Source organism: Lithobates pipiens, unplaced genomic scaffold, assembly GCF_037356315.1.
Source record: "Lithobates pipiens isolate NorthernLeopardFrog02 unplaced genomic scaffold, aLitPip1_a1.2 Scaffold_8, whole genome shotgun sequence".
NCBI classification, from domain to species: Eukaryota; Metazoa; Chordata; class Amphibia; order Anura; family Ranidae; genus Lithobates; species Lithobates pipiens.
The window spans coordinates 228,657,622-228,945,979 of NW_027507903.1; the positions used below are offsets into that span (position 1 = coordinate 228,657,622).

General features: G+C 42.5%; 1 protein-coding gene across 2 annotated transcripts; it reads left to right on the top strand.

The window, feature by feature from the left end:
• Window positions 1–74,919: 74,919 nt before the first annotated feature.
• Window positions 74,920–215,960, top strand: LOC143963731 (monocarboxylate transporter 2-like). 2 transcript variants are annotated; one of them, XM_077473450.1, is made up of 5 exons: window positions 74,920–75,078; window positions 124,876–125,109; window positions 189,239–189,382; window positions 192,891–193,685; window positions 198,781–215,960. In XM_077473450.1, exons 2-5 carry the CDS (start codon window positions 124,896–124,898, stop codon window positions 199,032–199,034), a joined length of 1,407 nt encoding a protein of 468 aa, XP_077329576.1. In that variant the 5' UTR covers window positions 74,920–75,078; window positions 124,876–124,895; the 3' UTR covers window positions 199,035–215,960. The 2 variants fall into 2 exon arrangements, with proteins under 2 accessions (XP_077329576.1, XP_077329577.1); XM_077473451.1 differs by lacking the exon at window positions 74,920–75,078 and adding an exon at window positions 90,415–90,613.
• The last annotated feature ends 72,398 nt before the right edge of the window (window positions 215,961–288,358 follow it).

Below are 288,358 nucleotides of genomic sequence, written 5' to 3' on the forward strand. Positions count from 1 at the left end.
TGATGGTTTGGATTTTTTTTCACCTTTAATAATAAACACCTTAATTTACAAATTGCATTTTGTGTTTACTTGTGTTTTCCTTGACTATTGTTTAAATTGGTTTGATGTTCCGAAACACTTAAGTGTGACAAACATGAAAAGGAACAGGAAATGAGGAAGGGGGCAAACACTTTTTCACACCACTGTACATTTGTATGCCCATCAGTGTCATCTGCAGCCTTGTCCACCATTGCAGTCTTATGCAGCCTTGTCCACCATTGCAGCCTTATGCAGCCTTGTCCACCATTGAAGCCTTGTCCCCCATTGCAGCCTTATGCAGCCTTGTCCACCAGTGCAGTCTTGTCCCCTATTGTAGTCTTATGCAGTCTTGTCCCCCATTGCAGTCTTGTCCCCCATTGCAGCCGTGTCCCCCATTGCAGCCGTGTCTATTTTATTTTTTAAAAATGCCGGCGCCGAGATACAGAGCCGCAGCAGCAAAAGCCGCAGCATGTGTATCTCGGCAGCGTGCGGTAGTTCTCGGCGGGCCTCCGGCCGCCTTCGGCTCTTCTCGGGCAGCTTTCGGCCGCCTTCGGCCGTTCTCGGAAGCTTTCGGCCGCCGAGAAGAGCCGAAGGCAGCCGGAAGCTTTCGGCCGCAGAGAAGAGCTGAAGGCGGCCGAAAGCTTCTGAGAACAGCCGAAGGCGGCCAAAAGCTTCAGAGAACGGCCGAAGGTGGGCGAAAGTTGCCAAGAAGAGTCGAAGGCGGCCGAAAGTCGCCTTGAAGAGCCGAAGGCGGCTGAAAGCCGCCCAGAGGCTCAGAATTTCTGGGGATCGGCGTATAACACGCACCCACGATTTTCCCCTACTGTTAAGGGGAAAAAAGTGCGTATTATACGCCAATAAATACGGTACCTTTCGCCTAATATTCATTCACTTTTTAAGCACAATTATATCCCTTTATTGAATAAAGTGAGAGAGGACTTAAGGAATTGGAATAGCTTGGCACATTCCTGGCTAGGCAGGGTGAATGTTGTTAAAATGAACATATTACCTTGAGTGCTTTTTCTTTTTCAAATGATTACACTGGGTGTGCCCATAGGGTTCTTTACTACACTGCAGACCATGATCTCCCGCTATATCTGGAGGAACAGTCACCCAAGAGTCTCAAGGGACGTTTTGTACTGCTCCAGGATCTCGGGGGGACTGGCCCTCCCGAACTTTAGAGCTTATTATCACGCTGTAGTATTGTAGAGAATAGCAGATTGGAAATATGCTGCCCACTCTAAATTGTGGGTTGACCTGGAACATTACCTCAGCAGCGCTGATCTCTCGGTGGTCCCTTGGATACCCCGCCGCATAGGGACCTTCGGCCACACAACTTTTTCACTCACCATTTCTACCTTGGATGCCTGGGACGCTTTACACAGGAAACTCTCTTGGTCATATGACTCTCCTTTATTATCGCTTCTTAACCGTAACTATTTTTTACCTGGCTTCCTTGACCCAGGCTTTAAGACATGGTCCCCAGATCGACGCTTACTGCTACACCATGTCCTCCGAGCCAAGGCTATCAAGCCCCTGACTGAGATCATTGGCTCCAGATCAGCTAAATTCCTGGATAATTGGAGGTTCACACAGCTTCAACACTTTATTAAAACCCTCTCCCAGCCGCTAAGAGGGCTAGAGGACCTAAATGCTATTGAGGGGGTGTTCCATCCGGAAGATCCGCCCTTACACTGCATCTCGATTTTTTACAAAGCTCTTATTTCTCTCCCCGGCAATGCACACCCGGCTTTCCTAGCCAAATGGGAAGTGGATCTAAACTCCCCAATCACAAAACATCGTAAGGATAAAATTCTACAGTTAACCCACATCTCATACCTTGCTTCTAAAATGGCGGAAGTGAACTATAAACTGCTCACCAGATGGCACTACACCCTGTCAAAGTTGCACCAGATGTTCCCTGACAATTTCCCATCTTGTTGGAGGAATTGTGGTCTTAAAGAAACCCATGCACACATCTGGTGGACGTGTCCCAAAATTCGACCGTTTTGGGCCACCATTACCCAACTTATACATCGTATCGCAGGCACCAGCCTTCCCAAAGACCCTTGGACCATTCTTTTCCACGCCACCACGGCATCGGTTGGCCCATATACATGCTCGATCATTCCTCACTTGTTGAACACTGCAAAGGCACTGATACCCACTCTTTGGGAACAACCTAGGGCTCCAACAATCAAAAGCTGGCTACAAAAGGTAGCAGAAGTGCATCTCATGGAGGACATTACCCACCACAACAGGACTACCGCCCAAATACATAATATAACTTGGATCCCGTGGCTGGAATTTAAAACCACCTCCTATTACAAAGAACTCTAAGCACAAGATCCTGATGTTGCTACCACCCCCCTGAACTTGAAATAACAACATCTTTTGTACAAGAACCATTCCATCTGAGCTATAAGCTTATTATTTAGTCGTACGGGTTCAAATATCCAATATAATTCTTTCCCAGGTGTTGACATGCAAGCCTCCGTTCCCCTCCCTTCTCTCTCAACCCCCCTTCTCTGTTTCCCTCTCCTCCCCCTTCCTCTTTCCCTCTACTTTACTGCCTAATCATTTCTCTCTTTTATAGACAAGCTACATTTGCTTTTTCTACCCTTATTAGATGCACAGAGGTATGATCTCACCTTTCCAAATGTTAGCTATAATGGAGCACAGTATGTAGTATCTATAAGATACAGGTGGACGTATAGCAGGCCCTTAGAGGCCATTAAATGTTCAAGTAACCAGTGCCATTCTGTATGTACCACCAATTTATTTTCTGTTCATTGTTTGTCGTTTGTCTCTACTGTTTCAATAAACACTTATTAAACCAAAAAAAATGAATTTATGTCCCATTTGACGTTTAAGCCAAAAAGGCGAATACGTCTTTAGGCGATCAATCTATTGTGTCTCGAGGTGGGAGACACCCCTTATTCGGGATTCACCTCTCCAATGGGGGACAAATTTGTCAATAATGAGAAATTGTGTTCCTAAGGGGTTACGATCATGATGTTCAAGGTAGTGATGAGGAACACTATGATTTGTCATGCTCTTTTTGATGTTAGTCAAGTGCTCATTTACTCGAACTGAGAATGTTCGGATAGTTCGTCCAATATATTGTTTATGACAAGGACAAGTCAGCATATAAACATAAACATATTTTGTAACGCACGTAGTAAAGTGCTCCATGTCGTAGGTGCGTTGTGTGACCATAGAAGTAAACGTCTCACTCTTATGCCATGGATAATACCCCTTACATTGCTGGAAAAAGGGTATGTGTTTTGGAGGGTCAATAACATTAGGTGCGACCTGTTCCTGAATGGAACGCGCCCCTCTAAAAATGATTTTTTTTTTTTTCCACATTGTCTGGAATATTAGGACTTAGAATCCTATCACTGTGAAGAACTCCCCAATGTTTGTATATAATATTTTTTATTTGCCTAGATTGAACCGATGTATTCAGCTATTTGGGTAAGCGCCATCGGGTATGTGAGCATGGATTCATTGAGAAGCAAAGCCCCCATATCTCGATAAAGACCTACAGTATGAGGGAGAAGACGCGTAACACTATCTGGTGGTCTAACCAAGGACACGCATGAATCTTGACTGATGTGGAGTTAGCGGCTAACACCAGGGTGGAGTAGATGTAGTCCAACCTGGAGTAGCTGTTGTGGTGGTGGGACTAATAAGTATATTCCCAGGCCCCCACATTGTGAGCTCTCCAGGTGTCCAACATTTGATGCATTTTTATTTGATTGGAGAGATTTTGGGAAGGCATTAGTGGAGGGCCCTGTGCAGCTCCTATCTAGATCTGAGTAAGCTACTAGGTTGAACTCCCCTCCTATCAACATATGGGGAGAATGGTATTTATCTAGTATTTGAAAAAACCTCTGAAAAAAGGAAGCTTGGGATTCATTTGGTGCATACACCAAGACAATGGCGATGCATTTGCCCTGAATATTGCCCTGAACTATCACAAAGTTATTATCTGGGTCTCTATAAGTATGTTGTACATCAAACATTACTGAATTTTTTTTTTATGAATATAGCAACCCCTCACGTCTTGGACTCATAGGTGGTATAGTAAACTTGTTGAAAAGCCCTATCAAAATACTGTGGGTGGTTATGAGAGGAGAAATGCATCTCCTGAAGGAGAAGAATATCAGCACCCAACATTTTATAGGAATTAAAGCCCTTCAGGTTGTGGGTGATCACCTTAAGACCCATGTTTTTGTAATGCGAAGAAGCATAATTATAATGATAAGTCCAAGACGCAAAGTCAGCCAAAGCTCATCATTGCAAGCCAGCATGTCCATAACTAGTTGCCCTTAAAAGACGGATGTGGTATACAAAACTCAAATTAGCATATATCTCATTAACCATATACCTGAATGCAAATTATATACTATGCAGTGTGGGTACAGAAAATAATGAAAAAAGAAAAAAAGAACATAAAAAAAAATGCAGAAACGAGAAACACAGCCGAGGATCACAAAATATCTCGGATCTGTTCAGGGCCCAGAGATCCAATATGGCTACGACCGCTCCAACTCCCTCACAGGAAGGGATAATCCTCACTCCTACTCCCGCGCCTCCCGCTGCTTCCTCAACCTCTTCAGCGGCTTTACAATCACCAAGCCTCCTGGACCTACGTACAGTGGCAGCTGATATTAAAGATACCCTTTCTGCAGCTATCACGGACCTCCGGCATGAAATCCAGGCCATAGCGGGAAGAGTCCTTGAGGTGGAGAAGAGAACCGCCATACAGCAAACTACAATAACCACGATGCACCGCGCCATTGATACTCACACGGCGCAACTCAGAGATGTCCAACGACACGTCGAGGACCTAGACAACAGGGGACGTAGACACAACCTTCGGGTGCGAGGACTCCCCGAACGTGTCGATAACGACCATCTGCTCCCCGTGATTACTGCTTTATTCAATCAACTACTCGAGGGCTCCAATCCGATCGTTATAGCGATGGAACGCATCCACCTGAGGGGTCTGAGGGCGCGATACAGATCCACCCAGGGATGTCGTTTGCTGCTTATGTGACTTCCAGCTCAAAGAGCAAATCTTGAAACAAGCCAGATCCAAAAAGCAATTAGACTATGAAGGCCACTCCATTTCTATATACCAAGACCTTTCAGCTATAACGCTACGCAACCGAAGGGATCTGCGCCCTTTATTAGAAGTGCTGAGAAATTATGATATTCCTTATCGTTGGCGCTTTCCGTTCGGGCTCACAGCCACCTACCAAGGCAGGTCGGCCATCCTAAGAGTACCAGAAGACCTAACTACATTCTGCCGCACGTTGGATATTCCACTGGTGTCTCTCCCCGATTGGTATGCGGAATTCAAAGACCTCTCGTCCCGCTCGGATCACAGAACGGATCACAGAACCGAGGACCAAATGGAAACCCTGCCTTCTCCATACAGAAGACGACGCTCTCCTTCTCCTCGTCGTTCGCTTCTGGAGTCCTATCCTCAACAGCAGCTACGCAGTCCCACCGCTGCGCCGATCTCCCGCAGAGCTCGTCGTGACCGTTGATAACAACGTTTCGTCCATATGACCGATTTGCCCGTTCTGCTTTTAAATAACCGGTCGACGCTACGGATGTCACGATCGTAACACGATCGCTGTTTTGCAATACGCTCGCTTCATCTCCAAGATGCTGGACAGTTGATCATTGAAGTTACCAGTACCTGATCAGTTCGCATGGTTTGAACTCCCTTGTCTTCTAAGACCTTGTCTCAGAGGCTCACGATTGTCATACCAAATTGTCGCCCTCCCTGAACCTCCTCTCTAAAAGGCTGCTGCCTCGGTGCAGAGGTTCCCGTGTCTACAGGTTGATGCTGGTATACCTTAATCACATAAGTTGGTCCTCGGTTATAGGACTATTGTGTTATGTTTTGTTTCTTTCCTTTATTACCTTATCTCCAGATAAGACTGATATGTTATTCATAGTTACATAGTTACATAGTTACATAGTTAGCCAGGTTGAAAAAAGACACAAGTCCATCCAGTTCAACCTTAAAAACAAATAAATAAAATAAAAAATAATCGTACAATCCAGATACCCAATTTTATGCCCACAATTGATCCAGAGGAAGGCGAAAAAAAACCCCAGCAGAGCATGCTCCAATTTACTACAGCAGGGGAAAAAAATTCCTTCCTGATCCCCCAATAGGCGATCGGATTTTCCCTGGATCAACTTTACCTATGTTAGTACCTAGTTATATTATGTACCATCAGGAAAGTATCCAAGCCTTTCTTAAAGCAATCTACTGAACTGGCCAGAACCACCTCTGGTGGGAGTCTATTCCACATTTTCACTGCTCTAACTGTGAAGAAACCTTTCCGTACTTGAAGCTGAAATCTCTTTTCCTCTAGACGTAAAGAGTGCCCCCGTGTCCTCTGGGTTGACCGTACAGAGAACAACTCAACACCAAGTTCACTATATGGACCCCTAATATATTTGAACATGTTAATCATATCCCCCCTTAATCTCCTCTTCTCAAGAGTGAATAAATTTAGTTCCTCTAATCTCTCCTCATAGCTGAGTTTCTCCATGCCTCTTATCAGTTTGGTTGCCCTTCTCTGCACTTTCTCCAGTTCCCCGATATCCTTTTTGAGAACTGGTGCCCAAAACTGAACGGCATATTCCAGGTGAGGTCTTACTAATGATTTGAACAGGGGCAAAATTATATCTCTTTCTCTGGAGTCCATACCTCTCTTAATACAAGAAAGGACTTTGCTCGCTTTGCAAACAGCAGCTTGGCATTGCATGTTGTTATTGAGCTTATGGTCTACCAAAACCCCCAGATCCTTCTCCACTATGGATTCCCCCAGTTGTACTCCCCCTAGCATGTATGATGCATGCATATTCTTAGGCCCCAAGTGCATAACTTTACATTTATCAACATTAAACCTCATCTGCCACATAGTCGCCCAATTAGACAGTGTATTGAGGTCGGCTTGTAAATTGGAGACATCCTGTAAAGACGTTATTCCACTGCATATCTTGGTGTCATCTGCAAAGACAGAAATATTACTTTTGATGCCAGACCCAATATCATTTATAAAGATGTTAAAAAGTAAGGGTCCCAACACTGAACCTTGGGGTACACCACTGATAACCTTAGACCATTCAGAGTAAGAGTCATTAACCACGACTCTTTGAATTCTGTCTTCTAGCCAATTTTCTATCCATTTACAAACTGATATTTCCAAACCTGTAGACTTTACCTTACACATGAGCCGTGTGTGCGGAACTGTATCGAATGCTTTTGCAAAATCCAAGTATACCACGTCCACCGCCACCCCTCTGTCCAAGGTTTTACTTACCTCCTCATAAAAAGAAATCAGATTTGTCTGACAACTTCTGTCTTTCATGAATCCATGCTGTCTGTTGCTTAAAGAGTTATTGTTCAGCAAGAACTCGTCGATGTGGTCTTTTATTAAACGCTCCAGTATCTTCCCAGCTATAGAAGTTAAGCTAACAGGTCTATAGTTACATGGTAAAGACTTTGATCCCTTTTTAAATATAGGCACCACGTTCGCCCTGCGCCAATCCAGTGGGACTATTCCCGTCATTAATGAGTCCCTAAAAATTAGATACAATGGCTCTGAAATTACAGAGCTCAATTCTTTTAGGATCCGTGGGTGGATGCCATCAGGTCCAGGTGCTTTATCCACCTTTATTCTGTCTAAGTATTTCTGGACCATATCCCTTTTGAGCCATTGTGGATCATTTGGGGCTGTGTCACTACCACCCCCATTATGGACATGAGCTCCCCCATGCTCTTTTGTGTACACAGAGCTGAAGAAAGTGTTTAATAAATTAGCCTTCTCTTTGTCCCCAGTCACCAACTCTAGATTGTTTTGTAAAGGGCCTACATGCTCAGACTTGACCTTTTTACTATTAATATATTTGAAGAATTTTTTGGGGTTTGTCCTACTATCTTTTGCAATCTGTCGTTCGTTTTGAATTTTTGCATCCTTGATTTCCTTTTTACATATACTGTTAATTTCTTTGTAACATTTAAATGACACTAGTGATCCTTCATTTTTATATTTTTTAAAAGCTCTTCTCTTACAGTTTATAGCTTTTTTAACTTTGGCCGTGAGCCACATAGGTTTTGTTTTTAGCCTTTTAAACTTATTGCCCATGGGAATATACTTTGCAGTGAGGTCCCCAACAGTCTTTTTGAAGAATTCCCATTTCTGTTCTGTGCCCATTGAAGCGAATATTCTCTCCCAGTCTAAGTCCTGGAGAGTAGCCCTCATCCTTGGAAAATTAGCTCTCTTGAAGTTAAGTGTTTTTATCTTACCCGTATGTATTTCTTGTTTAGCGCTAACATCAAAGGAAATCATGTTATGATCACTGCTACCCAGGTGTTCCTTTATCTGGACATTAGTAATAAGCTCTGCATGGTTTGAGATTACCAGGTCCAACAGAGCTTCATTCCTAGTTGGGGCCTCAATAAACTGGACCATAAAATTGTCCTGTAATAGGTTTATCATTTTTTGCCCTTTAACTGTCCCAGCAGTGCCATTACTCCAGTCAATTTCTGGGTAGTTAAAATCCCCCATTATTATCACTGTCCCAGCCCTTGCAGCCCTTTCCATCTGTGCAAGGAGCTGAGTCTCCACCTCCTCATTCACATTGGGTGGTCTATAACAAACTCCAACGATTAACTTTGAACTACCCCCATCTAAATGCAGTTCCACCCATAATGCTTCGGACTCATCACACTCTCCATCCACCAGGTCCTCTTTCACACTTGCTTTGAGATCACTTCTCACATAGAGACAGACCCCGCCACCTTTCCTTTTTACCCTGTCTCTCCGAAAGAGTGCATAGCCAGGAATATTAATAGCCCAGTCATGTGAGGATTGAAGCCAAGTTTCAGCAATACCGATTACATCATAGCTCTCCTGATGCACCACAGCTTCCAACTCACCTATTTTGCTTGGCAGACTTCTGGCATTGGTGAATAAACACTTTAATGCATTATTACATTTTGCTCTGGTGTTTTTCATATTATTTTTAGTAGTACAAATTGCACTATAGTTTTCAATGGCTGTTTGCAACATGGGAAATTTCTTGACACCTGCCATATCCCACCCCCCATCTATCCCCATTCCACCCTCCATTAATGTCTGACCCCTAACTGACCTGTCTGCCCAATGTACTTCTGGTTCACCCTCCCCCCTCAAACCCAGTTTAAATACTCCTCCAGCCTTCCCATAAACCTCTTCCCCAGCACAGCAGACCCCCTTCCATTCAAGTGCAAACCATCATTAGCATATAGGTTGCACCCCAATGAAAAGTCAGCCCAGTGCTCTAGAAACCCAAATCCCTCCTCCCTACACCAGGTCTTTAGCCATGCATTCAGCTCTCTAATCACCCCCTGCCTTTCCTGTGTTGCGCATGGCACAGGCAATATTTCAGAGAATATCACCTTGGAGGTCCTTCCCTTCAACTTGCAGCCTAGTTCTCTAAATTGATTCTTGAGGAGCCTCCACCTTCCATGTATACGGTCATTGGTTCCAACGTGGACCAAGACTGCTGGGTCATACCCAGCCCCTCCCAGTAATTTATCCACCCGGTCCACCACATGCCGAACCCTAGCACCAGGGAGACAGCAAACTATTCGGTTGAGGCGATCCTGGCGACAAATTATTCTATCAGTCCTTCTGATTATAGAATCCCCTATAACCACCAACTGTCTAGGCCTTTCTGCACTCCCCTCACCTCCTCTACTAGATGGGCTGCTCTCCCGGCTGTTAGGGGGAGCAGTGACATCTAGGGCTGCCACCTCTGTGTTTGTCACCTCCACATTTTCACCCAACTCGGCAAATTTGTTTTGATGCACAAACACAGGACTGGCCTTCCTTTTCTGCGAGCCCCTTCCACTCCCTCTAACTACATTAACCCATCTTCCTACGTGATAATCCTGACTTGCCCCTCCACCCTCCACATCAACCCTACTGACCACCTGCTCAGCGAGCAGAGGACCCCTTTCAAGGTTGTCCTTTCCACCCAGTGTTGCAACTTGCTCCTCCAGATCTCTAATGCGAGCTTCTAGAAGGGCAACCTGCTCACATCTGTCACAGCGGTATGCATCCTGGAGCTCTTGCACCAGTTTTGCATACATGTGGCACACTGTGCACTGAGCAAAACCTTCAACCCTGCTATCACTCATTTCCCAGTTACAATACAATTACTTAAATGAAGTTTAAGATGTTACTTACAGGTTAGAGACTCCTGTCTTAACTCCTGTTTCCAACTCCTGGTTATTAACTCCCCACTTTAGTTCAAAATTCCACTTGAGATCACAAAATCCACATGCAAACCACCAACAGGGAGCAAGCTCTTTGGGGAGTTTGTATACCTACCTTTATACACCTGTGAACAATTAACCCCTCCCCTCAATTAGCAGGAAGAAAGAGAGAAAAAAAAATGCTGTTTAAAAAGTGACAGAAAAAAGGTTTTTTAAAAACTGCTAGCAAATAAAGGAGGGGAAAAATAGATAAAAACACCCCTAAAAACAACACTTGCAAGCAGAAGCAGTCAAAAGCACAACTCCTGGTTATTAACTCCCCACTTTAGTTCAAAATTCCACTTGAGATCACAAAATCCACATGCAAACCACCAACAGGGAGCAAGCTCTTTGGGGAGTTTGTATACCTACCTTTATACACCTGTGAACAATTAACCCCTCCCCTCAATTAGCAGGAAGAAAGAGAGAAAAAAAAATGCTGTTTAAAAAGTGACAGAAAAAAGGTTTTTTAAAAACTGCTAGCAAATAAAGGAGGGGAAAAATAGATAAAAACACCCCTAAAAACAACACTTGCAAGCAGAAGCAGTCAAAAGCACAACTCCTGGTTATTAACTCCCCACTTTAGTTCAAAATTCCACTTGAGATCACAAAATCCACATGCAAACCACCAACAGGGAGCAAGCTCTTTGGGGAGTTTGTATACCTACCTTTATACACCTGTGAACAATTAACCCCTCCCCTCAATTAGCAGGAAGAAAGAGAGAAAAAAAAAATGCTGTTTAAAAAGTGACAGAAAAAAGGTTTTTTAAAAACTGCTAGCAAATAAAGGAGGGGAAAAATAGATAAAAACACCCCTAAAAACAACACTTGCAAGCAGAAGCAGTCAAAAGCACAACTCCTGGTTATTAACTCCCCACTTTAGTTCAAAATTCCACTTGAGATCACAAAATCCACATGCAAACCACCAACAGGGAGCAAGCTCTTTGGGGAGTTTGTATACCTACCTTTATACACCTGTGAACAATTAACCCCTCCCCTCAATTAGCAGGAAGAAAGAGAGAAAAAAAAAATGCTGTTTAAAAAGTGACAGAAAAAAGGTCTTTTAAAAACTGCTAGCAAATAAAGGAGGGGAAAAATAGATAAAAACACCCCTAAAAACAACACTTGCAAGCAGAAGCAGTCAAAAGCACAACTCCTGGTTATTAACTCCCCACTTTAGTTCAAAATTCCACTTGAGATCACAAAATCCACATGCAAACCACCAACAGGGAGCATACGGTTCTTGTATTTAATGTATTGGGCACCAAAGGCGAGGGAGGGACGATCTGATGCCTTGACCGGGAACGTTTATGTTAGACCCTGCAGCATAACACAGGGTACCTGCTATCCGGGAGGACAAGCGCTTTAACCATTGCAATTTCAACTTGTGCGCGTTTCCCCCCGGATATGGGTCTCGCCTCTTTGGGCGATACGCCGGCCTCGCCGTTCCCTCACCCTCTTGGTCACGCCTACACCGGCTTTCAGTTACTGTATTTACTCTGGCATGCTTTAATAGCTTAATTTTTCTTTTTTTTTTTTTTTTCTTTTTTTTCTCTTTTTTTTGATATTCTGTATTTGCTGAATGTTTCCATGTTTAATTGTTAGATTTCATGGGTTCTCCGGTAAACTTACCGCATTTCCGACAAAGTAGTTTCAAATGACATCCTTCCATCTAGTCATGTTGCGTCTACACGGCAAGTGTTCACTTTATTAAACTCATCGTGTCCCCCTACCTGGAAATATGGGAAATTATACCCACCCATTATCTTCAGATGTGCTTTCTTTATGTGATGATATCTATGACTCTCTCCTCTCTTAATATGTCGAGCTGTTGGTGTGAAGGAAGCTATCTTCCAAATCCTTGACGACCGACGACCTCTCCCCTCTCAGTGGTCTGTAGTATTCTCCTGTGTTTTATACACGGGTGACATCCTACAGGCTCCTAACGTACTCCGGTTCTTCTCTCCTCTACCCCCACTCACACAGGTGAGCGGGTTCTTGCCTGTGGCCGGATTACCCTCCTCCCCCGTGTTAGATCTCTGTTCCCTTATTGATTTTACCATCTCCCCCCCACATCCTGCTTACATACTCTACCCTCCAGATACATCTGTGCTACAGTATTGTTTTGTGGTCCTCTTTTTTCCCCCTTTTTTTTTTTTCTTTTTTCTCTCTTTTTTCCTTCTTTTCTTTCGCTCCTAATTACTAAGCTATCATGCCTCCCACGGATAACGTAACCAATATTGAGCATCTGAAAATCACCTCACTAAATACTAAAGGGTTAAATATCCCAGAAAAAAGATCGAAACTTTTATCTGCTATGCAAAAACAGAAGACTGACATTCTGTTTCTGCAAGAAACCCACTTCCGCACGTCATCTATACCGAAACTCCGAAATAATTTCTACCCGACAGTCTACCACTCCACCACCGCCTCAGCTAAAAAAAAAGGGGTTGCTATTATATTGTCACGACACTGTCCCCCCCCGGATTACGGACACCATGGCAGATGATGATGGCAGGTTTCTATTCTTAAAAGGCTCCCTTGGCAATAAAACCATCACACTAGCAAACATCTATGCTCCCAACACACACCAAGTACAGTTTTTCAAAGATGTCGCCTCTAAACTGTCCCCATTCCAAGAAGGCACTCTCATCTTCGGTGGGGACTTTAATGTCCCGTTACATCCCCTCCTCGATACTTCCAACGGGGCGTCCTCTCTCACCTATGCGGCCCTGCACTCAATCAAAACTCAACTACAATCCCTGCTACTGCATGACGCCTGGCGTACCCTATACCCAGAAAGATTTCACCTTCTATTCGGCACCACACGGAAAACACTCCAGAATTGATTTCCTCTTTATCTCCCAAGAAGCCCTACCCTCTCTCAAACAGGCATCCATTGACCCAATGTTCCTCTCAGATCACAACCCAGTTTCTATCCTGATTTCCATTCCCGCTTTAAGTCCGCGTACACATTCCTGGAGACTTGATCCATCGCTTTTGACGGATCCCATCATAGTATCTGAAGTAGAACAAGCTTTAAGACACTATTTTCTTGAAAACAAAATTGATGACACATCCCCACTCGTCAACTGGGAGGCTCACAAGTGCGTAATTCGGGGGATATTCATAGGAGCAGCCGCTAGGAAAAGGAAAACACACAAAGCCCTATTCAATGATCTGGCTTCCAAAATCAGAAACCTAGAACGTGCACACAATCTAAAAACCACCACTGAACTCCTCGCGGCCCTTACCCAAGCGAGAAAAGACATGCTTGACTTACTAGGCAAACAGATCAAACGCAAATTTATACTCTCTCGTAAAACATTCTACGAATATGGAAATAAGTCTGGAAAGCTATTAGCTAGGGCACTTCATTCTAAGAAAGCACTGCAGACCATTCACAGCATCTCTGCTACAACAGGTAAAAAACTGACCTCCACTCCAGACATTGCAGATCAATTTGTCACATATTACTCAAAGCTATATAATTTACCCTCAACTAACACAACACAGGTAAACCCTACCCAGCGGAGAAACACACTGTTAGCTGAATTTTTGGAGACACATTGTCCAACTCCTATTTCCCCATCCGCATACCATTCACTGGACGTTCCACTATCTCAGGAAGAAGCCGCTCGAGCGCTTGCCTCCATGCACACAGGCAAGAGTCCGGGCCCAGATGGCTTGACAGTCGGATATTATAAAACTTTCGAACAAATTCTAACACCCCACTTCTTAACTTCATTTAACAAATGTGATTCACCTGTCTCCCCCCCGCGCGACCTGCTGACTGCCCATATAACAGTGATTCCAAAACCAAATAAAGATGCCACACAAGTGACCAATTACAGGCCTATCTCTCTCTTAAATGTAGACCTTAAATGGTTTGCCAAAATTCTAGCCAACAGGCTCCTGCCCCTTCTCCCCGACCTCGTCCACCCTGACCAGGTAGGCTTCATTCCTGGCAGGGAGGCACGAGACAACACTCTCAAAGCGCTTAATATTCATCACTGGTTATCGTCTCACAACCAAAAGGGTTTCTTCCTATCCCTAGATGCAGAGAAGGCATTCGACAGAGTGGCCTGGGACTATATGACAGCTACACTAAAAACCATTGGATTGCCGCATAGAATGCTTAACTTTATTAATACGTTATACACAGGCCCCACGGCGAGAGTGAAAGTCAACGGCCACCTGTCGAATGCCTTTCAGATCTCCAACGGCACCCGCCAAGGATGTCCACTGTCCCCGATTATATTCATCCTTACCCTCGAACCATTATTAAGACTAATAAGAGCTCACCCAGATATTAAAGGTGTTGATGTGAAGGGGAGAACGTTTAAAGTTGCCGCTTTCGCGGATGATGTCCTTCTGTTTTTAACGGAACCCTTAACGTCAATACCTAACTTACTTAAGATTCTTGACCAATTTCACACAATTTCCAACTTAAAGATTAATTTTAACAAATCCCTGGCTTTAAACATCTCCCTGACTGCTAACCAATGCTACCAATGTCAAAAGAATTTCCCCTTCAAATGGAACCCTTCCAGTATACCGTACTTAGGAATACAACTCCCTACATCCCTAGCCAACTTGTATTCACTTAACTTCCAACCACTTCTACAAACAGTCTCTGCCGATCTTCAGAAATGGTCCAAAGGCCTTTTCTCCTGGTTTGGTAGAGCGGCAATCGTTAAAATGAATATTTTACCACGAATCCTTTATTTACTTCAAACTATACCTATTTCACTTCCTCAATCATTTTTTGCCTCCTTTCGAAAAATTTGCTTAAGGTTTATCTGGGGGGCTAAGAGACCTAGACTGAGTTATCTTAGACTCACAACTCCTAAAACACAGGGAGGTATAGGCTTACCAGACATATACAAATATTATCTAGCGTGTCACCTCACCAGAATAATAGACTGGAACGTTCACCTAAAAACTAAGGACTGGGTTCAACTTGAATCATCCCTAGATCCTATTCCAGTGGCCCAAACCCCGTGGCTACTTCCCACTCATGTTCCTCGTATTTATTCCTCTCACCCGTTGATCGCTACATCACTTTCCGCTTTTCGATACGCTTGTAATAAATTCCAGTTGTCCTCGGTCATTGGACCGTTAACACCTCTGAAACTCAACCCGGCATTTACACCTGGCATGCACCCCTCCTTTTTACAAGGCCTATGGCCCCATCCCAAGATCCTGGCCAAAGTTTTTTACGCCCGTAAGCGCCTCTTATCCTTCACAGAGCTATCTCAGAGTATGCTAAACAGAGGTCTATCTCTTTGGACTTACAACCAAATGCAACATTTCCTGACCTCAACCCAATACGCCCTACAGGGAACCCGCACTTTAACCCCCTTCGAACAGATATGCACACTTGCTGAACCACAGAGACACTTGATCTCCTTTTCGTATAATTTACTGTTCCCAGACCATCCTACACAAGAACACTGGTCCTCAAAAGCTTGGAACAGAGACCTGCCATCGAGCCTTTCCCCCAAGGAATGGGAATTTGCATACCGCGTCGCACACAAGGGTTCCCGAAATGTTTGTGTGCAAGAAAACGCCTTCAAACTACTCTCCAGATGGTACAACACACCTCTCAAGTTGCACCACATATACCCATCCGTTTCCCCTCAATGTTGGCGGTCTCAAGCACACCCTGGCACCCTAGAACACATTTGGTGGTCATGTCCCTTAATTAAACCTTTTTGGCAAGAAGTACACAAAATTACCCAAAAATTCTCCACTCGCCCTTTGATGTTCTCCCCTAATCAATTCCTCTTTCATGCGTCGGCCCATCCCAAAAAATCCTACATTGGCTCCTTACCCATGCACATGATCATGGCCGCGAACATGTGCATACCTGCAAAATGGAAAACAAAAAGTCCTCCCTCACTAGAGGAGTGGTTCCACCGCATAAACAAAACAGCCGAGATGGAGGAATTGATACATCAGGCGAATGATACCCCTTCTACCTTTACATGCATTTGGTCATCTTGGTTACTTTTCCGTTCATCCACAGATTACCCTCTCTGAATCCCTGTCCCGTCGAACATGTCTGACACAAATATAGGACCTGGCTGGTCCAGGTCGGTTTGTTTTTCCTCTTTACCTAGTCCCCTTTTATTTTTAGTCTCTGTGATTTCATCCCTAGTATTCTTTCTCCTTTTTCTTTCTTCTGCTCTTGCAGTTCACTGTTCACTGTACCTACACAACTCCCTTTGCATGTCCTTGTCTTACTAATTGCGTAATTCAGGATGTATCTAAATAGTATGGCAAGGATGATTATACCCAACTCCATCCGTTGCCTTTTAATTACATAGAGCTGGGTTTACAAACAACATGTTCACCGTTAATTGGTGGTTACGGTATTTGTATTTATGCCCTTTGGAATTACTTCTCCTTTCACCACAGTTCGTTTATATACAGTTGTTCCTGTTCGAGCGTTATGTTATAAGGCAGAAATGGTTTGTGTCTTTACATCGCAAGCATTGTAATGTTCTGCATTGTGCTTTGTTTGCTCTTGTAATACTTTATGCTTACTATTGACTTATTGTATGTACACCTTTTATTGTTCAATAAAATGTCTTTAATAAAAAAAAAATGCAGAAACGACTGCAAACTTTTGTAACTGTAAATTATGGCAGCATCTGGCAGCATATTTGCCATGGGGGTCAAGGGAAGCTTTCCACCTGACCAAAAGAACCATTATAACATGGACCAAGTGGTCCAATACTCCAATCAATGTTTTGAGGTCTGTCCTGGCAGTCTAACGACTGTGGCGGGTCAGATCCTGGAAAAAAAAGACAGTCCCAGGTAAACTGACTAGATGATATCCAAATTCCGAATCCAACTTGATTGGAGTAGGGGGACGAACAAACAGGACACGACAGAACTTCCACCTGGAGTGGAGATTGATTGAAAGTTACTCTGTATGCTAGCTTTATAGTGATGATGACAGCCCAAGTGGGCTAACTGAAAAAAAAATGGTGAGTGGGGCTTAGTGTTTTGGTTGCGGGGAAGGTGTAGCCCATATGGCAGTTGGACGTGGGGTGGATGGCATTCTTGGGTGGTCAGCCGCATCAAGGAGGCTTAGCTTCACCAAGAGGTCTTTGCCTTCTGGGATTGTGGTGACCGTGTAGGTGGTGCCATTATGAGGGACCTGTAGCTTGAAGGGAAAACCCCAGCGATATCTGATTCTAGCTGACTGGAGCACCGTTGTTATTTCCTTCATCCTCCTGCATTTGTCCAGGGTGGTTGGGGAGATATCTGGGTATATTTGGATTGTGATGCCCTCTAGTTGGATATGGGGCATGTTGCATGAGGCTCTAAGGATCTCCTCTTTAACCACTTAACAACTGGCCCATAGCTGAATGACAGCTACAGGGCGGTTGCTTAACTCTGGGAGGACATACTATGACGTCCTCCCAGAATTCCGCTCTCGCGCGCCCCCTGGGACGTGCACTCGAGAGCATCTGTGACCTCCCGGTCCACAGGACCCAGCGCATCATGGCTCAAAGCGGGCGTTTACCATGGGATCACTTCGTCAAATGATGGAGCGATCACTTGTAAACAAACCGGCGTCAAGCCATGGCACACAGCCCACAGCGCTGCTCACCGACAAATAACCTCGCAATTCCCTGCCAATACTCTGCAATACTCAGCAACACCCTGCCAATACTCTGCAATGCCCTGCCAATACTCTGCAATACCCTGCCAATACTCTGCAATACCCTGCCAATACTCTGCAATGCCCTGCCAATACTCTGAAATACCCAGCAATGCCCTGTTAATACTCTGAAATGCCCTACCAATACTCTGCAATGCCCTGCCAATACTCTGCAATACCCAGAAATAATCTGCAATACCCTGCCAATACTCTGCCATAAACTGCCATACCCAGCAATACCCTGCCATACCCAGCAATACCCAGCCATACTCTGTTATACCCTGCAATACTCAGCCATACTCGGTGATATCCTGCAATACCCAGCCCTACCTGGTGATACTCTGCAATACCCAGGCATACTCTGCAATACAAAAAAAACTATCAAAAACAGCGCATCGAAGGGACTAGTAGATTGATGTGAAAAAGACTTTAAAATGTCATTTATTAAATGTAAACAATGAACACAGACATCTGATCCCTGCAGGATCTAAAACACATAAAAAAGACCAATCATAAAACGGACAGATGTTTGATAATGAAAAGCTCCTCAGATCTCTCAATTAAAACTTTGGAAAGGTGAAAACCAAAGACCAATGTGTACAGCTATCGAATGCCTAATGAATGCAATCAATCATCTGAAAGAACCCAGAGCGTTGTATGAAAAGTCAGTGTAAACGAATGGAACAACGTTCCTAGGGACACTCACTTCATAGGTGTTCAATGGGCTGCAGAGCTGATGAGTCCAGTCTGATGACCGAGGGGGAGGTGTTTATTTCAGCTCCATCTGAAGCGTTCGGCTTGGAGGCAGAGGTGTAGTGCTGCACGCTGGGTGGTAAGGATCAAGCTTAGTCACCAGATGATATCAGCTGTACACATAGGCAGCTTAGAGAATGCTGCACTGCTTGCAGCGCCGCTTGTCCGAGCGGCTGTGGATCACATGAGAGGCTTGTCACGTGGAAGGCTGTGAAGGGGAAGGTTGCTATGCCGACTCTCCTGCTTACATGTTTCGCGCTCCTGCGCTTTGTCAAAGCTGGAGCGGCATACAGCAACCAGAAAGATAAAGGCATCGGGTAGTGTGTAGGGGCGGGAACTGTCAGAGTCTCTCAGGTTAACCCCTAATGTGTCAATAAGCCTCCTGCAGTTAAAACCTTATTAGACAGGGGTCTGTGTCAGTGAAAGAACTGTTAGAAAACAGATCATTAGACAGTTCCCCGTGAATATAACTATAATGAATACATCTAATAGGAAATGTGGATTGAAACACATGGTAGACACAGTGGTGTAGTGGTTAGCACTCCCACCTAGCAGCAAGTAGGATGCCAGTTCGAATCCCAACCACGACACCACCCGCCTGGAGCCTGCATGTTCTCCCTGTGCCTGCGCGGGTCTCCTCCGGGCACTCCGGTCTCCACCCACAATCCAAAGGCATGCAGGCAGGCCAATTAGCTTCTGGCAAACAAAAAAAAAAAAAATTGGCAATGGTATACAAATGGGGACCCTGGATTGCGGGCTCCCTAAGGGCAGGGATCAATGGACAGGGCCAACCGCAGACACTCAGGTTGAACCTGATGGACTGATGTCTACACTCAACCCAACCAACTATGAAAAAAACTAACTACTATGTGATTTATAGTAAAAAAAATATTTGAATGAGAATGTTATCAAAAAGGTATATTATTAAAGGATATACAGAAGGGAGAAGAGTGCTATGGATAAAAGGACACTATAAGTTAAAAAAAACCCAAGGGGGGGGGGGGGGAAATTGCGGAGACCAAGGGCAAAAAAAACAAATTATTTAAAAGATATATATTAGATATGTTATTAAGTCCTTTCCTATAGGATAGGTGAAATAAATATATTAACCACTCTTCGTTCATAAAAATAGTATTATAAAAAAAAAAAAAAAAAAAATATATACATATATATATATATACATATATATACATACATATATATATATATATATATATACACACATACACATAAAAAATTGATACAATAAAGAAATGAAAAATATAAAAAAATAAAAATAAAATAGAAATTAAAATAAAAATTAAAATAAAAATAAAACTGAAAAAATATATAAAAAAATATATAAAAAAAAAAAAAAAAAACTGAAAAGATATTTTCTATAAAAAATGTAGGGTGGCGGTCATGAACGATGAGTAGCGATTATATCTGAGTAACCTATATCAAGAAGTTATGCTGAGGATGTCAATGTCTTCATTGAGGCCATCAGGCGAGAGAGACCCCATAAGATATATCCAGAAGGTCTCCCTGCGACAAAGGTGGGAGAATCTTTCGTTGGCCGTTAGGGTACCCTTGGGGATAGCCTCAATTGCAAGGACCTCCATTTCTTTAAAGTTTTTATCATGACAATGGCGAAAATGGCGCGGCACGCTGTGTTGAATGCAACCCTCTTTAATCAGGCGGCGATGTTCGCCCACCCTGACTCTGCAATACCCAGCCATGCTCAGCCATACTCGGTCATACCCTGCAATACCCAGCCATACTCGGTGATACCCTGCAATACCCAGCCACACTCGGTGATACCCTGCAATACTCAGTGATACCCAGCCATGCTCGGCCATGCTCAGCCATACCTAGCCATGCTCGGCCATACTCGGCCATGCTCAGCCATGCTCGGCTGTACTCGGCCTCAGTATGTGGCCAGCCTGTGGAAGTCTCACACATGTGGTATCACTGTACCCAGGTGGAGTAGGAGAATCTATTTTGGGGTGTCATTTTTGGTATGTACATGCTATGTGTTAGAAATATTGTATAAATGGACAACTTTGTGTTAAAAAAAAAATGCATTTTAACCACTTCCCACCCGCCGGCCATCATATAACGTCCTTGACTTTGTGCAGGGATATCTGAATGATGCCTGTAGCTACAGGCATCATTCAGATATCAACTTTTTCATCTGGCGATTCCCTACACCATAAGAATGATCATAGCAGCTGTTACTTGATTGTTCTTATGGGAGGCGAGAGGGGATTTCCCCCCCTCCCGTCTCCCTTCGGTGCTTATACCGACTCGCCAATACGATCAAAGCCAGAATCGCTTTTTTTTTTATTTCAGGCTTCCCAGTCAAGAGGTGAGATGTGGGGCCTTATTGACCCTATATCTCACTGTAAAGAGGACCTGTCATGCCATATTCCGATTACAAGGGATGTTTACATTCCTTGTAATAGGAATAAAAGTAATCAAAAAATGTATTTTTGGGGAAAAAAGTGTCAAACTAAAACAAATAAAATAAAATGAACAATCAAAAAAAAAAAAAAATTTAAAGCGCCCCTGTCTCCATCTGCTTGCATGCAGAAGCAAACACATATGTAAGTCCCAGAAAAAACAGAGAGAAAAAGATTCCCCTAAGAAGAGCGGCAAGAGACCTGGACGTTGATTACAAAACTTTTAACTTTTAATAGATATAAAAAATAACCACATCAATAACCCTGCACAGCAAATAGAGACCACATATATAAACTACAGACAATTAAAAAGAAAGACAACATTGTCAATTAAAAAGGGGAAGTGCAGCTGCACACACACACACACACATACATCTCACCATCATATATCCACAAATACCCCTAAAAATTCAGCCAATTTTAGTTATTAATCAATAGGGCATGTGATTCTTATCAGCTTGTGGGTGATGTACTAGTGCGGTCAAACAAAGCAAAGCAAGAAACTGTAATCCAGCAGCACTAGAAGTAGACTATGGTGCACTGTTTTGAACTAATTAGACAGTTCCTTATATGGCAGTTCAAAAGTTAACTTTGCTAGATGAACAGCTAAGCAGCAAAATATAATGTTGTTCATGAACACAAACACGGAGCAAATCTGGAACAGTTAAGCATATTTGCACATCCTCAGCTAAGCAGAGCGAAGTGGATGGGATAAAGGAAGCAGAGCAGGAGCAAAGCATCAGAAATAGCTTGTAGCTGTGTCCACAGTGTTCTCACTTTATATCAATCATTCAAAAGCTGCTTACCACTACCTGCTTTCAAGACCGTCCATCCCTTTAGGATACTCAGTCTTCCGCAAGGTAGATAGTATGGCGCCAGATGCACTGTGTATTTAGCAGCGATATTCCATGCTTCACGCAGCCGCTTGTTTGAGCTTCCCGCTGTTCGTTTGTTTACAAGCTGCCGCCATTCGGGTATTTAACAACGGTATTACATGCTTCAGGCAGCCGCTCGTTTGAACTTCCCGCCGTTCATTTGTTTACTGGCTGCCGCTGTCCCATCATATAAGGTCCCCCATCAGATAGTGTCCGCTGTGTACTGCGCATGCGCAGTACACAGCAACACAGATTCCGAAAATAGCCGAGGATGAACGGCGCCTGCGCCGTGAGTCCAGGTTCTAGCCCCACCATCCAAGTGGACATAGAGTAGGAATAAAAAAGAGCCAAGCGTAGCGAGGCTGAGCTCGAAGCGTGACAAGCGAAGCTCGCCCGCGAGGGGCCGTCTAATTTTCACAACCCTATGTCCGCTTGGATGGTGGGGCTACCACCTCCACTCTCGGCGCAGGCGCCGTTCAGCTTCGGAGATTTTCTGAAGCTTCTTCTGCCCCGTACTGCGCATGCGCAGTACGGAGCGGACGCTATATGATGCAGGACACTATCTGCCAGAACACCGCCATTCGGACCACGCACGTGTAGTGAGCAAGCAAGTCCCCTGTAGTCCCCTGTATGACGCGCTGACGTCACACCCGCTAACGTGTTTCGCTAGCCTATGGGACGCTAGCTTCCTCAGAGCTAGGAGGAGTCTCAACTCTGCTGTTTAAATAGTGAGGTAATTTCATTATTAGCCCATATTAGGTGCAATACCATCATCTGTCCACAAGATGTCAGCCATTCGCTCCTCCACTCATACTTGCATATGACAATCAGCAAGAAAATTTTTGAGTGCACCAAATTATTAGATAAATAGAGAAGGGAAAGTTTTTTTGAGAATAGATGAACCCCATTTATCTATTTTGGGGAGAGAGAGTGATCCATGTCAGCCCATGTAGTATCTTCAAATCGTATCCCAGAACATATATATCAAATGAAAACATACTATCTGCAACAATGAAAAATTATGAACTACACATTACAGATTACAGACCACTATGAGCCCATGCCAACACGTTCAGCGAACTCAGGAAAAGGAGGGAAAGCAGACCTAAATACCACCTCAATGGAAATACATGTTTTCTAATCCCTCCTTAACCAATTATTTCTTCAGAAAGGGTTGCATGCTGCACTATATATTCAAACCAAACTGAAACATTGAATTTAGATAATACGTCCACATCTTTTCCTTCTGTAGCAAAATATTATCAAAATCACCCTTCCTCGATGGTACATTGAGTACATACATACCTTTTACTATTAGTCCTTTCGGGTTACTATTATGAAATTGGGCAAAATGTACTGAGATGGGGCAATCATCATCTTTCCTCTTTATGCTACTAATGTGCTCGCCAATCCTTATACAAAGCTCACGCTTAGTCTTCCCTACATATATCTTATTGCATGGGCAAGACATAAATTACCCGGGTAGATGAACAATTAATAAAGCTTTTTATCCTAAATTCCTTTCGAACCCTCAGGATTGGCAAATATATCAGTCCTATGTACATACCTGCAGATACTGCAGTGTCCGCAAGAATTCATCCCCATAGGAGACCTAGAACCAGAAAGCCAGTCCTTTGTTTTAGATCTTTTATACTCTGAGTGTACCAAAATATCATTCAAATTGCGTGCCCTCCTGCCCGTCACCAGCGACCTGGGGCCAACAATATCTGAAATCAGGGGGGTAGATTTTAAAATATGCCAGTGTTCCTCAAGGATCTCTTTCACCTGGGTCCACTGGGACCCGAATTTAGTAATGATTCTAGGATAATTCTCTGTGGTCCTTGAGGAAGACTTTTTAGCTTTTAATAAGGATTCCTGCCTACAACTCAGAGCCCTAGATTTAGATTTTTTAAGTGACTGATGAGGATAACCTCTTCTCTAAATCATTGTATAAGTCATTAGCTTCTTCTAGGAAATGCTAATTTTGAGAACAGTTCCTCCTGATCCTTAGAAATTGGCCTATTGGTATGCCGTTAATCAAAGATTTTGGATGATGACTTTGGGCCTGGAGGAGGGTATTGGCTGCCGTTTCTTTTCGAAAGGTTTGTGTAACCACTTGGTTATCTTTGATCATTAATTGTAAATCCAAAAAGGGAAGAGTAGTAGCATGATAGGCATAAGTTAGTTTAATATTTCTATTGTTAATGTTTAATTGGGATATGAACTTCAAGAGTTCGTCCGCTGTACCCCACCAGATCATAAGTACATCATCTATGTACCTCAGCTACATAAGGCAGTGGCCGAGGTACATAGAGGATTGATATACCCCTTCCTCCTCCCATAAGCCTAAATGGAGGCATTCGTAAGACGGGCACCCATACAAGTGCCTCTTTGCTGCTGGTAGTATGCTCCCAGGAACTGGGAAAAAAATATTATTTAAGTTCTACTAGATACTCATTATGTACCCCCATTAGGGGGTATTTCTGTTCTAGGAAGTGCATCACTGCAGAAATTCCCCAATCATGGGGTATTAACGTATAAAGACTTTCTACGTCAATACCTACCAATAGGACACCATCAGGAAAAGTAAGATCCATCAAATTACGAAGAACATCACTTGTGTCCTTAACGAAAGATAGAAGCTTACAGATCATTTCTTTGTTTAGAGAGTCCATGTACTTGCCCACCTTTTCCAAAGGTCTATTAATGGCAGAATCTATAGGTCTTCCAGATGGACAACTAAGTGACTTATGTAATTTTGGAATTATATAAAAAGAATAGTGGGGTTCTAAATTTTAAGATATTCAAACTCCTTTCTGGAAAGGAGACCAGCCTCAAACCCCAGTTTAAGTTTGTTGTTCAGAGTCTCGACAAGGGTCCGGAAAGGAGTCACCACAAGTTTTTCGTAAGTGGATCTATCATTTAGGAGTCTCAAAGCCTCATCTTCATATAGTTTTTTCGCTCATTAGGACTACGTTCCCATCCTTGTCACTCTTTTTTATAACCAAATCTGGGGCCTCTTCCAGTTATCTCAAGGCTTTTCTCTCTTGACTTGATACATTTTTGGGACCAATCCAGTTCCAATTTATATTTCCCCAGTCCCTACGGACCAGATCAAGGAATACTTTCAGCTATTTATGTTTTGATAGAATTGACATCTTTGTAGAGCGAATGGCTAGATTAACCGTTCGCCTCAATGGCTGATTAAGGTCCTCATCTATATCATTGTCATTATTTTCATCAAGTAAAGAGAGAAGGTTTTCCAGGGCTTCCCTCTCTTCCTTCTCCATATGACCAGCCGTGGTCTCCTGATTATTTGGCTGTTTAGTATTATGCCATGCTTTAAAGAGCACCTTTCTCAAATAGAGACTGATGTCCTTAAAGACCTCAAATTCTGTCATAGAGGATGAGGGAGAGAAAGAAAGCCCCCTTTGTAGAAGTTTGATATGATATTCATTTAGTTGAAACGAGGACAGGTTTACCACTGTAAGATCAGACATCTATTCAGTAATTTCCCCCATCAATGTCTCTTCTGGCTTCTCAGTCTCCCACTCCTCTGACTTTTGGTCCCTCCTTCTTTTTCTTTCCCTTTTACGTCTATGGCATTTTTTCCACTTTCTTTTGTCTTTTTCCTGGTTAACATCTGTTTGGAATCTAGAGCAGGAGCCTTCCCTTCTAGTTCCTCTAAAAAAGTGACTGGTTTCAAAGAATTATAATTTTCACGGTCACTTTCTGAGGAAGAGCCTATCCTCCTATTTTGGCTTCGTTGTCTTGATCCCAGCCACCTGGACTGACTCCTACTCCTAGTTTGTTTAGTTAAATCAAACATATCCCCATTTTCTGAGTCCAGTAGGTTTTATCAAAATTTCTTCCGTTTGGTATATTTAATGCTTTTTTGTATTCTTTCAATCTCCTTTTTAATGAATTAATTATTCTTTTCAAAGTCTGGTTCCCCCCTATGGGGTTCCAATAGTAGAGCACTCTGTTCTAACTCTTTCTGTATTTCATGCAGTTGGATTTCCTCTTCTGCGTCAATAAGGAGCATGAGGTTTAACCCTCTATTAAGGCATTCATCCTTCCATATCTGTATAAATCTGTATAAAGATGTTCCGCCAGGATCACTCTCTCCCGTAGACCCCTCGGTATCACCTTGTTAGAAATATGTGACTTGAGGGAAGAAATATTAAATTTTCTATTTAAAAATCTAATCATCAGTTTTTTATGGTTTTTAAACAGTTTTCTCAGGGGTTCACCATGAATACCCTCAGTTTCTCCATCTCTGGAGAAAGCTGTGTCAATTTCCCGATCAATATCAGCATTAATCATATATGCCATTGTGCACTTAATAAAAACTGTGGGATATAACCAGTGGTCTCTGTTCCAGTATTGAGAGATATTTGGGATCAGATGGCGCAAAGAATCAGTCACTGTATAATCTCTATTTGAGTATGAGTATTTTAAAATATCAATAACCATAGCATTTGTAATAATATAGGGGAAGCACCATCGGCAGCAACAGTCTTGAGAGGAGAAGCAGGGCTCTCTAAAGAATTCGAAAACACAAAGAACAGGGAGAAGGTGCGCCAGACCAAGTGCAGTATAAAAGATAAAGTATTTATTAAAATGAAAAACATACGGCCAAATGGCTACTCACAAAGGTCAGAGAGATTTAAGCATGTAAATGAAATAGGGATGTATCCATGTCTCAATCCGGTCCATGGGGTTTACAGAGCTGATGGAGTATAAAAGCAGACAGGGGGACGACAATAGGCTTGCCTTTGTCTTCCAAAAGCTGATTTGGAGCAGCACCTCTGTATTTCCAATGGTTTTCATTGGTTTCCAGCTTTGTTAAGCGTCGGGATGGTCGGATGGCTGGAACGGGAAGTGCGTTCCAGCGTGAAACGCAAGCTCTGGGATCTGGAAATGACACGTGGGCCAGTATTATTTACACATGTGGGGGGATCACCAAGGTGCAACAGAACGGATCACAAATAATCCACAACATTTCAAGAAAAAATTAAGTTTGGTGCCCGGATCAACCATATTTTTTGCTAAATTATTACATAATAATTGATTAATTAATCAACAGCTTAATTCTGGACCAAAATCAAGCCAGTAATAGTAACTCCCCCAGTCTTAAAGTGCTGTCAAGCAAAGCAAAGCAAGAAACTGTAATACAGCAGCACTAGACGTAGACTATGGTGCACTGTTTTGAACTCATTAGACAGTTCCTTATATGGCAGTTAAAAAGTTAACTTTGCTAGATGAACAGCTAAGCAGCAAAATATAATGTTCATGAACACAAACACGGAGCAATCAGGCACAGTTAAGCATATTTGCACATCCTCAGCTAAGCAGAGTGAAGTGGATGGGATAAAGGAAGCAGAGTAGGAGCAAAGCATCAGAAATAGCTTGTAGCTGTGGCCACAACGTTCTCACTGTATACGTAAGTCCCGTCCATATATGAAAATGGTGCTCAAACAACAGATGTGAGGTATCACTGCGAACGTTAGAGCGAGAGCAATTATTTTGACCCTAAACCTCCTCTGTAACTCAAAACATGTAACCATTAAAATTTTTTAAAGCATCGCATACGGGGATTTTTAAGTAGCGATGTTTGGCGCCATTCCACAAGCGTGTGCAATTTTGAGGGGTGACATGTTAGGTATCTATTTACTTGGCGTAACTTCATCTTTCACATTATGCAAAAACATTGGGCTAACTTTACTTTTTTGTTTTTTTAAAGCACAAAACTGTTTTTTTCCAAAAAAATGCATTCGAAAAATTGCTACGCAAATACCTCTAGGGTCTTTGCTAAAAAAAACATATATAATGGTTTGGGGTTCTATGTAATTTTCTAGCAAATAAATTATGATTTTTACATGTAGGAGAGAAATGTCAGAATTGGCCTGGGTGCTCCAGAACGCCTGTTGGTGCTCCCTGCATGTTGGGCATCTGTATGTGGCCACGCTGTGTAAAAGTCTCACACATATGGTATCGTCATACTCGGGAGTAATAGTAGAATGTGTTTTGGGGTGTAATTTGTGATATGCATATGCTGTGTGTGAGAAATAACCTGATAATATATGACAATTTTGTGGGGAAAAAAAAATCTTGATTTTGCAAAGAATTGTGGGAAAAATGACAATTTCAAAAAACTCATCATGCCTCTTACTAAATACCTTGGAATGTCTTCTTTCCAAAAAGAGTCATTTGGAGGGTATTTGTACTTTTCTGGAATGTTAGGGTCTCAAGAAATGAGATAGGCCGTCAGTACTTCAGGTGTGATCAATTTTCAGATATTGGCACCATAGCTTGTGGACTCTATAACTTTCACACAGACCAAATAATATCCACCAATTTGTACTTATTTTTACCAAAGATATGTAGTAGTATAAATTTTGGCCAAAATGTATGAAGAAAAATTACTAATCTGCTAAATTTTATAACAGAAACGAAGAAAAATTCATTTTTTTACAGAATTTTTTTTTTTCTTTTATAGCACAAAAAATAAAAAACCCAGCAGTGATTAAATACCACCAAAAGAAAGCTCTATTTGTGTGAAAAAAGGACAAAATTTCATATAGGTACAGTGTTGCCTGACTAAGTAATTGTCATTCAAAATGTGAGAGCACCGAAAGCTGAAAATTGGTCTGTTATTAAGGGGGTTTAAGTGCCCAGTGGTCAAGTGGTTCATTAAAAAATCTTTCAGGAACAGCATGATATCCCTGAGGGGGTCTCTCTGGAGGAGGTTTTGGGTGTAGGGCCCTGTGTATCCTTTCACAGGTAAAAGGTGCAACAGGAGATATAATGCATTAAGATAAAAAACCTTCTGACTTTACAACCCCTTTAATAGGTGCAAAAGATACCTTTAATCCTGCTAAAAATCCAGTGATTGTACCCTGGTAACAGGGCTGGACTGGGACAAAAATTTGGCCCAGGACTTCATCCAGACCAGGCCACTTTAATTTTGCAAACAAGCACAAAAACAGTATATAAAAATATACGCAATTGTGCAAAAAAAACATAAGTAGCATAACATAAGGAGTCCTCACTAACCTCTTTTATTATTTCACTTATTCTCCTCTGTATTTTTCTCATCTTTCTCACATCACTGCGTGAAGTTGAGGGCGAGCCGCGCAGCCATTACTTTGTCACTGAAACTGGCCCACTGAGCCATCGGCCCACCGGGAAACTCCGAGTAGTCCCAATGGCCAGTACATGCCTTCCTGATAAATCTTCAATGTTATGTCAAGTAGTGTTACCAGCCCTGCCCATTACATCTCCATGTACTACAGACCCCCCTCCCCCACCTCCTATGTTATAGAGATGAAGAGTGTGGACGGTGTTCTGTGGTTGTTACTCACAGGTTCTCTCCTGGGTCATTCAGGATTTTCAGGATTTCTAGGGGCTCCATTATCTCAAGGATCTCAAGTTTATCCTCCAGAATCCTCAGAACGTGCATCTGCGTGTTGCCATGCATCAGCATGTATGTCTGTATGTGCCAGCACATGCTCGGAATATTCTCTGACTAGATGGAAATTTAAGCTCTGACCTGTGAAGTGGCTGGTGCTGTGTCTTATCACCAGCTATATGAGAGCTAAAGCACTATAATACTTCTTGCTGGCTGCCTTTTGTTGCTGTCCCTGGTTGACCTGACTACTACCCTGTTTGGAGTCTGCCAAGAACCCTGCCTGGTCCTGACTGGTCTCTTGCTTGTAGCCTGCCAAGACCTCTGCCAAGGTCTGATTATTATCTTGCTTATGCCCTGTGAACAGTTTCCACATTCAATTCTTCCCAATTGAGCCTTCCCTTGGTGGGAGGTGATCCTGGGGGTCGTGACCTGGTGCCAGTTTGCAACAAAGAATACTAGTTACCAACAGGGTATCCTTTCCGTCATCCCTTGAGGGGGATGAGGTCTGGTAAAGATCAATTGTCACCTTCTAGGAGAGGAGTGTTACTGGTAGAATCACCAGATGAAAATAAAGGGGAAGAGAGCCTGCAAAGGTCAGCTAATGCAGCCACCACTTCTAAGGACTGGTTAGTATATCAAATTGTTGGGTTTAGATGCACTTTAGTGTACACCTAATCCGAGGTACTGTTGCTTGCCTAAAAATGCATTCAAAAATGTTCATGTGTGTCCTGGCATTACCCAGTGGATAGGTACATCCTTACAGTTTTCTTCAACTTCAAAGGCTCAGTGCATTACAAGAGTGCACCTTTGTGCAGAATGTACCTGCAGATACAGTGCCTTGAAAAAGTATTCATATCCCTTTGAAATGGATAAGAACTACAAATTAGTTCTTGGTTATCTGCTGCTATTTCTAATTAAAAAGTATAAATGTGCATGCACATTAGAAGTAAACACTCTCTGAGATACGTTCAGCTCAGGCTACTTCTAACTTCTGATTTATTGGTGGGCGGTGTTAATATTTTATACAGAAAGATACGTCATTGCTATGTCAGTCTAATAGGTACATCTCATTGGTTACAATACAAGAGAAATTAAGAAACTTGATGCTTGAAGTTTGGTTGACGCTGGTTCCCTTATCTCAAATGAATTCTTCTAACGCGGGGGATGTAGGGTATAGACGCCATCTTGGCTCCGAAAAGAAAGTCAATCTGTATATTACATAATAAGTAAGGAGAGTGGGAACATGTATACACATAAGCAAATAGACATTTTCTGATTATCATTATGTACATTGGATTCCTTAACAGTCCCCCCTCATCTAAAGGTCCTACTCACCTGGCCCATTCTCCTCAGCAACTCTTTTTAAGCTGTATATAGAGTTGGGCAGCAACTAGTTCACTACCCCCCTTGATACAGCTGGAGAAGGGCAATCAGGTGCTATCTACCCCTATAACCCTAGAGGATTGTGAGATTTTGGACAGGGAGTGACTGTAGAGGAGTAAAGGGTTTGTCATCCCCCATCATAAGAGGGTCCTCTTCTTCTTGGTGGAGAAATGTAGGTGTGCTGTTGTCTACAGCCTTGCTCATTAACTTCTTTACGAAAGGTAGAATACAGCATACAATCGGGGCTAAAAGAACCAGGATTATTAGTACCGTTACCCCTATCTGGGCGAGCACCTTCTGCCACACACTCATCCAGCTAAAATATTGATCCCATGGGTCTGTAATACCGGAGTTCTTCTTCAACTCCAATGTCAAATCTTCTAATTTCTTTATAGCTAAAGTTACTTTACCATTTGGGCCGGTATTATCAGGAATGTAGGTGCAACAGATTCCCGTTTTTTTCTATGATTTTACAGACACCTCCTTTCTCAGCTAACAGCATGTCTAAGGCCATCCGGTTCTGGAATGTCATGTAGGAAGTGGGGGGTAACTGGTCAGCAATTCCCTGGAGGGCATCTTTAGTGTAATTCACAAATCTTTGTTGGTTGTAGTTTATGTAATTGATTCAATCTACATTCTTGTTCACAGTTATTATGGGGATCAAAGACTCAAAACCAACTTTTACCTGATCCCTGGATTTGAATTCATCAGGGACCCCCCCTTGGAACTCCTATAACATCTATGTATACATGAGGGTCAAAGCTTCCGGAAAGAACTGCTCGCTTCCTCCTCTGACTGTGTGCTGGGTCAGTGTATGTATCAGGGGTATCTTCTGCTAGGATATGGAGGGGCATAATGACCTTTCCAAGGGCACATTCACCGGTCCAGATACCCTCTAATCTGGTCCTATGTTCCAACCCACTGTCCCTCCCAGGAACCACAATTCTGTCCCCAGTAACTGTCAGTAAAACACACATATATATATCCTTACCATCAGGGATGTCACTGTACCAATGGCATTGCCATGAAAGAGTCAAACGGACAAGGTACTATGTCACAGTAATCAAAGGTAAAGGTGGTCACATGTGTACCTGAAGAGTTATACCAAAATGTAATTATGTTATCATTTTTTTTTTTTTTTGTGATGACCACCTCCTGGGCCTCCCCCCTAGACCAAACAGAAAAAGCATATGCAGCATGGTCGTCATGAAGTGGGCGGGATCTTGTCCTTGGGGGTGGAGCTTTCTTGCAGTGGGAAGCGTGTATTCAGGTATTCTTCCCGGCCAATTCGACTGAGGTGGCTGTGGTCAGCAAAACTTGGAATGGACCATCATATCTGGGTTCAAGAGAATGTTTTCTCACAAATTTCTTTACCAGCCCCCAATCTCCAGGCAGTAGTTGGTGTGTTCCTGTGTCTAATTCAGGATCTGGAATGGAAAAAAAAACACCTGGACATGCATTTGGGTTAATTCTCCTGATAATGCGGTTACATAATTAGTCAACACATCAGATTGCAACTGTAACTGTTGTGGAAAGTAATAGCCAAGTCTGGGGCTGAACCAAACTAAATTTTATAAGGGGATAGGGCATATTTCCCCCGGGGTGTGTGTCTGACACTGAACAGGGCAGTGGGCAAACTGTCTGGCCGACTCATGTTAGTCTTTTGGGCAATCTTTAACATCCTGTTTTTTAGTGTCCCTTTTTTCCTTTCTACCTTCCCGCTACTTTGAGGGTGGTAAGGGGTGTGTAGAGCCAACTGAACCCCCAGTGCTGCCCTAATCTTTTGTAAGGGTTGCTGTGAAGGCTGGGCCTGATCGCTCTCTCACCTCTGGGACCTCAAATCTACATACTATCTCACTCAGTAGTTCCTTAGCTGTGGTCCTGGCAGTCATGTCCACCTCCACTAGGGCGTATTCGAATCTGTCACTCCTTTGGCATTTGGGAGTGATCAATTTGTATCCTCTGGAAGGGGTATAGAGCTTTTGCCAGGTGCTTCTTCTGTGCCTTTTCTGTACATTCTGGGTTACATTTGTTGCAGATAGTGCATGATCTGCAGAAGTTGTTGGTCAATGAAGTAACTCATAAGTTCATAAGAGTCTTTGTCAAGTGGGCAGCTCCATTTGCCCATTGCACCATAGCTGGGTACATACTCCTGGGTAGACAAGGCTTCTTGTTGCACTCGAATAGTCCATCTCTGAGAGTTGCTCCTCTCCGTTTTCCAGCTTTCCTTCTCATCCGAACTTGCTGCTTCCTGTAATTATTTCAGATAATCTCTGTCCACTGGGAGAGTCCGTAGGATAAGCATGGAGTGGTCTTCTTCTACCACCCTGCTGTCCACTTCCCGTGGACCACTGGCTGTCTGTTTGGCAGCTGAATCGTCTAGATTGCCTCGAGCTTCCTTCAAGTTGAGTTTGTCGTGTGCTTTACTTTAGAATAGTCACTTGGGTTGGGAGAAGCAGGGCGTCCATCAAGTCCTTGATGGCTGAGCTATGTTTCACAGGTGTTCCTGTAGCCATCAGGAACCCTCTGTCCTTCCAGATAACACCAAAATCATGGGCAACGCTGAAAGCATATCTTGAGTCCGTATGAATGTTGGCTCTTTTTCCCTCTGCCAATTTACATGCTGTAGTAAGTGCTTGCAGCTCTGCCACCTGTGCAGACATCACCGGTGGTAAGGTTTCAGTTTGGAGAACCGAGTTTTCAGTGGTGACCTGGATCCTGCAGGGGTATTTCACTCATGGTGGGGATATGTGTGGTTTCCAGCCGCATTAGTTCGATGCAGTCATGGGGTCACAAGTCAAGACTCGACTCCTCCTCCTTACCCCCCTCGAGAAGTGGAAGAAGGGTGGTAGGTTTCAGTGTTTGACAACGTAATAGAGTAATGCTGTCTAGAAGGTAGGAACACAGGAGTCTCAAGTGTCTGGCAATGGACAGATGTTTCGGCTGGATCTTGGTGGAGTATGGGAGCAATGTCATGGGGAGCAAGCAGAACGAGGCAGAGTCCGAGAGCCAAGTCCAAAGTTTTGTCAAACAAGGCTTGTGCAGCAAAGACAGCTCACAGACACGATGGGCCTCCTCTTGCTATCGCATCCAGCCGACAGGAATAATATCCTATAGGGCGTAGGCAGATGCCGTGTGATTGGGCGAGTACACCTGTAGCATGTCCCAGATGTTCGGCTACAAAGGGCTTGAACGTTTTGTTGTAGTCTGGGAGCCCTAGCGCCAAAGATGGTGTGCTTGAAGGCCTCAAAGTTGGATATTGCTTCAGGAGACGTCTGGAAGGGGTCTGCTTTCAGGGTATCATACAAAGCTTGCAACAGTAGGGAGCCTTCTGGAATCCATGCTCTGCAATATGAAATTAGTCAAAGGAAGCTAGCCTTCGTTCAGTCTGCCCAATCCGCAGCTGAGATTAACCCTCAAGGAAAGCTTTCCCGAGCAGAACATTTATAGACGTCTGCAAGACTGCCACTTCCGCAAGCCTTCTTTCAAACTGCCCTAATTCCCAGCTTGAGATTAACCCTCAGAAGTCCTACACAGCCAACCTCGAGTAACCCCGTCTATAAATGTCTGCAGAATTCCACCCCACCACTAGAGGTAGAATCTAGGGGTGAGGATGGACACACGCCTGCAGCTGCACTTTCAGTCTGCTAAATCTGCAGTCCTTCAGAATGACAGACACTGAACAGATAATAGTCAGCAGAAAACCATTAGCAGGTTCGTTAAAATAGCTCCAGGCGAGAAATAAGTTACCTGCCTCTTTGAACAATCGAAAGGAGCCAACAAGACAAAATCAACCGGCCCAACCAGAGAAGTCGTACACATGGTAAGGATAAATATGCTTACCGTACTGTTAGGGCTGCGCGCTTAACCCCCTTCTCTGATCTGGCCAGCCGTTCAGTCCTGGAATGCGGTCTCCCTTCGATTGAAGCCTGAAGCCCCCACACATTTGGGCGCCAGTTGAAATGGATAAGAACTACAAATTAGTTCTTGGTTATCTGCTGCTATTTCTAATTAAAAAGTATAAATGTGCATGCACATTAGAAGTAAACACTCTCTGAGATACGTTCAGCTCAGGCTACTTCTAACTTCTGATTTATTGGTGGGCGGTGTTAATATTTTATACAGAAAGATACGTCATTGCTATGTCAGTCTAATAGGTACATCTCATTGGTTACAATACAAGAGAAATTAAGAAACTTGATGCTTGAAGTTTGGTTGACGCTGGTTCCCTTATCTCAAATGAATTCTTCTAACGCGGGGGATGTAGGGTATAGACGCCATCTTGGCTCCAAACAGAAAGTCAATCTGTATATTACATAATAAGTAAGGAGAGTGGGAACATGTATACACATAAGCAAATAGACATTTTCTGATTATCATTATGTACATTGGATTCCTTAACACCTTTAAATTTTCCACATTTTGTCATGTTATACCCAAAAACGTAAATGTATTTTGATGGGTTTTTATGTGATAGACCAACACAAAGTGGCACATAATTGTGAAGTGCAAGGAAAATGATAAATTGTTTACAAATAGGGTTGAGCGGACTTTTGGGTTTTTAGGTCCCAGACCCGAACCCAAACAATTTACTGTATGATCGAGTTCGGTGTTCGGTAATGTAATGGCGCTTTTTTAACAGCTGCAGGGCAGCCAATTAACATTCATTTAACTCGTCTGCCCTTAGAAGCCATCACAGCCATGCCTACTAATGGCATGGCTGTGATTGGCCAGTGCAGCATGTGACCCAGCCTCTATATAAGCTAGAGGCACACAGCACAGCACGTCACTCTGCTTTAGATAGTGTAGGGAAAGGTTGCTGCTGCTGCTTTGAGGGAGAGAATTAGATAGGAGTCCTGATTCAGAAATCTAATTACTCAGCGATCTACCCTGATTTTTTTGTGTGGGTGCAGTGCACAATCTTTTTACACTGCCCTGAGCCCAGTGCCAGAGAATAGATAGATAATGCAGGGAAAGGTTTCTGCTGCTGTTTTGAGGGAGAGAATTAGATAGGAGTCCTGCTTCAGAAATTGAATTACTCAACGATCTACCTTGATTTAGTTGTGTGGGTGCAGTGCACAATCTTTTCACACTGCCCTGAGCCCAGTGCCAGAGAAAATATAACTTTTATCCGTCTGTTAGTTAGGTTGGTGTTGGCAGGCATTTTATGCAAGCTCAGTGCACTAGCACTGCATATGTTACTGTGAGATACACCCTTTAGATACTGTTGTTATATTCTGCTATTCTAAAAACACTCATTTAAAAAAAATTTGAATAGCATTTTCTGCATATCTGTACGTGTGAGATACACACTTTAGATACTGTTCTTCAATTCTGCTATTCTAAAAACACACATTTAGGGCCAAAATAAATATTTTACAGTGTCTCCTGCATATCTGTACGTGTGAGATACACACTTTAGATACTGTTCTTGTATTGTGCTATTCAAAAAAATAATAATTTAGGGCAAAAATTTTTTTTGTTTGAATAGCATTTTCTGCATATCTGTACGTGTGGCATTGTTTAGATACTGTTTCTCTATTCTGCTATTCAAAAACACCCATTTAGGGCAAAAAAATAGGGCTGTGTTACCTACATATCTATACGTGTGAGATACACACTTCAGATACTGTTGTTTTATTCTGCTATTCCAAAAAAATTTAGGGCAAAATTATTTTTTTTGAATAGCATTTTCTTCATATCTTTATGTGTGAGATACCCTGTTTAGCTATTGTTGCTCTATTCTGCTATTCTAAAAACACCCATTTAGGGCAAAAAAAAATATTTTGCAGTGTTTCCTGCAGATCTGTACGTGTGAGATACACACTTTAGATACTGTTCTTCTATTCTGCTATTCCAAAAAACACCCATTTAGGGCAAGATCCTAAATTTGAGAAATATGAGGAGAAACTCAAATAAGGGACGTGGCTCTTATGCTGCTGATGGAGCTGCTGTTGCAGGGAGAGGACGTGGTCGATCTGTGCCAGCCTCACACAAAAGTGAAACACCTTCCTCAGGTGCGAGTAGGAGACAGAGCCTGCAGCAGTATTTGGTCAGGCCTAATGCGGCTCTACAAATGTTGAGGCCAGGACAAGTACAGGTGATAGTAGAAACAGTTCCTTCACATTGTCTCCCACCCAGTCTACTGCTGAAAGATCAGAGTTTGCACCTGCAGCTGATGTCCATCAGTTTTTCACCTCACCCCCCTAAATCAGCCAAGCAGTCTGAGCCCCAAATCATGCAGCAGTCTCTTCTGCTTTTTGATGACTCTGTTAGCAGGGTTTTCCAGGTCCATCCACCTAGCCCTGCCCCAGAAGTGGAAGAGATTGAGTGCACTGATGCCCAACCACTTATGTTTGAAGATGAGTACATGGGAGGACCATCGCAGTACGTCTCGGATGATGACGAAACACAGGTGCCAACTGCTGCTGCTTTCACAATTGTGCGGACTGACAAGGAGGGCAGGGGTGAAGACTGGGTGGAAGATCATGTGGAGGACGATGAAGTCCTTGACCCCACATGGAATCAACGTCATGCAGGGGACCTGTGTAGTTCGGAGGAAGAGGCGGTGGTCGCACAGAGCGAGCAGGGTGCAAAAGCGGAGCGTCCATCCCCTAGACAGTACGCCTGCTACTACCCAATGCAGCAAAGGACCGAACACACCAAAGCCAGGTCCAAGGAGTTCCCTAGCGTGGCAGTTCTTCAGACAATGTGCTGATGACAAGACAAGAGTGGTTTGCAATCAGAGCCTGAAGCGAGGCATAAATGTTCTCAACCTGAGCACAACCTGCATGACCAGGCATCTAAGTGCAAAGCATGAGCTGCAGTGGATTAGACACCTCAAAAACCAAGAAAGGTCTATAGCTCATCCTGCTTCCTCTTCTGCTGCAGTCTCGGCCTCTTAAAGCAGAGGTCCACCGTAAAGTGGACCTTCCGCTCATCGGAACCCTCCCCCCCTCCGGCGCCACAATTGGCACCTTTCAGGGGGGAGGGGGGTGCAGATACCTGTACGGTACAGGTATCTGCACCCACTTCCAGGATAGCTCTCTGCGGAAAGGGGCGTAGATTACGCCCCTTTCCGCAAGTGCCCGCCCCTTTCCGCAAGTGCCCCGCTGCCTGCTGGGAAACACACAGATCCCAGAGGCAGCGGGGACCGTCCTTATTGCGCAGCGTGACTCGCGCATGCGCAGTAGGGAACCGGGAAATGAAGCCGAAAGGCTCCATTTCCTGATTCCCATACCCAAGATGGTGGCGGCAGGACCCGAGAGACGATCTAGAGATCAGCTTCGGGTGCCGACATCGCGGGCGCGCTGGACAGGTAAGTGTCACTATTTTAAAAGTCAGCAGCTGCAGTATTTGTAGCTGCTGGCTTTTAAAAAGTCCCGGCGGACTCCTGCTTTAATCCACCTCTGTATTGACAATGGCACCTGCCAACCCGCAAACAGAGGATCTGCCAGCAACACTACCACCTGGGTCACCAACCATCTCCACAATGTCCCATGGAAGCGTTCAGCTCTCTATCTCCCAAACACTGGAGCGGAAGAGGGAGTACCCCCGTGCCCACCTGCGATTCCTGGGCCTGAATGTCAGCATTTCAAAATTCCTGGCCTTTGAAATTCTGTCATTCTGTCTGGTCTAGACACAGAGTTTTAAAGGCCTGATGGCATTGGCTGTCCCAAAGCATGTCGTGCCCAGCCGCCACTTCTTTTCCAGGTGAGCCATTCCTTCCCTGCACAACCAAATGGGGCACAAAATCAGGTGTGCACTGCGTAACGCCATCTGTGGCAAGGTCCACCTAACTATCGATACGTGGACCAGTAAGCACGGTCAGGTACGTTACATCTCCCTAACAGCACACTGGGTAAATGCAGTGGCGGCTGGGCCTGAGGCAGATAGCAGTTTGGCGCATGTCCTTCCACCACCGAGGATTGCAGGATGCTTCAGTTTTCCTCCTGTTGCTAACTCCTCCTACTCCGCTTCCTCATCCTCTACCGCCTCCTCATCCTGTCAGCGTAACACCTTCACCACCAACTTCAGCACAGCCAGGGGTAAACAACAGCAGGCAGTTTTAAAACGTTCCTGTTTGGGGGAAAAACCCCACACTGCGCAGGAGTTGTGGAGGGACATGGAACAACAGACCGATGAGCGGTTGGTGGTAGTGACCCTTAAGCCTGGCCTGGTGGTGTGCGATAAATCTCGTAGCATCTCTGGGCCTATCCGGTTTGAAGCACATCCCTTCCCTGGAGCATGTGCTGAACTTGGTGGTCCAGAGGTTCCTTAAAAATTACCCCATATGCCAGACCTGCTGCAGAAAGTGTGGGCGCACTTTCTGCATTCTCACCCTGTTGCTGCTCGCCTGTCATCGCTGCAGCGTAAATTCGGCCTTCCCGCTCACCACCTCATATGTGATGTGCCAACAAGGTGGAACTCCACCTTGCACATGCTGGCTAGACTGTGCGAGCAGCAGCAGGCGATAGTGGAGTTTCAGCTGCAGCATGCACGCGTGAGTCCCTTTGCTGAACAGCACCACTTCACCACCAATAACTGGGCCTCCAAGCGAGACCTGTGTGCCTTGTTGTGATGTTTTGAGTACTCCACCAACATGGCCAGTGCCGATGACGCCGTTCTTCATGCCCCGTACACACGAGCGGACTTAAGTCCGACAGACTTCCAAAGGAGTTCCGTCGGAGTTCTGCTGGAATTCCGACGGAGTTCTGACAGACTTTTCGGCCGAACGGACTTGGCCACACACAATCACACTAAACTCCGACGGATTCGAACGTGATGACGTACGACCCGACTCGAATAAGGAAGTTCATAGCCAGTAGCCAATAGCTGCCCTAGCGTCGGTTTTAGTCCGTCGGAGTAGCATACACACGAGCGGAGTTTTCGAAGGGGACCGGGTCCGGCGGAGCTCCTTCGGGAAAATTTGAAGCATGTTCCATATTCTAAAGTCCGTCAGACTTTGGTGAATCAAAAGTCCGTTGCAGCCCACACACGATCGGATAGTCTGACGGACTCGGTCCTTCGGACTTTGGATGTTGAAAAGTCCGCTCGTGTGTACGCGGCATCAGTGTTACTATCCCAGTTCTATGCCTCCTTGAAAAAACGCTTTGGACGATGATGGAAGAGGATGTGGCACAGGAGGAGGAGGAGGAGGAAGAGGGATCATTTCAAAGGCTTTCAGGGCAGTCATTCACAAGTGACTCCGAGGGTGGGTTCCTGCACCAACAAACATTAGGTACACAATTGTCCAACAAGGGCACAGTTCTGGAGGATGACGAGGTGGAGGATGAGGAGCAGGAGATGGAGGAGGAGGAACCATGTTCACAGCAGGGTGGCACCCAGACCAGCTCATGGCCATCACTGGTGCGTGGCTGGGTTGATACAGAGGACACAGACAATACACCTCCCACAGAGGACAGCTTTTCGTTGCCTCTGGGCAGCCTGGCACACATGAGCGATTACATGCTGCAGTGTCTCCGCAATGACCGCCGAGTTGCCCACATTCTAACTGGTGCTGATTACTGGGCGGCTACACTGCTGGATCCCCGTTACAAGGACAACGTACCGTCCTTAATTCCCTCACTGGAGTGTGATCGTAAGATGCGCGAGTACAAGTGCACGCTGGTAGACGCGCTGCTGGTGGCATTCCCACCTGACATCGGGGGCACAGTGGAAGCACAAGGCGAAGGCAAAGGAGGAGGAAGAGGTCACCAATGCAGCCGGGGCACCGCTAGCACCTCAGAAGGCAGGGTTAGCATGGCCAAAATGTGGAAAAGCTTTGTCAGCATGCCACAAGAACCAGCACCACCAGCTGATATGAAACATGTTAGCAGGAGGCAGCATTTCACCAACATGGTGGAGCAGTATGTGAGCACACGCCTACATGTACTGAATGACGGGTCTGCCCCCTTCAACTTCTGGGTCTCCAAAATGGGCACATGGCCTGAGCTTGCCCTTTACACCTTGGAGGAGCTGGCCTGCCCTGCAGCTAGTGATTATCTGAACGTGTATTTAGCATGGCAGGGGGCGTTATCACAGACAAGCGCAGCCGCCTGTCCAGAGCCAATGTTGACAAGCTCACGTTCATGTGTAAAATGAACCAGGCATGGATCCCACAGGACTTGTCCGTACCTTGTGCAGAATAGACATGTATACTGGCCTTACCCAGCCATTGTTGTATTTTTGATCTTTCTCACTCTTTTGGGGTGTACCCTAATTAAAAAATAATAATAATAAAAAAAAAAAACAGTGTTGGCTACCTTGTCCTCCTCCACTGCTGCTTCCACCTACACCGCCACACCCACCACCATCTCAACCTCCTACTCCATATGGAACTCGTCCTCCTAGGTCAAGATTATTATTTTTTATTTTTTTTATTTTAAAGTATTTTAATTTGTATCACAACAAGAATAATACATTTGAAAGTGACATTCAGAATATCGATTCAGTCAAAACATAGAAAGGTTACAGGCAGAGCAACAAGAATCCAGTGTAACACGTCAGATAAAAAATGTAAACTTATTTTAGACAGACATGGTAGTGTTAGAGTGAAGGGTTGGTATTCCTGTTAATGGTCGGAGGTGTACCTCCTCCCTGGACACCCCCAATGGGAGCTAGCTGTGCCCAAAGGGAGGAACTTTACCACCGACCCCTAGGTGTGAATGTAAGGAGAGGGACGGAAATGACCATGTGTCTTTTTCCCTAAGATAGGAATCCGTGACTAGGCATCAGTGTTTGTCGTCTGCAAACAGGCAACATTTGTGAACCTGAGAGGCACATTGAACACCTTGTATGTTGGGGTCCCGGCAAATGAAGATGGCGAGTGTCTCAATTGCTATTGCAAAGATTAGCGGAGATAAAGGACAGCCTTGTCTGGTGCCTTTGGCTATATGTATTGGTTTGGAGTAGTGACCTTGAAGCCTAATATAGGCTTTAGGATTTGAATAAAGAGCTCGGATCAGGCCCATAAACTTGTCCCCAAAGCTCCAACGTTCAAGGATTGTAAAGATGTATGGCCAGGATACTGAATTGAAGACCTTTTGAAGGTCCAGTGATAAAAGCATGCCTGATTGTTTTGGACCTCCTGGCCAGTTTGTCTGGAGGATGGAGACTATCTCTATGGCTCTTCTGATCTGATCAGGGCCCTGTCTACCTGGGATGAACCCCACTTGATCCTTATGAACATATTGGTTAATGAAGGAAGCTAGATGATTTGCAAGTAGCTTGGTAAGGATTTTTAAGTCGCCATTGATGAGGGAGATGGGTCTATAATTACTGACTTCTTCCGGATTTTTATCCGGTTTCGGTATGGTGGTGGTAAATGTCTTGTAATAGGGGTTGGGGAGACCATCGGGTCCTGGAGCAGAACCTGATTTGAGGTTCTTAATGACTTCCTGTACCTCTTCTTCTGAGAAGGGGGCCTCCAGCATATTATTTCTTATTTTTGTGTATTTTATGTTTTAAGTTATTTCCCTATCCACATTTGTTTGCAGAGCACTTGCCATGCTCCTAACAACATTTTGCTGCCATTTGCAGCCCTCTAGCTCTTTCCATTACTTTTTTAGAGTAATTTTAGTCCTCAAAAGTTCAGGTCCCCATTGACTTCAATGGGGTTTGGGTTCGGGGTCAAGTTCAGGTCAAGTTCGGGTCCCGAACTCGAACTTTTTTGCAAAGTTCGGCCGAACCCGTCAAACCCGAACATCCAGGTGTCTGCTCAACCCTATTTACAAATAAATGGGTGAAAGTGTGGCGTGCATTTGTATTCAGCCCCCCTGAGTCAATACTTTATAGAACCACCTTTCTCTGCAATTACAGGGTATGTCTCTACCAGCTTTGCACATCTAGAGAGTGAAATTTTTGCCCATTGTTCTTTGCAAAATAGCTCAAACTCTGTCAGATTAGATGGAGAGCATCTGTGAACAGTACTTTTCAAGTCTTGCCACAGATTCTCAATTGGATTTAGGTCTGGACTTTGACTGGGCCCTTCTAACACATGAATATGCTTTGATCTAAACCATTCCATTGTAGCTCTGGCTGTATGTTTAGGGTCGTTGCCCTGCTGGAATGCGAACCTCTGTCCCAGTCTCAAATCTTTTGCAGACACTAACAGGTTTTCTTCTAAGCCCACGTACACACGGTCGGCGATTTTGCCAACCAAATCCGTCGGATTTTGCCCGTCGGATTTAGTCCGATGGATTGTGTCCGAAACTGTTCATACACACGGTCGGGCCAAGTTGGCGAAAAATCCGATCTTTCAGAACGTGATGACGTAATTTCGTTACGATGGGACTACATTCAGGCTAGTAGCCAATAGCTTTGATGTAGGAATTTGATCTGAGCATGCGTGGCACTTGGTCCGATGAAAATGCTCTACACATGATCGGATTAGGTCCGTCTGGCTCAGTTGGTCGGGAAATCTTTCCAACATGTTGGAAAATTGGGTCGGACGGAGATTCGGACGAAATCAGTCCGATGCATACCACACACAGTCGGATTATCTGACGACACGGTCCGATAAGACGCATTCCAACAGATTCTCCGACCGTGTATACAAGGGCTAAGAGTGCCCTGTATTTGGCTACATCCATCCTCCCATCAGCTCTGACTGTCCCTGCTGAACAAAAGCATCTCACAACATGATGCTGCCACTGCCATGTTTTACGGTGGGGATGATGTGTTTTGGGTGATGTGCAGTGATAGTTTTCCACCACACATAGTGTTTTTCTTTTAGGCCAAAAAGTTCAATTTTGGTCTCATCTGACCAGAGCACCTTCTTCCACATGTTTGCTGTGTCCCCCACATGGCTTCTCGCAAACAGATTTGTGGCGTGTATGACTAATAGTAGTCCTGTGGACAGATTCTCCCACCTGAGGATCTCTGCAGCTCCTCTAGAGTTACCATGGACCTCTTTGCTGCTTCTCTGTTTAATGCTCTCCTTGCCTGGACTGTCAGTTTAGGTGGACGTCCATGTTTTGGCAGGTTTGCAGTTTTGCCATAATATATTCATTTTCAGGTGATGGATTGAAAATTGCTCAGTTTTATCCATGACCTGTCTGGTGTGTTCCCTTGGCCTTCATGATGCTGTTTGTTCACTAAGGTTCTCTAACAAACCTCTAAGGGCTTCACAGAACAGCTGTATTTATACTAAGATTAAATTACACACAGGTGGACTCTATTTACTAATTAGGTGACTTCTGAAGGCAATTGGTTCCACTAGATTTTAGTTAGGGGTATCAGAGTAAAGGGGGCTGAATACAAATGCATGCCATACTTTTCAGATATTTATTTGTAAAAATGTTTCCTTCCACTTCACAATTATGTGTCACTTTGTGTTGGTCTATCACATAAAATAAAATCCCAATAAAATAAATTTTTGGTTGTAACATGAAAAAATTTGGAAATTGTCAAGTGGTATAAATACTTTTTCAGGGCACTGTATGTGCTGTAATGCTCCTCTACACTTTATGTTCACTCTAGAGGTGAATGCAAAGGGTCACATATGACCAGATGCATGACATGTGAAATGTGTTGATGTCTGTGTATCTGATAATGAGTGGTAAAGCCGCGTACACACGGGCGGACTGTCTGGCCAACTTAGTCCGTCAGACAATCCGACGGACAGTCCGTCATACATTCGAATGAACGGACTTGACTACACACACCACTTTTTGAGCGGACTAATACGGCGTACTAAGTCCGCCATACTATCCGCCCTACTTTTGAAATGAACGGACTCGCCCACACACGCGGAGGAAAGTCCGCTCATTTCGAGCGCGTCTCCAGGTAGGCGGGGCCCGCGAAGGAGACGTCACTGACCCCGCCGCCTGGTATGGACTTAAAGGGGAACCCCAACGCCGAAAAAAATCGGCGTGGGGGTCCCCCCCAAGTCCACAACAGACCCTTATCCGAGCACGATACCCGGCCGGCCAGGAAAGGGGGGCGAGCGAGCGCCCCCCTCCTAAACCGTACCAGGCCGCGTGCCCTCAACATGGGGGGTGCCTTGGGGAAGGGGGGCCGCGCGGCCCCCCCACCCCAAAGCACCTTGTCCCCATGTTGATGAGGACAAGGGCCTCTTCCCGACAACCCTGGCCGTTGGTTGTCGGGGTCTGCGGGCGGGGGGCTTATCGGAATCCGGGAGCCCCCTTTATTAAGGGGGCCCCCGGATACCGGCCCCCCACCCTATGTGAATGAGTATGGGGTACAATGTACCCCTACCCATTCACCTGTAAAATAAAAGTACCAAAAAAAACACAACACACGAGATAAAATACTTTATTGCACAGCTCCGGGGGTCTTCCGTCTTCGGGGGTCTTCTCGCCGGACTCCTCCGCTATCTTCTTGTAGCTCTTTTGCTAGCGGAGGAGTCCGGCTTTCTTCCTCGCCGCCAGCCTCTTCTCCCGACTTCGGGGGTCTTGTCCCCCTCTTCGGTTCGGATTCCGATAAGCCCCCCGCCTGCAGACCCCGACAACCCTGGCCGTTGGTTGTCGGGGTCTGCAGGCGGGGGGCTTATCGGAATCCGAACCGAAGAGGGGGACAAGACCCCCGAAGTCGGGAGAAGAGGCTGGCCCTTGTCCTCATCAACATGGGGACAAGGTGCTTTGGGGTGGGGGGGCCGCGCGGCCCCCCCTTCCCCAAGGCACCCCCCATGTTGAGGGCACGCGGCCTGGTATGGCTCAGGAGGGGGGGCGCTCGCTCGCCCCCCTTTCCTGGCCGGCTGGGTAGCGTGCTCGGACAAGGGTCTGTTGTGGACTTGGGGGGGACCCCCACGATGATTTTTTCCGACGTTGGGGTTCCCCTTTAAGTCCATACCAGGCGGCAGGGCCAGCGACGTCTCCTTCGCGGGCCCCGCCTACCTGGATACCCGCTCGAAATGAGCGGACTTTTCTCCGGGCGGGAAAAGTCTGCTCATTTCAAAAGTACGGCGGACTGGCATACACACAGGCGGATTGTCCGCCGAAATGCGAGTACGACGGACAGTATTTCGAACATTCCAAAATACTTAGTCCGCCGTACTGCACGCTGAAAAAGTCTGCTGAAGCCCACACACGAGCGGACTGTCCGCTGAAATGTGTTTCAGCGGACTAAGTCCGCCCGTGTGTACGCCGCATTAGTTGCATTTTTCAAGATAGACACATGAGCCCTACACCAAAGACTTTTACAAACAGACTTATGATAGTCATAGGAAACCCAGTAATTTTGGAGATTTGTGACTAAATAAAGTTAAAATCACTGGAAGTACGTCACTGCCTTGGGGGGATGTCCTAATTTGAGCGTGTCATGGCTGTTATGTGATTGACTGCTTTGCGCGACTTGGGGGAAGAGAGGCGGAGGAGGAGCTACCCACACTGAGATATATTAGGGCAGACACACGCCATTATTTTATGGTTCCGCCATTTCATGCCGCACATGTGGCCTGTTATAATGCGGGTCTAATCAGTTCTTCTCAACTATATAGGCGAGTTATTATTTCTGACACCCATCTATTTTATCCCTTCTGTTTTTTGCTCCTTTGACTGACATAACACTTTTCTTGTGCTTGCATTTCTTTTTAAGTAGTAACCACCTCTTTGCTTGACACCTGGATTCCTATTGCAGGGGCATATCTACCATCTATTACTCAGATGTTTTAACTAATATTTAACCAAGACCATATGAATCTAGTCATCTATAAACAATGTTCACTTGGTAAGTGGTCTTTAATCCTCGCTGATGCTTTACTATTGTTAGTCTTTATGGCACTTTTTGTGATATCTGGTGTTTTTTTCCCTTACCAGATGGCTGCTATGAGGCTGCTAATAACATATAAAGCGAAGCATGAAAGTGAAAAATTAAATGAAATTTAAAAAGTGCCCTGGTAATGCCTCTACCCTGCCTGGGAAGTGGCACATTTTTACAATGTATACATTTTCAGGAATTCCTGGCTGAAGTGAATTGGTCATGTGGGCACAACTCACTGGTTGTTAGGATATCAGCAACTGCTAGCTCCCTAACAAGCAGCCTGAGCGGGATACTGTCAGCTGAAAATTTGGCTTTGCTGAACACCCATTTAATTTGGCCATTCACCGGACCTTTGAACAAGCAAAATGTGGTCTATAGACTTGTTTGGATTGAGCACATAGCTTATCCCTAATGCGCAAGTGAATGCCACTGCACTGACACAATCTCACAACGAGTAGAGAAGACCACAGCTAAACATCTTTCGTTTATGAAAAATTCCTAGACACACAGCAGAGCGCTCTTACCTGAAAAATAAAAAATATTATAATGGACACAAGGGAGTTTTCAATGTAATTCTCTTTCTACACAATATATCTACTGACCCTAGAAAACAAATATCCTGAATTTGTCCCCTGGGTGCCGGTTTTTAAAATGATATCTGAAATAGACTGAAATAGAACATGCAATATACAATATTTTATTAACTAGTATAACTACAAAAAGGAAATGTGTCATGCAACACTTTAGTCCTGTTTTCTGAATTCCAGCTTTATATTTTCTTTAATTTATATTAAATAAAATTGTGTGGTAAGGGGATTAAATAATAAACTGCATTAAAAGGAATGCGGCACTCCAAACAAATTAAAGGATTGATTTTTTTTTTTAAAGCAAGCAGAGCACTATAAAAATAAAGTTGTTTCTTACAGAGATTTTAAAAGCATTTATTTATTATGACAAATGTAGTCAAATAATTAGAGATGAGTAATTAATGAAAACTTGCTTTGCTGGCAAATTATGAGAAATGACTTTGCTGAGGAATCACAAGTGTTGCACACAAAAACTGCTCTGCCAAAACAAAATTTTGCACTGCAAATTTCAAAACCTTTAAAGCAATTGTAAACCTCTTACTCACGCCTTGGTGGGGATTTACTAAAACTGGTCTACTCAGAATCTGGTGCAGCTGTGCATAGTGACCCATCAGCTTCTATCTTCAGCTTGTTCAATTACACTTTGACAATACAACTTAGAAGCTGACTGGTTACTATGAACAGATTCTGTGTGCACCAGTTTTAGTAAATCACCCCCTTTTTCTTATCCATATACTCAACTCCCTTGTATTTTAAAATATATCAAAATAGTTTCCCTACTCATCTGAAACCTCTCCGTGTCACTAATCACTGTCCCTGTCAGACAGGTGACAAGTCCCTACAAAACCCAGACTCGAAATGCACGCCAAGCCTGGGAGTCAGGGCCTTTAATAGGCACTGCCTGACCCAAGATGGCTTCCAGAGTCACATTGAGAGGCAATATCCAATCCGATAGCTGCTGCAGTGACCCAGGAGACCATAGAGAAAGCATATTGACTTCCCCTACAACTACAATGCCGCTGAAGTCAATCACCACCTACAGTGGAGCAAATAGACTGCACCTGCTTACAGACAGAGAAGGGAAACATATTGGAAACTGGTTTCTCTTGGCAACACCGACCATTTGTTTTTTATATACTTTAATTGGAAGGCTGATGTATTTGAAATGATCTCTTGCACCATAACAACCAATTAGAATATTTGGCAACACCGACCATTTGTTTTTTATATACTTTAATTTGAAGGCTGATGTATTTGAAATGATCTCTTGCACCATAACAACCAATTAGAATATTTGTTTCATTTGAAAACCATGGACAGTAGAAATTTCAGTTTAAATCTGACTTTTTTTTCTTGTCCTGGTGTGTTTGTTTTTATTGGTTTTGGTCCATCTAAATGCTTAGATTCTCTTTATGGCTGAAATTAGACGCAGGGGTCTCAAACTGACGGCCCTCCAGCTGTTGAAAAACTACAAGTCCCATAAGGCATTTCAAGGCTGGCAGTTACAAGCTTGACTCCCTCAGGCAGAGGCATGATGGGACTTGTAGTTCTTCAACAGCTGGAGGGCCACAGGTTTGAGACACCTGGATTAGAGGATCCTTTAAGAATTGTGCCATGGTCTCCTGTCATTTATAATGACATGTTTGTATTATCATCTATATACAGTTTCTGTTTATTGTCTTTTTACAGTGTTAAGAATAGATTGTGTTAACACATAACAGATTGCTCACAATCAGGTTTGCAAGTGTTGCCATACTATGCCTCGTTATGTGCTGCAGTAAATCTAAACAGATGCTAAGTAATACTGTGGGGAAGTTATTTGTTATTGCAGATGCATTATATTGTTTTACATTTGCATACAATATGTCAGTATTTATGTGAAAAAGGAGGATTCAGTTTTTGCCACCTTTTAGGGAGGAATTTTCAGGGATTTCATTCTACTTCTTCCTTATCTCTGTTTAACTATTGTAAAGAAGTCAATGAAAAAACTGCTGCAGGTATAACATATAGGCCTCCAAAATCCATCTAATGTTGGGCCAGTCTGACAAGCAAAGCTCCAGAAATTTTTATGCTTAACCACTTTCAGACCGGACCATTTTGCTGGTCAATGACCAGAGGTCTTTTTACAATTTGGCACTGCGCTGCTTTAACTGGTAATTGCGCGGTCATGCAATGTTGTACCCAAACAAAATTTGCGTCCTTTTCTTCCCACAAATAGAGCTTTCTTTTGATGGTATTTGATTGCCTCTGCGATTTTTATTTTTTGCGATATAAACGTAAAAAGACCGCAAATTTTGAAAAAAAATGATATTTTCTACTTTTTGTTATTATAAAAATCCAATAAACTCAATTTTAGTCATACATTTAGGCCAAAATGTATTCAGCCACATGTCTTTGGTAAAAAAAAAGTCAATAATTGTATATTTATTGGTTTGCGCAAAAGTTGTCACATCTACAAACTAAGGTACGTTTTCTGGAATTTACGCAGCTTTTAGTTTACGACTGCCTATCTCATTTCTTGAGGTGCTAAAATGGCAGGGCAGTACAAAACCCCCCCAAATGACCTCATTTTGGAAAGTAGACCCCCTAAGGAAATTGATAAGTGGCATGTTGAGCCCATTGAATATTTTATTTTTTTGCCTCAAGCGATTGAATAATGACAAAAAAAAAATTTTTTTTTTTTTTTACACAAAGTTGTCACTAAATGATATATTGCTCACACATGCTATGGGCATATGTGAAATGACACCCCAAAATAAATTCTGCTGCTTCTCCTGAGTACGGGGATACCACATATGTGGGACTTTTTGGGAGCCTAGCCGCGTACGGGGCCCCGAAAACCAAGCACCGCCTTCAGGCTTTCTAAGGGCGTAAGTTTTTGAGTTCACTTCTCACTACCTATTACAGTTTTGAAGGCCATAAAATGCCAAGATGGCACAAAACCCCCACAAATGACCCCATTTTAGAAAGTAGACACCCCAAGATATTTGCTGAGAGGCATGTTGAGTCCATGGAATATTTTATATTTTGCCACAAGTTGCGGGAAAATTACAAACTTTTTTTTTTTTTTTTTTTTTTCACAAAGTTGTCACTAAATGATATATTGCTCACGCATGCCATGGGCATATGTTAAATGACACCCCAAAATAAATTCTGCTGCTTCTCCTGAGTACGGGGATATCACATATGTGGGACTTTTTGGGAGTCTAGCCGCGTACGGGGCCCCGAAAACCAAGCACCGCCTTCAGGCTTTCTAAGGGCGTAAATTTTTGAGTTCACTTCTCACTACCTATTACAGTTTTGAAGGCCATAAAATGCCAAGATGGCACAAAACCCCCACAAATGACCCCATTTTAGAAAGTAGACACCCCAAGCTATTTGCCGAGAGGCATGTTGAGTCCATGGAATATTTTATATTTTGCCACAAGTTGCGGGAAAATTACAAACTTTTTTTTTTTTTTTTTTCACAAAGTTGTCACTAAATGATATATTGCTCACGCATGCCATGGGCATATGTGAAATGACACCCCAAAATAAATTCTGCTACTTCTCCTGAGTACGGGGATACCACATATGTGGGACTTTTTGGGAGCCTAGCCGCGTACGGGGCCCCGAAAACCAAGCACCGCCTTCAGGCTTTCTAAGGGCGTTACAGTTTTGAAGGCCATAAAATGCCAAGATGGCACAACCCCCCCCCCAAATGACCCCATTTTGGAAAGTAGACACCCCTAAATTTAGGGGTACACTAGTGAGACTAGGTAATAAATGGCGGGTGCCCTGAAACTATAAAAAAATAACTAACCAACCAGCGTCACCTGTAACAGTTATATGGTGATCACTGGTGAAAGGGTTAACTAGGGGGCAATCAGGGGGCTTTATGCGGTAGTATATGGGGGTCCCTGGCGCTATAAAAAGCTGCGGCGAACCTAAATACCTACCTGCCTAACTAGCGTCACCTGTGACACTAATACAGCGATCAGAAAAACGATCGCTTATTAGGCTGGGTTCACACTGGAGCGATGCGGGAACGCCACGAATCTGCGGCGGGTTCCCGCATCGCATGCCTCCCGGCGGCAGTTCACACTGCCCTATGCGAACTGCTGGGAGTGTCAGTGAAATGTTAATGACACCCCCAGATCAGTTCGCATATCGCAGTGCGATCTGCAAACTTGGATCGCATGGTGTGAACACCCATGCGATCCGATTCTGCTGCGGACCAAAAAAAGGGTCCCGTGCGAGTTTGCGGCGGGTGCGGCAGGTGCGACGCGAATTCAGCCATACTATCTGTATGGCTGAACTCGAATCGCACAGAGATCGGATGTGATTTGCACTGCAGTGCGGTGCGAATCACATCCGTTCTCATAAACCGCTGCAATGTGAACCCAGCCTTAGTGACACTGGCGACGGGGGGTGATCACGGGGTTAAACCTTTATTGGGGTGGTTAGGGGGGTACCTTAGAACTAAAGGGGGCTAACCCTAACTGCCCTAACAGTTATTACAGTCACAAATGACACCCGCCGGGTGATCAGGGGGTTAAACCTTTATTAGGTAATAAATGGCGGGTGCCCTGAAACTATAAAAAAATAACTAACCAACCAGCGTCACCTGTAACAGTTATATGGTGATCACTGGTGAAAGGGTTAACTAGGGGGCAATCAGGGGGCTTTATGCGGTAGTATATGGGGGTCCCTGGCGCTATAAAAAGCTGCGGCGAACCTAAATACCTACCTGCCTAACTAGCGTCACCTGTGACACTAATACAGCGATCAGAAAAATGATCGCTTATTAGGCTGGGTTCACACTGGAGCGATGCGGGAACGCCACGAATCCGCGGCGGGTTCCCGCATCGCATGCCTCCCGGCGGCAGTTCACACTGCCCTATGCGAACTGCTGGGAGTGTCAGTGAAATGTTAATGACACCCCCAGATCAGTTCGCATATCGCAGTGCGATCTGCAAACTCGGATCGCATGGTGTGAACACCCATGCGATCCGATTCTGCTGCGGGCCAAAAAAAAGGTCCCGTGCGAATTTGCGGCGGGTGCGGCGGGTGCGGCGGGTGCGATGCGAATTCAGCCATACTATCTGTATGGCTGAACTCGAATCGCACAGAGATCGGATGTGATTTGCACTGCAGTGCGGTGCGAATCACATTCGTTCTCATAAACCGCTGCAATGTGAACCCAGCCTTAGTGACACTGGCGACGGGGGGTGATCACGGGGTTAAACCTTTATTGGGGGGGTTAGGGGGGTATATTAGAACTAAAGGGGGCTAACCCTAACTGCCCTAACAGTTATTACAGTCACAAATGACACCAATGCAAAAAAAAAAAAAATGACATTGGTGTCACTGTGACTGGGGGGCAGGGGTAATTGGAGGGGTGATCGGGGGGTGTGAGTGTGCCTGGCATGTTCTACTGTGTAGTGTCGTGTTGGTGCAACTCACCGATCCTCTCTCCTCGGTGTCGGAACGAAAAATACCGACACGGAGGAGAGATTACATCAATTCCTCTCCTGTGTTTACATTACAGGAGAGGAAGTGATGTCACGAACGATTTCTATTCGTCGGGAGCGATCGCGAGGGGGTGGCCATGAATGAATGGCCGCCCCCTCGTCCGGGATCGCTCCCGAACGAATACCGACCGCCGCAGGCACCGGGCGGGGGCCCGATCGGGCCCCCGACCCGCGGGAAGGCAGGGACGTACATGTACGCCCTTATGCCTGCCCGTGCCATTCTGTCGACGTACATCGTCGTGCGGCGGTCGGGAAGTGGTTAAGCTTGTCCAACCCTACCTACAGTACCTCTTGCACATTCCTTTTGGCCAGTGAGGTAGACAATCAAAGTAGTTGTCAAATAGGAACTTGTGGGCACAGGCAGTAGCCCCATCATTACTTGGAAGTGTTGAAGCTCTACCACTCTGAATGGTCTGTAATTGATACCTACAGCACTTTGAGTGACTGGCCCAGAGCAAGCATTCAACCATGACGTGTCAGGATACACAGAGGCATATTTATAAAACAGCAAATTTGATTCTCACCCAACATTCACTGGCAGTGAATCAATTGCTGTCATTTAAAACCTGTAGTGAATTTCAGATTCACTGCTTAAATGCTGCTTAACTATGCCTCATCTCATGATATGCATGGGCATATAAAGGCTCACCAATATTGGCGAGGTCCAGGCTTAGGAAAATGGAAAACTAATGTGGCCATTTGCCAATATAGCAGCCAACTACCAATAATGTGCTTCCTGGGCTTGAAACTTAGGTCAGGTGGCTTAGAATGGCCAAAAATAGGCCTTTGTTATGTGCAAGCCCACTAACTATAAACAAAATCTAAGTTCCAGGCAGCCATACTGACAATGTGCTTAGCTGTGATAGATAAAGTTAAGGGAGTGCTGCCAATGATGTGCATATGAACATATTAGTATATGGCTAGTAGGCACTGGTCTTTTAAAGTAGATGTAAATCCTTGTAGGCAGGTTCAAGTGGGGACAAGGGAGACGTGCGTGCTCAGGTCCCCTACAGACCGACAGATGTATTTGCCATACACATAGAGTAGCCTTAAAGGAGAAGTCCAGTCTGAACTTATTAGGCTGGGCTTCTAATAAGGGTCATAGGAGTGCAATTTGTTTAGCACACCTGTGACCCATTTTCAGCAATCCACGTCATTGCAATCAGTCGAGGCAGCTCGTCATCCTGACTTCCAAAGTCTGGATCCACCAGCTGCCCCGACTGATGGTGGTCTCAGCGTGGAGGAGCAGAGAGGAGAGGGGAGAAAAAACCCCCCCAAAAAAAACCATACTTCTCTTTTAAGGCTGCCCTCTCCCTTAAGAGACAACACTTCTTTCTGTACGAATATTAACTCTGTCCTGGTAATCGACTTGTTTTACACTTAACAGAACCACTTTGACTTCAACCTTTCCCATTCTGCAGCATTTCCTAGCCAGTTCCACGTAGATTGCAATGGATTCCACCAGCCATTACTCATCTTAGTAACAAAGTTAACCTGCTTGCCAACCAGCCACCGCAGTTATACTGCAGCACGTTGGCTCAGCTGAACGAATCGCCGCACCGGCACGGCAGCCCCTTTAATGGCTATAACAAGCACGTCGCCAGAGCTGGTGTACATGGCCAGTGGCTGCGATGTCCACCCGCGATCGCTCCACAGAGAGCCAGAACGGGGATCTGTCAATGTAAACAAACAGCTCTGATCACTGTAATAATGTCATTGGTCCCAAAAAAGTGTCAAAAGTGTCCAATCGGCAGAACTTACCATAAATTCGAAATGCTCTGGTAAAAAGACAAATTGCACAACGTGAATTTCAGATGCCATTCATTTTAATGGCACCTAAAAACGTGGTGCGACTCTGCTGCGATTATCATGCACTAAATCGCACTGCAATCACAGCAGGATTGCATCACGTGAATTTTGTCACCCAAGAAAAGATCAGCAGCTTCTTTTGGGCAACAAGCTTTGTGCGATGCAGTTTTCCACTATTGCAGCGTGATTTATCATGCAGCAATTGTGGCAGAACCAAACCATTAATCATTAAAATGTCAGTTTAGCAGAGTGTTTGGAAATCGCTGGCAGAATTGCAGTGATTCTGCTCGTGATTCAACACACTCAGGTGTGAATGCAGCCAATAGAATTTCTTCAATACAAGTCACAATAGAACGGAGTACCTTGCATACATTCACAAGTCATAAGTGCATTGAAATGGCTATACTGAACGATGCCCTGTCCCCATAAGTCTGACATAATACCTTACAGTGTTAAGTCCAATGGTAAAGGATCCGTCTTGGGCAAAGTCCAAGTAAGACTCCAAATCTTGAATATTGATTTTCTAAAGGCAAATAGACCTTTCGCTTTGCAAGGGAATTTTTCCTTGGCTTGGTGATTTTGGTGAAAATTCACCTTTGTAAAGTATACCCAATTATATGGAAGGAAAATAAAAACAAAGCGTATTTTTGCTTGCACATGATTGGACAATAGAAATCAGCAAAGCTTCACCTCATTAATTAAGCGAAGGGAAAATTTCCTTAAACTGCCTATTTGTCTTACGTAAATCAACCCCTTTGCAATTCTTACCCTGGTTTATTAACATTCAGCTTCTCTCTGACATGATACATGCAGTAGGGCAGGCTAGAATCTCAAGCACATATTGGGCCATCTCAAACCAGTGGTACATCCTTGACACCCAGATGTCCAAGGATAGGGATACTTGAGTTTTAGTTAGAGCCTTGCCATCTGTGGACTTGTTTGCTTAACCAGAACAGGGCAACCCTACAAGAAAAACATGATAAAAAACCTTAAGGGGCTTTTCTAAACTTAGTGACAGCTATGGCACGGGGGGTATAAATATGTTGTAATTTACCACACTAGTATACAGTGCTATACTGCAAACATAAGTCAGCAACAAGTGTACACACAGGGGCAGACTGACAACTCATGGGGCCCCCGGGCAATAGGAGATTATGGGGCCCCCAGGCAATCAGAGATTATGGGGCCACACAGTATATAAAAACACACACAGTAAACAACCACACAGTATACACATACATGTACACACAGTATACACAGACATGTTTCTATTGGCTGAGAAGGTACTGGAGAGGATTTTTACATACTGTCCCTGGTTTTACTGAGGCTGGCAACCCTGATGGGGCCCCCTAGTGGCCCGGGGGGCCCTCGGGCAGTGCCCGAGTGGCTGAATGGTCAGTCCGCCCCTGTGTACACAGTCAAAACCCCAACATTAAAACCCCCCTAATAATATAGGATAAAACTTTGCAAAACAAACTCTGATTTGATTTGCATTCTATAATCATATAATTGTACATTACATTTTTGCTACTTTCCCCCTGGCCACAGGATTTTCACCTACATTTGCACCCACCTGTCCTTCCCCCTGTACTGTGTAAGGGTGGGAAGCTCATGGCCATAGGCTTTCCTCCTGCTGCGATGACTTTGGTGCTATCCCCCGGGAAGAGAAGGAAAAGGGCCAGGAACATTCTGTTAGGTTGCAGTGCAAAGAACATGGCCAGAAAAATAACGAACACCTTAAAATAAATAAAAAGTATAGAGTTTGGAAAAATATAGCGCAAGTCTCTAGACTTGGGGGATGGGGGGTTATATTATAGCTTTTATTTTGCAGCTCCAAATACCCTTTATTTTGCAGCTCCAAAAGAGCTTGGAAAAGTATAGCTTAAGCTTTCAGACTTGGGGGGTGGTTATTATATAGCTTTTATTTTGCAGCTCCAAATGCATTGGAGACACACTGTCCAGACACTGTGTTTATTACTTTTGTCTAAATTCCACTGCAATATTTATTTAAAGTGTTTGTAAAGTCATTTTGGGGACTTTTACCTACAGGAACGCCTATAATATGGCTTACCTGTAGGTAAAAAAAATATCTCCTCCCTCCCAATGCGCCGCTGACTGCAGCTGCGCATGCGCACAGGGGATTCCCGGCTGGAAGCCCAGCAGACGCCAGACCCTGCCGGGAAGAAATCTCCCACGTGCATGCGCGAAAGTGACAATATCGAGGCTCCGGCCACTCACAGCGACGGAGCCGTGATACCCAGAAGAAACGCAGAGGGAACATGTCAGCTCCCTCTGCGTGGATCGGGCCAGATGTTGGGGCCTCGTTCTAAGGTAAGTATTTCATAATGAGCTAGTATGCGGTGCATACTAGCTCATTATGCCTTTTCCTATGCAGGTGGGAAAAAAAAAAAAACACAACAGCGGGTTTACAACCGCTTTAAAGATAAAACCTGTCTCATCACTCCTTCCTACGTTGTCCCGAATGGAAAGGACTGGTTTATTATAATCAGCAGTTGCATTTTCTGTGTTCCAATGAGGAAATCTGCAGGTTCCCCATTTCTATAGAAGTATTTAACTCTTGGGGAATATCCCTCCAAAACTTAAATTGTTTTAACAGGGGGTACCTAAAATGTGACCTTTATAACAGTGAGCCAATCACACAAGCAGAAAATTACATTTCTCAGGGTGATTCATATGCCGACAGTGTACAAAATGCCTTCAGTTTGCCATACTGCATTGCATCTTACAGAAAATTGCAGAACTGCAGATTAAAAAGGAAAGGCAACATTAAAGTGGTATTAAACATAATAAACATTAATTTTTTTGCAGCTTACCAATTCTAAGATGATGGCTGCATGTGTTTTCTTTTTTAGGAAGGGGTGCTTGCAATGAATAGCTTTTATTTATTTATTTATATAAAACCTTTATCCTAAAAGAAGAAAAAACTGTTTGCTGTAACTGCTTATAAAATTGTATCTGGAGCTTGACTTCAATTTGTTAGTGTATTTAAATCTGCTAATGCATCTGACACACCCCTCAACCCAGATGAACAATTCTGCTGTCCAAATGTGCCCCCTGTGCTCCTTCATGCAGAGTGAGGACACTGTATTGCAGGACGTGTGTTACTGGCCAGATTGCTAGGTGAAAACTGAAAAAAGCCTAAAAAAAGAAAATGTATATGACATGTTTGATTTTGGGGTTTAATACAACTTTAACTTTTAACATGATTTGTGTAGCAAATGTATATGCATATTATTTTTTCATATTACATTATTTTTTCCATAAAAATGTAGTTACTATTTAATTAAAAAGGGATTTGTAAAGGGCATTAGCACCCTAAACTTACCCAGGTGCAAAAAAAGGGGGGGGGGGGTGGAGGAAGGAATGATAAACAAATGAAAGAAGTCTTTGAGAAAAGTCCATGAAAAACATTGTGGAAAGAAGTTCACATTGTCGCAGAGTCAGCATTCCCTCTTCCAAGCAGGACCTGGGTCGCCACCTGCTGGAGACTTATTGATAGTCTTTTTAATGTCTTTTCAGAGGTCATGTGGTTAAAATACATGCTATTGGGGGGCGTGGCTTGATCTCGGCCAAGATGGACGTGTAGCTCGGGAGCTCCGGCACACAGTGGGACAACGGAGCGGCTCACGGAGCTCAGAGGCGGTATTAACTATCCCCTGAGCGGCGTTCTAGGTCGGGAAAACTCACCAACCATGTCCAGGTGGAAACGAGCGGACAAAAAGCCCAGGAAACTGACGGCTTATTTTTCACAACTGCCAGGCCGGCAGGCCCAAATGGCGCCGGCGCGTCCTCCACTCCGCGCCATCCCTCCGCATCTCCGGAGCGCAGCGGAGGGCTGATACTAGGCCCTGAACGGCGGTACCCAGACTCTCAGGCATCCACCCCATCGAGTGGAAGCCCGGCCAAGGCAAGGAGCAGAAGGGAAGGCGTGGAGACAGAGCGACATGCCGAGGTGAGCTCTCCCATTGATTCACAGGAAGATACCAGGGAACTCCCTGACTCCATTATGACTTTTCCAACCACTAATCAACCTGTCCTTGATACAACCCTCAAAGACATGCTCATTTCTCTGCGCAGCTCTTTACATACTGATATGATGGCCTGCATGAGAAGTTTTGGCACTGATCTAAAAGATATGGGACAAAGGGTGGACCATATAGAGACTAAAATGGGGGAATATGCCTCCACGATCAACGATTTGATCGATGCACATGACACAGTGGAAGAAGAGCAAGGCTGGGTAAAAGCAAAATTGGCAGACTTAGAAGACAGGGCCAGAAGGAACAATGTTAAACTGAGGGGTATCCCCGAGTCAATAGCTGAAGCTGATCTGCGTCCCTATGTCACCAAACTGCTATCCACTCTCATGCCAGATCTCACACCCATTGAGATATCTATTGATCGGATACACCGCATCCCAAAGCCTACCTTTATACTAGTTCATGTGCCCAGAGACGTTTTGCTTCACATGCATTTTTATCAAACGAATGATCGTTTAATGCAGATGACGAGAAAGGGGGAACACCATAATACAGACTTTTCAGGTCTCCAGTTTTATGCGGATCTTTCGCAGCATACCCTGCAGCTTCGCAAAAATTTTAACAACATCACTAAGATATTGCGAAACCACTGCATTAGCTACAAATGGGGGTTCCCCACTAAACTGATTGTGCACAAGGAGGGGACTAACTATATAATTTCCTCGCCTACCAAAGGCCTACAACTCCTCAAGTCATGGAAGATACTTCTAGAGGATTCGTTAAACTCACCTATGCCTGACATGCCAAAGAATTTACCTCATGAATAATGCACACCTGGCAACAGCTACCTATTTCTTTTCCAGCGACCTGGACGCTGCAAGGCGCAGCCTACCTAGTGGGCCCCACACGCAGGAGCCTCTTGCTGGTCCAATTACCCCGTCGGATTGTATGACGGACTAAGTAGGCCATACAGTCCGCCCGTGTGTACGCGGCCTTACACTAACATGTTTTTATTAGCTGTCACAAAGGCTTTCACTCCCAAGTCCTGGCTCCCCCTCAACCTCCAGTAATTCATAAAAGGCACCATGACACCCTCTGTCTGTGCCTGCCTGACCCCAACAGGCTTCAGAACTGCGCATGCATAGCTCTGAAGTCGGCCCCAGGCCATATTTTTTACAGGCAGCCTCTGTCTGTAACAAACATTTAAGGACAGTTTGTAAATTGGCCCATTTTTACAAACTGTCTATTAATTTATGGACGGTTGGCAACCCTGATCCTGAGAATCACATACTAGTAGTTGTCCTGCTGCACAAGGTCCACCCTTACCTTTCACAGCTCAGATGAAGTCCATGTGCTCCTTGTTCCTGCACCTTGTTGAGAACAATGCATGATCAGCTGGCAACACAGTTTACTCGTTTGTCTGTTCTGATGCTGTACCAGTTCTCCAGTCACTATGTTGACTCTACTCATGATTATGTACTCCAGCCCCTGTCTTCCCTCTGAACTTGTATCTGCTCTCCTGCGTGTCTGCATTGCATTCAGACTTCTGTTACTGCTTTGCTCTGGAATCGTAATATGCTGCTATCATTGGGGCCTTCTGCCTCAAAAATCCACAAAATCTATAGATGTGGCCATCAATCTACTTTTATCACTGATATTCATAATCCATTAATAACTTTAGGATATTATTCATAATAGTATGTACCTATTACATTATGATAAGAATGTATCATACATCTGTTTACGTTGAAAGCTGTATAGATTACTATTGGAATCTTCCAGTTAGAACAATACATTCTTCCTCTGAATGATGGTAGCTTTTTCTAATGAGTCAGAATGCTTCATCAGACTAGAGCTTGTCAGATTACTAGATGAGTAAAATAACACACAATTTCAAGAAAAAATTACTTATAATTTATTATATATATATGATATTTTGTGTTGCCATTTCAGATTATAAATGATTGCAAGGTTATTAGCCTGTATATAAATGTATATTTGCATACAGTTTTCTAATAGTTTTCTAAAATACTCTCTTGCGTGAGTTAAAGAATCTATGAAAATAATTATATAGTCTGACTAGCCAGCAATGGGTTAAGAACAGCTTAAATGTATACCATTTCCCTGATCATGTTCTCTTGACCACTTCAATACTGGACACTTTCCTGCAAAAGCCAATTTTCAACATTCAACGTCACAAATTGAATGCCAATTACTCAGTCATGCAGCACTGCACCTAAATTACATTTTTATCATTACTTTAAGACAGACCTTTCTCTTGGTGGTATTTAATCACCGCTGGGTTTTTTATTTATTTGCTATATGAATTTTCAAAATATCGAAATACCCACATTTTTCATTTTTTATATATTTATATTTATATTTATAAAATTTGGCAAATCAATAATGTTTTTTCATAAATTTAGGCCAAAAATTATTCTGCTTTTTTTTTTTGGCAAAAATAACCCAAATCAGTGTATATTATTTAGTCTGTGTGAAAGTTATTGTCTACAAATTATGTTATATACAATATATTCGAAAATGCTAATACTGATGTTAATACTGACGTACTGATGTTTCTTGAGGCTTTAAAATTCCAGGACAGTACAAATACTCCCTAAATGACCCCTTTTTGAAAATTAAACAGTCCAAGGTATTTAGTAAGAGGCATGGTGAGTTTTGTGAAGTTGTTATTTCTTGTCACAATCTTTTGGAAAATGAAGAAATTAAATAGAATTCATTTTTTATCAGTTTTTTTTTTACATAATGTCACCAGAGCAGTATACCATCATCATATGACTGGTGTGGTGTTGATCAGACTGGTGACATTATGTAAATAATAAAATAAAAAAATAATATTTTTTTTCTATTTTTTTACCATATTTTTTGGCAACGTAACAGGTCCTCTTGATAGCCCACCTCATCTGCTACTGATAATTATATTCCATTTATTTCACTGCTGTGACAGACTTAGCCAGGACAGAGGCTTATGGAGGGGACTGGATGCTAGCCTCTTGCACACCGATCATGGGCCCTGACATTTGGGGGAATGGTGCTCTTTGTGAGCTGTATGCCTGGGGACCCTGGAGGTGGTGTTACTTTGGATTCTGGTCCATATCTGCCCAAGACACACAGACTCTGGGAACCCTGTAATTTGTCATATTATAAACAGTGACTGATTCATAATGATCAGAAGATGCTGATGTCATCAACTCTGCTATTGTGAGAAGGTTTTCTTGGATTTGCCCAAAGAATATTCTTGGCTGTTAATTCTGAACTATACATGATCACTGAAAGAGCTGATCACAGACGGACTGTCTGGTCACCTAGGCTGCCTTAACCTCCCTAGCGGTATGATTAGTTCTGATTTTAGGTGCTGAAAGCGGTACAATTATTTTGCATGGAAATTTGGCGAAATTTGGCATTTTATATTGTAGGCCTGCAATTCTTAGGAATAACTCTCTTAAATCTGAGTCTAGCAGACATCCCAGGTATGATAACATTTATAATATAATAAATAATGATAATAAATAATAATAAAAATTATTCAATAATGTAATCAAATCCAAAAACACTGAAATTTGCTAATTTGCAGAATTGTCGCTGTCATTAGATTTAGTGTTTGATGATGAATTTCCCCACAAATCGTTATCGCTCAATTCTGCAAGTGATTATAATTTATTATCGCTGTTTTCTAGTTGGTCTAAAATCACTTTTGACATAAAGGGACAGTTTTTGGTTGCTATGGGCAATCTCCAAATTAAAGGCAGAAAAAACAGTATTTATAATATAAAAGTGCATGCAGGGCACTGGACAGACTACCGTATATACTCGAGTATAAGCCGAGATTTTCAGCCTCTTTTTTGGAACACTCAATTTCCCAGCAGTCAGTGTTCCGCCTATCACGGACATCCGCTCATTCTCATACTACGGACGAGGATGAGAGGATGTCCGTGATAGGCGGAACACTGACTTCTGGGAAATTGAGTGTTCCGCCTATCACAGACAGGGAGGCGCGGCTTTTGAACAGAGGAATGGCCGCCGTCTGTCAGACGAGGAGAGCATGGCACACAGAGGCTGCAGATTGGCACAGGTAGGCAGGGATGGACGGGACACAGCGACGGACGGGACACAGCGACGGACGGGACACAGCGACGGACGGGACACAGCGACGGACGGGACACAGGGACGGACGGGACACAGGGATGGATGGGACACAGGGACGGACGGGACACAGGGATGGACACAGGGACGGACGGGACACAGGAATGGACACAGGGATGGACGGGACACAGGGATGGACACAGGGATGTCTCACCCTTGGCTTATACACGAGTCAATAAGTTTCCCAGTTTTTTTGTGGTAAATTGGGGGCCTCGGCTTATATTCGGGTCGGCCTATACTCGATATACGGTACTAGGGACAAAGGGGGTGTGTAATTTTTTTATACAGTACTGTAATCTGTAAGATTACAGTACTGTGTGTGTTTTGTGTGTTTTTACTTTTTTGAATTTGGCGCCGATCTCCGCTCCGCCGTAACGTCGCAGGGAACGGAGCTCGGCGGCACTCGGGCACTGTGTGAATCAAGCGGAGGACAGCTCAATCACACAGCGCGGAGGACATCGCTGGATCCAGGGGACAAGGTAAGTAACCTCTCCCTCTATCCAGCAATGCGATCCCGAGTCTGGCTCGGGGTTACCGCTTATGGTACTGAAATCCCAGCCTGAGCCAGACTCGGGATCACCGCCAGGGAGGTTAAGTGCTGTGTTAATTAACATGTTAATTATATAATTGTCTTTTAAGTTGTGCTAGAGGGGAGGGGGGGGGGGTATCCATGAGCCAGCCCTACCTCGTTATATAACCCCTTGTGTTAAAAGTGTATAAAAAGGCTGTATTCTGTCCAATAAAGTATTCATGATTCTACAAGCTATTTCCGGATAGACTTGTATTCAATGCAGCTATAATAATATAGCTCTTTGATGGTCAGACTGGAGGAAGCGGTATTACTGACGGAAGCACTCAGTGGAGTATGGCATAGGATCCGTCACAACTGCTAACTCGTTTCTGTGTCAGAGTCCAGAATAAAAAAAGCCCATTGTGAACTCCAACGCTGAGCTTCTTACTAAAGACTCTGGCAGACAAATTAAGCAAACCTTTCTCTCATTTGAAAGTAACAGTGCTTGAGCATTGTGATTGGCCACTCAAGCACTAAGTATTGCATCATGGGAGGAAGAGGAGATGGTCACATGCTCCCTCATATTGAGAAGATATTAGCTTTTCACAGGGCTTTGGCTAGCAAACCAGATATTGAATAAAAAAATTTAAAAATCAAGGAAAGAAAGTATCTACAAGAGAGAGGGTGGGCTATCTGGTGTAGTTGTTACTTTTCTCTAAAGGTCAAAGTGTAAAGCTGGCATTACATGATTAGATTTGTTTTCATTCAGCCCTCGAGCCTGCTTTGTTAATGTATTCTGACAGCCTGGGGGGGGGGGGGGGGGGGTGATTGGATGTAGCTACTGTCCTGCAAACAATTTTATGCCTGGCTCCTTCCATTTTTAAATTGAAGGATGTCAGATGGGAGGGGGTGGACACACTCAGCCACTAAGCACATTTCAGCCAGTTTATCACAAACTGACAACATTCAAATAGTGTATACTTTAGTTTTACTTCAAATATAGCCACATATGCATATTTACCATTAGGCATATCAGCCCTGTGCCTATAGGCAGCAGAGTTAAGGAGGCAGATTTTTTTCCATTACCATTATACGGTCACACTTTCTTTCTCAGAATCATGTCATGTAAAATTATTCATGCATTGGCACAATATTCTTAGCCAGGTTAGTACAAGTAAAACAAGAAACAGCTCTACTGAGAGAAGGTACTTCTATCACTTAAGTGACTCTTTGAGCATCAAAGATTGTGTGCCTACAGGCTGTAGTAATGGCAATCCAAGCCTTAAAAATAGCACAGAGGTATGTATAGCACAGAATAGAGAATATAGCATAGAGCTGTGTTGGTTTTAAATTCACAGTTTCAATTAATATACATTATCTCACAAAAGTACACCCCTCACATTTTTGTAAATATTTTATTATATCTTTTCATGTGACAACACTGAAGAAATTACACTTCTCTACAATGTAAAGTAGTGAGTGTACAGCTTGTATAACAGTGTAAATTTGCTGTCCCCTCAAAATAACTCAACACACAGCCATTAACGTCTAAACCTCTGGCAATCAAAGTTAGTACACCCCTAAGTGAAAATGTCCAAATTGGGCTCAATTAGCAATTTTTCCTCCCTGGTGTCATGTGACTCGTTAGTGTTACAAGGTCTCAGGTGTGAATGGGGAGATGGTGTGTTAATTTAGGTGTTACAGCGCTCACTCCCTCATACTGGTCACTGAAAGTTCAACATGGCACCTCATGGCAAAGAACTCTCTGAAGATCTGAAAAAAAGGATTGTTGCTCTACGTAAAAATGGCCTAGGCTATAAGAAGATTGCCAAGACCCTGAAACTGAGCTGCAGCACGGTGACCAAGACCATACAGTGGTTTAACAAGACAGGTTCCACTCAGAACAGGCCTCACCATGGTCGACCAAAGAAATTAAGTGCACGTGCTCAGCTTCATATCGAGAAGTTGGCTTTGGGAAATAGACTTATGAGTGTTGACAGCATTGCTGCAGAGGTTGAAGGGGTGGAGGGGGTCAGCCTGTCAGTGCTCAGACCATAGCCGCACACTGTATCAAATTGTTCTGCATGGCTTTCGTCCATGATAACGACCCAAAACACACCTCCAAGGTGACCACTGCCTTGCTAAAGAAGCTGAGGGTAAAGGTGATGGACTTGCCAAGCATGTCTCCAGACCAAAACTCTATTGAGCATCTGTGGGGCATCTTCAAATGGAAGGAGAAGGAGAGCAAGTTCTCTAACATCCACCAGCTCCATGATGTCATCATGGAGGAGTGGAAGAGGACTCCAGTGGCAACCTGTGAAGCTCTCCACATCCAAGAGGGTTTAGACAATGCTGGAAAATAATGGTGGCCACACAAAATATTGACACTTTGGGCCCAATTTGGACATGTTCCCTTAGGGGTGTACTTACTTATTTGCCAGCAGTTAAGACATTAATGACTGTGTGTTGGGTTATTTTGAGGGGACAGCAAATTTACACTGTTATACAAGCTGTACACTCACTACTTTACATTGTAGCAAAGTGTCATTTCTTCAGTGTTGTCACATGAAAAGATATAATAAAATATTTACAAAAATGTTAGGGGTTATGAATATGTTTCAAATTTGCCACTGTTAACACCTTTAAATATTTTATTAGTTACAGTGCCTTGAAAAAGTTGGAAGAAGACCCCCGGATGGCAGCGGCGACAAAGGAGAAAGCCGGGCTCCTCTGCTAGTAAAAGAGCTAGCAGAAGATAGTCTGGAGTCTGGCGAGAAGAACCCCGAAGACAGAAGAAGAGAAGACCCCCGAAGCTGTCTAATAAAATATTTTAAAAACCTGTGTTGTGGTTTTTTTATGTACACTTTTTTCCCCCAGGTGAATGGGTGGGGGTACCATGTACCCCATACTCATTCACATAGGGTGGGGGGCCGGGATCTGGGTGCCCCCTTATTAAAGGGGGCTCCCGGATTCTGATAAGCCCCCACCTGCAGACCCCGACAACCAATGGCCAGGGTTGTCGGGAAGAGGCCCTTGTCCTCATCAACATGGGGACAAGGTGCTTTGGAGTGGGGGGGCCGCAGGGGATTGCTTATCCCCACCCCCTTTCCTGACTGGCGGGTCTGCGTGCTTAGATAAGGGTCTGCTATGGACTTTGGGGGGACCCCCACACCGTTTTTTCGGCATAGGGCTTCCCTTTTAAATCCATACCAGGTGATGGGACTAGCAAGGTGTCAATCTCGCCGATGAAGGCGGCTACATTGAATTCCTTCACTAGTCCCATCTACCTGGAGCCACGTTCAAAATGAACGGACTTTTCTACGTGTGTGGGCAAGTCCGTTCATTTCAAAAGTATGGAGGACTAGCACACAGATGGGCTAGAATTGAAGTATTGGCATATAAAACACACACACTATTCGCACCCAATTTTCATGGTGAAAAAGTGAGTGTTATATGCTAATAAATACAGTAAATGTCTGTAATACACACTGTAATACACACTGTCACCACAGACAGGTATGTCCAGAGATTTACTATATGGTAAGGGAATGTTTAAATTCTGCATTAGTACATCAGAGATAATTTTATGATTCAAAAAAAATATTGTTTAGCCACTTGCCAACAGCCCACAATACATTTACTGCTGGTGGGCAGCATGTACAGGCCTGTACAGATAGTGGGTACAGGGAGGCATTGTGCGCCCCCCTCCCCAAGACTGATGTGTCCACTGTAAACACCGGAATTCGGATCCCGGTACTTGGGACCAGTATTTATGTCATTCGTCTGATTCATAACAGCTTTGCTTCCTAGTACTAGTGAGCTGTGATTGGCCCACAGCTGCCACATGGTACCTGGGCCAACCACAGCACCCTGTACCATATAATTAACTGTAGCCAATCATAGATCACTAGTATTATTCATAAATGTCACGAACATAACCAATTGAGATTCACTCATTCCTGCAGCGAAAATTGGTTACTGTTATCCTCCAATCCCCAGAACTCTCCTCAGATTGCTATGCTTTCATCCATACAAATCCATAGTCGTCTTTTGGAAAAACCCTTGCCTACAGCACTTGCTATGATGATGTTTTTGGCTTTGAAAGATAAATCAATTTCTAATTATATACTCATCTTCCAAGCTCAAGTGTGCCCAGCTTAATTAAGAAAATCTGGGGGCCCTGGTTGTACTGGAGTACCACTGTTGTTTAACTTCTTCTTTTTTCAAATTCCGACCGTCAAGAACGCAGTGACATACAACACGTAGGACGGGACTAGAAAAAGCAAGTTCAATACCCAGTAGCCAATAGCTTCCATCTCGTAGTTGAATCTGAGCATGTGTACGTTTTTGCGTGTCGGAATTGCATACACACGATCGGAATTTCCAATTGAAAGTTTTTCCGTCTAAAAAATTGAGAACATGCTCTCAAATTTTTGCTGGCGGGAATTCGGCCACCTAAATTCCGATGGAGCATACACACGGTCGCATTTTCCGATGAAAAGATCTCATCGGTCTTTTGCTGGCTGAAATTCCGATTGTGTGTACAAGGCATAAGACAAATAAAAGAAATCCATTATAAACAAATTTTCAAACCAGCATAAAACCATTAGGTGTATTGTAGACAAATATTGGCATATTCTAACCATGGACATCTTTCACTTTCAGAAGGGCTAGATCTCTTCGAGGCCAGCTAGTCTCTAGTGAGTTTAGGGGAGATGAACGCAGAGATCCATGTAAGCGTACAGGAACCTTCACCTGTAGTGGATGCAATTATCACCAGTTTTTAAATACTTCAAAGAATATTCTATTACCCAATGGTAAGTGTTATAGACCAAGACACTATACCATTTGCCAAACGCCGGGTGTAGTGTATCTCCTCCTTTGTGCCTGTGCATGTTTTAATGTGGGTAAGACAATACAGGAGTTTTGGTGAAGAGCTTATCGCCATATTATCTCAATGAGGACCTGTAATCCAAGTCTCCCCCTTGGTAGACATGTAACTGACATACATGATGGGGTTTCCCCAAGGATCTCCTTCCTAATACTCAACCATATACATCCTGGTATGCGGGGAGGGATTCGAATAATATTTATTTACAACACAAACAAAATGTATATATTTTGCGTGAATGCAACTAAACCACCTGGGCTAAATGGAGCTATCTCCTTCAGACCTTCCTTGGAGAATTTGGGGGATCTGAATGGGAACCCAATGGTCCCAATTAATGACCCCTGAGTGAATCAATACCTGGATCTTTGCAGCCTCCTATTTGTCTATTTTCTGGCAATTGATTTATAATATGCCAATATATGTAGTATTTCTTTTTATATATTTCATTTCTTACTCCAGCAGTTATAATTTCTTAACAAATATTGTCCATAATCTGTCAGTTATTCATTGTATAGAATTATATAACAACATATTTCTGTGTCTCCTAATAATCTAATTATAATATTTTATGTTTTTTGGTTTCTGTGTTTTTGGCATATTTGCGTCTCTGCCTTCCTATTCGTGTTCGGATGACTGGCCGCACTTCAAGCACCTGCTCTTTGCTGTCCCTCACTCGGCGCACGGGGGCCGTTCACACCTTGTATGATGTGCACGGGCTCTTCCACACTGGTAGTTGTGGAGCCACATTCACATGATGTCACGTCGCCGGGCATCATGATGTCACCATGCCTTGCCTGGCGTCCCTTGATGCCGGATGTGTCTCACTCTCCATCAGGCAGCTAGGTAGAGGCACCTCTGCATGCTGTTGACTCAAGGAGATCTGGCCCCTCCCCACATTCTCACCAGGATTGGACACCAGACCCCCTATACACCCATATAAATTGACTCATAAGCCACACACCATTTTGTGATGCACATTCAGGTTGACAGGACCACACAGGCATCGAGCTCCAAAAAAGGTAATTGCCCAGGCAAATAACTAACTTTGTGGCTTCTCCTCCCTGTTTTTTTGTGGGGTAATACATAGCCGTACATAGACCTCTAAAGATTGGTATTACTAGATGGGGTGCATACATGTGCATGATTTTGGGTGACATAGTGTCCCCTGTTTCTTTCCCTCTAGACCTTATATAGTCTACCTGGGCCTTTGGAAGTCGCCTGACATTTGTGGCTTCATACCATCCAGTAAGTCCTTCCCTGCATATACATCACACATAAATAGGCTAGGTATGTATGATTTGCTCAGACACATATATGCAATCATTTCTAAGGGAAATGTATCCATCACTGTGGTTGTTACACTGAATCAATCTCTTTTCTTTTTTGCCCCTAGTGATATCTGTCACTCCAGGCTTTATGTGGGCCTCCATGGGGGCCACTCTTGAGCACCCTTTGTGAAGTAACAGCTTTCTTGGATTGTTTCCTTGTGTGCACTCATCTCTTTCTGGACCCAAACTGGTCGGCTTGAGGCTGTAGCATTTCCTAAAGTCTTTTTAATTTGAATGCAAGATCTCTGAACTTCTATGCAAATTGTATGGTCAGTTGTCAAACATAAAATTAAGCAGTTTTGAAAAAACTTTTAGATGTCATGCATAACGATGTATATATTCATATATCTGTTTTTTATCAATTGTAGACGTATTACCGTCCTGTTGTAACCACATACCCCTGATGAAGAGAACTATTATCAGAGACTCGAAACTTGTTAGGTTATCGCTGTTGCTTTATCTTTTCAACAGAGTATTGGTTGTTTCTCAACTGTATTTCAATATTGCATATCTTTTTATCTGCATCCTGCATTTCCTATGTATTGTATATCCAACTATTTTTAACCTTTTCCAATTTTTTTTTTTTTTTCTATAATTATGGGTTGATTTGTAGAGAAGTACTGCCCCTTCAAAGTCCCAATTAGAGGTAAATCTTTTTTGTTGTTAAGTATGAATGAATGTCTGAACAAGTATTCACAAAAAAATATATACATATTTGTGGTTACATGGTTCAAGTACATTTATCTTGACACAAAATACATTTGGTTTAGTTACCTGTCAATTGTTGCTTGGACTTTTCCGGAATTAATTGCTTCCTCACTTCATTAAATTTCTCATGTGATTTCATTCCATTCACAGTATTTTGAATAACAAGGTTTATCTCATGCAAGCAAGCTCACCTGAACTGAACTCTTTCACCATCAGGCTTGTAAAATTATTTTCTCAGTGAATTCTTGACACAATGTACACAATTGGTTTTATTTATACTGCTTTAAACATTACATAATGTTATACTGTAATATTTTACAAGGATATGCAAAAAGTAGTATCATACATTAGGCAGCTTAATTTTATTAACATTGTTCAGTACCTGAAAGAAGAAAAAAAAAACACACCAACAATAATAGCAATGTACACATTTTCTATCAAAACATAATATGTGAGAATAAATCATATTTTGTTATTCTTAGCCTCAAGCTGCTAGTTAGTGAAATGTGCAATTCAGTAACAGATCCATGATTCTCAGCAGAGGTATACATTTGCTAAATCGTATGATAGGCAGATTTGCAAATGTGCTAACTGTAAGCATATCCATTAAGCTAAATCACATACGTCAGCCAGGCACAAGAACTTAGCAAATTCAGTAATAAACATTGCAATGTACTATTTTCAATAGCTGCACATGGCAGGGGAACCATTCCTATGATTTACCAGTATTTGTCAGAGTTTAGAGATCACAGCAAAATATTGTTTATTGTATGAAGAGTTGTATTTTCATTACTTTTGCTTGTGGCTATGTATTAGCAAATGTGTGTAATGTTTTGTGATGAATTGTTATGGTTTGGTTATATTGTTATATTCTATTGGTCTATGTAGCATATACATGCAGTTACATTATTGAAGAGTATCATTCATCTAAAGTGTTAACTCTACACTGAAATCCCACCCCTACATGCGTCTCTGGCAGAGATCCTGTATTTCTTGTGCTTCTTCCAACAGCATAAAAGTCATATGATGTAACGTGATCTCAATGACTTTGAAGGACGTTTTTTTTTAAAGATCTTCCAATAAAAAAAGTATTTAAAACTTACTATTCATTTTAAAATGCAACTTTATCTAATAATCTAATAATAAGTGATGATAGATAAGGTATTATTATGTTTTTGAATATCAACAATAAGCATCCTCCTAGATTTAGTATATGTAAACCTATTTTATTGTATGTTTGGCATCATGTCAGTTTTCTTATAAAAATTATTTTTGTGAATATATTGCAAAGGTTTTTTTTTTTTTTTTACCTGGAGATCATGCTTCAGGCTGACAAAGATAAGCTACTACAGTACCTTGCAATTAGCAGCAGCACTGTTAGCCTACCACATGTGTTCCTTCAGTTAGATGTTCGGAGGCCTATCAAACAGATTTAATGGGCAACACAACAGCCAACTTAAAGTGATAATAAAGGTAAAAAAATAAAATAAAAAATAAAAAAACATTTCATACTTACCTGCTCTGTGCAGCAGTTTTGCACAGAGCAGTCAGTATCCCTCTCTTCTCGGCTCTCCCCGCTGGCACTCCTGGCCCCTCCCTCCTGTCGAGTGCCCCCAGAGCAAGCAGCTTGCAATGGGGGCACCCAAGCAGGCTCTGCATTTTCATTCAGACACAGAACTGTGACTTGGCCCGCCCCTTTATCTTTTCATTGGCTGCCTGGCTGTGATTGACAATTGCCAATGGCTCCCACTGCTGTCTCAGCAATTGAGGTGGGAGAGTCCTTGGAGAGCTGATGATCTCGTGCACATCGCTGGATCAAGAGGGAGCTCAGGTAAATATTAGAAGGGAGCTGGGGGACTGCAGCACAAAGGTTTTTTACCCTGATGCAGCCCCCTCAGGCCCTCCAATACTTACCTGAGCCCCATCTCAATCCAGAGATGTGCACAAGAGCAGTAGCTCTCCCTTGCCTTTTCCTCTTCATTGGCTGAGACAGCAGCGGGATCCACTGGCTCCAACTACTGTCAATCACAGCCAGTCAGTCAATGAGGAGAGAGCAGGGCCATGCCATGCTCCATTTGTGAATGGACACAGAGCAGCAATTCGGGAGCAAGCCTGCTCAAGTGCCCCCAGAGCAAGCAGCTTGCTATGGGGCAATCGGCAGGAGGGAGGGGCCAGGGGCGCCAGTGGGTTATATGACAGAACCCAGATCATACATGGGCCAGTATAGAGTATATGTATTTAGAATCAGTCTATATATAGTTTGAAGCTGTTATAGCTGCAAAGGGTGGACCAACTCCATATTAAACCCTACAGACTAAGACCCCTTTCACACCAGGGCGTTTTGCAGGCGATATAGCGTTAGAAATAGCGCCTGCAAAATGCCCTAAAGAAGCTGCACTATTGTGTGTAGTGTGAAAGCCCGAGGGCTTTCACACTACAGTGGTGCGCTGGCAGGACGTCAGAAAAAAATCCTGCCAGCAGGTTCTTTGGAGCGGTGAAGGAGCGGTGTGTTTACCGCTCCTCCACCGCTGCTGCCCATTGAAATCAATGGGGCAGCGCTGTAATGCTGCCGGCAAAACGCCGCTATTGCGGGGTATTCCTGGCGGTTTTAACCCTTTCGCGGCCGCTAGCGGGGGGTAAAAGCGCCCCGCTAGCGGCCGAAATACGCCGCAAATCCGGCGGTAAAACGTCGCTAAAAATAGCGCGTTTTACCGCCGACGCAAGGTGCGGTGTGGTGTGAAAGGGGTCTAAGACTTGGATGCCATTAAAGTTCATGTATGTGTAAAGGCAGGCGTCACAATACTTTTGGTAATATAGTGTATGTTTACTTAGTTTGCTTCTGTTCATTAAGTTTGTTGACACACAATTTGTCAATCACAATTTGTTTTACACGATTACATATTTTGGATAGTACTTCTCGTTATTTATTTTGTTTACTGTATTTAAAATAGTCACTAGTAGAATAGCACCTGGAGAAGAAGGGTCAGGCTTGTTCGCACCACATGGCATGCATATTGTGCACCTAACACATGTAAGTTAGTGTGCAATGTGAACAGCAGTGCATTATTAAAACATATCGCAGGGTTTACTTTTTTTTACATTTAAGTAAATCTATGTCTTTTGGTGCGTTTCAATGCATTGCGTTGCATTGGAACGCACAGAGCAATTCTGTTAACAACTGAAGTATTGGGCATAAGGTAAATTGCCTTGTTCTTGAGTTGGGACTGCATTGTGCATTGTTGTCAAATAGTGCCCAATGCTGCTGATATGAACAAGCCCTTATGCCGCGTACACACGATCTGACTTTCTGGCAGACTTTGCAGCAGAGGTCCACCGGACTTTTAGAATGAGCGGACTTGCACACACACGAACGGACTTCCCGTCGGATTTTTGGCGGAGGTTCGACGGACTTTCAAAATGAATGGACTTGCCCACACATGGACTAAAGCCTGTTCATTTTGAACGTACGACGGGGCTAGAGAAGGAAGTCAATCTCGCCGCTTTCATGGGCGAGATTGACACCTTGCAAGCCTTGTCGCCTGGTATGGATTTTAAGGGTAACCCCTATGCCAAATAAACGGCGTGGGGGTTCCCCAAAATCCACACCAGACCGGCCGGCCAGGAAAGGGAGTGGGGACCAGCGAGCGCCCCCCCCCCTGAATCGTACCAGGCCGCATGCCCTCAACATGGGGGGGGTGGGTGCTTTGGGGAAGGGGGGCACAGTGCGGCCCCCCACCTCAAAGCACCTTGTCCCCATGTTGATGAGGACAAGGACCTCTTCCCGACAACCCTGGCCACTGGTTGTTGGGGTCTGCGGGCAGGGGGCTTATCGGAATCCAGGAGCCCCCTTTAATAAGGGGGGCCCCAGATCCTGGCTCCCCACACCCAGTTGTGTGAAAATAGCAAATTAATATTCGCTATTGTATTCCTGCTTCTCCTCCCGGTCAATCAGGAAACGGGTCTGAAGACCCGAATAGCCGAGAGAAGAAGTGGCCGTATTGGCTGGAAGCAGAAGCAAGGGGGAAGGTGCCATGGAGGAGACTCAGGGGGAAGCCATGAAGCTGCCCGCAACCTTGATGGGGTAAGTGCGGGGCTGGTGAGCAGCTGGGTGAGCCAGGGGGGTTTGTTCACCGAGCAACCAATCGACGGGGGAGGGTGTCCCCCCAAAAAATAGAGCAACAGCCACCACTGCAGTGTATGGCCAGCTTTAGACAGCTGTCACTATAACAGTTGTCCCTACTGGAAAATTTAGCCTCATCTCTTCTAGTGACAGTTCCAAAATGTTGTATTCCCCATCACTTTCTGTCTCTGTGCCCATAATCACCAGGAGGCCAGGACACAGACAGCAATATAAATCTGGCAGGGGGTTTAATCCTTCCATGCTCTATCCAACACTAAAAAAAAGGAGTTTGGGCTGTACATACATTGTAATTGAATGTAAACAATCTAAAACCAGTCAGCAAGCGACTTATTTTTTTTTTGATTTGACTACCCCGTCCCCAACGTTTTTAAAGGGAAAAGCTGAATTGTTGCTATGGGCAAGTACGCTGTATGTATCAATTCATGCGGTGCATTGTTAAATAAGCCATTGCAAAGTCCTTTAGGCAGACAGTAAGCTGAATTTGCATTGCTGAACAGTTTGAAGCCTCACTTTAACACCAGCTTCCTTAATAGCACATCACATCCATGGAAATATTTGGGCTGGGTTGCCTGAGGCGCTTGTATAGAACGCTGAATGCAGAAAGTGAGCTAGAAAGACCAGCCCAAGACTCGTCACCCTCCCTTCCCTTGCTAATACAAACAGCAAGATCATTCTCAGTCTACTCCTCCTACTAAAACCTCTGAAAACGTCAGTGAAACACTCTAGTGTATTTATTCATACTTCTTAAAAAAAAAAAGAAATATAACGCAAGACGTGAATAGGAATTCCAGCATTGATCAGGTAACCTGACTCAACATACATTTATTTACAACCTAATGATAATAGTGTAATATATTCATATCTTTTAGTTAACACTGTATTTGTGCAATATGTTAGCTTTAAGGATGGATGGAATAATACTACTGAGGCAGCTGACATTGGTACTATTTGTGGTTATTTGCTGCTTTGTTGTCTTTGTGGCTCTCAGTAAAGTAGTATGTGGAATATACAGCTTGCATTGGGAGTACAGAATCTTCCCTGACTTGGCTGGGAAATATCTCTAGCTGTCCTACATTTCAGGGGGCGGGTGAGCTTGTTCCATGCTACCAGTGGAGAGGAATAAATGTGTCATTGTGACGTTGAATAGTCTCACACTGCCATGTTTACACTGCGTATGGATGAGTGAAATCTGCATTATACAGAAAGCTTGCAAATCCATGGGACAATCTCTGCACAAACATACAGTTAATCGCACATATGTACTGATTTAAAGCGTTTGTTCAACTAAACACTAAAAAAAAGAAAATGCTAGCTTTAACGAAAATGTGTTTTCTTCCTCTTCATTTTTTTTTTTTTTTTTACAATTTACAAGAAAATATGTGACATATGGTGTCTTCAAAACTGCTGTTCAGAGGTTGAGAACCGCGTGAGACATAACCACTATCTGATAATGCAGCTGTAAGGAATGTACTACATTTGTAGGAAATATGGCACATCCGTGCTTGGTTAATCATACCCTTATGTAAAATAATCAAATACAGATCTTAGATAACATGCATATCAAGCAGCAGAATCACATTGAACAAACACTTTTTGTGGAATAATTTTAATTTCAGTTTAAAATGTATTAGTATATTTGTATCTGCTACTCTGTATATTTTACACTAAGTGGTCACATAAAAATTGCTTTACAGTTCGTTCATCTGGGCAACAGACTTTGCTCCCCCTTGGTAGATCGTTTTCAAAGGGCGGTAGATAAGCAGCTTACAGATGTTCAGTAGGGGATACTGCTACCTCTTGAGTGCCTGCCTTTTTTTTATCCAAAGAAATTTTACATGGAACTACAGTGCTGGAGCCTTTTGGCACACGGTTGCGATGTGGTACCGTTCACCTCAATGATTGCACGTGGTAGCCAGCAGATCTGGCCAATGACAGCATGCTGTATTTTTTTGCTGCACCACGAAGCAAAGTATCTTGGCCAAGGCAATGTGTGCAGCACACTTTAGTTGCAATGTTAACTTGTTAGGAAGCAGCCAAGGAGCAGTAAAAACATAGATCAACTTATTGTTTGTTACTGCCACTTGGTCATACCCTCAATTTGCCTTGAAATAGAAATGAGCCCATGCTATCTATTTGAATGTATGAAACTATTCAAGAACTGTATTAATAATAATTAACATTTCATCATTGGGTTCATGTTCTATCCTTTATTTTCTGTACCACACATCTGACTAGAGCGGCCATTCTCAACCAGGGTTCCGTGGAACCCTGGGGTTCCTCCAGAGGTTGCTAAGGGTTCCCTGAGCTGTGGCTGATGAACCACCTTTTTGATGGTACCTACAGAGAGTTCAAGGTTCAGCATCACTTAGAAAACCCAGGAGCATGACACCAATTTTTTTTTTTTGCCGTTTTTAAGGGTGACATTCTGAGCACCACTTTAAGTGGGACAGTATTCCAATTGGCCACCAGTATAAGGGGCATCGTTCCTTTTGACCCCTGATAAATTGGTTTTAGTAAGGGTTCCTTGAGACCTGAACATCATTTTTGGAGTTCCTCTAGAGTTAAAAGGTTCAGATAGGCTGGACTAGAGGTTAGTATTTGAGCAGGATTCCGTATAGAGTTTGTGGGAATTATAGAGTGAGGATTCCAGCTCCATGATCTATTGGCCGTAATAAGGAAATATTGTGCTTCCTTAATCATATAATGCTCTAATGAGAAAGTGATGAAACATGAGGGTTGCTGGCTTGGATCCCAACCACAGCACTACCTGCACAGAATTTACATGTTCTCCCTGTACAGGTTTCATCTGGGTACTCAGGTGTCTTCCCATACTTCAAAGACATGCTGGTAGGTAAATTGGTCCTAGCATGTGCATGTATGAATGTGAGGTAGAGACCTTATATTGTAAGCGCCTTGAGGGCAGAGACTGATGTGAATGCACAATATGTGTTAAGTGCTACATAAATAAATGGCACTATATAAGTTCCTGTAATAAAGTATTCTACTCTTTATTAGATTAGTTAAGTTACAAGGGACAGAAATTCTTACTTCATAATCCCCTACACCCAGTCACTCTTTGTAGGGGGGCTTTCCTATTGAATTAACATTACTTTTTTTATATTGGGACATTCTGTATACATTACAGGTATACCTCAGAAATGTCATTGCCATCTAAGTTAGCTGGTTGCTGTCCCCATGACTGACCATGTGACTAGAGCACTCCACATTTATAATTTAGGAAGTAGCTTCAACAAGGTAGAAAGTGGAATCCATATGTGAATTTCCATATACCGTATTTATTGGCTATAACACGTGCACCCCAAGTTTAGGAAGGAATTTTAAGAAAAAAAACTTTTAGGAGGGAAGTTTAAGGAAAAAAACTTACATTTAAATGCCCATCAATGCAGCCTTATCAGTGTCCATCTGCAGCCTTGTCCATCATTGCACCCTTGTAAGTGTCATTTGTAGCCTTGTCCTGCAGCATTGTCCATCATTTGCAGCCTTGTCAGTGTCATATGCAGCTTTGTCATGCAGCCTTGTCCATCGTTGCACCCTTGTCAGTGTCATTTACAGCCTTGTCCCTCATTTGCAGCCTTGTCAGTTTTATTTGCAGCTTTGCCTTTTAAAAATGGCACCTGCCGAGATACAGAGCCGGATGTCCTCTGTATCTCGGCAGCGCTCGGTAGTTCTCAGCAGCTTTCGGACACCTTCAGCCGTTCTCGGCAGCTTTCGGCCGGTCTCGGCCGTTCTCTGCGGGTGAAAGCTGCCGAGAACGGCCGAAAGCCGCCGAGAAGGGCTGAAGGTTGCTGAAAGCCGCCCAGAGGCTCACAATGGTGGAGGAGCGGCATATAACATGCACCCACGATTTCAACCTGATTTTAAGGGGAAAAAAGTGTGTGTTATACGCCAATAAATACGGTAAATAAAAGTAGGTAGGGCTGTACAAGTTTGTTGAAACCCTTGCAATGTAAATAAATAATAAAGCATTTTTTTTTTTGGGGTTCAGCCGAAATTGATTGGCACTGCAATTATTACTATGACTTAGCTTAAAGCGGAACTTCACCCAACAGGGTTCTGCTTTACCTTTCCCTCCCTCTCCCCTCTGCCTCATTCCGATATTATTTTTTTGGGAGGAGGAATGGGTTGCTACTTTTGATGGGTACACACTCCTACTTCTGTTCAGATCGCCTAGGACAGTAGTCATCAATCCTGTCCTCAGGGCCCACTAACAGGCCAGGTTTTATGTATTACCTTGGGGAGATGCAGACTAGAATACTGCAATCACTGAGCAGCAAATTATATCACCTGTGTGTATTCCAGTTATCTTGCAAACCTGGCCTGTTAGTGGGCCCTGAGGACAGGGTTGATGACCACTGGCCTAGGAGATCCGAGTGGAAGTTCTCCTCCTACCCTCCCTGTCCGCAGGCTTCTGAGACTATTCACAAAGCACAACGAGGCTCATGCATGCTCAGTGGGCAGCTGACTGTGAAGCTACAAGGAGTCATAGCAGGCTGCCCACAGTTATGATGCTGGTGTTGGGATCTGAAGACCAGTAAAGAAATTGTCTCGGATTAGGACAGATCTGGATCCCTGGACATGTGAGTGTCTGTTTATTAAAAATCAGCAGTTTTGAATGAAATTAATGAATATAAATTAATTTGGTTGCTTCGTTATAAATTATTTTGGATTTGTTGAAATTTGTTACTAATGTGATTCAGAGATTCAGATACATCTGAATCTGCGAACAACGAAAATTATGTCTGAATTTTGATTCGTAGTGAAATGAATTGCACAAGTCTACATGAGGCTATCTTGAGCATGAAAAAACATTATCTGTCCAAATGAATCCTAAGTTCTGCAACCACTTCTGTGTATTTTAATTTATATTTTCATGTGATAACACTGAAGAAATGACACTTTGCTATAAAATGTACAAATTGTTGAAATTTGGGCCCAAAGTGTCAATATTTTGTGTGGCCACCATTATTTACCAGCACTGCCTTAACCCTTTTGGGCATGGAGTTCACCAGATTCACAGGTTGCCACTCCTCCATGACGACATCACGGAGCTGGTGGATGTTAGACCTTGCCTTCCTCCACCTTCTGTTTGAGGATACCCCACAGATGCTCAATAGATTTTAGGTCTGGAGACATGCTTGGCCAGTCCATCACCTTTACCTCAGCTTCTTTAGCAAGGAAGTGGTCGTCTTGAAGGTGTGTTTGGGGTCATTATCATGTTGGAATACTGCCCTGCAGCCCAGTCTTCAAAGGGAGTGGATCGTGCTCTGTTTCAGTATGTCACAGTACATGTTGGCATTCATGGTTCCCTTAATGAACTATAGCTTTCCAGTGCCAGCAGCACTCATGCAGCCCCAGATCATGACACTCCCACCACCATGCTTTACTGTAGGCAAGACAGATTTGTCTTTGTACTCCTCACCTGGTTGCCACCACACGTGCTTGACACCATCTGAACTAAATACGTTTATCTTGGTCTCATTAGCCCACAGGACATGGTTCCAGTAATCCATGTCCTTAGTCTGCTTGTCTTCAGTAAACTGTTTGTGGACTTTCTTCTGCATCATCTTTATTAGAGGCTTACTTCTGGGACGACAGCCATGCAGTCCAATTTTATGCAGTGTGTGGCGTATGGTCTGAGCACTGACAAGCTGAACCCCCCCACCGCTTCAATCTCTGTAGCAATGCTGGCATCACTCATATGTCTATTTCCTAAAGACAATCTGTGGCTATGACGCTGAGCACATGCACTTAACTTCTTTGGTCAACCATGGTGAAGTCTGTTCTGAGTGGAACCTGTCCGGTTAAACCACTGTATGGTCTTGGCCACCGTACTGCAGCTTAGTTTCAGAGTCTTGGCAATCGTCTTATAGCCTAGTCCTTCTTTATGTAGAGCAACAGTTCTTTTTTTAGATCCTCAGAGAGTTATTTGCCATGAGGTGCTATGTTGATCTTCCAGTGACAAGTATGGGAGGGTTAGAGCTAAAAAAACAAATTTAACAGACCTGCTCCCCATCCATACCCGATACCTTGTAACACTAACGAGTCACATGACCCCGTGGAGAGAAAATGGCTAATTGGGCTCAATTTGGACATTTTCACTTAGAGGTGTACTCACTTTTGTTTCCAGCGGTTAAGACATTAATAGCTGTGTGTTGAATTATTTTGAGGGGACAGCAAATTTACACTGTTATACAAGCTGTACACTCACTATTTTACATTGTAGCAAAGTGTCATTTCTTCAGTGTTGTCACATGAAAATATATAATAAAATATTTACAAAAATGTTAGGGGTTATGAATATGTTTCAAATTTGCCACTGTTGGGGGGTGTACTCACTTTTGTGACATACTGTATACTGGTGTAAATTACTGGAATAGAAGATTATGAGGCCAGGTCAGAGGGCACAGTCGACCTCTGAGATGAGGAGTGGTGGGCTGAAGGAAGGTCTCCATAGAGTGTCCTAAGATATTAGGACACTCTGTAAAGATGCAGCCTTTCCCAAAACTCTATCAGGCATCATGTTTCCCAAAACTCTATCAGGCATCATGGATAGGCATTGTACATAATTTCCTCCCATAATTTGTGATTAGCTGAACATACCTAGGTTAGGTTTGATTTGGGGCAGGTTCAGCGAACATGAATAAAGTTCGGGTGCTGAATCCAAACCCAAATGAGGTTAATGGGGGCCAACTATTAAAAAAACAGTAATGGTACTTTTCTAGACTAATACACCAGGGATTGTCAAAAAATGCCATGGGATTCTGGGAATTCCCCTGGAGAACATGAGCAAAGCAATAAAAAAAATGTCTAAATTATGTTTATCAGGAAGCAGCAATTTTAGTAATGCTTAATGTGAGCTTCCAAAATTCCAAATGGTTCTAAATAACAGGGGGGGTGCTCTGATACTACCCGATACTACTAATGTTGTGCATCTGTGCAGTGTATTCAACTTTCCACAGCAAAACTGCCATTTACAAAAACAAAAGTACAGGCAAAATTCTCTCAAAATGCTCTCCAACCTACCACAGAGCAGGGTCCTCCAACCATCCACAAAATAAAAGAAAACCTGCAGAGTCCACCACAAGGCCCCCAGCCCCCTTCACAGCTCTCCAGTGGGCTTCAGAGTTCCTAATGATTTTCCTCCTACTGATGTCAGGGCATTTATTCCTCCAACAGAGCACTAACACTGGGGCTTCCTTCATCCCACTCACCATTAATATGGGGGAATTTTTACTACTAGTGATCACCAATGCTATTGCATTTCTTTTCTCCTACTGACCACTGATGGCCATTTTTTCCTACCACTGATCATTAACACCGGTGCATTTTTTATTCTATTTGACCAGTGATACTAGGGTATTCTTTCCTTCTACTGGCCACTGACGGGCCTTTTTTTAACTGCTAGTGAACACTGGCAAGGCATTTTTTCTCCCTACAGATCACTGATGGAGCATTTCCCCCCTACTAACCACTGATGATAATTTTTTTCTCTTATGCCACGTGCACACGATTCGAATTCTTGTCGGAAGAAGCTCTGATGGTTTTCCCCGCTCAAGCTGTCTTGCCTACACACAGTCACACCAAATTCCGATCGTCTAGAACGCGGTGACGTACAACACGTACGACGGGACTAGAAAAAGGAAGTTCAATAGCCAGTAGCTAATAGCTTCTATCTCGTAGTTGAATCTGAGCATGCGTGATTTTTGGCATGTCAGAATTGCATACAGGCAATCGGAATTTCCGTCAGGAAAATTGAGAACATTCTATCGATTTTTGGCTGGCGGAAAATCGGACAGCTAAATTTCCGATGGAGCATACACACGGTCACATTTTCTGATGAGAGCCCTTCATCAGAAATTTTTTTTGTCTGGAATTCCTATTGCGTGTATGCGGCATTACTGACATCTAATACCAGGGTATATTTATCCATACTTTCCCTTTAAGCATTGTCAAGGTAAGACCAAAACATAAGCTTCCTTCTCTTCTAGCTCAACTGTCATTGCACTGTAATTACAAATTGTATACTTATTGTTTGGTTACCAAAGAAGCTTGAAAGAAATACTATACACACTGTACATTCCTCAGAACAATTGAGATATCCAGTAGTATTTTGCTAAAATAGTCTTGTATATTTTATCAACATATTGCTTTTAAACTGTTATTGTTTTTTTTTATAATGCATGCGATTTCATATTAAAGAGGTTGTAAACCCTGAGAAAAAAAACCTGTAAGACAAAGGCATAATAAGCTATTATGCATCTTACCTTACAACAAATCCTTCCAGCGGTGCTCACACACTGCTGATACAGCTGACATCTTCCTTGGTGTTTCTTCCGGGTACACGGGCGTTGGCGCTGTTACGTCAGGGGCTCTGAAGGTCCAGCATGGTAAGCTGGACCTTCAGAGCGCTTGCGGCAATCACATCATCGGCTGCATGCACTCAACGGTGCAAGTTTAGGAGATATTCACAGTACCTAAAGGTAAGCCTTATTATAGGCTTACCTATAAAAATAAATAAAAAGTAAGACTTTACTTCCTCTTTAACTTTAATATGAGAAACTTAATCAGGAAGTAGTTTCAGAATTACAAATTCCTATAATAACTGAAAGGCTAAGCGCTGGTTAACACCAGCAATTTCATTATATGACATTCCATTCGGGTGTATTCAACTCAGTGTGAAAAAAAAGTGCTGCATGTCCTACTTTTTTCAGTGTATGCCATTGCAACACAATTGCGTGGACAGAACAAATAGGATATAAGGCAAATTGCCTTGTCCATGCATTATGCATCAGGATGAATGGACCCTGTGCTCCAGTGCGTGCTGAAGGGGCAGAGCCCAGAGCAACAATTGACAGTCGCCTCTCTGTGCTCAGAGTGGACCCAAAAACTGAATGATCAGCAGTCACATAATCGCTCAGTTCTCAGGCTTAGAGCCAGCAAGGGACAGCTTAAAACATCAGCTAAATGCTGCAGCAGGTTGGTGAGCATGTATGATTATTTTTTTATATTTCTGCACTTTTCATTCCTTTAAAAAAAAAAAAAAACCCTGTTAAAATTACCAGCCTCAAGAAAGCTTTGATACACATTGTTATATTTTTTTACCTCCAAGACTGACAACTTCCCACATCACATTTTTTCCATAACACATGTTTCTTCCACATCTCTTTCTGGTTTACCTGGCTCTACTGGTTCTTCTCTCTCTCCCACTTTTCTCTACTTGACTCTGAATCTCTCAGTAATTTAACATGAAACCTACCACCAACATACTTGAATCTGTTTCTTCCAATTTTTTTTTTTTATATTTACAGTATCTCATAAAAGTGAGTACACCCCTCACATTTTTGTAAATGTTTTATTCTATCTTCTCATATGACAACACTGAAGAAATGACACTTTGCTACAATGTCAAGTAGTAAGTGTACAGCTTGTATAACAGTGTAAATTTGCTGTCTCCTCAAAATAACTCAACACACAACCATTAATGTCTAAACTGCTGGCAACAAAAATGAGTACACTCCTAAGTGAAAATTTTCAATTTGGGCCCAATTATCCATTTTCCCTCCCCGCTGCCATGTGACTCGTTAGTGTTTAGAAGGACTCAGGTGTGAATGAGGGAGCAGGTGTGTTAAATTTGGTGTTATCGCTCTCACTCTCTCATACTGGTCACTGGAAGTTCAACATGGTACCTCATGGCAAAATGGGAAAGAACTCTCTGAGGATCTGAAAAAAAGAATTGTTGCTCTACATAAAGAAGGACTAGGCTATAAGAAGATAGCCAAGACCCTGAAACTGAGCTGCAGCATGGTGGCCAAGACCATACAGCGGTTTAACAGGACAGGTTCCACTCAGAACAGGCCTCGCCATGGTCGAACCAAAGAAGTTGAGTGCACATGCTCAGTGCCATATCCACAGGTTGTCTTTGGGAAATAGATGTAGGAGTGCTGCCAACATTGTTGCAGAGGTTGAAGGGGTGAGGGGGGGGGGGTCAGCCTGTCAGTGCTCAGACCATACGCCGCACACTGCATCAAATTGGACTGCATGGCTGTGATCCCAGAAACAAGCCTCTTCTAAAGATGATGCACAAGATAGACCGCAAACAGTTTGCTGAAGACAAGCAGACTAAGGACATGGATTACTGGAACCATGTCCTGTGGTCTGATGAGCCAAAGATAAACTTATTTGGTTCAGATGGTGTAAAGTGTGTGTGGTGGCAACTAGGTGAGGAGTACAAAAACTAGTGTGCCTTGCCTACAGCCAAGCATGGTGGTGGGAGTGTTATGGTCTGGGGCTGCATGAGTGCTGCTGGCACTAGGCAGCTACAGTTTATTGAAGGAACTATGAACGCCATGTACTGTGACATACTGAAGCAGAGCATGACCCCCCCCCCCTTTGGAGACTGGGCCACAGGGCAGTATTCCAACATATTAATGACCTTAAACACACCTCTAAGACAACCACTGCCTTGCTAAATATTGAGCCTCTGCAGGGCATCCTCAAATGGAAGATGGAGGAGCGCAAGGTCTCTACACCCACCGGCTCCGTGATATTGTCATGGAGGAGTTGAAGAGGACTCCAGTGGCAACCTGTGAAGCTCTGGTGAACTCCATGCCCAAGAGGGTTGAGGCAGTGCTGGAAAATAATGATGGCCACAGAAAATATTGCCACTTTGGGCCAAATTTGGACATTTTAGTCACTTAGGGGTGTACTCACTTTTGTTGCCAGTGGTTTAGACATTAATAGCTCTGTGTTGAGTTATTTTGAGGAGATGGCAAATTAACACTGTTATATAAGCTATACACTCACTACTTTACATTGTAGCAAAGTGTCATTTCTTCAGTGTTGTCACATGAAAAGATATAATAAAATATTTACAAAAATGTGAGTGTACTCAGTTTTGTGAGATACTGTAAATTCAATACTTCTCTCTGCCCCCTTACTCTCAGTATAGTAAAGTTGATCTTAAAAACCATTTTCAAGCACTGAATGTTTTACCCCTATGAGCAGGATTCTTAATTTCCTAAAAAATGTGCCAATAGCATCTCCTAATGTAGCACACAGTTATGTTCCTGGTTAGCAATAATATTTAGATGTTATGATGATGAGCATTTGTGCAATTCATAGTATGTACTAGCAAGGCGTTCCTTGCCATACGTTTGTACCTGAAGGAATACAAACATAGATTTGCATTGCTTGTTTTGAACAAAACAGCATTGTACTAAAAGTATGATGGGAAAACGATACCCTTTTTCAAGACCTCAAGCTTTTATTTGTATGCTTTGGTCAACTGCATGCATTTACGTATCCAGGCCTTGTGTTTGAGGCCTAATATTCATATGTTAAATATAGTTTTATCCTTTTATTTCATCTTAGGACATTGATGTTTCTATCTGCTTCCAAAGATAATCATTGGTAAAAGAAGGGACTAGTACACTGAAGATGGTTTGTCTGTTTGTGCCCACTGTTTTACTTCTTCCACTAGCCGTTGCTCTTTATTACCCCGATTGGTGATTTGAACAGGAATGAACAGAGTTATCTATCCAGTCCAGTGTTTGCAGCAGAGCACGTGGATTTGCAGGAGATGAGGTTTCTGCATGATAATATACTGCCCCTTTTAAAAAAAATATTAAATAAATTAATCATTTAGCACCCTGCATTTATAGAGTTGATCCTGTTGTCTTCAAATAATTGGTAATATTTGAATTTGATTATACAATGGTCCAATTAAGTCCAAATGTTATGAGGCCAAGTGCACTCATAAGGCTGTCTGCTACACCAGCAAAATAAGTGTAGGGTGCCAACTTGCCGGTTCAGTTGACTGAAAAGTCACTAATTGAGCAACACATCTTGTGCTCTGTGATGGAGTGTGTGCTGTCCAACCACTGAAGTCACATAGTGTAGGGTTCAAAGGCTATACCCTGGCATATAGACAGTCCTGTGAAGTGGCTCAAAGGACAAAACTCACTGCTAGTAATAAATCCTTCAATGTGACTCTTGGGGACACATTTGTGCAATCAGGAATCTATTTTTTTTTCTAATCTAAATTACTCTAGTTTTCTCTTATGTTGCTTTTCACCTATTTTTCATAGTATGCAGCTTCCAGTTTTACTGGTAGAAAAGTAAAATACATGACATTTGTCAGAACTAGTGGATTCCAGTAACCTTTATGCAAGTTTTCTGAATGTTTTAGGTGTCATGTGCTTTTTGCTCCTGTTATCATTGGGAAGCTATCAGCAAATGAAAGCATATGCAAACTCAGAAAGAAAATACTTTATATATTGCAGCTTATCATCCCTTTAGATGTGGTGCCTTTTTTTCTTTACTTTCATCTGGTCGTCCTGCCCCTAACACACTTCCTATCAGACAGTGATAATGGCTACTCACTGCACTGTATAAAAAAAAAGCAGCCTTGTTAGCCTAGGATGTCCTCTTGATTTGGACTATAAACACCATCCCCTCTGTATTGCATAAAGGGGAGTTGTTCTGTAGTTAGGAGAAGATAGCTTATTTATAAAAGAAACCTAATGCACCCACCACATTTAGGGCTGTATTATTGATATACATATATATATTCTCTCTCTCTCTCTCTCTCTCACTCACTCACACACACACACAACAAAACACTTGCACCTAACCAAAAAAAATATTAAAATTATATTAACAACTACTGTAGTGTCTTAGTGTAGTTGCTGCTTACCACTGCCATGTGTTTCCACATTTTTTTGGTATATATATATATATATATATATATATATATATATATATATATATATATTTACCACATTTTTCAAAACATATATTTTTTCAAAAAATACAAGGTTGAGGGAGCATCATCAGCATTCAAACTTTATAAAGAATGCCACAAGAAATATAAGGGTGCAACTGGGGCGGCTGAGATAGAACACGACAAACACATAGCAGAGGAGAGCAAAAAAAAATCCCCAAAAATTCTTTAACCACTTAAGGACCGCCTCACGCCGATATACGTCGGCAGAATGGCACGGCTGGGCACAATCACGTACCTATATGTGGCTCTTTAAGTGCCCAGCCACGCGGCGTGCTCCCGATCCAGTCCTGAGCTCCTTGACCGTGGCCGCGGGACCAGCGGACCTGAACGCCGCTGGTGTCCCGCGATCGGGTCACAGAGCTGAAGAACGAGGAGAGGTCTGTGTAAACAAACCTCTCCCCGTGCTTCCTACTGTGGCTGTCACCGATCGTCTGTTCCCTTTTATAGGGAAAGACGATCAGTGACGTCACATGCCAGGCCACGCCCCCTACAATAAAAAAAACACATAATGTCACACATAACCCCTACACTGCCCCTAATGGTTAACTCCTTCACTGCCAGTGTCATTTACACAGGATTCCGTGCATTTAAATAGCGCTGATTGCTGTATAAATGACAATGGTCCCAAAAATGTGTCAAAAATGTCCGATGTGTCCGCCATAATGTCACAGTCACAATAAAAATCGCTGATCGCTGCCATTACTAGTAAAAAAAAAATATTAATAAAAATGCTATAAAACTATCCCCTATTTTGTAAACCCTATAACTTTTGCGCAAACCAATCAATAATCGCTAATTGCAATTTTTTTTACCAAAAATATGTAGAAGATACGTATCGGCCTAAACTGAGGAAAAAAAAAATGTTCAATATATTTTTTGGGGGTATTTATTATAGCAAAAAGTAAAAAATATAGAATTTTTTTAAAAATTGTCGCTCTATTTGTGACAGAGGTGATCAAATACCACCAAACGAAAGCTCTATTTCTGGGAAAAAAAGGACACCAATTTTGTTTTGGGAGCCACGTCACAAGACCGCACAATTTTCAGTCAAAGCAACGCAGTGCCGAATCATAAAAAGGGGCTTGGTCCTTTGGCTGCAAATTGGTCTGGGGCTTAAGTGGTTAAGTATGTAAACAGTAAAAAAGGGGGGAAAGACCATATTGGCACCATAAAGAATGAGGAAGGACATCAGGTTACAAAGGATGGGGAGATGGTGGAAGTATTGAATTTATTCTTCTCCTCATTCTTCATGAGGGAATAGGGGCGCTTCAGTAACCAAAACTACAGTGTTTACCCTCCTGACACATCACAGGAAGCACCCTCATGGCTAACAGAGGACAGAGTTAGAATTAGACTTGGGAAACTTAACATTAATAAATCATCAGGACCGCATGGCTTGCACCCAAGGGTACTTAGGGAACTCAGTCAAGTAATTGCCAGACCATTGTTCATAATTTTTACTTACAGTCTACTGACAGGAATGGTACCAGGAGACTTGGAGAAAAGCCAATGTAGCACCAATATTTAAAAAGGGCCCAAAATACATCTCTGAGAATTACAGACAAGTTAGCCTAACATCAATAGTATGCAAGCTCTTAGAGATGGTGATAAGGGACTATATACAAGATTTTAGTAATGAAAACGGTATCGTTCGCAGTAATCAGCATGGATTCATGAAGAATCGTTCTTGCCAAACCAATCTATTAACCTTCTATGATGAGGTGAGTTGCCATCTAGATAAAGGAAAGCCCGTAGACGTGGTGTATCTGGATTTTGTAAAAGCATTTGACACAGTTCCCCATAAAAGTTTACTGTACAAAATAAGGTCCATTGGCATCGCCCATAGAGTGAGTACATGGATTGAAAACTGTCTACAAAGGTTAGTTCAAGGGGTGGTAGTGGGGTCCCACAGTGTTCTGTGCTGGAACCAATCCTATTTAATTTGTTAAGACCTGGATAATGGGGTAAACAGTTCAATCTCTGTATTTTCGGACTAAGCTAAGCAGGGCAATAACTTCTCCGCAGGATGTGCAAACCTTGCAAAAAGATCTGAACAAATTAATGGGGTGGGCCGCACCTGGAGTATGCTGTCCAGTTCTGGGCACCAGTCCTCAGGAAGGATGTACTGGAAATGGAGAGAGTACAAAGAAGGGCAACAAAGCTAATAAAGGGTCTGGAGATCATTAGTTATGAAGAAAGGTTGCAAGCACTGAACTTATTCTCTCTGGAGAAGAGACGCTTGAGAGGGGATATGATTTCAATTTACAAATAACATACTGGGGACCCCACAATAGGGACAAAACTTTTTTGTGGAAGGGAGTTTAACAAGACTCGTGGCCACTCATTAAAATTTGAAGAAAAGAGGTTTAACCTAAACTATGTAGAGGATTCTTTACTGTAAGAGCGACAAGGATGTGAAATTCCTTTCCACAGGTGAAGGTTTCAGTGGGGGGGCATTGATAGTTTCAAAAAACTATAAGCCCTTGTACTGTACACACGGTCGGACATTCCGACAACAAAATCCGTCGGATTTTGTCTGACGGATTTTGTCCGAAACTGGTGTTGCATACACACGGTCGGACAAAGTTGACGGAAAAGCCGATCGTTCGGAACGTGATGATGTTATTTCGTTACGATGGGACTATGTTCAGGCTAGTAGCCAATAGCTTTGGTCTAGGAATTTGATCTGAGCATACGTGGCACTTTGTCCGATCGGAATTCTCTACAAACGATCGGACAAAGACCAATTGGACCATGTTGTCGGAAAATTTTATAGCCCAGCTCTAAAACTTTGTCGGTCGGATATTCCGACGCAAACAGTCCGATGGAGCCCACACATGGTCGGATTATCCGACAACATGGTCCGATCAGACATTTTCCGCCAGAATGTCCAACCGTGTGTACAAGGGCTTAGACAAGCACCTGAATGACCGCAACATACAGGAATATACAATGTAATACTGACATATAATCATGCACATAAGTTGGACTTGATGGACTTTTGTCTTTTTTCAACCTCACCTACTATGTAACTATGTTTGTGGAATAATTTTTAAATGTATTTTAAATACTTACAACTGCAACCGCTGATTCTTTTCATATGTCTATTACGTAAGCAAGAACGTGAAGCTCTAGAGTCCTTTCATTTACCATTCCAAAATGTGCTTTAGAGTCACCTGATAAAAAGGAATCTCAATGTGCATATTTGCTTTAAAGGTCATTACACAATATCCCAGTTAAGGATTCAACTACACATGACGTTTTAATTGTTTGTTGGCAGTACAATTTTCAGTACAGTTATTTTAAGTTAAGGCAGTGGTCAACAAGGAGTTACGTCTCGTGCTTACTAACAAATGTAATCTCACATGTATTATTCTTCATGCAAACAATGAGGGGCATGGCTCTGTTCAGCCAATCACAGGGAGCCCAATGCAGCTGGTGGAATGAATTGAACTCTCGTGAACATTTTTGTAAGACGTGGTAGGAAACATTAAACGGTTCAAGATAACCTTGCTCCTGCTGCTTCAACAGGTGCAGTATAGTTTTCCTTTTATATGAACGATTTTATTATAATTTTAGCAGCCTTGGAGCTTTGTTTGTTTGTAAGGTTTTGAATGTAACAGATTCTTTTGTGCAGTATGCGCTGTGAAGATCTGTGCATAGATACACACATACTTTAAAAGTTTCATCTCAAAATATTTTGGAGGTAAAATATAATTAAATTACACATTTGAAATATTTTCATTGCTGTATTTTACATAATGCCCATACCATATATGTATACTATGTAATTATTTGCAGTTCTGTAGCAGTATTATTCTCAGTTTGGACTGTGTGGATTGTACAAATGTATGCAGTCCTAAGCAATAATTGTTCAGGACTGCAGGAATTTGCATGTTTTATCATCATTGCAATGAATTGCATGGGAAGGATGCAACCCAGAAAAATTAAGTGCGTTCTCAGTATTAATTACTCTTCCCACAATTGTGCCTCGTTTGCCTTGGACCCATTTTACCACTCAAATTTTCAGAACAAGACAGCTTAATGGACGGAATTCCTTAACGTGTTCCTCACACTTTTTCGGCAGTAGGGTTCCTTTAAATCAACCTGCACCTACATCAGGAAAGATTTGTGAAATGTTGTTAAGGTTTTTAGCACGTGCAACAGATTCAGGTAGTTCTTATTACCATGGCTTTAGGAATCTGTTGCTATGGCAGAAACAAATTAAAAAATAATCACCAGTGTCAGATTTAGAATCCTACGGTAATTAAGACCCTGATTAAGATCCTACTAGCAACTGACAACTCATCTCTAGCCTCATTCAGCTGCCAGCAGACAGATGAATGTAAACAAAGGGGTTGAGATGCTGGCTAATGTCAGCACCCAAATATGGCAATGGCCATATTTTGACAATGAGAGGAATCTCCCAGCAGGTAGCTGAATGGGCCAGGGATGAAACATGATGGTGTCTTCTACATGTCTGGGATGAAGGGGTACTCTGACAGTGGAAGGAGCCTGATGAGGAACTTTGAGAGACAAGTTCCCCGTCAGGTCTATCTTGTGATAAACAGCAGACAGAAGTAGCCACAATTTGGTCCAATAAAAGCTATGGAATTATTAGCAACCAATGATGTAGGGGCACTCTGACAGTGAAAGGAGGCTGGTATGGAATTCTGGAGGAATAGTTCTCCATTGTGTCTGCTTGCCTGTGATTGACATTGGATGGCAGGGGGCAAATACCATAGCCACTACTCAGCTGAATATCAGCTATGTAATCCTCTCACTGTTTCCCACTGTCTATCACAAGGAAAGTGAACCTAAAAGGAAACTAGCCTCAGAGTTTCCGATCTGACTCTATCCACTCCATAAAAAACTTCTCACCGTCATGCACAGAGTTAGTGAGCTGCACTGAGGATAAAATATCTGATATTATAGACGCTTCGGTATCAGTGCCAGCCACCTCCTGTGACAAATGAATGTACATGAATCTGTCACAAAGACGTGACATTATGGTGCAGATGTGTGTGAATTCTAAAGAATGTCTACAATACTCTTTATGGATTCCACTGATTCCTTTTTTCCAAACTCACCTGATGTACTTAGTTGCCTGTGCTTGTATGCGTCCCAGCTCATTCCATAGCTCTCATCTGCTGAAGTATCCCGCAGATGAAAGTATAATTTTGATACTTACATTTTGCAAATCTATGACAGCCTTCATGGAGCCCTAAACCTAAGGCTCCATGCACACTGAAGCTCAAAAAAGCTATTTCTGGACGCCAGATTGCTGGCAGAAAACGCTGGTTGAAAAACCTGCTTTTAACAGCGTTTTATACTAGCGTTAATGAACGTTAATGAGCGTTTTACAGCGTTAGCGTTAATGGGCGTTTTTTATAAAAATACACAGAGGACACTCCAAAAATCCCACAATGCATTGAAAAATAGAATGCCGAACACTAATGAACGAGCGTTAATGAGCGTTAATGAGCGTTAATGAGCGTTTGTCGTTTTTTGCCGCTGAAAAACGGCACTTTGAACGCGAATTTCTGGCGTTCAGAAAAAAGCCCATAAACTCCACTGCTCATTAAAGCTGAAAAACGTCCATGTGTGCATGGACACATAGGCTAACATAGAGTGGAGTTTATGGGCTTTTACAAAAAACGCCCAAACGCCAATAAACTGCAGTTTATCAGCTTCAGTGTGCATGGAGCCTAAATGTTGTGTTTTGATAAGTTTTAATGATGCCTTTGCAAACATATGGGCAAATAAACCACTTGACCTCCAGAAGGTTTTACCCCCTTCACGACCAGGAAATTTTTTCCTATTCAGCACTGTGCTACTTTAACTAGCAATGCCTCAGTCATGCATCACTGTACACAAAAGACATTTTTATCATTTTTTTCACACAGATATAACTTTATTTTGCTGGTATTTAATCACCACTGGATTTTTAATTTGCTGCTATATAAATTAAAAAATACAGATAATTTGGAGAAAAACATGTTGTTTGTTCCTAGTTTCTGTTATAAACCTTTGCAAACAAACCATCTTTCTTCATAAAGTTAGACCAAAATGTAGTCTACTACATTTCTTTGGTAAAAATAACCCAAATCAGTGTACATTTTTAAGTCTGTGCGAAAATGATAGGGTCTACAAACTATGGTATATATATTTGAAAATGTATCACTCCTGATGTACTGACTGTCTCCTTTCTTGAAGCCCTAAAATGCCACGACAGCACAAATACTGTTGAAAAAGAAATGATACCCACTGATGTGTGGTGTCAAAATAATGACTTAAGGCTGTCATTGTGGGGGTTATTTACTAAGACCGGAGAGTGCAAAATGCGGTGCAACTCTGCACAGAAACCAATCAGCTTGCAGGTTTTATTGCCAAAGGTAATTGAACAAGCTGAGAAGATGATTGGCTATCATGCACAATTGTTCCAGATTCTGGCTACACCGGTTTTAGTAACTCTCCCCCATATTGGCATGTGATAAATCAGTACATGTCTTTGAAGGTCAAAAGATCATATGTATGGAAAGCAGAGAATAGGCGGCTTTTTCAGAAGCAATGTTCTTTTGGTGAAGGGTAAAGTGTGGGACGAACACTGGCTCATTTGGTGAAAACCAGTTCTCCCCCTCAGCTATACCAACAATAAAAGGAGGGATTTCTTCACATACATCAGAGATTATAGACACATTTAGTGATTATTACAGAAATGTGTATACGTCACAGAGGATAGATGAGGAGGGAGAGATGAATACATTTTTGGGGACTTTGGAGATCCCGTCCATTACAGAAGGGGACAGAGAGCATATGGAAGACCCAATAACTCTTGGGGAATTAGAGCAAGCAGTAGCCGGAATGGCTAACCAAAACTCCCCTGGACCGGATGGACTCCCGAAGGAGACTCTAAACATTAAATAATATTTACATTAGATAAATATTAGTCCCGGAGTTGCTTAGGGCGTTGAAGGGGACGGCGATGGAGAGAAAACTCCCCGCCTTGATCTCAGAAGCAACTATAATAGTGACACACAAAGAGGGGAAAGAGCCATTAGATACATCATCATATAGACCAATATCCCTGCTATTATAGGATGTTAAAATATTAGCCAGGCTGAATAAAATTGTCTCAAAACTCATACACCCAGATCAAAATGGATTTATTGCTAATATATCCAATAGTATAAATATCAGAAGGGCATTCCTAAACCTGCAGACCACATCAGAAAATAGGGGATCGAGAGCTGTTCTGTCCCTAGATGTGACCAAAGCTTTCCATAGCCTAGAGTGGGGTTACATCTGGTGCGTTCTGGAGGTATTTGGGTTTGGACCTTCTTCTTTGGGTGCATAAAAACATTGTATAATGACCCAAGTGCACAGCTACGCAATAGAGCTTTTGCAGGTCTGGATCCCCTCAAAAGTAGGAAAAGATGAGAAGAGGATATAGGGGAAATAATGGAGGAACAGTGGAGAAGGATACTGGAGCTGGGATTATTGGTATCGGTCTCCCCTTCACAGAAAGTATCACACCTGATGTTGATACATAGAGCCTATTACACCCCTAAGAGGTTATTCTCGTTTGGTAGAAGACCGGATGCTAATTGCTCCAGATGCCAGGAGACTGGAGACCTTATACATATGATGTGGAGATGTCTAAAGTTATTTTGATACTGGGCAGGGGTTCTTGACACCATAAATAGAATCTATGGGACGATGTTAGAGATGGAAGCCAAACTCTGTGTATTGGGATACAGGAAGACATCGAGTGAAGTATCAAGTACTATGGTAGTAGTATTAAGGCGTTTATTCCAAGCAAGAAAACTTATTGCGCAGAGATAGTTGTCGAGGAGACCCTTGTCAGTGAAAGAATGGACCCACACCATAAATGAGATAGTATGGAAGGAAAAAGTAGTCTACACAAAAAGAGGAAATCTTAAGGAATTTGAAAAGATGTGGAGTCCCTGGCTAGATGAGATGGGTTATCTCCTAGACGGAAGGAAATATCAGAGAAATACCTAAAGAAACAGGATAGGGATGGAAATAATACTATAGGTAAGATGTTAAAGATGCACTGGAATAGTGGAGGAGTAATCTAGACTAGAATAAAATAGTTAGACCCCTTTCACACTGCAGGTGTTTTTCAGGCGCTACAGCCCAAAAAATAGCACCTGCATAGCGCCTGAAGAAAGCGGCTCCATTCACTCCTCGGGCTTTCACACTGCCCAAGCACCAAGCACTGGAGCAGTGCGCTGGCAGGGCGTTACAAAAAGTCCTGCCAGCAGCTTCTTTGGAGTGGTGAAGGAGCGGTGAATTCACCGCTCCTCCACCGCTGCTCCCCATTGAAATCATTGGGGCAGCGCTGCGATACCACCGGCAAAACGCTGCTTCAGCGACATTTTGCAGGCAGATTTAACCCCTTTTCGGCTGCTAGTGGGGGGGGGGGTTTAAACTAGTGACCGAATAGCCCCGCTAAAACGACGGTAAAGTGCCTAGGCGGCTCGGTGTGAAAGGGGTCTTAATATATATAGGTATATATAAAAAACAGCCATAGACTGGAGAGAAGAATAAGATGGTAGGATCAGGGGTACTTGGGGGGGGGGGGTACCCCTGAATTGGAGGGGGCAAGGGAGATGGGAAAGGGTAAAGACTGGTGGTATGTATCATAATATGGAAAAAGACAATGCACTGAAATAAATCTTGCTGTAATGTTTTTTTATATGATGTTTTGTAATTTGAAGGAAAAAAACTTATTAAAGAATAAATAATAATAAAAAAACAAAACAAGAAGATCATATGTAGACAGAGAATGACAACATTTCTATAATTCTAAGGGTCTGAAAAACATTAGTTAAACGATTATGGTCAGACCACAAGCAACCTGTTTGTATTCATTACAGGAACCAGTACAACTTGACTTACCCTGTGTTTATAAAACTACAACAGTTCAGTATTTTAATTGGGCACTTAATAAACTGGTTGGACTACTTTTAAGGCATTTAAAAGATTTATTTATCCAATAACATTTCAGTTTTGAGGTACTTTATCTTTCCTCTTTATAAAATAGTACACTACTGCAAAAGAAAAAAATAGTATGCACTTTGAAACCTTAGATGTACATCTGCAATGCTGTTGTTGTTCTTACCTTTTTTTTCCTTTTGACAAAAAACTGTCATGTGACCATCTCTTCTTGCTGATAGTGAAGAGTGGGGTTACAGGACACTGTGCAGGCACACAATGTGCCTTCATTCCAATACCTGTCCAGCTTAAGGCAAAATTCAGGCTGTGCTTGAGCGGGGGTGTGTGATCAAGAGGCAAGCTGTGATTAGGAGGGCGGTGTCAGAGACATGCTGTAATTGGTCAGAGGACATGGTAGCTGATTCAACTACCCAATACAGGCATACTGTGTCTGCACGGTGTCCTGTACCTCTGAATGGTCAGCCAAAAGAAGAAAACTGACCACACAAGCACAAATCAACTTCTCAGTATAGAACAAGGAAGAAAGATGACTGGCAGGATCGACCAGGTACTTTCAATTGAAGAAGTTAATAAAAATGATAGAGACTATTATTTTTAACCACTTAAGGACCAGGCCTCTTTTTCAGATTTGGTGTTTCCATGTTTAAAACAGTTTTTTTTTGCTAGAAAATTACTTAGAACCCCCAAACATTTTATATTGTTTTTTTTGAACACCCTAGAGAATAAAATGGCGGTCATTGAAATACTTTTTTTCACACCGTATTTGCGCAGCGGTCTTACAAGCGCACTTTTTTTTGGAAAAAATTCACTTTTTTGAATAAAAAAACAAGACAACAGTAAAACTAGCCCAATTTTTTTTTTATACTGTGAAAGATAATGGTATGCCGAGTAAATTGATACCCAACATGTCACGCTTCAAAATTGCGCCCGCTCGTGGAACGGCGTCATACTTTTAGCCTCAAAAATCTCCATATGCGACATATAAAAAATTCTACAGGTTGCATTTTTTGTGTTACAGAGGGGGTCTAGGGCTAGAATTATTGCTCTCGCTCTACCGATCGCGGTGATACCTCACATGTGTGGTTTGACCACCGTTTTCATATGCGGGCGCTACTCACGTATGCGCTCGCTTCTGTGCGCAAGCTCATCATAACGGGGTGTTTTTAAAAAATTTTTTTTTTTTTCTTATTTATTTTAATTGATTTTATTTATTTTTACACTGTTTTAAAAAAATAAATAAAATGGATCACGTTTATTCCTATTACAAGGAATGTAAACATCCCTTGTAATAGAAAAAAGCATGACAGGTCCTCTTAAATATGAGATCTGGGGTCAAAAAGTCCTCAGATCTCATACTTGGGCTAAAATGCAAAAAAAAAAAAAAAAAAAAAAAAAAAAAAGAAAATCTGACATAAAAAAAAAAAAAATACCTTTAAGAGGTATGGGCGGAAGTGACGTTTTGACGTCGCTTCCGCCCTCCTATGGTATAGAGACGAGTGGGGGCCATCTTAGCCTCACTTGTCTCTATGCCCAGCAGATGGAAGGACCCGATCGCCTCCGGGGGGGTGGCACCTCTCCCGCCGCCGATAGCGGTGATCTCGCGGCGAATCCGTACAGCCAACCGCCGCCTGAAGAGATGGATATCTCGGTTGTGGCAGCAGCTGCTGCCGTTACCGAGATATCCCTCTTCAAAAATAGGATGTACATCGTCGTGCGGCGGTCGGCAAGTGGTTAAAATACACATATTATTAACTACCGTATTTATCGGCGTATAACACGCACCCCAGGAGGGAATTTAAAAGAAAAAAACTTTTAGGGGGGAAGTTTAAGGAAAAAAATGTACATTTAAATGCCCATCAATGCAGCCTTGTCAGTGTCATTTGCAGCCTTATCAGTCATTTGCAGCCTTGTCAGTTATTTGCAGGCTTGTCAGTGTCTTTGCTGTTTAAAAATTGTGCCGCCGACATGCAGAGCGGATGTCCTGTGTATCTCGGCAGCGCTCGATAGTTCTTGCCATTCTCGGCGGCTTTCGGGTATTTTCGGCCGCACTCGACCGCTCTCGCCTATTTTACCCGTTCTCGCCTATTCTCGGCCGCACTTGCCCATTCTCGGCGGCTTTCAGCTTTCTGAAAGCCGGCAAGAACAGCTGAGAATGGCCGAAAATACCCAAAAGAGGGGGCGGCAAAGAAGGTTAGGAATGGCGGGGAATCGGCGTTTAACACACACCCACGATTTTCCCCTGATTTTAAGGGGAAAAAGTGTGTGTTACACGCTGATAAATATGGTAATTATCAATGTATAACTGACCAACAGCTACATTGTGAATGTCCTAAGCCCACATACTTGGCAATAAGGTCCCAAGCACATTCATCTAAAGGAATGATTATTTTCTCTGCATGTTCAAAAGACGGGTGCCAGTCTCTTCAGATAAGATTTTGTATTTTTTTTGCACTAGTGCATGAAGAACAGGGAGGAAGGTGGAAGGAGCACAGGATACCTGAAGGCTTATTTGGTTTAACTTTCTGAGTCCCTCTCTCATTGGGCTTTGCTGGTTGGACCCTTAAGCGTCAAATGTGACTGCTTTACAATGGATGTCCTAGTGGTCTTAAAGAAGATCTATCACCAGAAGATAAAAAGCCCCAAGTGGTCCCTGTGCATGTAGCATTGCTCTCATTAAAATCTGAGCAGTTAAAATAATACATTTTTATATCTGTCATTGCTGGCGGTAGCGCCTCTTACCTGAAGAGTAAAACTATGGGCGTTCCCATGGGGGAATATATTCAGTATTGAAATGAAAGAAAACAGTGGCATTGGTTAAATGCAAGAAACAAAACAACTGAGAAGCAGGGTATATTCAGTATTATGAACCACATCCCCATCAAAATACAATATTGTTTATGACAGTGTTATTTTAAGCCACTTCACACACAACCCTGTTAAGTTTTAGTTTTAGTTAAGTGTTACGTTTTAGACACTAAACTCCTATACTGTAGTGTTCCATTGAAAAATGTTCATGTTTGCTTGTGGACTGGTTGTTGACTCATTATTGACCTTAAAGGGTAAGTTCACCTTTGTACACTTTTATTTATTTTTTTCAAAATTCCAGCTCCCTTATGCACCAATATAGCATTCACGTACTTTTTTTTACAAAAATATCAAAGCTTTCCATTAAATTTACAGACACTAATGATCGGAATTCTGGCCAGAAAAAGATCGATGAGAGCTTTTCATCAGAAAATGCAACCGTGTGTATGCTCCATCGCAATTTAGCTGTCCGAATTCCCGCCAGCCAAATATTGATAGCATGTTCTCAATTTTCCCGGCGGAACAAACTTTCTATCGGTAATTCCGATCGTGTGTATGCAATTCCGACATGCCAAAAATCACGCATGCTCAGATTCAACTACGAGACAGAAGCTATTGGCTACTGCCTATTGAACTTCCTTTTTCTAGTTGCGTCGTACGTGTTGTACGTCACCGCCTTATAAACGATCGGAATTTGGTGTGACCGTAGGCAAGACAGCTTGAGCCAAATTCCGTCGGAATTCCGTCAGGAAAACCATCAGAGCCTTTTCCGACGAGAATTCCGATCGTGTGTACGCGGCATTAGGCTGGATTCACACCTGTGCAGTTTTAGTCCTTTTTGCATTTTGCAGATTTGCACTACAGTCCATTTACCATGGTTTCCTATGTACACACGTTCTGTAGTGCAAATCTGCACAAAAAATGCATAGGTGTGAATCCAGCATTACCTTTCTTGTGCTAATCCATGAGCTTTGCATTAGTAATGTCTTCTTCCTGATCAGACTTTAGGTCATGACACAGGGAGGAATTGACCAGCTGATCTCATTAGCACACACCTGTTTCATCCACCCTCCCATTCCCAGATGCATGTTTTTTTTAAATAAAATGCAATCAATCATGTAATCACCTTTCTTAATAAATACACAATATACAATCAGACTGTATAGTGTATGGCCATGTTTATACAAGTACATAGAAGGGAGTGGACAGAAACACTGAGCTGTCAAGCCCCGTTTACAACTCTGCATAGCTGGAACTTGCATTCCCACATGTCTTTTTTTCTTTAGCAGGGGGGGAGGCGTTTGAGCATTTTCACTCATCACACATAGGGCAGTCCATCCACCTGAATGGACTGCCCTACACGCAGCAATCGCCCCAAAGAAGCTTACGGAACTTTTTTTTAGAGTGGAGCTTTTTACTGCGATTTTTTGTGCAGTGCATTTCTGACATGCAAGGAAACACACCGATGTGAATGGAGCATCATTGTTCTTGTGTTACCGTACCAAATTCACTTTCAGGCCCCATTCCCATCATAGTGGGAGCAAACCTTTTGCTATGCAGAGTTGTGAACCGGGCTTGACAGATGAGTGTTTCTGTCCACTCCCTCCTATGTACTTGCACAAAGATGGCCATACATATGTAATCTGATTGTGTATTTAGTGAGAAGGGTGATCACTGATTGATTGCATTTTATTTAAAAAACATACACCTGGGAATGGGAGGGTGGATGATGCAGGTATATGCTAATGAGATCAACTGGTCAACTCCTTCCTGTGTCATGACCTAAAGTCTGATCAGGAACAAGACATTACTAATAGAAAAGTCTGGAAATGTGGATTAACACAAGAAAAGTAAGTGACTGTAGATTTATTGGAAAGCTTTCCTATTTTTGCAAAAAAAAGTACACGAATGCTATATTGGTGCATAGGGGAGCTGGAATTTTGAAAAGAAAAGTGTACAAAGGCGAACTTACCCCTTAATCATTTTCCTAAAAGCCAACTGACAGGTTCTCCCACCTGGCAAAAAATATACCCTGAAGTGACTAGTTCACAGCCTAACCACAGCTGTCTTTATTTGAATGACACTGACATGTTACTGTTCATTTACATAGCAGGTGATATTGCTCTTTGCATTGCTTAAATTAAAGAAGTAGTCAAAAACGACTAAAGTACACTTTGCGAAGATATATGTACATATTATGAGCGCTAAAAAGCTTTAAAATAACCCCTTGCTGACCTTTGTATTTACAGCCACCCTGAAGCAATTTATTCTAAAAGTTTAAAACTGAAGCATTGAAGTCTTTCAAGTCAGGGCTCAGAACACTGCTTTAGCCCTTGTTCACACTGCCGCGGCTGCAGAGCTGCATGGCTTTGAAACTTTGAATCCCACATCCCTGCGTGACTTCATTGTGGCTTGCATATGACTTCTTTAACAGAAGTCAGTGCTAGTCGTGTTGATGTCATCAAAAAGTAGGGCAGGAACCTTTTTCTAAGTTGGAGCGACTTGTGTCAAACCGATTAGAACGGTTCTATTACCGTTAATGGGGTGTAACTTGTCATGCGACTTTGAACTCTCAAGTCGCATGTTTTTCTGGTCATTAGAGATTAGAAGACTGACAGACTGTCAACTCACTGCTGAGAGGGATGAGCTGAGCTTCTAAGACCCCTTTCCCACTGGGGCCATGGCTGCATTAGCGTTAAAGCGCCGCTAGTACTTTACAGCTGTCTAAGCAGTGCTTTTTGACCACTAGCGGGGCGTTTTGACCCCAAAGAAAGGGTTAAAAATGCCCGTGTTACATCGCTTCCGAAGTGCTTTTCAATGGGCAGGGCGCTTTGGGAGCACTGTATAAAGCGCTCCCAAACCGCCCTAAAGATGCTGCATGCAGGACTTTTCCTAACGTTTCGCAAGCGCACTGTCCCAGTGTCAAAAGAATGGGAGGCGGTTTTCAGGCACTTTTTAGAGGCTATTTCTCTAAATCGCATGAAAACCACCTCAGTGTGAAAGGGGTCTAATGCCCTGTATACATGGTTGGACATTCCGACAACAAAATCGGTCAGATTTTTTCCAACTGATTTTTGCCCAAACTTGTCTTGCGTACACACGGTCGCACAAGTTGGAAAGTCTGACCGTGTGTACAGGGCATTAGAGAAAGTATAATGCCCTGTACACACTGTCGGACTTTCTGACGGAAAATGTGCGATCGGACTGTGTTGTTGGAAATTCCGATTGTGTGTGGGCTCCATCTGACTTTTTCCGTCGGAATTTCTGACACAAAGTTTGAGATCTGGATCTAAAATTTGCTGACAACAAAATCCGAACATTTAAAATTCCGATTGTGTGTATACAATTCCGATGCACAAAGTGCCACGCATCCTCAGAATAAATTAAGAGGCAAAAGCTATTGGCTACTGGCCTCTTTATAGTGCCGTCATACATGTTTTATGTCACCTTGTTCTGAACGATTGGATTTTCCGACAACTTTGTGCGACCGTGTGTATGCAACACAAGTTTGGGCCAAAATCCGTCGGAAAAAATTCGAAGTATTTTGTTGTTGGAATGTCCAACCGCGTGTACAGGGCATAAATAAAAATAAAGCTGGGAAGCAATGGCTTCAAACATTAAAGCAGCCCTTCACCCATAAATATAACTTTCTTTCCTCTGTCTCCTCCCTCTTCCACCTGGAAGAAATCTTGGATTACAATAAACAATAAATACCTTTATTAATCATTCATTTTTTTTTTTTACATTCTCATCTAGGCGTGCATGACGTGTCCAGTGCAATATCACGTTATAGCTCACACATCAGGTTTAGAGGACCTGATAGAGCCCCACAACGTGTCTGCACATGTGTGAAACCCCAAAAAAAACCCAGACATGCACCAAAAGCAGAAAGTTCCAACCCAGAAAGGAAGTGCAACATGTCTGCACATATATGGGGGTTTCGCAGGATTGTGAACATGGCATGTTCATACATGCGCAGGTTATTGGTCCATGAGTGATGAAGAACTTTGGCCTGGAAAAAGGACAATATTGGTTTCTATGGCTAGTATATATATATATATATATATATATATATATATATATATATATATATATTTACATACATGAACAATTACCAGGGGCTATAAATACATTTTTGGGTAGATAGGGTAAAGTTCCTCTTCAAGGAGAAATTACTTCACGGTGGATGCAGGTACAGAGGTCAGTGGAGGCACGTTTTGAAATGTATTTACTGCTGTATAAGAATATGTAAAAATGTAAATGCCCATAGCTTGACCAATGTTCTACTTTAGGTACCCATGGTAACAAAAAGTTATCTAGAATCAGATACCAAAAGAGAGTGTTATAGATCTGTTCTTGGCAACTGAGCACATAATTGTAAAGGACCTTATGGTTGCAAGAAGGTTCACTGTTGAAAAGAGTTACATTGTATGCAGTGACTACTTAGTGTTATCAGAAGAAAGATGCTACTGGATACAGCCTTTGTTTTTATAAGAGCCAGGTTCACCCAGGGGCGGCTTCAAAGTAGCCCGACTCTGAAGTCGCTCTGTACAGTGCCACGTCAGCGAGGCTTGCAAAACGACTTCTGTATAGAAGTCAATGCAGGCTGCGCTGAAGTCGCCCCAAAGTAGTGCAGGAACCTTTACTCTACTTGAGTCGCTCCTATTAGAATGGTTCCATTGTACAGAATGGAGCGCAACTTGTCACGGCAGGAAGTTGCTTAAAGTTAAACTCCAGGATTTTTCTTTTTTTTTTTTCTTGGGGGTGGGGTGGTGTGTGTATGTGTGTGTGTGTGTGTTGGGGGAATGGACACCACAGCGTAAATTTTTAGTTTCTTCTATTAAAGGCTTTTCTATGAGAATTCTGAATCTCATACAGTAAAGGATCCTGTCTTTGACCTTCTCCATCCTCTCCCTTCGTCCAGTATGCCTTATAGACTTTTTACACTTTGCAAGGCATTCTGGTAATGAATGGGGACAGAGAGGGCAGACGAGGGGTGGGTAAACAACAAAGTTTCCCATTTTCCATTCAGAGAGTGTGTTACGATATTTGAAAATGTATTTTGTTAAAGGACAGGGGTAGAGGAGAAAGCAGTTGAATGCCAGGATCCTTTATGAGAACTGGAGCTCTCAGTTGCAAAACTGGAAGAAGATTTTTATGTGTAGCATCTGGCATTAATTAAACTAAGATTTATACAGTAATCAGCAGAGATCTGACTCGCTGAGCACAGGATAGGCTTTATTAAAACTAATTCATTCACGTTGTGATATGCATCCCCCAAAAAATTTCCTTGAGTTCTACTTTTAAAAAAACAGACAAAATTAAACAAAAAATATTTAAGTAATACCTTATTGAATTCTGATCACATGTCTCTTCCTAACCTTTTTGGCTTATATAGTTTATTGCAGTCTTCTTGCAGTCTTCTTGTCGTCCCTGTTCTAATTTTCTATAACGTTAATATCCTCTTACTATATAAAGGTTAAAATTTTTAGAAGGGAAAATATATGCATTTCTTCACAGATTTTCACAAATAATTTTGTATTAAAAAATTACTATAAATATAAGTTGGTTAAAATTTTAAATGTAACTTGGCATGTTATTGGTACAGTTTTAAGAGAAAAGGATTTTTTTTAATTTAATCTCCCTGGCGTTATGATTATTTCAGATTTTAGGTGCTGAAAGCGGTACCATTATTTTGCATGGAAATTTGGCGTTTTATATTGTAGGCCTAATTCTTAGAAATAATTCACTTAAATCTGTCCAAACAAGAGTCTAATAGACATCCTGGGTATGATAAAATTTGAAATATGAAATCATAAATTATTATTATTATATATATAATAAAATAAATAACTATAAATAATTCTAACAAATAATAATATAATAATAATAAAAATTATTCAATAATGTAATCAAATCAAAAACACTGAAATATGCTGAGTTGCAGAATTGTCATTGTCATTACTTTTAGTGTTTGATGATGAATTTCCCCACAAATTACTATCGCTCAATTCTGCGAGTGATTCTAATTTATTATCGCTGTTTTCTAGCTGGTCTATAAGCACTTTTGATGTAAACGGACATTTTTTGGTTGCTATGGACAAACTCCAGTTTGCAGGCATAAAGAACAGTATTTATAATATAAAACTGTATGCAGGGCACTGGACAAACCACTAGGGACAAAGGGGATGTGTAATTATTTGATACAGTGCTGTAATCTGTAAGATTACATTATACTGTATCTATACTGTGTATTTTACTTTTTGAATTTGGCTCCGAACTCCATCCCCGTGCGTCACAACGCTCGCAGGGAACAGAGCTCGGCGATGTGACAGATCGAGCGGAGGACAGCTCGCAGGTCACAGCGGGGAGACATCGCTGGATCCAGGGGACAAGGTAAGTAACCCCCTCCATGGATCCAGCAATGCGGTCCCGAGTCTGGCTCGGGAATACCGCTTATGGTATTTAAATTTAAAGGGAGGTTAATCAATGAATATATATGTTATGTACCTAGGGATGTAGACGGGGGGGGGGGGGGTGGGGGGGTTGGGGGGGTTCAGAGAGTCGTTGCATATTGCAGAAGTAGTTATGTATGCTTTAACTAGTGGCGCCAACCACGCCACCCACGTTACCATGGCCACACTAGGCACTGACTCACTCACACCCTGTTGTGTGCTGCGTGAGCCTGGCCTGCTAATCCATCCGCAGTCTCTGGTTATTTCCTGTAATCCATCCGCAGTCTCTCCTTGTCTCCTGTAGTCCATCTGCAGTCTCTGGTTATCTCCTGTAATCCATCCACAGTCTCTGGTTATCTCCTGTAATCCATCCACAGACTCTGGTTATCTCCTGTAATCTATCTGCAGTCTCTGATTTGCATTTGGCCTGTGGCTGGTTTGTGGATGGCATCAATGGGAAAGTTTAACAGCGACGCTGCCTGTGACATTTAACATGTGGGTTATGGCACAGTGAAGCCAAGCATTGATGTCTCTGCAAGGTTTAGTCAATGATGTAGCTGCTATATTCATTTAGAGGTAGGTGGTGAAGGGGTTGTTTTGTTTAATCATCCTCATTGAGTCCCGATTTCATCATAAAATGCACAATTTCAAAGTCGCATGTGAGTGTGACTTCAGATGTGGCTTGGAAGACATCTGTGCAGCTTCATGTACAGATGTCTATGCAAGTCACACCTGAAATCACCAAAAGTAGTACAGGAACGACTTTTTCAGATCAGTGCTGTATTGGAACATGGCCATTGCCGGCAATAGGGTGCGACTTGTAATGCGATTTGACAGGTCAACAATAAGTTGCTCCAATGTAAACAGGGGCTTAGGCCCTTCTTATATGCAATCTGATCATGCCCACTACTCCCCCAGCATGCTTAACAGAATTTGTTTTTCAACTGTGTCCCAAGAGGGCTGGTATTTTGTCACACTGCTGTAATGTCTAGCAACCAATCAGTGAGCAATAATAAAAAAGCAGTACTCTATAGCTAGCAGTCAGTAAGCAGTAATAATGTGCAGTAACCTCTAGCAACCAATCAGTGAGCAGTAATGATGTGCAGTAACCTCTAGAAACCAATCAGCAAGCAGAAGTGATGAGCTGTTACCTCTAGCAACTAATCCATGAGCCGTAACATGTGCTGTAACCTCTGACAACCAATCAGCAAGCAGAAATAATGCGCTGTAATCTCTAGCAAATAAGCAGTGAGCCGTAATGTGTGCTGTAACCTCTAGCAACCAATCACAATCCCTGCCTGATCTGCTGTAGTAATCTGATTTAGAAAATATTTGAAAATGTCTGCCCAGGGTCCATTTAATTTTAAAGAGGGCCCTGGCTCTCGCAGCTCTGCCTCCACACCTCAGTGCCTCCAGGATCCTTTATATGAGATCATGTCTTCTTGACTTGCCCAGCCCCAGCCACCAGTACAGGAGACAGCACTGAACAGAGTGAAAGTGGCTGGCGCCTACCCACCCACCAATCCTCTCTATTTCTATTGATTCCATCTCCTTGCAGTGCCGCTTCCCACTTTTGTCACTTGGGTGAAGAGCTGGACCCTCAAGGGTGCTGTTAGCCACCATCCTGCCACGTGGCTGTGGATGGTGTTCTGAAGTGCTGCTGCTGCTGTCCGTTGACCCACCCAGTCCAGCCTGGGTCACCAGGTGTGTCCCTCTTTCCCTTGTGTCATTCTCTGTAAGGCTAGCTTAGAACTGCAGTGCTGCAGAATTTCTTCCTGTCATTCTACTGGTATCTGAGATTGTGGCAACTGCTGGAAAAGTTGTTGATTGAGGCATAATTGCTGTTGTGTTAGCCTGTTAGGGACGTGTAGCGATTTGAGACCGTGGGGAGAATATTGCTGGGATTCTGCCCACTCCCGCGCCCTGATGCCAAATCACACTGCAATGCTGGCAAAATGCAGCCCATGTGTTTGTGTTCCATTTGTTTTTACTGGCACCACAATGTGGTGTCTTTTTGCTGTGATTGTTGAGCGTTTTATCACACAACAAGCATCCAAAACCACACTATGTTTTGGTACCACTCAAAATGAATGTAACACAAACACATGTGCTGTGTTTTGCCAATATTGCGTGTGCTTTGTAATTGCAGGCATAATCACAGCAATTCTGTCCATGATCCCAAATTGCTACATGTGAACAGTCAGGGCCAAACCGGCTAACACAACAGCAAATATGGAAGACTCAGCCTAAGTATATTTTATAGGTACAAGGAGGCCCAAGTTTTGTTTAACCATGTCCCTTAAGACCCTTCCACTTTCATGTTTGGTCACACCCACTTTTTTGCAGTGGCATGCTGCATGTGCCGCAGGTCACTGCCTCCCTGTCATGCCCCTCATTCATAAGCTCAAAAGTTGTAAGGTATGTTCTATATGCATGGACTCTGCACAGTACCGCTTCTCTTGTCTGGTATGCTGGGTAACAAAAAATCAGTGAGTGTGAAGCCTTCACAAGATGGTGCCCTTTGCACCTGCCCAGTAAGATTGGCTATTACAGTGCACCACCCTGTGATAAGCAGTCCAATAGCAGGGAGCACTGACCGCAGTATTCTGGTGGGGGAGGGGTATCCCCCTGTCAGAACACAATAGCACAGCGGGGGAGATCGCTGTACTAACACCACGTGTTTTAGTACACTGCTCTGTCAGTTTTTTTTCTTTTCATTCAGCCCGTACCAGGCTTAAAGGGATTGTAAAGTGAATTTTTGCACAGAGTGGCCCCGAACCTGCTCTTCTGGGGTCCCTCAGCGGCTGTCTCGGCTTCCTCCCGCAGATGCTTCTCACATTCATGCGAGCTCCCTCGCATGGTGAGAAGCATCTGGGGCGCGTTCCCGTGATACAGCCGGCGGCTATAGCCGTTCGCTGTATCACACGTCAGTGGATGTGATTGACAGCAGCGCGAGCCAATGGCTGCGCTGCTTTCCATCCATCCACTCTAGCCAATCAGCGGCCAGGCTGAATGGTGGAAAGGACATCGGGGGATGAGCGCAGGACTTTCGAGGGGTGAGGTAAGTAAAACGGGGGGGGCTGGGGGCGCAGGCACTGTCAGATGTTTTTTCACCTTAATGCATAGAATGCATTAAGGTGAAAAAACATTTACCTTTACAACCCCTTCGGAGAATCTGTCGGAATGAGTCTTATCGGACCTTGTCGTCAGATAATCCGACTGTGTGTGGTATGCATCGGACTGATTCCGTTCGAATCTCCGTCCGACCCAATTTTCTAACATGTTGGAAATATTTCCCAACCAACTAGGCCGGACGGACCTAATCCGATCATGTGTAGAGCATTTTCATCGGACCAAGTGCCACGCATGCTCAGATCAAATTCCTACATCAAAGCTATTGGCTACTAGCCTGAATGTAGTCCCATCATAACGAAATTACGTCATCACGTTCTGAAAGATCGGATTTTTCGCCAACTTGGCCCGACCGTGTGTATGCAACAGTTTCGGACACAATCCGTCGGACTAAATCCGACGGGCAAAATCCGACGGATTTGGTTGGCAAAATCTCCGACCGTGTGTACGTGGGCTAAGACTGGACAATAGCCAACCTTACTGGGCAATGTTCATACAAACTGGAAGAAGGCAGAATGGAAATCAGGTTCAATTTTCAAGAGGATCTGAGAAAATAAAATTAAGGATGCATTTCCTTACTTTGAGCAACACATAAGCCCCGTACACACGAGCGGACTTTTCAACATCCAAAATCTGACGGAATGATTCTTCGATCGTGTGTGGGCTGCAACGGACTTTTGATTCGCAAAAGTCTGACAGACTTTAGAAATGGAACATGCTTCAAATTTTTCCGCCAGAACTCTGCCGGACCCAGTTCCTACCGAAAAATTCGCTCGTGTGTATGCTATTCCGAAGAACTAAAACCGACGCTAGGGCAGCTATTGGCTACTGGCTATGAACTTCCTTATTCTAGTCCAGTCATACGTCATCAAGTTCGAATCCGTCGGAGTTTGGTGTGATTGTGTGTGGCTGCTCATTCGGAGAGTCCGTCAGAACTCTGTCAGAACTCCGGCAGAACTCCGTCGAAAGTCTGCCGGACTTACTTAAGTCCTGTCGTGTGTACGCGGCAATAGGTTTTCCTTTTTCCAGTCTTTATGAATCTGGCACAATTTCTGTTATTTAAAAAGATTTTACTTAATACCTGCTGCTGAACCCTCTCCAGAACAAAAAATGATCTATGGCCCTGTATGTACCATATACTGTATTTATGATTGGAACAGAGTAAAAAATTGAGTTGGGTCAGGTTTGCACGGATTTACCAGATACACTATATTACCAAAAGTATTGGGGTGCCTGCCCTTACACACATGAACTTTACTGACATCCAAATCTTAGTCTGTAGGGTTAAATATTGAGTTGGACCACCCTTTGCAGCTAAAACAGCTTCAACTCCTTCTGGGAAGGTTGTCCACAAGGTTTAGAAGTGTGTCTATGGTAATGTTTGACCATTCTTCTAGAAGCGCATTTGTGAGGTCAGGCACTGATGTTGAAGAAAAGGCTCTTCTTTGCAGTCTGCACTCTAATTCATCCCAAAGGTGTTCTGTGGGGTTGAGATCAGAATTCTGTGCAGGCCAGTCAAGTTCTTCCACCCCAAACTCACTCATCCATGTTTTTACGGACCTTGCTTTGTGCACTAGTCCAAATCATTTGGTGGAGGAGGGATTATGGTTTGGAGTTGTTTTTCAGCGGTTGGGGTTGGCCCCTTAGTTCCAGTGAAGGGAACTCTTATGCCGCGTACACACGGTCGGAGAATTCGTTGGAATGCGTCTTATCGGACCGTGTCGTCAGATAATTCGACTGTGTGTGGTATGCATCGGACTGATTCCGTCCGAATCTCCGTTGGACCCAATTTTCCAACATGTTGGAAATATTTCCCGACCAACTGGGCCGGTCGGACGTAATCCGATCATGTGTAGAGAATTTTGATCGGACCAAGTGCCACGCATGCTCAGATCAAATTCCTACATCAAAGCTATTGGCTACTAGCCTGAATGTAGTCCCATCGTAACGAAATTACGTCATCACGTTCTGAAAGATCGGATTTTTCGACAACTTAGTCCGACCGTGTGTATGCAACAGTTCAATCCGTCAGACTAAATCTGACGGACAAAATCCAACAGATTTGGTTGGCAGAATCTCTGACCGTGTGTACAGGGGCTTAAAGTGTCAGCATACCAAGACAATTTTGGATAATTTCAAGCTCCCAACGTTGTGAGAAAAGTTTGGGGATGGCCCCTTCTTGTTAAAACATGACTGCACACCAATGCATAAACCACAGTCCATAAAGTCATGCATGAGCGAGTTTGGGGTGCAGGAACTAAACTGGCCTGCACAGAGTCCTGACCTCAACCCTGGTGGTAAGTAGGCTTTGGTTTTTTCCTGGGCATTCGAATACCAAATCATGTGCAAGGAAAGAAAAAAAAAAAGCAAGATTTGTTTTTCTAACAATTGGGTTTTCAAAGTGAACACAGCTTCATCTTATTTGTTAACATTTATTTTGCAAAGTGAAATTATACATTTGTTAGATGAAAAACATCTACTCCTTGGTAATTAATCACAATATACCAGATCTAGCTTCTACTGTCAACGTTCTAAGTGACATATGGGTCTTTAACTGCATATTTTACATAGCATTGTTATTTCAACAAAACCTTCCAAGAGCAGCAGCCAGTATCACTGAATGTACAAGCGTAAGTCACATGCTTTGTACTTGGACAAATTAGACATGTCAGCTGATGTGTAGATAAAAATAGAGAAGGTGACACTTTTTCTTGATTCACTGTTCTCTTTAAAAGTCTGTTTCCACTCCATATATGCTGTTGCTTTTAAGGATTCTGTACAGACACTGTGCTATGCTCAGTCATTCTTTTACAATTCAAGTTGAATGCAAATGCAGCTGTGATATAGTAAATGATACATTTCATTGGAAATAGCAGCCAGAATGTAATATTTAATTTATTTATGAAGATATGTCAGTCTAAAGGTGCCCATAGATTATAGCTATGTTTTGCCACTCTGTCGCTGACAAGTATGTCTACAATATATCCCTATTAAATGTGTACTTACATTGTTTTTACAACATATTAGGATGTTATATGTAAAGCAATACATTATAATACTCTACATATCCCCCTTGGGTGACACTTCAGGTACTTACAATTACGTCATGCGGCAGAAGCACGGCTGGGACTTCAGGAGGTGCATTTAAAAAGTGGAATCTCTGCTTATTTGCTTCCTCCCCCTCTGGTGCCACATTTGGTACCTTTCAGGGGGAGGAGGGAACAGGGACCTGTTTTTGACAGCCCCCCCCCCCCCACTTCTGGGAGACGGCCCCATGGCGCTGTCTTTTCAGAAGTTTGGCCCCCTCCTCCTTCCTCCACGTCCGTCAATTTGAAAGCACAGTGTGCATGCACAGTAGGAAACCGGCAGTGAAGCCGAAAAGGCTTTACGGACATTTTGCCTTGGCGTAGATGACAGCGGCCGCACCCGACTAAGGTGCCGTTATCGTGTGCTCCCTGGACAGGTGAGTGCCCATATATTAAAGGTCAGCAACTACAGTATTTGTAGCTGCTGACTTTTAATTTTATTTTTCCCAGGTGGAACTCCTATTTAAGTAATTCTGAACTGAAGTGTTCTTTTCTTTCATCTAATCACATGATTTACTTCTGCCTACTACCCCTTACTACTAGACAGACCTTACACCCAGCTAACTAAAGTACAAGACAGGTGTCTGGTTGATATCCCAGGCCTCTCTGCAGATGACTGGGAGGAGGTGTATGCCTCATATCCCAATACTCTAATCTCTGCTAGGGACAAACTCATACAATTAAGATACTTAAACAGAACGTATTATACACCTACATTTATTTTTTATGTGCAAACATGTCACCCACGCATCCCATAAATGTGAGTCAGAACAAAGGGACTTTATGCATATGGTTTGGCCGTGCATTAAGGTCAGACTGTTTTGGTTGGAGGATACTGCATTTATTTAATTCAGCATTTATTTCGATCTCCTTAATATCTGTAGCGTTTCTCGGGGGATAGTTGATGATATTGAACTGCTAAAGCTAAACGATTCTTATGGATACTGTTCTATTATGCCAGGAAGACCATTGCATCATACTGGATACATTCTGACCCCCTGCACATTGTGGAAATGTTTAATTAACCAGAACCTCCCACTTTATAAGCTAACTTCTGAGGCGAGAGTGTGTCTGGGAAAGTTTATTTTGATCTCCCCAATGTCTGTATCCCTTAGGCCCCTTTCACACATGCGGACATTATGTCTGTATTTCATCCATCCGTTTGCGGATGAAATACGGACATACATGCATTCCTATGGGATAGCGGGTGTCTGCGGATGAACACCCGATATCGTCCGCCTCTGCAATTGTCCGATTCTGCAGACGGAGGAAAATTCTATTTTTCTATCCGTCTGCAGAGCGGATCAGATGAACACGGACAGACGGTCCGTGCTCATCCGATCCCCCATAGAGGAGAGCGGAGAGCTGACAGGGCGGTCCCTGCACAGTGTGCAGGGACCGCCCTGTTATCCGCCTGGGCCCTGAGTACAGGGTTGATGACCACTGTTATAGTGGATATGTTCTGACCCCCTGCACATTGCTTTGTGGAAATGTTTAATTAACCAGAACCTCCCACTTTGTAAGCTAACTTATGAGGCGAGAAGGTGTCCAGGGAAGTTTACTAGACTCTGGGGACCCTAGCTGGACACACAAAACACCAGTGACTCTCTTCTACATTTAGTCTCTGACCCTATACCCTAGTTATCTTCTGTTTTAAGTCAAACCCTCCCCTCTGTACTTGCTACTACCCCTGTTTGGGCTGGAAGTCAGAGTGTTATTATGACTTTTGGTGCTGGGCGCTTGGGTGCATGCACTCAGTCTACTAACATACAGCAGTATTCTCTTGCCTGATTGCTTGCTTCTTTTTTGTTACTTGTTTAATGTAAGTTTTTTTCTTCCTGTTTGATTTTTCTGATTGTGCATATACATGGATGCACTTGTTTGTTGCTTCGGTAGGTATGGAATTTAAAGGCTTTGATACTCCAACGCTGTGACAATTCCCTTTGTATACACTGTTGGATAGCAAATCGGCACTGTATTGGCTTGACAAGTGTAATTGGTAAATGGAAGTTTAAAAAAATATATAATACTGAGTTTTTGTGTTTTTGCAGGCAGGAATAACCATTGACCATTTCAATTGTAGCTCTAGGTGTATGTACAGTATATCATTAGTTGGGAAACTGATCTTTTCATCTATTGCTAGGCTGAACAAGCAAAAGCAGGCATCATATTATGGCGAAACACACTGCCAATTTAAGTACTGGTCCATTCAAAGTGTACATATAACCCCATGAACAACCTCTGCAATTCTTTCTTAGGGGCAACAGTTGCATAAACTGAGTAATATCCCCATATGATAATGTTTAGGCTTGCTGATCATTTTCTCAGACTCCAGACACTGTACTGTGGCATAGGGGGTGAATTGACTAAATACAGTGCCTTGCGAAAGTATTCGGCCTCCTTGAACTTTTCAACCTTTTGCCACATTTCAGGCTTCAAACATAAAGATATAAAATTTTTATTTTTTGTGAAGAATCACCAACAAGTGGGACACAATTGGGAAGTGGAACGAAATCTATTGGATATTTTAAACTTTTTTAGCAAATAAAAAACTGAAAAGTGGTGCGTGCAAAATTATTCGGCCCCTTTACTTTCAGTGCAGCAAACTCACTCCAGAAGTTCAGCGAGGATCTCTGAATGTTACAGTGTTGTCCTAAATGACTGATGGTGATAAATAGAATCCACCTGTGTGTAATCAAGTCTCTGTATAAATGCACCTGCTCTGTGATAGTTTCAGGGTTCTGTTGAAAGCGCAGAGAGCACCATGAAGACCAAGGAACACACCAGGCAGGTCCGTAATACTGTTGTGAATAAGTTTAAAGCCAGATTTGGATACAAAAAGTTTTCCCAAGCTTTAAACATCCCAAGGAGCACTGTGCAAGCGATCATTTTGAAATGGAAGGAGTATCAGACCACTGCAAATCTACCAAGACCTGGCCGTCCCTCTAAACTTTCAGCTCAGACAAGGAGAAGACTGATCACAGATGCAGCCAAGAGGCCCATGATCACTCTGGATGAACTGCAGAGAACTACTGCTGAGGTGGGAGAGCCTGTCCATAGGACAACAATCAGTCGTACACTGCACAAATCTGGCCTTTATGGAAGAGTGGCAAGAAGAAAGCCATTTCTCAAAGATATCCATAAAAAGTCTTGTCTAAAGTTTGCCACAAGCCACCTGGGAGACACACCAAACATGTGGAAGAAGGTGCTCTGGTCAGATGAAACCAAAATTGAACTTTTTGCCCACAATGCAAAGCGATGTTTGGCGTAAAAGCAACACAGCTCATCACCCTCAACACACCATCCCCACTGTCAAACATGGTGGTGGCAGCATCATGGTTTGGGCCTGCTTTTCTTCAGCAGGGACAGGGAAGATGGTTAAAATTAAGGGGAAGATGGATGCAGCCAAATACAGGACCATTCTGGATGAAAACCTGTTGGAGTCTGCAAAAGACCTGAAACTGGGACAGAGATTTATCTTCCAACAAGACAATGATCCCAAACGTACAGCAAAATCTACAAAGGAATGGTTCACAAATAAACGTATGCAGGTGTTAGAATGGCCAAGTCAAAGTCCAGACCTGAATCCAATCGAGAATCTGTGGAAAGAGCTGAAAACTGCTGTTCACAAACGCTCTCCATCCAACCTCACTGAGCTCAAGCTGTTTTGCAAGGAAGAATGGGCAAGAATTTCAGTCTCTTGATGTGCAAAACTGATAGAGACATACCCCAAGCGACTTGCAGCTGTAATCGCAGCAAAAGGTGGCTCTACAAAGTATTAACGCAAGGGGGCCGAATAATTTTGCACGCCCCATTTTTCATTTTTTTATTAGTTAAAAAAGTTTCAAAAATCCAATAGATTTTGTTCCACTTCACAATTGTGTCCCACTTGTTGGTGATTCTTCACAAAAAATAAAAATGTTATATCTTTATGTTTGAAGCCTGAAATGTGGCAAAAGGTTGAAAAGTTCAAGGGGGCCGAATACTTTCACAAGGCACTGTATGTGGGGCACCATCTGTGACTACACTCAGAATTAAAATGGCATTATGTATTAGCAGCATGTGGTGCTTGCTGTGATATACTATCCTATACTGTATTTATTCAGCCTAGTCACGGGTTTACTTCAAGGTTAGCCATAGATGGATATAATTTGTAGATCAGTCCTTCAACTAATGATTTGCTCTCTAACAGAGCTACAACTGATACCATCATGAGTTATTCCTGCCTGACAATTGAAAATCAGTGTGATAATATGATGTTTTATTATATGTAAAATCTTATATAAATGTATTAGTTATTTAAAAAGAACAATATATTATTTTAAAAGCATGAACATTTATTTACAGGGCACATTGTATATATACAAACAAGCCTGGGTTGTTGGGATATAGAAAGAAAAGGATCACAGCGCAACAAGGTTATTGTTGATGGAGAGGACCTGCCCATAAATGGCTTCAATAATTGTATGAAAGAGACTTTTAGGTGTCACACCATTCACCAAAGAAAAGGTGTTTACCAAAAATATATACAAAAAATCATTATCTATTTACAACTCCATAAAATTGTGTAGACAACTAATAAAACAAACAAAAAGAATAGAGTATTGTATTTAACAGTATTTAAGAGTAGTACCACAACCATATGCATAGGCATAATATTCCCATACATTTACCCTTTAGCCCTTAGAGGAGAAGTATAACCAAAGCTAGTTTGGCTATACTTCCCCTATAGCTAACAGGAGTAAAGCTTGTTCTACACTCCTGTGATCAGTTTCCAGCCAACAGCGGGCCAGGCTCTGGTATGGTTGGGATCCACCTAGAAGCCTGGATTGGCACTTGACTCAGCCTCTCAGCAAGCCACTAAAAGCCTGGGCCAGCCCCTCCCACCCCCTCCACAGCCAATCGCTCCAGAGGGGAAAACTGAGCGATCAGCGCCCTTTGATTTCTCAATTCTCACTGCAGAGCCAGCCAGGGACAAATACAGCATCGGATCGTTCCTGCTCCCACCTTGGGGAAATTTTTTTTTCCAAATCCCATACTTCTCTTTTGTAAGATCATTATGAGATTCATGTCAAACAGACTTTTTCCTGCAGATTATATGATTTTTTTGTGCAAGACAGTTACATGTCTCACAGATCATTTCTACTTTCTCAGACTGTATGGAAATATTACATTTTTATCATATAGTGTACATGTGCAGTACTCTATGTGGCTATCTCAAGACACCTGGGAGGGACTGCAGTGGATGTAATAAGACCAACAAATCACACACCTTAAGTATATTTATAGACTTACAGATTGTGCTGTTCCACCAAAAACTCTATATACACGTCAGCTGACCTAATGACACCCAGGGTGTACACAACAGTTGCCAGTTGCATGACAATCTTAAATAGCCACTATGCCCAAGCAACACATGGGTATGTGTGCATCCCTTTCAATATTTGTTACAGTAATTGCCACTCTAAGTACTATCCCCCACAGAAGGTCAACACTTTTCTGTATGTCCAAGGGCCCCTTTTGGCGGCCAGCTGTATAGATATATTACAGTCCTTTCCCACGTGTATATTTACTTACATGCATTGGCATATTCTTATGGGAAAGGACTGTTCTCTGAAGTGTTTTCCCAGAAGAAATGTGGAGGTTCGGTCAAAGGGCATGATCAGTCTGGCCTTCTTACATCCCATGCAGTGCCCCCCTCCCGCCCAGGCAGTTACATAGAGTACCACACATGTACACGATATGATGTTTTATATTTTCATACAGTCTCAGGAAGCAATTCTAAGGTTTGTGCTTCTAACACAGTATCTCAAAGAATCAGACATGTCTGTCCTAATTTAAGAAGCAGTAAAAGACCTTGAAAAAACTATTTTGGTAGTTGAAACTAATCAGGATATTAAAAACATGAAACCTGGGAAAGCTCGAGGGCCTGCTGACTACACACTAGACCTATTACAAAGCCTTTCAAGAGATACTTACAGATGGATTTTTGGAAGCGTACAACTCTATCCTACAGAGGTCATCCACTTCCCAGTGATACTTTACAGGCACTTATTACTGTAATGCTCAAAGATCCCCAACTCTTTCCTACCTATGGCCCAATATCCCTCTTGAATGTAGGTTTGAAGATTTTTACCAAAATTCTGGGCTACAGAATATTACCCCACATCCCAACACTTATCCACCAGAACCAGCCTGGCTTTGTGTTGGAATAAGAGGTCAGGGACAACCCACTGGGGTTGATTTACCAAAACTGAAGAGTGCAAAATCTGGTGCTGCTCTGCAAAGTAACCAAAATCAGATAGAATCAGCTTCCAGTTTATTTTTTATTTTTGTCAAAAAATGTATCAAGCTGAAGTTATAAGATGTTTAGCTACTATGCACAGTTGCACTCTCAAGTTTTATTAAATGAACCCCAATATGTCCCTAATGTAATTAATCTAGCACAGACCAAGCACATACCCTTTATTCTCTAGTATCCACAGCTGCAGAAAAAAGCTTTTGATAGTGTTATCTGGGACTTCATTTAGGCTAACCTAGCCCATACAGGCCTAGGTGAAAATATGCAACAATGCTAGCAACAATGCTATGCTAATCCTACAGTCTGAGAAAGTAACAAAGACCTGTGAAACATGTAACAAAAAAGTAAAATAATTACCAAATTCTAAGTATTGGGGTCTGAAGAAGCTGAAAAGATCTGCAAAACACATAACTCCCTTGCAATAAAAAAAATCAATATAATCTGCAAGGAAAACATTTCTATGATATGAATGTCATAATGATCTTATAATCAAATTTGAAGGATAAATGGTGATATTATGCCATAGGAATATTATGCCATATACTACCCCTGAATACAACATCCCATTATTTGTAAATGAATAAAAATTACAGTATGTATCCCATTATTTGTAAATACATTAAAACGATTTTATATATTATTTTTGGTAAACACGTCTTCTGTGGTGAATGGTGTGACACCATAAAAGTCTAATTTGATACAATTATTGCACATTTTTCTGTGAATAGGATGTGGTGTTAAGGTGACTTTATGTGAAGGGACATACAACTGAATGTTGGCCTATATCACAATGCCTGCAGTGACCTGTGACCCAACCTAAAGGAATGTTGTGTTCAGCACATTTTCAGTGAAGGACCTAATGCTTCTTGAAAAGGTAACCATTGTAGATTGATCACAATAAATTTCCCAAGATACTAGAAAGTATTTTCAACTGAGCCCATGATAGAAATAAATTGTTGTACTTACCACGGTGATCCTACTTTAAATTAGTGAGGCTGCATTGCTAGCAGTACAGCTTTAACCATAAGGAACTGACGGTGATCATAATGTTTACTTTTACTACCTTTTAGTTTGCAGTTGAATTATCACAAATTGTACTTTACACCCTTCGTTTTCTTTATTTTTCATACAGAACATGGAAATTGTAAAGCTCATCACCTGTTTTCTATTTACTTAAAGGTCTCCAGCCAAGCCTATCTCTAATGCTATACAAAAGCCTGTTAGACAGGACAGAGTGCACTACCAGGGTGGAAGTTTAAATGCCATAAGACATTAGGTTTTAGTTAGCCATACACAATCTTTTAAGGTGTTTATTTTGAGCATTGTAATACATCATAGAAATTGACTTTGTCTTATGTAACCCAATGCCCCAATAATTTAATCTTTGCTTCTTTTTCACATTTCAGTCATGTCACACTATAAGGGTCATTTTTTTAAACGACAGGCTTCTTGTGGTTAAACCGCTTTTACGTGTTACAAAGTCTTCTTTAACTTTTTATTAACTGTCACTTGTCTTATGTGATGCTATAAAGATGCTATAAAGAGATCAGTTTATGACGGGATAACCAAACAATATCAAATAAATATTCATAAAAGAAAATGTTGTATGAAAATGTTATATGATGTCAGTTGTTAATGCTTCTTACAGGCTGTGCTCAAATAACACCAGTCCAGGATAGATACCCACTGTATTGCACTACGTTCCCTCCTACCTTTTTGCTGGGTTATCCTTTATAAACATACTCACCAGGGGTCAAGTCCTGGGGAAAAAAGTGTGGGAACTCCCACCCAAGATCCACTCCCCCCACCAAAAAAAAAGAAAAAATTATACGCTCATATGCACAAACGCTTCAAAAGTGGTATTTTTCATCCAATTTTCGTAATGTGTGTATGAAGCCTAACTGTTAGTACATAAAAAAAAAACAATTCTCAATAAACATAAATACGGTAATTCTCTGAATAATCAGCATTCATTCAATTGTGCTTCCATGCAAATGTGAACATCATGTTCTGATTATTGATTATCATTATTATCTGATTGTTGATTATTGAGGAATGTTATTTTGTATATAGAGTGTTTATGTAGTGAGTTTACACTTTTCATTGAACAGAGTTTGGATAACACAGGGTTAAACGGAAAGGTGATAAATGAACTGCACATTATCTGGACAGAATGCTTGGGGAGATACTGATGTGTTCCTGCTTAGGAGATGTATGTTAGCTTGGGGGGCTGCAAACTCTGCAGGGCTCCAACACACACTCGCTGCTATTCCAGCCCTTCACATATTTCCACATAAACTTCCCTCCTCGCATTAAACTTTGCCAGGTATTGTGCTCAGCTTACCACCCCAAACTGATGTTCCTCCCTCAGCTCACCTCTCTCCCTGCATGTCCTGTGAGCAGAATATCTGTGCTCCTCCTCTGGGTTCTCTCATCATATGACACTGAAGATAGAGGAGGGGGAGATTCAGCGGGACACACAGAGCAAGTATACAGGACAAGGGGGAGGATGAGGAGACAGAAATTCAGGAGGGGCCAGTGGGGAGGAGCGCATCACGAGGGGTCTGACTAAATACAATCTCTTAGCAGCAGGGACCTGATCTACCCGTCAGCTAGCTGTGATTGACAAGTAGATCGAAGAGGAAGCTGTCATGGGGCCCCCTACTGGCAATGCCTGAATGGTCAGGTGTGCGGCACTTACTATTGCGAGCTGTGTCGGCGGCTGCTGGTGTAGCACCTGCCACACAGCTCGCATACTTCAAAGTCTTGCAGGACATGGCTGCTCCGTTCCCGTGAGTTCCCGCAGGACTTGAGCCCTGCATCTCCCCCAATGTAATATTGGCTGAGCATGGATGGGTATGGCTGGGTATTGGCAGAGGAAGTATTGGCAGGGTAAGTATTGGCAGGGTATTGCAGAATATTGGCAGGATAAGTATTGGCAGGGTATTGCAGAGTATTGGCAGGGTATTGCAGATTATTACTGGGTATGGCAGATTATTGGCAGGGCATTGCTGGGTATTGCAGGGTAAGTATTGCAGAGTATTGGCAGAGTAAGTAGCAGAGTATTGGCAGAGTAAGTATTGCAAAGTATTGGCAGGGTATGTATTGCAGAGTATTGGCAGAGTAAGTATTGCAGAGTATTGGCAGGGTATGTATTGCAGAGTATTGGTAGGGTGAGTACTGCAGAGTATTGACAGGGTATGTATTGCAGAGTATTGGCAGGGTATTGCAGAGTATTGGCAGGGTATGTATTGCAGAGTATTGGCAGGGTATGTGTTGCAGAGTATTGGCAGAGTAAGTATTGCAGAGTATTGGCAGGGTAAGTATTGCAGAGTTTTGGCAGAATAAGTATTGCAGTGTATTGGCAGGGTATGTATTGCAGAGTATTGGCAGGGTGAGTACTGCAGAGTAATGGCAGGGTATGTATTGCAGAGTATTGGCATGGTATTGCAGAGTATTGGCAGGGTATGTATTGCAGAGTATTGGCAGGGTATTGCAGAGCATTGGCAGGGTAGATATTGCAGAGTATTGGCAGGGTATGTATTGCAGAGTATTGGCAGGGTATGTATTGCAGAGTATTGGCAGGGTATTGCAGAGTATTGGCAGGGTATGTATTGCAGAGTATTGGCAGGGTATTGCAGAGTATTGGCAGGGTATGTATTGCAGAGTATTGGCAGGGTATTGCAGGGTATTGCAGAGTATTGGCAGGGTATTGCAGAGTATTGGCAGGGTATACATTGGCAGAGTATTGGCAGGGTATTGCATAGTATTGCAGAGTATTTGCAGGGTATTGCAGAGTATTGGCAGGGTATGTATTGCAGAGTATTGGCAGAGTATTGGCAGAGTATTGGAAGAGTATTGTCAGGGTATTGTCAGGGTATTGCAGAGTATTGATAGGGTATTGCAGAGTATTGGCAGGGTATTGCAGAGTATTGGCAGGGTATGTATTGGCAGAGTATTGCAGAGTATTGGCAGGGTATTGCATAGTATTGGCAGAGTATTGATAGGGTATTGCAGAGTATTGGCAGGGTATGTATTGCAGAGTATTGCAGAGTATTGGCAGGGTATGTATTGACAGAGCATTGGCAGGGTATTGCAGAGTATTGATAGGAGTATTGGCAGGGTATGTATTGGCAGAGTATTGCAGAGTATTGGCAGGGTATTGCAGAGTATTGGCAGGGTATGTATTGGCAGAGTATTGCAGAGTATTGGCAGGGTATTGCAGAGTATTGGCAGAGTATTGGCACAGTATTGCAGAGTATTGATAGGGTATTGCAGAGTATTTACAGGGTATTGCAGAGTATTGGCAGGGTATGTATTGCAGAGTATTGCAGAGTATTGGCAGGGTATTGCAGAGTATTGTCAGGGTATGTATTGGCAGAGCATTGGCAGGGTATTGCAGAGTATTGATAGGGTATTGTAGAGTATTGCAGAGTATTGGCATGGTATGTATTGGCAGGGTATTGCAGAGTATTGGCAGGGTATTGCAGAGTATTGGCAGAGTATTGCAGAGTATTGGCAGGGTATTGCAGAGTATTGGCAGGGTATTGCAGAGTATTCGCAGGGTATTGCAGAGTATTCGCAGGGTATTGCAGAGTATTGGCAGAGTATTGCAGAGTATTGGCACAGTATTGCAGAGTATTGATAGGGTATTGCAGAGTATTGGCAGGGTATGTATTGGCAGAATATTGCAGAGTATTGGCAGGGTATTGCAGAGTATTGGCAGAGTATTGACACAGTATTGCAGAGTATTGATAGGGTATTGCAAAGTATTTGCAGGGTATTGCAGAGTATTGACAGGGTATGTATTGCAGAGTATTGACAGGGTATGTATTGCAGAGTATTGGCAGAGTATTGGCAGAGTATTGTAGCGTATCGGCAGGGTATGGCAGAGTATTGGCTGGGTATTGCAGAGTATTGGCAGGGTATGTATTGCAGAGTATTGGCAGAGTATTGGCAGGGTATGGCAGAGTATTGGCAGGGTATTGCAGAGTATTGGCAGGGTATGTATTGGCAGAGTATTGCAGAGTATTGGCAGGGTATTGCAGAGTATTGGCAACAGTATTGCAGAGTATTAATAGAGTATTGGCAGAGTATTGGCAGGGTATTGCAGAGTATTGGCAGGGTATGCATTGCCGAGTATTGGCAGGGTATTGCAGAGTATTGGCAGGGTATTGCAGAGTATTGACAGGGTATGCATTGCCGAGTATTGGCAGAGTATGCATTGTCGAGTATTGGCAGGGTATTGCAGAGTATTGGCAGGGTATTGCAGGGTATTGGCAGGGTATTGCAGAGTATTGGCAGGGTATTGCAGAGTGCAACTTACACACTAGTGACTAACCTGGTATCCTCTTCCCTTCTGTTCTCGGGGGAGAAGTAAACTGGAAGCAGTGCAGCGGCTGTGGCCCCAGGAGGCCAGGACTGTCTGGCACTGGGTAGAGGGGAGGGAGGGGACAGTCCGGATCCAAGCAGGCGTGCAGCGTGTGTCACACTGCCCACTGACTTGTGCTAGTGCGTGCCCATGTGTACGGCCAACGTCATGTGACCGGTTGCTAGACGCGGAGTGGCCCCTGCCTAGCAACCAGTCACTCGGAGCGGCCGAGGAGCGGCGGCGGACTACACGCTGCATAGCCTCAGCCCTCAGGCGGCTAATGGGAACGGCGTTCCCGCTGTGGAAATAGTACGGGAACACCGTTCCCATGCGTTCCCGCAGGACTCGAGCCCTAATACTCACATGTGCAATGAATCCAGTGTCGTTCTGTTGTGATCTGCCACTTTTGCACACCCAATTCCATGCTGCCATCTTCCTTTCTTAGGTCGCTGGGAGCCTACTGTGTTTTTCTGGTTCTTGCTGCTTCCTCCTGATAATGTGGCTCCAGATCCTTCCTCCTCTATTGTTGTCTGTAAAGCCCCATACACACTATCAGATTTTCTGCTGATTTTTGCCTTCAAATTTACCAAAACCATGTAGTGCAAGGGCCTGCATGATTGCATACAAATTGAAATTCCTAAGGTTTGACCTCATATTATATGGTTTTGGTAAATCTGAAGGAAAAAATCATCAGAAAATCTGATAGTGTGTATGGGGCTTTAGCTGATAGCCTCCTAGGATATATGATGTGGGCTGCAAAAACAGGATTTCATATCATCTATATCTGTGTGGAAATGGATGTATGGGATGAGCTGTATTGTAAATAAACAAAAAAAAGAAAACCTAAAGGAACTTAAAAAAATTGTGGAGTCCAGAGCAATACAATGGTGGAGATGTCATTTTTGGTGGTCCACTTTAAAGACAATCAGTCATGTTTAGGATTATTCAAGATTCTCATTATATTGCATTGTAGTCTGAATACTTTGGAAAGAATTGAAAATTGTGTAATCTTTCCATTGAAGATTTATATCCCCTCTTGTTTATCTTTACTTACTGTACCTTGTCCCAGCCTGACACTTCAACTAGAATGCTATTCATGTGAAGTCTGGAAATATCTACCCTGTGAGCCTGACCTCACTAGGGTGGATTTATTAAAGGCATAGAGGCTGTTAACTTTGCAGGGGAAGTTTCCCATAGCTTATAAAATGTATTGAAAATTCACTTTGCAAAGAATACCCAATCACTTGCAGGAAAGTGTTTTTGCTTTCACATGATTGAATGATGGAAGTCACCTCATTCAGTAAGCTAATGGAACATCTTCTTGCAAAATGAACAGCCTATATTAAATCAACCTCTATCTTCCAAATTGTGAGAGTGCATAACAAGTCATATTACAGATCCAGCTGTAAATAGAATGTAAGCAACCTCAGGAGTCTGTTATTTATCATAGTTATGAAAATGAAATTAAAAGACAGTGTTTGAGGTCAGTTAGTTGGTAAGACAGAAATTGTCAAATGTCTGATCATTTCTGACCATTGATGATCAGATGTGTCAGGCTTATAATATACAAAATTGTTTTCTGCTGTTCTCTAATTTGTGTATACCTGTTCTAAAATCAAAATGCATTTTCAAAAGTGCCTCTGTATTATTGTGTTTTTCAGACAATAAATCCCCGGAAAAGATGCCTGATATGCCCGTGACGCTCTCTCACACCCCTCCAGATGGGGGATGGGGGTGGGTTGTTGTCTTTGCTTCATTTATTTCAATTGGATTTTCATATGCATTTCCTAAAGCCATTACAGTATTCTTCAAAGAAATCCAGGAGATATTCCACACCTCATACAGTGAAATTGCATGGATATCCTCCATAATGCTGGCGGTCATGTATGCTGGAGGTAAGTCACCAAGCATAATTTATCCATGTGCTGCTTTTCCTGGATCAGTGAACCTATCATTTCATTTTTTATAGCAGTTTATTGAATTCATTCAGCTTGTCATGAACATCAGGATGGTAATCCAGTAATAGAATATCTATATATGTCTTCATAACACAGTTTTTCCCAAACCTGTCCTCAGGTCTAACCAACGATTAATGTTTTGTTGATATTTACATAGCCAGCTAGATTGTAATGCTGAGGGAAAAAAAAACATTCTTTGTATGTCTAAGGTGACTTACAAAACACATACTGTTGGTTGCACAGTAAGCTGATGTAGTAGATTCCATTGTCCTCTGTGAAATAGATGGTGCACAAAGTGCAATTTCAGTAAAAACATTTTAGTTTTGATAGAAATGAGAAGGGTTTAAAAGAAACCTCTTTACCTCTAACTTCCTGTGTCAATGACAATGCTTAATGTGAGTAAAAAATATTGACCCAGACACAGAAAGTAATAATAAACTGAGAGCAGTGGCGTTGCTAGGGGGTGGCTGCTGGGGCTGTAGCTCTGAATCTGGGTCCCATTGTCTGAGTCTCTAATTGGGTGCAGCGGTGCTGTGGCTGTGTGTAGATAAAATAATTCTATCGCTCGCTATTCGCTAACTGCCGGGAGTGGGGAGCTTCCGCCTTCAATCCGCACCCCTCCTCTTTCATTGGCTCCAGAGAAGCTGAATTTGTGGCATCAAGTCTGAGTCCTGAGCAGGAGAGAAGCTAGCTGGAGGAAGGATGGGAAATGTCAGCACTGACAACTAGCGCAGATTAGGCACAGGGCTGAGCGAGCAAGAGAGGAGGAGAGTGTAATCCTAGGAGCCTGGACATTGTCACTGCTAAGTTGAGACACCCCTTGTGTTCATGGACAAGGGAGGAGCAGGTTGTGAGCATAGAGGAATGTCCAGAAAGGAGAAACTATTCTCTACCTGTGTTCCTGTGTGACGTGTTTCTGTCAGCACCTACTCCCCACTCCCGGGGGAGGACAGAGCAAACAGGACAACACAGTAGTAATCATTGCTACCCATAAAGCAGTCACCAGAACTCCCCCAAGGCTTAATGAAGATAATAGGACGGATACAGACTGCATTCTTCTCCTATGAGTCACAATTGTTCTGCCTTCCACACTATAAATGTGTGCTGTAAACTTGTCCTGTACCTCGGCAGGACAGGTATGGTGAAAGTAAAAGTAAAATTCTTAAATATGTTAGGAATATACTGGGACTTTTCCGGTACTACATACAGTGGATGCATTTTCACAAAATCATTCTTTTTAAAGCGGGAGTCCGCCGTTTTTTTTTTTTTTAAAGCCAGCAGCTACAAATACTGCAGCTGCTGACTTTTAAAATAATGACACTTACCCGCCCAGCATGCCCGCGATGTCGGCACCCGAAGCTGATCGTCTCTCGGGTGCTGCCGCCGCCATCTTGGGTATGGGAATCAGGAAGTGGAGCCTTGCGGCTTAATTTCCCGGTTCCCTACTGCGCATGCGCGAGTCGCGCTACGCAATAAGGATGGTCCCCGCTGTCTCTGGGATCCGTGTGTTTCCCAGCAGGCAGCGGGGGACCTTCGGAAAGGGGCGTAGATTCTGCGGAAAGGGGCATGGCTTCTGCAGAATCTACGCCAGCAGTGGGTGAAGATACCTGTACTGTACAGGTACCTGCACCCCCCTCCCCCCTGAAAGGTGCCAATTGTGGCGCCGGAGGGGGGGAGGGTTCCAATGAGCGGAAGCTCCACTTTAGGGTGGACCTCCGCTTTAATATATGTGTGTGCGGAATATATCTCTGTAGCACCTGAAAAGTCCCAGTATATTTCTAACATATTCAGGAGTTTTAGCATTAACAGCAAAGGATTTAGTGCCACAATACAGCCCACCTAGGAAATCAAAATAAAGTCCTATCCTATTGCAGTGTGTGTGTAGGGGGGGGGGGGAAGGAAGGGGGAGCCTCTTTCACCTACCTACAGAAAGCCCGTATACATTCGGTCATTTTTCAACAGGCGGGTGTATGTGCAGTGACATAATGGCACCGGGTGGTGCCATTTTTTAAATGTAAGGCAGTAGTGGCACTTTGTGAGGCCTCTCATCACAGCCCGATAAGACCCCTCCACTAAACATGTACACCGTCAATAGATTTGTTTTGTTTCGTTCCGTTCTGTTTTGTATTAGCCGTTAATTCGTATTTTGTAATTCGTGTCCGAAATTCAATTTGGATTTGTACGAAATACGAATTTTCGTTAAGTTCGTTAACTTTTCGTAACAATTACGAATGTTCATTATAATGACTTTATCATTATGAGGGGCTCCCACCATCCCTGTGCTGTGCTGACTTCCTTGGTTTTTAACTTCATCATAACGAATAATTGTAATTAACGAAAATTCTTATTTTTTCTGATTCTGAATCTCCCATCGACTACCAGTACCAGTCTCCCACTCCCATATTAACCTCCCTGGTGGTATGATTATTTCAGATTTTTGGTGCTGTAAGCGGTATAATTATTTTGCATGGAAATTTGGCGTTTTATATTGTCTGTAATTCTTAGGAATTACTCAGTTAAATCTGTCCAAACCAGAGTCTGGTAGACATCCCGGGTATGATAAAATGTGAAAAACAAAATCATAAATTAAAATATAATAAATAACTATACCAAATAATAATATAAAAATAATAAAAAATATTCAATAATGTAATCTAATCAAAAACACAGAAATTTGCTCAGTTACAGAATTGTTGCTGTCATTACTTTTCAGTTTTTCATTACGGATCTCCCCACAAATCACTATCGCTCAATTCTGCGAGTGATTCTAATTTATTTTAGCTGTTTTCTAGCTGGTCTAAAACCACTTTAGATGTAAAGGGACAGTTTTGATTGCTATGGACAATCTCCAGTTTCCAGGCATAAAGAACAGTTTTTATAATATAAAACTGCATTCAGGGCATTGGACAGACCACTAGGGACAAAGGGGATGTGAAATACAAGTAAGATTACATTATACTGTATGTAATGTGTGTGTTTCACTTTATGAATTTGGCGCCGTTCTCCGTCCCCGTGTGTCGCAATGCTCGCAGGGAACGGAGCTCGGCTCCGTGATACATTGAGCGGAGGATGAGCCACTCGCACAGCGGGGGACATCGCTGGATCCAGGGGATAAGGTAAGCACACTCATCCTGGATCCAGTGATGCAATCCCGAGGCTCGGGGTTACCGCTAATGGTACTGAATTTTCACCCCGAGCCAGACTCGGGAATACCACCAGGGGGGTTAAAAAAGGTCATTTTCCCAACCCTCACTCAGCAGTAGAAGAAATCCTCTGATTGGTCAACAAAACACCAGTCACGTTTCCGTTGTAATGGAATTTGGATCCGAAATTCATGAACAAAATTTGGTATTTCGCACAAAATTCAGAAGCATAGCAATTCGTATAGCGGATCCTCCCAAATGTACGAATTTATGGAAATTCGTCCGAATTTTCGATTTGTACGAAACTAATCGCACATGTCTACCCTCCACAACCACATCTTTGCCATGTATGCAGCCTCTGACATCTGTACCATGTCTGCAACTTCTGTCTTGTGTGTCTGCATATCTATCTATCTATCTATCTATCTATCTATCTATCTATCTATCTATCTATCTATCTATCTATCTATCTATCTATCTATATCTATATATATATATCTATATATATATATATATATATATATATATATATGTATATTCTATACATGTGTATCCCATCCAAGCATATGACTGTCTTTGCTTCGCTGCTATGGGCTCTAGTCCCAGATCTTTTGTTAGACCTAGCAATGCCTTTTGACTGAGAGGTTTAAACTTTTCCCCACAAAAGAAAGTTCAGCTGCTTCCTGTGCAGGGCTGTCTTTAATATTGATTGGACCCTGGGCAAAGATTTTAATTGCCCCCCCCCCCCCCCCAGCTAGACTCAAAATTAGTTTACGGCAGCAGATCAGGCAGTGATTGTGATTGGCTGCCAGAAATTACAACACATCATTACAGCTCACAGATTAGTTGCTAGAGGTTGCAGAACATCATTACTGCTCACTAATTGGATTCTAGAGGTTACTGCATATCATTATTGCTCACTGATTAGTTTCTAGAGGTTACTACAGTGCAAATTGCAGGTGTGGCCAAACTGTGCTAGCATTGAGGGGTGCACTATGTGCAGAGTGCAGGGGTGAGGTGGGTGCAGATGGCAGGACTGAGGTGGGTGCAGATGGCAGGAATGAGGTGTGTGCAGATGGCAGGACTGAGGTGGGTGCAGAGTGCAAGAGGGAGGTGGGTGCAGAGGGAGGTGGGTGCAGAGGGAGGTGGGTGCAGAGTGGGGTTGGTGCACAGGGAGGTGGGTGCAGAGGGAGGTGGGTGCAGAGGGAGGTGGGTGCAGAGTGGGGTGGGTGCAGAGGGAGGTGGGTGCAGAGTGGGGTGGGTGCAGAGTGGGGTGGGTGCAGAGTGGGGTGGGTGCAGAGTGAGGTGGGTGCAGAGTGGGGTGGGTGCAGAGTGGGGTGGGTGCAGAGTGAGGTGGGTGCAGAGTGGGGTGGGTGCAGAGGGAGGTGGGTGCAGAGAGAGGTGGGTGCAGAGTGAGGTGGGTGCAGAGTGGGGTGGGTGCAGAGTGAGGTGGGTGCAGAGTGAGGTGGGTGCAGAGTGGGGTGGGTGCACAGGGAGGTGGGTGCAGAGTGGGGTGGGTGCAGAGTGGGGTGGGTTCAGAGGGAGGTGGGTGCAGAGTGGGGTGGGTGCAGAGTGGGGTGGGTGCAGAGTGAGGTGGGTGCAGAGTGAGGTGGGTGCAGAGTGAGGTGGGTGCAGAGTAAGGTGGGTGCAGAGTGGGGTGGGTGCAGAGGGGGGTGGGAGCAGAGTGGGGTGGGTGCAGAGGGAGGTGGGTGCAGAGTGAGGTGGGTTCACAGCTCTCCTCCCACCCAGATTCCAGGACAGAGCTCCTCTCCAAGGCTGTCCTCCCACAAAGCCCTCCCATTTCAGTACAGTTTTCCTCTGTCCCAAGTGCTACTCACAGGCACAGCATGTTGTCCTCTGATGTCCGTGCAGCGTGCCAGAGTGCCAGTCCCAGAAGCAGCTTCCTCTGTGTGGAGTCCCCGCCCCCTTCCTCCTCTTCTCTCATAGAGCAATGTGTATACCCGAGGGATGAGAGAGAGGAGCACGTGTGTATTGGAGCCAGCATGCGACCAGCACCAGAGGTGGCCGAACTCCGGCAGGCCGCGCAGGGCCCCCCAACAAGGACAGGGCCCTGGGCAGATGCCCCTTTTGCCCCACGGTAAAGACGGCCCTGTTCCTGTGTCTCTATTTGAGAGATTTCTTCTGACTTCATTTTTATATCTTGTAAATATCCTTTCAAGTTTTTAAGGACAGAAGGAACCCTGATTCCACTCAGTGCTTCAGCCAAAGTATTGCGTACCTTCCTCGATTATTTGTCTTTTTTATGTTATTAAGGAAGATACACAAATGAGTGACCGATCATTATTTAAATATCTCCTACTACAACATGCTATTAAAGCTCTATTTGGTTCCCCTGTATTAGGTTTCTCCTCTACCTCATTGGAACTACTAGTAAAACCAGGCTGGCTACAACAATCTATAATTGTAAACAAACCAAAGGTGCAAAGCCATTTACATCATCTCACCATAACTGGTTTAAATGTATTCCAAATTTCACGAATGAGATGTGGGAAGAAATTACATGATGTATGGGTTTGTTAATGTTATACTATAAGCACTGCAGTAAAACAAAATTGTGTATTTTAAATTCATACATCAATGGCACTACACCCTTGAAAAACTGTGATAGATGAGACTTATGACTCATGCAGAATGTCCAATATGCCATGAAAACCAGCCAATACATTCCACATGTTCTGGACATGTCCATGGGTCCTTCTAAATAACCTACATTGGAGGTCTGCCTCATGGGCATTATTAACCACTTGCTTACTGGGCACTTAAACACCCTTCCTGCCCAGACCAATTTTCAGCTTTCGGTGCTCTCACAATTTGAATGACAATTACTCAGTCATGCAACACTACCCAAATGAATTTTTTGTCCTTTTTTTCCCACAAATAGAGCTTTCTTTTGGTGGTATTTGATCACCTCTGGTGTTTTTATTTTTTGCGCTATAAATGAAAAAATACCGAAAATTTTGAAAAAAAACGCATATTTCTTTGTTTCTGTGACAGAATTATGCAAATTATAAATTTTTCTTCATAAATTTTGGCCACAATTTATACTGCTACATATCTTTGGTAAAAATAACCCAAATTAGTGGATATTATTTGGTCTTTGTGAAAGTTAGAGAGTCTACAAGCTGTGGTGCGAATCGCACAAAATTGATCACATCTGATGTACTGGTGGCCTATCTCGCTTCTTGTGACCCGAACAAGTCAGGAAAGTACAAATTCCCCCCAAATGACCCCTTTTTGGAAAGTAGATATTCCAAGGTATTTAGTAAGAGGCATAGTGAGCTTTTTGATGTTGTCATTTTTTCCCACAATTCTTTGCAAAATTAAGATTTTTCATTTTTTTTTCTCCACAAAATTGTCATTGTAATAGGTTATTTCTCTCACGTGGCATGTGTATACCACAAATGACACCCCCCAAAAAATTCTGCTACTCCTCCTGAGTATTACAATACCACATGTGTGTGACTTTTTCACAGCCTGGCCACATAGAGAGGCCCAACATGCAGGTAGCGCCATCATGTGTTCTAGAAACATAAATTACACATCTAACTTGTTGACTATTTATTACACTTTTGAAGCACCAGGACAATGACACGTGACACTGATGACAGATGGCACTGATACGTGGCAATGATGACACTTATACGTGGCACTGATGACAGGTGGCACTGATGACAGATGGCACTAATATGTGGCACTGATGACAGATGGCACTAATATGTGGCACTGATGACACGTGGCACTTAAACGTGGCACTGATGACACGTGGCACTAATGCGTGGCACTGAAGACACGTGGCACTAATACGTGGCACTGAAGACAGATGGCACTAATACGTGGCACTAATACGTGCCACCGATGACAGATGGCACTAATACATGGCACCGATGACGCGTGACACTGATGACAGATGGCACTGATAAGTGGCATTGATGACACGTGACACTGACAACAGATGGCACGTGACACTGACAGGTGGCACTGATGACAAATGGCACTGATACGTGGCACTGATGACAGATGGCACTATGTGGCACTGATGACACGTGGCACTGATGACACGTGGCACTGATGACAGATGGCACTGACGACAGGTGGCACTGACAACAGGTGGCACTGGGGTGGATGGCACTGGGGGCAGGTAGCACTGGGGTGGATGGCGCTGGGGGCAGGTAGCACTGGGGTGGATGGCACTGGGGGCAGGTAGCACTGGGGTGGATGGCACTGGGGCAGATGGCACTGGGGCAGATGGCACTGGAGCAGATTGCACTGCTGGGGGCGGATGGCACTGCTGGGGGAGGATGGCACTGCTGGGGGAGGATGGCACTTTTTATTTTATTTTTTTACTTTTTTTTTTAATTAATTTTTTTACTACAGGCAGAACGGCTGCCGCTGCAGCCGTTCATCTCGCCCCTCTCACACTGTCTGTGCGAGGAGGGAGAGTGGCGCTGAGAGATGATCTCATATGTTTACATATGAGATCATCTCCCATTGGACACGCCGATCACGCTGTAAACGGCCGCTGTGATTGGCCGTTTACAGCGATCTGTGTTTGCCTGTCCCCGGGGGACACGGCGAACACAGAACTTCCGCGATGCACGCCCGCGGTGGCGCGCATTGCAGAAGTAAACATCAGGACGTCCAGGGACGACCACCCGGACGAACGCGCCTGCTCTACGGCCGTCATTCGGCCATAGGACGGGCGCGAGGTGGTTAAATATGTTATTCCACTCACACATGTATGCACGTTCTTTCAGCTAATCCTCTTTCAAGCCTGGTAGACTATTGCACTTAATAAATCTCCAATCCTGCAACAATTATTTAACCATATCAAGCATTGAAAAAAATACAAAAATATCCACAACAGAAAACACAACACAAAAACTATTTAAAATTTGACATTTGTGGTTGGACATTCCCAACATACAGGTGTCCGACATGTCATCTTTTCAGTAGCTTCACAGCCAAATGTGGATTCTGTTCATCTGTTTATACACTTTATTGTCAAAAGTATTGGGAAGCCTACCTTTACACCCATGTGAACTATAATGACACCCCAGTCTTAGTCCATAGGGTTCAATATTGAGTTGGCACACCCTTTGCAGCTATAGCAGCTTCAACTCTTCTGGGAAGGCTGTCCACAAGGTTTAGGAGTGTGTCTATGGGAATGTTTGACCATTCTTCCAGAAGCGCATTTGTGAGGTCAGACGCTGATGTTGGATGAGAAGGCCTGGCTCCGCTCTAATTCATCCCAAAGGTGTTCTATGGAGTTGAGTGCAGGACTCTGTGCAGGCCAGTGCAAGCCACCCAAAACTCACTCATCCATGTCTTTATGGTCCTTGATTTGTGTACTGGTGCACAGTCATGTTGTAACAAGAAGCCACCCCCAAACTGTTCCCACAAAGTTGGGAGCATGAAATTGTCCAAAATTGTCTTGGTATGCTGACACCTTAATAGTTCCCTTCACTGGAACTAAGGGGGCCAAGCTCAATCCCTGAAAAACAACCCCACACCATATTCCCTTCTCCACCAAATGATTTGGACCAGTGCACAAAGCAAGGTCCTTAAAGACATGGATGAGAGAGTTTGAGGTGGAAGAACTTGACTGGTCTGCACAGAATTCTGATCTAAACCCCATAGAACACATTTGGGATGAATTAGAGCGCAGACTGAAAGGCAGGCCTTCTGTTCAACATCAGTGCCTGACCTCACAAATGCGCTTCTGGAAGAATGGTCAAACATTACCATAGACACACTCCTAAACCTTTGCGGATAGCCTTTCCAGAAGAGTTGAACCTGTTATAGCAAAGGGGTGGTCAACTCAATATGGAACCCTATGGACTAAGACTGGGATGCCATTAAAGTTCATGTGCATTGTAAGATATTGGGGTGATTCAACTCAAGTGGTGAATGCAATTTTAGGAACATGAGTCAGTCCAGACTGCATTTTAAGAGCATGGCAGCCCACTTTTATTTAAGGCCGGGTTCACACCGCTGCGGGGGGAGATCCGGATGTGATTCGCACCGCAAATCACATCCGATCTCCGTAGCGATGCGAGTTCAGCCATACAGATAGTATGGCTGAATTCGCATCGGTCCCGCAGCAAACTCGCACGGGACCCTTTTTTTGGTCCGCAACAGAATTGGATCGCATGGGGGTTCACACCATGCGATCCGATTCCTGTGCGAGTCGGCAGATCGCACTGCGATATGCGGACGGATCTGGGGGTGTCATTAACATATCATTGACACTCCCAGCCGTCCGCATAGGGCAGTGTGAACTGCCGGCGAGAGGTGTGCGATGCGGGAAAACGCCGCGGATTCGCGGCGTTCCCGCATCGCAGCGGTGTGAACCCGGCCTAAAGGAAACAAAGTTCAAAGAAAATAACAGCAATTTCCCTTGCAGAGTTTCCACCATTACTGTATAGTTCAACATCCAGCCACCTGGCTTACTCACTTGCAGCACCGCTAGTGAACACCTGGCTTGCAGCATCGCTACTGAGCACCTGGCCCACATGGCTTCACTGCACTTGCAGGAAAACGACCAGGGTCATATGGCCTTCTTTCAACAATGGCTTACTTCTTGCCACTGTTCCATAAAGGCCGGATTTGTGGAGTGCACAACTAATATTTGTCCTGTGGACAGATTCCCCCACCTGAGCTGTGGATCTCCTCCAGAGTTACCATGGGCCTGGCCTCCTGGCTGCTTCTATGATCAATGCGCTTCTTTCCCAGCCTGTCAGTTTAGGTAGACGGCCATGTCTTGGTAGGTTTGCAGTTGTGCCATACTGTTTCCATTTTTGGATGATGGATTGAACAGTGCTCTGTGAGATGTTCAAAGCTTGGGATATTTTTTTATAACCTAACCCTGGCCAATCCCCAGACGATGTCCTGTTGCTGAAGATACGCGTAGGGTGGGGTCTTGTTGGTGACATCATCACGTTAGCCCGCGAGACGGTGGATGGACATACGAACTAGGAAGTAGAGCAAGATAATACTTTTCGGCTGTTAGATGACTACTAATCTGTGAGTGCAAACTTTTTCTTTTCATTAAATATATTAATTTTACATACTACACTATGAAAGTCTTTTTTGCTTTATATGTTTGAGTACTTTATACAGAGGCTCCGGAATATCTATAAGGTTGAGGGAGACCTTAATTCCCGAGGCTGGGCGCCTTTTGGTAAGCAGGCAAGCAGGCAATTTATATACATTTTTTATGTGACGAGAACGCACTCTGCATGCTCTTGAAGACACGTCACGGATGTTATTAATATTACTTCATTCATTTGTGTGGACACTTTGTTTTTTCACCATTCTTTTTAATGGGACTCTGCATTCGTTTTTCTTTTTTTTATCACATTTTTTTTTTCTTTTGGTATTTTCATATGTAATTAAGAGTTTGTTATTAGTTTGTTATTAGTGCTGCATCTGTTCTGTTATTATATTTGGTTTTTTAAGTGAATAGGTATGTTGGAGTTGTTGTTTTCATGTATCATCCACCCTTTGTTATGGCTTTGTGTAACCAATTTTCTCAATATGGGACACAGCCTAATCATAATTTAGAAACCTACCATTATACTGCACCTTACAGGAGAAATAGACCTTAGGCACATAGAAAGTTGAAGGTGAACCCCCATGAGGCTGTACGCCCTCCCACCTCACACCTACTTAGTTCTGCTTTGTGTTCTTTGATATATGGATGTCTCTTTCCTCTCTGCTGTATTTTTAACGTGAATCTGATTGTTTTCTGTTATCAGAAACTACTGGTAGAGCCATCACTGATATTGGAAATGTTGGAATGCTGTCCAGTTAGCACAGCTTTCCCTAGCTCAGGCATGTCCAAAGTCCGGCCCATGGGCCAATCACAGCCCACGGACCAGTTTTGAACAGCCCGTCTGGTTATCTATACATATATATCTTTTGTGCCCCCCGATGATCTTCCAGCTCCGGGGGCCACAAAAGATATATAGGCTCAGTCTGGCTGCCTCAGAGATAGGAGGCGGTACGAGTGCCGAGCACACAGGAGGAGTATTTCCTGTTTACACGGCAGCCTCTGTAATAGGAAGTCCTGTCTCTGCCATTGGATGACTGTTCTGTCCATCAAAGGAGGCGGGACTTTCTCTTAGAGAGGCTACTGTGTAAACAGGAGATTCTCCTGTAGAATATCTTTGGCGCTCGTCCTGCCCCCTCCATGTCCCCTCCAAGGCTGCACTGATGGTAATGGTGAGTACATTCCTGGCTAAGGGTGGGTGCATTCCTGGCAATAGTGAGTGAAATCCTGGCAATGGTGGGTGAATTCCTGGCAATAGTGAGAGAAATCCTGACAATGGTGGGTGCATTAGTGGCAATAGTGAGTGAAATCCTGGCAATGGTGGGTGCATTAACGGCAATAGTGAGTGAAATCCTGGCAATGGTGGGTGAATTCCTGGCAATATTGAGTGAAATGCTGGCAATGGTGGGTGCCTTCCTGGCAATAGTGAGTGAAATCCTGGCAACGATGGGTGCATTCCTGGCAATAGTGAGTGAATTCCTGGCAATGGTGGGTGCAATGGTGGATGAATTCCTGGCAATGGTGGGTGCATTCCTTGCAATGGTGGGTGAATTCCTGGCAATGGTGGGTGCATTCCTGGCAATGGTGGGTGAATTCCTGACAATGGTGGGTGAATTCCTGGTAATGGTGGGTGTATTCCTGGCAATAGTGAGTGAATTCCTGGCAATGGTGGGTGCATTCCTGGAAATGGTCGGTGCATTCCTGGCAATGGTCGGTGCATTCCTGGCAATGGTAGGTGCATTCCTGGCAATGGTGGGTGCATTCCTGGCAATTGTGGGTGCTTTCCTAGCAATGGTGTGTGCTGCATTCCTAGCAATGGTGGGCGCTGCATTCCTGGCAATTAGGGGTCTGCAGAAGGGCACTGACCCTTATTTTGCTTCACAGTTCTTTATTTAAAATTGTAAGTTTTTTTTCCTGAAACTTCCCTCTTAAAGTGATTATTCGCCAATAAATACAGTATATCCAAATAATATGCCCAAGCTCATCTCTTTACTCACACACAGCCACAAAGGCAAGATAATTCTTGTTGGGCATTGTATTAGTGCTCGAACGAACATACTTAGACCAAATGGTTCAAAGAATGTCAGGCAAAATGGTCGGCCCTCACGCATGTTCACTTCATCAAATCTGGCCCTCTTTGAAAAAAGTTTGGACACCCCTGCCCTAGCTCATCAAGTACATTGGTGTTCTCTCTTGGACTTTCCTGCAGTCAGCAGTGACTACCCATCTGTGTTCCAGTTAGCAGAGATGGATATTAATTGTGGGTTATTGGCGCTACCGCCGACTATTTGTTTCCAATATTAGATTTTGAACTTATATCAATCACCTTAACCTGTCCCTAGGGACTGCGTAGATTAGACCCATGTTCCGTGTTAAATCCCAACTATTATGATTAGACTAAGCCTAGTTTTCCAACACCTTAATCTCAACCAAATGTGATTATGCAACACTTTGTATCACCTTTCAAAGGTGAACTGGCAACCCTTATTGTTTGTTTACACTAAATTTCATTAATAGCCAAAAAGGCCCTGATCAAAGATAAATAAATAAAACCTTAACCACTTCCCGACCAGCGCACGACGATGTACGTCGACAGCATGGCACGGGCAGGCATATTGGCGTACATGTACGTCCAATATTCGTTGCCGCCGTGCCATCGGGAGCGCGCCGCCGGCGGCGCGCTCCCGCGCTGGTCGGGACCTCCGTGAGTCCGGTCGCGGGACCCGCGGACTCGATCGCTGCGGGCATCCCCGCGATCGTCTCACGGAGCGGCGGAATGGAGGAAATGCTGTATAAACAACATTTTCTCATTCTGCCTAGCAACTAGTGACGCTGATCTCTGCTCCATGTGATTGGAGCAGAGATCAGTGTACACTAAATGAAAGCCCAACCCCCCCACAGTTAGTAACACACCCCTAGGAACACTTAACCCCTACACTGCCACCCACAGGTTAACCCTTTCACTGCCAGTGTCATTTACACAGGAATCACTGCATTTATATAGCAGTGATTACTGTATAAATGACAATGGTCCCAAAAATGTGTCAAAAATGTCCGATGGGTCCCCGACAATGTCGCAGTCACAATAAAAATCGCAGATCGCCGCCATTACTAGTAAAAAAAAAAATAATAAAAAATTATTAATAAAAATGCTATAAAACTATCCCTATTTTGTAAACGCTATAACTTTTGCGCAAACCAATCAATAATCGCTTATTGCGATTTTTTTACCAAAAATATGTAGAAGAATACGTATCGGCCTAAATTGAGGGAAAAAAATGTTTTTTTATATATTTTTGGGGGATATTTATTATAACAAAAAGTAAAAAATAATGCGTTTTTTTCAAAATTGACGCTCTATTTTTGTTTATAGCGCAAAAAATAAAAACCGCAGGGGTGATCAAATACCACCAAAAGAAAGCTCTATTTGTGGGAAAAAAAGGACGTCAATTTTGTTTGGGAGCCACGTCGCACGACCGCGCAATTGTCAGTTAAAGCGACGCAGTGCCGAATCGCAAAAAGTGGTCTGGTCTTTGACCAGCAAATTGGTCCGGTCTGAAAGTGGTTAAACACCAAAAACAAAAACAAAAAAACACAAAAACAAAAAAACAAAAAAACAAAAAACCCAGACCTCCGTGATACCTTAAACTAATTTGTAGTGTTAAGGCCTCCCCCTAAATTGGGAAGGAAAAAATGCCTACAATTTACATACAAATCCCTTGTGCTGATTATTATTTACGCTATGATCCCCCTACGTTGGTTTGCGTAAAAGGTATATATAAAAAGGTTTCCTTATACAATTATATCCAATATGAAAATTAAAGCTATAAACAAAAGCCAGAAAAATGTGAAAAATACAATTTCATCCAATGACATATGACCCAATCTTAAAAAATGTGAAAAAATCAATAAAAAAAATATATATAAAAAAAAAAAATGAGAAAAATATATAAAAAAAAAAAAATATTTTAGTCCACAATAAATCTTCTATCAAATATCCCAATGTGCAATTGTGCCACTTCAAAATGCAGGAAGGTGACTTTTGTGAGAATGTCTGCGCTTATTGGTGACTTTCGTGCTTGTTCCCCCTCAAGGGTCCCCACTCACCAGATCCATTCACCCCCTAAGGGGTTATACGCCTATAATCTGTATCCCGCTTGTTCGGAGATTCCACCATCCAGTTCTGTCTTCAACAGGTCCTCCTCAGGATTTTTTTAGAAGATGCAAGTAAGTTCTTATATCCGCTAGTGGTTCCTCAAAGGAAAGAAAATCCCCTCATGGTGTAGTATTTCTGATTATAATTGGGGGAGGGGGGGAACAGTCTAATATTCCTCTTTAATTAAAAAGGTATTTTTAGTTGTATAGAAATAGTGGGAAACTAATAGCCACTTAAAAATACTTTATTACAAAAAGGCAAGCAAAAAAACGTATTTATAAAAACTTTTACAGCAATCTGTATAGAGAAAGGGTTTTTTTACCCAAAAATGCAGTCTCTAAAGCATGTACCCAAATACAACACTGTATATATATTTTAGTAATACGGCTCAAAGAAAAATGTACCAAAAACCTTTTCAGTAAGAAAAATATATAAAATTTTTTTTTTTTAAATGAAAAAACAAAACAAAAATAAAAACAGATTCCAAAAAGTATATATGTACCAAAAAGCAACAAATTATAAAAATCAAAAATCATATGCAGTCCTTTTCATAAATGTGCAGGAAGCTGCACTCAATCCTATAAGCCCTATTCCCCCAGACCTGCAGTCTCCTTTCTGCAATGGGGATAAATGGTGGTTGCCTCCCCCGGGGGGCCGTTTGCCAGGCTACTTTAAGCTATTTATGGGGCTATATAGGAGAAAGAAGAACTTATACTAAAAAATTAAAAAGTTGTTAGGCTTCCTTAAACAAACAGGAGCCAAGGTAAACGACTGCCGGTTCGCCACAGAGCAGTACCCCTGAGCGCGCGGCGTGCGCTCCAGCTGCGCTCCAACGGTCTGGCGCACCGGAAGTGACGTGGTGTGCGTAATGACGCTGTATGCGTTTCGTCAGAGACGTCAAAAACAGGTAAAAGAATCTAAACCAACAAAAAACTATATAGAGTATAAGGCTCTAGGCATACATAAATATCCACACATATTCCTGCTGATCGAGACCCATTCCATAAGCGCGGCTTTGTTTGCATAACTATCTCAGTTAGCAGAGATGTCTGCTTTCAGGTTAGAACAGTGTATCTGGGCATTATCAGGACCAGAGCTATGGCAGTCTTCTTGTCCACATCTCTGAAGACCCACTTTAATGAGTGTCAAGTAAGCTTTATGTTATGTTTTGAACTGAGGCTGCATGTTTGGGTATTTGCTACAGAAATAGCTGTAGCCAATAGGCTATTGGTGTGTCTTATACTTTATGTAAGTTTGCAAGCTGCCCACATTTCATCTTTATTTATTTTTTTATTATATTCTTTATTTCTGATTTTCAAATACAAATACATTGTGCAGCATAGTGATGTAATAGGTAGCACTCTCACCTAGCAGTAAAAAGGGGTCGCTGGTTTAATTCCCAACTGTGACACTACCCACTTGGAGTTTGCATGTTCTCCCTGTGCCTGTGTGGGTTTCCTCCCACTCTCCAAAGACATACTGATAGGTAAATTGGCTTCTGTCCAAGTTGGCCCTAGTGTATGAATGTGAGTTTGGGACCTTAGATTGTAGCTTCTTCAGGGTAGGGACTGAAGTGAATGTACGATGTATATGTAAAGCACTGTTTAAATTGATGGCGCTATATAATTACCTTAAATTATAATAATCAATGGTATACAATACAGATCACAAACTCATACATAACCCCCCATAAGACAATTCCACTTTCCACCACACAGAACACTCCTACACCAATTCCTCCCTATGTAACTTGTATAGATATCTACATCTTAATTGTTTAATTACATGACCAGTAAACAATTGCTAAGGCTATGGAAAAACAACAACAAGAGAGAGAGATCTCAGAAAAAAAACATATATATGATAGTTATCCATTTTTGACTGAACTTTTCGTAAGTATATAACTATTCCTCTGCTTCCATATTAAAATTCACCTGTTTTTTTTTCCCAGTAAACCGTGTTTAAGCCTTTAGCAGCATTTACAAGATTGGGCACTATTCTCTTCTTATACTCTTCTTATATGTCTTAATTGGGGTGGGCACAGCATTCTGTAGTAATATATAAAATCAGTATCCTGATTTCCCTCCAAAATGGTTTAAGCTTGGCACATTCCCACCACATGTGGATGTACTGTATGAACCCCGCTGACCAAAGACTTGTATGTGGTCCATAATGGCTCAATAAGAGATGGACAGTAGTCCCCTATCAACTGGGAGCTTGAGCCTGAAGGCTTCAAATCCTGTAAGGGTTTCCGACCAGTCCCTTCAGAAGCAAGACAGTAAAATGTTTTAACTGTTATATATGTTGAAATCACCAAACATCTAAGGGGAATTGACCATAAACTTCTCTAAAGTTCCTCTAATGGTCCAAATTTCCCTGCACACATTTAAGACAGCTACCAGCCCCACCCATTGCCCATGTCTTAAAGAATGTAGGAGATTTACCCGTAGGTTTGCGGTTTGTTTATAATATCCCATATCATCATGGTTTTCATAGTGAGGGGTGAGGTAATATTCGACAGGCCTCAATATGTCCTTGCTACCCATGGAGCATTGAATATCTTATGGCCTGCCATACTCTCTTCAAGCCTGACCCGTATTTTTTGGGACTAAGTATTCTAGTCTGCTTCTTTGCATTATCGTTTGAACGCATTTGACGCCATTGAACGATTATTCTGGGATTTATTCATGGACTGTTTTTTGTGCCTGTTCTTTATTTATTAATATATATTTTTTAGCACGTAGCACTTTCATTAGTATTTGGTTTGCGCGGGACCATCTTATATTTATATCTCAGCACAGCTTGATCCCGTAAGGAGTGCTGGGTGATTTAGGGGCTGCCGTGGTTCTTCCTTTGCCCCGCCGGCAGTGAATAACAGCAGGCACCACGGAATCTTGCTCCTACCTTAGATAGTGCTCTTATAGAATCTCAAGAAACCCTTTTTGGTTTTATTTTGTTTTTTTATCTTTTTTTTGTTACTTCGGAGTTGCCTTGACCTGGTCTCTCGGCAGAAGCTCCCTTGACTGAGCACTAGCTAAGGCAGTTTTAGTGTTACTCCTGTAGCCTTGTGTGGGTGGTTTCAGCACAATTGTTAATAAGGTTGTAATGAGAAATTGTTTTACTCTGCTTTGTAAACGTGCTGTATCAAGTCATCTGTTGGCCATTCAGGCCTGTGTCTTTTTCTTTTAAAGTAAAAGGGGCATACATTTACGATAATAGGTACTATTATAACACCTGGCCCCAGACTCTTTCCGTTAGGGAGGCTCATCTTTATTTTAATTATCAGGTTCTGCTTATTTAAGTTTAAAAGGCACTTGGGGAGCCCTGCTTTTTATTTTAACTTTCAGGCTGTGCTTATTTGTTGATCTAACAAGATCTTGTTACATTGAGAGAGACAAGAAGAGGACAGGTCCCTATCAGACCATCTTGAATGGAGTTCAACTCAAAGACCTAAAGCTTTTAACACTCTGATTTGCAGGAAATTCGGCACTTGGTAAAGGACCAGGCACCTTGTAGAAAAAAAAATCTACATTAAGCAGCAGCCCGCATAGGGTATCATTTTTAGATAAGAGATGTGACTGCAGCAATACGGAACATTTTTTTAAAATGAATTTCAGCCCTTTGGCCAATCATGGCTCATGGGGGAGTAAGTCTATGTCCCACACTATGTAAGGCTGCTTACATGGCAGCCATGTGTAGTGTCGTTGGTGTGGACAGAGAGATAGCTTGAGTTAGATTAAGTAGGCAGGTTATTTAGTTAGTGGAAGTGGCCTGGCAGCCTCTGATGTCTCGGGAAAGCCATAGAGAAGTCCCTGTGCGTCAGAGGGGGCGGGGTCACCCGGGAAAGTCACTGTGTGGCCCCGCCCTCAGTTATAAAAGAACTGTCACCTGCGGAGACATGTCATATGGTGGGAGCCTCCCATAGAGGAGGGTTGGTCACGGCTTTTGGTAATGGCCCGTGGGGGCATCCCATGCCATTTTTTTCAATGAATTTTATGTGTGTTGCTGGGACCGATAATTCATTATAGTCGCAAGTACTTTTAAATAACTTTTTTTCTTTAGAAATGTTATTTTGTGCAGCGACTATTGTAAACACAGGAAACATGCGTCACTTTACAGGCATACTATAGACACCCCCCAGGTACAAAATTTAAAGGAATATTTCACTTTTATTGTTTCACTTTAAGCATTATTAAAATGACTGCTTCCGAAAAAACTGACGTTTTTTAAAACTTATTTTTGCATTGATAGATGTGCCCTGGGGCAGGACCCAGGTCCCCAAACACTTTTTATGACAATACCATATATATAAGCCTTTAAAATTAGCACTTTTGATTTCTCCCATAGACTTTTAAAGGGTGTTCTGCGCCTTTTCAAATTTGCCCCAAACACCCCAAATTGTTTGCTATTCAGCGAACAGGCGAACATCCGATGTTTGAGTCAAACTTATTCAACCTATTTCTAACACACTTCAGGTGGTGTACACAGTATCTAATACAGTGTGTACAGTTACTACTACACTTCTGGTGGTGTACACAGTATACAATACAGTGCAGCTGTTGTACAGTTTTTAATACAGTGCAAGCAGTGTACATAGTATCTAATACATTGTGTACAGTTTCTACTATTTTTCTGGTGGTGTACATAGTATCTAATACAGTGTGTACAGTTTCTACTACACTTTTTTTCCTGTTGTTCTGTTGTGAACTGAACCGGGGGGTGTTCGGCTCATCCCTACTTTCAACATTCTAGAGTTATGAGAAATCCATTTTAGACATCATGTCCAATCCTTGTATCTGGAACCCCAAAGAGATCACCTCTTCTTTAGGCAGATGGTATACCTGTTTGTCATTCGAGAAGGTCCTAAGGGAGGTTCTCCGTCTTCTAAAGCCACTATTTTTAGGTGAATTTGACAGATTATTGTGCAGGCTTATCAGTTGTGAGATAGGTGCCTCTTTTTTCCATTAAGCCGACTCCACTGTGGGCTATGAGTGTTTGTAGAGTTTTTGATCTTTGGGTCTGTATGTTTCAGTCTTGTAAGGCTTCCACACATACTTCTGTAATTTTTTCAAACTCGATGTAGCTGCCATAGCAGATGCTAGTTTTGGTCAAAAGCTTCTGCAAGTGTCTTTCTATTGCCCTTGGTTTCCTTTTTTGTTTTCTTCTTGAAGTGTTTTGTCTGTTTGTTGTGCTGTCCCATCTGTTTGGATTGCTTTTAGATATCCCTAGGTTACTTTAATTATGATCAAGCTGTGTCCCTCAATGGATGATAGAGAATTTTTATACTCACTGTGAAATCCATTTCTTGAAGTCCATTGAGGGACACAGCTCCCTCCCCTTTCATACATTATTGTTTCCTCTTGGACTGCTTGCTACAACTGAGCAGGTGTGAGGTAGAAGGGTCTTTAGCTTCAAGGCTGCTGGCTTTCAATTTTATATTTGACTAATGTCCATTTCTTTTGTAGGCTGCAGCCTAATTCTAGGCTGCTTATTTATCATCAAGCTGTTTCTCTCAATGGAGAAAAGAGATATAAGAATTTTTAAGTGAGTACAAAAATCATTTCATTTTCATTTCCCAGTTTTGGGAAAATTCTAATTCCATATAATAAGGTATTCCTACATTAGCTCATAAAAGGGGATGAATCAATGAAAACATACCTTAGTAATTGTTGTTTACTGACAATTTTTATTAACGTGTTAACCACTTCAGCCCCAGAAGGATTTACCCCCTTCCTGACCAAGCCATTTTTTGTGATACTGAACTGCGTCTTTTAACTCACAATTGCGTGGCCGTGCGATGCTGTACCCAAACAAAGTTGATGTTCTTTTTTTCCCCACAAATAGAGCTTTCTTTTGGTGGTATTTGATCACCTCTGTGTTTTTTTTTTTGCGCTATAAAAAAAACGCACAAAAAAATGACAATTTTGAAAAAAAATTAATATTTTTTTACTTTTTGCTATAATAAATATCAAAAAATAAATAACATTTTTTCCTCAATTTAGGCCATTATGTATTCTACGTATTTTTAGTAAAAAAAAGTGTAAGTCTATATTGATTGGTTTGTGCAAAAGTTATCACGTCTACAAAATAGGGGAAAGATTTAAGGCATTTTTATTATTAATATAATTTTTTATTAGTAGGTGATTTTTATCATGACTGTGACATTGCAGGAGACAGATCAGACTCTTTTGACACTATTTTGGGACCATTGGCATTTATACAGCGATCAGTGCTATAAAAATGCACTGATTACTGTGTAAATATCACTAGCAGGGAAGGGGTTTAACACCAAAGGGCGATCAAGGGGTTAAGTGTGTTCCCTCAGTGTATTCTAACTGTAGGGGGGGCTCACTAGAACATGGCAGAGACCATTGCTCCCTATCACTGGGAGCAGTAGATCCCTTCATGTTGCTATGCAGAAAAGGGAAAACAGGGTCTGCTATGGATTTTGGGCGGGACCCCTACAACTTTTTTTTTATTTGGCGCAGGGTCCCCCTTAATTTCCATACCAGACCTGAAGGGCCTGGTATGGATTTTTGGATTTTGGAGGGACCCCCACGCATTTTTTTTTTTACATTTTTGGCTCAGGGTTCCCCTTAATATTCATACAAGACCTGAAGGGCCTAGTAACGGACTAGGGGGGGACCCCATGCCATTTTTTGTCAATGATTTTCATCTATATTGCCGAGACACGACAATTCATTACAGCCATGATCAGTTTTAAATGATAATTTTTTCCTTTAGAAATGTAATTTTGGTGCGGTACTGTTCAAAACACAGGAAAACTGTGCCACTTTAAAGGCTTACCCCCAGGCACAATATTTAAAGGAATATTTAAGCATTAAAAAAAATCACTGCTCCCGAAAAACTGACATTTTTAAAACTTTTTTTTGCATTGATACATGAGGGGAGGACCCAGGTCCCCAAACACTTTTTATGACAATAACTTGCATATAAGCCTTTAAAATGAGCACTTTAGATTTTTCATGTTCATGTCCCATAGACTTTAATGGTGTTTGTGTGTTCTGTCAAATTTTTTGCCTGTTCGGATGCTCTGGTGCGAACCGAACCAGGGGGTGTTCGGCTCATCCTTAGTTATGAGGAAAGGTTACGAGCACTGAACTTATTCTCTCTGGAGAAGAGATGCTTGAGAGGTGATATGATTTCAATTTACAAATACCGTACTGGTGACCCCACAATTATTATTATTATTATTATTCAGGATTATTCAGGACAATAGGGATAAAACAATTTTGCGGAAGGAAGTTTAACAAGACACGTGGCCACTCATTAAAATTAGGTAAAAAGGTTTAACCTTAAACTACGTAGAGGGTTCTTTACTGTAAGAGCCGTAAGGATGTGGAATTCCCTTCCACATGCGGTGGTATCAGCGGGGGGGGGGGGGGGGGGACATCGGTAGTTTCAAAAAACTATTAGATAAGCACCTGAACGACCGCAACATACAGGGATATAAAATGTAATACTGACATATAATCACACACGTAGGTTGGACTTGATGAATTTGTGTTTTTTTTTCAACCTCACCTAATATGTAACTATATATGTTTGTTATTTTCATTTAAAAAAAAAACTGACTTCAGTAACATTTAATGCAGAGAATGCAACTTATCTTTGCAACAAATTTAAAGCTGAACTCCATCCTTGCCTTTAGTCTTGCACAGTTGTACAGGCTTCGCTCGGGAACTGAAATTACTCACTTTGATTCCACTGCATACTCTGAACTTTTCACAGGGTGAATTAAAAGCTGCAGTGAGTCAGATACAGCTCGTCTCATTTTTTGGCTGGATGGCATCCTGCAGAATTGTGCCCTTTCCATCCTAGCCTGGCTGTAGCTTGTTATTTTAGTTCTTTCAGTCATGGAGGCTTAACATCACATGCAAATGCCTAGAAATTCTTCTTCTTCAATCTTCTAGATGGACATCCACCCATCATGTTTGCAAAACGTCTTCCAAGATTCAGAATACTGCTTGCATCAGGGCTAAGGGCCCTTGAGATGAGTAATGTGGCAGGGTGTTGTGATGTTTTCAAGGTAGATATATACAGCACCTTGGCAGCCCCTTCCCACCAGTCATAATCAGCTTGCATCACATATTGAAGCACAGAGTCCCAGTGATGACTTCACTGGGCCTTAAAGTGGATGTAAACCCCATTCATGAAATCTGACCTGGGCACATATATCACATATATCTGTAGTGTTTACTTATCTCTATCCAAAGCTTTAAGTGCCGTGTCTTTCTGCTGCTCCATTCCTCAGTAACTTCTGACAAGTTCTCTGACACACGAGATAAAAGCAGCTGGAAATTTGTGTTGGGCGGGGGGGTAACTAAGAGATATATAAGCAGAGAGCTTGTCTAGTCACAGCGCAGCTCTCAGGTTTCTTCATTCCTCTGCGTATGTGGAGTGGGGTTGTGTGCCTCTCCTCCAATCAGCTCACACACAGTGTATGCCAAGACTCTCCTCCCATCGCTGAAACAGGAAGAACGAAAGCAGCAGATATACAAATAAAACTTATGTAGGGAGATTTGTTTCATCTCTGTGTATCATCTGAGGCTGTTCACTTCACTGGGTATATGTGAGGGTTTACATCCACTTTAAGCTTTATTTAAAAAATGAAAGGGAAAACCGGGGAAAGCAAAATATAAACAGATTAAACTTCGTCTTTAGGTCTAATATCCTATTGTGACAATATTTTTTCCTGCCAAACTGCTAAAAGCAGTTCTAGGCAATCAGTGAGATCAATCAGTGAGCTACTGTTGGCCAGCACACGCAGCAACTGTGCTTAAATCAGAAGGCTTACTCAATATATCTTAACCTCTTCTGTAATTTCTATGTAGTTAACTGAAGCCAAAATCGAAGGCACCCTTCATATTCTCATTGTAAGCGATGTGAACATTTCCCGTTCTCTGATTTCTGAATGGCCAATGGAACTTTTATGGTGGATTTGAGAAACATATTAGTGCTGACGTTCCCAGGTTATCAGATTACAGATTACTTGTAAATGACAGTAGGTTGGATTGCTGTGCTACAGCTATGCCTGGATGAAAAAACGACTAAACATCATAAACAGGTAGATATATAGGACTGTTCATTTAACAGATTGGATTCAGCAGGGCAAATAATCTTCAGCAAGCATAGCAGAATTCCTGTCTCCTTTATTTACTGAAGCTCAGCAGGAGAGTGATCAGTGCTATGTTGCAGGAATTTAGTGAACTGTTTGAACAATTTATTTAAAGAGTGATATATTATTTAAATTTGAACTCCAGGCAAACATCAAAATACACACAATGAAGTAATTTTTCTTGCTAATTATTCAGTTCTCTATATGCTTTCCTTTTGTAAAGCCCTTACAGAGAACAGTCTATAGAATAATACCAGCTTTTCTGTTACAAGGCATATAGAGGATAAACTGTAGAAGTGTCATCAACTCTACCCCGGTGTACTATTTGGACAGTAGAAGTAGTAGCAGACCAAAAAAGGCATCTGTCTACTCACTCTACTTTCACCCTGTTCTCTCATCCTATCAGCATACTCCTCATCAGCACATTTGCATGCAATACAAGTTATTGTCTCCTAATATTAACTTTCTTTCACCCAGTTAGAGTGCTGATATATGGGAGATTGAAAAAAAGGCTAAGAGCTTGTACAATTTTTGAACTTTTACTAGACACTGAGTGAATACTTTGGAGATCTAGGGCTTATCCAAAATATAAAAATACAGAGAGCTAAAGTATGATTTTTTTTTTTTGACTGATTACATCTACAATGTTGTAATCAGAATTCACTTCACCCAACTTAAAATGATATATATTTTTTTTTTAATTCTTTATTTACGGATTGCAGGTAATACAGGGAAAGACTGTAAAAGACATAGATCACTCAGTTTTCCAGGGTAACACAAACACGCACATAATCAACCAACACTTTGTGGGGGATCAGGGGAAACCAATCCGTTTGCTATAGCAGTGGCCCCAGCCGTGTCTAAACCATCACGTTATCTTAGTCAAATTATCTGTCATCCCACTGTCCACTTAGAAATGAGGGCAAGCCCCGGGGCAATGCCCTTCCAGGCCCAGGTCGAGGGGTATCCGACATCTGTCACCGTCATTTTATCGGACAAAGAGCTCAGCCGGGACCCTCCCAAGGGTCACCAACCCCTAGCTGGGAAACCGAGGAAACAAAAAGGAGAGGTTTGTGCAATCGCCGTGCATTTTAATTATATGAGGGGGTTGGGGGGTAAGGAAAGAGGGGGGAGCAAGCAGTGAGGAGAAGGGGATGGGGGTAGACAGAGTGAAAGTTATGGGGGGTTAAGAGTGCTATAGAGCAGATGGGAGAGAGTGAATCAGAGTGGAATATGAGAAGGGATGGAAAGGAGGAGGACTCTGATGGATTCCCACGGCCGGGGCCCTCCCCCTGTATACGTGCCAGAGCCTACAGATAGGATCTGTAGGCGTCGGAAAACCGGAACAAACTCCAGGGCAACCATCGAGCAGTGTGTTCCTCCTCCTTGTCGCCCAGTGCCGAAGTGAGCTGTTCCATACGGTAGATGTCGCAAACTCTCGCAAACCAGTGAGACATCATTGGAGCGGCCCGCTGCTTCCACACGCTAGGTATGCATGCCCTGGCTGCACTCAGAAGATGTTTTAAGAGAGACTTGTGATACCTCCTGCACGAGAGTGGGGTCAGATTGAGGAAAATCGCCGCCGGGTCGTTCTGCAGATCGACAGCTGTGAGGTCAAAAATGATACTAAGAACCTGTCTCCAGAAATGGGTCAATTGTGAGCATTCCCAAAAGATATGTAGTAACGTGCCAGGCTGTTCACCGCATCTCCAGCACAAAGGGCTGTGACCAGGGAACATAGCTGCCAGAACAGTGGGGGTCCTGTACCATCGGGTCAAGATCTTATAAGCTATTTCCTGGTATTTACTACATAGGGAGGACTTGTGCGCAAATAGAAGCGCGCGACTCCTCTGGTCGGGCGAGAGCCGGATACGAAGGTCCCGCTCCCATTTTTCCAAGAACACCAGATGCCCCTGGGAGAGTTGATCCAGTAGGATGCGATAGGACAGGGAGAGAGACCCTCTGGTCGGTCCCTCTCCTGAGCACATTTCCTCAAACGATGTTAGGGGTCTGCGGAACTCGCTACTGTTCGGTAGGGATTTCAAGAAGTGGGAGAGTTGGGCAAGCTTCCACTGTCCCAGGGCCGTGGTTGCTAACACCTCGTACAAAGTGGGGACCGCTGTCCACGTTCCAAGGCCAAGAAAAGAAGAGGCCCGCACCAAGTCCTGGCCAAGATCGAGGCGGAACGATTTTTCCGTCATGCCTGGTTCAAAACATGGGTGTCCAATAATAGGAGTCATGGGCGACGGGAAACTGGGCACGCCCGACAGCTTAAAATATCTGTCCAACTCTCGTAGCGTTGGCTCAATGAGAGGGTGCACCCGTACTGTTCCCGACCAGCTCGGACCACTCCAGGGCAGACCCTCAAGTGGAAATGGCACGGATTCCCGTTTCAGTCTAACCCACAGCTTATCCCTCAGATGTCTGCACCAGTCGACTACTCTGCTCATGTGTATCGCCGTACAATGCCATGCCGGGTCTGGGAGGCCAATCCCACCCTTGTCTTTCGGTCTGAGCAGTAGTGTTCTGCTGAGTCTTGGAGGCTTGCCTTGCCATACGTAACGAATAAAGACGGTGCGCATGGCTTTAAAAAATGATTGGGGGATTTTTATCGGTAAGGCTTGTAATAGGTACAAGAGTCTGGGCATTACATTCATTTTGAGCACGTTACATCTCCCAAACCAGGAGGTCGCCAACTTTGACCACCTCTCTAGATCTATGGCAAAAATTTTTAGGAGCGGCTGAAAATTCAATTGAAAAATCAGATGTGGATCCGGGGGGATCTTGGTACCGAGATATTGTATAGCTTCAGCAGCCCAACGGAAGGGAAAATTAGAGCTTAAACTCGTCTGGGCGTTGGTAGACAGGGAGACATTGAGTGCCTCCGATTTCTGTAAATTAATTTTAAAATTTGACAGTGAGCCATATCGTCTTACTTCCGCTAAAAGATTCGGCAATGTAATGTGAGGCTCCGAGACATAAAACAAAAGGTCATCAGCAAAAGCTGCGACCTTGTGGTGGTACGAGGACGTGTCCAATCCCTTGATGTCTACGTTCTGCCTGATATGATGCAGCAAGGGTTCAAGCGACAGGACAAATAAAAGGGGGGACAACGGACACCCCTGCCTCGTTCCATTGCCAATAGTAAAACGCGACGAGGCAAATCCATTGACCCTAACCACTGCCGTCGGAGACGAGTAAAGGGCCGAAACCCATGTAAGCATGGGGGGAGGTATACCCAGACTTCGCAGGGTGGCTAGCAAAAAAGGCCAGCTCATCCTGTCGAACGCCTTTTCTGCGTCCACAGAGAGCAGCATAATCGGCAGTTTAAGGCGTCTAGCACGTTCAATAACATTGATTGTCCTGGTCGTGTTGTCACGGGCCTCCCTATTGCGAACAAACCCTACCTGGTCCAGAGGTATCAGATGCTGGAGAATGGGCGCCAACCGCTCCGCCAATATCTTAGTGAAGAGCTTGAGGTCGCAGTTTAATAAGGAGATGGGCCTATAGTTTGCGCAGAGAAGAGGATCCTTCCCCGGTTTGGGTATGACTGATATGCTGGCCTGTAACAGCTCTGGCGGGAAGGTCTGACCTTCCAATAGAGCGTTAAAGGCTGACACAAATGGCGCGGATAGAGAGAGGAAGGCCCTATAGAAGGGGACCGTGAACCCATCCGGGCCTGGTGCCTTGCCCTTGGGTGAGTCTTTTAACGCAGCCGACAATTCCTCTGGGAAGATTGGCTGCGAGAGAAGCTCCATCTCTTCCTGCGTCAGTGACGGGAGGTTTGCCGAAGCAAGGTAGTCGTCAATGGCCGCCGTGTTGGCCTGGGGGGCATCTCCTGAGTCCCGGGGGTGCAAGTTATAAAGGCCTTCATAGAAAGATCGGAAGCTCTCTGCTATCCTCCTGGAATCATGAAGCTTAGTCCCCGAAGGGGAAGCTATGGTCGGGACGAAAGACGCATTGCGCTGGGTGCGCAGGGAGTTCGCTAGGGACCTACTGCATTTGTCTCCATATTCATAGTACGTCCTGCGGACCCACATAAGTCTGGTTCTAGCCTGAAAGAGAGAGAAGTCTCTGATTTGCTCTCTAAGATCTCTCACCTCTACCTCCAACGCAGCAGTCGGCTGGGATTTATGCCGTCGTTCACATGCATGGAGCTTGGCAATAAGTGTGGAGAGAGCCTCTGTTTTGGCCACTTTAAGTCTATGACCATGTTTAATAAGAATGCCCCTAATGTAGCATTTATGAGCAGCCCAAAGCATGAGGGGGTTAGAAACGGAATCCCGGTTATGCCCAAAGTAACTTTCTATTTCCCTAAGTAGGTCTGCATGGGTCTCAGGGTCTTTCAGGAGAGACTCGTTCAGTCTCCACCAGGACTGACCCCGGGACTCCTGTTGCAGCTTCAGCGTCAAGGAGATCGGAGCATGATCGGACAGGGCTATGTGGCCTATCTGAGCGTCTGTGACCGCCGGGATAACATTGTGGGCGACTAGGAACATATCTATACGCGAGTAAGAACCATGCGCGGAGGAAAAGAACGTATAGTCTCTATCCTGTGGGTGGAGCGTGCGCCACACATCAATCAGTCGATGAGAATGCAGCAGATCTCTTATGTGCGAACGCGTTCTCGCAGATATCGCAGAAGTGCCCGAAGAGGAGTCTCTGTGGGGGTCTAGGGTAAGGTTAAGGTCCCCTCCCACGATCAGAGTGCCCTCTGAGAATACAGCCAGAGCATCCAAGCAGGTTTCCAAGGCCAGCAGCTGGTCCACATTCGGCATGTACAGATCTGCCAGAGTAAAGGTTTGCGAATGGAGGGTTCCCTTAACAAAGAGATATCTCCCCTCACTATCGGCTTGGACAGCTAACACGTGCCACGGCAGGTTTTTAGCAAGAAGAACACATACTCCTCTCGATTTGGAGGTAGGCGACGTACTGTGATAAGCCAGGGGGAAGTGTTTACTATAAAGCCGGGGTATTTGGCCTGTCCTGAAATGGGTCTCCTGGAGGAAGGCTATTTGGGGCCTCAGCCGCCACAATTCTGCGAGACAGCTGGACCTTTTTTCAGGTACATTCAGCCCTTTCAGATTCCAGGAAACCAGCTTCAGTGCCATGTCGGCAGCGGTACCCGGCCGAAGGGCCCCACCAGAGTCAGAAGTAGAAATAGAGGTCAAACACCAAGGAAGAAAAGAAGAAAGAGGAAAAGCAGTAGTTAGGGGGGAGGGAGAGGGTAGAAGGGGGGAGGATAGGTCGGGGAGTTGCTAAGGCTCCTATCGGAGTGAACCTGCCGGTTAGGGCAGAAGGGCCTAGTGGGGGAAGAGGTAAGGCACTGCAGGGGGAGGAACTCGTCGGTGCAGTACCCCTCCAGCAGCCCGTGGTCCATGCAGCCCCAGTTGGGCATGCACGGAGCTTCTTTGGCATCTTAACTTCGACATCCAACACATCATAGAACATCACCGCAGCTATTAACAGGCAGTCAACAACAGTAGAACAGCGCATAATCAGACCAACCTATTTAACTTTGCAACACAGATTATAGATAACATTATCCATTAGCTAGTAGCAGGCAGTCAACAACAATAGAACAGTGCATAATTCGATCAACATATTTAACTTTGCAACACAGAGCATGGATAACAGTATACCACCCAGGCACCCCCCCCCCCCAAAAAAAAAAAAAAAGAAAAAAAAAAGGGGGGGGGGAGAACAAGGGGAGGGAGCAGGAACACCGTCCAGGAGCATCCGGGGGCATCCGGGGGGCACCCCCAGGAATTCCAAAAACAAAAAGGGCTCAGAGATTCGTGCACCTAAAGATAAATAGTGGCTAGAATGTTAAACAGTACCGCCAGCATCCCAGGTCACCGTCTAGTAAGCGCCATGTCCATCACTGGTCTTGCAATGTCCCTCCCCTCCCCGTTTGGGGTCGCCGGGGGCAATGATCCGTTGCAAGGTGTAGAACACTAAGTTGGACGCTCCAGCCACCTATATTGATAGAGAAAAAGTAAACAATAAAGAAAAAAAAGAAAAAGGGGTGTAACACAGGTACAGTGGGTAAACTACTGCGCTCTTTCAGAGTTCACGATCTTGAGGGGCCTGTGATCGTTGACGTTGGGATCGACGGTGGCGTCTCCCTCTCTGCGGCCTATTTGAAGGGTTGCTCGTCGGGGCCACGACTCCCAGAGGAACTACCGGAGCCAACCAGTCTGGGATCGGAACCGGGGGCAGGTCCAAAGCCTCCAGGAAGGACGGGACCTCAGAGGGGTGTCGTAGTGCCAGAGGTCTCCCATTTCTGCGCACTATGAGGTGGAACGGATGACCCCACTTGTATGGTATCCGCCGTTCAGTGAGGTGTTCCAAGAGGGGTCGCAGACAGCGTCTCATCTGGAGGGTCTTGCAGGAAATATCTGGCAGAAGGGTGACTTGGGCCCCGTCAAAATCAATGCTGCCTTTGCGCCACGCCGCTTGCAGGATATCCTCCCTAACCGAGTAATTGTGGAGACAGCATAATACGTCACGTGGCCGGTTCTCCGTGGGGTTCCTGGGACCCAGGGTCCTGTGGACTCTATCAATGGCTATTACTGTGTCAGCAGCGCGGTCCAGACAGGCGTTAAATATAGCAGTAACTGTGGCTTTGAGGTCTGCTTGGCCCGTGGCTTCGGGCAAGTCTCTGATCCTGATGTTACGTCTGCGATTGCGATTCTCAAGGTCATCTACTAGGAGTTGCAACTGTGCGACTCTGTCAGCAAGGGTATCATGTGCGACTTTCAGGCCAGAAACATTAGTGGTCAGTGAGGTAACATCTGATGTCAAGGTGGTCACCCGCTCGTTCGTAGCCGACACATCACGTTTGACCCCTGCGATTTCCTGCCGCAGGGTCGTCTCAATCCTGGCTGCCATACAACTAAAATCCTCCTTAGTGGGAAGGTTTTGCAGCAAAGTCAGTATGGTTGTGTCTCCTAACAATGCCTGAGAAGTGGGTAGCAGATTGGCCCCCTGTGTGGCTGAGGCAGGAGTAGCCTGGTCATGCAGTCCGGGGGTGAGGCATCTACTGCGAGGGGGTCTCTGGGACAGTTGGGAGTTATGGGGGAACCAGGGTGGCAGGCTGCTGCGGTCCGGGCTGTCCATCGAGGCCATAGACAGTGAGCGGGGGAGGCATGGGGACAAGTCACTCGGTGGGGAGAACGGCGGCAGGTCGTGTCCCTGCATAGTCATCTGCTCACCTGCTCCCTGTGCCTCATGTCCCGAAGCGCCGGAGGCCGCGGGCGCCATCTTGGATGGATCCGGTGTGGAGACTGGAGGCTGCAGCGGGACTAAATACTTGTCCATCGCTGCAGTGGAGGGCTCCTCTCGGCTGGCAGGGTTCCGCTGTCGTGCAGGGATGTCGGCGATGCCGAAATGTGCGATCGTTTTAAGGTACAGGCGTGCAGAGGGGTCACGGACCGGGAGCTCCTGAAGAAAGCGTCCTCACTCCTGCATGTCTAGGCCACGCCCCCCTAAAATGATATTAAAGGGGTTGTAAAGGTTCTTTTTTTATTTTCTAAATAGGTTCCTTTAAGCTAGTGCATTGTTGGTTCTAAATGTTTTTTTTCTTTGTTTTCTTTGTCTGAATTTCTCACTTCCTGTTCCTCCTCAGTAAGCTGTTCTGGCTGACTAAACACCGCTCAGATGATGGTGTGAAGTTTACTGAGGAGAAACAGGAAGTGAGAAATTCAGACAAAGAAAAAAAAACATTTAGAAGGGAAATCAAAGGAAAAGGTAAGTGAACCAACAATGTACTAGCTTAAAGGAACCTATTTAGAAAATAAAAAGCAAAGCTTTACAACCCCTTTTAAAGGCATATTTTGTTTTAATAGATAGCAAACATGTCATACTTACCTGCTCTGTGCAGTGGTTTTGCACAGAGCAGTCCCGATCCACCCCTTTCTCAGGTCCCCAGCTCCTGGCCCCTCTCTCCTGTTGAGTGCCATTCAGACATGGATCGACTGCTTGGCCCTGCCCCTTCTCTCTCCTCATTGGCTCCCGCTGCTGTCTCAGCCAGTAAGGAGGGAGAGTCCCTGGAGAGCCAATGCTCTCGTGCACATCACTTGATTGGGATGGGGCTCAGGTAAGTATTGGGAGGGCTGAGGGGGGCTGCTGCACACAGAAGGTTTTTTTACCTTCATGCATAGAATGCATGAAGGTAAAAATACTTCAGCCTTTAGAACCACTTTAAAGGCTCATTTAAAACAGACAGCAGCTATCACTATCTACTTTCTGTTGTTTACTGATCTATTTTCCGTTATTCACTGCTGCACTACATACACCAAGGCCTATCCAATCATTGCAACCCTACAACTGCTTTTTTAAAGGAATCCATGAGAGTAGAATATTTTGACTGGTTGCTACAATTGATATACATTTTCTCCATAGCTTATGCTTTACTCCTTTTATTATTTTATTGTACAAGCCCATAGATATTTCTGCTAACTTGTGTTCCTAGTCTCATGACAGCATAACACCTATTATTCCAATTATTCCAATGCATAGTCAAAGGAAAAGTCACTGGCCAGACAGAGGGGGCAGGGGTTAAAAACAAATGAGGCTAAATGAAAAGAAGTATCTCAGCAGCGTCGGACCAAAAATTGACTGAAATGTCTAAATATTATCCTATAGCTCTCTTCCCAATTGCTGAATAAGGACCACCCATCTCTATACAATCCTCTATACAATCCTCTATACAATCTTAGTTCCTTTAAATAAAGTGAATAGAAGCCCAAGTATCAGGTTGTCATACAGTACCTCCTAACTTTCTGAAATGATATAGAGGGACACCTTTCAGAACACATTATGAAGGCAAACAATGAACGCAAAGGTCTAATATGCAGAAAAGGATGGGATAAACCATATAAGTGTTTTTTTTTACTTCTGTTTTTCATTTTTATTGGCTTTCAAAATAATAAATGCAGTAATAGAGGTTGGGAAACAGGTTTTAGTGCATCACAACAGGTTGGTAGTAAAATAGTACATTATGTATATAGATGTACCCATCATTCTATAAAGAGGGACAACTAAGACCCCATACACACTATTAGATTTTCTGCAGATTTTTGTCTTCAGATTTACCAAAACCATGTAGTGCAAGGGCCTGCCTAATTGCATACAAATTGAAACTCTTAAGGTTTGACCTCATATTATATGGTTTTGGTAAATCTGAAGACCAAAATCTGCAGAAAATCTAATAGCGTGTATGGGGCTTTAGGTTGGTTTCTTCTCTCTACTATACTGTTCAGAATTTAGAGTGGTCTGCACAATGTGATGAACCAATCTTGTAAAGTAATCCTCACTTGCATGTTAAAGAATAAATACTATTATTTTCTAAATAGTAACAGTAGAAATGGCATAACACTGCACAGAACAAATATCCTAAGCCCTGTATATAATTGAAATACTTGTCAGTCTAAACAGTCTTATCCGAGATTATTACAGTAATTTTACTTTCACTGATCTAGTTTACTTTGTTTGCAACATACATGACACTCCCCTGCATGGGAAGTTCAGTTCATTACCTTGGAGTAAGACACAATAAAACAAGTGAGAAAATAATTGGCAGTAACAAAGCGCTCGGATTTTGCAGACATGCTTCACTAAACTCATAATAAACTATGAATCAAACATATCATTTGTGTCATTGAACTTAGAGAACCTCTGTTAACTAGATATCACATGTCCATGACCTTCAATGTAATCTGAAGGGCTTGATTACAGCAGGGAAGGTAAGGGAACTTCAGCTTTTATGTACAAATTGTCAAAGAGCGCTTCATACGTTTTTTTATTTTTTTATTTATGTAATTGTACCAGAAAATAGAAAAATATAGCATCTGCACAATATTTTCTACTTAATTAAAATGATTCTATAAATAAAGTGAAAATTTTCAATAAAAGAAAGATTTTGTTCATATTAATCTTCATAAATAATTACAAACAGCTTCTATTACACAGAATAAAATGTTAGTATGTTTCATCCTGCATAACATTTTTAAAAAAGCTTAAAACCAGGGCCCAAATGTTTTCTGAGGGGGGCATCCTTAAAAACATCCTTTAGGACTTGTAGAGCAGGCTTAAGCCTCGTACACACAATCAAATTTTACACAGACAAAGCCTCAGACTTTTGTTTGAAGGGCGTTGGTCAGGAACTTGTCTTGCATACAAGCGGCAAGGAATTGTTGACCAACAAACAGAAACGTAGTGACGTATTAGACATACTTCAAGACTACAAAGAGGAAGTTCAATTGTTATGCTCCACACTTTGGGCTCCTTCTGCTAATTTCATGTTAGTAGAAGTTTGGTGAGTGTTGATTTGCGCTTTTCATTCTGTGCTTTTCATTTTGCGCTTTTCAGTTAGCTTCTGAATGGCCATTTGTCAACCAGCCATGTTGTGTAATCGGCGGAGATAAACAATTTATTATTGGCCTTGGATTTATTGCTTTGACCCAAATCCAGTCCAGGAACAGGAGGAGGATTTCTTGGACCAAAAATTGGTTGCTTTATTAATCGTGACCAAATATGTCATATGCCTTTGCTGCGGGATGACAGACCCCTGCTTTCACCAACGTTTTCCATTGTTGACCCCTATATTAAGAAGCAGGGCACATGCATGAGGCTTTTATTTTATTTTTTGGTTGAATAATGATTTGATTTGGTATATTTTCTATATTTTTGGATGCATAGGATGCACTTTTTGGTTAAGTTCTATTGGCAAATAGCATGTCTAATTTTATTTGTTTTCTTTTTTTTTTTATGCACAATAAAAAAATTGTGTAGAATAATAATTGTGTTTTACTTCAATTGACAATTTGGGGGTAGGCAGTTACATTTAAAAAAATACTATGTAAAATTAACAAGGGACACCAACATAGTTGTATCTTTGATCTTAAAAAAACTACAGGATAATGGAGTTTTGCCTCAAAAAAAAAACAAAAAAACTAAAATATAACAAGCATAATAATATTATTCTTGATATCACAAAAAAAAAGCCTTTGAAAATACATTTGGCATAACTCCATCAGTATCACCAGCAAAGCAGCTTCATTATTATCACATCAAAGAAGAGGAGAATTGTAAGCTGCATTTCGAGATTTCATAATTTGGCGCGTCACAAATGTTAATTCTCCATTATGAACACTAGTTTACAAGACCAACCGCTTCCAGCTCATCCTTGCTTGCGAGCATGCGTGTTTGCACTTGGGACTTTTGTCCAACGATCTTCTGTACACATGCTCGGAAAATCTGACAACAGACATTTGTCCGTGTAAAATTTATAAACCTGCCATCCAACATTTGTCCACAGAAAGTTTCTCCAACAATTGTCTGATGGAGCATACAAACGGTTGGATTTTCCACCAACAGCCTGTCATCACACAATTCCCGTCGGAAAATCCCATCGTGTGTACGAGACTTTAGACTAAGCATTTAAGTAAGATATCTGGGCATGGTCATTAGTAGTGGAAACATTTATTGTACATAAATATGCACTTAAAAGAAAACCTAGAAACCTAGGAACTAGGGATGGGCTATCTGTTGGAGTTGAACATGACTCGAACATTGGCTGTTTGCCCATAGGACCCATAGGAGGACACAGAGGGGGATCTGGAGAACAAAATAGATTAAGACCCAGAGGAGGACACGGGGAGCACAGAGGGGGACTGGAGGAGGACCCAGGAAGCACAGAGGGGGACAGCCATGGGTGATTGGTGAAGCGGTGGGGTAGTTACAAGCACCGATCCCCCTGACAGCCGCGGGAGGGAGAGGAGGAGAAGCTGCTGTCAGAAAAGCTATACAGGGAGATCAGTGCTTGTAACTCCTCCCACCGCCGCACCAGTCATCTCTGAGGCTGCCCAAGTATCGGGTCAAGCATCAGAGCATTTGTAGGATTACAAGTATTCCTGCAAATGCTCGGTATCAACACTGATACTGACACTAGTATCGGCATTGGTGCAACTCTATTTTTTTTCACACAAATAGAGCTTTCTTTTAGTGGTATTTGATGACCACTGGGTTTTTATCTCTGAATATCCACTGTGATATTCGTGAGGTTTTACTTGAGTATATAACTATATAAGTGAGTACACTCCAGCCAGGAAATATTGTTTAAGGCTTGTTGGCCCAGTTTTATTTAAGAAAAAAAGTCACTTCACATCACTTCAAACAAAGATAAACGATATTAACCTCCTTATTAACCACCTGGCTTGTTCTGGTAGCATCACTGTAAAGCTTAGGCTGATTCCTGAGACCCTTATCCAGCACCACTGTGTTCATATGCAGCATCTGCACCTTTTCCACAGCTCTCTGCTTTTTTACTCTTTCAGCTCCCTGCTGATCTGGCCTACATTCTGGCCTCTAAGCAGGAGACCTCCTGTCTCCCAGATGGATCCTAGAACTACTGCTATGCCTTTGATTATAACAGATGTGCACACCTGCACACTCAACCTGCTGATTTAAGACCTGGACATAGTGTTAGAGGCTTCATCCCTCCCAAAGCTTTTCAAAGTCTCTTGACTCCAGAACCCAACCTTGGAATAACAAAACTTGGAGACAAACTATCTTTCAGGCTGAGAATAGCCATTGTGGAACAATTTATTCGTGAGAACCCTCTTGCCTGTTTTTCCACAATGGCTGGACCCAGCACTGTCACACCACTAACTGGAGTGGTAAAATTTCAAGGCTAATATCCTCTCTTTATTCCCACTTGCTACACACTAAGGCCCCTTTCACACCGGACGGATCTGTAATGATCCACCCTGTGATGATCCGCTTGCTCAGCGGGGATCGCTCCGTTTGTCCCCGCTGAGCCGACGGATAACAGGGTGGTCCCTGCACACTGTGCAGGGACCACGCTGTCAGCTCTCCGTTCTCCTCTATGGGGGATCAGATGAACACTGGCCGTCTGTCCGTATTCATCCAATCCGCTCTGCAGATGGATAGAAAAATAGGATTTTCCTCCGTCTGCAAAATCGGACAATAGCGGAGGCGGATGATATCGGGTGTCTGCGGATATTCATCTGCAGACACCCGCTATCCCATAAGAAATGCATATATGTCCGTATTTCATCCGCAAACTGATGGATGAAATACGGACATACTGTCCGCATGTGTGAAAGGGGCATTTACTGGATAAAACTCCACTGGATATTAAGACTAAGGGCCCATTCACACCAGATGTGTCAGGGCTATGCTATCAGCTATTCCAGCGCATCCCCAAAGCAAAATTCCTTGTTTCCAGTGGTGACAGTGTTTCTGTTATGTGAGCTGAAAAAAGTACTGTATATAGAACTTTTTCAGCACAGTGGGTTTTGATTTGAACATCACTGCAGTAAATGGAACTGTATTGAAATGCCACCTGTGATATTTCAATGAAGTTCTGTGAAAAAACAGTGGCTGTGTGTTTAAAGTGGTAGTAAAGTCAGTGAGAAAAGTAAAGAAGTGGGTCCCCTGCAGGTTTAGGTCATAATGTAGTAGTATCCAGAGCAATATTAGTACATTATGAAAGACTTACCAATAAACAAAGCCCTCTAGTGCTGCGCTTTCCCGACTCCTCTGCGCTTCCATGTTCATCTGCTCCTCTCTCCGAGTTTTGTATCTTTGGCCGCTTGAATGGCCATACCAAGGTGAAGTCACTCTCGAGCATGAGCATGGGAGGCACAAAGAGTGGGCTGTAAATGTGGTCTGAGCTGCGCATGCACAGCTCAGATCACATTACCCGTCATCAGGCAGGGGGACAGAAGAGACCTCTAGGGATTTTTCTGTTATAAAAACCCTGCTTGTCAGCATTTTTTCTAATTGGCACTTTACTACCACTTTAATGACAGACCCTACTATGTCTATAGAGGAATAGAATAATATATGCTCCTCTCATATGTTGGTCTCCACAGCAGTTAATAATAGATTTATTCCCTTGTATATTTCACACAAAACATACCTATCTCCTGTTCACCTGCGCAAAATAGGACATATGGCCACCCCCAACTGTATGTTATGTGATGAGCCCCAGGCAGATTTTATGCACCTCTTTTGGGGTTGCCAGATTATTTCTGACTTCTGGTAGCAATTGGTTACTGTGTTTAGTACCTTACTGCAATTCTCTCTTCCCTATATTTGGTGTACTAGATGAAGAATATTGCCCACACTTTACTAAAATATTCTTGCGAGAAATTTTGTTCACGGCTTACAAAGCCATAGTTATAAATTGAATAAGTCCATCTTTTCTAAGTGTAGCCTATTGGAAATCAATGGTTATCAGATCCTTTATTCATTATCAAAAACTATTAATAAAAATAGAAACTTCCCCTTGGAATTCTATCAAATTTTAGAGTTTAGATTCAGGGTGACCTTACCAGCACTAAAATTATAACTGCTTCACTTCACTTCACTTCTTCACTTCTTCACAACATGTTTTTTAATGCATGTATGTAACAAAAGTACACGTCACTGTTCCAGTCTTTATTTTAGGTAACATATTTGTGCTCTGATACGATACCTTCAATTCTGAACATATGTTCACTTTTATTTTATGTGCTCCTGGTTGGATGCAATAAACAGCGTTAAAAAGAAGAAAAAAAAAGATTTAAACTAAAAATGTCCCCATATAGTATTTATATTATGCAGCATTTTTATTAACCCTTTCAATGCAATGCTGGAGCATCCTAAATGTTTGACTTTATAAAAGTACTTTCAAATGTGACCCTGCTTGGGTGTTGTGATAAGTCACTGAGGGCCCATTCACATCATTGCAGTGTGAATGGCTGGTCTAATGCACCAAAAAGAGGTATATGTACCTATTCTTGCATCACGCTAAACTGCAATACACATCTGTTGGTAAGGTGTGTTGGGGTACCATTCAAAATTAGTGACATTGCATAGTACCAATGCATGAAACTTGCATTGTTGCAACACAATAAAGCGAATAGGTTTTCATTGCTAAGTTATGGAGTAAGACATAAGATGTGCTTACTCTCTGTATACCTTAGAGAATAGAATATGTTTTCGAGTGATCCAGCAGATAGACGTTAACACTGCCAGGATTTTCTCAAACCATATGGTACATCTTTTTATTTATTTTGTTCTTTTTGAGTCACCAACAATTTTACACAGGGCTGCCTATAGGCTCTGTGCATTCAGATCTCTCAATATTGCTTTGTAACTGGCTCCTGCAGATAGTTTTTCAGTTTTGCTCCCAGGCATTTTAGACCTACAGCCCTTGGTGAGCTCATACCCACCCAAACAGAGTTTGTCTTTATATGATTTTATTTTCTGTTTATATACAATATGTATCTTTTATTTATACATTTAATGTTTGGTGAAGGTATTAAAGAGAACTATGGGTTTTTTGAAGAGAGAGTATAGGGGAGGTCGATTTCCTTTAGACTCACTTGGGTATATTAACTAAAAGGGTAGAAGCTGTTTTCTTTTAAACACACAATCTCAATTGAAAAACATAGCAGGACTAAATGGAGGGAAGAGGAAAGAGGTAGATTTGTCTGTGTTGTGGCTGTGTGATTAAAGCCCTATGACATCATTACGCTTGCAACCAGAACCGGAAGTGAGGTGTTTTCTATGGTTATCAATGAGGTATCTTTGTCTTTAGGGAGCATAAGCTGTTAAGACATACCTTGATATTTGTTTTTTGTTCCTCCTATGTCAACAGAAAGTCACTAATACAGTACATTGACATAGGGATACTCTTTGCCTATACATGTCTGAGTTCAGGGCACATCATGATCACAGCATGAGAGATTACATGTAAGCTCGTGTGATTAGCTGCGAGACTCAGCAGCCTCATATTGCTTTCAATGGGGCTGCTTACAGCTAATCACAGGAAAGGTGATATCAAAAGGTCACAGCATTGTTAATGGGAATATCCAGGAATATTGGGAGGGCGGGATCTTATCCAATAGTAGGTAGGGACTTTCAAAGCAATCAATGTGTACAAAATCAATCAAATGTCACCATTTCCAATTGGCTGATGCAAGTGAGAAATATGCCTGTGCAACAAACATTAATAATGTCTATTGATTGTGACTTTGTTTGTGAAAGTATTCAAGTTGCACAAAGCATGTTGAAACCAATCTCTGGTGCCTCAACTCCTTTAGGCAAATGCTATAACTGTTGTTCTTCGTGCCATAGAATAAGTGCAGCAATTGCTTTAAAATGTATACAAAAAATAGTTTTTCACCCTTCTTTGCCCAAAATACACCCCTTCCAAAAAAACTCTCTAAACAAAAATAGTTAATGCAAATTTTTCCTTAGCAGCTCAGTGCACAAAATTAAGTTTCCTCTTAATTGAAATCAGTTATTTTGCTGTCAAATCACTTTTACCTTAATCACTCCCCTCATCCCTTGAAATAGTACAAAGGCAGTGTTGGATTCCGTTGTTGCAGAATTGCCCACATAACAGGACCATTTGTTTTTATGAAATGCTAGCATATCATATTGACAAAAATAAAATACTCAATATCAAACAAGCATTAAATTACTTTCCTGTAGGCCTTACCAAAAGCCAACAGACGTAATTGTGAACGCTACAGACTTTCTTACGTGGCTTGCTAATCTTTATTTATCTAAGAAATAAAGTAAAGTAAACAGCTAAAGCAAACAAAAAGAACAAAGTCTAATTTTTCTTTCTCATGAATTCTACTCAGCAAGGACATACATTTATAAGGCATAATGTCAAAGATAAGGTACAGTACACTTTTTACTAGCCTTTACTTTTTGTAACTATTGCAGACAAAACACTGAAGAACAAAGTAACATGAATTCATTTTAAGTGTTTCAAGGCCCTTTGTTCTGAAAAAAAGTGCTGTTACAGTGAATGTATATACTATTCAATGAAGTGTTAGCTTGAAATAGCAACAGAATTTTACAACAACAAAATACTAAATTACAATTAAATACATAGATAAAACTGTTGTAAAAATCCAGAGTATTAACCAGGCCAGCCTCCATTTGTGTTAGGAGTTCTGAAATGATTATACATGCCCACAGTTTCTCTAGGCTATACTGTACATATTCAAGATGTAGCAATGTTGGATCGTGGTACCCCTTTACTATACAAAGATCTAACCATCTCAAGGCATAAAGTATCTCACAAAAGTGAGTACATCCCTCACATTTTTGTAAATATTTTATTATATCTTTTCATGTGACAACACTGAAGAAATGACACTTTTCTACAATGTAAAGTAGTGAGTGTACAGCTTGTATAACAGTGTAAATTTCCTGTCCCCTCAAAATAACTCAACACACAGCCATTAATGTCTAAACCGCTGGCAACAAAAGTGAGTACACCCCTAAGTGAACGTGTCCAAATTAGGCCCAATTAGCCGGTGTCATGTGACTCATTAGTGTTACAAGATCTCAGGTGTAAATGGGGAGAATGTGTGTTACATTTGGTGTTATCGCTATCACTCTCTCATATTGGTCACTGAAAGTTCACCATGGCATCTCATGGCAAAGAACTCTCTGAGGATCTGTAAAGAAGAATTGTTGCTGTACGTAAAGAGGGCCTAGGCTATAAGAAGATTGCCAAGACCCTGAAACTGAGATGCAGCACGGTGACACAACACCATACAGCAGTTTAACAGGACAGGTTCCACGCAGAACAGGCCTCGCCATGGTAGACCAAAGAAGTTGATCGCATGTGCTCAGCGTCAAATCCAGAGGTTGTCTTTGGGAAATACATGTGTGCTGCCAGCATTACTGTAGAGGTTGAAGGGGTGGGGGGGGTCAGCCTGTCAGTGCTCAGACCATACGCTGCACACTGCATCTAAAAGAAAGCCTCTTCTAAAAATGATACACAAGAAAGCCTGCAAATAGTTTCCTGAAGACAAGCAGACTAAGGACATGGAGTACTGGAACCATGTCCTATGGTCTGATGAGAGCAAGAAAAACGTATTTGGTTCAGATTATGTCAAGCGTGCATGGCAGCAACCAGGTGAGGGGTGCAAAGACAAGTGTGTCTTGCCTACAGTAAAGCATGGTGGTGGGAGTGTAATGGGCTGGGGCTGCATGAGTGCTGCCGGCACTGGGGAGCTCCAGTTTATTGAGGGAACCATGAATGCCAACGTGTAATGTGACATACTGAAGCAGAGCATGATCCCCTCTCTACGGAGACTGGACTCCATGGCAGTATTCCATCATGATAATGACCCCAAACACACCTCCAAGACAACCACTGCCTTGCTAATTAAGCTGAGGGCAAAGGTGGTGGACTGGCCAAGCATGTATCCAGACCTAAGCTCTATTGAGCATCTGTGGGACATCCTCAAACGGGAGTTGGAGGAGCGGAAGGTCTCTAACATCCCCCAGCTTCGTGATGTCACCATGAAGGAGTGGAAGAGGACTCCAGTGGCAACCTGCAAAGCTCTGGTGAACTCCATGCCCAAGAGGGTTAAGGCAGCACTGGAAAATAACGGTGGCCACACAAAATATTGACACTTTTTTCCCAATTTGGACATTTTCGCTTAGGGGTATACTCACTTTTGTGGCCAGCGGTTTAGACAGAAATGGCTGTGTGTTGAGTTATTTTGAGAGGACAGCAAATTTACACTGTTAAACAAGCTGTACACTCACTACTTTACATTATAGCAAAGTGTCATTTCTTCAATGTTATGTGAAAAGACATAATAAAATATTTACAAAAATGTCAGGGTTGTAATCACTTTTGTGAAATACTGTATATTTACCTATATTCAAGATGTAGACCAGTGGTTGAATATTACATTTTCAACCAGCTGTCATACATTGCAACTACTACAGAGACCTAAGGTTAGGACTATGGTCATATAAAGGCGATGCCCCATCTAAAAGTACATATAAGGGAAATATGTAAGTTCAATTGTGTTAAATTCTACGAATCGGTGCATTTCTTTACCAAAATCCTATAAAATGGACCCATGTATCTCACATTTAAAAAACAAAAAAGGTCACAATCATATTTCTGCCTTCAGATAGTTCAAATATCATAATGTTTTTGGAAACTCTCAGCATAGTATTGATGTTAATGTACTGCTTTATCCAATTGACTGGACAACAGAGATCAGTAAAGCAGTAAAGCAGAAAAGTGGCTTAGTGGTTAACACCTCTGCTTCGCAACACTTGTCCTTAGTTTGAATACCAGTTAGGACCTTATCTGCATGGAGTTTGCAAGTTCTCCCTGTGCTTGCATTGATCTCCTCAACGTACTCTGGTTTCCCCCACACTCAAAAGGCATGCCCCCCAAACCATATATTTTCTGAAAGCACATGACCAGTATAATAAAAAAAAAGGTGTGACTGATATTCAAGGCCCCACGATATTTGCACAAAAGTTTATCAAAGGAATATTTTCACTAAAAATACACAAAAATTTTCATTAGCCAATAAAAACACATCAAATTTTACAAAATACCTGCTAAATATAAAAGCTTAACCTGTATTGAGTTAATAAATAACAAATAGTTTTAAAATTAAATTTTTAAATTTTAAATTGCATTTCGCAAAATGGTAAAAATTGAACATGCACAAAAATGTAAATATTCAAATTTCTCAAAAAAAATTTTTTTTTCACATACAGCTACAGAATTTGTAAAAGACCCCCGAAACCATATATTTTTTTAAAGCACATAGTCTGTAGAATAAAAATAAAATGCTACTAGTTTTTAGGCTACTCAATGTTGGCCCAAATGTTTATCAAAACAATATTTTCATTAAAAATATACTAAATTCATTATTAGCAGAAAAAAACACAGCGCATTTTACAAAATTGCGTCTTTTTGCAAAATGTTGAAAATCAAAACAAACGCAAAATATCTTTAAAGCTCTGGAGGTTTTTATTTTTCACTTACAGCTTTCAGATTTTGTAAAAGACCCCCTAATCCACGCATTTTCACAGGTAGAATAAAAAGAATGTGCTACTGATTTTTTTAGCCCCACGATAGTTGAGCAAATGTTTATCAAATCCCTATTTTTTTAACTAAAAAAAACCCACTAAAATCCTTACTTGCACATGAAAGCACAACATAACTTACAAAACTCCTGCTAAATTCCTACTAAGGCCCTATTCAAAGGGGTGTGCTACAGCGTATGCCCATGTAGGGCCGTGTCTACCTCCATGTGGATGCACAAGTGTTCTGTGCATCCCTGTGCAGGCAGTCCTATTCATTTCAACAGGGACGCAGGAGCTGCAAGGACAGATTTAACATGCATGCAGGTGTATGCATATTTCCCCAAATGTAGACAGTGTGAGTTCAGGGACATGCACCCACATGGATGTTAGTTGGGAGCAGTCCCTATCTCGATGCAGCAACTGTGTCCCAATTGATATGAATGGAACTGCCTGAATGGGATGCACAGAACACCTGTGCATCCCTGAGCAGCTAAACACAGCCTCGCTGTAGTATGCCCTGCGTGAACAAGGCCTTAGGTCTTGTTTAAACTTACGATTGAGGGGGGCCAAAAATGTGCCTCCCTTAAAGTGGTTGTAAACCCTTACAAACCACTTTGACCTACAGGTAAGCCTAGATTAAGGTATCTCCTAAACCGTGTACAAAAAGACAGGCACCGCTGTCTACGGTGCATGCATTGTGGGAAGTAGTTCAAATGTAGTGCTTATAAGAAAGCAATCCACCTATCAAAATTTTCCTTTAGGACTCCCTTACCCACGTTTAATAAAAGTAAAGTTGATACAACCCAAAGAGTAATGCCATGTACATACGGTCAGACATTCCGACCACAAAATCCATTGGATTTTTTCTGACGGATTTTGGCCGAAACTTGTGTAGCATACACACGGTCGCACAAAGTTGTTGGAAAATACGATCGTTCTGAAAGAGGTGATGTCAAACGCGTACGCCGGTGTAGTGTCACAGTTTGCTGCCTATCACAGGATGGTGCGGAAGTGACGTTGTTGCGTACTGCGCATGCGCGATGCGTTCCAAACGCTCGCGCCGTGCGTTCCAACATAGTTTCGGCAATACAGTTCAGCGAAACCATCACATAATGTTACGGAAGTGATGTTACACACAACACAAACACGGGCCACGTTGTTGCGTACTGCGCATGCGCGATGCGTTCCAAACACTTGCGCCGTGCGTTCCAACATAGTTTCGGCAATACAGTTCAGCGAAACCATCACATAATGTTACGGAAGTGAAGTTACACACAACACAAACACTGGGCCGTTCGTTACAACACTAATACTTCCCTTGTTACCTAGTAGGTTTTGCATTGCTGGGACTTGTAGTGCCTATCCTGAGCTACATGCTTCAATGTTCAGTGTCCTCATCCCTATCCCCATGCTTCAATGTTCAGTGTCCTCATCCCTATCCCCGAGCTTCAATGTTCAGTGTCCTCATCCCTATCCCCGAGCTTCAATGTTCAGTGTCCTCATCCTTATCCCCGAGCTTCAATGTTCAGTGTCCTCATCCCTATCCCCCTGCTTCAATGTTCAGTGTCCTCATCCTTATCCCCGAGCTTCAATGTTCAGTGTCCTCATCCCTATCCCCCTGCTTCAATGTTCAGTGTCCTCATCCCTATCCCCGAGCTTCAATGTTCAGTGTCCATCCTTATCCCTGTGCTTCAATGTTCAGTGTCCTCATCCCTATCCGCAAGCTTCAATGTTCAGTGTCCTCATCCTTATCCCCATGCTTCGATGTTCAGTGTCCTCATCGAAGCAGGGGGATAAGGATGAGGACACTGAACATTGAAGCTCGCGGATAGGGATGAGGACACTGAACATTGAAGCAGGGGGATAGGGATGAGGACACTGAACATTGAAGCTCGGGGATAAGGATGAGGACCCTGAACATTGAAGCAGGGGGATAAGGATGAGGACACTGAACATTGAAGCTCGCGGATAGGGATGAGGACACTGAACATTGAAGCAGGGGGATAGGGATGAGGACACTGAACATTGAAGCTCAGGGATAAGGATGAGGACACTGAACATTGAAGCACAGGGATAAGGATGAGGACACTGAACATTTAAAGCTTGCGGATAGGGATGAGGACACTGAACATTGAAGCACAGGGATAAGGATGAGGACACTGAACATTGAAGCTTGCGGATAGGGATGAGGACACTGAACATTGAAGCATGGGGATAGGGATGAGGACACTGAACATTGAAGCACAGGGATAAGGATGAGGACACTGAACATTGAAGCTCGCGGATAGGGATGAGGACACTGAACATTGAAGCATGGGGATAGGGATGAGGACACTGAACATTGAAGCACAGGGATAAGGATGAGGACACTGAACATTGAAGCTCGCGGATAGGGATGAGGACACTGAACATTGAAGCACGGGGATAAGGATGGACACTGAACATTGAAGCTCGGGGATAAGGATGAGGACACTGAACATTGAAGCACGGGGATAAGGATGGACACTGAACATTGAAGCATGGGGATAGGGATGAGGACACTGAACATTGAAGCATGTAGCTCAGGATAGGCACTACAAGTCCCAGCAATGCAAAACCTACTAGGTAACAAGGGAAGTATTAGTGTTGTAACGAACACTTCCGTAACATTATGTGATGGTTACGCTGAACTGTATTGCCGAAACTATGTTGGAACGCACGGCGCAAGTGTTTGGAACGCATCGCGCATGCGCAGTACGCAACAACGTGGCCCGTGTTTGTGTTGTGTGTAACATCACTTCCGTAACATTATGTGATGGTTTCGCTGAACTGTATTGCCGAAACTATGTTGGAACGCACGGCGCGAGCGTTTGGAACGCATCGCGCATGCGCAGTACGCAACAACGTCACTTCCGCACCATCCTGTGATAGGCAGCAAACTGTGACACTACACCGGGACTATAAATGGGCCAGTAGCCAATAGCTTTCATCTCTTAGTTTATTCGGAGCATGCATGGCACTTTTTCCATCGGAATTGTCTACACATGATTGGAATTTATACGATCAGATTTTGTTGTCGGAAAATTTTAGATACTGCGCTCAAACTTTGTGCGTTGGGAAATCTGACAGAAAAATCAGATAGAGCCCATACACGATCGGATTTTCCGACAACATAATCTGTTTGGACTTTTTCCAGTGGAATTTCCGACCGTATGTACAGGGCATTACTCATGCAGGGATTGTAAAGCATCTCTCTGCCACAAAGCACTTAATTAAAGTGATACTTAACACACACTGTTTCATTTACATTGTCTCTTCTATTTCTGTATGTGGATGATGGCACTGTAATTATTTTAATAAAAAAAAATCTAAGTACCTTTTTCCTAATCGATATACAGCTGTCAAATCACTAGATCTTTCCCAGCCTGTCTACAGGGAAACGTAAGCAGGAGGAATTTCTAGTCATCTGCTGCTGGTCACAAAATATAAAAACAGCCTTTGGAATACAGAGTAAAAATAAATAAATAATATCACTAAACTGTTTTAAATTGGCATACAAATATATATGAAATTAAATCTTTATTATTTTGTAGAACTAACATGGTGTGAGTGGATTTCTGCCAGTCACAGACTGTGTTACACACCCCCAGCCTGTGAATAGGGGGGGAGGTGAAGCCTCCCTCAATCAAGATGTAAAACCCCACCCCTATTGTGTTTAGCTGGTTAGTGGGCATGGAGGAGAAAGGAGGGAGTGGGCTGTCCTTTACCACTGTGTATACATCCACTTGTGTGACTCTATAGTCACATGGGCTGCTCAGATGTGATAGGGAGGCAATGCTCAGCATAGAAACTCACTGAAAACAGAGCATGTGCAGAGTTGTCCCCACAGCTACAAAATCCCTTGCTGAATTGGGGACGTGAACAGAAGATAGACATAGAGAACAGCAGGATTTTTATTTTGTTTCCATAAAATAGAAAACAAATCTCATAGTTTTGTTTTCTGAGTGAGTATGAACAGCATATAATACAGCATTCACAGCATTCATTGATGTTTTTTTTTATGATGTGGGTTTGGTGACACTATAAGTCTCCACTTTACCTTTTGGCATGCTGCAGCTCTAGTTTCAGGCTTATGCCTCTGTCAGTTCCTCCTCCATAGAGTTCTCTCTCAATTCTCTGTGTACACATCTCCAGCTGCACTGGCTCACCTTCATCTAGGTGGAGCCCTTCTGTCTCCAGGGTGAAGTCCTGAACCATTGTCAGCACCTGTACTAAAAGGGCCATGCACCATGGTTGGAGGCGTCATTCCACATACGTCTCTACAAAGCTTTGAGGCTCACAGAGAAAACTGCAAAGCCAGATATCTCCTTATAACACAACCATGTCATCTTACTTAAGCGCAGTGTTATCAAAATTGAATTTAGGGATATAGGCAGCCTTTTTTTCCCCTAGCTCTTCATTATTCTGTTTTACAAGATCATTCCTGAGTTTGATAACTTTCTATGTAGGTGATCGCACCGGGCACACATTTTATATCTGCTGTCTGTAATTTTTGAAATGGAAAACATGTTCTACATGATATCTTATCTCAAACCCTCCCTTGTCTTTCATTATTTGCCTGAGTGGGCAACAGCCAGGATATCACAAGGGTGGAGAGTGGGGGGTGGTCATTTAGAAAGTTGGTATTCACATTGGGTATTTAGGGAGAAAAATTTATTAGAGGCTGCACAGTGCTATTAATTCAGAAGAAGTCCCCCTAAAGAACTTTAATGCAAGCTGACACTATGTGTTAGAAAACCTTATAACAAATGTGCTTTAAACTGTCCCCACATTAAAATTCCTCTAATATTTACTTGAGGGTTTTTTTTTTTTTTTTTTTATTCACTATAGCTGAATGTCAGTTAAATTGCTAATTAAACAGATGGAATGCATATATAAGGCTGTTTTATTTGACAAAGGGTTTACATTTCTTGTCATCCAGTCATAAGATTTACACAACTCTGATATGCAGAATAGTCCTTTCTTGCAGTGTGGGAGCAATGATTAGTTGGCACTGCAGTTCAGTAACACTTACAAGTCTCATCCCTTCTCCATCCTGTAATTGGGCAGTGAATGGAAAAGAAGCACACTAATGAGCTCATCTCTCTTTTGCCCTGTACACATGGTTGGACATTCCGACGACAAAATCCATCAGATTTTTTCCAACCTATTTTGGCCCAAACTTTTCTTGCATACACACGGTCGCACAAAGTTGTCGGAAAATCCAATTGTTCTGAACGAGGTGACGTTAACCATGTACGGTGGCACTATAAAGAGGGCAGTAGCCAATAGCTTTCATCTCATAATTTATTCTGAGCATGTGTAGCACTTTGTCCGTCGGAATTGTCTACATACGATCGGAATTTAAACGATTGGATTTTGTTGTCGGAAAATTTTAGATCCAGCTCTCAAACTTTGTGCGTGGGAAATTCCGACGGAAAAAGTCAGATGGAGCCCACATACGATCGGATTTTCTGACAATACGATCCGATCACACATTTTCAGCGGGAAAGTCCGACCGTGTGTACAGGGCATTTCACTCTCGTCTATTCAACATATTCCTTGTTAGCACACAATCACAGCTGTACAACCGATTGTCTCCTTGTTCTCCCAGTCTGAACTTTGCTGCACAAGAAGTGCATGAGGCTAACAACAAATAAAATTAAGGTACTTAAAATTTATGCAATAAAAATACATGTAATGTTGTATTTATGGATAAAAGCTGTATTATTCTCTCGAGTTCAGCTTTAAATAAACCAAAATCCAATTTGGTTATAGTGCACTAGATATAACATGTATTTGTATCTTCAAATTATGTGGCTTATTTCAGCATATTCTCTTCCACATGCTGTGACCTGCAGACATCCTTCAGTAAACTGCCTGTTTGCGAAAATTAAATGTCAGTTTAACTAGCCATACTTCATATTCCTTTCATAGTCATCATTTCCCATTTTAATTGTTGGTTGGCATTAATTAATTTTGGAATCTCTGCTAAACCTATAGTCCAGGATGAGCCAAAACACCATATGGACAACCAGATGGTTTACTGTAATTTTATATAATGAATTCTCAATATGAAATAAGTGATAAACATAATTATCATTCTTTTACATATTTGTTGGATAGCTTTTGTTTATTTATTTCCACAGAGAGATAAATGGATGCAGCAAAATATGTAAAGGTCACAAAAGTCAAATCATTAGTGCAATTTTTTGCAAAGTGCATAATGAGACTTGGTGAGAAATTTTCACAGTGGTCTCAATAATTTGTTATATTCACAAAGGTGATTAAGTATAAATACAGGGGCGTAGACAGCAAGAGCAATCACTTGGTAGGTTAAATGAAATAAACTTGCAAAGATATTGTCAAGAGTGACATTGGATACAATACCCTGAATATGAAAGCTGAACAAACAGAATTTGTGATTTTGTCCAGGAAGCCCTAAGATTCACACAGTCATGCTAGACAGACAACACAGTCAGATTGCTGATCTCACTTTTTTTTCCTACTGTAGTTAAGAAATGTAAGTTTGTTTTTGTGCTTTTCTTCAGGTCAAACAAGGACTAGAGGCTAACCCAACCTGTTTGTTGAAATGGTGAGCTAATGCAGCCATTTGTAATTATAGAAATCAACTACGATTAACGCAAATTCCTGGCCTTTGAACTTAGGTCAGATGGCTCAGGACTGGCAATAATGGGCACTTTCTTATGCCCACCCATTATTGTGCAATAAAGCAGCACTTTGTTACCCCCCCCCCCCATTATTGTGCAATAAAGCATTGTACACTAAATCATCACATCTTTAGCGCACCAAAGCACCACATCCTCAATTCCCCTATTACCATAGGTGACATTAGAATTAGTCAATACCCTTTATTTAAAATGCCATGCAATCTTAAAAGGGAGAGGTTCTGCACATAGGGTTGCAGGTAATGAGCAGGTTTTGCTGGAAAAAATTGTGGTGGTAGGCCACATGATCAAGAGGCAGGGCACATTTACCCTTCATTTTTGAGGGTGGCCATGCTATACAGCTGGAGCATGTGGAAGAAGGGGTGTCCTACCTTTTCTTCCCCCTCCCAGGTGCAGAACAACCAATTATTTGCAACTGCTGAATGTGTGTCCTCTTTTTCCTCCTCTTCCTCCTCCTCCACTAATCCTACCATAGGCCTGCAAACTGACATGGAGGAGTCAATGTAATTATATTCTCACATCATTAGTCATTTGCTGCAGGTGCAGGATCTTGTTAATGCACAAGAATTCCTCATTTCAGATGCTGAGGATGAGGAAGAAAACACCAGAACTGTACAGGGAGTGAATATCAGGCAGAGAGCAGCAAGAGACAGCAATGTTGTTGCAGCTGCAGGTTGCTGCTCAGTGGGCTACAGTAATGATGAGGGTGCAGGTGGCAGATCATGCTAGGGTGGAAGATATTGGAAAAGAGTAAAGTGAGGGAGAGGTAGAACAGCAGTAAAGGATGATTTGCGGCAGCTTTCAGTGATTGGAGGAAGAAGTCATCCTTTTCCACTAGACGGCACTTTGCCTTGAGAAATGGACCCTATAAGGCCATGTTTCATGGCCTTATAGGGTCCATTTCTCAAGGCAACATAGTAACATGGACCTTTTTTACACATCTGCTGCTGACAACATGGCTGTTGTCAGCCATAGTAAAACTACTAGCCATTGGGGTACCACATGCATGAGGAGACATGTGAATCTGCACCACAAAGCCTAGCCCTGCACCTTTACCACCACTTTCTCAATTACCTTAACTTTTGACTCATTAATGGCCTCATTCTCTAACTCCTTAGAACCACCAGTCCCACACAAGCACCAAAGAGCATAGAGTATGCAAGGGCCCAGGCAATTGCTGTCTTTCTGTTTTTAAACTGGTATGCATAGGGGCAGGGGCCACACTGGGACAGAGATTCTGATAGCTCTCCAGGGTCAGGGCTGAGTGGTGAATGACCCCATGTCTTGTGTGTGACAGGCAGGGCTGTGTGTGAGAATGACATTGACCTGCTGTCTGCCCTACGTCAGTTAAAGGTAACACAAAGGTTACCTTGCCAGGTACATGTCACCAACCTGGTGGTACAGCCATTTCTGGTCAAGTACCTTGTTTCCCAGGAGGTCTTGTGTCAGGCAAGAAAGGTGTGTAGCCAGTTAAGGTGTTCATACTCTGCAAGTATTCTCCTAGCAGAAATGCAGTGTTAACACAATCTACTTGTTAACCACCTAATATGTGACACCATCATACACTGTAACTCCCTATTGGCCATGTTGCAGTGGTCCGGAGGTTTCACTGTGCTCTGCACAGATTCATGGCACCCCATATAGCCATATAGGCATAGCAAGGTAGCCTTGAAACATAACTGAGTTTCCTCAATGTTTTACAGGAATTAAAATATTTTTTCTTGTTAAATGTTAGTGTTTTTTTTTTATCTGTGAACATAGAGCTGATGGGACTCCAAAAGGACATTAACCGGGAAGTATTGTGGCTTGTCAATATGCATTTTAGCAAATTCCAATTTGACTTTTTATATGTTTTTCTTTTAACAGTTCAGTCATCCTGGGTCTTCTTCCTTAAAGCCCCATATCACTTGAAAAGTTAATGGTGATATGTTCAGACACTGATTACCTTGAAAGTTCAACTTGTATGCCTTTAGAAGTCTTCCTGGCTCTTTGCCTACCTTTTGCAATATTCTTCTTTCAATCTGAGGTCAGTTTTCCTTTTACAGCCAAATCCAGGGTGATGATTGGCTACACTGCCATGGATGTTAATTTGTTTTAATATTATTTGTAACTATAGTCACGGGTACATCAAGCTGTTTGAAAACGATCTTTACTTTTGACTTGATGATTTATAAACTGCTTTATGATCTTCACAGACAGCAACTCCTTCCTTTGCTTTCTCTGGTACATGTTCAGGGTGCATACAATGATATCAAACGGATATTGTATAATTTTTTCTAGGGTTGCTCAGGCCATTTTAGAACATCTCTGTAGAATAAGCAGCAATGTATCACTTTTATACACTTTCCTTCCTTTACTCTATGTCTATGGCATACCAAAAGAATGCAGTTATACATGAACAATCAATTTTACTTTCATCACTTTTTAGGAGGAATGAAGTATTGTTTAAAAAAGCTATAAGGGTCCATGTCTGTACATACTGTACAGTCAATATGTGTTGTAATTATCTCTGAACAATACAAGCTAATTGTTTATTTCAGGATGAAATCTGCCTCACCTCTCCCTTTTATATGTAACCAAGCTGCTTAAACAATGTCTAGACATTGAACAATATTAATGGCTATTGTCTCTCAGATAATACACTCTAATTTTGTTAAGAGACAAAACCTGCCTTGTCTCTTTCACTTTTCTGTGTATTTATGTGCTTACATAATGTCCTAAAGAGATCCAGTTTTCTATCAAACTCATAATTGAGGTCTATGTAGCACTACCCCTGAAGGAGTTGCTGGTTAGATTTGGGCTTACCGTTACCTTCTGTTCCACTCGCTTCACTTCTAGGGGTGTCCCGTGGTAGATGGCCCAGTAACTTGAGAGACCGACAACAGATCCACTTGAATGGATTTTATTTGCAAAACGTAAACAATGAACAGTCTCTTAAATTGGGATCAGAGGGTTAGAATGGAAGTTCAGATACTCTTAATGTCAAAGTCAAAATGTTGAAGAACTTGCTTACTTTGACTGCATCCAGAGAATAGCCATTCGCAACTGGATGTTCACCCAAGTTGGACAGTCCCTCTCTCACAAGGCCCATCAGCCAACAAGGTGCCCACTCAGGAATAAGTCTCTGCCATAGATGTTGTTGTAGAACATACAAGATAATGTCTCTGCCACAGACATTGTTGTAGAATACGTAGGGAAACTAAACTTGATAAACACTCGTAGGATACCTGGATCTTTCAGCCAGCTTGGCGATATCCACGACACCAAATTCTCTTGGGTACTTCAGCCCTTCCAGGCTCTTACTAAGAAACTAACCCATACGTGGTCTTCTTCTGAAGAGTCCTACCCTGGAATGCTTGAAGTTACTAGGTCTCTCCCAAACCAGAGACGGTACCCAACCACCTCAGAATCCTCCTTTAGTTTCCTTGCCTCGGGCCAGCCAGCCCCGAGACATAACGATCGGGTGGATCCGCACCCCAGGCCATAGCCTTCCTGGGGGCTGGTCAGGAGGACCAGGACCATGAAGTCAGTACATTATTCTGGACCAGAACCCTGAACCACGTGACATCCGCATCTTAAATACCCTCACCCAGAAAGCACAGCAAGAGCGCCTGTCAGGGAAATAGCCGCAATCTCACGAGGTACGTTCGTGTTAGCGCGCGTCAGCGCCTACGTAAACGCAGAGTAGTTTCTAGACGAACGACCGACGCTACGTCTAACCGGGCGTGCGTACGCGGGGATGCCACGAATACACAACGTACTCGACGTAGACGTACGATCGCTCCGACGCGTTCACGACGTGACCCGGTCATCTCGCCCATTTAAACGACCGCCTGACAGTCTCGCATTGCTGGATTATCGTCAGCTCTCCCGTGAACCTGAACCTGAACCCGTGCTTCCTGTTATCCGACCTCCAGTGTACCGACCCGGCTTGCTTGACCTGTTCCTGTTATCCTCCTGGCTCTGACTCCTGGCTTGTACCCGACGTTCCTGATCTGCTCCCTGCACCTGATCCCGGCCTGTATTTGACCATTCTCTGGACTTCCGCTGCCTACTCTCGGATTTCCTTGCACAGTTGCCACCCGGACTTACTTACCCAGTACTTGACCTCTGCTGCTGCTACCTGGCAACCTGTGCTACTGTGGGCATTGCATCCCTGTGTCAACTTCAGGGTTGTGCTGCGCTCGGCCGCAAGGGGAGCCCTCTCAGCATTTCGGCCTCACTCCCGACCGTGACAGTATAATCCAGCCATGTCAGAGGTCGACAGAGGCGACTCCCCGTTGGAGGCCGTTTTACAAGAACTTTCAGCCCTTACTCCAGCTATTCAGGAGCTCCGAGAGAGATATCATTGGCTGAAGGAACGCCTGCAACACCCGCTAGAACCACCCACCTTCTCTGGTCAAGTTCCTGTTTCTACTATCTCAGCTGCCCCAGAACCACGAGTCCCAGCCCCGGAACGCTTCTTGGGGGACCGAAGGAAATTCAGATCCTTCAAGAACTCATGTTTTCTCTATTTCTCCCTGCAACCTCAGACCTTTTCTTCAGAAGCAACCAAGGTGGGGTTCACCATTTCATTACTGAGGAACGATCCCCAGACGTGGGCCCATGGCCTGTTGGAGCAATGCAGCCCTTATGTAGAGACTTTGGATCTGTTCTTTGAAGCCATGGCTCGCTTGTACGATGATCCTTTCCGGACAGCTACAGCCGAAGCAACTTTGTACGCCCTTCGCCAGGGTGAGCGACCTGCAGAGGACTATTCGGTAGAATTCCGAACCTGGAGTTCTGACTCCGGCTGGAACGAAGCAGCACTGAAACATCAGTATCGTATGGGGTTGTCCGAAGCCCTTAAGGACGAGTTGGCCAGGTTGGAGATCCCCACTACTCTTGAGGACCTCATCTTACTCGCCATCCAGCTCGACAGGCGTTTACGGGAACGTCAGGCTGAACGCACTCGGACTACTTGCTCCATCCAGGCCCCACCTTCAGCTCACCCAGCAGTAGGCCCCGTTCTGAGGGGCATTCCCCGTCCCGCTTTAACCTACGAAGAGAGACTTCTTCGCCGTCAGGCACACCTTTGTTTTTACTGTGGGAAGTCGGGACATTTCATTAACAACTGCCCCACAAGGCCGAGTAAACCAGTCCCAGGCACCCCATCTCATCTTCAAATAGCAAAGTCAGCTTCTGCTCACATCACTCTTCCAGTCACATTGATGGTGGCAGGCAGCAGAGTCCCTCTACAAGCAATTATCGATTCTGGAGCCTGTAGTTGCTTCATGGACTTAACCTTGGCTCAGAGTCTGGCTCTCCCATTGAACCTCAAGGAACAGAGACTGACCGTCCGTTTGGCCGATGGCTCCTTGCCTAGTTCTGGTCATGTCACCAAGGAAACTAGTCCCATCCTGACGCTCACCGATTCGGGTCACCGGGAATTCCTTAAATTTGACGTACTGAGCTCCCCGATGTTCCCCGTTATCCTAGGGATCCCTTGGTTACAGGCTCACAACCCCCAGATCGATTGGCCCTCAAGGGTGGTTTCCTTCTCATCTGCCTATTGCCAGCAGCACTGCCTAGATTCCGTCCCTCGCAACCTGCCCAGTTGTCTGACTGTCCAACCTGTACCCAGTCCGGCTCCTCACATACCAACAGTCTACCAGGAATTCAGAGACGTGTTTGACAAGAGGAAAGCCGATATCCTACCTCCACACCGCCCCTATGACTGCCCCATTGAATTATTACCTGGGGCCTCCATCCCTTTTGGTCAGATATTCCCCCTTTCGGAGACTGAACTGGAGGCTCTCAGACAATACATTGATGAAAACCTGGCCAAAGGATTCATTCGTCCCTCTTCATCCCCTGCCGGAGCAGGTATCTTCTTTGTGGAGAAAAAAGATAAGACCCTAAGACCATGTGTGGACTATCGGGAATTAAACAATATTACCCTCAAAAACCGCTATCCTCTTCCGCTTATCCCTGAACTCCTCCAGAGGTTCCATACCTCACGTATCTTTACGAAACTCGACCTACGTGGGGCTTATAATCTTGTCCGTATCCGGGAAGGGGACGAGTGGAAGACCGCCTTCAGAACAAGATTTGGTCACTTTGAATATTTGGTCATGCCCTTTGGACTATGTAATGCCCCGGCAACCTTTCAGCATTTCATCAATGATATCTTTCGGGAGCATCTTGACCACTTTGTTGTCGCCTACCTTGACGACATTCTGATTTTTTCAACCTCACTAGAACTTCACAGGGTACATGTTAAGAAAGTACTATGTATTCTTAGAACTCACGGGTTATATGCCAAAGCTGAGAAGTGTGACTTTGAGAAAGAATCTATCCATTTCCTGGGACTCATTATTACCACAGGTGGAATTGCCATGGACCCGCAGAAGGTGAGATCTATCCTGGATTGGCCCGCTCCTTCTGACAAAAAGGGTGTACAGAGGTTCATCGGGTTCGCAAACTTCTACCGAAGATTCATACGGGGTTTCTCCACCATTGTAGCCCCCATCACCCTGACCACTCGCCAGCACACCAAGTTCCACTGGTCCCCAACAGCTCAGTCCGCCTTTGACCAGCTCAAGATCCTTTTTACCTCTGCACCCATCCTGCAGCATCCAGATCCCGCCTTGCCCTTTGTGCTAGAAGTTGATGCCTCGGAGGTGGCCACCGGGGCGATCCTATCCCAACGTCAAGGTCCCAAAGCTTTACTACATCCTGTAGCCTTTTTCTCCCGGAAGATGAGTCCTCCAGAGAAGAACTATGATGTAGGGGACCGGGAACTTCTTGCGATCAAAACCGCTCTGGAAGAATGGAGGTACCTCCTGGAAGGTGCCGCTCATCCCATTCTAATTTTTACGGACCATAAAAACTTGGAGTATCTCCGTACGGCCAAACGTTTAAGACCCCGACAAGCCCGATGGGCTTTGTTCTTTTCAAGATTCAATTTTCATATCACCTACCGCCCAGGATCTAAGAACAGCAAAGCGGATGCTTTATCTAGGATGTTTCCTGATACCCCAGAAGGAGCCCCACCCAGTACAATTTTGTCTCCCCAAAATTTCCTGTTAATACAACCAGACCTAAGGTCTTCTATCGAACTGGCTACCAGGCAGTGTACGGAGACCGAAGTTTCCTCCCTGAGAAGCCAAGGAGGGCTTCTATGGCACCAGGACAAGATTTTTGTTCCCCAGCAAGCCAGGTTACTAGTGTTGAAGACCTTCCATGACCACCAACTTGCAGGCCACTTTGGAGTACGGAAGACGACGGACCTTGTACAGCGGTCCCTATGGTGGCCTACTTTAAGGGCGGACTGTAAGGTTTACGTAGATTCCTGCACCATCTGCCAGCGCAGCAAGGGATCTAACACCAGACCCTAGGGTCTGTTAAGGCCACTGCCAGTTCCGGAGAAACCATGGAAGGAAATTTCCATGGATTTTATCGTGGAACTACCTCCCTCTGAAGGGTTTACGGCCATCTTGGTGGTCGTAGACCGCCTATCCAAGATGGCGCATTTCTTGCCGCTAAAAGGGACCCCCTCTGCCCTAGATACGGCAAAGACTTTTATAAGAGAAATTGTCCGGTTACACGGGGTACCTGATAGCATTGTATCGGACAGAGGGGTACAATTCACCTCCAAATTTTGGAAAGAACTATGTAAATTGCTCTCAATTAAAATATGTTTGTCTTCTGCCTATCATCCACAGAGTAATGGACAAACCGAAAGGACCAATCAAACTTTGGAACAATACCTGCGATGCTTCTGCTCTTTCTCCCAGGATGATTGGGTTTCCTTGTTACCGTGTGCAGAATTTGCTTACAATAATTCTGTGCACGCCTCCACCAACCAGTCACCCTTCTGGGCAAACTATGGATTCCACCCTTCATTCCTGCCTAACACCATTCCTGAATCATCTGTCCCGGCAGTCCAGGACAGAGTAAATTTCATTCACTCTAACTATCAAGTACTTCAAGACACCATGAGAAGGGCCCAGGAGGAATACAAGAAGCAGTATGATAGGAGGAAGAGAGTCAACCCCACCTTCAAGACAGGGGATAAGGTGTGGCTTTCAGCAGCAAATCTAAAACTACCTTGTCCCTCCCGGAAGCTGGGACCTAAATTTCTGGGTCCTTTTGAGATCAAACGGGAGATTAATCCCGTAGCCTTTGAACTTGTTCTGCCTGAATCATTTAAAATTCATCCTATATTTCATGTCTCCCTCCTTAAACCTGTTACCTTTAGTCCATTTTCAGGAAGAGAAGAAGTGCCCCCGCCTCCAGTTCAGGTTGGTGAAGAAACCGAGTATGAAGTCGAATCCATTCTCGACTGTCGTCGGAGAGGTAGGACCATCCAGTTTTTAATTAAATGGAAGGGGTATTCTGCTGAGGAGAACTCGTGGGAGCCTGCCAATCATGTACATGCTCCTAAACTTTTACACAGGTTCCGCAGCCGGTATCCTGAGAAATGGGCTCGGTTGGGCATCCGGAGGCTGCCCCTTGGGGGGAGGCACTGTCAGGGAAATAGCCGCAATCTCACGAGGTACGTTCGTGTTAGCGCGCGTCAGCGCCTACGTAAACGCAGAGTAGTTTCTAGACGAACGACCGACGCTACGTCTAACCGGGCGTGCGTACGTGGGGATGCCACGAATACACAACGTACTCGACGTAGACGTACGATCGCTCCGACGCGTTCACGACGTGACCCGGTCATCTCGCCCATTTAAACGACCGCCTGACAGTCTCGCATTGCTGGATTATCGTCAGCTCTCCCGTGAACCTGAACCTGAACCCGTGCTTCCTGTTATCCGACCTCCAGTGTACCGACCCGGCTTGCTTGACCTGTTCCTGTTATCCTCCTGGCTCTGACTCCTGGCTTGTACCCGACGTTCCTGATCTGCTCCCTGCACCTGATCCCGGCCTGTATTTGACCATTCTCTGGACTTCCGCTGCCTACTCTCGGATTTCCTTGCACAGTTGCCACCCGGACTTACTTACCCAGTACTTGACCTCTGCTGCTGCTACCTGGCAACCTGTGCTACTGTGGGCATTGCATCCCTGTGTCAACTTCAGGGTTGTGCTGCGCTCGGCCGCAAGGGGAGCCCTCTCAGCATTTCGGCCTCACTCCCGACCGTGACAGCGCCACGCCTACTGACCGGGCTCCGAGAGAGAGTAACTTAAGCACCTAACCAGACCATAGTTCCATGCCTGCCAGAAGAGACAGTGCCCCCTGTGGCCAGGCTGAACATCTCACAGTCCAGTCAGACTGATGCTAAAGTCCAAATTTAGACAATTGTACTCAAACCAAACTGCAGTTTAGGCATAACCTTAACTTTGAAAAATGCATAGTGTGTGCTCTTCAGGAGCTGCCGCTACATCTATATTTTGAATATATAAGTGGGTTTAGGGAGAATGTAGGGTTATGGTTTTGAAGTGTTTTTGGGCTCTCTATTTTGACTTTTTTCACATTTTAGGACAATGCAGTTAATAACTTTGAAAAAAAGAGCTCACAAACTTTATTATAAAACAGGGATATGCAATTAGCGGACCTCCAGCTGTTGCAGAACTTCAAGTCCCATGAGGAGTAGCCAGACTCTGACAGCCACAAGCATAACACCCAGAGGCAGAGGCATGATGGGACTTGTAGTTTCGCAACAGCTGGAGGTCTGCTAATTGCATATCTCTGTTATAAAACTATTTTGCCACTGGCTAAATTGGCACATACAGGCATTTCTCAAGCATGTATTTGAAATGATTGGTGTTTTCCTATGTCACCCTCTAACTCTCACTAAAAGGAAAACCCTCACCCCACCGTACAATATTTTTTACATTTTTTTTTTTTGCTATGGCACTGCCCAGCTCCTAATGCCCTTTTTTTAAAAAATCTCTTGCCTATTAGCCTTAAAAATTGCCAAAATGAATTAATTGACTGGAGTCAAAGAGCATTACGTGTTTATTAAAAAGGGAGCCTAAGCCTTTGTACACACGGTCAGAGAATCTGTCAGAATGTGTCCTATCGGACCGTGTCGTCGGATAATCCGACTGTGTGTGGTATGCATCGGACTGATTCCATCGGAATATCTGTCGGACCCAATTTTCCAACATGTTGGAAATATTTCCCGACCAACTGGGCCGATCGGACATACTCCGATCATGTGTAGAGAATTTTGATCGGACCAAGTGCCACGCATGCTCAGATCAAATTCCTACATCAAAGCTATTGGCTATTAGCCTGAATGTAGTCCCATTGTAACGAAATTATGTCATCACGTTCTGAAAGATCAGATTTTTCGCCAACTTTGTCCGACCGTGTGTATGCAGCAGTTTCGGACGAGATCCGACGGACAAAATCCGACGGGCAAAATCCGACGGATTTGGTTGTGGAAATCGCCGACCGTGTGTACAGGGGCTAAAAGAGGCTTTTTGCCCTCCTTGTTTTTTTATGGCAACTGGATGTTTTGATTTCAATTTGACAGTTGGAACTTGATTGGTTGCTAATGGGCAGAGGTTAGTTATTAATTCCTTTAAATTGTTTAATCCCCATAGGCCAAAAATAATTTTGGAAAACTATAAATAAGTTATCATACCAAACTGCTCTTATCCATTTCAGAAAATGGCCTTTGAACATATTTGCTTGCATTTTCCTGGTGCCCTTGGCACCATTTCCACGGTCTATTCCTTGCCAAATGCTGCAGCTCCCCATGCCCCATCCATATGTTCAGAGATGGGAATGAGATCTATGGTCCTTTATTGACCCTGGGGACTGAAGCAAAGCCTTGTCTAGGATAGCAAAATGCTATTTCAATACTGTCACACTGGAGGCAGCCTACAAAGTCCTTCTCCGCTGGTAATGATTTCTGGCCCACGTCAGCAACTCGGTCCTGTCGTATAGTGATAGATGCTTCTGAGGCTGTGGTCAGCATGGAGACGAGATCCATATTTGGTGGTCATGCCCTCGCCTGGTGGGGTTCTGGTCGAGGGTTTTGGGCCTTTTGTTTACAATTTATGTATGCATTCCTAAAGTTGCTAAGCTGGCACTTCTCCACTGCCCAATCCTGGGCCTCTTCTCCTATCAGAAAACATTGTCCATTTATCTCTTCATAGCCACTAAACGTGCAATAGCCTAGAAAAAAACATCAGTCCCATTTGTGGAAGGGAAAAGCATCTTGACAACCCTAATGATTAACAAAAAGATGACCAGTATCCTCCACAACTCGCACCTGAAATTCCTTAAGGTGTGGGCCCCGTAGTGGTTACATGCCCTTCCGACTCTGCACCTGACTAGTTTGGGTACCCCTGGTTAACTAAAGTCTGCTCGTCAGCCCACATAAGTCTTCTCTTCCTGATCTGATCACTGCTACTTCTTCCCCTTATTTCATTCTTCTTGCTCTCCTCTTCCTGGCTCCAGTGCTCTCTTTTCTTCTTCTCCTCCCTTTTTTCTTTTTTTTTTCCCTCCATTACCTTTTCCATCTCCCCCTCACATATATTTAGTTTGTTCCCATTCCATTTGGAGTTGGTGGGGTCTGATCATGTCTTCCCCTTCCTGTAACCCCTGAGTCTTAGGACCCAGGCACCTAGTGTTGACCCCTATCTTAGCCGGCCAGGTGTCATTGTTTTATAGTTTCATATACTCTTGATTCTTATGTATTATTGATGTAATTTTTCTAATGTTCTTCTGTTAATTTTCCTATGTGTGGGAATTATTCCTACTGTACATCTTCTTGATAATTTTTTTCAATAAAACATTTTGTACCAGAAAGTTAGTCTGCAGTACCACTTGTTCTGCCTCCATGATAGACTCCTGCATCAGATTGTGGGGTGACCAATTAAACTCAAAACATGAAAAATTGTGAATTGAATGCAGAGTTTCTCACTGAACTAGCTTTTACGGTAGGCTATTTTTATATTTCTAAAGTGACACTTATTTATTAGATTTTTCTCAGTTTTCTTCATGTCGTCCTTACTTTTTATTGGGGGCTTGCTAGGTAATTCCTTTTCAATAAACAAATAAATAAATAAAAAAGTGCCAGACCCCGGTGAGCTTTGATCTCTCCCACATTATTCAAGCATAATTCCCCCTCTCAAAGTTTGCCCACTCCAGTGGTAGATTGAGCACCTATGTGTGCTTCAAGGATCAGATAATTGCAGATACTAACAACAATAAGTAACATGATGAAAATTCTACAGAATATCAACCTAAAGTTAATATAACTGTGAGATACAATAAACTACCGATATATATATATATATGGCATGATGATATGAGGAGTAAAATTTCACTTCTTTCCCAACCCACCTTTGAAAACCCCTGCAATATCAGAGTAAAAGCTGGACATGCCCCTCTATACTATAAAAGGTGTGTTTTATATGTACTTTTGCAATTACTCCTTTAGCAGCATGTATGTTTTTCTTTTTTTCCTTAAGATGCAAATCTGTCCACTAACTGCATTAATAAAATATTTGAAACATTTAGAGTGTAATACTTGGTTTTGTATAATTTCTTTTATGATACTTGTATGAAAAAGTATCCTGTTCTCTTTGTATTGCTTCCTTTGTGTGAAATCTCTGGTGCTCCTGCCAGTCACCACATTAAGCAGGAGAACACGGCGTGGTCAGTGTGCTCTCCTCTATTGATCAGACTTGTCCTGACATGGTCTGCATGCACATCCTTTCACTGGGAAGCTCAGTGTACTGCTGTTTCTCCTCCCTAAGCTCCTATGCAGCTGGAAACAGATGGAATATGATCACTTATAAATAAGGGCGAAAAAGGTGTTTTGTAATGTTTTTTTTAAGAGAAAAATGGATGCACATGTTCTGTGGGTGTGTGCCACATCCCAGTCTATAGCTTAGGAACCAAGGTATTTTCACTAAGGAGGACTATAAATGGCACATTGACAAATAGCATTTATAAAAATACAAAAGGCATAAGTACAAGTGATTAGTCATTGTTCTCCAGCATGATATAGCATCTTCTGCTACCCGATGCATTTCAGAGAAGAATCTTCTTCATCAGGGGTACAGATAGAAGAAAGCCACGGCTGCCACTGGCGCCCGATTTGAAAACCTAGGATGAATCATATCAATGTCTCTGCATCCTCTGCATTTTATTTTGCGCTATAAACTAAAAAAGACAGACAATTTTGAAAAAAATAAATAATATTTTTTACTTTCTGCTATAAAACATATCCAATAAAAAATGTAAAAAATTAAATTTCTTTATGAATTTAGACCAGTTCATATTCTGCTACATATTTTTTTGTAAAAACAATCTCAATAAGCGTATATTGATTGGTTTGCGCAATGTTATAGCATCTACAAACTTCAGTATATATACAGGAACTATTTTTTTTTTTACTTATAATTGCGGTGATTGGCGACTTATAGCGGGACTGTGATATTGTGGCAGACAATCTGACACTAACTGACACTTTTGACACTTTTTGGGAACCAGAGACAATAATACAGTGATCAGTGCTAAAAATATGCCACTGAACTAATGACACTGGCTGGAAAGGGGTTAAATATCTAGGGTGATTAAAGGTTTAAATGTGTGCCTAGCCAGTGTTTTGGCTGTGCTGTGTGTGGTGCTCTTACTGAGGCAAGTAATGGATTTTATTCCCTGCTTTGTGCCACGTTACACGTTGCACCCTAAATACAGATGTAATATCTAACATGGTACAAAAGGTGACTTTAGCATTTAAAGGAGTAGAAATGTTACAAGCATGGATAGCTTTGAGCAAAAACAATGGGTGATGAAGCACAGATGTAAAATTGAACCCATGCGGTAAAAATTGTACAGCAGTCTGCAATCACTCCCTTTCTAAATCTAAGTTCTACTATGCTGGGGAGTACAAGAGCCTAATATGAAGTCAAATTCAAGGTACTTACAACAAGTTTTAGATTTTATGTGAAACAATTCTTGATTTAATAATTACATGACATTTTTTGTTTTTGTTACAGGCCCAATAAGCAGTATTATGGTAAACAAATATGGGAGTCGTCCAGTCGTAATGGCCGGAGGATTACTATGCTCCTTGGGAATGATTTCTGCTTCATTCTGCAACAGTGTCCTTCAGTTATACATTTGTATTGGAGTCATTGGTGGTAAGTGCTAATAAACTACTGATAGTCTAGTGCTTCTCTTGCCGCTGCTGCTACTACTACTCTTAAGGCCCGTACACACGGTTGGACTTTTTGACAACAAACATGCAAATTAGCTGTTTTGGAGCAACATCCGACTGTGTGTACGCTCCATCGGACAAACTTTTTCTGTTTTCATCTGACTTTTGTTGGCTCTGCGAACGGACAAACTTTCTGGCAACAAAAGTCCGATGGAGCAAAGTCCGACCGTGTGTATGCAAAAGCATCGGACTTTTGTACAAGGTACAAACACGCATGCTCAGAACCAATGCAAACGATCGGACTACAATACAGAAGTTGACCAAAGATGGCGCTGGAGTCATTGAACGTCCTCTTTTGAAGTGGCGTCAGTACGTTGTGACGTCACTACGTTCGTGTTTGTTGTCAAAAAGTCCGACCGTGTGTATGCAATACAAACTTGTGGACCACGCCCTTTGTACAAAAGTCCACGGGAAAGTTTGTACAAAGTCCGATCGTGTGTATGGGGCTTTACTTTTACTACTGCTACTACTACTACTACTACTACTATTACTAAAGTACTCCAGCTAACTCTAGTACTGACAGAATGTTTTGTTTTATTGTTTTTAAAATGTATAGTTAGCTTATGAATGCAACACTATTAGGCATTCAATAAACCTTTTCTGTTCAGAGAAATTAAATTAAGAAATTATCAAAAAATGCCTGCAAGTATTCATACACAGGTCTAGAAAACAGAAAACATTTTCACAATGATAACTTTCAACTAAAAATATTAAAGTCTGAAAATACTGCAACTAGTCTCTAAAATGAGTCAAGACACCACGTCAGAAAATATACAGTATAATACTAGACTGTCTGTAAACACTGAGAATTTTAAAGTCTCACAAAATCATAAGTGAACACACTCCAGATTAATTATATCATAAAATGTTTTTGAATATTCCTAACAAAGATGAAGGGCTGATTTGCTAAAGGCAAGTAGGGCTGTTCACTTTGCAAAAAAGTTGCACTTTCCAAGGGAATCCCAGAGTGAATATGGCAAAAAAAAAAATCACTTAGCAAAGAATACCTGATCACGTGCAAGGAAAAAAACTGCATTTTTGCTTGCGCATGTTTGGATGATGAAAATCAGCAGAGCTTCACCTCATTCACTAAGCTCTTTCCATTGCAAAGTGCAACTTCCCTTGCAAAGTGAACAGTCGATTTACCTTTAGTAAATATCTATATCTGTTTAGTGTCTATATTTTTTTTTTGTTGTATCGTCCAGTGCCCTTTTTGAAGAGATTTTGAAATACTTCCACTCCCAAAGAAAGAGCTCTCTCTTTCTAATAAAACTTTAGAGAGAGCTGCAGTTGTGTCCATGTAGCCACTGTATCCCAACTGATATGAATAGGAATGCCTTCACGCATATGTAGGCAAAACATGGCCATCACATGTGTTTACGTTTAAAGAGGAAGTATACTTGCTCTGCTGACACCTATAGGTAAGCCTTAGGTAGTGTAAATAGTGTAGTGTAAATATCTCCTTAATGTGTACTGATATTTACATTACATGCAACCGGTGACATCACTGGTGCAATGCGCTTTAACCACTTTCAGACCGGACCATTTTGCTGGCTTAAGACCAGATCACTTTTTGTGATTCGGCACTGCGTCGCTTTAACTGACAATTGCTCGGCCATGCGACGTGGCTCCCAAACAAAATCGACGTCCTTTTTTTCCCACAAATAGAGGTTTCTTTTGGTGCTATTTGATCACCCCTGCGGTTTTTATTTTTTGCGTTATAAACAAAAATGAAAAAAAAAACACATTATTTTTTACTTTATGTTATAATAAATATCCCCCAAAAATATATAAAAAAACATTTTTTCCCTCAGTTTAGGCTGTATTCTTCTATATATTTTTGGTAAAAAAAATCGCAATAAGCGATTATTGATTGGTATGCGCAAAAGTTATAGCGTTTACAAAATAGGGGATAGTTTTATGGCATTTTTATTAATAATTAGTTTTTTACTAGTAATGGCGGCGATCAGTGGAATGGCGGCAGCGACACATCGGACATTATTGACACATTTTTGGGACCATTGTCATTTATACAGCAATCACTGCTATACAAATGCATTGATTCCTGTGTAAATGACACTGGCAGTGAAGGAGTTAACCAGGGGGTGGCAGTGTAGGGGTTAAGTGTTCCTAGGGGTGTGTTACTAACTGTGGGGGGCTAGGCTTTGTGTTAGTGAGCACAGATGGAGCAGAGATCAGCATCACTTGTTGCTAGGCAGAATGAGGAGATTGAGGAGATGCTGTTTACGACGGCATCTCCCCATTCAGTCGCCCCACGAGACGTTCGCGGGTATCCCCGCAGCGATCGAGTCCGTGGGACCCACGACCAGACTCACGGGGGTCCTGACTGGCACGCGAGCGCACGGACGGTGGCGCGCACGCGATGGCAGGGCGGCATATAAAAATGGACGTACCTGTACGCCAATATGCCTGCCCGTGGCATTCTGCCGACGTACATCGGCGTGCACCAGTCGGGAACTGGTTAAATGAACGGCCATGGGTGCCATTCCTTCTGAGCCCTGTGCCATAAATGCCAGCTCCGCCATACATGCGCTGGAGTGACATCATCACGGCTCCAGATACTCACAGTGCTGGAGCCCCGCAAGGGCTCCGCTGGAAGGCGTTGTTCTAAGGTAAGTATTTCATAATGAGCTAGTATGTGATGCATACTAGCTCATTATGCCTTTGTCGTACAGGTTTTTTGTGGAGTTTACAACCCCTCTTTAGTAGGAGCGAGGCCTAACTATATATATATTCTGAATATATCAAATAGATTTTTTGTGCAATTGGTTTCTTTAACTAGCAATGTCAGGCTCACGATCAGGGGGTACATTTTAGTGTTAAGAGTTTATATTAAGCTTCAGGGGTATTATTTTAGTTGGTAATTTGAAATAATGATTTGTTTAATCTGTTGATAAGTGTTAAAGCAGATTAGGTGTTCTTTTTCAGGGTGGGTAAGGACAATCTTTCAGTTTTATGGATTATCCTAAAACACAATTTAAATTGTAAGGGTAGATAAGTGGGAAAGAAAGGTTTATTGTTGTGAAGGTGATACGTTTTAGGGATAAGGATCATATATTTTTTTATATATATATATATATATATATATATATATATATATATATATATATATATATACTTTAAAATAATGTAATTTTGAACATATTGAACAAAAATTATGGTCAAAGTAATGTGCAATAATTGCAACTTAAATACCAAAAATACTTTACTATTGATCACTAAACTTTGAAGAGAGCAATACGAACATATATAAGTTAGAAAATGTGAAATAACACTCTACCTCCATTCTAACTATAAAAAAAGCCAATATTCACAACTAACAAATTGACTTTGTTCTTGTAACTTGCATTGCTTTGCATTTGTTAATAATGCAATTCTGATTGACTAAGGTTTTTTTTTTTCTGTTGTAGGTTTCGGATTAGCATTTAATCTTCAGCCTTCTTTAACAATTATTGGAAAATACTTCTTCAAAAAACGGCCTATTGCAAATGGACTGGCCATGGCAGGAAGCCCAGTATTTTTAAGTACTTTAGCGCCTCTAAATCAGTTTCTTTTCAATAAATTAGGATGGAGAGGGAGTTTTTTAGTGCTAGGAGGACTCCTGTTAAATTGCTGTGTGGCTGGGTCTCTCATGAGGCCTATTGGACCTAAACCTGTACAAAAAGTCGCAGAGAAAGCAGAGAAAGCAGAGAAAGCAGAGAAGTTGACAGTATGTCAGAATATTAACAAATATTTAGATTTATCACTTTTTAAGCACAGGGGATTTCTTATTTATTTATCCGGGAATGTCATTATGTTCTTGGGATTCTTTGCCCCAATTGTTTTCCTGGCACCATATGCCAAGCATATGGGAATAGATGAGTATTCATCTGCTTTTTTACTATCCATATTGGCTTTTGTAGACATGGTAGCAAGACCTAGCATGGGAATGGTTGCAAACTCTAAATATGTCCGTCCAAGGATACAATATTTTTTCAGTTTTGCAATTTTATATAATGGTATATGCCATGTATTGTGCCCCTTTGCTAACGATTACATGGGATTAGTGATATACGCAATATTCTTTGGCTTTGCCTTTGGTATGGTAAGCAGTGTTCTCTTTGAAACACTAATGGACCTTGTTGGAGCAGCAAGATTCTCCAGTGCTGTTGGACTTGTAACCATTGTGGAATGTTGCCCAGTATTAATTGGACCTCCGTTGGGTGGTAAGAATTTTCCCTTTTTCTTTTATTAAAAACATTTTCATAGTATAAGAATCCACAATATCCAAATCTGCATATTATTCTAAATCTTGCTACTTTAATCCTCATTGTTGATTTCTCCTATCTTTCAAGGAGATTTTTTTATCATTAACTAACATTTTAAAGAATTGGGTAACCATTTTGGAGCAATCGCAGCAAATACAGTGGTTAGGTTCAAATTTGCAGATTTCTCTATATGGAGAAAGGGATTGAGGAGAGTAATTGACCAATCTTTTTCAAGCCACTACCCTTCCAACAAGCACCAGTCACGTTTAACAGCCCCACTGCTTCTATGTCATTACAAATTGCCACATCAATCAGTGATTCCTCCTATTACCTGTATCTGTGACCACAGAAAAAATATACACTCTGGTTGAGATAGAGGCTAGATAGTGTCTAGATATTGTTATACTTAGCAACTGAGCATTTTTTTTTAAATCCTGTATTGCAACATTCCTTGAATAGCATAGGTGAACACTGGACAGACGCCGGAGTTCAAAAAGTGGGCACCTTTAGTGAGTCTTGTGGCTTCAATTGTAGAAAGGTTATACATATGTATCAAATCAACAAAATCTTTATTCATTTAGAAATAAACATAAAAGATTCAAGAGCAATATTAACACATTGCACTATACACCTAAAAATTAAAACTACCGTTTTAATATTTACTGTTGAAGATGCTAAGACCTGGAGGATTAGCATTTGGGCTCCTGGAAATACAGTGACAGCTTGTCTTCTGGGAGTACTATAAACCAGTCAGGTATAAATAATATAGAGAAGTTAAGGAGATGACATGCACCTCATTGAACTTAAAGTTACTGTAAGGTGTTTTTTTTTAAATAACAAACATCATACTTACCTCCACTATGCAGCTCATTTTGCATAGAGTTGCCCCAAACCTCGTCTTCTGGGGTCCCCCGGCGGCTCTCGCAGCTCCTCTCCACATCAGATAACCCCCTAGGAGAAGCACTCTCCTATGGGGGTTGCCTTGTGGGCGCACTCCCGAGTCAAGAATTTGGCTTCCATAGCCACCGAATGTATAACTCGGCAACGCTCACATCATTGGATTTGATTGACAGAAATGGGAGCCAATGGCTGCACTGCTATCAATCTATCCAATCAAGAGCCGAGCAGAGAAACAGCGCGTCCCCGCCAGGTCAAGTTCCAGGGCTCAGGTAAGTAAAACGGGGGGGGGGGCGGTCACTGCCAGGTGTTTTTCACCTTAATGCATAGGATGCATTAAGGTGAGAAAACACAAAGGTTTACAACCCTTTTAAGTCATAGTGAGCCTTCTCTTTTTACAAAGGAGCTAAATTCTTGGAAAGCAGCTTTAAATGCTCATTTAGTCTAGGGGCTTCTAAACAGGCATTATTACTTACCATTACGCTTAGCTCTAACCAACTCTGGTGCTTTCCTTTTCTCCTAGAAGCAATGGCCTGTAGGCAGCGCCTCAGCATCATCACATGCAATGCAGAGCCTTGTATTACATGTGGTGAGAGTAAACATTTGACCCAGTCTGAAGTGCCTTTAAAGAGGATACTTCGGGGGAACCTTGTCACACAGACAAGAGAGCCTGTTAGAAATGTTGAAGCACTTTAAATCCCTGAAATATTACAGAAAATTGTTATCAAACACTTACCGTAATTTTCCTTTAATTGGCCTATCCTCATGTCAGCACACAATGGGTTAACACCTCCTCTGAAGCTCACAGGACCACCTCTTCATCATAGCTAAATAAAATGCAGCCTCTCCCACACTGACATGTTTGATAATCTAGCCTGCGACAGGCCACTTGGGAGGGAGTCATATGCTGACATGAGGATAGGCCAATAAAGGAAAATTACGGTAAATATTTGATATCAGTTTTCTGTATTCCTGGCCCACCTCACATCAGCACACAATGGGATATAACTAGCTGAATAAAAGGGTGGGAGAGAATGCATAAAAAGAAACATTGACAATCAAAGAAAATCTGTTAAAGACAAAAATGACTTATCTGTCTCATCCCAAACTTTGCAGAACTTGCTGATGGCACGACTAACTTGTAAAGTCAAATGAAGGGCTGTCTGTCTGACAAATATCCTTCACTGAAATCCTGGCATAACTTCCCCAAAGGCTGTCACCCCTCTGGTCAAAGGAGCTTGCCCCTGTTCCTGAGCAGAAAGGCCTACTTTTTGCATGCCAATCTAATCACCCTGGTGAACCAATAGAAGATGACTCAAGAACCTGAAGGCGAAATTAAAAGATTGTCCACTTTCCTCACATCTTTGACCATTGCATGTACATTGTTAGAAACTTGTCCATGTGCAAGGACCTGAAGTCTTCCTGCTGTGTACTCAGTGACTGCATGTGAATGCTTGTAGGGACTTCCACCAGGTTTTCCTGGAAACTGGAAACCACTTTAGTATTGAGCTTTGGAGATGGACATAGTATCACAATTTTTGGCAAAATACACAAAATGGATCTTTGCAGGAAAGTGCTGCAACCTTCAATATCCTTCTGTCTGAAGCAACTGCTGTCAGAGGAACTAGTTTTACCACTAGGCACCGCAATGGAAATTAAGCTATTGGAGCAAGGGATGCCTGTACTAGTGCTTTCAGAACCAAGCCTAAGTCCCGTGAAGGGAACACGTTTCCTTGATGGTCGTATAAGAATTACGGCCTGCATAAAGCATTTGTTCAATAGTGTTGTATGCCAGACCAAGCACCGATTGTAAAAATGTCCAGAGCTGGGGACACAGGACAGAAAACTTTGCTGAGCAAACAGAACAAACTTCCTTTATATCCTCAGATGTGTGGTTCATGATCTTGTGGTCTTCACCAAGGTTCTGAACCACCTCGGAAGAGAATCCCTGCCCCTCTAGTCCCACTGAATCAATAGCCAGGCTTTTAAGAATTTCACTGGATTGGGGTGCTGTCATTGACGTTGGCATAAAATATCAGAAACGGGATTGGTGGTGCAGATGGCATCTTGGGAGGGGGGCAATGAAAACCAAGACCTCCTCAGCAGGTGGAAAACACATAGATGGCTTAAACATGTTCTGTCCAAATCTTCAGAAGAATTTTCGTAATTGAAGACACTTGAGGAAGAGAAAAACCAACTGAAAAAACCCATGCCACTGTGAATCCACATTCTATCACTTCACCTTTGTACCTTGTTGTAAATACCAGAAGCTGTGTGTTCTGTAGGCTGTCTATGAAAATTATCGCTGGAATGCCCCATAGAGCCAATACTAGTTGAGGTAGGAATTGTTAGAAAAAAATTTGCCTAACTGATCCATTAGTGGATCCTGCTTTTCCAGTAAGTAGACTTCCACTAACTGCCTGTAAGCGGTTCCCACCTGGCCTAAGGCAGCACTGGAATAGCTGCTGTAAAATCACCCAATGGGTACAATGCAATCCCTCGCTGACATAAATGCTGTCTCCACGACTCTTTGTACGCAGATTTAATTTTGCAAATTTTGCAGTTTTGGAAAACCACTGGACTTATTCGGGCATGAAAAACTACTCCAAGATCTTTTATAGATTAAGATGGAGTTAACTGCTTTTCCTGTTTGATCACTACCCACGCTGCCCCTTCATACCTTTTGCTAAGTTTCTGTGCCACTGACAGGTGTGGTGTGCTCATGCAAAAAAAGTAAAACAATTTCACCAAGAAAAACAGGTGCACTGTGCCTTTAAGACTCATCTACTTGCATCCACTAACTTCAGAAGCACCAGCAGGTGAGGTCAGGCAGCCTTCCAGAGGCAGACAGGAGACACAAAAACAGTCAGACTGTCTAACCCCCCAGGAACACAGCACAGCAGTCTTTACCTCACATGAAAAAACTGTCAGGACTGCAGAGAAAGGGAGAGAATTCAGTTCCTCTGCCAGTTCCAAGACTGTTAAAGCTACTGCTTGGTGACTGGCGATCACAACTCCGGTCCGCCTGTCTCCCTGCCCTCTTCAGAATGAAGACAAAGCCAGGAGAACAGCGCAGCACGCTGCCTATACAAGACAAGAAAAACCCCAGTGGTGACATTGCAGAGCTTAGTAATACCACACCTGTGGAATATATGTGCTATCTAATCAACATTGCCTGTGACCTGGCACAAAGGACACCCAGTTTTTAGGAGGGTATACCATCCGACATTCAGGGTCTTCCAACTCCATGAGAGGCTGAACATGGAGGGGTAGGTTTGGCAGTGGGGGGTATTTCTGCAGCAAGCAAAGCACTTACCAACTGCAATCCACAGGTGGCTTGGAGCCTGACCAAAAAAAAGTAGGGGAGGGGCTGTCTCTAATTTAGCTATGAAGAGGTGGTCCTGTGAGCTTAATGTGTGATGGTATGAGGTGGGCCAGGAAAAAAAGTTTACATCTATACACAATGATATATATATGAATGTGATAAATTGTGTATTTGTTTAAGGTGTGACATATTTAACAGTGCTTCCTGCATGTTGGTTTCCATGCAATGACTGACTCTGGAGCTATCTACTTTGATAGTCTAGGTGATAGGTCCTAAATGGTTCCAGTTATGAAATCATGATTTACTGCAACCTTTTCACTAAACCCTAACCTCTTTTTTTTATAGAGTTTTGCAGCCTTAACATTATTATTATTATTATTCACAATTTATATAGTGCCAACAGTTTACACAGCGCTTTACAATGTATAGGGTGGACAACACAATTACAGTACAATACAAAAGGTACAGGAGGGCATTCATAAGAGACTAATAGAACAGCTGCAAACAATCTCCTATCTGTAGCATATACAGCTCATACATCTCAGTTTTTTCTTACTGCATTCTGTGTGTTTCTGTTATGTACCGCTGTATGTAAACATGGTCATTCATAAGGAGATTAGTATTTTTACGTAAAGAAGTAGAAGATTCTGTGGGCATCCTCTCAATATTGTTTTTTTTCACACTTTATATTTTTCCATATACGTACGAAATATACTTATGAAACGGGCAAAATGCGAGAAATCAACATAACTTGTAAATGAAAACAAAATAGAATATGTATGAATTGTATAGACAGAAGTTACAAAGCTTACATTTTTTTTCCTTTTTTAGGTTTTTTAGTGGACGTAACCGGAAGCTACAAATACATGTACTTTGTATGCGGCGTTATTGTAATTGTAGCAAGTATCTATTTGTTCATTGGGAATGCTATCAATTACAGATTACTTGCAAGGGAAAAGCTGGCAAACAAGGCACAAAATGCAGAAAAAGAGGCTGAACCTTTGAACGCAACAAACTCAGTTGATGTAGTCAAAAAGCAATCTAACACACAGACAAATTCATCTGAACGAGAAACTAATATATAATCAGAACTTGTATTTATTGTTAATATTTTAAAAACCAGTGATATGCAAGTATTATACAGAACTCAGAAAATGGTACTGTGAGCATTATGATGTAAAGACTTGTAAATTACATTTGAAAATGTTAAGGCAAGGTAATGATAGGAACTTGAATTTTTGCATTTTGTAAACAAAAAGCAAAAAACAAAAAACAAACGAAAAAAAAAACAAAAAAAAAAACTCACACTGAATAATACCATGCTTTAACACATAGAGGCATATACTGTATATAAAGCAGTGAATGTGACATTCAAAAGTGATTAATCATTCCTTGTAATTTAAGCACATGCACTAGGAAGATTCACTTGCAGTGAATATATAGTGAATGTCATATTAACTACATTATAAATACCCCTCATGCTTTTCAGTAGGGGACTGAATTTTCCTGTTACTGTACTTTGTAGTTTAAAAATGCAGCACTCTGAAGTTACATAATACATGACATCACAACCTAATATGAGGTTTAAGAAGAGAGTGTACCTCCCATGTCAAACATTATTCAACTGCATTCTACAACATATTTTCATAAGTGCCTGACAGAGTAATGTTTTTTTTACATTGCACGATTTTTTTTTGTTTGTTTTGTTTTTAATTAGAAAAAAAAAATCCTTGAGTACCCACTGACCCATCACAAAGGCTTTTTTTTTAACAGATGTAGACCAATCCAGTATGTTTTCATGTGCATTTATATGCAGTACATTAACACATTTTTTTATGAACTACGTATGGGTTGGTTGTCATTCATTTTTTAAGGCACTCAAATGAGCATGCACAAACAAATGTGTTAAAAAAAAACTCTGATGCGTTCTTGGTCTGGGGATGTGCATTGAAGGCGCATTAAATACAAATGGATCAGTGTAGCACGATGCACCAAAAAGATGTAAAAAAATGTAATGGGTTCCAAAACAAAGTTCAAAATTCACAAATTTATTCCCAATATGCAAAAAAATTTAGGTATTCAAATTATTATTCTAAAGGATTTCAGTTACTTATTTATATATTTATATATATATATTTCAGTATGAAGGTAACCTTATATTTCCCTTTATTAGTGCGCTATTTTATTTTTTTCAAAATAAATGGTTACAATACTTCCACCCTACCAAAATTACACCCATAAAAGCCTAGCTATGCTAATTTAGGAACGGGACCTTCATATACTGTATGCCCCTTTACAGCTTACAAAAATAAACTAAAATAATTGGGACATCAAAATAAGACCTATTTTACATGTGAATATGTGATCTATAAATATTCAGCAAATCAGTAATTATTGCAACCTGCAACAACATGCTGCCACTAGCAAACATGTATTAAATAATCACTTTTTTTTAATGTTATAAATACAGTTGTCCTCATAAGTTTATCTACCCTGGAACAATTTATGATTTCTTGGCCATTTTTCAGAGAATATGAATGATAACACAAAAGCTTTTCTATCACTTATGGCTAGTGATATGCTATTTATTATCAATCAACAGTGTTTACTCTTTTAAACTGCTTGCCGACCAGCCACCGTCATTATACTGCGGCAGGTCGGCGTGTTCCCGTGAACCGTTGTAGCTGTACGTCGGCCCTTTAAGTGGGGATAGCAAGCAAATGTCAATGGTCCCAAAAATGTGTTAAAAGTGTCCGATCTCTCCGCCATAATGTCACAGACTTGATAAAAATTGCTGATCACCGCCATTACTAGTAAAAAAAAATAATAATAATAAAAATGTCATAAATCTTTCCCCTATTTTGTAGATGCTATAACTTTTGCACAAATCAATCAATATGCGCTTATTGTATTATATGTAGAAGAATCCATATCGGCCTAAACTGAGGAAAAAAACATTATTTTGTTTTAAAAAATTGGGGATATTTATTATAGCAAAATTTACAAAATATTGTGTTTTTTTTTTTCAAAATTGACGCTCTTTTTTTGATTATAGCGGCTCAATGATATTGCGGTCAGGAGACTAAGATGGCCACTCCAGAACCTTCACTTTATTCTGCTGTAGCCAATGACAGGTCGACTTGGCCTTGTGTTTTGGATCATTGTCATGTTGGAATGTTCAAGTACGTCCCATGCGCAGTTGATGAATGCAAATGTTTCTTCAGTATTTTTTGATAACATACTGCATTCATCTTACCATCAACTTTGGCCAAATTTCCTGTGCCTTTGTAGCTCACACATCCCAAAAACATCTGTGATCCTCTCCGTGTTTCACAGTAGGAATGGGGTACCTTTCATCATAAACTTTGTTGACTCCTTTCCAAATGTAGCATTTATGGTTGTGGCCAAAAAGCTGAATTTTGGTCATAATGACTTTGTACCAGAAGGTTTGAGACTTGTCTCTGTGCTGTTTGGTGTATTGTAAGGCGGATACTTTGTGGCATTTGCATAGTAATGACTTTCTTCTGGCGGCTCGACCATGCAGCCCATCTTTCTTCAAGTGCCTCCTTATTATGCATCTTAAAACAGCCACCCCACAAGTTTTCAGAGTCCTGTATTTCCACGGAAGTTATTTGTGGGTTTTTCTTTGCATCCCGAAACAATTGTCCTGGCAGTTGTGACTGAAATTTTAGTTGACCTGACAGTGGTTTGGTTTCCACAGAGCCCCTCATTTTCCACTTCTCGATTAGAGTTTGAACACTGCTGATTGGCATTCTCAATTCCTTGGATATCTTTTTATATCCATTTTCTGTTTTATATAGTTCATCTACCTTTTCCCACAGATCCTTTGACAATTCTTTCGCTGTCCCCATCACTCAGAATCCAGAAACCTCAGTGCAGCACTAGATGGAAGATGCAAGAGTCTGTCAGGAATCAAGAAACTCATTGACCTTTTGTACACACACACACACACACACACACACACACACACACACACACACACACACACACACTAATTACAAGCAAACAGATCACAGGTGAGGATGGTTACCCCTTTGTGTCAACTTGTGTGCATGTTATCAGGCCAAAATCACCAGGGTATGTAAACTTTTGATCAGGGTCATTTGGCTAGTTTCTGTTCTGATTATTATTTAAAAAGAGTAAACACAGTTGATTGATAATAAATGGCTTCAGTCAAACACTAACCTTGAGTGAAAGAAACATTTTTGTGTTATCATTCATATTCTCAGCAAAATGGCCAAGAAATCATAAATTCGGCCAGGGTATGTAAACGTATGAGCACAACTGTACATTATATTAGGAATAAATGTAGATAATAATGTATGTAAAACACAGGGAAGAAGCAAAAGCGCTATTCCAGCAACCATACTTTTAAGCATATTTCATGGTGATCTAAATTATTCCAACAAAACTAAGCTAAATATAATGTTTAATAACTGCATTGGGATAAATGAACTAACCATCCAACAAGGCTTTTTTTTTTCTGTTCTTGCATGCGCCATTAGCACTCCATCAGCACATGAACATTGGGCAGAAGTTATTTCCAGTGCATAGGAAAAGCACACAATTTAATGATTTTACTCTCAATTTAAAAGAGAATATCCACCATAAATGTATGCATGTTTTAGAAGGAATGGGGTGAATTGTAATATATATATATTTTTTGGTTTTCACTGATATCTGGGATCCTTTTGGGGAGATATCCCCCCAGTCCAAACATGCCTGTGACAGAATGGGACTCGTTGGCTGAGCTGAGTTGTCACTGAAATAGAAGAATTATTTTACCATATATTTTTTTATATATTAAAAGGGCAGATAAAGGGAACATAAACTATTTTATGTGTTTGTGCTGACACCTAGTGGATACTCTATATAAATGTACTGGGAACTCATCTCACTAGGTGTCATAGACAGCTAGGCTCAAGGATTGGGAGGATGCAATAAGGTCTGAAACACTGCTTTGCCTGGAGTTGGTCTTTGGGGTCGATTTACTAAAGGCAAATAGACTGTGAACTTTGCAAAGTGCAGTTGCCCTCTGCAAGTGCAGTTGCCCAAGAGCTTATTAAATGAGGTAAGGCTTCACTTTGCAAAGCGTAGCCAATCACTTGCAAGGAAAATAAAAAAAACTAAATATTTGCTTGCACATGATTGGATGATGGAAGTCAGCAGAGCTTCTGCTCATTTACTAAACTCTGGAGAAACTGCAATTGCAGAGTCCAAATGCACTTTGCAAAGTGTACAGTCATTTTGCTTTTAGTAAATCAACCTCATTGTTTCTTACATATGTTTCTAATATTCATGTCACTAATATTACGCAAAACTATTAAAAAAGCCTAATTATCAAATAATGTCAAATTGTTGATGGGTCCTCTCAAATTACGCAGCTAGTTTCTAAATACCATTAACAGAGATTTGTTCCTTTACTTTGCCCTACATTTGTGTTTAACCTCCTTAGCGGTAATCCCGAGTCTGGCTCGGGTTGGGAATTTCATTACAATAGCGGTAACCCCGAGCCAGACTCGGGCTTGCACCGCTCGATGCAGGGGAGGACACAGGTAACGTCACTTACCTTGTCCCCTGGATCCAGCGATGTCCGCCGCGCTGTGTGATCGAGCCGTCCTGCGCTCGATTCACAGTGCCGAATGCCGCCGAGCTCCGTTCCCTGCGACGTTACGGCGCACGGGAGCGGAGAACGGCGGCAAATTCAAAAATGTAAAAAGACACAAAAGACACACAGCACTGTAATCTTACAGATTACAGTGCTGTAGTAAAAAATACACACCCCCTTTGTCCCTAGTGGTCTGTGCAATGCCCTGCATGCACTTTTATATTATAAATACTGTTTTTTACTGCTTGTAATTTGGAGATTGTCCATAGCAACCAAAACATGTCCCTTTTTCATCTTTTTTTGGATTTGATTACATTATTCAATAATTTTTATTATTCTTTATTATATTATAAACTTTATCATACCCGGGATGTCCGCTAGACTCTGGTTTGAAGAGATTTCAGAGCGTTATTCCTAAGAATTACAGGACTACAAAATAAAAGCCAGATTTCCATGCAAAATAATTGTACCACTTTCAGCACCTTATTCCAGACTGAATCATACCGCCAGGGAGGTTAAGTGATAATGATGAAAGCAAATACAACAAAATATAGAACGTAAATATTTTTTACATTTAGGGAGTGTCCTGGGGTTTCACTTTTATTCAATGGAGAAAGACTGCCTTGAGTACATTATTTTAGAAAAAATGCACAAAATGGACTGGGGCAATAGTGCTGAGTTGAAACAGTGTTTAAAAAATAGGTTTGCTGAAATCCCAGTGTCTTCCTGTTTCAAGCGGTTGTAAACCCATTCCAACCAGTTTCTTTAAAATGAATACATGTAGGCTATAGTATTCTTTGCTATGTTTTTATTGCTTCTTACCTGCTTGCTTTCGGTGTAATCCTTATGTTTCTCTTAAATGACGTCACCGACACATGAGCTGTTAGCCCTTATTTTCGGGCAAGCTTATTGCTGGTGGAAAAATTATGTGTATATCTCGGGGTTGCGTCTCTTCCTAATGCCGGCGTCACCCCCAAAATTCTGCCATTGAGAATTTGAGCCTGTACTCCATGTGACTCGCTATGTCACAGGGGTTACATAGTTACATAGTTAGTCAGGTTGAAAAAAGACACAGGTCCATCCAGTTCAACCACAAAAAAAAAAAGAAGGCAAGGCTTGGCTTTAGGAAATAACACGCATGCACAGTATTATAACCACAGCTACATGAGGGAGGAAATATATTACTGTATAGACACGGAAGACAACAGTAGTAATGGTAGCAGCAAAATACAAGCAGGAGTGTTCACAAAAACGTTTATTATAACAAGTAAGACTTTTTTTGGCATACTATACTGAGCAAAATTATAAACGCAACACTTTTGTGTTTGTCCCTATTTATCATGAACTGAACTTAAAGATCTACAACTTTTTCTATGTACACAAAAGGCCTATTTCTCTCAAATATTGTTCTATTGTTCACAAATCTGTCTAAATCTGTGTTAGTGAGCACGTCTCCTTTGCCGAGATAATCCATCCACCTCACAGGTGTGGCATATCAAGATGCTGATTAGACAGCATGATTATTGCACAAGTGTACCGTAGGCTGGCCACAATAAAAGGCCACTCTAAAATGTGCAGTTTTATCACACAGCACAATGCCACAGATGTCGCAAGTTTGGAGGGAGCGTGCAATTGGCATGCTGACTGCAGGAATGTCCACCAGAGCTGTTGCCCTTGAATTGAATGTTCATTTCTCTACCATAATCCATCTCTCCAAAGGCGTTTCAGAGAATTTGGCAGTACATCCAACCAGCCTCACAACCGCATACCACGTGTAACCACACCAGCCCAGGACCTCCACATCCAGCATTTTCACCTCCAAGATCGTCTGAGACCAGCCACCCTGACAGCTGCTGCAACAATCAGTTTGCATAACCAAAGAATTTCTGCACGAACTGTCAGAAACCAACTCAGGGAAGCTGATCTGCATGCTCGTCGTCCTCATTTGGGTCTCGACCTGAGTTTGTCATCATAACTGACTTGAGTGGGCAAATGCTCACGTTCTATGGCATCTGGCACTTTGGAGAGGTGTTCTCTTCACAGATGAATCCCGGTTTTCACTGTACAGGGCAGATGGCAGACAGCGTCTATGGTGGTGGTGGTGGGGTTATGATATTAAGTCTATTATGAATGCTGCTGCTAGACTAATACACCTCACTAATCATTCCATGACTGCTGCCCCTCTCTGCCAATCCCTTCACTGGCTTCCCCTACCCCACCGTGTAAAATTCGAAATGCTAACCATAACATACAAAGCCATGTCAACATCACCCCCATCTACATTACCAACCTCATCTGTAGATATCACCCAAATCGCCCCCTCCGCTCCTCCGAGGACCTCCTGCTTTCTAGCTCCCTTGTTACCTCCTCTCATGCTCGCCTTCAAGACTTCTCCAGAGCCTCTCCCATCCTCTGGAACTCCCTACCCCAGTCTGTCCGCTCAGCCCCTACCCTGTCCACCTTTAGGAGGTCCCTGAAAACTCTTTTATTCAGGGAAGCCTATCCCACACCCACCCCCGGAGCCACCCCCATCAAATCATTCTCTGCAGCTATTACCTTTTGTACCACCACCCCCTCCCTTTAGAATGTAAGCTCTACGAGCAGGGCCCTCCTGTACCTTTTGTATTGTACTGTAATTGTGTTGTCCCCCCTATACATTATAAAGCTCTGCGTAAACTGTTGGCGCTATATAAATCGTGAATAATAATAATAATAATGATATGGGCTGGCATATGTTATGGACAACGAACATAGGTGCATTTAATTGATGGCAGTGACAGAGATATCGTGATGAGATCCCGAGGCCCATTGTTGTGCCATTTATCCACGACCATCACCGCATGTTGCAGCATGATAATGCATGGCCCCATGTTGCAAGGATCTGTACACAATTTCTGGAAGCTGAAAACATCCCAGTTCTAGCATTGCCAGCATACTCACCAAACGTCAGACATTGAGCATGTTTGGGATGCTCTGGATCGGCGTATACGACAGCATATTCCAGTTCCTGACAATATCCAGCAACTTCGCACAGCCATTGAAGAGGAATGGACCAACATTCCACAGGCCACAGTCAACAACCTGATCAACTCTTTGTGAAGAAGATGCGCTGCACTGCATGAGGAAAATGGTAGTCACACCAGTTATGACTGTTTTTTGGACCCCCCCCCCCCCACAATACAGTAAAATTGCACATTTTAGAGTGGCCTTTTATTGTGGTCAGCCTAAGGCACAACTGTGCAATAATCATGCTGTCTAATCGGTATCTTGATATGCCACACCTGTGAGGTGGATGGATTATCTTTGCAAAGGAGAAGTGCTCACTAACACAGATTAAGTGCCGGTTCACACTAGCGCGATGCATGTAATTCGCAGCGCACTGCTGTTCACATTACATGTGATGTCTGTGCGGGTGCGATGTCAGCCATACAGATAGTATGGCTGATATCGCACCGCATTCAGTACAAACACACACAGGACCCTTTTTTCTGTTCGGATCAGAATCGGATCGCATGTGTGTTCACACATATGCGATCCGATTAATTTCCGAACTGTCAGTTCGCAGTGCGATATGCGAGCTGAAATGGGGGTGTCGTTAACATATAATGACACTCCCCAGCAGTTCGCATATGGTAGTGTGAACTGCCGTGCGTGTCGGGAGCGATGCGGGAACCCGCAGTTGATTCGCAAGGTTCTCGCATCGCGCTAGCGTGAACCGGCACTAAGCAAAAGGCTACAAACCTGTAGCATTTTAAAACATAACATTATATATTATATAAAAAATCCTGATATGTCACATTTTAATTACACCTGAAACAAAACTGTTCATTTAAATATATAGCTGAATAGCCACAAATGATATCAATCTACTGTGTGTGCACCAAATGCCTTTGAAAATCAGAGATATTACCTTGTCAAAGTAGTAGTGGCAGCATTACTGTGGGCACATAACCAGTACAGAGAGCAGAACTGTGGAGGGCAGATGCAGCATCCATCTTTTAAAGACAATTACACAGTGAAGACATTTTTACAATCCAAACATTATATTTAAGCTTTATGGAAGACCTGTAGCCTGAGAATTGAAATGTACTGTATTTATTTTGAAGCCTTCTAGACAAAGATTTTAGGATAATATTAACACTAATGCACTGAATTCTCTTTTTTATTATCATGAATAGGGTAGTTTTCAGAAAACAGCAGCTAAATATGTATTTAGTTCACATTATTGTTCAAAGTGAAATATTAAACTTGTTTCTGTGTAATTTACTTATACCATAAGAGCAAGTATATGTTAAATGAAAATGTACTATTTATAAATAGGATGAATTTTCCAAAACATTTTTGTCCCACAGTGGGTGGGGGGTAATTAATGCAAGTTTGTCGCTTTGCCCTGCATGTTTCGATCTTGGACTCATTTCAAAGACGGCAAATCAGCCAGTCCACTGGAACCTATGACTATGCTATTTTTGATACACAGTTAAGAGGTGTCTGATTTCCTGGCTCGTATCTAGTTGCACAGATGTTCTTTATCTTTATGAATCTAAGGGAGTTATTTACTAAAGGCAAATCCACTTTGCACTACAAGTGCACTTGGAAGTAAAGTCGCTGTAGCTCCGAGGGGGGCATGCAAGGAAAATAAAAAACAGCATTTTAGCTTGCACGTGATTGGATGATAAAATCAGAAGAGCTTCCACTCTTTTCAGAGCTTCCCCTCAGATCTACAGCGACTGCACTTTCAGTGCACTTGTAGTGCAAAGTGGATTTGCCTTTAGTAAATCAACCCCTAAGTGTTTGTAATCATTAGTTTTGTTCAGGGATGGACTGACAACTCATGGGGCCCCCGGACAGTAGGAGATTATGGGGCCCCCAGGCAATCAGACATTATGGGGCCACACAGTATACACAAACACACACACAGTATACAATCACACAGTATACACAGACATGTTTCTATTGGCTGAGAAGGTACTGGAGAGGTGGGGCAGCTATAATCTCAGGATTTTTAGACTAAAAGGATGTCGGTAAGGGACATTTCAGAGACAGATGTAAAAAAAAACACAGATTTTTACATACTTTCCCTGGTTTTACTGAGGCTGGCAACCCTGATGGGGCCCCCTAGTGGCACGGGGCCCTCGGGCAGTGTCCGAGTGGCCCAGTGATCAGTCCGCCCCTGGTTCTGTTATATACTGCATTAAAGGACTGTGAGGTTGATTTACTAAAGGCAAATTGACTGTGCACTTTGCAAAGATCCTTGGATACACAGCATAAAGTTTCTGAATAGATCCACTGGGTTTGCACTCCCTTTGCACTCTCCCAACAACAGTCCATGCTCTACTCACAGAAGATTGTTTCCCAGTCTTCTTCCTCCTATTAGTTCCTACTTCCTCCCACAGTGCAGTCCGGTACATCCCCGCCTGGGACATCCTGGTATTCCTCCAACGCTACATGATGACTCCTGCTCCAGGGGCCCGACTTCGGCCTCCCTGGAGTCATCTCCAGCTATCCGATCTCTGAACTCCCGGGCCTCAGCCTGAACCTGAACAAAAATATTTCAGCACACACATGCAAAACTGACATTTACCTCCAGCAAGGCTTTCTTAAAACACCTAGACATTTTCCAGACATTTTCCAAAAACATTATCAAAAAATATGGGGATTTGGTCATACCATATTGCTATATGGTGCTTAAACCTACTTACTGCAATAATGAGAGGTACCTCTCATTAGTGACCACCTGTGTCATGGGTGGAGACCTCATGTTCTACCATATAGAGGAGTATAGCTCCCATGGTTCAGAGAAGCAGGCTCTCCTGATCTATGGATAGTGTAGGACCCACTAATCATGGGGTACTTTGTAGCAGTAAGTGGGCTTAAGCACCATATAGCAATATGGTGTGACCAAATCCCCATATTTTTTGATAATGTTTTTTGAAAATGTCTAGGTGTTTTAAAAAAGCCTTGCTGGAGGTAAAAGTGTGCTGTAATATTTTTGTTCTGTTGTATGGTCTTATGGCAGCACCATCTTTATGCATTTTTTAGGATGTGCCCCCCAAATATCTTGTCAGTCTGAACCCGAACTCCAACCTTGAATATCCCGAGGACATGTGACCCCCCCCCCTTTTATGAGGGACCTCCTTCTGTGACCACCCAAATTAACCATTGGTCAGTTCTCTCACATGGGGTTTCCTGACGCTCAGGTCTCAGCCCATCCTCTCTGTCCAGCACACCCACCATCCAGCAGAGGAGGCATCCCTGGGCCCAAGTGTAGGTGTCCACGCCCCCCCCCCCCCCAACACTGAATCCACAACCAGGCTCAGCAAAAAGACATTGCCCTGGCCAAATGTACCTGTCTCTACACCCTACGCTATCAAAAACACCACTAAGCACCTACCAAAAAGTAAAGGGCGCTACACATGCTGTTTTTTTTTTCCCCTTTGCAAGTGATTGTGAAGCTTTAACTCATTTACTAAGCTCTGGAACAATTGCACTTGCAGAGTGCAACTGCACATTGCAAAGTGCACAGTCTAATTGCTTTTAGTAAATCAACCCCTGTGTATATACACCTTCAGCTGTTCTTATTAGGTCATATATGGGCAATCATTGATAAGAAACATTGGAGAGCTTTTGATGTTAGTATTTTTAATTGAACATTTTTGGGTTCAGATTTCTCCTTGAGTTGATGCATCATTTCAGTGTGATAGGTAATAGGAAACTCAAGGTTTGTGTTACATAGGTGGACTGCAGTTTTTTTTCATCTGATGATTTTATGTAAAACATGCCAGCATTAGGGGCCGGTTTCATTAGGTGCAGGATAGGAACGCTCCGTCTGAATTTCTTGCACTGCAGGTGAATGCTCTAGCCTTACGAGAGAACATGCAGATGCCAATGGATTGGTTATGGCACCCCAAATCCAACTCACAAATGCAGCACTTTTGCGGGCACCAAATCACATGGTACTGCAGTATGATGCAGTTTGGTGCATTGCATTCTGAAAAAGTAGTGCTTTTGTTAAGCCCTCAACTTAATACACCTTCCTTCTACACTACACCACAAAAAGCACCCCGCAGAGTGCTATTGAAGTAATGTGTTATCAGGAATGACTATTATTTATAATATTATTATTACTACTGGAAGCACACAGACTATACAAAACCTTATCTGAATTTACATATAGCCAAATATTGATTCTGTGTGTGGATGTTTTATACTTATTCTCAGAATGCTATTGTTTGAATATAGTCATACATTTAATAAAGTTTGTATCATTTATTGCACACTATGGGACTAATATACTAAAAGCAAATAGACTGTGCAATTTGCAAAGTGCTGCTTTCCTCTGCAAGTACGGTTGCCCCAGAGCTTAGTAAATGAGGTAAGACTTCACTTTGTAAAGAGTACCCAATCACATGCAAGAAAAAAAAAAACATAATTTTTGCTAGCACATGATTGGTTCATGGAAGTCAGCAGAGCTTCTGCTCATTTACTAAGTTCTGGAGCATGTGCACTTGCAGAGTTCAACTGCACTTTGCAAAATGCATAGTCTTTTTGCTTTTAGTAAATCAACCTCTAAACCCAGTGTTCAGCAATAATATGGGGTTGATGTACTAAAGGCAAATAGACTGTGCACTTTGCAAGGGCAGTTGCTCCAGAGATTAGTAAATGAGGTAAAGCTTACACAAAGAGAATGCACTCAAGAGTGCACGTGCAAAGAAAATTGTAAAAAATCATTTTTTCTTGCACATGGTTGGATGATGGAAGTCAGCAGAGCTTCTACTCATTTACTAAGCTCTGGAGCAACTACCCTTGCAGAGTGCACAGTAGAGCTACACAATTAATCATTGAAAATATCGTGATCTCGATTCAACCCCTCTGATGATCTCTATTGCAGTGTTTGCCGATTCTTTCATAAAACAAGTGGAGAGACTTATCTGCTCACTCAGCTGTCAAAAGAAAACATCCGGGGCAGTCTGCCAAGTATTTAATAAAGAAACATTGTAACTAACTTCCTTCTTAGATCAAAGGGATAAACTTCTGTGTAAAGAAAAAATCCAGGCAGACTGCCAAGTTTTCAACAATGTGTAAATGCAGGAAGTTTAACCACTAGTCTAAATCTTTTTCTGACACTTCTTTCTTTAGTCAAAATCAATATTTTTTGCTAGAAAATTACTTGGAACCCCCAAACATTATATATATTTTAGCAGAGACCCTAGGGAATAAAATGGCAATTGCTGCAATATTTTATACCACACTGTATTTGCCCAGTGTTTTTTTAAACACAGTGTTTTTGGAAAAAATACACTTCAATGAATAAAAAAAAAGACGTCGCGAGAATCTTGAGAGAATCGTGATCTATCTTCTAAGCAAAAAAATCATGATTCTCATTTTAGCCAGAATCATGCAGCTCTAGAGTCTAATTGCCTTTAGTAAATCAACCCCTATACTGCATTGTAACTTATTCATTCACTTGTTTAAATGCAAGTTGATATTTGCATAAATCCGTAAATTACCACATTATATGTTACACCTGAAATGCTCAGAAAGACAGGGCTAGGCTCTCATCAAAATGTTTGTGCTGAAAACATCAAGGGATGATTTAATTATGGAAATATATTTTAATTAGCACAGTGAAAGACCTGACTTACGCACAAGGATATAAAAATAAATACAAATTCCCTCTTATCCTGTTTGTAGAGGAAACTGCTCTTTCTAGCCACTATAGTCAAAACAATATGCTGGGTGATCAGTTAGTTAAATTGGTGAGAACATGTTTGTGTAATATATTTAGAATGGGTAGCATGAGTTTTTGGGCAAAGCTTAAAGTGTATTGATCAAACTTTCATCTTTGTAGCTGGGTGTAAGGACCAAAACAGCAAGCCACTGATTAAAGAATGGTAAGGTAAAGATTAATTTAAGCGTGAGCATAAGATTTTTTTAAATTATGACAAAAATATCACATCATGCAAAATTAATATATGACTGCTGAGATTGTGAAAGCGTTGTCCATCAATACATTTCCTGTTATGACAAGGCCTACAGTATGTATATAATGTACATTATGGCTTTTAAGCTGGGTTCAAATATGTGCGCCTGCGGTTTCCAACCTGTGCGTTCCCGTTCACTGGTTCTGGTGCAATTCAGGTCCAAATTATTATTACAAATTATTCTTGGTTGCATCCAAAATAAAAACTTAATAGAGCAATTCACTGCCAGTTACCTACAAATAAATATTTACTTACTTTTGTCTTAATTTATTAAAAGGGGATGGTGTGTAATATATTTCATATTATATTGGGTAAAATCTCTTACCAAATATTAAATAGATTTACGTTAGGAACATATTTCACATGGAGCAATTAGGGTAGTGTTGTCTAAAGCCTAGTACACATGGGCAGAATGTCAGGCGACATCGGCCGGTTCAATAAAAAACGGACGAAATCTCAGCCCGTGTGTATTGCAACTGGGCGATAAAAGCTAATGTCAATGGCTGAGAGCACTGATCAGAGTGTTCTGGGGGGCTGTCCCCCTATCAGAACACAATAGCACAGCAGGGAAGATCACTGTACTGTTTCTTTTTTCAACCCAGCAGGTTGAAGGAAAAAAATCTAGAGTTATGTACTAGGCTTTACACATGATATATTAAAGGAAAATAGGCTGTTCACATTGCATGAAGTTGCACTTTGCAAGGGAATTTTCCCATGATCTTGAATGTGGATGATATATCACTTTGCAAAGAACACCCTTGCAAAGACAATAACGAAACAGCACTTCTGCTTGCACCGTACTGGAAAATGGACATCAGCAGATCTTCATCTCATTCACTAATGTCTGGGGAAAATTCCCTTGCAAAATACAGCTTACCTTGCCAAAGGGCAGCTCCTGGTTTGTAAATACTTACATGTTTAAACTCAGGAAAGTATGCAATAACTACTGTTTTGAAAGCTATGTCTTCTTGATAAACAGATGTTTAATGTTTTACTGCACTTTAGTAGGTGCCTCTGTGCACTATTTAATTATTTCATTTTTGCATGAAGTCCTTCATCATACAAAATATAAATCAAAAGTTACATGACAACACGTATAGAAAATCGGTTCTGCAAGAACTGCATAGGCTACTTTTTTTGCCATCTTTTTAAAGATGTTTGCTTCCTGGCTGTCATCCAAATCGACTGGCTTTGATACTTTGAGGGACCTAGGACAAACATGTAGATAAGAAGTTTAAATATTTAGGACTCTATATATTATATATTATAAATTATAGTTATAGACAGCTAGGCAACTATCACTTTAAGAAAGTGGTCAACAATAGCAGTCATCATATACCCCTAACCACTTTGCTTCAACTTCACAGACATAGATTCAAAATGTATGTCATTAGATACACTTTAAACAATTCCAAACAATGTTTATTGTCTCTTTGTCAAAACTAGCAAAACAGTGTATATTCATAAAACATCAATCAAGTCATGATATAATGTTCATAATTTAAAACTGTATAGTAAGCATTTGTAATGCAATCTATGTAATGCACTGTTTGTGTCAATGAATCCCATCCTTATCAGGTATCAGCAACTGGTGCTATTGTGTTTGTTTTCTACTCAGGTGGATTAAACAGCAGATGAACTTAATAGATTCTTGTCTTTTACAGTAGACAATTTACAATTGCTTGATCACAGAACAAGTCATGACATTAACCCCAATTTAAGTAGAATATGTTCAGATTCAAAAATAGATTTTGAGGAATTGGTGTGTGTGTGTGCGTGTATATACTGGGTATTGTCCAATCCATATAGTCAGAAAAATAGAACTAGTAGTACCCTAGGGCACGAAGCAAAACTCCTCATGGATTTGACAAGGGACAGACCAGGTAGGTAAAAAAGTACAAAATATTTTATTATGAAATAGTAACAAACATGAATATCACATAGAAAAAGTATACAAGATGACAAAAAATTGTATAAAAGCACTTAGTAAGCTACCCAACATACACAGCATGGATAAAAGACAGTGAAAATGTTGATAGGGCTGTACATTCCAAGCGTGGATGCCTTACATGTTCCAGACCTCAAAGGGTCCTTCTTTAGAGGTATATTTAAGTCAGTTGTGTATCACATTCTATAAAGTAAGAGTGTACAATTAATAATATATCAAAACCACATTGTCTTTGCAGTAATTACTTTTCAATATATGGTTGCTCCAAAAAAATGTAAGATGCATTCTTAAAAAATTGCAAAGGCAAAGAAAAATGCCTGGTTGAAAAGAAAGGTTTCCTATAGTCAGATCGATGGCTGTACACCAGGTGGCCAGTATCCCGGTTGGGATCCACACTGCCAGCAACCAGTGGAACCCCAGAGCGACAGAAGATGAGGAGCACACATGCACAGACAAGGATCCCCCTGTCAGGAAACAAATGCTCCTCTTCTGTCACTCTGGGGTTCCACTGGTTGCTGGCACTGTGGATCCCAACCTGGATACTGGCTACCTGGTGTACAGCCATCAATCTGACTATAACTCTTTAACTTAGATAAGTAAAAATGCACTTTGAAAATGGACGTGGTCTACTCCTTTCAACCCCATTTTTTGCTAATAGACCTATGCTTTCACCCTGACCTCTTAGCAGTACCAGGTCTATGATCAGCACTGGCTTAGGATAAGGATATGAAACACTGTTAGATGTTACAATATCATAGAAACTTGTTCCTGCAGTAAAAATAACTGTTTGTGGATTTATGAGATTATTACTATTGGCCTGATTTCTAAGAGCACTGATGTTTAAATCCATCCATTTTTTTTCTCAGGAAATAGTATTTAATTGCATAAGATGATTTAAATGTCATTTGGGTTCTCTAAGTACATAGATAAATATTAATAGTTGTCTTGCCTGTTTCCTTATGTATTTTCAAATGTGGTTAACTAGTTAATAGATGTTATAATGTCTATAATGTGAATTAGTACATTTAGCTTGGCTGCGGATAGCAGTTTATTAAACACCATCCAAAGGCTGGCAGGTATGTCAGTATTTCATTAGCAGCAATCTGATGTTACTAATTTTATGCTCTGAATTTTAAGTACCACAAAATAGAAATAAATATTGTCTATGTATTTGTTTAAAATATTTTTCTTTTTTCTGTACTTTTTGTCCTGAAGTGGTTTTCATATAATCAGCTGGTATTTTTTTAGACCGGAAAATATTGCATTTATATTACTGTGCATAAATCAATCTATATTATGGCAAAGAAACAAATTACATGTGAAAATAAAATGTCTATGTGCACCTCTAGATTTATTGTTGTGATGTGACTATTTTGCTGAAAATACCACATAGACCGACTGTAACTTTTTAAAAGTGCTCACAAATCATAATAAAAGAAGTTGGATTCCTTTATGACAAAGTATGGGTCATTCAGATACACGAATAATGCTATGACTAGAGATGGGTGAACTTTATAAAATTTTCTGCTCTTTTCATCTACCCAATTCAACTGCACGGTGCATTTTACAACACAAAAAAACTGCTCAAACTCATCATTTTTTACTATAGCCTTTGGAAATCATCTTTTTTATTTCGGGATTCTCATTGTGGCATAGCCTGTGTCAACCATATTTTAATACAGCACTGTGTTGTAAAAAAAAAAAAAATCATTTCTTGAGCTGTGTTATATAAACACTCTAAACTGTAAAATGTCAGTCTTTAACCTTTGGGTGTTGTTCATACATAATAATTTTTTACAAGGAAATTTAAAAAAGGCAGCAGGGTATGTCATTGGAGACTTATATCAAATTAAAGTTTATTCCTAATGCTCTTAAGATAAAGAAAAGTCGCTCTTAAGATAAAGAAAAGTCCTGGTAAATATAAAAAGTTAATTCTGTTTAAATGATTGTCCTAAAGTGTATGTAAACCCCATATCAATTGTTTTTGGTATGTTTGGCATCATTAAACTTACAAGGAAAGGGCAGCGCTACTCAGACATGATCAACATAATTACATTCCCATGTAATCCAATGTAAAAAAAAAAACATATTAAATAAATAAATAAATACAACAAAAAACTTTTCAACCACTGTGCAAGTGAATAGATAAATCAGAAATATATTACACATATACTGTATGAAATGAAAAAAACATAATAACCAGTAAAACTTATAATAAAATAAAGTCTATACACTGTGCAAAAATAAGAAAAAACGGTGCAAAAGTCCACCTTAACCACTTCAATACAGGGCATTTATACACCCTTCCTTCCCAGACCAATTGTTAGCTTTCAGCACTCTCACACTTTGAATGCCAATTACTCAGTCATGCAATTCAAACAAAATTTTTATCATTTTTCTTTCATACAAATAGAGCTTTCTTTTGGTGGTATTTAACCACTTGACCACTGGGCACTTAAACACCCTTAACCACTTGCCGACCGCCGCACGACGATATACGTCGGCAGAATGGCACGGGCAGGCATATGGGCGTATATATAAGTCCCTGCCTGCCCGCGGGTGGGGGGCCCGATCGGGCCCCCCCCCGGTGCCTGCGGCGGTCGGCATTTCTTCGAGAGCGATCCGGGATGAGGGGGCGGCCATTCATTCATGGCCACCCCCTCGCGATCGCTCTCGACGAATGGAAATCCCCGGTGACATCACTTCCTCTCCTGTAATGTAAACACAGGAGAGGAAGTGATGTATTCTCTCCTCCGTGTCGGTATTTTCCGTTCCGACACGGAGGAGAGCGGATCGGTGAGTTGCACCAACACTCTACACACACAGTAGAACATGCCAGGCACACTCACACCCCCCCTTTACCCCCCGATCACCCCCCCAATTACCCCTGCCCCCCAGTCACAGTGACACCAATGTCATTTTTTTTTTTTTTTTTTTTTTTTTGCATTGGTGTCATTTGTGACTGTAATAACTGTTAGGGCAGTTAGAGTTAGCCCCCTTTAGTTCTAATGTACCCCCCTAACCCCCCCAATAAAGGTTTAACCCCGTGATCACCCCCCGTCGCCAGTGTCACTAAGGCTGGGTTCACATTGCAGCGGTTTATGAGAACGAATGTGATTCGCACCGCACTGCAGTGCAAATCACATCCGATCTCTGTGCGATTCGAGTTCAGCCATTCGCCGCACCCGCCGCACCCGCCACACCCGCCGCACCCGCCGCAAATTCGCACGGGACCCTTTTTTTGGCCCGCAGCAGAATCGGATCGCATGGGTGTTCACACCATGCGATCCGAGTTTGCAGATCGCACTGCGATATGCGAACTGATCTGGGGGTGTCAGTAACATTTCACTGACACTCCCAGCAGTTCGCATAGGGCAGTGTGAACTGCCGCCGGGAGGCATGCGATGCGGGAACCCACCGCGGATTCGCGGCGTTTCCGCATCGCTCCAGTGTGAACCCAGCCTAATAAGCGATCATTTTTCTGATCGCCGTATTAGTGTCACAGGTGACGCTAGTTAGGCAGGTAGGTATTTAGGTTCGCCGCAGCTTTTTATAGCGCCAGGGACCCCCATATACTACCGCATAAAGCCCCCTGATTGCCCCCTAGTTAACCCTTTCACCAGTGATCACCATATAACTGTTACAGGTGACGCTGGTTGGTTAGTTATTTTTTTATAGTTTCAGGGCACCCGCCATTTATTACCTAATAAAGGTTTAACCCCCTGATCACCCGGCGGGTGTCATTTGTGACTAATAACTGTTAGGGCAGTTAGGGTTAGCCCCCTTTAGTTCTAAGGTACCCCCCTAACCCCCCCAATAAAGGTTTAACCCCGTGATCACCCCCCGTCGCCAGTGTCACTAAGGCTGGGTTCAGATTGCAGCGGTTTGAGAACGGATGTGATTCGCACCGCACTGCAGTGCAAATCACATCCGATCTCTGTGCGATTCGAGTTCAGCCATTCGCCGCACCCGCCACACCCGCCGCACCCGCCGCAAATTCGCACGGGACCCTTTTTTTGGCCCGCAGCAGAATCGGATCGCATGGGTGTTCACACCATGCGATCCGAGTTTGCAGATCGCACTGCGATATGCGAACTGATCTGGGGGTGTCAGTAACATTTCACTGACACTCCCAGCAGTTCGCATAGGGCAGTGTGAACTGCCGCCGGGAGGCATGCGATGCGGGAACCCGCCGCGCATTCGTGGCGTTCCCGCATCGCTCCAGTGTGAACCCAGCCTAATAAGCGATCGTTTTTCTGATCGCTGTATTAGTGTCACAGGTGACGCTAGTTAGGCAGGTAGGTATTTAGGTTCGCCGCAGCTTTTTATAGCGCCAGGGACCCCCATATACTACCGCATAAAGCCCCCTGATTGCCCCCTAGTTAACCCTTTCACCAGTGATCACCATATAACTGTTACAGGTGACGCTGGTTGGTTAGTTATTTTTTTATAGTTTCAGGGCACCCGCCATTTATTACCTAGTCTCACTAGTGTACCCCTAAATTTAGGGGTGTCTACTTTCCAAAATGGGGTCATTTGGGGGGGGTTTGTGCCATCTTGGCATTTTATGGCCTTCAAAACTGTAACGCCCTTAGAAAGCCTGAAGGCGGTGCTTGGTTTTCGGGGCCCCGTACGCGGCTAGGCTCCCAAAAAGTCCCACATATGTGGTATCCCCGTACTCAGGAGAAGCAGCAGAATTTATTTTGGGGTGTCATTTCACATATGCCCATGGCATGCGTGAGCAATATATCATTTAGTGACAACTTTGTGAAAAAAAAAAAAAAAAAAAAAAGTTTGTAATTTTCCCGCAACTTGTGGCAAAATATAAAATATTCCATGGACTCAACATGCCTCTCAGCAAATAGCTTGGGGTGTCTACTTTCTAAAATGGGGTCATTTGTGGGGGTTTTGTGCCATCTTGGCATTTTATGGCCTTCAAAACTGTAATAGGTAGTGAGGAGTGAAGTCAAATATTTACGCCCTTAGAAAGCCTGAAGGCGGTGCTTGGTTTTCGGGGCCCCGTACGCGGCTAGGCTCCCAAAAAGTCCCACATATGTGGTATCCCCGTACTCAGGAGAAGCAGCAGAATTTATTTTGGGGTGTCATTTCACATATGCCCATGGCATGTGTGAGCAATATATCATTTAGTGACAACTTTGTGAAAAAAAAAAAAAAAAAAAAAAAGTTTGTAATTTTCCCGCAACTTGTGGCAAAATATAAAATATTCCATGAACTCAACATGCCTCTCAGCAAATAGCTTGGGGTGTCTACTTTCTAAAATGGGGTCATTTGTGGGGGTTTTGTGCCATCTTGGCATTTTATGGCCTTCAAAACTGTAATAGGTAGTGAGAAGTGAACTCAAAAATTTACGCCCTTAGAAAGCCTGAAGGCGGTGCTTGGTTTTCGGGGCCCCGTACGCGGCTAGGCTCCCAAAAAGTCCCACATATGTGGTATCCCCGTACTCAGGAGAAGCAGCAGAATTTATTTTGGGGTGTCATTTCACATACGCCCATAGCATGTGTGAGCAATATATCATTTAGTGACAACTTTGTGTAAAAAAAAAAAAAAAAATTTTTTTTTGTCATTATTCAATCGCTTGAGGCAAAAAAATAAAATATTCAATGGGCTCAACATGCCTCTTATCAATTTCCTTAGGGGGTCTACTTTCCAAAATGGGGTCATTTGGGGGGGTTTTGTACTGCCCTGCCATTTTAGCACCTCAAGAAATGAGATAGGCAGTCGTAAACTAAAAGCTGCGTAAATTCCAGAAAACGTACCTTAGTTTGTAGATGTGACAACTTTTGCGCAAACCAATAAATATACAATTATTGACTTTTTTTTTACCAAAGACATGTGGCTGAATACATTTTGGCCTAAATGTATGACTAAAATTGAGTTTATTGGATTTTTCTAATAACAAAAAGTAGAAAATATCATTTTTTTTCAAAATTTGCGGTCTTTTTACGTTTATATCGCAAAAAATAAAAATCGCAGAGGCAATCAAATACCATCAAAAGAAAGCTCTATTTGTGGGAAGAAAAGGACGCAAATTTTGTTTGGGTACAACATTGCATGACCGCGCAATTACCAGTTAAAGCAGCGCAGTGCCAAAGTGTAAAAAGACCTCTGGTCATTTACCAGCAAAATGGTCCGGTCTGAAAGTGGTTAATGACCAGAGCAATTTTCAGCTTTCGGTGCTCTCACATTTTGAATGACAATTACTCAGTCATGCAACACTGGACCTATATGAAATTTTTGTCCTTTTTTTCAAACAAATAGAGCTTTCTTTTGGTGGTATTTAATCACCGCTCGGTTTTTTATTTTTTGTGCTATAAAAGAAAAAATACAGAAAATTCTGTAAAAAAAATTATTTTTCTTTGTTTCTGTTATAAAATTTAGCAGATTAGTAATTTTTTCTTCATAAATTTTGGCCAAAATTTATACTACTACATATCTTTGGTAAAAATAAGTACAAATTGGTGGATATTATTTGGTCTTTGTGAAAGTTATAGAGTCCACAAGCTATGGTGCCAATATCTGAAAATTGATCACATCTGAAGTACTGACGGCCTATTTCAATTCTTGAGACCCTAACATGCCAGAAAAGTACAAATACCCCCCAAATGACCCCTTTTTGGAAAGAAGACATTCCAATGTATTTAGTAAGAGGCATGATGAGTTTTTTGAAGTTGTCATTTTTTTCCCACAATTCTTTGCAAAATCAAGATTGTTTTTACTTTTTTTTCCACAAAATTGTCATATTATCAGTTTATTTCTCACACACAGCATATGCATACCACAAATTACACCCCAAAACACATTCTGCTATTACTCCCGAGTACGGCGATACCACATCTGTGAGACTTTTACACAGCGTGGCCACATACAGAGGCCCAACATGCAGGGAGCACTATCAGACGTTCTGGAGCACCCAGGACAATTCTGACATTTCTCTCCTACATGTAAAAATCATCATTTATTTGCTAGAAAATTACATAGAATCCCAAAACATTATATATGTTTTTTTAGCAAGCACCCTGGAGAATACAATGGTGGTCGTTGCAACTTTTTATCTCGCACAGTATTTGCGCAGCAATTTTTCAAATGCTTTTTTTGGGGAAAAAAAACAGTTTTGTACTTAAAAAAATAAATCACAGTAAAGTTAGCCCAATTTTTGCATAATGTGAAAGATGAAGTTACGCTGAGTAAATAGATACCTAACATGTCACTCTTCAAAATTGCACACGCTCGTGGAATGGCGCCAAACGTCGCTACTTAAAAATCCCCATAGGCGAGCGCTTTAATTTCTTTTTTTTACTGGTTATATGTTTTGAGCTACAGAGGAGGTCTAGGGCTAGAATTATTGCTCTCGCTCTAACGTTCGCAGCGATACCTCACATGTGTGATTTGAACACCGTTTTCATATGTGGGCGGGACTTACGTATGCGTTCGCTTCTGCATGCGAGCACATGGGGACAGGGGCGCTTTAAAAGATTTTTTTTTTTATTGTTCATTTTACTTTACTTTATTTTAGTTTGACATTTTTTTCCCCAAAAATAAATTTTTTGATCACTTTTATTCCTATTACAAGGAATGTAAACATCCCTTGTAATAGGAATATGGCATGACAGGTCCTCTTTACAGTGAGATATGGGGTCAATAAGACCCTACATCTCACCTCTAGGCTGGAAAGCCTGAAATAAAAAAAATAAAAAAAGATTCTGGCTTTGATCGTATTGGCGAGTCGGTAGAAGCACCAGAGGGCGGCGGGGTGTCTATGGCTGGGTATTGCAGGGTATCACCGACTATGGCTGGGTATTGCAGAGTATTTCCGAGTATGGCTGGGTATCTCAGAGTATGGCAATTTATGGCAGGGTATTGCAGAGTATTGGCAGGGTATAGCAGAGTATTGGCTGGAATTTTACTGCAGAGTATTGGCGGGTACTGCAGAGTATTGGAGGGTAGTGCAGAGTATTAGCTGGTATTGCAGAGTATTAGCTGGTGTTGCAGAGTATTGGTGGGTGTTGCAGAATATTGGTGGGTGTTGCAGAGTATTGGCAGGTGTTGCAGAGTATTTGCAGAGTATTTGCAGAGTAATTGCAGAGTAATTGCAGAGTATTTGCAGAGTATTTGCTGGTACTGCAGAGTATTGCAGAGTATTTGCTGGTACTGCAGAGTATTGCAGGGTATTGCAGAGTAATGGCAGGGAATTGAGAAGTTAAATTTCGGTGAGCAGCGATGTGAGCACTGCAGATGCAGCCCACAGCGCTGCTGACCCCGATCTCTTCCCCCTCCGCTGTACCGATTGGTACAGAGAGGGGGAGGGAGGAACCGGCGTCATAACATGACGCTGGTTTGTTTACAAGTTATCACTCCATCATTTGACGGAGCGATCACGTGGTAAACGGCCGCGATGAGCGGCTGTTTACCGCGATCCACAGGACCCGGCGGTCAGGGGGCGCACGCGAGAGCGGAATTCTGGGAGGATGTCATATAACGGCCTCCCAGAGTTAAACAACCGCCCTGTAGCCGTCATTCGGCTATGGGCCGGTTGTTAAGTAGTTAATCACCACTGGTTTTTTATTTTATGCAGCAAAAGTGAAAAGAGTGAACATTTTGAAAAAACATTTTAAAAATAACCCAAATTTGTGGATATTATTTAGTCTCTGTGAAAGACTCTGTGTGGGACTTTTACACAGCTTGGCCACACAGAAAGGTCCAACATGCAGGGAACACCGTCAGGGATTCTAGGAGCGTAAATTACACCTCTAATTTCATAACAAACTATTACATTTGGGAAGGCCCTGGAGCACCAGGACAGTGGAATTACCCACAAAATTACCCCATTTTGGAAAGAAAACAACCCAACATCTATTCTATGAGGCATAACGAGTCTTTTAAACGGTTATTTTTTTTCCACAAGTCTTCGGAAAACGTGGAAAGAAAATTAAAACGTTTTTTTTTTTCTTACGCAAAGTGGTCAGTTTATGAGATATTTCTAACTCAAAGAATGTGTATAGCAAAAATGACACTCCAAAACACATTATGCTACTCCTCCTGAGTATGGCGATACCACATGTGTTAGACTTTTACATGCCTGGCCACATACACAGGCCCAAAATGCAGGGAGCAGTCAGGCGTTCTAGCAGCATAAATTATACTTCTAATTTCCTAACGACCTATTACACTTTTGAAGGCCCCAGAGCACCAGGACAATGGAATTACCCACAAAATGACCCAATTTTGGAAAACAAACACCCTAACATCTATTCTATGAGGCATAATGAGTCTTTTGAATGGTTAATTTTTTTCCACAAGTCTTTGGAAAACGTGGAAAGAAAATTAAAACTTTTTTTTTTTTTACACAAAGTGGTCAGTTTATAAGATATTTCTAACTCAAAGCATGTATATAGCAATGACACCCCAAAACACATTCTGCTACTCCTCCTGAGTATGGCGATACCACGTGTGTTAGACCTTTACAAGCCTGGCCATATACAGAGGCCCAACATGCAAGGAGCACTGTCAGGCGTTCTAGGAGCATAAATTGCACCTCTAATTTCCGATATACTGAGGATGTCATATGAAGCCGCCCAGGATGGGAGATCCCATCTGCGAATGTCTTATGACTATAGCCCGGTATTGAAGTGACTAATAGATAGATGTGAAAAAAATGAGTCCAAATACACACATGACAGGTCCCCTATAGAGACCTTGTTCTTTTGTGACTATAGGAAGAGCTGAGCAGCAATGAAAGGTTTTACCCAAAACACCACCCATGAATATAAGTTCACCTAATAATCAATTTTGCAAGGGGATCACTGTATCTCCGAACACAGTTCCACTGCATTGCTCAAACTGTAGCCATCAAAAAAGATAACAGAGAACTCTCATGGTATAGTACTAATAGTAAACCATTTATTAAAACAGTTACACTAAAAATACTCACAATCGGGACGTGACCGGTGGTTGAGCATGGTGGCCGCTTAAGAAAGGAGCTCTGCACACCGGCCCATGATATACAGCTTCTGCCTTGTTCTCACTGCCGCTACCTGTTCACCAGAGCTCAGCATCCACTCCCCCAGCTCCCTGGAGACATGGTACTTAAAAGAAAGGAAGACAGATTTCCCCACAAGCTGATGGCATATGTGTACCAGCCGACCATGAGGTGCAGCCAAAATAGCTTACCCTGCATTCACAGCCCGGGATCATCTCTCTCCCCTCACCCCGATCAACCTGTTCTGCATCAGGAAGATCCAACCACATCCATGGCTCCAGGAAGGAGCCCACAATGTCACCTCCAGGGAATCCAGCTTCCAGGAGCCCAGCAAAGGCAAAAATGCACCTGGATACAGCAGCCATCAACTCTGAGGTGAGCCACATTTCTTCACTGCCTTCCATGACACCAAACCAGAGTCCCCACCCAGACTCTATATCTGCATTTCCTACAGTAGGACAAGCAGTGCTGGACACTACACTTGCTAGTGTCATGCTAGTGTCCCTAAATAGCTCACTGCAATCAGACATGCTCTCCCTCATGCAGTGATTCGGTCACAGTATTGGTGTACTAGAGGACAGGGTTGCACACATTGAAGCCAATATAGGTGACTTTACTAATACTGAAAATGACATATTCGATACCCAAGAGGACCAGGCTCATGATAGTAAATGGATAAAGGATAAAATAGCAGATATAGAAGACAGGTCCCGACGGAACAATTGCATGATTTGCGGGATTCCAGAATCAGTGCAATCCACCAACCTGTCTTCATATGCATGAGGCATAATTAAAGCCATGCTTCCCAACACAAAAAACATTGAGCTGGTCATTGACCACATCTATAGGTTGCCAAAACCTGCATTCCGATCTGACACGGTGCCCAGAGATGTGATCCTTAAGATTCACTTCTACCACATGAAGGAACAATGTATGCAAAAAACAAGAGCACTGGGAACCCTGCCTGAACCCTATGGTCAGCTGCAAATTTTCGCAAACCTGTCTCAGAATACCCTAAGCCATCACAGGCAGCTTAACACCGTCACCAAATCACTCCGCAACAACCATATCTAATACCAATGGATAGCACCCGCCAAAATATCCATTCCCTACAAAGGAACCAAATACATGGTAACCTCAGTACTAAATGGGATAAGGTTCCTACAAGAATGGGGCATTGTTCCGGATACTTCTGATGTAGTCCCCATGGACCAGAGCAATATGGGTAACAGGCAAGCACAACCTCTACCACAAAGATCCAACAGGAATCATCCAACCAACTAGTAAGCTCAGGATAATCTAAAGTCAAGCAGTCTGCTGTGCTGTCTACCCTAGCTCCATTGCAAAAACTCTTTAACCCCTACCTCGCATTCCTAGGCACCGGCTGTGCCTATTGCAAGGAGGCAATTTCTAAGTATCAACCTAGACCAAGTTTTATTTTCCTTTCTTTCTTTCTGTTCAGCTTTCCAAGTGTGGTTGCACCCAGCTTAACTCACAGTTTCCTAAGACCCTACCAACTATGACAATCAACATTGTATCCATTAATGCCAAAGGTCTCAATCACCCAGCGAAAAGAACATCCTTGTGGAACCTAGCCAAACAGACTGACTGTGACATCCTATGTACACAAGAGACACACTTCCAAGCAGCTAATCCACCCACCTGCACCAACAAGAACTTTAATAACATCTTTACAACCAATGCGCTTTAAAAAAGCGCCTTAAAAAAAAAGGGTGTTCTCATCGCTATCAATAACTCCTTCTCTTTTCAACTTCAACAATGCATAAAAGACCCTGAAGGCCATTACCTTATCCTGCTCAGCAATAATGCTCCTTATACCATTGTTACACTATATGCGCCCAATGTTCATCAATCACGTTTTTTGCGTAAACTGCATAAAAAAGTTAGTGCTCTACAGCAAGGTTCAACAATCTGGTGTGGGGATTTCACTATTACCCCTGACCCTCCACTGGATACCACCTCTCCTTACAAAAGAGGTAGACAAGCGCTAAACCCTCTTCTCTCAAGTTTCCGCTTATATGATGTGTGGAGATGCCAGCACACATATGAGCGAGATTATGCATTCTTCTCCCCTTGCCACAACTCCTACTCGTGTATTGATCTGTTTCTTTCAGACCAATAGACACTGCAAAAAATATCTTTTTGCACCATCCACCCCACTAAGTGGTCAGACCACTCCCCAGTGAGCATAGTAATAGAAGATAACTCATAATCTGCCCCTACATTTCTATGGAGACTGAACACTAAGATTTTACAAACTGAACCCTACGCTCAATCCCTCCGCAAAAGCCTGAAAATATTTTTTCTCACAGAACAAGGACGTGATTTCTGATCCAAACATAGTATGGGCTGCACATAAGGCATTTATGTGGGGACATTTTATTCAAGTGGGAGCTTGACAAAAGGCAGAGGAAACAGTGCATTGATGCTCTCTTGTCAGATATTCAAACCACTGACTTTCTTAACAAACAACAACCAAACCCTGATCTAAAATCCAAATTAATTTCACTCCGATTAGAACTAAGATCTCTCCTCCTAGAAAATTTTGACAAATTCCAGAAACTTCTTAAAATGTATTTTTATGCCTCTGGTAATAAAGCAGGTAAACTGCTTGCCCACCAAATCAAGGGCAACCAATCCAAAACCTCTATCCCCTTTATCTACCACCCTACCACAAACTCCAAAAAAAACAACCCACAAGAAATAGCAGACACATTCAGCACATACTGTAGTACCCCCTATACAATTTAAAAGAGGAGGCTTCCTCTAACCAACTTGAAATCTCTCATATCCAGTCCTTTTTAGACTCGGTCCATCTCCCTTGTCTAACTCTGGAACAACTAGAAGATCTTAGTATCCCATTCACTTCTGCGGAGGTTGGCAGAGCCATAGATTCTCTTCCTAATAACAAAGCTCTGGGCCCTGATGGTTTTGTTGGAGAGTATTACAATCAATTTAAACACGTTCCGGTTGACCACATTACCCTACTCTTCAATTCTGCTGCTTCCTCAGCCTCCTTTGCTCAAGAAATGCTAAAGGCCTTGATTATCACTCTACCGAAACCAGGGAAGGAACCCAATCACACCAAAACTTCCATCCTATCTCCCTGCTTAACCATGATGCAAATCTATATGCCAAAGTAATTGCAAACAGATTGATTTAATGCCACTGCTAATTCACTCTGACCAGTCGGGCTTTTCTAAAGTTTGCCAAACCTCCGACACTACAATGGTATCCACCATGCAGAAAACCGCAGAATACGTTCTCTGCTTCTTACCCTGGATGAAGAGAAGGCATTTGACAGAGTCCACTGTGTGTAACCTAGGTATGACCTTGGAGAAATTTGGTTTCCAAGGCCACATCCTCTCTGCAATATTGGCCTTATACCCATGTCCCTCAGCCCAAATATATTGTTCTTCCATGCTGTCGGCATCCTTAAACATAACTAATGGCACAAGACAGGGCTGCCCCCATCATCTCTAATTTTTTATTTGATGATGGAGCCCTGGCTGAAAAAAATTAGGTTCCAGCACAACATCTCAGGATTCCTTATTGGTCCCACAGAACAAAAAATCTGCCTTTTTGCAGATGATATCATTCTTGTGTTAATGAACCCAGTCTCTTCCCTGCATTGGTGCAAAAAATACTGGATGAATTTAGCTTTGTCTCTTATTATAGGATAAATGCATCTAAATCGCATATCCTACCTCTAGGAATGACAACACAGGAACAAACTTCTTTAAAAAGTAAATACCCTTATGTATGGTCCACAGATTCCCTTACCTACTTAGGGGTTACCTTAACCAAATCAATATCTGCTCTTTACCAAGCCAACTTTTGTATTCCCTATTTGCACAACCTCCCTAAGGAATTAGATCTCCAAACTAACACTCTCATGGTCTGGCAGACTAGCAGCATTCAAAATGCTTAAATTACTTAAACTATTGTATCTCTTTAGAGCACTCCCCATACCAATTCCGGCATACTTTTTTACACAAATGCAATCTACTCTAGGACACTTTGTATGGCAACCTAAAAAAGCTGGAAGCTCTCTCACCATCTTAATAAAGCACAATTCAGCAGGTGGGATGGGTTATATTCATTTTAGAGATTACTATAATGCTACAATTCTGGCGCAAATTTAAACCTGGTTTGTAATGACCTAAAAAACTGGCTTCTTAGTGCACCTAAATTGAAGAAAAGTAATAAAAAAATCTCCCCAACCATCCATACCTCCATAGTAGCTGTCAATTACTTCCTTGGTAACATCTTCAAGGGATCAAAAACATGTAAAACACCACTTCCAATAGCCACTATAACCTTACTGATCCCTAACTTGCATCTGTCCTCCTGGCAGAACAAAGGTATAAAACAAGTTGCTGATCTATACACAAACAATTTCCTCAAACCATTCTCATCACAGCAACAAACATTCTCATTCCCCATGAAGGACTATTATAAGTATACACAAATAATCCACTGCCATTACACAACCCCCAACTCCTGAATTAGCCTTGCTTAGCATTAGAATTAATAAACTTCCTCACCAACTCCGTTGTGTAACCATCCACATTCTGCTAGCAGCGAGACTAACTATTGTCTGTCATTGGAAATCTATTGACCATATTACTATAGATGAAGTAATACGCTTGATGCACACACATGGCTCATATGAACGTATGTATGCTACAGCTGAAGGCGATTTGTCCCCTGCCATCAATAACTGTGCACCTTGGACCACTTGGTACCAAAGATCTTACCACGTGGATTCCTGAAATGTTGTTTTTTCCTTCCTTATGATATCTAAACTTTAGAGGTTCAATACACTTTGTAATCCGATGTTTGATGATTTTCACTCCTCATGCATATAATGTAACTGTACTTCAACTGCATTGTCATTGTTGAACAACCACTATACCTATACATTTCCTTTTTTTCCTGTATGTCCTTTTTGTTTCCCTAAATGCTCTCTCACACTGGGGGGCTTTGCAGTGCTACAGTGCTAAAAATTGTGCCTGCAAAGTGCCCTGAAAGAGCCGCTCCTCACACTCTAGTGTGAAAGCCCGAGGGCTTTCAGACTGGAGCAGTGCGCTGGCAGGGCGGTAAAAAAAGTACTGCTAGCAGCATCTTTGGAGCGGTGAAGGAGCGGTGTGTATACGGCTCCTTCATCGCTCCTGCCCATTGAAATGGATGGGGCAGCGCTGCTATACCGCCAGCAAAGCGAAGCTGCGGCAGCACTTTGTGGTGGTTTTAACCCATTCTCGGCTGCTAGCAGGGGGGTAAATCCACCCCCACTAGCGGCCGAATAACGCTGCTAAAATGACCGTAAATCGTTGCTAAAAATAGTGCCATTTTACTGCTGGCGCTCGCACCGCCCCATTGTGAAAGGGGCCGTAGACCCCTTTCAAACTGGGGCCCTTTGCAGGCAGTACAGCACTAAAAATAGCGCCTGCAAAGTGCCCTGAAAGAGCCCATGCTGTGTCACCAGTCCTGCTAGCAGCATCTCTGGAGCGGTGAAGGAGCAGTGTATACACTGCTCCTTCACCGCTCCTGCCCATTGAAATCAATGCGGCAGCGTGGCTATACCGCCGGCATAGACCTGCTGCAGCAGCGCTTTGCAGTGGTTTTAACCCTTTCGCACCCGCTAGCGCACCCACCGCCAGTGCACCCACCGTCCCAGTGTGAAAGGGGCCTAAAACTCAATAAAAAAAATTTAAATAAAAAAAGTACTCACAATTAAACAAGTCAATCAGGCATGTTCAATTAATCCATACATATACAAGCCAGCTGCCAAAATTCCTCCTTGTGTGTATGCACTCTGGCTTGCATGTCACGTCACCTATGCTGGCCCCACCTAATGCATTTTCGTCACAATGGACATTATCAGGGGGAGTGATCTTGAAGCAGCGTGACACAAACATTCATTATATATATAGTGAACGGGATCAGGGAAGGCATAAATGTGCATGCTCCCGGTTATAAGTAGCATGGACTAATTTTTTCACACATCTATTAAAGTGGACAGTTTTTTCTTATTTTTAGACTTTATTTTATTATACATTTTTCTGGATATTATTGTTTTTTTCACTTAATATGTGTAATGTATTTTTGATTTATCTATTCACTTGCACAGAAGTTTTTTTTTACATTGGATTACAAAAACAATAATTTAGTCGATCGTGTCTGAGTAGCGCTGCACTTTCCTTATAAGTTCCATTGTATTTTAGGCTATTATCAAAACCTATAGTGCTGGCTGCTGCATTATATTTATACCTAAGCACAGCGTTCCCCCCTTTTACACATGTTGGGCATCCTGTCTCACTGTATACAGATTTCTTGAGCAAATATTTTTATATCGGATTCATGCATGCCTGATACTTCTACTAGTCGCATTCTATGCTATTAAAAATGTTGTCTATTAGAGATGGGCGTACAGTTCAAGCCCAGCAAAAGTTCGGCCTGAACTTCAACTGTTCATCAGTTCGGCCATTACTAGAATTTGTGGGTAGCTTGCCGGATGTTCGCCCACGAGCACCCCCACAATGCACTGCACACTTCACAGTGCATTCTAGGGCCGTAATGAGATGAAGCGTTGCATCTTCAGGTGCAAGGCTTTGCCAATTAGCACTGCCAAAGCCCTAACTGGATAAAGTGATGATTACTTTCTCCAATCATGACTTATTGCTCATAATCCAACCCACACTATAAAAGGTAACTTCCCATAGCCAACTTTTTGTACTGTGTTGGAGCGGAGATAGATAGAGCAAGGCTCAGTTTGCTACTAACAACCACCAGGCAAGGGTTGTGGGGATGAGGCCCTTCTCCCCATCAACATGGGGACAAGATGCTTTGGGGGGGCGTTACTCCAAAGCACCCTCCCATTGTAGAGGGCATGTGACCTGGTACGGTTCAGGAGGGGGGTGCTCTCTCATCCCCCCGCTATTCCTGTGGTCTGCCAGGTTGCGTGCTCAGATAAGGATCTGGTATGGATTTTTGGGGGGGCTTAAAATCCATACCAGACATGGATTTTGAAGGGGACCCAGATGCCATTTTTTTAAAACAAATTGGTGCAGGGTTCTGTGTGGCTCTTTAGTGTGCTGGAAGCACCAGGAATATGTGAATACCTTACCTGCTTTTACAAATAAAGTATCTTTTTCAACGGTATAAGCACTATTGGAGCTTGTTTTCATCCACATGTACCAGGGAAACTGATCTAAGGATCAGCTTAGAAGCATGAAGATCCCATAATTTTGATTGAGCCCAGGAGAGGCTTGCCAGCGCTGTCTGATCTGGCCAAATGTAATTGTTAATGCACAGTCCCTGAGGTGAGGATGAATGAATATGATTTGTTAATGAACTGACGTTTTCAAAGATACACATGTATTGCACTTGAATGGACTTTTTTGGGCATGAAATATATTCCCGTTTATTTATGTAACTTTTACACTAAAACTGTATACATGAGTTGATATTTTGCTTTTTGTATATTGCACAAGAGCACAGATTTTTTTTTTTTTTGTTGATTGTTTATTGCACGAGCATATGGGACTGTAAACAGTGTCAGCAGCTGGCTCTTATATGAATTAGTGAACACACACAGTAGCTCGCAAGCCTTTCATTTTGCTTTATAATGACAAAACATTGCGTTCCATGAGCTGGAATGGCCTTACGTGAAAAGAAATAGCGACTGGGAACCTGCCATTGTGGTACAAAACATGCTGCAAATTCACTGAAAGAGGCAGAATCCACCAGACAGAAAGGCAGCAGTTATAAAGCCAGCAATTTGGACAAGCTTTAATTTAGATGCTGGGCATGTGAGTGGCAAGGAGTGTATTTTTTTTGCACTGCAGCAGCTGGGGCAGAGAAATTTGCCTGCTATACTCTACATCTGGTGGTGTGCTGCTGGCAGACATGTTGCAAGGACCTGTGACACCCCTTGCTATACCATCATTCCGGTCAGTGGAGGCTGCTGAGAGGTCATGAGAAGTGGGGTTAGACATGAGAGGTAAGGAGTGTGTCCCTTGTGTGTGGCTTTCAGGTGCTCTTGCCCATGGGCTGAGTGGTGGAAGGTTAAATACCTTGTCAAGCACGTGGTACCCAAATGGCTGGTGTTTTTGCCATGATTGATCTTCTTGCGGCAGAGATTGTAAATTGCAACAGTGCAATCAAGTGCACATGTGCTAAAAAAAGTCCAGCACAGCTGAGCTGTGGGAAGTGAGCAGGGAGATAACAGCTCCACAATCTGATAGAATAGGGTGGCTGCTCTCTACTCTTTCATGATGTCTTCCTCTGGAGGAAATCCTACCTCATTGGGGTTGTTTCTCCCCCTCGCTTTCTCCCTTTGCTATATTCTGCAGCCAAGTTATGTCAGTGACCTCATCATCAACATCCCCTCCATCCTCATCGTCACTGGAACTTGGAAATACGCTGTGGCTGGGAGAACATGACTGCCAATTAGTTGTTTATCAGTGTTCTCATCTCTCTGTAGGCTCATATTAGCCCCTTTCTCTACCTCAGAACCCATGTCAGAATCAAGTAATGCTTCTGCATCCTCAAGAAGCAAATGGCTGATGATGTGTTCAAATACTGTAATTAAGCGTACTTCTCCATGCATGATGCTGGGGCTTTATCAGGAGTAGCTGTGGACAAGCAGGCAGCTGCGGTGGATTGTGGACTAGTGCCAGCTTGGGTCATAGAGTATGAGGAGGTTGAGGATGGTTTAGTAAGTCAGTCCATCACCTCCTCTACATGCTGTGGCTGAATAGCACAGGCAACATCTCCAAACAGATACAAAAGTGCCCTGCCTGAGGACGGACCACGTACACCTCTGCCTGTGGACACAGACGCTGCTGGCCTTCTCATAGTGGCATGGGAACATCTGCCTCTCCTTGTTGACCTCCCAGACATGATGGGGGAGCTTTTTATCCAAATGTTATAGATACTGGAAAATGTGTAATTGGATGCAGTTTATTGAAAGAAAAGTGGTGTTTGGTGCACTTTAAATTGAGGACTGACGCTGACAGAAATGTAAAAACAGGGGGAACACCAGCGTCGCAGTCAGAAAAACTGCGGCTGACAATTTAAAAAAAAGAGGGCAGGCAGAGGACAAAATAATAAATGTTATGTAATCATGTGTTAAACACTGTGTTACACTAACACACTACACTAACACGCTATTCTTACACACTATACTAACGCTAAACTAACAGTCTACACTCAGATTCACAATAAGTGAACACCCTAACTGTTACATAAACGGGGTGATCCCGCCCTCTCTGACATCACGGCATCAGGGTGGACCCCCCCTCTGTTATATAACAAGTGTCAGAAGAACAGAGGCGTCACACGATGGAAGACTCCCACTGAGGCGGATCGTGCGGACGGAGTGGAGAAGAAGCCGAAGCAAGGTGCGGGACGAGAAGAGCGGAGGAAGAAGAAGATGAAGAAGATGGAGAAGAAGATGAAGAAGAAGAACGCCGAAGGAAGACCAGAAGAAAGAAGATGGAAGATTAATCAGAAAGAAGAAGAAATGAATAAAGGACTTGTTAAAAACCATCTCTTGTGTTTTTTAACCCTTTTGACACTTTTTTGTGAAACGGTAGGGGTACATTTGTACCCCATTACCAATTCACACGGGGGGATGGGATCTGCGGGTTCCCTTGTTAAAGGGGGCTTCCAGATTCCGATAATCCCCCCACACGCAGACCCTCACAACCACCGGGTAAGGGTTGTGGGGATGAGGCCCTTCTCTCCATCAACATGGGGACAAGGTGCTTTGGGTTAGGCCGCTACCCCAAAGCACCCTCCCAATGTTGAGGGCATGTGGCCTGGTATGGTTCAGGAGGGAGGGTGCTCTCTCGTTCCTCCCTCTTTTCCTGCGGCCTGCCAGGTTGCGTGCTCGGATAAGGGTCTGGTATGGATTTTTGGGGGACCCCGCGCCATTTTTTTAAAATTTTGTCACAGGGTTCCCCTTAATATCCATACCAGACCTGAAGGGCCTGGTATAGAATTTAGGGGGACCTCCACGCATTTTTTTTAAATTTTTATTTGGGGTTCCCCTCTGGGGAAATTCCATGACGTTTTTATCAATGAACTGTTATGTGTATTGTCTGTCCGACAATTCCTTATAGTCGCGAGTAGTTTTATATTACTTGTTTTCCTTTAGAAATTTATTTTGCTGTCAGACTGTTCTAAACACGGAAAACATGCGCCCCTTTACAGGCATACTATAGACACCCCCCAGGTATGAAATTTAAAGGAATATTACACTTTTATTGTTTCAAAACAACCATTTTTAAAACTTTTTTTTGCTTTAATACATGTCCCCTGGGGCAGGACCCAGGTCCCCAAACACTTTTTATGACAATACCATCCATATAAGCCTTTAAAATTAGCACTTTTGCTTATTCATGTTCGTGACCCATAGACATAACAGTGTTTGCGTGTTCGAACACATTTTTTGCCTGTTCGCATGTTCTGGATGCAAACCGAACAGGGGGGTGTTCGGCTAATCCTTACTCTTACTACTACTTAACTCCAAATGCTTAATGCTCCTATAACACCCCACAAAATTAACAAAGCTATTAAGTCCCTACCTTTGGGAAAATTCTCGAGGCCCAATGGACTGACAAACGACTATTATAAATGTTTAATGGAAACCCTCACCCCATCTCTTTCCTTAGTGTTCGCCGCTGTGATGACCTCTGCCTCTTTCCCTTCTGAGATACAGGCCTATATAGTTACCATACTGAAAACAGGGAAAGACCCTATGTCACCAACTAACTACAGACCGATATCTCTTTTGAATACAGATGTCAAACTGTACGCAAAAATTCTAACCCCTATTTTACCCCATTTGATCAAACCGGATCAGACGGGCTTTGTACATGGATGCCAGGCTTCGGACGCTACAAGGAGGGTCTTGGGCATTCTGCAACAGGCTGGGACCGGTCAGGTGCCTTTTCTGCTGTTATCTTTGGATGCAGAGAAGGCATTTGACCATATACATTGGCAATACACGCACAAGACGCACCAAAAGTTCGGGTTCACGGGATCCATCCTATCCACAATTTTGGCAGTGTATTCTACACCATCTGCAAGAGTATATACCTCCAATATGCTATCCCACCCCTTTCTGATCACAAATGGAACTAGACAGGGATGCCCTCTATATTCCTTCATTTTTAATTTACTAATTAAACCATTAGCAGAAGCTATCAGAGCTTCCCCACAAATCAACGGTGTCATGAACCAGATGTGATGTAAATGCATATACATGTGAACACACTACCAATACAAATAGAATGAACAAACCAAACAACCAAACCGTGATATTAAACCAACCAGCATATATAGCAAAAAGGAGTACCAGAATCGTAGTCGAGCCAGGCCAAGGTCATAAACAGGAGATCAGCAGATGGGGGGCCAGGAGTAAACAGATAGGGAACGGGATGGAAGGGATCAGGTTGCAGGGCAAGTATCCAGGGATACAGGAACAGATACAATCAGGTTCAGGATAAAGGATACAGGAATCGGGTTCAGGATCAGGATAACAGATAAACAGGCTGCAGGTCAGGGCACAAGGACAATACCAGGGCAAGGTGTGTGTGCACTTGCTGGGTATTTATACTCATCTCAATCAGACTCAGGTGATGCCTGATTGCAGGAGATGATGTCGGCCCCACACTGCCAGGAACCACCTGCTGGTGGATGCCAGTACTGCGGCCAAAAGATCATATAATACTACCAACAGGGGAAAACTCCCCTGGCAGTTCCAGACCGCCAGGAGACACCTGCTGGTGGACCACAGTACTGCATGCCAAATAACAGGCAGTGTCATCAGCGGATGGAACTTTCCCTGACAAACAGGTTTAGATCCCAATAACAAATCCACAACATTAATTTATTCGCAGATGACATTATTATCTTCCTGATAAATCCAGAACCCTCCCTCGCCAGAATTTAGCAAGCTATCCTACTAAAAGGTTAACTTTACTAAATATTTATATTATATTATATTTATATAAATATTTACTGTTAAATATTGGTATTGACTCTGACTTACAAACCAAACTCCAAGCTTCTTACCCTTACACATGGAGTACCGATGGTATACCTTACTTGGGAATACGAGTTGTATCTGACATTACAAAACTAGCTGATGCCAACTACCTCCCTCTTATTACCAAAATATCGAAGGCTGCACAGCGTATGTCCAAATATGAGCTTTCCTGATCATCTTGCCTCTTTCAAGATGATACTACTCCCCCAGATACTGTACCTCTTCAGGACTCTCCTCATACCTGTAAAGAAGACGCATTGACTAGCACTTAACACGGTACTTAGACAATTTGTATGGAAAGATATGAAACCCTGTAGTTCAAATACTTTGCATCTTAAACATAAAAAAGTGGGTGGTATGGGTATGACGGACCTTCACGACTATCGGGTCGCAACCCGACTATTACAACTACGGAGTTGGCTCAACCCTCCCCAGATAGACTCTGGATATTGAATAAACTGTCGGCCCTGCACCCTCACTCAACTCCCTACTACTAGTTGATGTCTGGAAACCCTGGTCATTAAAAAAAACCTTCCTCTCCCTATTCAAGCCTCTCTACTAGCATGGAGAACCTTCTACTCCCTAAACCCTCCACAATCACGAACAACAGCTATTCCACTCCCACTCACAATCATTCCACATCTATCCTTTTGCAAATGGGAAAAAACAAGGTGCATTAAACATATCACATATGTTTACCAATCACTCCCTTAAGTCGTTTGAGCAGTTACAAGAAGAATTCCAACTTCCCCCAACCGAAAGCTTCTCATACTTACAAATATCTAAACTCTGTTAACCCCCCCCTGGAAATACTTCTACAAAAACAAGGATGACAATATCTCCAAAGCACTTCTCCCTCCACTAAGGGTACGTCCCTATTCTACAACCTATTGTAAAATAAACAAATGTTTCATAAATCTGCCCCATATTTAAAATGGGAATCAGACCTTGGAGAGACCTTCACTACCCAACAATGGCAATTAGCCTTTAAGACAATCTACCAGACCTCTAAGGCCGCGTACACACGGGCGGACTGTTCGCCCAACTTTGTCCACTGAACAGTGTTTCAGCGGACAGTCCGCTCGTGTGTGGGCTTCAGCGGACAGTTTCAGCGGACAGTCTGACGAACAAAGTTTTTCGGAATTCCCGTAAGACAGTCCGCTGAAACTTGGTTTGAGCGGACAGTCCGCTCGTGTGTAGGCTTGTTCGTCAAACTAAGTTCCGCGCATGCTCAGAAAGGATTTACACGCCGAAGGTTGCATTGCAGTGTATAGGACGTCGTTTTTCTAGTCCCGTCGTACGTGCCGTTCACGTCATCGCGCACGCTTTCAGCGGACTGTTCGTTCATCGTGTGTGGTCAAGTGAGCGGACTGTTTGTCGGATTGTTTGACAAACTAAGTTGGGCGAACAGTCCGCCCATGTGTACGCGGCCTAAGTGTGCCAACCATTGGGAATTAACCCACAAAATACAGAATGTCCAAATTTCTTCCATCACAATTCCCACTATGCTGGAGGGGATGTGGTACAATAGACCAACTCAAACATGTCTTCTGGTCGTGCAAACATATAACTAGTTTCTGGAACAAAATATTTTGCACGATTTCAGAGATTACTGGAGTCATCACCCCATCCGCCCCAGCATTGGTGCTTCTAAAAAAATGGGCATAGAGCGTTTTCCCTCTGACTGTAGAGGACCCACATTTTTCTAGCCACCAAAACCCTTATAACCAGAAAATAAAAATCCAACCTAGCACCTAATATATCTGAAGTAATTGAAATAGTTAAGTGCAATTACGCATTTGAAAGTATACTAGCATATCGCTACAGAAACAAACGTTTATTTGACCACTATTCAAAACTATGGAACCTATGGGTTAACAAACACTAACTCTACTCCCTCCCATATATAAACAAATATGTACAAATGTTCCATGCCTGTTAAGCTTGGTAGACATATTTATGATACCGGCAACCCACCCCAATGTCTATTTTGTCCTATCTTATTTTATTTTATTTTATTCTATTTTGTTTTATTTTATTTTATTCACCCTATGTTATTCCCACAAAGTTCTCTGTTTAACTAACCGTTCTTTACAGTTTTCTGTCAATATCTTGTTTGACCTACTACCTGATGGAGACATGTCTGGTCTGTTTTGCGTCCTGGACGGTTATTACCCAACATTTGATACTCAACTATACTAATCACCTATATGATGTTCCATGTTTATATGCAGGTTATATGTATAACATATTGTATATGTTGGCTACCCAAATATCATGATTTTGTCTATTTGTGTACCCCTTGCTTAACTCTTCACGGACTATCTCCCTCCAAATCTCAATCATTCAATCATTTGATATCCTTTTGATGTATGTTGTTAAAATATATATTTCTTCAATAAAAATGAATGAAAAAAAAAAGTACAGTACAGGAGTATAGGGACATTAAAAAGGCATGAAATCTCTGGAAACAAGGAGGTACATTGTAATCCACCCAGTTCACAAGGGGGGAGGAATAGTTGTCCTATCCACAGAACAATATAAACAGGAAATGAGTAGAATACTAAGGCATAGAGATACCTATGAAATAAAAAAATTATATCCCAACTGATCATTGTGTGGAAAGGAAATATGGATGAATTAAGATCATTATTAATCGTTATGAATACCAATGATCAGAACATTAGTTTAACGTGGGAAATTAGCCAAACTCAAGTACACTTTTTAGACTTTAGATGAAAACACACTTTAGAGAAACAGACAGAAATTCATATAGTCTGGTCACAAGTTGCCACTACAAGCCCCAGATAACTACTATCCCAGAGGGCAATATATGTGGATAAAGATGAATTGTACTACAACTGAGGACTTTGAAGAGCAATCGGAAAGACTAACAAACATATTTAAAGATAACGGGTAATGAAAGTTTTTTTAAGAAAAAGAGAGAAATACAATTAGAGGTATGGAGAGACACATTATTGGTGGACAAAGGGAAAGAAGATGCAAATGAGGATATGGGCATCAGCATGGTTCTAGATTACAATTTAGGGATGTGGAAAAAATTATCACTAAGTACTGGCAAGTCCTGAAACAACATACACATTTAGGAGGAACACTACCCGAAAAGCCTAGATTCGTATATCAAAAGCCCCGAATTTGAGGGGTAAAATAGTGGGGATCTTTGTGATTAAACCCCCCAAAATCTAGGAAAATCTAGGAAACTCACATTCTTGGATACAAAGGGATTCCACAGATGTGGCCAATGCTACAGTTGTGTAAGAGTCTCATAAGGAAAAGGAAATTATTCACTAATCCCAGTATGAACCAGATATATAATATTAAAGATTTTATATCGTGTGACACTAAATGGGTAGTTTATGCCAAAAAATGTCCCTGTGATCTAATTTACATTGGAAGAACTAAAAGAGCCCTTAACCACTTCAATACCAGGCACTTAGACACCTTCCTGCCCAGACCAATTTTCAGCTTTCAACACTGTCGCAATTTGAATGACAATTGCGTGGTCATGTTACACTCTACCCAAACACATTTTTTATAATTTTGTTCCCACAAATAGAGCTTTCTTTTGGTAGTATTTGATCACCTCTGCGATTTTTATTTTTTGCGCAACAAATTTAAAAAAAAATGGAAATTTTGAAACCCCCACGTCAGGAGAGCCGCCGATCGGCTCTCCTCTACTCGCGTCTGTCAGACGTGAGTGAGGAAAAGCTGATCAATGGCTTTTCTTGTTTACATCGTGATCAGCCGTGATTGAACACGGCTGATCACGTGGTAAAGAGCCTCCACCGGGGGCCGTGTCCAGGATGGCAATGGGAGCGGACCTGTTAGTCTGAGCTCCCCAGAACTGGACATAAAAATCCAATTTTTATCAGGCGGAGACCCTTAAAAAATACCCCTGTATGTCTCTCCTGATAGGGGGGCCATTCTGGACCATCTGGGGGAAGAATCAGCCAGCTGAGATCCCAGGAAAAGCTGACGGAACCGGAAACCGTGGACTAGGCCGAAACCACAGACTCGCCTAGAAATTCCTGCCCAGCCACACGAGGCCAGATCGGTGCCATCCGGACACCGGAAGGGGTTAATTCCAGTGGGTTCACCCTGTCCCATCTCCACTCCTAGTACCCTCCCCAGGGTATGCAAAAAAGAAAGAGCCAGCCCCGATCCCGCAAAAAGGCCCCAAAGCCATGGCCTTGCCTAGAACTCCTGCCCGGATTGAGAACCAGGCCAAAGATCCCCACAAGGTACCTGCTACGGCAGCTGATTTCAAGGCAGTACTACAGGCTATAACCACCCTGACTAGTAAAGTGGACCATATTCAAGCAAATGTGGAATTTAATAGGAAAAACTTTGGTACCTTTCGTGGCAGAATGACTGAGGTGAAGCAAGGGGTCTCCCAGGTGGAGGATACAGTACGTGATTCAGTCCAACATTCACACACTTAAAGCCAGGGTAGAGATGATTGAGCCCCACGCAGAAGACGCAGAAAATCGCAACAGAAGAAATAATTTACGTATTCTGGGACTCCCTGAGGGGGCAGAGGGCACGAACCCTACAGCCTTTGCGGAATGATTATTACAACAGCTACTTCCTTCAGCGTGTTTTTCTCCATTTTTTACTGTGGAAAGGGCTCACCACATACTCACCACCAGGGGACCCCAGGGAGAACCACCTCGTACTTTTATTTTTAAACTCCTTCACTTCCGGGACAGAGATATCATGATGAAGGAGGCTAGGGCCTAGGGCAAACTCCAATTCGAAAACACAAAGCTCCTAATCTTCCCGGATTACTCGCTGGAAACCCAGAAGCAGCGGAAATCCTATGATGCTCTAAGAGCAAGGCTCCGCTCCCACCATATTAAGTACAGCATGCTTTTCCCGGCCAGGGAGATGATGTCCCCCAGCCCCCCGGGCTGATTGAGGCATTTTGAAGGGGGGGGGGAAATACATGAAGGTTGATCCCTGCCACATTTCCCCCCCTTTTTTTATTGCCACCCTGTTTTTTCTCTTTTTTTCTCCTTTGGCAATGACTAATTTGATTAACTCTGCACCGTTAACGTTAAGTTTGTACCCCTGGCAGCTTCTGGGAGCCTGCACCCGATTCATTCTGATCCAGTCTCCAGCAAGAGACTAGATGTAATATCTAACTGCTGAATTGCAGATGTTGTTTTTCACATGTTCCCCCATAACAGGCGTGTTCGCCTTGGTTCTAAGTTGGGATCCTGAGCCTCCCCAAAGTTGGGGCTGGGGTTGGTGGGGTGGGGGGATGGGTTGGGAATGTTTTGTTATGTTTGTTTTTTTTATTTTTTTTCACAAGTGATGTAAACATGTATGTCACTAGATATTTGGGATGCCACGTTCTGACTCATACAGTTGTCCAAACCTTGCATCTAATTTTGAGGTCCACAGTTTGAAAATGTACCATTAGATGATTATGGCTGACTGCACTATTGCTTCATGGAGCACTAGGGGTTTGAACTCCTCTGTGAAGAGGGCACTGGTGTTACAGTTTCTCAAATCCTATCATCCCCAAATATATATACTGCAGGAAACCCACTTAACAGGAAGTAACTTATGAACCTTAGACGGCCCTGGGTAGGACATCAGTACCACTCCACGTACACCAACTACTCTCAAGGGGTCAGCATTCTTGTTCATAAATCTCTACCGTTCAGACCGCTGGCGCTGGAACTAGACCCGGAGAGTTGCTTTGTTATACTCTATGCCATGAGAGACAACCTGGAGCTAGTGGTGGTGGGACTGTACCTTCCCCCTCCGGCCTCCACGAGATTACTTAATCAGCTTATCTCTAAAATTGCCGCCTATGCTACAGATAATGTGGTGATGCTGGGAGATTTTAACCTGGCCTCGGATCCTGGGATGGACAGACTCTCACATGGAATGGGCTCATCTTCAGAGCTGCTCACTTGGGCCGAAGCCTCTAATCTCACTGATGTCTGGAGATGGCGTAACCCCTCTCTGAGGTTTTATACATGTCACTCAGTCTCACACAAAACCCTCTCACGTATAGATCTTGCCTATGCGGGGGAGTCTGTCTTGTCCAGGGTCGAGGATATCACCATTCTCCCCCGTGGCATATGCTTGCTTGCCTTGAAGCTGAGTGTGTCCTGTACACCGGGGGAGAGTCTGTGGAGTCTGTCCAGGTTCTGGCTGTCTGATTCCAGAATATCTGATCCATATAGGTCTGAGGCGATGCAGTATTGCCGGGAATTGGATCAATCAATATCTATGATCACGTCTTGGGACGCATTCAAGGCCTTCACCAGGGGTAGCTTGCAGTTGCATAGCCGCAAGACTGACACCGATTCACCGATTGCCACTATGCCTGCCCTCACAGGCACGCAGTGGCTGTTATCCTGAAGGATGTCATATAACGCCCAGTCAGGATAACTTAACCACTTCCCGGATGTCAATCTGCTATTTACCTGGTGGGAAGTGGTTAAGTATAAGATTGAGGAACATGTTGGCGCTTGTCTTAATATATGCCGGTTTGAACTATAACAAAATGACCATTGATCATCTATATAAATGCACAGATTAAGCCTACCGTCCAATAGAGATCCTCCTGAGGAAGGCACGAATAGGGGAGGGGCAAGGACAGTGGAGGCGCCCATATCTTTACGAGCAGTGAAGAGTTTACGGGCAGTTAGTGATTGTACGGCTCTTTGGGGACATTGCACACCAATTGTTTGATGTAGCCTGGTGTGCTGAAAGTACCAGGAATATGTGAGTACCTTACCTGCTTTTAAAAATAAAGTATCTTTTTAATGGTATAAGCACTTTTGGAGCTTGTTTTCATTCACATGTACTGGGCAAACTGATATAAGGATCAGATTAGAAGCCCGGAGATCCCATCATATTGATTGAGCCCGAGATCGCAGTGCATTGCTGTATGATGATTGGCCAAAATATGCACCTGACCTGCATGCTTCGGCCAATCCCAGCGCCCTCTGCTAAGAGGGCCATAATTGGCCAAAGGCAGGGTGCCTTCGGCCATTCATGGATCAGGTGGACTAAGTCCACACCCCACACTATATAAAGCTGCCTGCAGGGCAGCCCTGTGTAGTGTTGTTGGTGTGGACGGAGAGATAGTGTGGTTTAGATTAACCACTTCAGGACCGCCGTATTGCCATTGTACGTCAGCACAATGGCACAGGCAGGCACAATCACGTACATCTACGTGATTGCCTTCCAGCGGGTGGGGGGTCCGATCGGACCCCCTCCCGCTGTTTACGGCGGTCCGATTCGGTCCAGGAGCGCTCCGTGATGAGGGGATGGCCGTTGGTTTTCGGCCACCCCCTCTGGATCGCTCCTGGCCAATGAGAAGCTTCCTCCCCTGTGTATTGTTTACACAGGAAGGAGGAAGTGATGTCATTCTCCTCGGGGCGGTCTTTTTGACCGGACTACGAGGAGAAGACTAAAAGTAAGTGTGCACCAACACTACACTGACATGTAGGTACACACAGGCACACAAACCCCCCCCCCCCCCGATCCCCCCCGATCGCCCCCCGATCCCCCCCCGCCCCCCCTCCCCCCCCAGTCACAGTGTCACTGATTGCATTGATCATTTCTTTACTGATCAATGCATTCAGTGTCAGTTGTGACAGTAAAAACTGTCAGGACAGTTAGTGTTAGGTCCAGGGTAGCCCCCTATCACCCCCCAATAAAGATTTAACCCCCTGATTGCCCCTAAAGTTAACCCTTTCACCCCCTTTTGCCAGTGTCACTAAGCGATCATTTTTCTGATCGCTGCATGTGTCGCTAGGTAGCTAGTTATTTTTTTAGGTTCACCGCCAGGTTTTTATATCGCTAGGTACCCCGATATACTACCCAATAATGTTTTTAACCCCCTGATTGCCGCTAGTTAACCCTTTCACCCCCTTTTGCCAGTGTCACTAAGCGATCGTTTTTCTGATCGCTGCATTAGTGTCGCTACAGTCGCTAGGTAGCTAGTTATTTTTTTAGGTTCACCGCCAGGTTTTTATAGCGCTAGGTACCCCGATATACTACCCAATAATGGTTTTAACCCCCTGATTGCCGCTAGTTAACCCTTTCACCCCCTTTTGCCAGTGTCACTAAGCGATCATTTTTCTGATCGCTGCATGTGTCGCTAGGTAGCTAGTTATTTTTTTAGGTTCACCGCCAGGTTTTTATATCGCTAGGTACCCCGATATACTACCCAATAATGGTTTTAACCCCCTGATTGCCGCTAGTTAACCCTTTCACCCCCTTTTGCCAGTGTCACTAAGCGATCGTTTTTCTGATCGCTGCATTAGTGTCGCTACAGTCGCTAGGTAGCTAGTTATTTTTTTAGGTTCACCGCCAGGTTTTTATAGCGCTAGGTACCCCGATATACTACCCAATAATGGTTTTAACCCCCTGATTTCCGCTAGTTAACCCTTTCACCCCCTTTTGCCAGTGTCACTAAGCGATCATTTTTCTGAGCGCTGCATCAGTGTCGCTAGTGTCGCTAGGTAGCTAGTTATTTTTTTAGGTTCACCGCCAGGTTTTTATAGCGCTAGGTACCCCGATATACTACCCAATAATGGTTTTAACCCCCTGATTGCTGCTAGTTAACCCTTTCACCCCCTTTCACCAGCGATCACAGTATAAGTGTCACTGGTGACGCTGGTTAGCCAGTTAGTTATTTAGGTTCCCCGTCAGGTTTTTATATAGCGCCAGGGACCCCCATATACTACCTAATAAAAATTTGAACCCCCTGATTGCCCCTAGTTAACCCTTTCACCACTGATCACCGTATAAGTGTTACGGGTGACTCTGGTTAGTTTGTTTTTTATAGCATTTTATATTCAAATCCGGAAGGCAGTGCTTGGTTTTCGGGGTCCCGTACGTGGCTAGGCTCCCAAAAAGTCCCCCACATGTGGTATCCCCGTACTCGGGAGAAGCAGCAGAATTTATTTTGGGGGGTAATTTGACTTCTGCCCATAGCATGTGTGAGCAATATATCATTTAGTGACAACTTTGTGCAAAAAAAAAAAAGTTTGTAATATTCCCGCAACTTTTGGCAAAATATAAAATATTCCATGGACTCAACATGCCTCTCAGTAAATAGCTTGGGGTGTCTACTTTCCAAAATGGGGTCATTTGGGGGGGTTTTGTGCTATTTTGGCATTTTATGGCCTTCGAAACTGTGATAGGTAGTGAGGAGTTAAATCAAAAATTTGCACCCTTAGAAATCCTGAAGGTGGTGATTGGTTTTCGGGGTGCCGTGCGCGACTAGACTCCCAAAAAGTCCCACACATGTGGTATCCCCGTACTCGGGAGAAGCAGCAGAATGTATTTTGGGGTGTCATTTCACATATGCCCATAGCATGTGTGAGCAATATATCATTTAGTGACAACTTGGTGCAAAAAAAAAAAGTTTGTAATATTCCCGCAACTTGTGGCAAAATATAAAATATTCCATGGACTCAACATGCCTCTCAGTAAATAGCTTGGGGTGTCTACTTTCCAAAATGGGGTCATTTTGGGGGGTTTTGTGCTATTTTGGCATTTTATGGCCTTCGAAACTGTGATAGGTAGTGAGGAGTTAAATCAAAAATTTGCACCCTTAGAAATCCTGAAGGTGGTGATTGGTTTTCGGGGTGCCGTGCGCGACTAGACTCCCAAAAAGTCCCACACATGTGGTATCCCCATACTCGGGAGAAGTAGCGGAATATATTTTGGGGTGCAATTCCACATATAACCATGGCATGTGTGAGCAATATATCATTTAGTGACAACTTTTTGTAAAAAAAATATATATATTTTTTTTTGTCATTATTCAATCCCTTAGGACAAAAAAAATAAATATTCAATGGGCTCAACATACCCATCAGAAATTTCCTTGGGGTGTCTACTTTCCAAAATGGGGTCATTTGGGGGGGATTTGTACTGCCCTGCCATTTTAGCACCTCAAGAAATGAGATCGGCAGTCATAAATTAAAAGCTGTGTAAATTCCAGAAAATGTACTCTAGTTTGTAGACGCTATAACTTTTGCGCAAACCAAAAAATATACGCTTATTGACATTTTTTTTACTAAAGACATGTGGCTGAATAAATTTTGCCCTCAATGTATGACTAAAATTTAGTTTATTCGATTTTTCTTATAACAAAAAGAAGAAAATATCTTTTTTTTTCAAAATTTTCGCTCTTTTTCCATTTATATCGCAAAAAAAAAAAATCGCAGAGGCAATCAAATACCATCAAAAGAAAGCTCTATTTGTGGGAAGAAAAGGACGCAAATTTCGTTTGGGTGCAATATTGCATGACCGCGCAATTACCAGTTAAAGCAGCGCAGTGCGAAATTGCAAAAAGACCTCTGGTCCTTAAGGTGTTTATTGGTCCGGAGCTGAAGTGGTTAAGCAGGCAGATTATTTAGTTAGTGGCAGTGGATTTGATATATATATATATATATATATATATATATATATATATATATATATATATATATATAGTCAGTCTAGTGTATATATATATATATATATATATATATATATATATATATATACATACTTTGCAGTCAGTGCAGCCTATATCTTCAGTTCATTCTGTGGTGTACTATTTCTAAAATACTTCATATAATATACTTCTTAATACTACTGTCATGGTTATGCAGTAATCGTTCTCTATCAGCCTACCTCTCTGCTCATGTATTCAGACTAAGGGCTCTTTCACACGGGGCGTATCCGTGATGATCCGTCCCGCGGACATCCGCTTGCTCAGCGGGAACCACTCCGTCGATCCCAGCTGAGCAGGAAGATGACAGGTCCATCTTTGCACACTGTATAGGGATGGACCTGTCAGAGCGCCACTCTCCTCTATGGAGATCGGATGACGACAGACCGCAGAGTCCGTCGTCACCCGATCCGATGACGGATGGAAAAGTAGGTTTTTCCTCCGTCATACATTTTCAGATCGGAGCGGGTCGGATGTCAGCGGACATTTTATCGCTGACATCCGCCGCTCCATAGACCTCTATGGAGAATCCGTTCAGGTCCGCCTGAAGAACTGACAGGTGGGGGAGGGGGAGGCCTCGTAAGAGGGGGGTACTGCCATGGTTATGCAGTAATCTTTCTCTGTCAGCTTACCTCTCCTCATGTGTTCAGACTCAGAAGCCAGCCACTCTCACCTGGCTGTTTTTATAACCTCTCCTCTAAGCATGGCTCCACCCCAGGCCCTATCAGGAAACCCTATTTTAACCTTTGCACTGCAGGTTGTTGGTGCTGATTAACCTGTGCACTGCAGGTGCTGATCAACCATTGTGTATTCATTGTGTGTTTGGCTTCCTGTTTCCTGCTTGCCGTGTGTTCTTTATTTGTCTCTGTTACCGACCTTGGCGTGTTCTCGACTATTCCTGTCTGCCCGTGACCCTGACCTTTTGGCATGTACCCAACTATCCCTGTTTGCCTGTGACCCTGAACCTTTGGCGTGTACTCTGTTGTTCCTGTCTACTAGTTGCCCTGACCTCTGCCTTATCCCTTTACTATCCTTGTTGTTCCAGTTTGCTGCTTCCTTCTCCTGTAGTCTACTGTGAGCGTGAGGGGCCGCGACCTGGAGCCAGACTGCAGTGCAGTCCATCCTCACCACTAGAGGCTCTGGTGAACACCTGCTGGCTCTTAGACTCCGCACCCTGGGGAATTTATGCTCTAACTCCCACTGGGATCTGTGTTAGGGATCCAGTAGACCTGCTTCCTGAACCTCCGTGGGTACAATCTGCAACATTCAGTCCTAGGGTCCATTATCTTAGCGGTGCACTTCCGACTCCTACGGAGTGCATCTGTCACCTGGTCTCAGATGACCTGACAGTTTGATCATCCATGGACCCAGCTGATGTGCCGATACCCGCAGATGATCCATTGCAGGGCTTAGTTCGCAGACTTGAGACCCAGGAATTGCATCAGACCCAGGTGATGCAATTCCAGCAGGATTTGGCATCCTATTTTGAACAGGTTCAGGCCTCATTAGGACCCATGGTTCAACAACCTCAACCGCTATCTGCTGCTGCACCTATTGCACCAGTTACAGCCACACATTCATTAGAACTGCCAGCTCCAGCCCGTTTCTCTGGGGACTCCAAGGCTTGCAGCAGGTTCCTTAGCCAGTGCACAATTAATTTTGAACACCTGTCCCAAAACTTCCTGTCCGATCGGATGAAGATAGCCTATATTATATCCCTCCTGTCCAGCGAGGCTTTAGGCTGGGCTGCTCCTCTGTGGGAACTGAATGATCCAGTGGTTTCTAGCCTGTCTGATTTTTTAAAACTTTTTTGGAATATCTTTGAGGAATCGGGTCGTGTCTCCTTATCGGCCTGCGCTCTTTTATGTCTCTGTCAAGAGTCCGCTTCTGTGGGATAGTATGCTCTTCAGTTCCGTATCATAACAGCTGAATTGAGCTAAAATAATGAGGCCCTAGTTGCAACCTTTTTACATGGCCTCTCTAATAGAGTGAAGAATGAATTAGCAGGAAGCTCCCTCCATGCTGATCTGGACGTGTCATCAACTTGTGTAACCAGATGGATATTCGCTTTCAGGAGAGGGCCCTGGAAAAAAGATGCCAGCACTCCCCTTTCTTTAGGCAACCTGAGCCCCCTGCCCCTTCCCTTCAATCCGAGGAGCACCCGCTGCCTGCTGAGGAAGCTATACAGCTGGGACGGACCAAGTTATCTCCCGAAAAACGCGCTAGGCACAGAAATCTGGGCCTGTGCCTCTATTGTGGGGTCAAAGGTCATTTTCGTGACACTTCTTCTCTTCGCCTGGAAAAAACGCTCGGAGCTAATACATCTGTAAGGTGGAGTATTAGACCCTGAGATATCACCTTCTAGTCTTCTCCTTTCTGTATTCCTTCATGTTGGCACTTCCTCTCGTTTGGTCTCGGCACATCTGGATTCCGGAGCTGCTGGCAATTTCATGGATTGGGAAACTGCATCTTCCATGAGACTTACCCTTTTTGCCCCTTACAACACCATTGGTGGTCTTGGTGATTGATGGCACTGTTTCCCAGGGGGCCCTATCCGTTTCCAGACCCACCCTGTTAAGATGTCGGTAGGGACACTCCACCAGGAGTGGATATCCTTCCTTGTCTTACCTAAGGCTTCATCTCCTATCATATTGGATCTTCCTTAGTTATGGCTCCATTCTCTACACGTTGACTGGACTGCTGGACAGATCCTGGCTTGGGGTCCCTCCTCTTCCTCTTCCTGCCTACTCAAGGTTACCCCAAATGAGAAACTTCCTGTTGCTACCATCCCAGTGTCTTCTGCTCTTCCCGCTGTATATAGCGATTTCTGGAATGTGTCCTGCAATAGTCAGACTGATGCACTCTCTAGATCATGAGGATCCCACCTATGAACCTGAGCCAAACATTCACTCCAGTTTGCATAACCATTTACCTTTGCCTGTCCGCAAGTTCCACAGTCACTATGCCGTGTGATGCGATTGAGATAGTCACTACACCTGGTAATACTATTCAGTCGGCCTCTTCACCAGTTATGCCAGTCCAGCCCATGCCCAGTGAGCTTCCTGCTTTTTCTTATTCAGGACCTTCTGTTACCTGGTCTCACCCTACTACTACTATGTCCATTCAAACGTGTCTAAGAGGCTCAATCCATGCTTTGGATAGACTGCCCCATTCGGCCAGGTGAAGTTTTCAACCTTTTTGTCAGGACTTTCTGCATTATGCTTGTGTTTCAGCTATCCAGCTTGACTCCTGTGACACATCACCTTCTAACCAACCTGGTCTCAGGGATCTACTGAACTCTGCCCAGTCTGATGATCCTGTGCTGGATGTCCAGCTCATCTTTAAGGGTCTGGAGGACCCTGCTCAGACTCCTGATGGTCTTCTCATGCCCTTACTCATTCCTAAGAAGCCTTTAGTCCTCAATAAGTCCTCTTGTCCTCTTCCTACCTCGGTTTTGGTCTCTGAGAATAATTTAAAGTACAAGGTTAGTCAAGTTCTGAATTCCCGGCGCCGTAGAGGCATTCTTCAGTACCTCATACATTGGAAAAGGTTTGGTCCTGAGGAGAGGTCTTGGATCACTGCATCTGAGATCTTTGTGCCTCATCTGGAGTTTCCCTTTAAGCCTGGATCCAGGCGAGGGGGGGGGGAGGCCTCGTAAGAGGGGGGTACTGCCATGGTTATGCAGTAATCTTTCTCTGTCAGCTTACCTCTCCTCATGTGTTTAGACTCGGAAGCTATCCACTCTCATCTGGCTGTTTTTATAACCTCTCCTCTAAGCATGGCTCCACCCCAGGCCCTATCAGGGAACCCTATATTAACCTGTGCACTGCAAGCCATCAGTGCTGATCAACCATTGTGTATTCATTGTGTGTTTGGCTTCCTGTTTTCTGCTTGCTGTGTGCTCTTTGCTTGTCTCTGTTAGCGACCTTGGCATGTTCTCGACTATTCCTGTCTGCTCGTGACCCTGATATTTTGGAATTTCCCTGACTATCCTTGTTTGCCTGTGACCCTGAACCATTGCCGTGAACTCTGTTGCTCCTGTCTGCTAGTCGCCCTGACCTGAAAAAGAGGCCCGGTCCTTAAGTGGTTAATATCCATACCAGACCCAAAGAGCCTGGTAATGGGCTGGGGGGGGGGGGGGGGGACCCATGCCCGACAATACATTACAGCCGCAAGCAGTGTTAAATGACTTTTTTTCCTTTAGACATGTCTGTGGTATTATTCTAAACACAGGAAAACTGTGCCTCTTTACAGGCATACTATAGACTGGGCACAATATTTAAAGGAATATTTTCCTTTTTAGTGTTTCACTTTAAGTATTCTTAAAATCACTGCACTTGAAAAAACGTTAGTTTTTCAAAACTTTTTTTTTGCATTGATACATGTCCCCTGGGGCAAGAGCCGGGTCCCCAAACACTTTTTATGGCAATAGCTTGCATATAAGCCTTTAAAATGAGCACTTTTGATTTTTCACGTTCGTGTCCCGTGTGACTTTAACAGTGTTTGTGTGTTTGAACTGACTTTTTGCATGTTCGCATGTTCTGCTCCAAACCGAACTGGCGGTGTTCAGCTCAAGCCCCGCCCTCCGCATATAACAGACGTCAGGCCACCGGGATCGCCGCAGTGTCTCCTCCGGGGAGACAGAAGATGGGTGGATGCGCTGCGCTGGATCAGATCAGCCATCGCTGGACCCCGGAGAGATTATCATCCATCTCTGGATAGCAAGAGTGGATTACCCCCGCTGGAATCTTTTTTTTTATTTTTTTTTATTTTTAATAAAGGAATTTTTCAAAAGTGTGTTTGTCTTATTTAACTTTTTTTTACACTTTCTTTGTGAAATAGTAGGGGTACTTTTGTACCCCCTTACCATTTCAAACGGGGGGGGCGGGATCTGGGGGTCCCCTTGTTAAAGGGGGCTTACAGATTCTGATAAGCCACCCGCCCGCAGACCCCCACAACCACCGGCCAGGGTTGTGGGGATGAGGCCCTTGTCCCCATCAAACACAACTTTTTTGGGGGAAAAAAACACTTTCATGAATCAAAAAAAAAAACACTAAAGTTAGCCCAATGTTTTTGTATAATGTAAAGAGAGCAGCCCCCAATCATTATTTTCTGGGGTTCTCCTCTGGTGCTCCACACTCCTCCTTTTCGGGGAGTGCCCCAAGGAAAGTGGCTTTCCCTGGGGGCACCCATGTGTGCTTGCTCCCTAGCAGCCCAGTCTGCGTCTATTGACACAGACCAGGCGACTCAGCCCTGCCCCCTCATCACAGCATTTGACTGACAGCAGTGAGAGCCAATGGCTACTATCAATATGCCCAATAAAGAGGGAGACAGTAGCAAGAGCCCCTGCTCTCATGCACATTGCTGGATCAGATCAGACTCAGGTAAGAATAAGGTGGGGGTCCTGCAGCATAGAAAGTATTTTACCTTAATGGAGGTAAAAAGGTGAAAAACCATAAAGCTTTTAGAACCACTTTAAGAAGCCTGTATACAGTGAAACATAATGAAAGAGATTTTGTGTTTACTATACTAATATGGTGTAAAGAAACTAAAAACAAAATTAGAATTCAAGTGATATTAAATATTTCCAAGCAAAATTAAGGAAGTTAGAAACATATATTTAAATATGGTCAGTGTGATATTTCTTTATTCTAGTGTTTCCCAAAATGTCTGTATGCCCTATTAAAGTTACCTATATACAGTATATTACAAACATGTAATAAAAATATGACTTTGCTATGTCTAAACCATATCACAATCAATAACTAAGGTTTTTATTAAAACAATTTATCTATAAATAATCAGTGTGCAAACCCTTCATATGTCATAAGGAAACTGTATAGAATCATTCCACTACAAAATCACTTCTATATTATCAAAAAACACTCAGTCCAACAACTGTTCTTTTTAGAAAGTATACTTGCAGTATGTGTCTCAGATATGCTTGACTATCCATGTTTATTTCTAATTAATCGTTATTTGCCTTTCCATTTGGCATTGCAGCCAGCTATGATTTTCTAAATCTAGCAAGACAAATTACAGATGGCAGCCCCTCGGGTCTTTGTTCAGAAAACCCCCAGAAATCTTATTTTCTGCTTGTCTGATTGGCTTGCTGCTTTCCTAGAAGTTGGCACAGGACTCTCCCAGTACTTTATGTCCACTGCTGTGAGATATTGGAAATCTAAAGGATGGTGAAAAGTCATTTTTCTCTTTTTCCAACACCAGGATTGATCTTATGATTTTTGTTTGGAGGCCAACCTGCTTGAGGAAGTTTAAAGTAGTTAGCAAAGTGGCATTGTCAAGTTGTTGAAAAAAACAACTTGATAAAATCTGCAATGAATTTTGCTAAAATCCTTGAAATGTACATAATTGTCCTGGAGTGGATTTTTTTTTTTCACTGCAAAATTTAAAGCTCACTTCAAGCACTTCTTTTGCAGCATTCCTTAAATAATCACAAAACAAATTATTGGTGTGCTTCTATTAGGCAGTCGTTTAATATGGCTTTACTTACATGCATGCAAATAGCACTTTTACTTGAATTGTTTCATTCTCCATATCTGCATGTGTGCAGTTATGGCTTTTACAAGTCACTACTAGGGAAGAGTGAATATTCCCAGATTTGATTTTTTTTAGGTCAAACTCATGGCCATAATTGTAAAAAGAGAACCTGGAGACCACATAGCTGAATTAATAAAATGCATTAAATGCATAAATAAAAAGAATATATATAATTAATAAAATTAAGCTAGAAAGCAACAAAAAATAAACAAATAAATAAAGAACACTAAAAATAGTTTTTCTCATATTTTTTACAAAATCAATAGCAACAGATATCAACTCATAATAAAAATAGACATAACAATAGAAGGGGAATAGTTCCCAATCATACTTCTATATAAAAAAACATTGTACGTTGGTGCCTACTTAGAATGATTAATACACAAAGATTATTTTGTGATTAAATATCCACAACTGACAATGTTTTATATGTTTCTCAAAGTACATAAAAATTTAAAAAGATCCCCAAAATATGGCACTAACTAAACTTAAGTAGATTTGTAGATCAATCATGTGTTGAGACTCCTGTCTTATATACATGATACATCACCAGATCTGCTAAAATATGTTCCCCGGGTGGCCTGCTGTGGATATAGATGCCCTATACTTCAGAAATCCCCTTTCACCTTCCCTTTCCATCTTTCCCTGTTTCCACTCCCCTCCCCCTCTTCCCTTTATCATTCTTTTCTCCCTCCCCCTTTTTTCCTCTTTCCTACCCGCCCCCTTCCCCTTCCTCCTCACTCTGTACATACATATTTACATTTTTATTTAACCACTTGACCACTGGGCACTTAAACACCCTTAATAACCAGACCAATTTTCAGCTTTCGGTGCTCTCACATTTTGAATGACAATTACTCAGTCATGCAACACTGGACCTATATGTAATTTTTGTCCTTTTTTTCACACAAATGGAGCTTTCTTTTGGTGGTATTTAATCACTGCTGGGTTTTTTATTTTTTGTGCTATAAAAGAAAAAATACAGAAAATTCTGTAAAAAAATGAATTTTTCTTCGTTTCTGTTATAAAATTTAGCAAATTAGTAATTTTTTCTTCATAAATTTTGGCCAAAATTTATACCACTACATATCTTTGGTAAAAATAAGTACAAATTGGTGGATATTATTTGGTCTTTGTGAAAGTTATAGAGTCCACAAGCTATGGTGCCAATATCTGAAAATTGATCACACCTGAAGTACTGACGGCCTATTTCAATTCTTGAGTCCCTAACATGCCAGAAAAGTACAAATACCCCCCAAATGACCCCTTTTTGGAAATAAAACATTCCAAGGTATTTAGTAAGAGGCATGATGAGTTTTTTGAAGTTGTCATTTTTTCCCACAATTCTTTGCAAAATCAAGATTTTTTTTACTTTTTTTTTTTTCACAAAATTGTCATATTATCAGTTTATTTCTCACACAGCATATGCATACCACAAATTACACCCCAAAACACATTCTGCTATTACTCCCGAGTACGGTGATACCACATGTGTGAGACTTTTACACAGTGTGGCCACATACAGAGGCCCAACATGCATGGAGCGCCATCAGGCATTCTGGAGCACCCAGGACAATTCTGACATTTCTCTCCTACATGTAAAAATCATCATTTATTTGCTAGAAAATTACATTGAATCCCAAAACATTATATATGTTTTTTTTAGCAAAAGTGAGACTTTTACACAGTGTGGCCACATACAGAGGCCCAACATGCATGGAGCGCCATCAGGCATTCTGAAGCACCCAGGACAATTCTGACATTTCTCTCCTACATGTAAAAATCATCATTTATTTGCTAGAAAATTACATTGAATCCCAAAACATTATATATGTTTTTTTAGCAAACACCCTGGAGAATACAATGGTGGTCGTTGCAACTTTTTATCTCGCACGGTATTTGCGCAACAATTTTTCGAATGCTTTTTTTTGGAAAAAAAACAGTTTTGTGCTTAAAAAAAAAAAAAAACACAGTAAAGTTAGCCCAATTTTTGCATAATGTGAAAGATGAAGTTACACCGAGTAAATCGATACCTAACATGTCACTCTTCAAAATTGCACAGGCTCGTGGAATGGCGCCAAACGTCGCTACTTAAAAATCCCCATAGGCGACGATTAAATTTTTTTTTTACTGGTTATATGTTTTGAGTTACAGAGGAGGTCTAGAGCTAGAATTATTGCTCTCACTCTAACGTTCACAGCGATACCTCACATGTGTGGTTTGAACACCGTTTTAATATGTGGGCGGGACTTACGTATGCGTTCGCTTCTGCATGCGAGCACATGGGGACAGGGGCGCTTTAAAAAAAAAAAAAAAATGAATTGTTCATTTTACTTTATTTATTTTAGTTTGACATTTTTTTCCCCAAGAATAAATTTTTTGATCACTTTTATTCCTATTACAAGGAATGTAAACATCCCTTGTAATAGGAATATGGCATGACAGGTCCTCTTTACAGTGAGATATGGGGTCAATAAGACCCCACATCTCATTTCTAAGCTGGGAAGCCTGAAAAAAAAAAGATTCTGGATTTGATCGTATTGGCGAGTCGGTAGAAGCACCGGAGGGCGGCGGGGGGGGGGGGGTGTCTATGGCTGGGTATGGCAGGGTATCACCGACTATGGCTGGGTATGGCTGGGTATCTCAGAGTATGGCTGGGTATCTCAGAGTATGGCGTTGCAGAGTATTGCATTGCAGAGCATTGCAGGATATTGGAGGGTGTTGCAGAGCATTGCAGAGTGTTGCACGGTGTTGGCGGGTGTTGCAGAGCATTGCAGAGTGTTGCACGGTATTGGCGGGTGTTGCAGAGCATTGCAGAGTGTTGCAGAGAATTGCAGAGTGTTGCAGGGTATTGGCGGGTGTTGCAGAGCGTTGCAGGGTATTGCAGAGTGTTGCAGAGTGTTGCAGAGTATTGCAGGGTATTGCAGGGTATTGCAGAGTATTGCAGGGTATTGCAGAGTATTGCAGAGTAATGCAGAGTATTGCAGAGTATTGCAGAGTAATGCAGAGTATTGCAGGGTATTGCAGAGTAATTCAGAGTAATGCGGAGGAATGCAGAGTATTGCAGAGTAATGCAGAGTAATGCAGAGTATTGCAGAGTAATGCAGAGTATTGCAGAGTAATGTAGAGTGTTGGAGGGTATTGCAGAGTATTGCAGGGTATTGCAGAGTAATGGCAGGGTATTGCAGAGTATTTGCAGGGAATTGAGGGGTTAATTTTCGGTGAGCAGCGATGTGGGCACTGCAGATGCAGCCCACATCGCTGCTGACACCGATCTCTTCCCCCTCCGCTGTTCCGATCGGTACAGAGATCGGTACAGAGAACGCCGGTTTGTTTACAAGTGATCACTCCGTCATTTGACGGAGCGATCACGTGGTAAACGGCCGCTATGAGTGGCCGTTTACCGTGAGCCGTGATGCGCTGGGTCCTGTGGACCCGGCGGTCACGGATGCTCTCGAGTGCGCGCCCCAGGGGGCGCGCGAGAGTGGAATTCTGGGAGGACGTCATATGACGGCCTCCCAGAGTTAAAAAACCGCCCTGTAGCCGTCATTCGGCTATAGGGCGGTTATTAAGTGGTTAAATATATTATCCACGTAAATCCCCGTAAATGTCCACCACGGGAGTATCCTTTGGTGATTGAAACATGTCTCTGTCCTTGGACTCATGATAAGTGACTGTACCCGATCCTTTTTCTGTATCTGTTATATGCTTTTTGATATATTTCTAGTGTAAAATGCATTTTTTCTATATTGTGTTGTCATCTCCTGTACAGGTTTTCAAATATGTCATTTACTTTAAAGATTTATCCTCCTGATGAAGCGGTCCTTTTGATCGCAAAACTTGTATAGGATTACATAATCTATGAGAAATTTCCGTAATCAGAAATTCACCCAGATGTCTACAAGTATATGTATACTGTATTTACTTTCTTTCCTTATTTTATGTTTTGATTCATTTTTTTTTATATATATATAATAAATAATAGTTTTTACTCAAAGTCTATTTGCGCTCATTGGTACCGAGATAGTCCATTTTCCCCTGTTGTTGTAGGAAGATAGTTTCAGCAACTGTCTCTACCTTCCCCCTTTCTGCATATTTTTTAACCAACACAGGTCAAAAAGGAAAACAGTGTTTTTTTTTTTGTTTTGTTACTTTTTGCCTAGAGATTGCATAAAAAAATTAATTGGCAAGACAATAGTATGAAAAAAAGACTTGTTTTGTTCTTAAAAAATAAATATATCTTACTTTTTTCATCTTAAGTAATTACAAAGTTATTGCTGAATGAACAGATCTGTAGCAGCAATGTAATAATCGCTGTAGTCTATATAGGATGTACAGATATGGGAGCTGAAGTTGTTAAAAAAAAAAAAACACTCAACTTTGTACAAATTGGTTGGCACAATAGTTTGAAAGTAGAGTTTATGAACTACTTTTTTTGTTTTTTCAGTACCACACAGTATTATTTAATGAGTGCAAAAACAATTTAAATCAATCCCATTCCCTCAACCCCTGACCATATGTTTGGTTGCGCATCCAATTCCCATGGCAGGAGAGTGTGCTCGGCTCCCAATGGAGCTGGTTCACATATCTCTGTGGCAGCTTCAGAGCGGATTGTACAGGGGTCCTGTGAGTCTTTGGCTCCATTTCAGAATTGAATTTAGGCAAAAATGCAGGCCTGAAATGGAGAACAGGGACGCATCAAACCCCTGCTGTGAGTCCAGCCTTAAAAAGTTATATATGTTTTATATATATATATATATATATATATATATATATATATATCAAACCTTGGCAAGGTTACTCTCCTGCAGATCTGTTTGGGTATCCAGAACAGCGTCAGGTGGAACTTCCAATCATCCACCAGTAATCATTCAGGAAAAAGACAGGATAACTGTTCCGATGCAATAATTTCCTTTTACTTCAATATCTTGTATTCAAGCATAACAACAGCAACAGCCACTGTACAGTTACGAGCGAAGACGCTCTTCTTCAGGCTTTCTCTGGCATTGTGTGCATCGGAACAGTTGTCCTGTGCTAATTAACCCTGTGTTGATGTTTATGGTAATATGGTAATGTGTATTGAATAGTCAGTCAGTGAGCTAGGAGACCTACCCTGAAAAGTCTTAGCTCTCAGTCAACTAGTTTGGGTCAATGATTAGATAATTAGCTCATGCTAATTTGGTTAGGTTTTAGTCATCTTGCGGTATATATTTGTGGGGGATCTCAAAGAAAAGATATTCCTGATGTACTCCAAGACTGGTGTTGTCTAGTTCTGGGGGGTTCCTATAGCCAGATCCATTGGCGTCGTGTTCCAGGACTTAGGAAGCGGTATTCTGATGGAAACACTCAAGCAGAGTGTGGGGGATAGGTTCCATCACAATATCTATCTGTTGGCTCCTCAAAACATATTTTTTTGACTTTCTTCCAGCTGCAGAAAGGCAGAAAATTGTCTTCCGAGTGCAAGAGATATTGTGTTTTTGAATTTAAGGCGTTCTTAACCACGCCCTTTTTAACATAGTCGATTTGGGCTACCCTAGGTTTATTTGTTAAATATTAAGGAAAATTGTTTTATTGTTGCGTTGATGTCTTTGGTAATGTGTATGAAATATTAATCATCAGAAATGATGGTTTTGTTTAAAGTTGTATAATTATACATGTAAATTAATAAAATGTATTTACTTATTCATTTGTTTGGGAGATATTTATACATTGGTAAGAGTTCCCCATAGATTAACGAACTCAGGAAATTATGTTATTGTGGTATGTTACTGATTGTCTGAACAAAGTTCACTTTTTTTTTAATTAATTGCCATAACTGTCTGGAGGCACTGTAAATCCACTGTACTCCAAAACACTAAATTCTATTTAATAAGAATACCCAATATGTACAGTGGTGTGAAAAAGTGTTTGCCCCTTCCTCATTTCCTGTTCCTTTGCATGTTTGTCACACTTAAGTGTTTCGGAACATCAAACCAATTTAAACAATAGTCATGGACAACACAAGTAAACACAAAATGCAATTTGTAAATGAAGGTGTTTATTATTAAAGGTGAAAAAAAATCCAAACCATCATGGCCCTGTGTGAAAAAGTGATTGCCCCCCTTGTTAAAACATACTATAACTGTGGTTGTCCACACCTGAGTTCAATTTCTCTAGCCACACCCAGGCCTGATTATTGTCACACCTGTTCACAATCAAGGCATCACTTAAATAGGAGCTGCTTGACACAGTAAGGTCCACCAGAAGATCCTTAAAAGCTACACATCATGCCGAGACCCAAAGAAATTCAGGAACAATTGAGAAAGAAAGTAATTGTGATCTATCAGTCTGGAAAGGGTTATAAAGCCATTTCCAAAGCTTTGGGAATCCAGCGAACCACAGTGAGAGCCATTATCCACAAATGGCGAAGACATGGAACAGTGGTGAACCTTCCCAGGAGTGGCCGGCCGCCCAAAATTACCCCAAGAGCGCAGCGACGACTCATCCAAGAGGTCACAAAAGACCCCACAACAACGTCCAAGGAACTGCAGGCCTCACTTGCCTCAGTTAAGGTCAGCGTTCATGCCTCCACCATCAGGAAAAGACTGGGCAAAAATGGCCTGCATGGCAGAGTTCCAAGGAGAAAACCACTGCTGAGCAAAAAGAACATCAAAGCTCGTCTCAATTTCTCCACAACACATCTTGATGATCCCCAAGACTTTTGGGACAACATTCTGTGGACCAATGAGACAAAAGTGGAACTCTTTGGAAGGTGTGTGTCCAAGTATATCTGGCGTAGAAGGAACACTGCATTTCATAAAAAGAACATTATACCAACAGTAAAATATGGTGGTGGTAGTGTGATGGTCTGGGGCTGTTTTGCTGCTTCAGGACCTGGAAGACTTGCCGTGATAAAAGGAACTATGAATTCTGCTGTCTACCAAGAGATCCTGAAGGAGAATGTCCGACCATCTGTTCGTGTACTCAAGCTGAAACGAACTTGGGTTCTGCAGCAGGACAATGATCCTAAACACACCAGCAAGTCCACCACCGAATGGCTGAAGAAAAACAAAATGAAGACTTTGGAGTGGCCTAGCCAAAGTCCTGACCTGAATCCTATTGAGATGTTGTGGTATGACCTTAAAAAGGCCGTTCATGCTCGAAAACCCTCTAACGTAACTGAATTAGGACAATTCTGCAAAGATGAGTGGGCCAAAATTCCTCCAGGACGCTGTAAAAGCCTCATTGCACGTTATCGCAAACGCTTGGTTGCAGTTGTTGCTGCTAAGGGTGGCCCAACCAGTTATTAGGTTTAGGGGGCAATCACTTTTTCACACAGGGCCATGATGGTTTGGATTTTTTTTCACCTTTAATAATAAACACCTTCATTTACAAATTGCATTTTGTGTTTACTTGTGTTGTCCTTGACTATTGTTTAAATTGGTTTGATGTTCCGAAACACTTAAGTGTGACAAACATCCAAAGGAACAGGAAATGAGGAAGGGGCAAACACTTTTTCACACCACTGTATTATCATTAATATTCCATACCACACGCACAACATAAAATTGGAAAGCACTGCTGAGATATCTTGTAAGAGGGAACTTTACCACATTACAAAACATACTGGTGATTGTATTTTCATATATGTTGTGAAGGATATCTGTTGTATAGTAACATGGCAGGAACTGATAACAAATCAAATTCATCTAGAAATATACGAGATGGTAATATCGCCCCAGCTGTAGCTACCTCAGACCTGAAAAAGGCTACTAAACCTCAGGAAAACTTCAAATCAAATACATTGTAAGAGATTTGACCTAGGGGACAATTTAGAGAAGTTTATCAAAGAGGAGAAAGAACAGGCCCAGAGGTTGAGGGATATTTTTTTGTTGAAGGTGGCTGGGTTTACCAACTGATTATGGCTTTTGCTAGCACAAAAAACACAAACAAATCGAGAACGGCTCATTCTGGAATCTTGGCCGATCTTGTGTTTTTTGCATTATGAAGTTGCCAAAGAAATGCCAGCCTTAAAGAAAGAATTGCTGGAAACCCGCACCACATTAAATAACAAAAAAGAGAAGATAGAATCCCTGTCAATCGAGATCCAACAGGCTGAGAGCAGACTCAGACAATCTAAAGGAGGTGAAGAAGAGTTAGCGGGCCAGATCCAAAATGCTCAGGCCTTATATGAACAGTTTCGTCCCCTATTGAAACAATTGCAAGAGAAACATAATAAATGTAAATAGGAAATAGAACAAACAAGAGAGAATGGGCCCCATTGAAGTAAACTCTGCTGCTGGAGATAAAGAGAGTAAAGCAGAAATTGAGAGACTCAAATCAGAGCAGAGAGCAATGGAGGAATGGATAGAGAAATTAGAGGAAGTAGAAAGGGCTTCATATGGGCAGAAAAGAAGACTAAGACCCCAGTTAAAAGGTATGACACCCCCAAAATGATAAAATTCTTAAAAGAAACTGTTCCCGTTTTTTCCAAATAAGGATTCCTAACCATCACTGACCATCAAGGAACATACGAGCGTACCTCAAAAATCTTAGACATTCAGGACGATCGTACCAAAATTGAGTTACTACTAGGGATGAGCCGAACACCCCCGGTTCAGTTTGCACCAGAACCTGTGAACGGACCGAAAGATTGCGCAAACTTTAGAACCCCCGTTAAAGTCTATGGGACTCTATTGTTCAAAATCAAAAGTGCTAATTTTAAAGGCTAATATGCAAGTTATTGTCCTAAAAATGATTTGGGGACCCTGGTCCTGCCCCAGGGGACATGTATCAATGCAAAACAAAATCCTCATGAGTTGGAGGAACCTCTCCTTGGTGTGGTAAAAGTGGATCTATGCAATCGTATCTCTTGGCAGGTGATCTGGCAGGTGTCTAGATTTAGGCAGTCTGTGAATCCTATCTATAGATAGGTCTGTTAGAGAAGCCTCCGGAGGTGCTTCTTGAAGGATTTGTTGGAAATGCGCATTCAATTCTGACGTTTTAACCAACTGAGTATCCCACAGATTTTAATATTTTTCCTTCTCGAACTATCTTCTCTCTCATTATGGGCGTCAATAACTTTGTTGATAGTGCCTGAAAATTCGCTCATCTTGTGCTCTATATGAGTAATCCTGTTATCAACAGCTTTGACTTACTCTTAAAATGGTTTGTGTGGGTCATGATATCTGCATGCAAGGTACTATGGAGGGACACCAACATGTCCTTCAAGGTAGTATCAATTACTGATTGATTCTTGGTAGGAAATTCTCAGATGGAGTCCTGGAGTTCCCTGGTGTCATTAAGGGAAGTGTCTATCTCCTCCTCCATGTCATTCCCTTGCATAGGTTGTATCTTAGCTTTAACATGGCTGGATGCTGTGGAAGATGGCTGTGAGGGGTTGTTTCACCCTGTGTGTGTTTTGTGAGGATGAGAATCCTGGCGTTGTGCTGTGTAGTTGTGAGCAGAGAGCCTGCCACACTCTCTGTCACTGAGCTTACGGGTGCCATCTTGGGTCTGTGTACTGCGGGGGTGTCGGTAGAAGTCCCTCATCCTACTTAACCTCCGATCATCCTTTCTTTTCCTAGACATGTCCCCGAGGTGTGCCCAACCTTGTATGAGCTGAAACCGCCGCGTTCTGAGGCTCAGGGGCTTTGTAGTGTGCTCCGATTTGACCGTGGAAGACAGAGCTCTCTTACAACGCAGCCATTCTCCTCGGCTGGCGGCCACGCCCCCCCCCCCCAACCACACCCTTTTTAACATAGTTGATTGGGGCTACCCTAGGTTTATTTGTTAAATATTAAGCAAGATCGTTTTATTGTTGCATTGATGTCTTTGGTAATGTGTATGAGATATAAATCACCAGAAATTACGGTTTTGTATAAAGTTGTATATTTATACTTGTAAATTAAAAAAATGTATTTTCTTATTAATTTGATTTATAGGATAGGATATATTTATACATTGGTAAGAATTTCCCATAGATTAATGAACTCAGGAAATTATTGTGGTATGTTACTGATTGTCTGAACAAAGTTCAAATTTTTTTTTATTAATTGCTGTAACTTTTTGGTGGCACTATAAATCCACTGTAATTATAGTCAGACACTACCATTTTATTTATAATTTACCATTCGCCAAAACACTAAATTCTATTTAACTAGAATTCCCAAAATGTATTATCATTAAGATTCCATACCACACTCACAACAATATGTAATGACCTAATCATTAAACTATCAGATAAAGGTGGTAAGATTGTTATTATGTTCAATCACCAGTATCAAAAAATGTGTCTAGACATTCTTTAAAATAGATAATGGTATTGCCCCATTGATTCTAAACAAGTATCTCTTTTTGTGAATGAATTCCACATGTTGTGCATTGGTACATTCTTAAGCCGCGTACACACGGGCGGACTGTCTGGCCAACTAAGTCCGTCAGACAATCCGACAGACAGTCCGTCCTACTTTTGAATGAACGGACTTGACCACACACGATGAACAGACAGTCCGTTGAAAGCTTGCGCGATGACGTGTACAGCAATGTGTTTCAGCGGACTAAGTTGGACAGACAGTCTGCCCGTGTGTACGCGGCCTTAGAAAGATTAATAGACAAAGATACGCTTGATTATCTTGTGATTAAATATCCAAAACTGACAATGTTTTATACGTTGCTCAAAGTACATAAAAATGTAAACAGATCCCCCAGGCAGCCCAATAATATGGCACTAACTAGACTTGCAAGTAGATTTGTAGAATAATTCCTTCTTCTTCATGTGTTGAGACTCCTGTCTTATATTCGTGATACATCAGATCTGTTAAAACATGTTTCCTCGGATGACCTGCTTGTTGCTGTGGATATAGATACCCTATACTTCAGCATACCGCAAGGGCATCCAGGAGATTGAGTCCTTTCTAATGGAACAAGAAGAATTGAAATGGCAAATGAATAAGCTCATTCTTGAACTGCTTAACTTCATGATGAATCAATTGTTTTTGCAAACCCAAGGTGTCGCTGTGGGCACTTGTTGTGCACCACCATATACTAATTTATATCTAAGGGGGTGGGAAAGAGTAATTTTTTCTAATAATATTTTTACATCATGGCTACCACATATACTCTACTGGTTTTAATTCATTGACGATCTCTTATTAATTTGGACAGGTTTAGAAGAATGTTTATGTTCATTTTTGGAAGCTCTAAACATTAGTGATTTTAATTAAATTAAATTTTATTTGAAGTTTACACACATATACAGTGATAAGAAAGTATCCTTTTTGGAGTTAGAGATCATCGTTTGACCAGAGGGTTATATAGCCACCAACCTTTATCGCAAATGGAGCACAGGCAACACACTTTTGTATGCCTCTATCTCACATCCCTCTCCCTTGATAAGAAGCATCCCATTTGCTCAATATCTACAATTGCGATTTAAACTAAAACTTAAACTTAAACTTTAAACTATACTGATTTTAAAGAGCAAGTGGATCTCTTACAGAAATGACTGATTGCCCAGAGGTATTCACGATCTTTGCTTAGAAAAGCTTAGAATAAAGCTAAAGCCTGGCCAGAATTCCTTTCCTATATTGGAATACTACCAAGCGGGACACTGGAACTATGCCATTTTATACATGATACTCAACACATGAACAAACATTATGGTCTATTATATGCAGACATTGGCATTTTTTGAATGAAGAACACACTCTATCCAAATATATATGACCCTCCCCAAAAATAGTATTAAGCCACCACCCTGTGAGTTTAGCTGACATCTAGCCATTACTATAACAAGGCAATAACACTCCAGCACTATGAAATACATACCATTGTGGTGGATATCAATGGTGTCCATGGGTGTTTGAAGGCCAGCGCAATAATTTACCAAATGGCCAGGGGCACAAGTTTTGAGCATTCACAAATTGTAAGATACAAGGAGTCGTGTATCATTAGACACTAGGTGCCATTATAAAGCATTTTATGTTGGTAAAATGATACGGCCTTTTGGACAAAGAATTAGAGATCATACTTGTTACTTGGGTAACTCCAGTTACTAGACACATTGGTCTGCACCACAAATTTGACACTTCAATGGTTTCATTTTTTGTCTTGGAGGTGATCCCACCAATAATTCCTCCTGGAGTTATTGAAATTAATACATTTAAACTATTCCTATGATTTTCTCAGAGAAAAGTCTTGGCTCATCTTAATGCACATATCTATATTCCCTGCATTTAGGATGTTACATATATTTTGTTTCTTGATTTGTTCTAGTTTGTGTGTCTTGGTTTTCCTAAAATACATTCCTTCTTAGCATGAAACATACTTTTTGTCATGTTTCTTGTTTGAGGTTGTTAGTGAAGACATCTAATGCTATTTTGATTAGTGGATTTATATGTGTATTGCCAGTTCAAATTGTAATCCCATTATTTTTTGAGTATAGTTTTTTCCTTTTTGTTGTAAAAGTAATATTACTATCTGGGTACATACTTATGCATTGCTCTTGTGCCTGTCTGGCTGGTGTGGGGTTGGGTGTTCCAGCTAACCAGTGGTATTAGTTATGGAGTGGCATACTCTGGCAAGTGTGTGATCCCTTGATGTGAGTGAACCTGCAGTACCTATTCCATTCTCTGGATGGCTATCTATGCTGAGTGCTATCTGGTGTTTTAGTCCCTACATTGCCTGAAGACCATGTCCTTGGCACTGGATCCAATGCATGCACAGTCTGGGATCGGGTCCAGTGATGTCACCCACTGGCTGAGGCAGTGGCTTGTTTGGAGGGGCATGCCAGACAGGAGCAACTATATAAGAAGGATGGGCCCTTTCTTAGTTGCTTCATGCTGGCGGGCGATGGACAGCTGTTTGGATTGTATGCACCCTAGGTGAATTTTGTGGGGGATGATTTGTTGAGATGAAGGAAATGTTGATCTTTATATACTCATCCCTGTGTTTTGACTGCTGCTCTAGGAGCCTCAGGGGAAATGTACCCTTGCATATCTTTTCTATGTGGCCTAGTTGGATGGTGTCCCACTCCCTAACAGGAAGGGAAGCATACAAGCTTTGTGCTAGTACACTATCAATCCTTTGTGGACATCTATATTAGCATGAGTATTTGTCATATATGATGATTACTATACCCTGGAATCTGTAAAGCCAAAACGAAGCATAGTTACATAAGGTGAAAAACATCAATTAACCTGGGGCGTTGAAGTCTATCTAAAATATTTCTTATTCTTATTCCTTCTTATACTTTCTTTCTCACGCCTTTCCTCCCTTCTACCTCCTCTCCTCTTCTGTCATATCGCATATGTACTAGCTCCCCTGACTTGGAATAACTTATTTTAAGAAATGCGATCTAATCCGATCTCAGCCACACCTGATCCTTTAGGAATTAGAGTTTTAAGATATGCATAGTATCCCCTCCTGTCTCCATCCTCCTCCACCCTCTGGTTTTCTAGCATCTTTTCTTAATTTTATGTATTGTTAGAAGCTTATTGCATGCTGAGTTTCAAGTTATCACCCACTGATATTACCACCCTGAGGGTTTTCTCTTTTTTAACCTCGGTAGGCGTCTACGGCATCTCCTAGCCTCAGGTACCATGTTACTATGCAACCATTACACATTTAAAAGTCCTACCATTGTTTCTTTCTATACATCTGGGGTTGGTGGGTTATGACCCAGTCAACTTATTGTATTTTTGTTTATTTTGTTGTGACTCCCTTTTCTGGGGGCTAATTCGTACGTGCTAATACTCTATGTATGTCTCCTTTATATTTTGTTAATAACATATTTGAACTAGAAAAAATATTTCCTATGCTTATACTGATATTTCTATCTGTTGTAGTGATATACTTTGAGGGCTATACTATTTGAAGATGTGAGATTCAATATGATGTATAGGGATGAGCTTCGTGTTCGAGTCGAACGTACGTTCGACTCGAACATTGGCTGTTCGGCCGTTCGGCGAATTCCGAACGTTTGGGCCGTTCGCGTCAAAATTCGAGTGACGCGCGCGCGGACCACAATGCACTGCGGTGGCGCAGTGCATTGCTGCCCCATGATTGGCCAAGCATGCACTGTGACCCCGCATGCTTGGCCAATCGCAGCGCCGGCAGTGAGGAGAGCCATGATTGGCCACAGGCATCCTGCCTGTGGCCAATCATAGCTCAGGCTGTGTAGTGCACGCCCCACACTATATAAGGCCGCCTTTGAGGCGGCCTCGTGTAGTGTGTTACTTAGCATCTGAAGCAGTGGGTGTTCTGTGTACCTTCAACACAGTACACCAATCGTTTTTGGCTGATTTCCTATCTTGCTGCTGTGTAGTGGTTGTTGTCTGTGCCCTGACTGCAGTATACACCACTATATTCACCTCACCTATATAGCTAGTGATCTAGCTTTAACCACTTAACAACTGCCCATTGCCGATTAACGGCTTCAGGGGGTTGTTTAACTCTGAGAGGCCGTTAATTAACGGCCTCCCAGAATTCTGCTCTCGCGTGCCCCGAGGTGTGCGCACTCGAGAGCATCCGTGACCGCCGGGTCGCATCACGGATCACGGTAAACGGCCGCTCATAGCGGCCGTTTACCACGTGATTGCTCCGTCAAATGACGGAGTGATCACTTGGAAACAAACCGGCGTCATGTTATGACGCCTGTTCCTCCCTCCCCTCTCTATACCGATCGGTACAGCGGAGGGGAAAGAGATCGGTGTCAGCAGCGATGTGGGCTGCATCTGCAGTGCCCACATCGCTGCTCACCGAATTTAACCCCTCAATTCCCTGCCAATACTCTGCAATACCAGTGCATACTCTGCAGTACCCTGCCATTACTCTGCAGTACCCCGCCATTACTCTGCAGTGCAGTACCCTGCCATTACTCTGCAGTGCAGTACCCTGCCATTACTCTGCAGTACCCCCCATTACTCTGCAGTAACCCCCATTACTCTGCAGTACCCCCCAATACTCTGCAGTACCCGCCATTACTCTGCAGTACCCCCAATACTCTGCAGTACCCTGCCATTACTCTGTAGTACCCCCCAATACTCTGCAGTACCCTGCTATTACTCTGTAGTACCCCGCCAATACCCCGCCAATACTCTGTAATACCCTGCCATAAATTGCCATACCCAGCCATACTCAGAGATACCCAGCCATACTCGGTGATACCCTGAAATACCCAGCCATAGACGCCCCCCACCCCTCACCGCCCTCCGGTGCTTCTACCAACTCGCCAGTACGATCAAAGCCAGAATCTTTTTTTTATTTTTTATTTCAGGCTTCCCAGCCTAGAGGTGAGATGTGGGGTCATATTGACCCCCCAGATTTCACTGTAAAGAGGACCTGTCACCCCATATTCCTATTACAAGGGATGTTTACATTTCTTGTAATAGGAATAAAAGTGATCAAAAATATATTTTTGGGGAAAAAAATGTCAAACTAAAATAAAGTAAAATGAACAATAAAAAAAAAAAAAAAAATTAAAGCGCCCATGTCCCCATGTGCTCGCATGTGCCACACATGTGAGGTATCGCCGAGAATGTTAGAGCGAGAGCAATAATTCTAGTCCTAGACCTCCTCTGCAACTCAAAACATGTAACCAGTAAAAAAAAATTAAAGCGTCGCCTATGGGGATTTTTTAAGTAGCGACGTTTGGCGCCATTCCACGGGCATGTGCAATTTTGAAGAGTGACATGTTTGATATCTATTTACTCAGCATAACTTCATCTTTCACTTTATGCAAACATTGGCCTAACAAGTGGTTAATAATAGAGCTTGCAGTCAGTAGTGTTAGGAGATAGTGCGTGCTCTCTGCGTGCTCTGTACCCAGTACATACCGCTATAATATAGGGCAGGCCCCTACTTTCAAACATCCAACTTACAAACATCTCCTACTTGCAAACGCAAGGAGACAGCAGCAAGTGAGATGAAAAAAGATGGACGACAAAACAAATTATACAGGGGTGATAACCCTTCCCTATGTTTTCCAAAAAGCTTAAAGATAGTTTTTTTGACTGGAGCTACACTTTAAAAATGTACCGGTTGAAAATGACAAACAGATTCAACTTAACACAACAAACCTACACAGTCCCTGTCTTGTTTGCACCGCCTGTATACTGCTGTTCTGAGTATATAGGGCCTGGGGGCCACACGCATTTCCTTTTTTTAATATGGGTACGGGGTTCCCCTTAATATGCGTACAAGACCCAAATAGGCTGGTAATGGGCAGGGAGGGCTACCCATGCCATGTTTCTCAATGATTTTCAACCATATTGCAGGAACCAGATATAACATTAAAACCGCAAGCAGTTTTAAATGGTGTTATTTCCGTTTAATGTCATTGTGTGCAGGGACTGTTCTAAACACGGGAAACACGTGGCACTTCACAGGCATACTACAGACACCCCGCAGGCACCATATTTAAAGGAATATTTCACTTTTTTTTTTTCACTTTAATCGTCATTAAAATCAGTGCTCCCGCCAAAACGGCAGTTTTTAAAACTTTTTTTTGCAGTGACCCATGTCCCCTGAGGCAGGAGGCAGGTCCCCAAACCCTTTTTAGGACACTATCTTGCATATTAGCCGTTAAAATTAGCACTTTCCAATTCGAACGTTCGAGTCCCATAGACTTCAATGGGGTTCTAACGTTCGTACCGAACGCGGGGGTCGTTCGCAAGTTCTGGTGCGAACCGAACCGGGGGGTGTTCGGCTCATCCCTAATGATGTATCCGTATTTACTTCAGTCCACCGCCTGATACTGAGGTTTTTAGGATTTTGTTCCTACATTGTGAAGATCTGTGTGCAATTTATATGAAATATACATGCTACAACAATTAAGTTTTTATTATATAGAGTCCATTTCTTTTGTACTTTGCTCCCACACCCACCAGGGAGGCTGACTTTTTCACATTGTCCTGCATGTACATCCATTTGGACATTTTTGGGTGAGTTGAATTCCTTAAGCAGTAATCCCGCCAAGCAGGAGCTGGCTAAATATGTTCAAGATTATACTATCTGATTGATTGCACTTTACAGTACCATATATCAAAAATAATAGTCCAGTTTTGAGAGAATTTTCAATGTGATTTCTTCAGGCATGATTTATTGTCTATAATATTTTATACTCTTTTGTAATAAAATATGTTTCTTTTAATTAACATAAAGTGTTGTTATGTCTATGATGGTACCATAAGGCCCTGTTCACACCTGAGCGATTTTCAGCTTGTAAAACGCTCAGCTCTGAAGCTATAAAATGGCCAACAAGCAAAATGTAATTAATTTCACTACTCCCCCCCCTTTACATCTGAGCGTTCTGTTGCTTGAAGCAAAACATCTGAAGCTCAAAAAGGTACATAAGCTTCTTTTTGGCAGATTACAAGCGTTTTTGGCCCCATACACTTCATTAGAAATGCCTGACTTAAGCAGAAAAATGCTAATAAAACGCTCAAAAAATGCTCAAATAGCAGCTCTCCACCCCTAATTTCCTCTCCCTCTCTTCCCCTTAGTGTTTTCTATTGGCTAAACAAAAATGCCTGAAGCTGTAAAATGCTTTTAATACACTACATTTAAAAAAAGCTTGAATAAAGCTGCAAAAAAGCTTAAAAAAATGCACGAAAGACACCAGTAAATCAATACGCTCGGATGTGAATGGAGCCTAAAAGTCCATATTTGCCTTAACCGTATTTTTTTGAATATAGTATTTTGGGACGTACGCACCTTATGTACAAACATTTTTTTACCACATAAACTTTACAGAAACTCAACAACTATGAAAAAAACTATATATTATGAAAATATGAGTAAAAATTGCTTCCATGACTTAAATTCTTTGTTTGCAGTTGAGGTGCACGCTGCTTTATAGTATAACAATAATAACATAATAATAACTTTGAAGTAGATATTTCTTTCTAAATCTGAGCAGGAAAAAATGTGAAAGTATTAGAAAGGAATAAAAGATACCCAGCGTATTTACGTAAGACATAAAATATGCAACTATTCTTATTACAGATTCCTATAGCACATTTGCATAACTAGTTTTTGAAAGAGCTAAAATTAATTCCAGAGACCATTTTAAGATACTAAGGCATATTTTTCTTTTTAAAGTCCAAATAAAGTAATGGGAAGATAAAAGAAACTTGATTTGCAAGCAGTTTCTTTGTAGTTATATAGGGCATTCAAATTCATAGCAGTCACTTTCATCATCAAGGTATTTTCACAGTTTGTACATTTGAAAAAATACTGTTAAGATGTGAGTTTAATTTAAATTGCTCTACCCATCTGCCTTGTTTAAGCCTTAACTTTAAATGTCTATTAAAACAAGTCATTTTATGTTGTTAAAAAGAGTTATTTTCAAATTTCTGTGCATTTTATGGTAAATTGTTGTACAAAATAAAGGTTTATAGGAAACCTGTGCTGAGAGAAAATCAAAGGCTGCTAAATATTAATTGCCTGCCTGTTGTGCTGATTGTGATTTGTGGCTTCAATATTTTCTCAGTCACTGATCTAAAGAAGGGAGATCAGGGAATTTTGTTTAAACTGATTTCACTTTGGCCCAATCTTTGGCCTAGGGTGCAAACACAACCAAGTGGTACTTTCATAGTAGGGTCAGATTTATGTTGCAGTGTAAGCTTCCATTGCGGCTGTTCAGCATTCAGTCACATTATCCTTCAGAGCTAGAAAGTACATTGTGCTGGAAGACTGCCTTCAATGATAGCAAGTAAACGATAGGCATGAGGTTTGGATTTGCATTTGATTTCATAATAATTTTGAGTTTGAAATTTGCAGCAAACTTTGCTGGGGCAAACTGTTTAAACCCATAATATATGCATGATCTTTGAATCATAGTCACCTTGCTTAGAATGGCCATTAATGGGGGCTTTTAAAAAACCTAGCACCCTCACTAATAAGGATATGAGTGTACACTTGTCATGCCAACTGTTGGCTTTCTGATAAAAGCAATATGAGTAGCTGTAAAGCCATCCCATCACTTTCAGGACCACTGGAAAGTGCCACCTCCCCTCCATGTATCCCAGCCTCTGCTGTCCTTAAGGGCGCGGTATGGACCTGGGAGGGGGGACCCCACACCATTCTTTACTTTATTTTTTTTTCAATGGCCGGGTGCAGGCAATTTACTACAGCATGTGCTATGCATGCTACAGACCACTTTGCCCCCAGGCACTATATTTAAATTAAATTTTCATTTTTATTGTTGCACTTTAAGCATTATTAAAATCATTGCTCCTGAAAAACAAAATTTGTTTTTGCATTGATACATGTCCCTTGGGACAGTACCCTGACCCCATACCCTTTTTATGGCCATATGGCCAATTACTTGCATATACGCTTTCAAAATAGGCACTTTTTATTTTTCCTGTTTGGCTCCTATAGACTTCAATGTGGTTTGCTGTTCAATTTAGAACTTTTCGCAGCAGAACTCCCATCTCTGTTATTGTGTGACATGTACTGGTTAAGTCCAGTTCCCCTGTTAAACATGTCCTGCCACTGGCCAGTTATGCACAGCTGTTTAATTTGCAAGAATAAAAAAATGAAGGGAGCTTCTGAATAGCAGCATCTGTCCAGAGAAAGTGTCCCCAAACCAGAAGGGAAGGATCTGGCTGGTGAACGTCTGTTATGTACACTAAGGCAGCACTTCAAGAGGAAAGCAATGACTCTGAAGAAACAAAGCAACAAGGAAGGTGCCTATAAAGGCAGAACGCAATGACTTTATCAGCCAAAGGCGTTAAAACCACTACTTTTTAGTAAGGTTTTTAACCCCTTTGTCTAATAAAGTCTTTGTGTTCTGCACTTAGAAGTGCCTTCCTTTTTGTTTTGTTGCTGATGCTCTAAATAATTGTATGAAAACTCCTGTGCCATTTGTCTTTACATTTTGGCCTAGATATGTTCATTAGAACTGTCAGAACTGTCACTGGCCAGTTTGTATACAGCTTAGTTACAGTATATCTTCTTAGGCTTGAGGCTCTTTGTCCATGTTTGAAAACAGCAGTCTTTGCCCTGTGTCTGTTATATATTTTACTAATGATAAAAAGCTAATATTTCTTTTACTCTGTACCTAGGATTTCAAATGTATTATTTAGCATAGCATGTATGACACAGTATTATACAGTATTAGGGTGTAGTGGTGTAGTGTTTTTCACATTCTTTTCTCTTTTCAGGGGTGATTTTTACAACTTATAACTCTATCACATAAGAATCCCAATCCAGAATTCGAAAATAATTTTCATGACGTTCATGCTTTATATTTAACTAGAGGACTGGACCAGAAATATTTCCTCTACATTAGAAGAATTACATTTTTCCAAAGATGACTGTGTACTAGAGGTCGACCGATATATATTGGCCGGCCGATATATCGACCGATATTTGGCATTCTTTAATTAATCGGCATAGGCTGATTGTGCTGATAAAAATGCCAATTATATGTTCAGCGTGACTTACAAAAGACTTCTGTAATAGAAGTCAATGTAAGTTGCCTGAAGTTATCAGTGAAGCGACTTTCCACCTCTCTGGGCAGTCTGCCAAGAAAAGATCAAAGAGATACAATGTTTCTTCTTCAATGGACAGAGCTATGTGTGTAGAGTTCTCAGTTTAACCATTTAAAGACTAAATCTTTTCTGACACTTGTTGCTTACAAGTAAAAATCCTGTATTTTCTGCTAGAAAATCACTTAGAACCCCCAAAAATTATATATTTTTTTTTTTAGCAGAGACCCTAGGGAATAAAATAGTGGTTGTTGCAATATTTTATGTCACATGGTATTTGCACAGAGGTCTTTCAAACGCAATTTTTGGGGAAAAAATACACAGATTTAAAAAAAAACAAAAAACAGTAAAGTTAACCCTTTTTTCGTCCAAAAGTTTTGAGTACCTGTTTTTGTGTATTTAATGTATAGTTGTGTTTTTTTTTTAATCTAAATTATACATACAAGTAAACTGATTGGAGGTTTGTTTTGTTTAATAAATGTTTAAATGTAAGACATTTTCTGTATCACTTATTACTGAAGGCTGCTTTCACACTGGAGCGGGCAGGCGTTGACAGTAAAACGCTGCTAGTTTTAGCGGCGCTTTACTGTCATTTTAGCGGCGCTATTCGGCTTCTAGTGGGACACTTAGAACCTAACTAGTGGCTGAGGAGGGGTTAAATGTGCTTGTGAAGCGCTGCTGCCAAATCGCCTCGCATTCGCTTCAGCAGTGGTGCCCATTCATTTCAATGGGCAGGAGTGGTGGAGGAGCAGTTTACACGCTCCAAAGATGCTGCTTGCAGGATTTATTTTTAACGTCCTGCCAGCGCATCTCCTCATTGTGAAAGCACTCAGGCTTCCACACAGACTGCAGGGGAGCCATTTTGAAGGCAATTTACAGGCGCTATTTTTAGCCCAAAATCGTCTGAAAAATGCCCCAGTGTAAAAGTGGTCTAACTTAGATTTTATGAGATGAAGGGGAAAAAAAAGGGGAAAAAAAAAAACGGCCCAAAAAAAACAGCATCATATATCGGTCATCGGCCACCACGATTTCTAAATATCGGCATTGGCATCGGCCAGCACTGTTGCTGTCAAGATAAATAGATCCGCGCTGCAGCTGAATGTCGTACCTGCTAAGCAAATGATGGTTAACAATAAAACAAAGCAACATTACAGTATAACAGTAAGACTTACCATACCTGCAAAGAAAATACAAAAAAATACATAGTCAAAAATAAAACATTTTTTAACGCAACCTGTGCCTAAAATATATATATGCCGAAGCATGGGGGCATCCTCCTGCAAAAGGTAGGAGCAAATCGCTCCCCCACCCCTGCTGCCCCCATGCTTCGGCATATATTCTCTTTTTTTAACTGTGGTGGTGAAATCACCTCCGACAGCGCTGGAGTCATGGCTTTATGTATCGATCGCTTAGTGACACTGGTGATGGGGTGATCACGGGGGTTAAACCTTTATTAGGGGGGTTAGGGGTACCCTAGACCTAAACGGGGCTAACCCTAACTGCCCTAACAGTTATTGCAGTCACAAATGACACCAATGCAATAATCAATAAAAAAAAAACTGCACTCCCCCCCCCCCCCCCACTGTCTATAACCTGATTTTCTTATCCGCATTCCACTATGGCTCACGCAGTACTATCTCGTCCTCGCTTGAAGTGATGTAAATGGCCTCAATATTGCATCCAAGAGAGGACAAATCCTTTACCACATGCATAAAAAGCAGGTCAACCTATTACTGTTACAGGAAACACATTTCCACACAAACTCCACCCCTTCCTGCTCCAACAGGTACTTTAACAGATGGTTCCACAGTACAAACCCCTCTCAGAAAACTAAAGGCGTTTCTATTGCCTTCCACAAAACGCTCCTGATTGATCTGATAGACCAGCTGTCGGATCCTCAGGGAAGGCATGTGTTTGTAAAGTTCTCCCTATGGGGCACCAAATTCACTATAGCCAACCTCTACCTACCAAACACTAACCAAATCTCGACTGCTCTGCGATACTTGAAGATCTTGTCAGAATTTGCGGAAGGTAAACTAATTATAGGCGGGGATTTTAATGCCCCCCTAGGCCCACTCTTAGACTCGTCCACCTCTCGCTCATCCATCTCCTTTACTAAGTTGAGGGCTTTTAAATGGGCTATATACGACCTCCGTCTAATCAACATCTGGCGGGTTCTGTTTCCAACAAATCGAAATTATACCCATTTCTCACAGGTCCATCACTCCTATAGTCGTATTGACTACTTCCTTCTTGACCATAGCTGCTTAGATTGGTCACCTGAATGTGACATAGACTCAATGGTCTGGTCTGACCACTCGCCTATATATCTGACATTATCTATCCCTTCCACACCGGTGAGGGAATGGACATGGAGGCTGAATGATTCCCTTCTCACGAACCCTGAGTGTTCCCACAAGGTCTCGGAAACTATCTCTAATTTCTTGCTAGATCATGCCACAGACACCACCTCACTACCCTTCCAATGGGAGTCGCTTAAAGCTGTTCTGCGAGGACTCTTCATTCAGGTGGGAACCCGCTTGAAAAAGACTCATTCAGCTGCAATAACCTCAGCAACACAAAAGCTTCGGGACCTTGAGACCCAGCATAAACGAGCCCCTACACTGGTGACTTTGACAGAGGTCTCACTGGCCCGATCCCAACTCAGGGACCTATACGAGGCCTCAGCTCGTACTTATGCGGACAGACTTGCTTTACATCAGTACCGATTTCGAGATAAATGTGGAAGGCCGTTGGCCCGCACCCTCCATCCAAACACGTCTTCCACATTTATACCTCATATTCGGGCCCCTTCTGGAGAAATGCTTAATGAGCCCTCCAAGATATCACAAACATTCAGAGATTTCTATCAAACACTGTACAACCTACCGACCGGCATCCCATCTAGCCCATCCCACACTCCTGCGCCCGATGGACAGTCCTATATCGAGGAAACTGAGCTCCCTATATTAGATGGTGATACTGTAGAAGAGCTAGAGAAAGTAATCACAGCGGACGAGGTAGTGGGAGCGATAGCGGCCACCCCTTTCGGTAAAAGCCCAGGACCCGACGGTTTTACCCCTAAATTCTACAAAACATTTGCACCTCTACTGACCCCCTTTATGGCTAAGGTGTTTAACTCTCTATCAGAAGGCTCAGCGTTTCCTCCACAAATGCCTGAAGCCCACATTACCATTATCCCAAAACCAGACAAAGACCCTACCTTGTGTGCAAATTATAGGCCCATATCATTAATTGGAGTGGACCTGAAAATATATGCCAAAATATTAGCTACTAGAATGCAACCGCTACTCCCCCGCCTTATACATCTGGACCAGGTGGGTTTTGTAAGTGGCCACGAGGCAAGGGATAACACCCTGAAAACCCTGCTTCTTACCGACTATGCCCGCACCCACGAAATCCCTCTATGCCTTTTGACGGTCGACGCCGAAAAGGCATTCGACCGGGTTGACTGGCAATTCCTTCGAATGTCTCTGCAACAGATAGGCCTGGGTCCCAAAATGCTATCCCGAATTATGGCCCTTTACTCCTCACCTTCCGCTAGAATTCGGGTAAATGGTTCACTGTCACCTACATTTGCCATTAAAAATAGGACACGACAGGGCTGTCCTTTATCTCCCCTTCTATATGTCCATGTCATGGAACACCTAGCAATAGCCTTACGCAATAACCCCAACATACTCATTCTAAGCTGGCGCTCTTCGCAGGTGACTTGCTATTGTTTGTAACCCAACCCCACCTATCTTTACCACATATAATGAAGGAATTCACGAGGTTTGGCATGCTGAGCAATTTCAAAGTAAACCATAATAAATCAGAAATCCTGAACATCTCACTGTCCCAAGAGGTCCTCCGCCAGATATCCGCTAGGTACCCATTTAAAACAGGCTCTACCTCCATCCGCTACCTCGGAATCCAAATACCCACGGAAAGGTCCCATCTATTCTCTTTGAATTATGCACCCCTGCTGCTTAGAACCAAGACGGATCTCTCAAACTACGCAAAGAAATGCCTATCGTGGCTAGGCAGAGTAAATGCCCTGAAAATAGACGTAATCCCTCGGTTTCTCTATTTGTTCCAAACAATTCCCATTTCCATACCCTCCTGGTTTTTTAAGAAGCTCCGCCAACTATTCTCCTCCTTTATTTGGGGAGGGGCTCGCCCCTGGATATGCTACGAGACCTTATCACTCCCCAAGATTCGTTGGCGGAGCAGGAGCCCCGGATGCCTCCTTATATTATAGAGCAGCTGTGCTCACGCGTATACTTAACTGGTTCCATCATTCCTCCTCCAAATTGTGGGTACAAATAGAGAACCATATTAACCCAATAGATCTCTGTGCATTGCCGTGGACACCTACTGAATTCCTGAAAGGAGAGGTACCACTGAGCGACCTTACCCGACAAACCATACAAATCTGGACCCGAATGAATTCCTCCAAGACCCTATCTCCCATGAAGGGACCCATGACTCCACTGTTTGGTACTCCGGATTTTCCACCGGCCCTACAGGGAGCGAGTTTTGGACCTTGGTGTAAGGAGGACCACAGGCGACTTGCCCAAGTCCTACGTTCAGACCCCTCTCTGACTCATGACGTTCCCTCTGACCCATCTTCTCATGCCTCTACGCACTGGCTGCAGAGACAACAGGTGATTTCCCTCATTCGCACTTTCCCATCGTTACCTAATGTACTCGCTGACTTAACGGACTTGGAGGGCATGCTGCTCCAGGCCACCCCTCCTACACATGTAGTCTCTCAATTATATTCCCTCTTACATGTGGCTTATAATCCTGACCTTCCCCCATACACACAGGCATGGGAGGAAGACCTGGGCCACTCCATCTCGCCTGTAGACTGGCAAAAGTGCTTCATACTGACCCACAAAATGTCCATAGCCTCCAATTGTCAAGAAAAGGGGTTCAAGCTGTTGACCCACTGGTACCGATGCCCTTCGACTTTGCACCAAATAAACTCGACACTTCCGGATACTTGCTGGCATTGCTTGTCATCCAAGGGAACCTTACTTCACATTTGGTGGGCATGGCCCCCTGTGAGGAAGTTCTGGCAAAAGATCCTTGACTTGTACTGCAAACTCATGGCGACCTCCATCGCACCCTCTCCTGAGATGGCTCTGCTATCTCTGCTCCCGGGACCACTTAAGTCAGTCAAGAAAGACGTTCTGCGTCACTTTTTGGCGGCTGCTAGAAAGGTGTTGCCCAGACATTGGAAGTCGACGAGCATGCCTTCCCTGGGAGATTGCGCAATTGAAGTGGACCGAATTAATAGTTTGGAAAGAATGTTGTCGCAGGAAACGGGTAGGGAGGAACAATTCTCTAAGACCTGGACCTCATGGTCGATGTTTCGATATTCCTCAGAGTTTATCTCATGGGCCACAGAGGAGTCTACCGATACACCTGTGTGATCAGGGTGGAATGTATACCTTTTGATCGCTAAGCTCTTTCCTGTCCTGACCCCTCTTTCCTCACTCTCTTCCCCCTTTCTTCCCTCCCCTATACAAGTTGCAGTAATATCCGATTACTTAAGTTATGACCTCCAGTCTCATTAGACCAGAATGGTGGCACATACAGAGCTTCCCCCCCAGAGTGAACGTTACCAGAATGAGAACAATAGCCCTAGTCTACATGTAATAAGTGGGTATCACTCGCTGAGAGGATAGTGGTGCGCACACACCCACTTTAACTTAGACTAATCATTGTAGGACTACAGACTCTTCTACCATACTACCTAAATCGAAGCTCAAAACAAACACTTTAACCTCGTGATAGTTCGACACCACTGTAGTAGAGTGGATTTCTTTGTGGTTTCTTTTTTTATGTTTATGTAACAATGTAAAACGAATATGTTGGAATATTCTGTACTTTTTTTTCCCCCCTCCTATCTTGCTTTTATATCTCAATAAAATAAGATTGAATTAAAAAAAAACTGCAATTGGTGTCACTGTGACTGGGGATGCAGGGGGGTGATTGGGGGTGATGGGGGCGAAAAGTGTGCCTAGAGTGTTCTACTGTATGTGTTGTGTTTGGTGCAACTCACTGTGATCTTCTCTCCTCGGCGCCGGAACGAAAAAGACCGACACGAGGAGAAATTATATCCCTTCTGCTGCTCTTGTTTACATTACAGTGTTTACATTACAGGAGCAGAGGAAGCATTTTATTTGTCAGGAGCGATCACGAGGGGGTGGCCATGAATGACCTCCCCCTCATCTCAGATGGCTCCTGAATGGATTCCGACTGTCGGAGGCATGGGGGGGCCCAATCAGGCCCCCCCCCCTGCAGGCAGGCATGGACGTACCTGTACGCCAATATGCCTGCCCGTGCCACTCTGCCGACGTACATCGTTGTGCAGCAGTCGGCAACTGGTTAAATGGGACCAAATCCTAGTAACATTAAATACTGAGGAAAAATGGGAGCGCTGTAGGAACATATTAAATTAAAGTGCTATCTAGTGCATTCCAATGGACAATAAATATAAAAGAATTAAGGTTAAACCTGGATGGCTAAACTTTAATTCAAAAAGACACATTAAAAAGAAAAAAAGGGCCTTTAACCACTTGCCGTCCACGCTATAGCCGAATGACGGCCACAGCGCAGACCTGAATTTCCGTGAGGCCGTTTATGTGGCCTGTGATTAGTTTGTCTTTATTAAGAGCAATAGCTTTAATATGCTTCAATAGTCTCCTCCTTATTAGTCTCACTGTCTAATTTATGTTATTTTTTTTTTATTATTACAGGTACTTATATAGTGCTGTCAATTTATGCAGCACCTTACACATATATTATACATTCGCATTAGTCCCTGCCCTCAAGGACCTTAAAGTCTAACTTTGCTAACTTTCAGTCATACATACGTACATATTCTAGGGCCAATTTAGACAGAAGCTTCACATAGAGTAAAATAAATAGGCATCTTGCCACATACACTGATCTCGATTAACTGCAATTCAGAAAAATATCAATCATCATCCTTTCTTTAATTTTTGCATTTATAAAATCATTTATAGTGGGCATAAATGTACAGGCTTTATAGTGGCCACATTTATAGGAGCCATTTTTGTGGACTTGGCAACCAGTTACTACTCTTACTGATGGTTCCAATTTTACCAAGATGACTATGCACCAGTCTATCCCATAGATCGCTATCTCTGTGATATAATAGGATATCTATGTCAGTGAGACAATAAAGTGATTGTAAGGTCTTTTTTTTAAAATAACAAGCAAGTTATACTTACCTGCTATGTGCATTGGTTTTGCACAGAGCAGCACGGATCCTCCACTTCTTGGGTCCCTTGCCGGCGCTCCTGGCTCTTCCCACTTACCGGGTGCTCCCACAGCAACCATTTTGCAATGGATGCACCCAAACAGGCCTGCTACCAATCAGTGGCTTTGTGTGTCCATTCACACACGGAGCTGCAGTACGGCCCGCCCCCTCCATCTCCTGATTGGTTCACTGGCTGTGATTGACAGCAGCAGGCCATTGTCTCCTGCTACTGCCAAAAGCCAATCAGGTGTGCGAGTCCCAAAAAAGGTGAGGCTCTTGTGGACATTGCTGAATCAAGAGGGGGGCTGCTGCACACATAAGTTTTTTTTACCTTCATGATAAGGATGCATGAAGATAGAAAACCTTGTGCCTTTTAGATATGGGCGCCGTCAAAAAAAATCGTAATTCGTGTCCGAATTTCAATTCAGATTCGTACGAAATACGAATTTTCGTTAGATTCGTAAACTTTTTGTTAAAATAACGAAAGTTCGTTATGATGAATTTATTATTATTATGAGGGGCTCCCACCATCCCTGTGCTGTGCTGACTTCCTGGGGTTTTAACTTTTAGGTTCCTTAACTTTTCGTAATAATTACAAATTTTCGTTATGAATTTGGACCCGAAATTCTTAAACGAAATTTAGTACAGAATTCGTATGCATGAAAATCTGTATTTTGGATTTGTATGAACTAATCGCACATGTCTAGTGTCTTTACAACCACTTTAAGAGTATTATTTTGTGAACGTACAGTACAAGAAATATGTGACCTGCTTCCTACAATGTAAAAAAGACAGTAAATATTGAGTAGCTCCATATGTTTAACCACTAGGCGTCCACGCTATAGCCGAAAGACAGACGCCAATTCTCGGATGGCCGTCCCTGGATGTCCTCCCGTTTACTTCTACAATGCACGCTTCCACGGGCGCACATCGGGGATGTTCTGTGCTGGCCATGTCCCTTGGACACAGCCAGTCACAGATCGCTGTAAATGGCCAATCACAGCGGCCGTTTACAGCACGATCGGCGTGTCCAATGAGAGATGATCTCATATGTAAACATATCAGATCATATCTCATCGCCGGCTCTCCCTCCTCACACAGAGACAGTGTGTGAGGAGGGAGAGATGAACGGCTTAGTCAGAGATGCAAAAAAATAAAAATAAAGTGGCCATCTGTCCCCACTGCCACCTGTCCCCACTGCCACCTGTCAGTGTCATCTGTCCCCAGTGCCACCTTTCGTCAGTGCCATCTGTCCCCAGTGCCACCTGTCGTCAGTGCCATCTGTCCCCAATGCCACCTGTCATCAGTGTCATCTGTCCCCAGTGCCACCTGTCATCAGTGCCATCTGTCCCCAGTGCCACGTATAATTGCCATCTCTCATCAGTGCCATGTATAAGTGCCATCTGTCATCAGTGCCACATCAGTGCCACGTGTCATCAGTGCCACATAGTGCCATCTGTCATCAGTGCCACATCAGTGTCACCTGTCATCAGTGCCACATATTAGTGCCATCTGTCACCAGTGCCATGTATCAGTGTCACATGCCATCTGTTATCAGTGTCACATGTCATCAGTGCCACGTATCAGTGCCATCTGTCATCAGTGTTACGTGTCATCAGTGCCACATATTAGTGCCATCTGTCATCCATGCCATGTATTAGTGCCACGTGTCATCAATGCCACTTATAAGTGCCATCTGTCATCAGTGCCACGTATCATCAGTGCCACATATTAGTGCCATCTGTCATCAGTGTCACGTGTCATCAGTGCCACGTATTAGTGCAATCAGTCATCAATGCCACATAAGTGCCACGTGTCATCAGTGCCACGTCAGTGTCACGTGTCATTGCTCCAGGGCCTTCAAAAGTGTAATAGTTAGTCAACAAGTTAGATGTGTCATTTATGCTCCTAGAATACCTGATGGTGCTCCCTGCATATTGGGCCTCTCTATGTGGCCAGGCTGTGAAAAAGTCCCACACATGTGGTATCGTAATACTCAGAAAGAGTAGTAGAATTTATTTTGGGGTGTCATTTGTGGTATACACATGCCATGTGAGAGAAATAACCTATTACAATGACAATTTTGTGGAAAAAAAATCTTCATTTTGCAAAGAATTGTGGGAAAAAATTACAACATCAAAAATCTCACCATGCATCTTACTAAATACCTTATATCTACTTTCAAAAAAGGTCATTTGGGGGATATTTGTACTTTCCTGGTTTGTTCCAGTCGCAAGAAATTAGATAGGCCTTCAGTACATCAGGTGTGATAATTTTTTTATGATTTGCACCACAGCTTGTAGACTCTCTAACTTTCACAAAGACCAAATAATATCCACTAATTTGGGTTATTTTTACCAAAGATATGTAGCAGTATAAATTGTGGCCAAAATGTATGAAGAAAAATTTATAATTTTCAAAATTTTATCACAGAAACAAAGAAAAATGCATTTTTTTCAAAATTTTCGGTCTTTTTTCATTTATAGCGCAAAAAATAAAAAAACCCAGAGGTGATCAAATACCACCAAAAGAAAGCTCTATTTGTGGGAAAAAAGGCCAAACAATTAATTTGGGTACAGTATTACATGACTGAGTAATTGTCAATCAAAGTGTGAGAGCACCGAAAGCTGAAAATCGGTCTGGTCACGAGGGGGGTTTAAGGGCCCAGTTGTCAAGTGGTTAACATGGAGGAAATCCTCCAGTTTACCCTGCTTTTCTGTGTTCCCCATTTTTATATAGATAGTTTGCTAGTTAGGCTTTCTGTTACTCGTTTTTTTTTTTAGATATTTTGTCACTGGGTTTTTGGTTTACTTATATCTTTATGTTTGCTGTTTGCTGGTGTTTGTATGGATTTTGGTTTCACTGTAAATAAATCTTATATATTCTGGTTTCAGTTTCATAGTGTAGCTATGCAGATTTGGGCAGCATCCCTGCTGCTGATTCCTGACATAATCACTGTGTGCTGCGTCTGTACAATTTTGAAAGTTTTTTTGGTTATCATCACCTAGTGCAGATTCATTTTGTTTCCTTAAACATATATAAATTCATATAGAACTGTAAATCTGTAATCTAAACAATTTAGACTTCAATCTTCTTCTGTCAGTATAAAGTGTGCTTCCACCAGGATCCCTAGACCCCACTAATAAAAGGAAGTCAAACATTGCATGCTTAGCCACAACACCAAGATGCTAATAGGGCTTGCTAAATTTCTATGGTATGCATTCAGTTGTCATCCCCAGCAGAACCACTTTCACATACGACACAAGCACTCCAAACCCAGGGGTAAGGGTGTAAACTGGGAGACTGTGGCATTATGGCGGACACATCGGAAATTTTTGACACATTTTTGGGACCATTGTCATTTATACAGCAATCAGTGCTAAACAAATGCACTGATTCCTGTGTAAATGAAACTGACAGTAAAGGGGTTAACCACTAGGGGGCAGTGTAAGGGTTAAGTGTGTCCTGGGGAGTGTTTCTAACTGTGGGGGCGTGGTCATGTGTGACTCATCACTGATCTTTGCTCCCAATCACAGGGAGCAGAGATCAGTGACACTGTCTCTAGGTAGAACGGGGAGATGCTTGTTTACATTAGCATCTCCCCGTTCTTTCTTTCTGTGAGGTGATCGTGGGTGTAGAAACTGATAAATAATAATATTATTTATCATATGTGTATTAATTTGTCTAGTCCCTATAGATTAGTTAGTCTATTAACACTCTGAGCACATGCTACTGTTAATATCACAATAATACAAAGTTAGCTATGAAACCAAACACGGTTTAAGAATAGTCAAATCTCATTTATTTCCCAAGGAAATAAGAAAGCTTATATTAGGTATTATTAGAAATTACAAGAATACATAGCATACAATCAGAACACAATACAAATAATATACTTAGCACGTCCTCTGGCTGTCCTCGTCCTCTGTTTGAAAAATTCCCTTTTGACAAACGCACCTCACCCACACCGCATCCCATTGCCTGCCCCCCCCCCCTTGCTTGTGGACGAATCAGTGTCTCTGGGGCGTCTCCTCCCCCAGGCTACTTTCTGATCGTCTTGCCGTAATATTTCTGACCACCCTGCCATAATTGGCCTCTGGGGGGCAGTGTCTGTCCATGAATTGCAATTACTCTGACTGGGGTCAAATCTTGGGTTTTGATCTCTGGTGCCCGCCTCTGCCAGTTAGGTTCATCTTTGATTGTCACAGACAGATCGGAGTCAGCATTGTCATGCAGAGTAGCTCTCATAGATAGATGGGAGCCTCTAATCTAAAGTCACAATAGAGGTTTAACTGGCTACATTACAACCGGGAGAGGGCATCCTGTTCTCCAGGACACTGCACCATTGGGAATGGGAGCCGATGCATGGATCCCAGAAAACACTACATACCTCAATTGAGGTATTCACAAATTATTTAGGTAACATTGGTTTCAAGGGTTTGATAAAGGGGTGTGTGTGAATGCGTGTGGGGAGGGGTGTTGTTGGGTTTTGGGTTTTTTTCCCCCATTATGTGCTTGGTTAGAGAAAATTTGGGAGCTATAGGTATACTAAAGGGTATATTAAAGGATTTGTGGCAAACTCAAGGAGTATTACATGTATTTGTTGAATGTGAAAGTAATGTAATCTTACGTAATGTATTTTCTATGGAAAACGAATAAAAAAGAATTTAAACAAACCCAGGGGTGGAATGAAAGACTCCTGGTTGTACAGATCAATAGCATTTTTCACATAAAAAATTCAAATAATGAATCTCTTAACTCTAGCTGAAACATAACCTGCAGACCTCCTCTGATGTCACATATCCCAATTTCACGCTATGCATTTAAACCAATTGGCTGCCATCAGGGGCTTGGATCAGTGAGCTATGTAGTCTTCAAATAAGGAGGGTTAGCATTACCATAATGCCTACAATGAGCCTCTTAAAAATGGAAGAATCTACCCACCAATGACAGCAAATTCACTCTCAATATTTGTATGATCACTCTTTCCTATATACTATCTATAGACTTGCCTATGACATTATAACAAATCACAGGCTTAGCACACAACACACTAAATGATAGCAAACCTTCAGGCTATGAATATAAAATATCTATAAAAAAAAAATCATTTTAACTATTCACAAATAAGCATTATATATCCAGTTCAATGTTTAACCCATCCAGAACTAAAGTATTTAAACAATAGATCCACTCACTTTCCTATCCTATCCGATCCTATCTCCTACAATTTACTTGTTTTATTCATATCTCTCCAGGCAAGCTGTAATCTATTGATACATTTACTATACATTTAAGAACAGTTGAATCTTTATGATAAAATGTAAAAAAATGCAACCGGACACTGTGTGATTTTAAAACTTTTACATTACAGTAAAACCTTGGCTTGAGAGCATTTTGCAAGACCAGCAACATTTTTAAATTCAATTTTGACTTGATATACAAGCGATGTCTTGATATACAAATAGCATCGAGTCACAACTGAGTATAAAACAGAAGAGAGGCCTCTCTAAGTGTAGCAATATGGTTACATTTAATGAAGGTACAACATTTAGCAGCTCACATGGTTGATTAAAAGAGGCACATCTAAGTATGCAAGGTGCCTCTCTTCTCTCTTATAACCTGTAGCTTCTGCTGTATTTTGCTTTTAATTGTGGATGCTGCCATTTGTGGATAGACATTTTATGGTTACACAACTACAACAATTTATATGGACTATAAACGGTAGGACTTATGAATAAATGTTTGTGGAACGAATCCTCTGAGTTTACATTATTTCTTATGGGGAAATTTGCTTTGATTTACAAGTGCTTTGGATTACAAGCATGTTTCCAGAACAAATTATGCTTGCAATCCAAGGTTTTACTTAATTAGTTTTGTGTAAATTTGAGATTGCATTAATGAGCTTTATATGCAATAAATATTTTTATCTACAGAGGAGCTAAGAACATTCCATGTTTACCTAAATAAAAAATAGTACTAAATATTTTACATGCCACTCCAGGCGAGATCAGGCCCTGCACTTCATAACCACATCATAGGTACTGGCTAGGTGGCATCTCCACCAAAACAATTCATTCTATCATTAAGAGGGACACCACACCACCAAGATGCAAATTAATATACTTCCTTTAATACAACAGACAGCTGGAGCAAATTTTATTCTGACATGTTTTGCATCAAGCACAGTACTTTCCCAAAGAATGACAAAACCACATCCCTTACACCTTCATATAGAAACATTAATTAATGTCACATGGTCATTAACCTATTCATTATATAAACATATTCAGTTCTATTATACAATGTAAAAATATACATAATGAATTAAAAACAATTTTTACAATGTTAATAATTATAATAATATTTGTAGTGGAACATGTGCTACATAACAAAAAAAAAAAAATACAGCTATAGAGATAAAATGTTGCAACAAAAAAAAGGTACAGGCAAAAAAATCTAATTTTCGCAGCACACCATCTAGTGGCAGAGCTGATAAAGCCTGCTCCAATATCTTTTGTTAAACAAAACTGCTCCTCCTTCTTAATAAAACCTATTTGAAGTTTATAATAAGTACAAATGAACACCATACACAGAGATGTGCTCTTTAAAAAATCCAAACAGGGTCTAAAAAAACTCCACCTAAATAAGTCATGAAAATGCTTTTTATATGTATCAGAAAAGGATTATTGATGAGCAGTACCTAGTACTAAAAGATAGTACCAAAACACTGCTCCATACTGTCTCCAAAATGTAAAGCCTGACTGCACAAAACACCTCAAAACCACAAACCCAAACTCCAGAGATTAAGAATTTGTTCAAGGAAAGTGCCATGTTCAGTATGTAAGGAGTTTGAGTATATTTCAAAGACTGCCATAAATATTGTATAAATGTAGAGCACCCCCTAAAGAGCAGCTGATGAAAATGGTTCTACAGTAT

Coding starts and splice junctions, on each gene's coding strand:
- LOC143963731 (XM_077473450.1), top strand. CDS start 124,896: ATGCCTGATATGCCCGTGACGCTCTCTCACACCCCTCCAGATGGGGGA. Junction 125,110..189,238: donor GGCGGTCATGTATGCTGGAG/GTAAGTCACCAA, acceptor TTTTTGTTACAG/GCCCAATAAGCAGTATTATG. Junction 193,686..198,780: donor AATTGGACCTCCGTTGGGTG/GTAAGAATTTTC, acceptor TTCCTTTTTTAG/GTTTTTTAGTGGACGTAACC.